General features: G+C 38.5%; 22 protein-coding genes, 2 long non-coding RNA genes, 2 other non-coding genes and 2 pseudogenes across 34 annotated transcripts in view; 14 read left to right on the top strand and 14 right to left on the bottom strand.

The window, feature by feature from the left end:
• The window catches only part of LOC116303671 (G protein-coupled receptor GRL101), a 7,885-nt gene extending 4,334 nt beyond the window's left edge, over positions 1–3,551 (bottom strand). Inside the window, exons 1-6 of the mRNA XM_031713252.2 lie at positions 3,416–3,551; positions 2,594–2,665; positions 1,725–1,796; positions 1,183–1,254; positions 952–1,023; positions 57–134 (exon numbers count right to left, since the gene is read on the bottom strand). Of these exons, the coding sequence (XP_031569112.2) occupies positions 57–134; positions 952–1,023; positions 1,183–1,254; positions 1,725–1,796; positions 2,594–2,665; positions 3,416–3,522 (473 nt within the window). The 5' untranslated portion in view covers positions 3,523–3,551. The remainder of the gene's footprint in view (positions 1–56; positions 135–951; positions 1,024–1,182; positions 1,255–1,724; positions 1,797–2,593; positions 2,666–3,415) is intronic.
• Positions 3,552–3,794: 243 nt separating this feature from the next.
• On the bottom strand, positions 3,795–18,912 carry LOC116303676 (uncharacterized). Its single transcript, XM_031713257.2, has 22 exons — positions 18,885–18,912; positions 18,599–18,829; positions 17,938–18,024; positions 17,213–17,296; positions 16,642–16,779; positions 15,324–15,565; positions 14,984–15,083; positions 14,503–14,574; positions 13,571–13,839; positions 12,197–12,287; positions 10,877–11,254; positions 10,432–10,554; positions 9,678–9,879; positions 9,037–9,179; positions 7,908–8,147; positions 7,221–7,492; positions 6,755–6,860; positions 5,284–5,619; positions 5,022–5,048; positions 4,602–4,707; positions 4,446–4,517; positions 3,795–3,873 (listed from the first exon to the last, which is right to left on the bottom strand). Exons 1-22 carry the CDS (start codon positions 18,910–18,912, stop codon positions 3,795–3,797), a joined length of 3,426 nt encoding a protein of 1,141 aa, XP_031569117.2.
• A 1,375-nt stretch (positions 18,913–20,287) lies between these two features.
• On the bottom strand, positions 20,288–27,936 carry LOC116303677 (soluble scavenger receptor cysteine-rich domain-containing protein SSC5D-like). The gene is made up of 12 exons (XM_031713258.2): positions 27,780–27,936; positions 26,410–26,727; positions 25,582–25,905; positions 25,198–25,512; positions 24,880–24,980; positions 23,899–24,175; positions 23,367–23,560; positions 22,927–23,090; positions 22,310–22,482; positions 21,777–21,860; positions 20,965–21,143; positions 20,288–20,410 (listed from the first exon to the last, which is right to left on the bottom strand). The coding sequence occupies exons 1-12, from the start codon at positions 27,934–27,936 to the stop codon at positions 20,288–20,290; spliced, it is 2,409 nt and encodes an 802-aa protein (XP_031569118.2).
• Positions 27,937–30,307: 2,371 nt separating this feature from the next.
• Positions 30,308–31,161, bottom strand: LOC148912692 (galectin-3-binding protein-like). Its single transcript, XM_089026813.1, has 2 exons — positions 31,098–31,161; positions 30,308–30,648 (listed from the first exon to the last, which is right to left on the bottom strand). Exons 1-2 carry the CDS (start codon positions 31,159–31,161, stop codon positions 30,308–30,310), a joined length of 405 nt encoding a protein of 134 aa, XP_088882939.1.
• A 4,988-nt stretch (positions 31,162–36,149) lies between these two features.
• LOC116303679 (uncharacterized) lies at positions 36,150–45,076 on the top strand. Its single transcript, XM_031713260.2, has 9 exons — positions 36,150–36,299; positions 38,647–38,862; positions 39,310–39,456; positions 39,853–40,086; positions 40,517–40,663; positions 41,232–41,462; positions 41,955–42,101; positions 44,078–44,302; positions 44,528–45,076. The coding sequence occupies exons 1-9, from the start codon at positions 36,251–36,253 to the stop codon at positions 44,680–44,682; spliced, it is 1,551 nt and encodes a 516-aa protein (XP_031569120.1). The 5' UTR covers positions 36,150–36,250; the 3' UTR covers positions 44,683–45,076.
• Positions 45,077–47,648: 2,572 nt separating this feature from the next.
• On the bottom strand, positions 47,649–49,352 carry LOC116303672 (uncharacterized). Its single transcript, XM_031713254.2, has one exon. It carries the CDS (start codon positions 48,848–48,850, stop codon positions 48,410–48,412), a length of 441 nt encoding a protein of 146 aa, XP_031569114.1. The 5' UTR covers positions 48,851–49,352; the 3' UTR covers positions 47,649–48,409.
• Positions 49,353–56,635: 7,283 nt separating this feature from the next.
• LOC148912691 (uncharacterized) lies at positions 56,636–62,300 on the top strand. Of its 2 annotated transcripts, none has more exons than XM_089027086.1 (2): positions 56,636–56,811; positions 61,647–62,300. In XM_089027086.1, exon 2 carries the CDS (start codon positions 61,654–61,656, stop codon positions 62,119–62,121), a length of 468 nt encoding a protein of 155 aa, XP_088883212.1. In that variant the 5' UTR covers positions 56,636–56,811; positions 61,647–61,653; the 3' UTR covers positions 62,122–62,300. The 2 variants fall into 2 exon arrangements, with proteins under 2 accessions (XP_088883212.1, XP_088883211.1); XM_089027085.1 differs by lacking the exon at positions 56,636–56,811 and adding an exon at positions 58,776–58,957.
• Positions 62,301–92,067: 29,767 nt separating this feature from the next.
• LOC116287132 (uncharacterized) lies at positions 92,068–93,566 on the top strand. The gene has a single exon (XM_031693771.2). It carries the CDS (start codon positions 92,227–92,229, stop codon positions 92,953–92,955), a length of 729 nt encoding a protein of 242 aa, XP_031549631.1. The 5' UTR covers positions 92,068–92,226; the 3' UTR covers positions 92,956–93,566.
• Positions 93,567–96,591: 3,025 nt separating this feature from the next.
• LOC116287130 (uncharacterized) lies at positions 96,592–116,916 on the bottom strand. 5 transcript variants are annotated; one of them, XM_031693767.2, is made up of 10 exons: positions 116,742–116,916; positions 107,038–107,269; positions 106,242–106,412; positions 105,442–105,694; positions 103,892–104,053; positions 101,370–101,772; positions 101,105–101,181; positions 99,644–100,460; positions 98,961–99,305; positions 96,592–97,561 (listed from the first exon to the last, which is right to left on the bottom strand). In XM_031693767.2, the coding sequence occupies exons 2-10, from the start codon at positions 107,176–107,178 to the stop codon at positions 97,465–97,467; spliced, it is 2,466 nt and encodes an 821-aa protein (XP_031549627.1). In that variant the 5' UTR covers positions 107,179–107,269; positions 116,742–116,916; the 3' UTR covers positions 96,592–97,464. The 5 variants fall into 5 exon arrangements, with proteins under 5 accessions (XP_031549627.1, XP_031549625.1, XP_031549628.1 ...); XM_031693765.2 differs by lacking the exon at positions 116,742–116,916 and adding an exon at positions 112,458–112,671; XM_031693768.2 differs by lacking the exon at positions 116,742–116,916 and adding an exon at positions 108,695–108,813.
• Positions 116,917–118,315: 1,399 nt separating this feature from the next.
• On the bottom strand, positions 118,316–127,454 carry LOC116287131 (protein ILRUN). Its single transcript, XM_031693770.2, has 6 exons — positions 127,180–127,454; positions 127,026–127,035; positions 123,956–124,100; positions 123,120–123,317; positions 122,012–122,259; positions 118,316–120,446 (listed from the first exon to the last, which is right to left on the bottom strand). Exons 1-6 carry the CDS (start codon positions 127,332–127,334, stop codon positions 120,324–120,326), a joined length of 879 nt encoding a protein of 292 aa, XP_031549630.1. The 5' UTR covers positions 127,335–127,454; the 3' UTR covers positions 118,316–120,323.
• Positions 127,455–127,942: 488 nt separating this feature from the next.
• On the top strand, positions 127,943–173,605 carry LOC116287129 (harmonin). Of its 3 annotated transcripts, none has more exons than XM_089026439.1 (21): positions 127,943–128,079; positions 128,248–128,315; positions 129,022–129,105; positions 129,302–129,361; positions 129,872–129,939; positions 130,347–130,420; positions 137,488–137,596; positions 138,564–138,588; positions 139,175–139,241; positions 139,954–140,060; positions 141,297–141,381; positions 141,790–141,849; positions 142,193–142,249; positions 142,610–142,817; positions 143,488–143,551; positions 143,740–143,833; positions 144,734–144,787; positions 145,389–145,476; positions 145,554–145,663; positions 146,218–146,276; positions 172,517–173,605. In XM_089026439.1, the coding sequence occupies exons 1-21, from the start codon at positions 128,011–128,013 to the stop codon at positions 172,530–172,532; spliced, it is 1,626 nt and encodes a 541-aa protein (XP_088882565.1). In that variant the 5' UTR covers positions 127,943–128,010; the 3' UTR covers positions 172,533–173,605. The 3 variants fall into 3 exon arrangements, with proteins under 3 accessions (XP_088882565.1, XP_088882564.1, XP_088882566.1); XM_089026438.1 differs by lacking the exon at positions 172,517–173,605 and adding an exon at positions 147,987–149,147; XM_089026440.1 differs by lacking the exons at positions 127,943–128,079; positions 128,248–128,315; positions 129,022–129,105; positions 172,517–173,605 and adding an exon at positions 147,987–149,147 and having other exon boundaries at positions 129,296–129,398.
• Positions 149,273–155,018, bottom strand: LOC116299782 (acetylcholine receptor subunit alpha-1-B-like). Its single transcript, XM_031708497.2, has 9 exons — positions 154,926–155,018; positions 153,950–154,095; positions 153,657–153,701; positions 153,375–153,484; positions 152,867–152,999; positions 151,691–151,979; positions 151,311–151,528; positions 149,960–150,104; positions 149,273–149,622 (listed from the first exon to the last, which is right to left on the bottom strand). The coding sequence occupies exons 1-9, from the start codon at positions 154,972–154,974 to the stop codon at positions 149,414–149,416; spliced, it is 1,344 nt and encodes a 447-aa protein (XP_031564357.1). The 5' UTR covers positions 154,975–155,018; the 3' UTR covers positions 149,273–149,413.
• Positions 149,841–149,912, bottom strand: Trnap-agg (transfer RNA proline (anticodon AGG)). The gene has a single exon. It is a non-coding gene; the product is annotated as a tRNA-Pro (tRNA).
• On the bottom strand, positions 156,200–163,748 carry LOC116299781 (neuronal acetylcholine receptor subunit alpha-7). The gene is made up of 9 exons (XM_031708495.2): positions 163,668–163,748; positions 162,240–162,370; positions 161,594–161,638; positions 160,959–161,068; positions 160,414–160,615; positions 159,789–160,038; positions 159,013–159,215; positions 158,293–158,428; positions 156,200–157,581 (listed from the first exon to the last, which is right to left on the bottom strand). The coding sequence occupies exons 1-9, from the start codon at positions 163,720–163,722 to the stop codon at positions 157,322–157,324; spliced, it is 1,392 nt and encodes a 463-aa protein (XP_031564355.1). The 5' UTR covers positions 163,723–163,748; the 3' UTR covers positions 156,200–157,321.
• LOC116299780 (E3 ubiquitin-protein ligase TRIM45) lies at positions 165,231–170,251 on the top strand. Its single transcript, XM_031708494.2, has 4 exons — positions 165,231–166,495; positions 167,675–168,317; positions 168,568–169,323; positions 169,486–170,251. Exons 1-4 carry the CDS (start codon positions 165,869–165,871, stop codon positions 169,728–169,730), a joined length of 2,271 nt encoding a protein of 756 aa, XP_031564354.1. The 5' UTR covers positions 165,231–165,868; the 3' UTR covers positions 169,731–170,251.
• Positions 170,808–179,137, bottom strand: LOC116299783 (stabilizer of axonemal microtubules 3). Its single transcript, XM_031708498.2, has 7 exons — positions 178,834–179,137; positions 178,227–178,418; positions 174,967–175,128; positions 174,390–174,520; positions 172,840–173,049; positions 172,526–172,632; positions 170,808–171,291 (listed from the first exon to the last, which is right to left on the bottom strand). Exons 1-7 carry the CDS (start codon positions 178,927–178,929, stop codon positions 171,203–171,205), a joined length of 987 nt encoding a protein of 328 aa, XP_031564358.1. The 5' UTR covers positions 178,930–179,137; the 3' UTR covers positions 170,808–171,202.
• LOC116299784 (uncharacterized) lies at positions 178,367–184,766 on the top strand. Of its 2 annotated transcripts, none has more exons than XR_004197514.2 (3): positions 178,367–178,430; positions 182,784–183,368; positions 184,294–184,766. It is a non-coding gene; the product is annotated as an uncharacterized LOC116299784 (long non-coding RNA). The 2 variants fall into 2 exon arrangements; XR_016119121.1 differs by lacking the exon at positions 178,367–178,430 and adding an exon at positions 180,796–181,943.
• LOC116299791 (U6 spliceosomal RNA) lies at positions 179,828–179,934 on the top strand. The gene has a single exon (XR_004197518.1). It is a non-coding gene; the product is annotated as a U6 spliceosomal RNA (small nuclear RNA).
• Positions 184,767–186,137: 1,371 nt separating the features above from the next.
• On the top strand, positions 186,138–195,679 carry LOC116299788 (uncharacterized). Its single transcript, XM_031708500.2, has 5 exons — positions 186,138–186,522; positions 188,225–188,315; positions 188,886–189,069; positions 190,986–191,210; positions 194,601–195,679. The coding sequence occupies exons 1-5, from the start codon at positions 186,391–186,393 to the stop codon at positions 195,262–195,264; spliced, it is 1,296 nt and encodes a 431-aa protein (XP_031564360.2). The 5' UTR covers positions 186,138–186,390; the 3' UTR covers positions 195,265–195,679.
• Positions 192,902–193,614, top strand: LOC116299789 (uncharacterized). The gene is made up of 2 exons (XR_004197516.2): positions 192,902–193,309; positions 193,496–193,614. It is a non-coding gene; the product is annotated as an uncharacterized LOC116299789 (long non-coding RNA).
• A 12,228-nt stretch (positions 195,680–207,907) lies between the features above and the next one.
• LOC148912690 (uncharacterized) lies at positions 207,908–210,643 on the bottom strand. Its single transcript, XM_089026810.1, has 4 exons — positions 209,960–210,643; positions 209,095–209,584; positions 208,727–208,995; positions 207,908–208,090 (listed from the first exon to the last, which is right to left on the bottom strand). The coding sequence occupies exons 2-4, from the start codon at positions 209,487–209,489 to the stop codon at positions 207,933–207,935; spliced, it is 822 nt and encodes a 273-aa protein (XP_088882936.1). The 5' UTR covers positions 209,490–209,584; positions 209,960–210,643; the 3' UTR covers positions 207,908–207,932.
• Positions 210,644–227,397: 16,754 nt separating this feature from the next.
• On the top strand, positions 227,398–229,851 carry LOC148912689 (uncharacterized; annotated as a pseudogene).
• Positions 229,852–236,931: 7,080 nt separating this feature from the next.
• LOC116299787 (uncharacterized) lies at positions 236,932–237,894 on the top strand. Its single transcript, XM_031708499.2, has one exon. It carries the CDS (start codon positions 236,932–236,934, stop codon positions 237,892–237,894), a length of 963 nt encoding a protein of 320 aa, XP_031564359.2.
• Positions 237,895–270,431: 32,537 nt separating this feature from the next.
• Positions 270,432–271,160, bottom strand: LOC148912688 (uncharacterized). The gene has a single exon (XM_089026809.1). It carries the CDS (start codon positions 271,158–271,160, stop codon positions 270,432–270,434), a length of 729 nt encoding a protein of 242 aa, XP_088882935.1.
• A 3,059-nt stretch (positions 271,161–274,219) lies between these two features.
• On the top strand, positions 274,220–275,402 carry LOC148912687 (uncharacterized). Its single transcript, XM_089026808.1, has 4 exons — positions 274,220–274,591; positions 274,703–274,849; positions 274,933–275,077; positions 275,158–275,402. The coding sequence occupies exons 1-4, from the start codon at positions 274,223–274,225 to the stop codon at positions 275,400–275,402; spliced, it is 906 nt and encodes a 301-aa protein (XP_088882934.1). The 5' UTR covers positions 274,220–274,222.
• A 662-nt stretch (positions 275,403–276,064) lies between these two features.
• On the top strand, positions 276,065–277,718 carry LOC148912686 (uncharacterized). The gene is made up of 5 exons (XM_089026806.1): positions 276,065–276,071; positions 276,457–276,708; positions 276,779–276,950; positions 277,092–277,240; positions 277,494–277,718. Exons 1-5 carry the CDS (start codon positions 276,065–276,067, stop codon positions 277,565–277,567), a joined length of 654 nt encoding a protein of 217 aa, XP_088882932.1. The 3' UTR covers positions 277,568–277,718.
• A 75-nt stretch (positions 277,719–277,793) lies between these two features.
• LOC148912685 (uncharacterized) lies at positions 277,794–279,599 on the bottom strand. The gene is made up of 2 exons (XM_089026446.1): positions 279,092–279,599; positions 277,794–278,973 (listed from the first exon to the last, which is right to left on the bottom strand). Exons 1-2 carry the CDS (start codon positions 279,355–279,357, stop codon positions 278,913–278,915), a joined length of 327 nt encoding a protein of 108 aa, XP_088882572.1. The 5' UTR covers positions 279,358–279,599; the 3' UTR covers positions 277,794–278,912.
• Positions 279,600–284,582: 4,983 nt separating this feature from the next.
• Positions 284,583–287,428, top strand: LOC148912684 (uncharacterized; annotated as a pseudogene).
• Positions 287,429–288,358: the final 930 nt, after the last annotated feature.

Genomic DNA, 288,358 nt, shown 5'->3' with positions numbered 1-288,358 from the left:
AACTACTGTTTTTGTTGAAATAAATGATATGACAAATGGCATTGTCTTACACTTACAGTTGACGCAGTTTCGGAAGATGTGCAAATGTTTCATGATTGATTTGGTCTTCGTGTATGTCGTTGTGATCCAGATATCTGAAACAAGTAAAATAATACTTTGAATGAGGTTTTCGAATGTTGAACTAAATACCTATAAAAGATTTAAGACATTTTAATTCAATTAGTATTTAAATGCAGATAGTATTTGAAGCTCATACATGAATATCCAGTGACTAAAAGCATGGTGCATTACTACAATTTCAGTGCTTCTCCATGCTCGGAATCGTCGTTGCGATGAAGTAAGTTCCAGTAATCGTCACAGATTCAAGGCTTTGTTAATACATTCAATGTCATACAAACATCTTAATTGACGTCAACTAAAATCCTATTTTCTCGCGAGCTAAATTGTACGATTCAATGCGATTGAAGAATAGTAATGTGGCTGTGACTGAGTGTGGGACAGGGCAGTGCATATCATGAGATAAGAAAAACTGAATCCCAGTGAGCAGACTAGAGCATGTTCCCATGCTTGGATGCGCATGCGCAGAAACTTCCATCCATAATAGAGGAAAATTTGAAGCACGTGTGGTTATCATTCCCCACCCCAGCCTACCAGACATGCGTGCAAATGAAAATCCAAGATCAACGCTGCGCAAGAATACTGCGGCACTTGCCTTCCTATGATGTAATGCAGAATATTATTCGAAATTTGAAGTTAATAGACCCTTTAAGCTTGGTCGTAATGTTTTCCCAATTTAGATCACATGTTATTCGAGAATATCATGTCTTTGTCTAATGGTTAACACTGAGAAGACACAAGGAGAATCTTATACTCAAGAGATTGACACGTGGTCTGAATTGCAAAAAGATTGCGACGAAGCTAAATTGATTTATTGAAGTCCTTTTTCATTACAATTCTTCCAGCGAAGATAAGCCAATGAACGATTCTTTAGTTATTTTAGTTAATATGTTGTTACTGAGGTATCTAAAAAAGAATAAGAGAAAAAAAATATAAATGAGCATTTACGGTAGTGGTAGTGGTGGTGGTAGTGGTAGTGGTGGTGGTGGTGGTGGTGGTGGTGGTGGTGGTGGTAGTGGTGGTAGTGGTAGTGGTAGTGGTAGTGGTAGTGGTAGTGGTACTTACAGTACTCGAAGTTTGGATTGGTTTCTGAAAAATCCATTCGGTATCATTTCCACGTTGTTGTGTTGCAAGTACCTAGATAAGATGTAAACAGCAATAAGTAGTACTCAACACTTGTGTCGCTTGCAAAGTCTAGGTGTTAGCAACAACAACTATAGCGACGAAGCTGACACAATGGACTACTTCTACGATGGCGGCGACCATCTTGGATCGAAATGAATTATGGGGCGTCCAGATGGCAAATAAAGCTAGTAATGACGTCGATTGATATTTCAGGTCATCACAAGAGAATACAACAAAAGATGAATTGAAGACGGCACATCGTTCACCTTTGCCCGTAAAAGAAAGACAAACACACGAAACTATATATTTTTTCCGTCATCTTTGTTTTGTTTTTCCCCCTGACAAGATGGTCGCCTTATCATCGAAGTAGTCTTTTTTTTATTATTATTCAGAGTATTCGGAACTGAATATTCAAAACGAACTATAGTCTCCCCTTAATTGATCCTGGAAGAGGTCACACGATGAATGATTCTCATACTCACAGGTATATGAGGTTGCTGTTTTCAACCAGGAGATCTGGATCCAATCGATTGAAAATATTGTGCTGTAGATTACTATGAGGGGGAAAAAACTTCAAATTAATGATACAAAAAAAACATATGAAATCATGGGGATTCATGGGAATGCGGGGGATTTTTTTGCGTCTTTTAAAAACTAAAAACTGCAATAAAAGCTATCGTTATCTCAACTGCTGGTTTGTTTTTTCCAAAACGCACCCCCTTCTCTGAAACCAGTTTAGTACATATGTTTCGCTCTCATACGAAAACTATTCTTATGGTTTCAGCGTACGGCATATGATACCGTGTTCTTGCTGTAAGTCGTTACCGTACGTTTCTCACTCATATGAAAGCTATTCTTATGGGAGGCCGTTACAGTGTTATGGCATACAATACCGTGTGAGTGCTGTAAGTCAGCCATGAAAATAAAAACGATCAAAAACTATAAATATCCATAATTTATATTTTCGAAATTAAAAAAATCAATTGTACCTAAAGACAGTGTATGTCATAGCTTTTGGCGCTTTTATTTCTTCAAGAGGTTTAAAGATACTCGCCAAATACTGGATTACGTTTGGAGTACTTTCAGGTTCAGTACAGATCCTACAACTGTCTACTTGTATTTGCAAAATTAGGCGAACATGTGTTCCTCAAACGCCAATGCAACATCTTAGTATTGATCAGTATTAGAGATGAAGCATCCGATTACAAAAAGATTCACATAAACCGGTTAGAGCCAAAGAAAACAATAATATGCGTGCACTTGGGATACTAGTAACTCCTCTGCCTTTTATCATAACTCATAGATAAATAAATGGATAAACAGACGGATGGCTGAAGGTTCGTTAACTTACAGAATTTCGAGGTTATGAAGATCACGCAAGGCTTTTGGATGAATATAGTACAGACGGTTCCATCCAAGGTCTCTGAAACACAAAATACAAATCAATAAATGATTATACACTGAATTCACACAGGCATCCCAAATGGCAATAGTTTTTTTTTTTTTTTACATTCGATGCATACCACTGTCTTTGAAGGCCACAGAATTTCAAAACATTGGTATTATTTAACAAGCGCATTCTTTACATTCATGGTTGACTTTTGCAAATGATTTGTTTTTGAACAAGACTAAACCTGTTTGGTATAAACCTACTGATGGTACTGAGGTATATCATAAATGCTATGCCCTGATTGGCTGAGCTGCTAGTGACGAAAAGTGTGTATTTTGAAAACCAAAACAACGCGAAAAATAAATTATGACAACCTTAAAATTGCTTGTAACCATTTATTTGATCGATTAAACTAAAACAATTAGACCTCTCCAAGTCAAGAAGGGCTATTGACTTTTAGGGGAGAGGTCGAATTGTTAAACAGAAGTATGAGCATGTATTCAAAGAGCAACCGAATGAGCGAAAGGTTCTTTACATAAACCTGATATGGACCTCTCTAGCTTAGACTCATTCTAGACAACATTGGAAATGGAAAACCATCACGTGACGCCCAAGGTTTAAATGCCGATATTTTGATTTCAAGTTGTTCGCTGTCAAACGTATCGCGGGCGGGTATGGGAGTGAGGCAATTTCGGGGAAAAAACACTTTTTTGTTCCCCTTTTTTTTCATTTATGGAATCAAACTATTAAAAAGATAATTATTCGTTTAAAAATCATACTCACAGTAATTTTAGTTCGTTCAATCCCTCCGATGCATTTGAAGGGATTTCTTCCAAAAAGTTGTGTGACAGTTTACTGTAACAGAACAAAATTACGATGGAAGGGGACATCTTTATTGAGGAGGAACAACGTCACTGAAAGTGATTTACAGGAGGGTCCATCCCACAATCCCACCAGCCCCAACAGCCAAGCAACCCATAAACCCACAAACCAACCAGCCAACCAACAAACCAAACAACCAAAACAACAAATCAAAAACAACCAAATACCAGATTTATTACGTCTTTTAGCACGCTCTAAAGACGGAGATATACATGTAAGTGGGCATGAGAATCAGATAAAATATGGGTTTAGTTGTAGTGACTAGCTGCAATAATTATACTTACAGTGAATGAAGACCTTTATTTTCAAAGTTAAACGTCTCGTTGTCCATTTTTATTAATTTATTTCTTTTTACATTTCTGCAGAAAATGAGTGCATCTGTTTATTGTTCTTCATAAAAACGAAGACACAGAGCATCCTACAAGATAAATGCTCCTAGTGATGGGCTCCTGATCTGGGAATATGTTGGCTATGAGACCCAGTACGGGAGATGGATGCTCTCAGTAATGGGCTCCTGGTCTGGGAATATGCAGGCTCACAGACCCAGTATGGGAGATGGATGCTCCTAGTATGGCTCCTGATCTGGGAACATGCTGGCTACCCAGTATGGGAGATGGATGCTCCTAGTAATGGGCTCCTGATCTGGGAACATGCTGGCTCACAGGCCCAGTATGGGAGATGGATGCTCCTAGTAATGGGCTCCTGATCTGGGAACATGCTGGCTCACAGACCCAGTATGGGAGATGGATGCTCCTAGTAATGGGCTCCTGATCTGGGTATATGCTGGCTCACAGACCCAGTATGGGAGATGGATGCACCTAGTAATGGGCTTCTGGTCTGGGAATATGCTGGCTCACAGACCCAGTATGGTGGAGGAGTAACATTCGTTAGTTTTGATCGTCCTTGGGTAGAATTTACTCAGGATACTTACTCATAATTTAGTAATGGTAGATTTACAAAATCCGACGGTTTCAGTTGAAATATTTTGTTTCCTGGAAAAAAACTAGAGAAAGGTAGAAAAAAGCTTATGTAAGACTTAGTTTGAAAATAGATTATAAGTAGAAAATAGTGGTATTGGTGTACTTACATGGCAGTGGTTTCCCATGGTAACGGACTGGGTATTGCGAACAGATCAGTCCCTTTAACCACCAAAGAATCCTTCTGTTTTATACAAGTGCACTCTGAAGGACAGTCTGTGGGTTTAAACATGGTGAGTACAAATATTACGATCTCGGAAATTTTTCTCCCAGGTTACTTCTAGAAGTGGCAAATCCAAGGGTCCACGAGGAAAAACTGCCGCGATCGGATTTACAAAGGGGGATTCCATGGAACCATCTCTGGATCATCCACCAATGTCTAAGGAGTGTCTTTAACGCGTACGGCTTTTTTTACATTTATATTTTGGCCATTGAAGTTTTCAATAACATATAGAAATACAAAATCCTTGTATTTTACAGTCGTGATATGTTATCCCCAATCAAATATTTTCTATATCAATGTAACTCACCTTGGATGCACTCATCGCTTCTACTTTCTGAAATAAATAGATTGTTAAAAAATTATTGGATTAATCTAACTCTAGGAAATGACACGTGTATTTTATTGGGAAAACATTGAAACAAATCGAAATAGTTATTCATCCGATTTAAAATTTTATGCTTTTGTAGAAAGGACTTTATCCAATTACAAGACGTAGCTGTTCATGGAGTATCATATTCCTTGTCTATTTATTGATCAACTTCACTATCAAATAGATATAATTATCCTACCTCTAACGGAGTAGTAATAAATCTTGAAGCCATTGTGGTAAACATTTCTCTTACTAGCATTGAATGACAGCATCAAGGTATTAGTTGAAGACTCCAAGATCTCCGGGTATATCGAGCCACAGTACCTCCCGGTCAAAGATCCGCCATCGTAAACAGACAGAAAAGTGTCTTCACACCCTTCTGAGTCCTCTAAGTCAAAGGCTTTGAACTCCAGCCGTATTACTTGGTCTTGTTGGACATTTATGTTCCACGTGCACGTAATGGCTGGTGGGTAGGATGCAGGATAGTTTGGTGTAGTGATGAGTCCTTTTGAAGAGTAGAGATTTTCGTTGCAGACTGCAGATCAAATATAAATGAGATTTTTTTCTTTTTCACCTTATCTTTTTTTCTACCTCAATACGCCAGTTTCGCATTCGATGCATACCACTCTAGCTCTATTCCTTCAAAAGCAACGAACCAATCAGCGCGAAGTGAACATGCATAACTGTGGGGGGACAAATTAGCGCCTCACTGTTGGCCTGAGCGAGGTAGGATACTGTCTATGTTTTTCTATCCAAAGAAACTCAAATAATATGTGCCCGTGGAACAAGTCTTCAATAATTTGACATTGAATATGAGATAAAACGGAATTAAAAGATTTGATGGCCAAAACATTTTTTTTTTCTTTAAACTATAAGGCTTAAAAACAAGTCAAATCCGAAACCACTTCCCTGGATTTGATTTGGTTTTGGTTAAAAGACGTGATTGGTTTTAGTTAGCGCTTGCAGGACCGACGGACTGTAAATTATGGTTTAGTTATAAAGAGACTGGAATGATTTAGGACTCCAAATTCAAGCTCGTCGTTTGATTAGCGTTTAACGTTATATGAAGATGATATGCAAAACTGTTTTTCCCGTGAATATTATAAGGTCTACAAGCTTGTTAATCTGGTCCGTGGATATACCATCACATTTAGTACATCCACATGTGAAGTTTTCACCTTTTATTTTTCGCTCGTGAATTCTATAGTTTGATTACTAAACATTTACATACTAAACATTTACATACTAAACATTTACATACTAAACATTTACATACAAGAAAAAAAACTGGAACGAGTTGGTATTGCAATACTTTGTTGGGCGATTTCAAGAGACAAATTTCCAAGGTGGCGTCTATTTCGTCCCATAAAACAGACCCACAAAGCACATGCCAACCTTTAGTGCCCGCGGATATTTTCCAATTTCAAAATGCATGTCATTTCCTAGTGAATCATTTCGTAGTTTGACGGTTACGAATGCGAGGATATTGAAATGGGAACGAATGATCTTATTTTCAAGAGAATGACACGTGGACTAAAGGGGAATCCATTACGCCCAAATGTAAAGAGGAGAACGTTTTCAGATGGCCATGGGGGCAGGCACCGTAACTTTTACTGATCCGGCCTTCGCCTCTGCTCATGATCCCAACTCGATATATGAGCATAACATACCGTATTTTGCTTTCTCGGGTGAAGTTAAGCATTCCTTGTCTGACGCCACACGTAGTCCTCCGATGGCTATGTAACCATTACTATCAAGCTGTCCCTTAAATGTTATCTAATTCAGGAAAGACAGAAACAACCAATATATAAAGACTCGTTTATAATTACAATGAATGTACATAATTATTAATGTGATTATAATATCATTACAGCGGTTTTCGATATTCTGCGAACTCAAACATTCCAACGACTTGGTGTGAAATTGGTTGTTCACTGCCACCACCAGTCAAGAACATAAAAGGTACCGACTGATTATTTTTGATTGACGGTAGCGAAAAACCAAATTTTAGCGTGAAGCTTGCATGAGTTGCGTGAGTTCGCAGAATATGGGAAACCGCAGTATGTAATAACAAAGATGGTTATAAAAGGCGGCGATATTCAAAGACGTGTACTCATTTATTTCCCATTAACTCACTCTGTAAGGCAACATGGTGGTTATCAAGACTCTACCAAGCCGCCAAGCATCACCTGTTTCTTGATTACTTATCCATACTCTTCTGTCTGTAATGTTTGGGCATTTGAGTGTCTGTACAACGGACAGAGAAATCGGTTCCTTTCCTTTGATTTTGTATTTAAACATAAAGCACTCTTTGTTGGAATCATATGATTGGTTGAACCAGGGACTCTGGAATTTCCCAACCGAACGAGATCCAGTGTTATCTTTAACTCTTAAAATGAGAGATGAACCTGTGAGAAATCAAAGAAACGCGCAACCGATCACAACCATTAACGAATACCTTACTAGTTTACTTATCTTAATGCTTTTTGGCTGATCAAAGTTAGGGCACAGCTAACTCACAGATAGAACCCTGAAACAACTTCTGGACTGATCTAAGTCAGGGCACAGCTAACTCACAGATTGAAATAGGGCAATTTAGGTCAATCGATTGAATTGTAACTACTCCTCTGATTGACGTCAATGTATTGTCCGATTTTCCGCGACTGTTGTCTCGATAAGCACTTTGCCATAAAAACAGTGGTAATTAGAACGAATCAGAAACCTAAAAGTCCTACTTGACAGGATATCCCGCTAGGATTGCTAGAGGCGAGTGTGACACTGATCCGAGTGCCCTACGCCTTCCAAAAATCAAACCCTACTTACTGCTTATTCCAAGACACGTTGATGGATGAATCAAATGAGTGAAATTCCTTCCTGTAAAATAAACCACTTGATTCCATGATAATAACGTGTCCCATCTGTACAGGTTGCACCCGTATGACATGTGGACGATTTCGTCTCCGGACAACACCTTACTCCACATGCTCAAGCTAGAGATTCTTGCGATTAATAGGTTTTTGTCCAAGCCTTTAGTACCACTACTGGCAAGCATTATGGTATTACCTGTTACAAAGAGATTCATATAAATGCAAAACTTCAAATGAATGTTTTACCTCTGTTAAGGGGACACTGTCAGGAACTTGTCTGGTGTCCACTGAATAGAGGTTAGCTTTACAGTAAATACAGACCTGTATTAAGTAGACACTTTCAGTACCTTGCCTGGTGTCCACTAAATAGAGGTTGTTTTACAGTAAATACAGACCTGTATTAAGTGGACACTTTCAGGACCTTGCCTGGTGTACACTAAATAGAGGTTGTTTTACAGTAAATACAGTGGTACCAGTATTAAGTGGACACTTTCAGGACCTTGCCTGATGTCCACTGAATAGAGGTTGTTTTACAGTAAATACAGTGGTACCAGTATTAAGTGGACACTTTCAGGACCTTGCCTGGTGTCCGCTGAATAGAGATTTGTTTGACAGTAAATACAGTGGTACCTGTATTAAGTGGACACCTTGGGACCTTGCCTGGTGTCCACTGAATAGAGGTTTGTTTTACAGTAAATACAGTGGTAAATGTATTAAGGGAACACTTTCAGGACTTTGCCTGGTGTCCACTGAATAAATAGGTTTGTTTTACAGTGCATACAGTGGTACCTGTATTAAGGGGACACCTTGGGAACTTGTCTAGTGTTCACTGAATAGAAGTTTGTTTTACAGTAAATACAGGGGTAGCTTTACTGTAAAAGGGTACAGTGGAGAAATATTATAGATGAATGAATGGAGAGATGGATGGATGGATGGATAAATAAAGGGATGGATGGATGGATAGCAGGAACGAAAGGATGGATAAAGGGCTAGATGAATAAATGGATAGAGGGACGGAGGCCGGGAGGGAAGGTGGATTTACGGGAAACGGTTCTACTCAACCAAGATCTACATTTCTAAAATACCTTGAATATAGATAGTATCACCAAGATACATTCCTTTGCCAAGCAGGTAGCCATCTTGAAAGACATACCACAATCCCCAGTTTGATTCCCACGTTACGCAAACATGATGCCACATCCCGTTAAACACCTGTGCGTCAACAGATCTAGGAGGAAAATGTGTGCCTTAAGCTATCCCTAGATAATACTGCATTATCTAGCATGACAATGTAGTGCCTAACAATTAAACCTGAGTCTTACTGACCCTTAAGTCGAAATATGAAGTAGGCTATTGAAGCCATCATATGGGCGAGAAGTCTTATTGTCATATATTTTTTAAAAAACTGACCAACAATCACAGCCATTTTCGTAAAGATATTATGCTAAATCCTGGGACAACTTTGATAATGATCAGGAGAGGACGCGGCTGAGACAAAGCTTTTTGTTATTGTATTTAAAGGTATTTGTATTCGCCGAATGAAATCCGAAATTTTAGGGACATGAATCCGAACCTTTTCCGAAAACTGCGGATCAGTGGACCATGCTTCGTTTCTTTTGTTTTCCCTGATGCAACCGTATAACAGACATATCACTAATACTTTTAAAAAAAGTATCTCATTTCCGCTAAAGATCCTGTTTAATACATTTGATTTTTATTTACTCACCTGGTTTCGTTTCCTATCTTAATAACAACGTTATTGTTTGACAGCGACAGAACAAATGTGGTAAGCGAGGTGTAGAGGAGAGAGAGAGAAAACGTTCCGTTGGAAGCAGAGATGTAAAAGCAAATGGATAGCACATTGCGTCGATCGTTGATAAACGGAATATCAATGTTCGTGTCATGCACCATGTGTATCTCTTGCATATCTGTGAATATATGAACAACATGGATCAATTTAAGCTTATTCTTTGATTTCGATATAATCAGGATGCAATGTGGTCCAGCTTGCATGGGTACAAATAAAACAATAAAAGACATAGCGAACAAGATATGCTGTTACACTAGAAGGCAAGACCACGTCCTAAGATCCCAAACCTTGTATTTAACACCTTATTTTCAGCACCAAAAAGGCGAATCCCGCTTCCATTTTACATCTTCAGGACCCTCTTAGTTATTCGGAGTAATTGCCATACCTTTACATTATATCGTTATTTATATATCGTAATAATCCCCTTCACAGTTCCATGCGCCATCTTGAAAGGTAGCCGTGCCTTTGAATCGAAGCGAGACGAACGGTGAGCTTGCAATAATAGAGACCTTTTTTTAACACCTTAACATCATTGCAAGCTCACCGTTCGTCTCGCTTCGATGCAAAGGCACTGTTGAGTTATTGTCAAAATTATTGGTAATAAATTAAGATTATTCATCCATACATACATATATCTTATATGCTATTTTCTTATAGTAGATTGAAATACCTGGTGATGTTTGGATAGAATCATATACGAAAGAGTCGTTGTAGTAGACAGTCTCCCATTGCCTGTTATCTCCTGTGTTTGTCCAGGAATCCCATTCTTGCGATTTGTCGTAAACAGGAACAACTTGTTTGAAAAAGAAAACAAACAGGTAAATTTAAGATAAATACCCTCCTTCCCATCCCCAGTTGCTGGTGTCTCTATTGTAGTACCATATCTTACCTCATTTCATCGCTACCCTGAAAAAACCTCTGGGCTGATCTACGTCAGGGCATTACAAGTTCATAGATCGAAATAAAATTTAGCTTGTAAGGTTTTGCTGAGAGAGGAAACCGGAAAACTCGAAAAAAAGTCGAAACACAGGACAGACCGAACCCGATACACCAGAGGTGAAAGGCAAACTCGTACACTACCGTTTTAATCCCTTTCAAATAAGGTAATTCCATACCTTCTTTATACGTGGAACAGACTTGAGACCATTCATCATAAGTATCTACGGATAATTGCTGGTAAACATAGAAATTCCCACAGTGACGTACAATCAATAAACCTGTCGTCTGACAACATTGCCAATCCGTTTTGCAATAAAATAAATTCTCAATCTGATACTTGTGGGTTGGATTAGACGATTTGGCGTGTATAGGCGTTCTACTTCCACAGTGGTTTTCGTGGATGCAGGATGTAGGTATCTGGTTACCAGCCGCACCACTGATCCTATACCAAGTGTACCAGTGTAAGCTTTTGTCGCTACTTGTCTTGATAATGGTGTTACTGACACGTCGTTCGATAGAGTCCAGAACCTGGTAGCTATGGCATTCCGCGATGGCTACAAAAACGATTAATTGTCAAGGTAAGAAACTAGGTAGCCTGCGAAGCGGCCCTCCGATATGCGGGGATTGGAGAGAGGAGGGTAGCCGGGGGATGCAGGAGAGCCACTTTACACACCCACAATTAAGTGTTTTATAGAGCAGTTTTCCTATGACTGCGAAAAGCTCACGACAAAAAAACCGTCGTGACATGTCAAGGCATACGCAAGGCCAATCACATTGCGAGAATTTACTCTATCCAATCAAATACCCGGAACACGGCATAAACACAGCGCGGATACATTGACGCCGGGGTCGCGGCACTGCCCACAATCACATTGCGCGGGGGGGAGGGGAGGGGGGAAATCAGCCCATTAAAAATTATAGAAGTAGTCATCACGACATCAAGGTCACTGGCACGGCACGCTTACGGCGCTGAGCTTATCACAGATATTGAAAATTGCTTCATGGTTGCACATGACTTAAGGTACGGCGGCCCCATTCTGTGCCATGATGTGCACATTGATTGATAACATTATCCAATAGGCCTTTAAGTGCATAAAATATCGTGTTCTGTTATTATCACCTTATTAACTCAGGGTAAAAAAAATGCACACTTTAACTGAATACAAAACACTTTGAAATTACTCGGACCTTAACTGGAACACTTGATTTTTCTACACAAAATGGGGACTAACCAGAGCAATAGAGAGTCGAAATTGGTCAATAGAGAGTTGAAGTATTAAGGGAGAGAGGTTTGATTGTTTTAGTATAAATCTAGAAATTGGTCCACAAATGGATTTGGAATTAATTAGAAATAGTATAGTCTCCGGTTCCTCTTTTCCTGCTAGTGGTCTATCACTAAGAGACCACTAGTAGCACAGCCAATCGGAGCGTAGGATTCGTGATATACCATTAGTAGGTTTATACTAATATGTCTTATAGGTTCAATGAGCACGTACGTTTGATTTCTTGACATTCTTCCTTCAGAAAAAGCACTTTTGATATTGCGATAACAGGCTGGCTTTGCATCTTTTTCCCTCTGAAGACAACCTTCGTAAAAAGCAATATTTAAAAATTTGTCGCGAAGGCGAAGTGAATATCGGGAAATATTTACTGAGACGCGCGAGTCTTCGAGCGGCAAGGTAATTATTCCCCCATATTCACTGAGACTGAAGCACCATCACGTGATGGCAGCCACGACAGGAGTCGCAATAATAATTACAATAATTTTTTTTCCTCACTTGGGAAACTAAATTATTTCTCATGCAAATCAGATTCGATCAAATTCAGTTGTTCCTGCCACCTGTCATGGCTGCCATCACGTGATTGCAAAGCCACTCATCAACATCGCACTTCCTCGGAATTACTTTTTCAAGGTTTTCGAAACCCAAACATGTGGATGACTAGTACACTGGATTGTAAGTAATTGAGAGAACGACGGGCCACTTACTCAAGGCGCTGTTACACAATGAAACAAATTTTTTGAGTGGTTTTACATGACGCAGTTCCTTAAAAAGAATTGATTGTCCAGCGCCAAACGTTTCAGCCGCGCGGTAGAAACGTTGTTTTACTTTTTTCCTGTATCCTGCAGTGTCATCAAGAATGTCTCACAGACTAATATGATAAATGTGGTTAATGAAATTTAGGCAAAGTTAGACTCGATCTGAGTAGCAGCAAGTAGTCTACGATAGCTGCTGTTTCCATTTGTTGTCTGCCCGCTGGCCACCTATATACGTTAATCACAATCGCACACTATTCTGGTGATCACGCAGGTCATCAGCAGTGCTAAGCTTTTTGATCGGTAATTACCGAGATATCGATCAACGCTATTTATTGCTAATGGTCATCAGTAGATTTGCTTCTTTCTGAACTTTACTACAAAAAAAAACCCGGTAAAATATGAAACCTTTGTGCATCCTGTGTCCAAGACAAGACTTGGGTAATCGTTTCTCCGTGTAACAGCGCCTTTGTCAGACTAGACAATTTTATATTCCATAGAACGTTTTACTGTTTACGTTGGCCATCTGGAATTATGGGATGTCAAGGAGAAAACATAGAAAATTCATTTAGCTTAGAGTGGCGGGCTACGTTTTCAAATAATTTGGAGTCTTGGTGTTTCGGCCAACTACAGTACTAGTAGATTCAATTTCTTTTTAGATGTGCTTCTCACTGAAGTTCATTGAAAATCGTCAAGTTATGTTTAAAACGGCACCCTGGCAGCTCTACAGAGCATACATTTTCCAATAGCTGGCACCTCGGCATCCCATAATGTCTTAATTAAAACACTAAAATTCAAGATGGCCGCCGTATCGGTGAACAGGTCTGTTCTTTACCCTAACATTTGAATCCATGTCAGGGAGAGGTACTTGTACGTAAGTAATGCTTTGTACGGACGCATTGTAACTCCATAAGATAAACAGCTCGTATCCGTCTTCCTTAACAACTGCCAATTTGAATGAGCGTTGAAATAACTGTAAGGTACTAGTAAACCAAAAGGTGACACATTTCCAGCCGTCTTGTCGAGGATTGAATAAAGGACTGGTAACATTTTTCTCTAATTGGCTTCCAACAACGAGATGAAGAAGAGAGCCCAGAGAGGAATCTGAGTAAGGAAATACACTATTTTAGACACTTTTAGAGAGATTTTGTGTGACCTTCTGTAGTAACAGTAGAAGTATTCAGTATCACTTGCAGAATAATTCGTGAATGTCAGGAAAAGCTTCTCAGTTGTGCCCTTTGTTCTCGCAACCTACAGCCCTGTTTACATGGGAGGAGGATGATCCTACAGATAGGATCTTCCTTGCAGGCGAATCAACCATGCGTTCAGTTTACATGAGAAAAACACTTGCGCTACTGATTGCGTTTACCCAGAGTCGCATGAAGTGAGTGGTTACAAAGCTTTTCTTATCTCTAGTAGGCGAGTTGTGTCTACTTTTTAGGTTTACATGGGAAAAGAGGTGTGAGCTTTATCCCTGGTGCTAGGATCTTCCTATCTGCGAGACAGGAAGATTCTACTGCTAGGAAGATCCCAATACCCGAAAGAACCCTGCGAGTGTGCATGTAAGCAAAAAGCAATGAATATATAGCCGGTAGGTTGATTCGCCTGCAAGGAAGATCCTACCTGTAGGATCATTCTCCTCCCATGTAAACAGGGCCTACATTGACATCGAACCTAGATTGAATTTAACCTATATTGACTTTCCAACCAGGATTGACAACCAGCTGGCAAGCAAGAAAAAGGAAAAAGCTCTAAGTAGTTACCCACCGTTCTTTATTTTCCAGCCTTGGTCTTCTTTCCAACCACACATATCAACATCAAAGGCACAGTTAAGGTTTTCTAATGGAAAAAGAAATTCAATGAACCCTTTTCAAAAGTATCGTGCATGCGAGTCTAACATGGAAATACAAAAGAAATAACAATGAAATATATTTCTCAATGGAAATGATTTTTGGCATTTTATTCGTATTATCATGTTAGCCTCGCATTCTAGCCTCGAGGACTGTTGCGTGCACACAGAAAAACTACTCTGAATCTAGGAGGCAAAACAAACGTCTTTATTAGACAACCGCCACTACGAGCACATGTCTGCTTCAAGTCGCCAGGGAGTTGGGGGTAGGGCAACACACAGACAATCCACATATATACAACAGAGACAATTTAACCATACAGTTAACTTTTCCCCCTCTTGAAACATTTTTTTTCTTCTGGTCACATGATTAATTAGCCAATTCGTTATATGTTTTACCTTTGTCGGGTGTTATAGACTTGCATTCCACCTCCAAGAAACTCAAATCATCAATAGCAATGAAGTCATTCTTGTGTTGATTTCCTCCTTCCAACACAATCTAAAAACAGAATCTATATCTATCAACATCTGTCGTTGCTATACCTCCCCCTCCCTCTTAATTTTCCGTTGAATGAGACCTAGTCAAAAAAGGCCATGCTCTGACAAATTTGGGAGTCTAGAGGCTGTTTCAGGAGAATCGCTAAAACTGATTTTTGGGGACTGATTTACCTGTTAACCACTGAGATTAAGGGTTCCAAACCATCAGGGTGTGAATAAGTTATGCATTTCGTGTCCTTACCATGTATTCCGTGTTGTGCTTGACAGAAGTCTGTCCAAACAACCACTTGCCTCTGGTGCTGCCTTTGTAATTCCAAGAATTTATTATAGACAAAGTTTTAGAGGTGTAAACTTTCAAGGCTGAAGAACCATGGATAAAATACCAGAACTGAATGCAAAGAACACGGCCAGCTGGGATCGATTTGCTGACCAGGTGTTTGGGGCTTGAGGAAGATGTTGGTTGCAGGAGGTACACATAGGCGCCTAAGAAACACGTAAATGTCTAGGTGAAATGATGACATTCAAAAAGTGTTAATCTTCATGGCATTACAGGTTTAAAATATGGAAATCATTGGTTAAACTCCTCTCCTACTTATTTTCTTTTCACTCCCTATTCTACTCGCTTTCTACTCTCCGTGTGCCTACTTTCTTGTTATCTATACCCTTCCAAGACCTCAGTCGAATCCTAGCCCATTTCTACCTTCTATCTTGCCCCACCCCCTCTCCGTGCTCCTTCTTCCTCTATTTTCTCGGTTTTGTTCTTTCATGTTGTTTTTTCTTCCCATCTTGCTTTCTTCTTCTTCTCTATTACCCTTGCTACAGCATGAAAAGACGGTGGAACCGGGGCTTAACCCTAGCAACTTCGCATTTTAAATTGATTTAATTATATAGACATACAGTACATGTTCAGAGGAAAAACATGGGAAAAATTAATTAAAGTCAATGAGTTATGAAGGGTCTTTTTTCGACCGAAAGTGTCAGTGCACTATTACATGAAAACTATAGGGGGAGAGAGTTCAAGTGGAACAGAGAATATCTTCAGTGATAAGCCACCCGGTCATACTTTGCAAAACATGCAATTTGCCGTTGTCATGAATGATTTCTACGCATTTTAAGTTGTATAATAGAGTGCATACCGTATATCCGCGAAAAGATTTGTAAGAAATTACACAAAATTACCCATTTCGAGTTTGCCTTTGCTCAGTCTTAGCCTCGATTGAGTACAATTGTCTTCTTTTCTTTCATTAAGATCCATTGTATCGTAAGGAATGTACGCACTACAATATGAGTTGATTAAAATGCCACGGGTTTTGGTTGAATAGCTGAATATTATAACGCACAACCAAGACTCAGGCTGAGCAAAGAGAACTCGAAACTGGAGCATTAGTAAGTTCAGTAGACCTCATAGATATAAAAAACTTTGCACTTAGTTAACTTTTTCATGAATATATGGTATGCACTGTACCTTAGAAAGGCAATTGTAAACGAGACTAGGACATTCCCTTTTGGAGTTATTTCATAGACCCAATCCACCTAAGAAAGTATTATTACAAATTTACCATTTGAGGTAAGAGTTGAGTGATCTTTAGGGAGAATTGATTTGATTGGAGAATCCTTAGCACGTGTCCAGATCCATGAATGGCTTGAATTGTCTGCATTATGGAATTTGCACATGCCATTCTCAAATGCACAGAGACCTGGTGAGACAAAGCAAGCGAAGAGAAATCATTATTGAAATCTAAATCACAAAGAATAATCGAGTATTGACGACTCTTAAAACTCCAGTGTATACGGGTCCAGCCTCGAATCCAGGAGTTGCTTGTTTTGTTATTCTAATTTCTACTTTTGTTTACCGCGCTCAGAAGTGAAGCTAAGCCTGCATACACTGTAGTTTTATGAGTCGTCAATGATAGGGTAGATAATTAAGTAACTGCAATATCATAAGAGAGGTTTCATTTTCGTCCCACTTTCTCGGTCATGAATCCAAAATTATATCCCTAAGCCACAGTTTTTTGGTTGACTTTCAATTGCTGGCTTTCACTTCACTTTTTTTCATGCCTCTCTGCATCATCTTGCTGCGTTAGTGTATACCAGACCTAATAAGTGTTACTGATAGGCCAATTACAATACCTTTAAGACTGGAACATTCCCCATTAGATCTTGATGAGTTAAGCTTATTCATTTCACATTCAATAGGAGAAACATGACACTTTCCTTTGAAAAAAAAAAACAAACGAATAATGGCATACCGTTCAAACTCAAAAATTCTTCTTAGAGGAAAACAGTCGAAGCTCGCACATTAAAGAGGCACTAGCGTAGTAATGACACCCCGCTAAAGATGGACACCCTGTTAGGGGTTAGGTCAAACAATGATCCAAAACGGGGACCACATTCTATGAACTGCTTTGGTGATACGACCTTTACCCATGAAAGAAAGACAAACACACAAAACTCTATATATTTTCCGTCATCTTTGTTTTGTTTTGCCCCATGGCAAGATAGCCGCCGTATCGATGAAGTAGTCAATTGGTTTAGGTGGTTTGACACCAGTAAATCCCCCGACCCCACCCCTTCTATTTATCTTTATCTCCCTAGCCCCATCCCCCCATTTTTCTTTCTCCCCCTCCCCTTGCTCTTTCTCTCTCATGAGAGGCCCGTCGAGATGTTTTATACTAAATATAATTTTTATACGCGAATACGTGCGTTGTTTAGCGTACATGCAAGTAAATAGCACTTAATTTGACTAATGAACTTGTATGACGATTCCCTAAAAGATGGGGCCCATAAGGTGGAATACGCAAATAACGCTATCATTATCTTCTCATTGTAAACATGGTATTGAATCTCTAGTTTACCTGAGTTCTTGCATCCCAAGCATTGACATGCCCCTGACCATGTATTGCAGCTTCCATCAAAGCACGTTACTTCTTTGCATACTTTATCTGTCGGAGGTGTTATGTAATACTGAGTTAGTTAGCAGGATGATTGGCGAGTGAAAAAGATTAAGCTGCTCCTAGACCGAAACAAACTCAGACTAAAAAGATGACGCGACTACATTATTAAAATGGCCTAATTTCGCGCTCGATGTCATTCATGAATAGAATGACAATGATAAAAAAGATACTTTATGAAGCGTCTGTCTAGATCTGCTGTAGGCGCTTCAAAAGTCGAATATAACGACAAGAAATATAAAAAATAAATTACATAAGTTACATAAAGTAGTAATGATGGATGGATTTATTAACGCGGGAAGACTTGTGTAATTGTCATTTGGTAATACCGCTGTGTTTCATAACTGAAGACTCATCTGCACGGGCTTAGCCTCGTTTAAGAGCAAATCATTCGCAAAAGTCAACTGTACTGTAACGAATGTGCAGTTTGAACAATACCAATGTCTTGAAATCCCACGGACTTTAATGGTATCTGTAAATAACTGACACAACGAGACTAAGCCTGTGCATATGAGCCTGTGGTCTTCAAAAACAGAGGTATGCATGTATCCATGCACTTACGTACCTCTGTTATGGCAGTATTTTTCATCTGCACCATCCCAGCAATCCTGTCGGCCATCACAAACCTTGTCTACCGTGACACATTCATCAGTACACCGAAACTGATTGGACAAACAATTACAGTCTACTTCGTCAGATCCGTCACGACATCCATCATAAACGCCGTTACAGCGTGACGCTTGCGAAACACATTCACCATTTGAACATTTGAATTGTGCTTTACTGCATTTGAAATCTGAAAAAAAAATTAAAAACTATTTGTGAAAAGGAAGAACTTTATAGTGTTTAACCTGATCTATCCTCGAGCATGCGCAGCATATATATGTCTCATTAGCTGTACAACCAATATACTCACCACGACTAGCGTAATGAGGTGTTAGATCACAAATCTGTGTCGAGATTTGAACATTACGAATTGCAATGAACGAGCTGTTGTTAGACTTGAAACCAGTGAAAATAACCTGTAAATAGACCGTTCATTAAAAATACTAAGTGCTACTGATAAATCTTATATGTATTTTCTTATCAAAAAGTAAGATAACACAGAATCACCATTTCTTTTCAATTTTGTTTGGAGGGAATAAAACTTTAATGACATATGCTGTTGGCCGTGTACCCTGAGTCTGATCAGCCCGGAGGTAATTGTTTCACAGTAAATTTAAAATCTGAAAAAGCAATTTGTTGAACCTGACCCTCAAAAATTATCCGCTGCAGACTAGAATGTATACGTGATTCAATTATTGGATCGTTTTACGAAAGCGCACAAGAACTCTACTAACCTTGCTATTGTTTAGTTCGACCAATGGCACTTCGGCTTGATTCCAGTTGTTTCCATGGAAACCGTTGAGGTACCAAATTGCTGTAGAAGTCCTCTCATTTGGATTAGTGATTTTGATAAAGCTGGTGTCATTTGTAGGTAATTTATAAGCAAACTTTAAGCAGAACTTGATAGAAGTATAATTGTGTTGCAATAACGGCGATTGTAGTATGGAAGTCCCTGGTGATTTCATTTGAATTCCAAAATCTACAAAAATGATGCCAAAGCTTTTAAACCAGATTTTTTTTCAACCATCCGTCCGTTTATACCACACCATCCACCATCACCATCCACCACCATCCCATCCCCACCCACCACCATCCACCCAACCATCCACCCACCACCAACCATCCACCACCACCACCCACCCATCCACCCATCCACACCCAATCCACCACACCCCACCAACCCATCCACCCCACCATCATCACATCCACCACCACCCATCCACCATCCACCCATCCACCCATCCACCAATTAATAATAAATACCTTTTTGAGGTGTCCATAAGCCCATTGATTGATTACCATCCACTTTCCACCCGGGACACAGGCCATTCAAAAAGCTACAGTTTGCAAGAATATTCTCTAAAGAAGACATGATGTACAAATACTTCAAAACCGGTTGGTGAAGGTTCATTGCATGTTGCATTCCTCTTTCCAGACACAAGAATCACACAGTACTTATTTAAAGAGAACACTTTCTAAAATTAACTCATTGTTCACTCAAGTGTCCCCTACACTTTCCCTGCGCCATCTTGAAAGGTAACCGTGCCTGCGCATCACAGGGACAACGGTTGTAACCTTGAAATGATAGATACCTTTTATAGCACCTTAAACAATTATTCACAAGTCTATATCATTGTAAGTGCACCGTTCAAGATGGCTTAGGGAACTGTGAAGTGTTGATTATATTTTTCACCACACCTGTCACTACTAAAGTTCCCACTTTTCGTCGATGACTCCACTTGGTTGTATCTCCCACAAAAGAGTACTCGATCTGTTGGCAAATGTGAAATTACTCAAGATAATAATCGTACACTTTGCAGACCCGGCTAGGGCTTTCACCGGGGTAAGCCGGTAGCAAGGCATCCACAACCCCAGTATTCGATATCTCTTTAGTCAACCCATTTTCACTTAAGGACGATTTTGAATCCGATTTCTTCTCCTGAGTGATTGATTCGTATTGCGTTTTTTTTTTTTTTTTTTTTTTTTTTTTTTTTTTTTTTTTTCCCGTCGATTATTAATAATTCGTTAATATTGATTAAAAGATGATAATATTGATATTAACAAAAATGCAAGTTTTGTTTTAGGTTGTTGGGAATTTAAAAGTGTGGAAAATCAGAGAAGCCTGAAAAAACCCTTGACTCAAGAGTGAAACCAGACGTTCATAACGAGAAACCTAACATACTCTACTCGCATGTGATGCCAAGTCAGGAATCGAATCCGAGACCCCAGAGGTGGGAGACGAGTGGACTAACACTACCTCACCCTTGATCCGCCCATAAGAAGTTATTAGTAGCGATATTTAGCTTGCTCCTGGTCATTGCTTACCGCTAATTCGTAGCTGTCTGGTTGGATATCAAAGTAAAGATCTCCAGAAAATCGATGTGTTAAACAGTCCATGGGAAGTGACTGTACAAGTTCTGTACCTTGTGATAACCCAACCCTGATAATGAGCTTCATGGGACAGGTAGGACAAAACAGACCTTGACAGCAGAAACTGTAGCTAGCTGAAAGAAGAAAAAAAAGAATTCTGCCGCTATATTCTTAGTTCACGCAAATACGCCTTTCTCAAGATACAGTTAAATGCCCATGTTCTATCCCATACCTCGGTTTGAATACATAGTATCTTATACTGTGTATGGTAGATATCTTACACTTACCATGACGTTTATTCTATTGGACGATTTGACAATTAAACAAGGTAGAATTGCTAACGATACAATATATTTTACGTCGGATTTAATAGTCCAATAAGGATAAAAACTACTGTTAAGTTAATTTGAGTTCCTTGAGAATCCAACTGTATCAAGGGAAAGGTCTCTTCTCTCACATTATTTATCCTCTCATGAATGTTCATGGGATGGATCCTCAGTAGATATCAGGAAAAAACCCGGACGACAAAAACAGCATATAATAATATAATGATAGTCATAGAGCAAGAACATACCTAGCTCTTCTCACTGGCTAACTGGCTAACTCCAACAAGCTCCTTCCTCCCCACAAAAGAAATAAACTGTGTTGAGGGGGGGGGGGGGGGGGGGGGTAGGGGTTCACAGGCACCAAACCTACGACCAGCTTGTGATACCCTTGATTTAGCCCTATGTACTGCAGTATGAAAGAAAAACAATTCATGTCCATACCTTGGAGAGTAAAAGACGACCTAAAACGAGCATATATAATTCCATTTATTGTGCTGGATAGCTTGAAATGGAGACTCCGCTTTCCTGAAGGAGATATTATGTGAAAGTATAGTATGACTGAACAAATAGGGCGCCCTCATTCCAGGCTCTTTTGTAGCTTGTCTCTAAAGTTTAATTCCTTGAAGCGAGGATGAGCTAGCCAGACCCTCCAATCAAGCCAATCAAATCGTAAAATAAAAACAATACGACATTCCAACTTTGAGTAGTGGAGGCATTCAGTGCTAGAAAGGCATAAAACAATAGCCTTTCAACATATCTTATTATTACCACGAGAAAATGTCGATGGCTATCTAGTTGTTTACACGTAACATTAGGATCAACCCAAAGTTGACATGCATTGTTTTCATTCTACAGTTTAATTGGATCTCTTGTCTAACTGTACTAAACGGCCCCAGTAGTTGTACATTAGTACAGTTTCGAGTTTCTCACACACTCCCCTCCCACTCTCTTATTCAATAATCGTTTTGTATTACCTGGCAAGGTCCAAAATAGCAAGTGTTTCGGAAGGTTTTCATGCACGTTGCTTCCTTCTGGTTGCAATTTCACATTCATATGCTGGTATTCTCTGTTTGCCTCGAGGTAGCCTTCCAAGTAGTACATATGACAGTGGCTCAGGGAAAGTGTTTTAGACCTCTGGTTATCATGTCTGGAAACAGAAATATAAGCGTGACATTCAAGACAAACCTCTCATAAGTTTATGATTATATTCTCCAGACTTTAGTGCTCAGTTACTCAGGTTTCGTGGTTCAATTTTTATAGGTAAGAATATTCATGTGTTCCAGTACAGGTTGGTGGAGTTTAAAAGTGTTTGGTATTGTTGAAGTGGTGCATTCACTAAAGTGAGGGTACAATGAGTCAGGATTTTAGGAGTAAATCGAAAAAGGTCTAGTTTTCTTTGGCGATTGCTGCTCCTCTGTCTTTTCTTCTCGTATTTTGTTTGTTTCCCTGTAAACCTTATACGATGGTTTTAAACAATTCAATGTCATAGTTTCATGTTGCTTTGGACCGAAAATCATTGTGCCAAAGGAAAAGTGATCTGTTGGCACTGGGTCGTCTGGGTCGCAGAAATACGAAAAGCGCAAAGACATACTTGTTATACACGTTTGGATTGGTTTTAAACCACGTCTTAATGACGTAATCCAATGACGTAGCTTCCTTGTCCAGCCCTTCCTCGGCCTCTTGTCTAAGCCATAACTCACACTTATCATCACAACTGACCAGAATGTTAAACTTTTGACTTCCTGACGAAGGTATCTATTGAAAGAATAAATACAAAGAATTCAGTGCTTTTAGTTCAGGAAGACACAGCCCTATTTAATATTCCAAATTAAAAACTACTCTGCTCCTAAGAATTGTTTAATAGTCAAATTAGTCAGTCAGTCAGTCAGTCAGTCAGTCTAACAATCTGCCTGCCTGCCTGCCTGCCTGCCTGCCTGCCTGCCTGCCTGCCTGCCTGCCTGCCTGCCTGCCTGCCTGCCTGCCTGCCTGCTTGCATGCTAGTAGGTTATACTATCCTGCTCCCAAACTTACCGTGAAGAAGGCAGATACTCGTCTTCCTTGCTCAATTCCATTACTGATTTGTTTCATTTCAAAGTCCTTTGTTGTGTAAACAGCATAGGCCTCGTCAGCAAAACGTGAATTGTACTTCATGAGGTAACCCTGTCTTATATCGACATAGTTACGCCAGCTTTCATGCAAGCTACCTTGGGATTGTGTAGTATTTTCTAAAAAATAGAAAAATAATGTAGAACGTACAGATGATTTTGATTAATAGGATAAAGATTGTAATTGATAGTATTCGTTTAGACTTGGAAGCAGCCAGACGAGCAGGCAAACGGAGGCAAGCAAACAAGAAAATAATATGCAAGTAAACCAGCATGCAAGCTTCGACCAGTCAGCCAGCAAATAAATAAGCAACTGAACTGGAAGATAGAACTAACCAAACGCAAGCTACTTAACAACGAGGACAACTTTTAAGTATTGATTTTTTATTTCACATAAAAAACCAAAGAATCCATCTAACAAGAAAAGAACTTCACTTTTTTTTAAATGCATAACTTACCAAAAACAAAGACATCAACATTGCAAAGTCCAAACGTTGCATTCGTTGAGATTACTTTAATTCTCACTTCAATTGCAAGTGTTGGAGGACTGCATTTGAAGATTTGGCCTTGTTTGGTCTTAAACTTACTGGCACTTGTACATGAAATGCTTTTGTCTATTATTCGTATTGGTTGGACGATGACTTCGAACACAGACTTTTGATTGTGCACGATAACAAACACACTGTGGATATATACATCTTTGTCTAGCGTAACTGTGAGAAATGTTTCCTGCTTCTGAAGAAAAAGATAAAGGTTGAGGTCAATTTACTTGATTATTTCTAAACATCTGGACATGAGGAAAAACATGGACGACAAGACGACAAGACGACAAGACGACAAGACGACAAGACGACAAGACGACAACACGACAACACGACAACACGACAACACGACAAGACGACAACACGACAACACGACAACACGACAACACGACAACACGACAACACGACAACACGACAACACGACAAGACGACAACACGACAACACGACAACACGACAACACGACAACACGACAACACGACAACACGACAACACGACAACACGACAACACGACAACACGACAACACGACAACACGACAACACGACAACACGACAACACGACAACACGACAACACGACAACACGACAACACGACAACACGACAACACGACAACACGACAACACGACAACACGACAACACGACAACACGACAACACGACAACACGACAACACGACAACACGACAACACGACAACACGACAACACGACAACACGACAACACGACAACACGACAACACGACAACACGACAACACGACAACACGACAACACGACAACACGACAACACGACAACACGACAACACGACAACACGACAACACGACAACACGACAACACGACAACACGACAACACGACAACACGACAACACGACAAGTTATGTACTGCTAGCTACTTTTCCTCCTACCGTATTTACAAAGGAACATGTGTCTGGGTCATCATCCAGTGCATTTTCTGGCTGAGATATGTAACTTGTATTGGAGGTAACGTTGAGAATCGAAGCATTGCCTAATATGCAATAAAACCGCTGTAAGTAACATGGCTGACCTTAATCTCGCAAAGTACAGCTTTGATGAAGTAGATCAGTTTTATGAAGCCAAAATCAATCATAACAGTTGGATCTTAGAATGATCTCCTATTCAGTGCCTATCAATTATTTGACCTAACGCCGTTTTCCCATTGAACTTTTTTCTAAAATAGCTCATATAATATAATAAGCGCTTACCTGTTGGAGGTCCACAGGTCACTTGATAGTCTTTGGGGGAAGCGATCCTTTTTCTGTACTTAAAGGGACACTCCAAGATTGACTTTGCCTTAGTCTTATAGCACTTTATATCAGAAACAAAACTTGAATCAGTACTATTTGTGCTATACAATGCAATTGATACTGAATACCCCGTAACTGGCAGACCAATCATTTTGCAGATAACCTCTGGTACAGTCCCGTCATGCATTTCGCCCCAAACAGCTCGGTTCCAGACTCCTTCAATATTTATTTCGACACGCCCGTGATTCCAAGTCGGTCCACCAACAAGACGTGCTAAAAGAAGACAACATGATTAAATTATCTATATAAGGAAGTTTTTTATAATTTAACTAAATCTTATACCTTTTGTTGGCCCACAAATAACCCCAGCATCGTTGCCATGGGAACAGCCCAGTTTGGTTCCTATGTCGGTACGATCACATAACATAATATCTGTCTCGTTGCCATGACAGAAGACGTTCCTCAAAAGAGTAACGCCATTGGCTGGTCCAAATGCTTGATTGTTAACGGGATACCCCACATCACTGATACCGAGCGTCCTGCACAGTACAGTAGCATCATTAGTGTCCCATCCTTCGTTACATATTGATCCATCGAGTCCATTTAGACTAACCCTCACCACACCCTGGTTCCTCGTTGATCCATTACCAGTCAACTGAAAACGGACTTCAAAAAAAATTGACTTTAGGATGATGTGTTTTAATAAGGGCTAAATTTCCTGGCTATAGTAAGGACTAATACAGTACATAGGTGAGCTGTAAAAAGTAATTATAGTATGCACTTTGATTTCATCTTACTCCTCATTGAATACGGTTACCTTCACTTTTTATTTGCTCATCGAACTTCGATTCTTTTATAATCTAATTTTACCATGCGAAAGGGAAAAAGCATAGGAAACGCATTTGCTCGCGAACATAATTAAACAAATCTGCCCGCCCCCTCCCACTACGTACGTTTTTTCAAAGGAAAAATTAAGGAAAGAGGAAATGCGGCAAAGAACATTTTTTGCCAATTCGGTGGCAGCTATTTCCATCCCTTCTCCCTGTGATAATTACTAAATCTGTTAAACCAATCACAGTGTCCGAGATTACTGCTCAGTGTTTGTATATGGTATTCCAATTCCAATTACGTTTGTATTATACAGTTAATGTGGGGTAATACTTCACCCACCATCTGGTTTTCCACAAAGAACCCCAGCTTCCTCCTCAGAACTACAAGATTTGAAGCCAAGTTTGTCATGGCGACATTCAAGCAACGAGCTTTCATTCCCCGTACATTCTACATGGTCCAGGACTATCCTTCCATTCCCTGGACCAAAAACTGAACCAACAGTAGCTATGGTTGCTTCTTGAAGACCAAGAGAGCGACAGACAACACGAGCGTTGTTTAGTGACCATTTGTTGTGACAGACTGTGCCCCAGTGGCCATTTAGGTTTAATTCTACTCTACCCAGATTGGATGAGGGACCCCCAGCAAGACGAAGTGGAACTGAAAAGAAATGATAATGGATAACGGAATTAGTTTCATCCTTCACACGACCCAGATATACATCAAGGTATAACTCAAGATCTAATGCATTTAAAACTCCTGGGTGCACGGCGTAAAATGCCTGACTGGTTTTGCAACCGAACTGATGAGGCAGCCGATAAATCGAATTAGAATTTAGAAGTTGATTTTTTATGAGGGAGGAAAAACCCTCGAAGCACAGGAAAGAATCAACAAACAACTTTACTCACATGCACATACGACGCCGGAAAAAATATCTGGATTTTGGGCTTCCCTCAATAACATTTACACTAGTGAAAAATCCAGACATCTTAAACTGTGTTTGGTCAAGAGGAGTACAATTAAATCCCAAATTGTACTCTGTAGAGTACCAATTAAGTTGTTCAAATTTTTTGAGTGTATTATAACCGAAAAATCGCACAATCTTCTCGTACAATTCTGAATTTATAGATACTCGTGATGTTTTGAAACTTCTCAAATTGAACTCGACTAAAGGCTCGTCCAATTTTGAAAATGTTCAAAACATCACTCGGCCGATCGTACCTATAAATTTCGAATTGTACTCGAGATTGTGCGATTTCCTATAATAATTAAAAATCTCCCCAACTAGAAGTCAAATTTCAGTTTAAATTAGGATCGTTCCATTTCTTGTTTGCGTATGTGATACACCATATTTATTGTATAGATAGTAAGAGTTACTTTCTGGTACCCGTGCCCTTCCCAAAACTATATCAAAGTCAGGTCCCCACTCTGGTCCATTGAAAGATTTCTAGAATACTTTTGGTGTAAAGTTTTCCCGTACATTCTACATGGACGAGGACTATCCTTCCATACCATTTCAGACCACGTGTTATTCCTTTGAGAATAAGATTCTTTGTTTGAATTGTATCCACAATCAGGTATCCTCTCATGCGCAAACGTTAAACAAAGAAATGGTACTCTGGGGAATGACACGTGGTCTTCATGAAATGAAAATACAATACGCTCAAGGTAAAGAGGTCTATTGTACTATTAAGAATATTATAAAACCGTACTGGAGGTATCGTTGCGTTTTCCACAAATGACGCCGACCTCCGAACTCAGGGAGTGTTCTCTTAAACCACTGTAATTACAATCTGCCAACGAGGACTCATTTCCATGGCAATTAAGATCTTGCAACAAGAAGAACATTCCATCGCCTTCAGCAAACATATCGGCACCCACACTAAACATGGCGTCCTGATATCCCAACATGCGGCAAATCACGGCCGCGTCTTCAATTGTCCAGTTTGAATCAGAAAACAATGTCCAAGGCTTGCGCATTCCCATGTGCTTTTGCCCGAATGCTAATTCGATTCTACCTTCGTTAGGGGAACGTCCACCGACAAGTTGAGCCTTGACTGTATAACAGAAACAATCGTTAGGGGAATCAGTGGATTATATCTTGTATTTTTATTATTACTCATTGAAGATATAAATAAAACTAACTAACCAAAGGCGAAAAAGCAACTATAGCTTACATAAGAAATCATGGTTAGCATATATAGTGGTAATGTACTCGCCTCTCACTTCTGGGTCTTAGGTTCAATTGGTGTATCACATGAGAGTAGAGTTTACATGTTAGATCTCTATCTTGATTCGAGGGTTTTTCTCCGGATTCTCCGGTTTTCCTCCCTCTCCAAAACACACTGATTTCCAAATTGATATGAGAACTAGCTGTGCCCTGTACGTTATAAACTTTGATTATCCCAGAGGTTGTTTGTGGGTTAGATCTAAGAGTTAATCGTATCCTGAATTTGAACAGCCCAAAAGTTGTTTCAAGGTTTGATCTGTGAGCTACCCCAGAGATTGTCTCAGGGTATTAATGAAATTTGAAGACAAAATGGAGAAATCCTGAAATACACAGTAAAATAGATAAACACGAAAGGAATATACAAATAACCAGTTCTGTGATCTCTAACCTGATAGCCGACCACAAACAAGTCCAACAGAGGCGGTTTCGCAAGAATCACTTTCTTCAACGAAGGAACATTCAAACAGCGAGGACTCATTACCGCGACATTTCACTTTACCCATAACTATCGATAAGGTCCAATAGAAGCCAAAAAAGTGGTTCTTCACCACATGAGTTGTCTTCGAATAACCAAGCATTCCACAGACTACTTGCCCCTCTTTCATGGTCCAAGTATCATCACAGACTGAACCGTACCTCCCATTTAAGAAGACATCCAGGCGTCCTTGGTTTGGAGATAATCCTCCGACTAGAAATGCTTCATCTGATGGGGGAGAGGGAAACAATATCAAAATCATTTAAAATAATTCATTAGCTCAAAAACAAATAGGAACTTGTTGTATCTGGTCTGGTGGATGAGTCTTGATTCTGGACCACAAACATTGATCACGACACTGATCAAGACACTGATCAAGACGCTGATCAAGACACTGATCAAGACACTGATCAAGACACTGATCAAGACACTGATCAAGACACTGATCAAGACACTGATCAAGACACTGATCAAGACACTGATCAAGACACTGATCAAGACACTGATCACGACACTGATCAAGACACTGATCAAGACACTGATCAAGACACTGATCAAGACACTGAAAAAGACACTGATCACGACACTGAAAAAGACACTGATCAAGACGCTGATCAAGACGCTGATCACGACACTGAAAAAAGACACTGATCAAGACACTGATCAAGACACTGATCAAGACACTGATCAAGACACTGATCAAGACACTGAAAAAGACACTGATCAAGACACCACTGAAAAAGACACTGATCAAGACACTGATCAAGACACTGATCACGACACTGATCAAGACACTGATCAACACACTGATCAAGACACTGATCACGACACTGAAAAAGACACTGATCAAGACACTGATCAAGACACTGATCAAGACACTGATCAAGACACTGATCAAGACACTGATCAAGACACTGATCAAGACTCTGATCAAGACACTGATCAAGACACTGATCAAGACACTGATCAAGACACTGAAAAAGACACTGATCAAGACACTGAAAAAGACACTGATCAAGACACTGATCAAGACACTGATCAAGACACTGATCAAGACACTGATCAAGACACTGATCAAGACACTGATCAAGACACTGATCAAGACACTGATCAAGACACTGATCAAGACACGGAAGATAGCCAATCAGAGTCCATAGGAAGATCTTCATTTGCATTTCTTAACTCATACCTTAAAATAAGAGAATTTTTTAGACTCACAAATAGAGTGAAAGTTTAAAGAAATGTTCACATACGGTTTCGCTTTAGTAGGAGACGCTCACCATTTCCGTAGCTGCAAAAAACCTTACGCATTAACAGGCCAACAATCCACAAAACCAAAATTTTCTTAAACGAATGAAACATTTCTGTCAAAATAAACCCCTAGTAAATTAGATGATACTTTGATATTACTAATAAGGCGAGGCTTGAGCTTGTAATATGCGTGTGACACACACAAGAAATGAATGGAGTTAAATATGTAATCGAATATTTGAATATTTCAACGGGATGGCAATTTTGGCATCCTTCGAATTTTGTCAGGATCTCTTACCTCTGGCTTTTCCACACACCACGCCTACTTCTTTATACCTTTCACTACAAAAGCTGGGGTTGATTGCAATAGTGTGGCTACAATTAACAAGAGAGGGCTCGGTACCAACACAATAATCTAAGATCATCGAAATGAAAGCATTGCCTGTAGGGAAAAAAACAGCTTCATGCAGGACAACCGTCGCTTCCGGTAGGCCTAGCTCTCGGCAAACAACTTTAGCTTCGGTTATTGTCCAGTAGGAACTACATACTGTTCCCCAACGACCATTCAAGTTAACTACAACACGACCCTGATTAGAATGTCGGCTACCAGCCAGGCGAACGTTACCTGAAAATCATTAAAATATAGAGATCATGATCGATCAAATTCAATGTCCACTCTTCAGCAGACCTCTTTCAGTACCTTGGTGTAGTGTTTTCCCAATTTCAGACCATGTGTTAGTTTTAATCAGAAATTTTGGTATTTCTTTCCATACTGGTGTTCGTGTGGGTCCTCGCGCGCAACCGTTAAATGGATGGTTTAATGGGTGGGTGAATGGGTGTTTGAGTGGGTGAAGGAGTAATTAAGTGAGGGGATGGGTGGGTGGGTGAATGGATGGATGGATGGATGGATGGATGATGGATGGATGGATGGATGGATGGATGGATGGATGGGTGGGTGGGTGGGTGGATGGATGGATGGATGGATGGATAGATGGGTGGGTGGGTGGGTGGGTGGATGGATGGATGGATGGATGGATGGATGGATGGATGGATGGATGACATGCACCAACATACCTGCAACTACAGCATTGGTACTCATAGCCAGGCAAAGGATACTCAAAGCTAACCTGCCGAGCATCACTACTCTTTCAGGTATGGTGTCCTAGAAACCAATGTACTAGAAAGCTAAAAGTAGAAGGAAAATAATGATCAATTATCAAATTCGGTTTTCGCTTGATATAATAATAAATTATCAAGACCAAGGTTGTCTTTTTCTAGTGATCACAACAACCAACGGTAAGAGCGATCACTCGTTGACGTCAGCTTATTTGTCTGTCATTTTATTTGATCATAAAAATAGCCAATCAGTGCGCGTAAATTTTATAATTTGTATATGAAATCATATGGTTTTGAGTTGTTCAGAGTGTAATTTGGAATAAATTTGGGCAAGTGGATTTTCAAAGAGTTCAAAATTGCACGAGAGCAATGTGAGGTCTTTGTAAACTTACGAATTCAAATTTATTCTAATTTGCACGAGAAAACCATATGATTTCCTTTTAATAAGATAAATGAAAAATTGAAAAGGAAAATAAAGTATTTTGCCGAAGAAAGAACAAAACTCTCAAGAAGTTTTTTCATTAACATTATTAGTAATAAAAAAATTGTAAAAAGATCGGAAGAAAAGTCAAGGAAAGAAAGATCTGTAGAATTATTAATAGTGAAAAAAAAAAAAGAGGAACAAAAAAATATATACAAAGAATATACTCAGTACGGTTAAAATTACAACATATATGTTACTAAACTTTCAAAGAAAATTGATTGTGTTACATGTCGATTAATATTCATTAAGATTACAGCTTATACATTTATTCATGGCTTAACTCAACACTCTAAATAGACCATGAATATAAAATAAACTAACTATGCTTTGAAAACATAACTCGTCTCGTTTTTTGTAAGCTGATAAGGCTTATTATTTCTTGGGGGAAACGATCATTAGTTGTTTTATACGGCGGACATCTTGAATTATGACATAATATATCCGGGATGTGGAGAATTAAGGCAAAGGTAGAACATTGATAATGTTATAAAGCATAGAGTTTCGGGGTTACGTTTTCAAATTGATGTCTTGGCGTTTTGCACATTGTTCCAACTATCACAAATTTCAATTTCTTTTTAGATGTGGTTCTCATTGAAAAGCGTTAAATTATTTAAAACGACACACTGACAGCTGTACAGTCTATATATTTTCCAATAGTTTCCCCCTCAGCATCCATAATGTCTTAATTTAAAAAAATAGAGTTGAAGATGGCTGCCGTGTGGACGAGCTTTGTCGGTGTATAAAGCATAAAATTATGAGAATGATTTAAGTAAAGTTGAAATCCATGTAGTGTAATGGTATCTTTCAATTCTAATAAAATTCGTACGCTAGTCCTTCGTCAGAGTAAAATGTATAAAACTTACACCTGTATGTATGATGTAATGAAAATGAAAGTCAAGATTAAAAAGCATGGTCATAGCTTGGTAAGGTTGGAGGTGTATGTATGATTACTAGTTGTTGCTGTTTTTTGTTTTTGTTTTTTGTTTTTTGTTTTTGTTTTTGTTGTTTTTTCTTTTTTTTTTTTTTTTCTTTTCTTTTCTTTTCTTTTCTTTTCTTTTCTTTTCTTTTTCTTTTTCTTTTTCTTTTTCTTTTTCTTTTTCTTTTTCTTTTTCTTTTTCTTTTTCTTTTTCTTTTTCTTTTTCTTTTTCTTTTTCTTTTTCTCTATCTTTTTCCTTTTCCTTTTCTTTTTCTTTGTCATTACCATGTATTCACCCCACTGATCAACCCCCACTTCATTACTGATTAATTCTATTCATTCATAACCGCGTCTAAATTAAAGAACTCGCTCGTCCCGTAAAGAAGCTTCCCTAACATGGCACATCTCAGCCTTAATAAATTCCAAGCTTTTGTTGTGTTTCCTGTGTAATTCGACATATCAACGCTGAATAATTTCTTACGCAGATCAATCGACAATTTTAGGCAGTCAAATGAATTCAGCTATCAAAACAGTAGTATATATTGACATAAGTGATTGATAAGTGAACGAAGCCTTATGTTAATAATATTTTATCATCGAAGTTATGAGTTTACGAGCTAATTACTTTTTTTATATAAGTAATTATATTCATAACCTAAATGATGGTCGATGCGGTCAGGAAAAATAATAGTATGATAAAAATTTCAAGATTTTTTCTCTATTTCTTTTAGAATCTTTTTATTTTTTTATTTTTTCTTTTTTCTTTATTAAAAATAATGAAAATATATTTATTTATTTGCCGTTTTACTGTGAAATTGATAAAAGCCAGTTGATTCTGTTAGGTTGGGTGCACAATGTATGTTTACAAATAACTCTTAAAAAAATCTAACGAGTCTGTGAGGACGAGAGATTAAAATAGAAATGACAATAAATACCTCAAACTAAGTGTACCTAGTTTGCTAAAAACCTAGTTTTCTTCACAAATTCCGCGTTTAAGTGTAAGAAAGAAATCTGAACACTCAAACCTTTACCGAATTATCAGTATTATTAGTAATTTTGAACAAGGGAACAACTTAGTGAGCCAAATTGGAAACCAGCTTTATTTATTTCTATATGCTGTATTTGTTTTTACCCACTTATATTATTTTATTTTATTTCAATATTATTATTAACTTGGGGCTGAGCTGAGAAAAAAATATTCGGTAAAATTTCGATTGATTATAATTACTTTAATTGTTTCGAAGTGGGCATTAAATTGGTATCGTTCAAAATGCTTTAAAAATAGGAGTTTTCGGGTTAAAAAGACTTTTATACTTTCAATTTGAATTTGGAAAAGAAATCAACTGACCTATTTCTGAATAGACGTAGCAGATAGTGCAATTGAGGCCTTTCGAGCAAAGCAACGTCCTAAAATAAATTATTTCGGGTTCAATGATTTTATCACCAAGAGAAATCATGGTCTTTACTGAGAGAATAAGCGGTCATCAAACATGACAAAAACTAGACTAAAAGTCGTGAAGTAAATCCTACTGATGCTACAAGATAGTTGAACAAACATATCAACCTTTTTGAGTCACTCTTAAGGTACAAGGAGAACGGTAATCAATAAAACAGCAATTACAGTACAGTAATTTTGTTTTTTAAACAAACACATGAACAGAAATTCCAAACAAATTATTCACCTACCTTACAATCTTTTCTCGATGTTCACTTTCTTCAAAAAAAAGACGATAAGATTACCGGATGGAGTTGTTTACAACTCTTTTTATGCCAAATCATCAATACTCGCACCTGTTAGGACAACTAGTTTTAGTGCTAAGCACGGTTAGGCTGCAGTGTGAAACTCATTAATATATTCAATGTATTGTAATGATTACAAAGATCTACAATTCAAAGTGCTTTTTATCCAAAGAACGATCTATTAATGCCCGTCCTTTTGTTAATGTGAATATGAGTCGGCCACTGAATTTTAATGCAGCTTCGATCAAACTCACCTTGACATTGCTAGTCAATTCTGTTGAGACAAGGTTTATTTAAAAGTTTAGATAATCTGTAATAACAAAGTTCAGACTTATACGTGCGTTTAATTATGCTATCAATACAGAATCTGGAAGTCCTGCCGTTTACGTGGAGGAAAAGCTTTCGTCTGAACGTGAAGTCGCTGGGTTTTCCTCGCTCCCTGCTGCCGCAATCATCTCTGTGATGACTTACTTATCAGTCAAAAAGTAGCGTTGCTACTGAAATTTGCATAGATGGATGATTAGCTATAGGTGTATCCTCTTTTGTAGACATTATTCGCGTCGGTGTCTTAACGTCTTCGAAAGAGGCTACTATATGCAAGATATTAGGCAGATTAAGATTCCCGTTTTTCCTTCCCGCAAACGGCAAACGTGACCACGTTTTCATCGTTTCCCTAAATTTCACTTTACCTTTTGCAAACCTTCTCCCTAAAGACGACCACATTTTGTTTATCTCTTCTACTTGGAGATTTTTGCCATTCTTTTAAACTAATTTTAATGAATTTTTTAATGGTCAACAGACGTTTCACGAGAGACAGAAAACATACATAAACTTTATCAAATCCTGGAACAATCTTCTTAATGCTAACTGGTAGATTGAATTGGCATTTAGCTTGTTGGGATTCGCGGATGGAGAAATTTAACCATATAACCTTAAGAAACGGCTTTCAATAAACGGGGCTTGTGGTGGCCAAAAATCTCCGGGACCCGACCTTAGAGGTACATGAGAAGCTCGGTCGATAATTTGTGCAGTTTCAATTAATGACCGAAGAACCAATCAGAAAAATGCATTATTATTATTTTATTTTATTTTATTTTATTTTATTTTATTTTATTTTATTTTATTTTATTTTATTTTATTTTATTTTATTTTATTTTATTTTATTTTATTTTATTTTATTTATTTTATTTTATTTTGTTTTGTTTTGTTTTGTTTTGGCATAATATTGTAATGGCATCGATTATTATCGATTATTAACAGGACCTCGCGTTCATGGCATGACGCAACTTAGGAACATATATTGATATAGTTCTTTCGCTCAGTTGACGTTTAACATACTTGACATTTGAGTAAGCACCGAGTTTTCGACAACCAAAACTTTGATGACAAGGAGCAAGCATCAAACAATCATTAAAATCGCGTTATCTGGCAAAATTTGAGCCCGCAAACATGCGTGCGCATAAGTTAAAAAAATTGCATGTTACTATGTGTCGAGCCTAGTGATGACACCCGGCCAATGCTAAAAAAAAAACCTGCCGAATTCGGGCAGGGAATTCTTTTGTAACGATCGGAAACAGCCACGAACTGTAACAAAACCCATTTACCTACGTACAACGACATATTTAATTTAAAACAATAACCTTTCCCACACAACATTCACGCAAATTTGTACGTTATTTAGACCGACTGACTGACAAAGAGCACTATAGAAGCAGAAAGACGTAAAAGACTCATTGAAAGAAGGAGGGAAGAGGCGGCAACAACTGAACTTTAGACGCGGTTTTAGATCTATTACATCAATTTTGAAGTCAATGCCGAACATCGTCAAATTGTTTACTCTGCTGCCTACAAGTCGTTGACGTTCTCAATGACGTCACTAAAAGTTTCTAAAGTTTTTACCAGACGAGGCATTTCAGTTGCAAAACTTTTGACGTATCTTGAACAGGGAAAACGACAAAATCCTTTCTTACTATGATTAGACTTCTGTTCGTCTTTCTTATAGCGCTGTGTAATATTAAAGGTAAGTCGATATTCAGAATGACTTGATGGTGAACAAACTGTCTAAATCTATAGTTTTGTGTATTTGGTTGGTTCGCATGGGTCACGTCGGGCGGCCGATATGAAATACAATCGATCAGTTATGGGACGCCATAAACGGCTAAAAATCCTGTGACTATGGGGCAATAACCGAAGTAGAGTATCATTAAGAGACTTGTTAATATCCAGGAGAATGGATTTCAACATTTTCATAGATTCTTAGGTTTTTTCCTTATGACAAAAACTTCGCAAAAGAATGTTTGATATTGAAACTCCATCGATAGTAATACTAAAAGAAAATATTCGCTACAGGTGGGCAATGCTAGAGGAATGCCAAAAGCAGGAAAACAGTCCGACTAAGTCCTGAGCTTTATAACAAATTAATTGTAAGGGTTTAATTGTGATTAAAAAACTTCCTCTTTTAGAAAGTGTTCCGACCTCTCGTGAGACTAAAAGTCTTCGTCGTCAAGTTAAACTAATTCGAGTTTATTATCCGTGAAAGACAAACACTTTGACAATCTCATTAAATGACAGCCTACTTTTGAGGGGATATTATGCCTCCACTTTACCTTATTCCCTTTTCTATGATAACCAATTATATACAAATACACTTTGGATTTCTTTTTGAGATTTTCTGACTTAGACTTTGGATTATTGGATAGTATTATAGATAGTTAGGGACAGATTTGTTGTGTCAATAATGTGATGTTTTTCGCCATATTAGATTTGACAATCAGACAGCTCGAACCTTACTGAGGAAATTGATACATGGTTTAAGATGAACTATAGTCGACTTAGCCTTGGCTTTTAATTAGTTAACTTAGGCTTAACTTTAGTTTTAAAACATATAAAGAACGTATCTTACATTTTTTTTAGAACGAAAGCTAGAATGACTTAATTTTTCCATATTAAAATGAGGACACTTCAGTCGTATTACTGAGCACTCAATGGAGATCAAGGAATGTTAAAAACCTTTTAGAAAGCTTTAGCGTTTATTGTCTTTAAGAACTTGCATTGCGGCGAAAAAAAGCAATAAACATCTTTTAGGGTTGGAAAATATTATTTCTTACAGAAACGTTTTGTAAAAGTTAGGCGCCAACGAACAAAAACCCTTAACGTCACTTGAAAATTTTATGAACGTTTGGTACAATTTTTCTCTGCTTGTAAATACCTTCGCCACTCCTTAAGGAACGTTCATTGTCCTTCTTAAGGAGGCTGGAAAGTGTTGCATGATAAGGCCTGGGTTATGAACAATTTCTCTATCAAACCATTAAAAAATCATTTCTTTGGTGCTTCTGCTTAAAGTATAACCAGCATTCTCAAGCTTTCTTAGATCTTGGTTCTGTAAAAAAGGGGATTCCAAAAAAAGGGAAAAATTTAGGTCACGTGATCACGACATTTACATAAATTTACATAAAAATTCATTTTAATTGTAGGTGCTCATTTTAAGTCTTTGCTGAACATTTTCAACCTTAATGTATTTCCTTTTCTAAAGTCGTTCAATTGACGTTGAGAATAGTTGGCTAAAGTTTTGTGTTAAGGAGATATTTTATAAAACAGGTCACGTGACCTGTCAATATATCCTTTATGCCCATTTTTCTCCTTTCGTAAACATTTTGGTCGACCATTCCAAACGTGAATATCTGTATCTTTGTCGCTACTTTCAAACAAGCTAAAGAAATCTCACAAATAATCTAAAACCATCAACCTAGTTTTTAATTTAGCATTTTCCCTTTTTTAAGGTCACGTGACCACCTTTTATGCAAATTTATCCATCCAAAAAGTTAAGCACCCGAAATAAGGATAACTGCAATCGCATTCAATTACGTCTAAAAATGAGGAATCTACGGTGAAAAGTAGTTTTTGCCCTTTTGAACAAAATCCCAGGCCTTCATAACTCAAGAACCAAATGGTGAATCTTTTTAAAAACCGGGATATTTAAACTTTGAATCGTAATCTTCTTTTTGACGAAAAAAGAAAAAAATTCTGTAAAAGGGAATTCGCAAAAATTAATAAAATTTGTTTGGAATCGGTTTCCTCTTACAGAATTTTTAAAATTTCTAAGATTCTATTAAAGCGAATTTATTTGTGTAGCTTTGTTCCAACATACTATGGATGTTGTTGAGAATGTCGAAACTTCCAATACTTTTGTCTTTATTTTTTCTTTTAAAATGTACAAATATGCTGAAAATAAAAGGTTTAGTATTTCACAAGATTTTTAGAAGATTTGTAATCCGTGAATTGCCTTTCCAGTCGTCACATGACGCTTTATTAAAATGACGTCATACACACGTTACTCATCAAGGTTGATCATGCTCTCTCTTTTCCAGCTTCCATTACGAGTTCATCTTGTAGGGTTGCTTTCGAACCTGTTGGATGTTTCCGGGATGACGGGCGAAAACCAAAGCCACTTCCCGAGCAGTTATTGAATGACCGAGAGAAAATCGATTGGAATAATTGGGACTCGTTTATGGAAGATTTGGTTTGTCGGTGCGCAAAGAAAACCTTGGATGAAGGGTACGACACGTTTGGGATCCAGTATTATGGTAATTATACGTTCAAAGGATAAGAAAAACAGAAATCAGAAGAATAATGCCCGTATTGTTTCAGTGGATCATTCCAATGACTTAGACCTTTCTTAAGGGTGCACATTGTGGTCTAGCTTGCGTTAAACCATCTTTTGTTTATCATACCTTATATGGTGATGTTTGTACCGAAGCTAGACCACAATGCATTCTGTTTATGGAACTCGGTCACTTCTGTTTTCTGAATTCCCATGACTTTAAAATGTCTGAGGCACGTGAAAGAAACACTCAGGGATTTATGCCAAATATTTCCTATTTCTGATACTTCATACATTCAAAAAAAAAAAAAAAAAATCCCTTCACCAAAAAAGCTTGATATGAGAAAGCATAGACTCCAAAGTAGAAGGAAAGGATCACCTTCAAACTAATTGAACGTCCGTCCTTAACTGTGTCTTGTCATCTCAACAGGGGAATGCTGGAGTGGACCTGAGAACCTTATCGATATTGATCGCGACGGATCTTCAAATGAGTGCATCAGTCATGGCTACCAGAGTTGTAAGGCCCAGAACACCACTTGTGTTGGTAAAAATGGAGCTAACTTTGTCTACAAGCTAGGTAAGGAGAAAACGAAGTTTATCAGTTGACATCTTTAGAGACGCATCTTTTTCCACGACGATTGCACAATGATATCATTTTACCACTAATACCTGAATGGTTTCCAATTTTACCTTATGTAAGTTTTTGCCCCTTCGTAAGAGCAGTAGACAAATACTGGGTTTCAATCAGCTGATAAAAGTCTATAAATCTCATTACCAGATTCACATGGTTGTTAAACACTGACCACCATGTGCTGTCAGCCAGAAAGAATTCCATTGAAAACTTGCAATTCAGGTGATGATTATTCCACACGAGACTGGAAATGGCCTCAAATGAAGCCCAGCAATTGAAATGAAACTATAGATCAGAACTGAGTCGAACCCGGCTAATGCGTAATAAATGTATCCATTTCAGTTCAGCCAAGCTGTTCAATCCAGATCGAACGTGTTGGTTGCTTTAAAGACGACATGATACCCCCACGACCATTGCCCGAGTACATCCTGAGCGAGCGTGACCCGACTGCTCCCTCGTATAATGGTACAGATATCGATTGGATTAACTGGAATTCCTACATGCCGGGATTTATCTGCCGATGTGCCATGCTGGCCAGAAAATATGGATACACTGTGTTCAGTATACAGTTCTTTGGTAGGTTCTAGTGTGATGGCTGTATATTTTATAAGCGCGAAACCGAGGTTAAGGCTGAGCAAAAGAGAAACTCGTAAACAGAATATTGCACAACGAAATGTATTGAAGAAATAGAAAACGCGCGTGCGTGCTGTGTGCAGTTATAAAGCACGTGGGGGTTGGCAGAACACGAGAGAAGTGTTAGGAGAAGCACAACGCGTAGCGGATCCCCATGTGCTTTATAAAATAAAAATCACAATAACCATTATTTTGGATAATAAATGACACAACTAATGATACATGCGTATTATATTTATTCTCATAAAGCACGCTCTCCCTACCAAACAGAACGAGAGATTTAATTAACAGTTATTTTATGAGAGTGACTATCTGTACGAGGTTATGTTATGAATGAAAATGTTTATGGCTAATGACTGACTATTCTTTTCAGCGGAATGTTGGAGCGGACCGGCAGCTATCAGAACATACGATCGAAATGGCGAGTCTTCTCGCTGCATCAGTAAGAATCTAAGGCCCTGTAAACCAGACGACAGATACTGCGTTGGCAAGCAATTCACCAACTTTGTCTACAGGATTGGTAAGTAATCACTACGCCCTTAAATCTGGTACTTACTTGCGACGCAAGCAGACGCACCGAAAAGAAGCAACGCAAGCACAATCGCAAGTGTACCGTAGCGATAAAACGTTGGCCTGAAATTCCTACGGGTCGAGTCGCTGGTTCTAGTCTTTCTGAAGCCACATGTGTATAGAGTTTGTTTCATATGTTATTTTCTCCCTTGCAACGAAGGTTTTCAACGGGTTCTCCTGTTCCTGTTTTCCTCCCTCCTCAAAAATAAAGCATAAGCATCGACGACAAAACACACGACGACAAAGGAATAATGACGTCACAGTTTGAAAATCCTGGGGCAAAATCCATTCCATATAACATATATTTTTGGAATTATGATAAGAAGTTTTAAAAAGAATAGATTTCATAGACATAAAAAAAGAAAATAACGCGTTTTCGTGTAAACAGCATACAGCTTAAAATTCCGTCGTCGACGATGGCAGGATAACTGGTGCACATGTACAGACATGCGCAGTTATTGAGATATATACTACTGTGTATAAACAAAGCTTATTGTTTATCTGCATCCAATTCACAGTTGAGCCTTGTGACATCACCTATACACAGCTTGGTTGCTACAGAGACAAACTCGATACACCACGGCCTATCCCTATTCTCATGTCAACTGAGCAAGATCGTACAAGCAAGCAATTTAATGGTCACGTGGTTGACTATCGCAGATGGGATGAACACATGGAGGGAATGATATGCCGTTGTGCAAAAAGATCGTTTGGCAGCAAGTTTAAGATATTTGGCATGCAGTCTTACGGTAAGCAAGTTTTTTATAACATTCTTTATAATTTGAAAGATCAGACTGGATATAAAATATTAAAAAACATTCAAAGAATATTTATTTTGTTGTGACTTGTGAAAAAAAATCCAGAATTTCGAGGACAAAAAAAAAAGACAAAGAAAGGAAAGTAGAAGAAGAAAGGAATAAAGAAGGAAAAAGAAAAGAAAGAAAAAGAAATAATAAGTTATAATTTAAAAAAAAAAAAGAGTCAGTGAGGAAAGAAAAGGAGGAAGGAAGCAGGAGAAGAGATGAGGAAAAGGAGGGAATGGATGAAGGAATGGATGAAGGAATGATGTGCAAAATAAAAAAGATGAAGAAGAAAAGACGGCCAAGGAAGAAAATTACAAAACACAAAGCAGCAAGAATAACAAAACAACAATGACATGTTGCCTTTGCTGGATACAATTTTTTTTTAAATTAATCAATTCGTGGTGCTTTTGTGGTGATATATTGTATTTTCTATTCTAGGAGAGTGTTGGAGTGGTGAAGGAGAGAGGACCTATCGTAAAGATGGCGGATCTAACAGATGTGTAGCCAAACGATTCTCCACTTGTCCCCCCAAGAGTTTGCACTGTGTTGGAGAAGTAGCAGCCAATTATGTGTACTACGTAACATGTGAGTAGCATTTGAAACCGTCCTTGTTTACGAGGGTAACACTTAATAACACTTAGCCTGCTCGACCTGCCCTCGGTACATACTCGGACACACTTCGAGCTGCACTCGGTACATAGTTGGGCACACTTCGACCTGCCCTCGGTACATACTCGGACATACTTTGCTAACTGTGGCGTGCAACGTCGCTGGTCTAGCGATACTCCCATAAGTCCCATTTCATTGGCTAAAACAATAACGCAATATGTAACCAATGACGTTACGGGTTCTGTTTAAGAGACAAATCGTGTTCTACTGAAGAAATAGAAAACGCGCGCGCGTGCTGTGTGCTGTTATAAAGCACGCGGGGATAGTTAGAACATGAAAGAAGCGTTTGGAGAAGCACGACGCGTAGCGGATATATAACTCCACAGCACAGTGAGCAAGTTTTCTTTCATTTCTTTCATAAAATACGCGCGTGAGTGCTGTGTGCTCTCATAAAGCACGCGCTCCCAACCAATAAGAATGCGAGATTTACAACAGCTATTTTATAATTTTCTGTATCCGTTCTGTTCTGTTATGTGTTCCGAACTAGATCCGCTGAAGAGTTGGACCACGTTGCAATTCCATGATTGCCTGGAACATTGCGCCGTGTGTCTGCATGTACCGAGTGAATATATTTTGTGACGGCACTATATTTCAAATGCCGCGACAGCGCGAGTTCGTTGAGTTAACGCAAAGGAATGAGAACGGAGAGTAACTTTACAAAACAATTTATTGAATCGCACGACTGAATAATTTTAACTAATACAACTTGAAATCGTAAATATCACACGCTAGGAAAATAAATATCACTAAGTAACCAATACCAATCACACATACTAAGCGATTAAATATAGGATATCACACTTCTAAATTAACTCACTACTTTGGTTACACTCTACATTCGGTAACAAGAGAAGAGGTGCACTCATACCTTATAAAGTTGTTGGAAGCGTACCCAGTTGTTGTAGCATTCGGGTTCCCGACTAACACACCAAACTAGCGTGGTAACTCTCCTTTTATAGTCCAAGGATCTTGAAGGACAGCTGCCAGTCTAGCTCAGTTTTGTCTTAACAACCAGTATGTCGTGCACCCCCCTTACTTAGCCTAGTTGGTAACTAAGCAGTGAGAAATCTTAGTTTTCTTACCACTTCGTAATGAAGTACATAAAAACGTACATACTCCTAAAAAGACTAACTCTTTGTTTACCATCTTATGAAAAGAAATCAAACTTTAACTCAATTTGGTACGGGAATAACTTAGTTAGAATTTCCGAAATGGTAAACAGAAAATATCGTAAACAAGTCATAAACTAAGCTAAAATATTAAAATGATATTTAAGGACAACCCAGATTTAAGCGTCTGTGGCAACCGCGTATCCAACAAAACTAAACTAATTTCTAAAGAGATCGTAGGTTAATGAAGATTTAGCGCTAATGAGCACATGGCTAAACAATACGCGAACTAACCCGAATATTCCCGTGAGATCGTTACAATCGGAACCGATTTGTTAGCGCATTGTTTCAGCCATGCACAATCTATTGCTGCGGATTAACTCATTATTCTTTGTAGTAAGAAAAGACTTCCTAAAGTTACTATAACTTTTATTCTGCTATTATGACCAACTGGGCTTGAATTTGACTTATTGACTAAATTGAATTAAATATTGAACGGTTGAGCTAATCATTAACTCGGCTAAAATTCTCTGTCGTCACAATTTCCTTTGCCCGGTTGCACGAAGAATGGATATCATTAGCAGAAGGATAAATCTTATCCAGTGAATAAATTTATTGGATATCAGCATCGACTTATCAACTGGATAAGGATTTGTCAATCGGATAGCCTATCCAGGCTTCGTACAACTGGGCCCTGTCGTCCAGCATGTTTGCGTCGCACCGTCTATGAGTGTAAAAGCCTTTTGAACCAGACTTTCTTTACTTTTTCACTCAATATTCCAGCATGCGATGTAAAGTTTGAAGCCGTGGGATGTTTCCATGACGACCTCATTCTACCAAGGCCCCTACCTGACCTGATCCTCAGTGAAAGAGACTCAACCAGCCCTGTATTTAACGGCCGTCGCATTGATTGGTTAAATTGGGACACGTATGTTCCAGAGTTCATCTGCAGATGTGCAAAACAGGCCAAGGAGTTTCAACGGGAAGTATTTGGCTTACAGTTTTACGGTTAGTTTTAGACCCGGTTTTAAATACAACCATGCTTCCTTGTTCCACAGCGTCAAAAGAAAAAAAATAGAAAAAGCGCGTACGTGCTATATGTTCAGTTATAAAGCACGCGGGGATTGGCAAGACACTCGAGAAGTGTCGAGAAGCACGTCTCGTTGAGGAGTCTCAGCCGCACCTCTTTTAAAAGCGAATAATTCTTTAACGAATTCTGCATTTCTTGTTTAGGTGAATGTTGGTCAGGAGTTAACGGAAACAACACCTTCAACAGAAATGGACCATCTACAAAATGCATAGGGCCTGGGTACCAGCCGTGTACGCCTGGGTCCAAGACATGTATTGGGATGACTAGTACTAACTATGTATATAGAATAGTACCATAGTGCTTTAGATTCGCGTATAACGTTGTTGAGATGAACTGACTGGCGGCTAGCATCATTTCTATCAAAATATTCTAATCATTGCCGAAAGGTAGGAACTTCGTATATGGTACATTGTCTTATTTGTACCAATAAATGTATGTGGTGATCAACGTGTTTGTACCATGCATGAAGTACCATACAAATTAAGCCTCGTAATCAAATCTGAATTTTAAGATATCCAACGTACAATAAGAACATTTTCAACACTTGATCAGAAAAAAATATTCCCTTTAGTGTTTTGACTCCAACGAGTCAGGGAATCAGGTGAAGACCCCTTTAAAATTCTTGTAAAAACAATGTTTAGTTATTTTCTTAATCGGACTTTTTGTTGTGATGGATAAAATTTATATATTGAGTCCTGCTTCAACCACTTTCCTTTTTCTTGGCTCTTTCTTGCTTTCTTGCAAATCTTGCATACTATTAGTTTAAGTGATTATTATTTTAGCAGATACTATTCACAACTGAAAACACAAAGCATGATGGTATAGTTCTGGTTCGGCATCAGCTCTGGTAGGTGGTTTGTGGATTAAGTCCTAGGGCAGGCTATTATTTGTCGCCTAAGAGGGGAGATGAGGTAGAGTTGGATGATTTTTGTTGCGACATCACACTAGGTACTATTCGTTTATGATCCCCTCAATAGTGATACGCATGCATGCCTCCTTCCCCCCCCCCCCCCCCCCCCCCCCCCCCCGCCTTCATCAGTTATCTAAACATGTGACCCCCTTTAATCTCCCACCCCCCCCCCCCCCCCCCGGCAATAAATGATTACCAGTCGCTTTGGCAACTTCTCGCATGATTGGCAGTCCAATCCTTGGTTCAAGGTTCAGTGGTAACAGAATGTGTTTCGTGCATGTACAAAGCTACTAAAGCCTTCAGGGGAAACGTCTTCAATTAACTACAGGTGCAAGTACATTGAAGATTGATCGATTGTGATTACCTGATGACAGTCAATTGCATCGATTAATCAGAAATAAATTCTTAGCCAACAAGTTGTTAGGATTTTTGAAAAGAATGAGCAGTAGACGGCCGGAAAGTTCCTCGCTTCTCGCTCGTCTTGTTTACTGTCTTTTAATTCAAAAGCTTTTAAAACTACTTTAACCACCACTGCACACTTAATTATTTATTATTTGTATTCTCTATATTGTTTATTTTTCTTTTCTCCTTCGATTTCAAGAGTGATTTTTGTAATTTATAATGTAAACTTTTAAATACATTTTATTGTAAACATATTTTGAAGAACGACGTTTTGGTGTCTTCGTGACACTATTCGGTTCAAAGTAATGACAAAGATACTTTTAAATATATGTACAAAATAAACTAAAGTCTCGCAGTACAAGACGAAGGCAGCTTGAAACAAGTGGGAAAACAAACATTCATATGAATATTGGAAAGAAAAGCTTCATGATATTGCACACTTCTATTATATACACATTACGTAATAATTGGGTGCGCAGAAATATAAATTTCATCTTTGGACGAGTCTCGACATCGGCATAAATGCAAAAGTTTGCTAACATGGGTCCTGATAAATTGTCATGTTCAAGTCGGTGAAGATATATAGAGGACATTACATGGGCGCGCGGAGATTTTCAACACGAGAAGATAAAATTCCTATCTCCAAGCGGCCATGTAATATTCTGTTTATTATATAATTATCAATGAAGTATGTTTTGGCTTTTTCAGGCAATTCTTTCCGTGTATTTTTGAATAGCCATCGCAAAGGTGTCATTTTCACACGTGAAAATAACATGTTATTTTCGCGTATGAAGATATCAATTTTTCGAAATAGAGAAAAATAGATATTTCATTGCTAATTATGTAATAAAACTTCTTAGAAAAGAGAGAGGGGGTATATATACATATATATATATATATACATACATATACACTTGATTGCAGAAAGGTTGTAGTATACATTTATACAAATACCTAATTTATTCAGTATATTTAATGATATGCAAAACCGAAAACTCGCTTTATTTATTATTTGTTTCATTCAATGACTGTCAAAATATTTTATTCTTGTGTTTCACATCCTACAGATTATAAATCAATTGGTTTTGAGGGTTAAAAAAGTAAAATTGCAATATGCATCTCATTAGGTATTTGTATAAATGTATAAATGTATACTACAACGTTTCTGCAATCGAGTGTATATATATACACACATACTTTTTCAATGGTTATAAATTAGTTTTATTTTAGATATATATCTATAAAATAACCAAGATATAACGAACTCTGATTGGTCGAAATGCCATTTTAGATCAGAGGGAGTACTTAAAATACAAACGTCATTTATTTTTTCGTGCGCGCTCTGAATTTGCGCTTTCATACGAAAAATAAAACAGCAATTTTCTTTAATTTGTCCGCTACGCCTCGTGGTTTTCCGGCTACGCATCTATTGTTTTCTTAGAGTCCTGTGAATTTAGATCAGAGTATCTATAACTATAAACCTTTTATATATTTTTTTGCTATATATACATTTTCATGCTGAAGTGTTTATATATTTCGAAGATGTTTTCATTGGAAACCACGGCTGTTGTCATTCAATCTATTCATGCTTTGTAGGTGGAGTTCCTTAATGTTATCCCAAATGCCTCCCTTTGAAAAACCATACAATAGATGGCTTAACTCTTGGCCGTGTTTTTGTACAACTAGAGTGACTGAAAACCCGCCAAAGACTCATCAAGGGGTTTGTTTTAAAAACTGTAGGTTTACTGACAGGAAGAGAGGACAATGGGCGCCTGTATGCTCGGTATGTGAGATGCGAATTCATATACAGTTAAAGCAATCCTACTTGTCGCGCCTTTGCCGTACTCAGCATATGTTCTCTTCATTCAATACTTATTGTTCTGAAAATACTAGTGGTATTAGATGCACAATATAAGGCAGAAACATGTTCAAAACCAACATTTTTCGAGCAATTACCAGTGAAGCTTTTTTTAATGATTTTGAGAACTTTCTGTGTTGCTACAGCTTTGTCTCACTTTAAATTACCAGAGGTAAAGTGCACGTGAAAGATGTGTGTGTTTTGGCAGGGATTGCTTGTGTGCCTATATAATCATCTGACCAAATTAATGCTTAGGAAAGAATACTTAAATCCCAGAGCGGCTAACCTAAATAGCCAGTAAAATCGATAACTATTCCGGCCCATATGAGTATATTTGCTAAGCATTTTAATGACAATTGATAAGTTAAATTATAAAAACTAGATTTGATTTTATGCTAGCGGAATATCGAAAAACAGTATTATAGGGTTTCAAGTTTATTGGCAACAAACACAAGGTCATAATTGCCAGACCTATTTGTACGTATGCCATAAACACGTGTCCCATATTTGTACAATCTCATTCTGTCATCACAAACTCTTGGGTGGTAATGGGGCAATGGCTAAACATTAACTTACGATAACTAATATCAAAGAGTGTAAATATTTTTGAGCCTAGTGTTGCTTGAAATCTAATTTGTTTTTAATCTCTGGATGTACTATGTTGTCTTTGATGACTGGTGCTTCCTGAAGAACCTTCAAGTTAGCATTCCAAGAGTATGAAACAGTCGACCGGAAACAATAAATAACTCCGCTATGTTTTGATTGATAAGTTTAGAAGCAATCTGGTTGATAACATCTTAATTTTTCAGGCAAAAATCCCGTATATTTAGGTGATGAAATATAGAATAATTCAAATCACATCCAGTGAGATCTTCTTCGTGTACGCTTCGAAGTTTGTAATCTCTGAACATATTGCTCCTTCTGTCTTTGAAAGAAGAAATCTCCAGCCCCGTGTTTTAAAAGAAGTGCAGCGCATTCAGTCTTTCCTTGTCTTATCGCCGTGTTTAAAGGCGGCCAACCATCACTATCACAAACATTAATATCTGCCCCACTTTCGATCATTTTAGATAAGACTTGAATGTCTCCTTCAGCGACTACTTTGTGTAGGAAAGGCATGTCTTGATCCTTGTTGCTCTCATCGCCAGAGTTCGCTTTTCTTTCTGTCTCTTCTTCGCCGTCTTCTTCTTTTATTGTGCCAATGGCTCCATGTAAGTCTTCACATTCACTGATATCATCCAAAGATTTATCTTTGGCGAAAAAGTGCTCTTGCAAGCTAATCTTTCTTCTTCGCTGCATGGTCAGACCGATTCCTGGTATTGTTGATAACTCTGGTACGCGCTCAGTAGTTAGTGATGGATTGTCAAAAGGTCTTAGCCAACAGAACCAAAACAAAAACACAGCCTGTGGCTTAAAAACCCTTTTTGAACCTTAATCCTTGTCAACAGGTTGACTTATAAAGCCCAAACAAGGTTGAACAGACCACAGCAGTACAGAGTCTACGGTAGTCGTAACCGCTCAGCTCGAAGGACCGGTAGTTAATTGTGGTGCTTACGTATCAGGGACGGCTTTGATGTATTGGTGTTAAATATTAATGATGCATGAAGTCCTAACCCACGAAACGTTCTAAACAGATTTCTTCGAGTCTCATACAAAACATATGACACAAATAATCTTTAAAGTGTGATCTTAGAGATAAAAAGATATCGTGGGATCGAAACTGCTATACCTTAAGACAGTTTTTTGGATGTTTCTAGTCGATCATGTGCTAAAATACTGTAATTTCCCTTGATGGATGTTGTAATTATTTCTTATTGTCCTCTTTTAAGGCCCACCAATAGCCTTCAAAACCTTGCCCGCCTACTTTCGTATCTGATCTTGCTTTTTGTTTATTTATGTTGCTATGGGAACAACGTCTGGCACAAAAAAAAAAAAAAGAAAAGAAAATGGGTACAATATCAGGCATACACACGTGTGGAAACTCTTTCACGACTAGCACGAGACGGAATCGTAATTAGGCTTATTTTAAGAACTAGGATTACCGATTGTTGTTTTTGAGATTAGCAAGAACTATTTCTATGGAGTAATTTCATTAAGCAATGATTTTAGGATCACAAACTTGAATGAACGTCTAACCTCATTCAAATGGAGTTATATTTTCAAACAAAACAAAGTATCTCATAAGAAAAACATCTTCCACAAGGCAGCACTTGGCCTAAAGCTCTAAAAAAAACATTTGAGTTGAATTATGTAAACTAATATGTTGGGGTAATTGTTGGAAATAAATTGGAAGTCGGATTCCAAGCCTTGTGTATTTAGTTACATGGTAAGCCGGAACTATGCTGTAAAGTTGTACGATTTTTCAGTCGTTTTAATTACAAGGTGGGTTTGATATGTTTTCATACACTCATTTATAACATACGGACTAATCTAGATTCCTATCAGATTCAGATACTTTCCAATAATTATATGTTTATTTTTGAGACTACAGACTTTCAATTCTTTGCACACAACGGATATTACAACATATAGCAATAAAAAAGTGAAATAAATATTTATAACGTTAAAGAAAGCTAGAATTAATAAAGAAAAAAGAAAGAAAGAGCATATGGATGTAACTGTTCTGGCCAAAAAAAGTGTAGACTTTTAATGGTATAGCTATAGTATGGCTAATGAGATAAATGTATGTTAATTAATACAAACATAAAGAGAAAGTAAATGAAAAGTAGACTAGATGAAGATACCCCCATTCCACCAACCCCACTGAAGCACAGTAACCGTATACGACTGGGCCATGCTAAGTACATGTGCAGTGGCGGATCCAGGGGGGTTGGAAGGGTTCCACGGAACCCCCCTTGAAGGTTTGATCTCTTAGGTAATAGAAATATGTCTTATATGAATTTTGCTTAAAAGTATCCACAAGGATAATGTTGAACACGAAATGATAAATATTTGCTGTTATAAAGTTTAATTTACCTTTAAGTACCGTTACTAGATAGTAAATTAGGTGATTAGAGCCAATTTTTTTGTCAGACATCGACTAGACAAAAGAGAATTATACACAGTTTAAGAAACGGAACCCCATTTTGAAAAATCCTGAATCCGCCACTGATGTACGTGTATTAACTATGACATCCACTGTGCCATACCCCCGAGACATCCGCAGAGTTGAGGCGGCGTATGGACCTGAAGGCAATTAAATTCAGTTCGAATTCTGCCCTTGGGTGTACGAATTATGCGAGAAAACGTTCTGGCCACCAGACCATCTACAGCTATTTAATCAATTTGATGTTAAAAGATCTAGTCTATCTGACACATTCTTTTCACGGCTATCATGATGATTTACCTGGAACCGTGGCCCAGTGGGGGAAAACGTTGGCTTCAATAACACCGAGTCAAGATTGGTTGAGCGAAGTTAGCCCTGAATGGGTGACCTGAAACTTATTCATCCCCTTATTAAAAAAAAAACTTTGCAGGGTTGTTTTTCTTTCCCGTAACTTTCAACCGTTTTAGTTTAGGTCGAGAAATACGTCGAAAATTAAAAACTGCCGAGCATTTGATTCCGTCAAAGGAAGTCGTTTGTTATTCGTAGTAACTCTTCTAATTAACTTGTAGTAACCAGGAGTATCCCTTTAATATTTGAACTCAGAATATAAAGCGAAGGCATTTAACCAGTGAAATAAAAAATACTAGTGAACGTGTAATAGTGTAATTTTTTTTAATTTTTTTATTATTTAATAGTCAAATAGACACAAAAGAAAACAATGTAATTAAGGTCTACTAAAGTGTATTAGTCTAACATCTATTTGGGGTTTAATTGTCTTCTACCACACCGGAACCGAGGAGTGTATCACACCTTATTTGTATTATTAGAGTGGTTTTCAAAAACCCGTGAAATACACTTTAGCGTATTACACTTTAATACACTTTACTGTCCGCATTTTCTTTTGATTTTCTTTTGTGTTTTTGGTGTATTACAATTTATTACACCTTAGTTATTACACTTTGTTTCACGGGTTTTGAAAACCACTCTATTATGTTCATGTTCAATACCTTGAATACTTTCTCATAACTTTGCCTTGGTGCATAGCCTTATCACACATATAGTCATTTATCTGCAGCTTATCGAAATCAAGAGATATTTTACAAAAACGGATTTCAACGATGTTCGTTTGTCGTTGCCAAGTCAACATACGCCGATCTAGCTGAAATTGACATTAATCGACATTTTCATCTAAGCCCGATAACTGGTGCAAAAGTGGTTTCCTTCAGCCTAGGGTAAATTTATCAATTCGCAAACTGAATAAAAAGTGGAAGCATGGTCACTCAATAACTACCTCGAGACACCTTAAATGGGATTTAGTCGAAGAACCACTAACTAAGTAAAGAAACCCTGAGAGTGACCCCGCACATTCAGTGCCTACACTTCGTACTAACCAGCTCTCAAGATTGTAAACTACATAAAAACCAATAAGAAATTCACAAATTAATGTAAAGCGCCCATTTGATTATATCAATATATAAAGAGCGCTATATAAATCATAAATCATCATCGTGATCATGATCATGACCTGAATTACCATGTACGAACTCAAGGTCCGGCAAAATCGTTCTACGTGATGCCGCGCAATATTGGGTTTCAAAAACGTGTGACAATAGGCTTAAAACGTTTACACCCTAGTAATATGTAAACAAAACCTTAACAATTTAATTAGAATCAAAATGTCATTGACTGGATGGATCAACATAGGATCAAGATTTAATTGATCCTATTTTTGCTACTCCTCAGAAACTTAGTTGTCTCTCGAATTCAAAGCACGAAAGCTTTTGACGTGTCGCTTTAGTTTTCTAATAGCATATAGTTTTTTTCAAAAAAAGTTGTCAGTTGTCGCATGTTACATACCTCGCCCGAAATGATTATGCAACCAACGAAAAGTCACAAAGTCAACAATATGAAAAATTCCCAAACTTTGCCTGCACGTTTTTCCGGTATATTTTCTGTTGTGCTAGCATTGATTCAAATATATGGTAAACAACATGCAAAAATAACCTCCCTCAACCTTTTTTGAAATAGCTGTATGCGGCGTGCGTGCACACACATGTGCACTTTAAGTGTGTCGACGGGCTACCTGTGGTAAATGGAAGGAGAGAGTGTATTAAGGAAAGAGTCATTTTTATAGTTTATTTTTACCACAGGAACTTCATTAGATGAGAAAAACTTCTATTTCATATTGTATAAGAATGATTTGTGCTGATGAAGATATGTCAAGGGGCTGCTGTGGTTATTGCCTCAAAATAGCGACGACTTGCAATATAATAAATAGTCATCAATAAACAACCAGGAAACGAAAACAAAAATTAAGAAAGAAAAAAAGACGCATTGGTTGTGGGGATGACTGGGGCTTTTAATGAATATATACATTTATAAAATAAATTAAATAGTACGCACGCTGTGATTGGTTGATAGCCATGTTTGCATGAGGGTATGTAAACACAGTTGTGACGTCACAACTTTCGTGTTTTCGCGGTACAAGTTCAAAAATTAAAAATTTACAGTTTCTTTCGAGGAAAAAAACGCCCCCAAAAATGTATTTTGAAGACGAAGTTCCAAATTTTGACTTGTGTCAGGGCCACAGGCATAACCCTATGGTCTCATGCAGGTCTTTCTGATCGTAATATCATGACAATCTCTCGTTGGTCACCGCAAAGAGAATTCCCTCAGGAGCTACAACACACGTCCTCCGTCAGGACAGCTGCGGTTGTTCAGCGACGTGCTTTCTCATGATTTAAATGCACCGCCCGATAAAGAATACAAGTATTTCAAGGAAACAGTCAGCAGCTTCAAACTTTTTTCAGCGATAGCTCTTCAGCTCCACAAAATATCTTCTCGAGGCAAGACGAAACAATCAACTTCGCTGCCATGTTTTCTCGCTGTCAAATTGAGCAAAACCACGTTTCTTTCAACCGAGAATTCTATTCACAGTGACACTCAGTTATCCACTTTTGATCACTTTCGTAAAGATAATCAATTCTGAAATCTTTTATTAAGATTTCTATTCAATCTTTGGACATTTCTTTGTATTTGTTTTAAAGTTTTAGAATGATAAATGTTTAAAATAGCTAGCGATTTTTTCTCGCTTCACATTTGCCTCCTTGGCGTTTATTACACAAAATTTGATTGGCTAACGATCGAAGTTCGTGATGTATGGAGAATTTGTATTTTGATATGAGAATCAAATTCAAATAAAGATTTATTTTCTTGCAAGTGGTAATGTTTTCCCTTAGTATTTATTTTATAAAAGCAATAGAAAACTTTTTTTCTCTGTGTTTACATAGCCTGATAGCAACACTCGGGGGGTTGGGAGAATTCTCGACAGTTATGCAAACCCTCGACTACGTCTCCGGTTTGTATAACTGTCTCGAATTCTCCCAACCTCCCCTCGTGTTGCTATCAGGCTATGTAAACACGGAAAAAGTTTTCTATTGCTTAAATACCGCCTTTTTTATAGTCCCATAAAGCTTCGCTTTGGGGGGAAGGGGAGGGAGAGGGTGGTAACCCGACTGTGTAAGAAAAAGTTTAAACGTCTTTGAATCATGTAGTCTTCCCTATTATTGCTTCTATCAGAAAAATACTGATTATCAGTTCAATCTGAGTTCATCTCTCACGTTCAGAATATCAAGTGGTTCAGTGTTACAGAAAATGTATTGACTTAAAAATAGTTTTAGTAATAATTCATTCTATCCAGTGGTAAAAGGGGTGACTAGTCAACCCCCCCCCCCCCCCCTCCCCAACACCCCTTTGCTCAAATGTCTCAGTATATCGTTAGTAACAGTCACCCTTTTCCTCAAATTCCTGGTAAAACTTTTGTAATGGTCACCCCTTTGAAAATTCCTGTATCCGCCACTGATTGGATATATATTTACTGTAGTGTATTGACACAGGATAGAAGTAGATTTAAACTCGTTCATTCTATAAACTCTGTAAAATTACACACCATGTTGGTAACTCGCTTGGTAACTTCCCGTTATGCATATTAATATACTACAGACTAATGACATCACATCCCTCCATAACCTAACAAAAAAAAACCGCAATGTCTAACTACTATGTAATGTTACTCTTCTTTTTATGTTTGTAGCTCTCAAGCTGTGTTTCATGCAGGTATCTTTTTGGATCTTTCCACTTGCCCATTTACTTGTGGATAGCATGGGGATGCACGATAATGCTTGATACTATTGGTCTTCAGAAACAGCAAAGCTATCTGTAAGACATTTGATAGTGTCCTTGTGTTTGTTAGGATGATTGCTTCTGGCCATTTGCTCCTATAGTCAACCATAGTCAAAATGTAGCGCTGGTCTGGAAATGGTCCAACTAGATCAACACCACATTTGTCCCAGCACTGCTCTGGAAGGGGTGTTGACCATAACGGGGTGCCTCTCTTTAACGCTTGCAGACAAACGCATGTTTCACACTAATTGTGGCAGAATTCTTCGGCATCCGCATCCATCCCTAGCCAGAATAGTATTGCTCGCAGCCTCTATTTGCTTCTGACAATTCCTTGGTTGGCCTAATGTGCAAACCAAGCCACAATATTGCGTGGGCATATGACAATTCTGACTTAATGTGTAGCAGCCTTGTCAGGTCTCTACTTTCACCATCGTTCAATCCATTTTCAATTGCTGACGCAGCCATCATAAGTTCTTCATCCTACTTGCCTTCTTTGCAAATTTCTTTAAGCGTAACTCAATCTCGTTTGCAACAAACTGACATGATCTTCTATAAACTTTGCCATCTCATCAATTGGTTCTGCTGGCCGCAGTGACCATCCACGCATCAGCAATGTTATTTGCTCCAGACTCATAAACCAATGTGAAGTCAATATCTTGGGCTCGCAATGCAATTCTTTTTAATCGTATCGATTTTGATGGCTTGTGGTCTATTGCAACTGTGGCGATCGTATACATTTTTTGCATCCACAGAGGACAGCAAGAGCCTCGCGCTCAATCTGGGCATACCTCTTTTCCACTTTTGTTAATCCACGGGATACATACCGAGAAACGATCGAAGTTGCGCCGCAATTTCTGGCATTGGGGCATCAGAGTAGTATTTATTTTTCCCGGATCTGGTCTGGTCCCATCAATTGAGATGATATGACGTAGAAATTTCAGGTCTGACGCAATTTGCTTTATTCAATTAGATGCCTGCTTCCTTCAATGCCTGTAACGATTGTCTCGGGATCTGCCAGTGTTCTTCTAGAGTTCTCCATCTTATATAACCACAGGAACTCCATAAGTAAGACGACTTCTTAATGAATAACGAACGATTTTCTGGAAATTTTGTTTACTGAACTGAAAAACAAGATGACATCCTTAGCAGAGGCAAGAGCGTATAGGCAAAGTACAGAGGTACCCGCAACGGTATATCATTAGAAACTAGAGTGAAACTGCAACTTTAATTCAGTCACTGAAAAAGCAACTTAACAACGTTACCCTAAAATATTCGGTAATCGTAACACCTTGCGAAGTGTTGTCATAGAAACAAATAAACACCTGAAATACAAAAGAACATGAAAAATTAAATCATGAAAGTGGATAGTAATTGAGCTATTCAGTTTGATGTGTTGTCTTGGTGATGATGAGTAAACAGGGTTTTACACAGCAGACAATTAAATATTGATATAATATTCAGGGTGAAAAAAAAAATTATTTATAGAGTTGCGAAAAGGACAAAAACATTATTCGTAACTCGATATACAAGAAATTAACAAGAGGCATTAATTATTTTAACAGACATTTTAATAACGTTAGAAATGATTGGTTTTGCCGAACTTCTTTCGAGTTATAATTTTTTTATTTTCTTTTTCTTTTTTTCTTTTTTTCACCGAGGGATAAAAATTGTGGGATAATTTCTAAATCTCTAATCACGAATATTATTTGTTTGAAATTACATGTAAGATTCATTTTTGTGCCATTTACAGCAGAAATGATTCACGTGCATATTATCACTTTTGTGTTCGACAGAATGCAAACAGAATCGATAGAATCTGCATAATTTATCTCAGGTTATAATTATATTCAGTTCAACTTCAAAAAAGGAGGAACAAGAGATGACTTCGAAAGCTGTTTCAAATTTTTCCTTCCAAATGGATTGAAAACACCTTGAATTTACTTCTTAGATTGGTATTCAAACTAGTGTTGGCCTGCTAATCCTAAAGCCTGTTAAATTTCGGGAAAATATCCCTATTTGGCCGTTGCTAAAGGTACGGAAATTCATTATTTGTATTTTCGTTAGTACGTATTTTTGATATGTAGGATATATTGTATAGTTTACTCAGCTCTCTCTACTCAACTCAGATAACATGGAGCTTCATCTATCAGCAACAAGATTAATACATACCCGAGCAAGAAGGAAAACAATCAGTTTGAAAAGCGAGAGATCTTAGTACCTTAATTTCGATTGCAAAATGAAAACTTGATTAGTATACTAATGATTCAAACGTACTTTTACATCCTGCGATTATTTTTGAATTCTTCAAAACATTTTCACTTAGTTTTTCTATTGGATTGAGTTCGGTGTTTTTATATTTTTTTCTGGGAATATATTTTATTTGCATTCAAAAAGCTTACAATTGTTTTGAACACATTAGTCTCAAAATCAATATCAACTCTGTTGTCAAGGCAATGTAACGCTCAATTCATATATTGTCTTTCTGCTAGATGTAATGTCTGAGGCGACTGGCGTTTGAATTATGCTTTCAATTAAGTTTTTTTTTTTTTTTAATTTTTTTTTTTAATTCTCGCTGTCAGAATCGTACTGCATTGTCGAAGACAACAATAGTGGAAAGCTATTTTACGTCTATAGATATAAAACGAGTCAAACTGATATAATATTGAACAGGTTGAAACAATTGAGATGTTGGCGGACGTTCTGGTCTTCAATTTTTGTTCAAACTGGCTTTACGAAAAGCGGCATAATTGTATTGACGAAGTTGAAAAGCTATTGAGCACTGCAGCATCGTTGTAGGAAATCACTTGAGCTGTGTTATGATGAACTATCTGTCAAAAAACTCAAAATCCTTTTGTATTGATGAATCGACCAAGCTAGAGCTAGCAACAAATTGATAAAATATTGTTGTCAAGAATGATACGTTCTACTTTCAAGGAAACCTCAGAATTTACAGTGGAGGGCCGATGAGAGGGGCTTAATGTTTTCCCAATCCATACCCGTGTCATTCTATTGAGAATAAGATTCTTTGTTTGAGTTGTATCTATGTCCATGTGTCTTCTCATCTGCAACCTTTAAACGAAGAAATGATACTCTAGGGAATGAGACGTGACCTGAAATGGGAAAACATTACCCCAAACTAAAGAGGTCTATTTCTGGAAGGCTTGCAGCAACACTAGCCGATCTGGAGGATCGGGACGGCAGAGCGCATCGGCACTTTATTTTTAAAAAGGGGAGGGGAGGGTTGACACCATAATTATGTAAACTATTTTATGCATCGAAAAAAGGATTCGTAACTTAAAGCACACTATTTAACTAACTACTTTGTCTTTAAAGCCGGGCTGTATGACGACATTCATGAGAAAGAAAAGTTGCTGCGAATAACAATCTGCAAAAAAAATAATCACTCAATAAAATACATTTCCCTTTATGGATATACTTTGTAATTATTCTGGCATAAATACTAATTCAGGCGACGAAAAACAGCTTAGTTTGTAACTTCCTTAAAACATCATTTAGAAAATGCTTTTTCCGTTGTTTACTCGTGGAAAATAAAGTTCCTGTTACGAAGAGCCCTTTTTTAATGTTCGCCGATAACAAAGGGCCGCATTATACATAACAAAAACGTCTTTCTTTCTTTTTTATAATTTGAATTGAAGAAGCCGAACAGATATCTTTTAAAAGATTCATATAATCTTTTTCTGTCAATCATAAGAATCATTTATGAATTCATAAAGAGGCAAAGTGTAATGGAGTTCTATTTCAAACTTTTCACTTCATTTCACTCAACAGCAACTGCCTTCGATTCAAACTTATTTTGGTTCTCACTGAATAAAGTAGTATCTGCCACACAAAAAGATTGATAATTGATTTTTACTTATTCAAAGGCGCTAATTGTCATTCCTTTTTTAGACAAGAGAGCTTTTGTTTTTGGGGATTCGTAAGGATTTTTATAAGTGGCATTAGTTGCACGTACTTCAAAAAGGCTTGGAAGTCGTAAAGGATTTACGAGCATGAATTTGCTTTACTGGGTGTTGGACTGAACTCAGTTAACGAGCGACTTGATCAGTTTTCAGCAAACTGACTAATGTATGGTGAAAGAAAAAAAGTCTGAAGGCAAATTGAAGACTAAATACTGACTATACAAATAGACCCAAACGTCGAAAGCAACCTTCAAACTGGTTCGTAAACAAATTAATTTTTCCTTTGAAACGAGTTTTGCTTTACCAGCTTTGCTTTTTGAACAGTTCATATTAGATGTGCCTTAAAAACTTTTCAGTCTCTCTTATCTTAAAGCAGTTTATAACAGAGCAGAGATAACAGCCTCTGGAAAAAAAAAAAGCGAAATGATAAAAAATAATAGCAACTTGCGAAACCACTTATGATCAATATTAGTTAGCAAGTTTTCTTTGATTATCTAGTTCCGAAACTTTTACTTTACTTTTTAAGTTTTAAGATGTATCCGTTCGACCACTAGAATTGGTTCATAGCTTTCTCAATATTAGTTAAAGTAGAGTATATGGCAATTACATGTAATTCTCAGTTAATATGAGACAAACCCACAATCATCATCCTTCATATTTGAGTGTCTTTTTTATGATCCGACTGGAACTACCAAATGTAAGGCAGAATTTGTCTTTATCTTTATTGCTTTAAATTTTGATATTCCAAGTTCTCTCATCCTAAGATACTAGTCCAGTTACGGTCCCCTTCTGTTGGCTTGTCGGAGCCGCGAACTAGTACTATAAGAAAGCTTGTTCCCGCTTATATCTATCCTTTATTTGGTCCAGTGTTTTGTGGTGGCTCTCGAGTTTACCTTTTGGTTAAAATTTACTGTTTTTTTGTCGCTGCCACCAATTAGAAACTGCGTATAGGAGCTTCATGATCATATGTTAACACCCTGAATCAATGTTGGAACCTAACTTTTCAAATTTGCTGCCTTGAAAAAATAATCTATATAAAGCTGCAACAGCATTTAGCATGAAATAAAATATTTTCTGCTTGAGAAGATAAAAATAGCGTTGCCCATCAAAACGTACTTAGTATATTTTTGATAAAAACGTAGGTGTTCGATCCAGAGCACTTCAAGCGGGGATTACATCCATTTATCTTAATCCTATATAATATTTTGATTATATTTCTGTGTCTACGAGATGAGTTATAGTGACCATATTTGGAAATACTATTAAAATGGAAGCTAATGATTACCGCTCCGTAAATAGCGGCATTAACATGAAGGGACGAAGTGAAAACACTGTCAACTGACTTGGTGTGGTTTAGGGTGAAGGGTGGTGCTAACTGGTTTACCCACTACCTCTGAGAGTGTGATATGGATCTTGCACACCAAAACTAATAGCCATATTGCATAAATTGATTTTTTTTAGATTATGTTATACAAATGGATTTCGGTGTCAAAAGACACTACAGACACCCAGTATCGTGGCTCTCGAGTTTACCTTTGGTTAAAATTACTGTTTTTTTGTCGCTACCACCAGTCAGAAACTGCGTATAGGAGCTTCATGATCATATGGTAACACCCTGAATCAATGTTGGAACCTAACTTTTCAAATTTGCTGCCTTGAAAACAAAAATTTATATATAGCTGCAACAATATTTAGCATGAAATAACATATTTTCTGCTTGAGAAGATAAAAATAGCGTTGTCCATCGAAACGCACTTAGCATATACTTTAGATAAAAACGTAGGTGTTCGATCCAGAGCACTTCAAATGGGGATTACTTCCATTTATCTTAATCCTATATAATATTTTGATTATATTTCTGTGTCTACAAGATAAATTATAGTGACCATATTTGGAAATACTGTTGAAATGGAAGCTAATGATTACGGTTCCATAAATAGCGGCATTAACATGAAGGGACGAAGTGAAAACACTGTCAACTGTTGCTCATGGTGGTGCATATTTTTCAATATCTTGTTTTGGGAAAATTCGGTTGACTGGCGCGAGTCGTGCTGTGAAGTGACGTAATGCTTTCGCCTCCCACGTGATTCTGTATCCGGGACATTTAATGTCGTCGCTTCGCGATGTAGCCGAGCACCTCTGCGACGTATCTATAATAAAAAAGTTGCTTTTTAAATAGGAGATTCAAACACTAATGTGCTAGACACGTGACGGTTTACCCACCACCTCTGAGAGTGTGATATGGATTTTGCACACCAAAACTAATAGCCATATTGCATGAATTGTTTTTTTTTTGTTTTTTTTTTTTCGAATTATGTTATATAAATAGATTTCGGTGTCAAAAGACACTACAGACACCCAGCATCGAGCATTTGAAGTAGTCCAAGTATGGTCAAAGATAGCCCCCTCCCCCTAAGCGCCGCTACGCATGCTAGGTCAAGCTCAACCGGGGGCGTAGCGGGAACCAAGGATTTGGAGGAGGGAGGAGGCACCCAGGAAAAAGAAAGAAAAAAATACATCTGTTTTCGTTCAATGAATTGCCAAACATTTAGGGGGGAAACGTGCCCCACCCTCCCTATGTTAGTGAGGACAACTAAATATCGCTCTATCTATAGTTCTATTTCGCTTATAAATCGTTTAGTATATAGCACTAGGAAGAATGATTGGTGACTACATAAAGTGTAACGATATCAGACGCAACTGGGAGATTGTACAAGTAATTTATTTATTTATTGGCTTTGGGGAGATAAAATGCTCCTAGTAATGGGCTCCTAGTCTGGGAATATGCTGGTTCACAGACCCAGTATGGGAGATGGATGCTCCTAGTAATGGGCTCCTGGTCTGGGAATATCCTGGCTCACATCCTCAATGCTTCTAGTGTATCCTGAGAATATACTGGCTCAAATACCTGACTTATATTTTTTTGATCGCCTTCTTCTTGTTTCAGAATTCATATGGAGCTCAAGGAATCTCAGCCTGGGCACCACTCACGATCAAAGTCACAGGCAAATGCGCTGTCAAAACAAATATGCAGTCCACTGGTCAGCAGTGATACCACCACGTCGACACGCGCATCGGTGCAGATAACTACCAAAGAGCAGACCACTCCTCCCCTCCCTGCTATCCTACTTGAAGGCGAAGTCATGGATATCGACCAAGATGTTCCCGAGATTCACCGTGCGGTCTCTAAGGGTAACTTGGAAAGACTTAAAGAGCTGATAGAGTCTGGGGAGAGTGTAAATACCCCTGATGTGGACGGCTGGCCGCCCCTACATACAGCAATCAAGACCAAAAACTACGACTGTGCTCAGTATCTGATTAAACACGGGGCAAATGATTTTTTTGAACGGCAGAAAGAAGAATACTTCACAAGGTTAAAGGTTTCTAGTAGAAAGACGAAAGGAAGGCTACTATCTTTTTAGACATCGACACTTTTTGAGCCTGAACTGATTTTGCATGACAGTGAAACGACTAGTCTCACGCTATTGTATCGATGAATATGTATTCATATGACTGTGAAAAGCTCAGTGCTGTAAGCATGCCTTGCCGTGACTGTGATATTTTCTTAAAATTTTAATAAGCCTGAAGCGTGATGACGTTCCCCCCCCCCCCCCCCCCCCCCGACTCTATACCATAATAGTTTTTAAAAATTTTTCATATTAAAATTTTTGATTCCTTAGAGAATGCAGGAACAATGGTCATAATTAAAGAACAAAAGCAATGTGTAAAGGATTATGGTCTAGAGATGGGGGTAAAATATCATCTCGCATCAGGCTTATTGGCTGATTGTTTTCTCGCGCAATGTGATTGGTCTGGCAGTGCCGTGACCTTGTCGTGACCGTGTTCTCGCCATAGTGCAGTTTTCGTATGACTGTGAAAAGCTCAGTGCCGTAAGCGTGACGTGCCGTGATACTTTCTAGAATTTTAATAGGCTGATTTTTTTCACGCGCAATATGATTGGTCTAAAAGTGCCGTGATCTTGGCGTGACCGTGTCCACGCCGTGTTTATGCCGTGTTCCGGGTATTTGATTGGATGGAGAGTAAATTCTCGTGCAATGTGATTTGTCTGGCGTATCCCTTGCCGTGTCACGACCGTGTTCGTGCCGTGAACTTTTCACAGTCATACGAAAACTGCACTATTCATGCCGTGTTCCGGGCATTTGATTGGAGAGAGAGTAAATCTAGCGCAATGAGGATTGGTTTGGCGTCACGACCGTACTGAGTTTGCACAATCATACGAAATTTGTTTCGAATACATTAAGATATTTAAAATTGTTTAAAAGTGAGATATCAGCTGGTATCTGTAAGAAATATGTACTAGGATACATGGAAAATTGTACAAGCACTCAAATGATAGAAATAGTTAATCCAAAATGATCACTAGAAATCGAAATATTTTTTACAGCTTTTCCAAAAATGGTCGTTAAAAGCTTTGTTGTATGTTGCATACCAAGCCTTAAAAGCACTATGGGTAATCTGAATGCAATCAGCCAAAGGTCACAAGGTTATTCCAAACTTTGTCTGCACGTTTTTCTGGTATATTTTCTTCTGGACTGCACTACAGTATTTATATAAACAGCATGCAGCATTCAAGAAGACCTTCAGTAATCTTGGTTAAAATAGCTGCATTTCTTTTCATTTCTTTTTTTGGTTCGTATAACAAACGATCAATTTCAAAGGAATTTGTGAATAGTTAAAGGAAAAGGAGCGGTCCAAATGGCAGTCTTTCTGGAATACCATTAGCCATTCCGAGGTTGAGGAGAAACTGGGTCGAGTTGGCATCGCAGTGCATTCTGGGACTGTTTTTTGGGGGAAAATATTCGCAATCTTGGAAAACATTCCTTTAAAACAATTCCATAATTAAACGCCAACTCGTCCCAGTTGTTTTTCAATATAGAACCATGTTTACTTAAATATTTGATATAACCATAAGCTAGTGGTCCGAAGAGCAAACCTGAGGAACACCTAACTAAACGATCAATTCCTACTGAATCTGTGATATTAGTATATAATATATATACCTATAATAAATTTGAAAAAACAGAAATCAATATCCTGTATTGCGCCGCACCTCGATTGCTGGCAGTGTTTTTTGCCGGATAGTTTTACAAAGACCTCACGCTCCTTGAGCACTGAATCGAGAGGTAACGCGGGCTCCAAGAGTACGCGAAGACACTTGTTATTAGTGGTGTAGTGTATGATAATGATATAAGTTTACCATCATAAAAACATCACGCATAACCCATGGTACGTGAATACACTTGTTATTAGTGGTGCATTAATTGTATGTCTTTTGTAATTATAACAGGGTTTATCAGTTTATTATTATCATCATGCATAATAAAACCACGCATAAACCAGGGTACGTGAAGACACTTATTGTTAGTGGTGTAGTGTATGTCTTTTTTAGTAATAATGGAGATTTCAGTTTACCATCATAATAAAACCATGCATACCTTCATCTCAGCAGTGGAGGATCCAGGATAGAATGGAGATTCCAGAAACGCCATTTTAAGGGCAAATAATAATAATAATAATAATAATAATAATAATAAGGAGAGGACACTGTAAGAGAGGAAGAACTTTCCCTGAAAGAATATGTCAGCAAACATGAAATTCTATGGAACATTGTAAAGGATACCATGAAAGAATCAGAAGAGACCAAGAAAGAATACCAACAGCGCAGGCAGAACGAAAGACTTGAGAGATACACAGGCAAGCCTTTACACGGAAACTACATCAAGACGTGCAAGGACAAGATGGATAAGGAGAGCACTTGGCTTCGGCTAAAGAAAGGAGACATTAAAATGGAGACGGAAGGACTACTCTCTGCTGCACAGGACCAAGCACTACCTACCAACTACTTGAGAAGCAAGTACATTAGTAGTGATTCATCGTTGTGCCGGTTATGTAATGAAAAGACGGAAACTGTGGACCACCTTGTAGCTGGATGCAAAGTACTGGCAGGGAGAGAGTATAAAGACAGACATGACAAAGTGGCAAGAACAATACATTGGCACCTATGTAGGAAACACCAAATACAGTGCACTGCAGATAATTGGTGGGATCACGAACCAGAGAAAGTAGCGAAAAACGAAAAGGTCAAGATCCTATGGGATTTTAATGTTTACACAGATAAGAAGATTGAAGCAAGAAGACCGGACATCATAGTAGATAAGAGCAAGAAGAAGGCGAAAATGATTGACATCTCAGTGCCTATGGACCATAGAATTGATAAAAAGGAAATGGAAAAGATTGACAAGTACAGTACCAAGACCTAAGAATAGAAATAGAAAGATTGTGGAGGATGAAGACCATGGTAGTTTCGATAGTCATTGGATCGCTCGGAACAATATCAAAACAATTTAAGGATCATGTTCAGAGACTAGAACTTGATAGTATAAGGTTGCTAGACCTACAGAAAGCTGTACTTTTAGGCACAGCACACATCTTAAGAAGAGTACTTCAGCTCTCAGGAGCCGTGTAGAATCTCGAGCTGAAGGTTAATGTATACCAGCAAAAGTGTTGTAATATTCTTATTTTGCTGTGAAATAAAGGATATAATGATAATAATAATAATAATAATAATAATAATAATAATAATAATAATAATGGGGTATTTTTATAGTGAATTTCAAATATCTCAATGCGCTTTACATTTATAACCAGTGGAGGACTTTACGGGCTGCGTATTAACGAAAGCGCCATGGCAGCCGTGCAGTTTACAATTATGAGTTTGAATTGTTAGTAGATTAGTATTATGCCTCCAAATTGGGATAGGCTGTTGAACCGGGAGACAATCCCCTACTCCCACAATTATGATAAATTTTATTTTACTGAGGCAACGAACATGAACGCCTTTAAAAAGAGCGGCTCCTTTGAATCCATGGAATCACCCCTGGATCTTTTACTGCTTAAAATTCACTGAAAAAGTGGTGACGTCCAACGTATTTCCATATGTGGAAGTTGAAAAAACCATGGAAATATGATGGAAGCGTCATTTTTCGCGCGTGATTCCTATGGTATGGAAATATGATGGGCATGAAGTCACCACTTCTAACATATTTCCATACGATGGAAGTCGAAAGATGATGGAAATATCATGGATGGAAATACTTTGTAGTCACGACTTCCATTACATTTCCATACCTTGGAAATATGATGGGAGTTGACATTGGGATTGGGATTGGCAGTTTTAATCTTATGAAATTAATCAAAAACAACTGAAAATCGACTGAAAAAAATAGCGTTTACTAATTATTCACTGCTTTTAGGTACGAAAAATTACAGGGGAAAATACTTATCGATATTGTAAACGGAGTTTTAGAAAGGGTACGGAAAAAGAAAGAATTGTTCGTAATCACTCTGATGGGATCCCTGTCTCTTGTATGCAAATTAGTAACAAAAAGTTACAAAAAATAAAAGTACAAAAAATTAGGCTTTCTTTCTAAAGAAAAAAAAAAAAAAGAATCATCATTTTCTTGGAAATGTCGTTCAAAGAAATAGTAAATGAATAAATATAAAAAAAGATCTAAGGCTGAAGAAAAACGAAGAAGAAAAAAGTACTCTTAATACGGTGGGAATCGAACCCGCGTCTATGAAATTTAATTAGATAATTAATTCCAAAATACGGAAGAAAAAGGCAGTGCCTTCATGCCATACCCCAAGCATCCGCTGGGTCATCGTATGGACTTCGGACATGACGGCGATTAAGTCCCTCTGCCCTTGGGTGTACGGATTACGCAGGATAGTGTTCTAGCCGAAGCATCAGGGGAGAGACTAGCCGGCCCCCAGACCATATCTACAGCTAATCCCTTGCACTCTGCCACGCACTGGCACGTTGATTTGAAGTGGAAAATATTCTAGTCTATCTGGTTCTTTGTTGTCATGGCTATTGTTGTGCTAATTTCCAAAAATCGTGGTCCAGTGGAAAAAACTTGGGCTTCCAAGACACTGAGTCAAGCACGTTTGAGGTAGATTAGTACCTGGATGGGTGACCTTTTTTTTTTTTTTTCTTCTTTTTTTTTTTTTTTTTTGTCCTCTCATTTAAGATTATTTGATCTCTTAAGTTCTATATTTGAAAATGTTTTCCTCCTTATAAACCCTTATAGTGAAACCGTTTTCCTTCCTAAATGCTTGGTAAAGTCTCTTTGCAAACGATTAGCACCCATATTCACAAATTGCATGTTTTGTCCTAAATGGTGATAAATATTCATTATCATCATTGTAAAACATCCTTTCCCTGTCGATGAGACCAAAAAGCTTGTGTCGACGAAAAATGTATAAAACACATATATTTATAAAATATATATTTTTAAACATATTCATAAATATTTGTAGATACGTTGGTACTATTTTTACATAATTTATACATTTATTTCTTTATTAATTAATAAAGAAATTCGACAAAGATCTAATCAGTGTGACTGAAGACGTTTGCACGCGCGAGTCATAGAGCTAGCTATGCGTTTAGACCGACACGAATGTTTAAAAAAAGTCAGAGACCTTTTTAAACAGATCACAATAAAAGAAGGTGAAAGGATGGATGTGTTGTTTTGTCAGCAGTATTATCAGGGCACGTTTATTATGAATAAGATTCCAATCAATGTTCTAAGTTCAGTATTCAACCTCTATTTTAATAGCTATATACTTTAGGGCAAAATCCAGGATTTCACTTCTAGCCGGATGAGAGGTACTGGTTATCCCCACCCCACCCCTCTAAGTCAGGTCCAAAATTATATAATGGTTATATAATGGTAATATCGTGGCCTCTTCACAATTCATTCGCATCCAGATAGCCCATTTAAGGCTAATAAAGCGCAAATGATTTGTCAATGATTCACAGGTATCCCAAAATCAAATTAAAGTCGACACAGGTAACCCATCGATTTCTAATCGCCAAGTTAACTTCAAAGATCCACAGCGTTCCCGTGTGGTTGCTCAAGCCTAAGTTTAATTCACCACAGGAGGCCCACATTTTAAACATTCAATGGTTATTCACTACTTAATAATCAAATTGAAAAACGGTTGCTTTGACCACACCACAGCGTTTTATTTACAAGCATTGTATTGACGGCTTGTTCTAGAACCCCTGCAGTTATAAGCCCTGTTTAAACATCGCAGTCACGTTAGTTTGCTTTGAGCTTGCGTCCAACGAAGTACGAGGTCAAGTGATTCATCAAATATGGACCCACGTATTACGTAAACCTAAGTCTACAAAATGCCTGTGAACACTTGCTATTCCATAAGCTTACCGAATAAAATATGCTGGATATCTGGGACGACATTCAATTCAAAGTGACTCCATAAATAGCAGTATATATAATTTTTCATTATTTTTTAACAACGCTTAAGAACTCGATTTTTTAAAAGAATTTTGAAACTCATAAATAAATTTGATATAATGACTCTTTGGCCGTGAGACAAACAAATTAATGGCGGACGAAAATAAATCGTAAAATTTTGGCCCTTTCCTTTCGAATATCAGGAAGATATTTCAGTGAGTGGTTCTTAATGTATTCAAGATTATTTCAGCAAAGTTCCAGCTCGAATGAAAGAGTTTTAATTTTGGAGCGATTTTCGTCCAAGTAGCACTTTAAATTAAGAGTTTCAATACTTGTACAAATGTGTACTTTAGTATTTGAAGCATAACTAACATATCTGAGATATTATCATGCGTGTCAAAGTCATTTTATGGATGAATCAGTCAATTTCAAAGTGTGCTCATAACAACTGGTCTGAGATTTGCTGTCAAGATTTCCAAGATTTGGTCAGCGGTATTTTGCTCAAGCATTTTGCCATATTGCTGAAAATCATTAAGTCGAATTCTCCTAAATTTTTACTTTGATGAATATATTCCTCCTAATAAAAATATCTGGGGTTGCGAAATATTGGACGCCAAAATGAGCTTGACATGCCTGGAGAGACACACCTTGATCGAAACAAAAGATTTAATCGTCTGTTTACTTGACCAATATCCCGTGTGACGTCATGGTTCTTCGGTTACATCACGTAGTTGATCATCAGTGACGGTCATGTAAGTAAATAGCAAGACGGTCCAGATAACATGGCACTGTACAACGCTTAGGAAATCAGATTGGTGGAAGGTAAACGGTTAACCATGAATGTAGTTTTAAAAAAGTGGTAAAGCATCCTCGCATCAGCAAACTAAGAAACGTTCAAAAATAATTGCTAGGAAAGGGAAAAAAAACAACAAAAACGCAGCAATATCAATCGTTATTTTGAAAATAAAAACAAACAGGACAATTAACATTAGAGAGGGAAAAGAGAAGAGAAGAGAAGAGAAGAGAAGAGAAGAGAAGAAGAATGCATAAAACTTGCGAGTGCGTGTGTCTTTAAAAACCCACTAAACAAGTCGGCTAATCATAACTTTGATGAACAATGAATGTCTTTCATTTAAAGCGTCCGCTACTTAAACAATTACACTGTGGCCACATTTAGTGAAGAGGTGTTTTTCGATAAACGAAAATGAATGAAAACCGCATGTCGTTAAATTGCTGGTAATCAAGGTTGAACGAAAAGGCCAGACGTCTGCTGATTGCCGCCAGAAAAATGTTAATGAATTCTTCGTTTGCAACCACGTGTATTTTGCTGGTGCTAAAGTATTTTTTGGTTCCAATCAAAAAACAATCCTTATGACCATGTAGAGCTACTTATAATACAACGCTGAGCAAAAAATTGGAGCATTAGAGAATTTGTAAAACGAGCTATGAGCGAACGGAGTTACCGATATTTTAGTGTAAATGTATGGCGAAAACTCGCTGGATGATATCTAGCCATCATCCAACATGGCGGCCAAAATTTCAAAAAAAAAAATTAATGACAAACATCCATCAAATTCACTTCAAACATGTACCAAATCTAATTTATAAACTTGTACAACACTAAAAGATTTTAATTTGGCAAAAATATATGTATTTCTTTGACTTTTCAGACACGTATTGAGCGTAAGGTGAGCCGTTACCGATTAGAAAATTAGATTTGCACAACTCGGAAACAAAACAATGAAACGATTTGAAATTTTCTACACTTAGTGACATCATAGTTCTCTAAAACATATCAAAGAACCGACTTTCTAGCATTCATAATCAATTTGATGTTGTTATTTTCTTGGCCTATGACGTCACGTGCAAACGATCTATAATTAGTCATTTCTATCCCAACTTTATGTTCAGTACTACGCTGCATCTGCATGTAGCTTCACATGCCCAGTCTCTCCGTATGACATTAGTACACGTTCACTCAATTGTAAGATCGCTGTCGGGCTTACAACATAGAACATAGAGATCGAAATGCATGTTGGGAAATGACATAAGTATCCTCTGATATTTGAGATACACAGTGTATGTGTTAAAAGACCCCCTGCTTTTTGTCAGGATAACAATTCCTGAGCATTCCATGATTCATATCACTAGATACATCTCATTAACGTACTTCCCATGTACCATTTCGGTCTCAGCGCCTTTTTTTAAACACAACAATGATTTTGCAATAGAGTGTAGAATTTTATAAGCTTTTTTTGTACTTCTCGTTCAATTATCTCTTATTTATCTTTAATCCCGGGCTACCAGGGAGTTCTAGTCATAGTTCATTTGTTGGTCTACCTATAGTATGATTATCTTGCAGCTCCTTAAGGAATTAAAACGATCGTATAAGAAACTGGAATCTGAATCTAAGAATCTGGTGATAGCAGTATCAAAATAATCATAAAACAGGAGAATGGACCTTGTCGCGTTGCCATGTTTTCCCTTTTCAGTCCATGTATCTTCTCATGCGCAACCGTTAAACAAAGAAATGATACTCTAGGGAATGACACGTGGCATGAAATGGGAATTCCAAAAATGATTGCGTCCATCAGCGCTGAAAGGGTCTATTTTCTTGAAGCAGTTACGACCTTTGTTATACTTTGAATTTTTCCATTTCAGACCACATGTCATTCCCAAAAGTATCATTTCTTTATTTAACGGTTGTGCATGAAAAGACACATGAATATAGATACAACTAAAACAAAGAATCTTATTCTCAAGAGAATGACAAGTGGTCTCTAAATGATGGGAAAACATTGGACCACAACCAATTAGGTCTATTAGAAATGCATCAACTGATAAAAGTGACTGAGCTCTCTGAAGATAGCTTAAGCTTGCGTTGAACAAAGTACTTCTATAATCTTTCCGTTTCGGTTTTATGGTTTTGTTAAGAGATTTCACGTGCCTTACCTTATAGCCTGTTTATGTGCATGACCATGTAACGTACTGCAGTATATTTCGTTGTATTTCATTGGGTTTGGTATAATCTAGTCTATACGATTATGACTGATTTTTTAATTTATGATATGATAATCACCTCCATTTTATTCAATGTCACTGTACAAGTAAAAAAATTCTGACAAGCACTGAAAGGGTGGAAAAGGGGAAAATATAACTAATGGGATGAAAAAAAGAATTCAAAAAGTGAAAGAATGAGAAAAAGAATGAAAGAAAGTGAGGTCGAAGCAAATAAAAAGACAAATAAGAAAAGAGAAAGGAAGGAAGGAAGTTATCACAAATGGAAGCGGAATGATGACAGAATCGGGAAGGAAAAAATGGTAAAAAAAAAAGAAACCTTTCACTCACTATTTTTCATTCCTAAAATCAGATCAGCAAAACATTCTATTCCCTTATGGAAAATCTTTCTCAATTCAAGAAAAACACGAAACTATAGAATATTCCCAACAAGGAAATAATATTCTCTTTGATATTACACGGGGGTTTTTTTTGGTTTTTGTTTTTTTTGGTTTTTTTTCCAGACTGGTTTTAACAGTCGTCTGACGATTTCCATATTCATTTCTCTTTCTGGATCATTATCCGACTAGACAAGACTCATAGAACCCTTTTTTGATTCTATTCTCCTTTACATGATTTAAATATTTAATGCATGAAATTCGCCCTCAAAAAATTATGCCATCATAATCAGGTGAAAATTTTGACCTTTGGCCACATTTTGATGTTGTTGTCCTCTTTTCTTCACAATTACTAGAAAATTTTGCTTAAAGAAATTTATTTTATTGACTAATTTACCAACGCTAAGGACAAGATTTTTAATCTAAAATAAATATCAGCTTTATGATTCGTTGTTTACTTACGCAATACCGGACCTGGTGATATCCACGTACTGGTATCCGTTACAGTTAATGATAGATATTGTTATTCTTTTATTGCTTATCTTAAAAAAGCCTTTTCCGTAATTTGCTTTCTCTTAATTCACATAATATAGGTCTTCTTTCCTCGTTCTTTATTATATTTCTCCTTATTGAATACGTTGAGTTCAGTTTAATTGATTAATTAAGGTTTGGCTAGAAGCGTGCGCTGCGTGAAATAAATCATTCATTTATGGCGGGAAAAACTTGCACGACCGTACGCTAATTCTGACAAGGCCATAAATAGAGCTGACTCGCATCGATCAGGGTTGCTGTATGAAATTGTCTCTGGTATCATTAATATCCCTATGGTTTTGATTGAGTAAATATAGCCCACTACATGGTCAAAATTAACTTCGCATAGGTATGTTTATGCGGGGGATTTCAAATGTATTTCAATAATATTTTGGTTATAATTCGATAAAGCTCACACATGATAGTGATCAATGGAAATGCGAAATACAACGCAACCGACTCTACCTTGGTGTCAGCGTAGATAAGTCAGTTTTTCCAGGTGCTTCAATCTTACAATATGTTGCCCGCTTTGAAACCACTTAATTGGTCTATAATTGAATAATGATGCTTTGATTCAGCCAATCAAAACACGTCCGTTAAAGTATGTATAATAATAATACCTATATATCGTTCACTAATATGGTCCGCATATATGTCTTTGATATAGGCTTTATCGATACTTTTACTCGATACTTTTGATACTCAAAAGACGAAATATCACACAGAATAATATTATTTGAATAATATGCAAGGGCGGATCCAGGGTTTTTTGAAGGGGGGTCTCATGGGTAAATTTTGTGGGCAAAGAAATCTCAGTCGCATTTTTACCACAGGAAGCCCATTAGTAGTATAGGGAATGGGGGTTCCAGCGCAATCTCAACACGGGCAAGATCCGTATCAAAAATCCACCTACGGACGACCCCCACTCCAAGTGTGGTTGAGGGCAACAGCGCACTTAAATATGTTAGTCTATATATGGAGTGCGAAGATTGTAAAGAGTTTGCTTATGATTTCTGTGTAAAGTGCTTGAAACCCAAGTTTGTACCTACTAAGCCAAATAAGTATATTTGTTGTGGTAAAAAGATGCAAATAGAAGACGACACGTCAGCACAGTGTTACGAGTGTGGTAAGAATATTCGTAATGCCGTACCAAATGCTACCAGAGAGCAGTATTACGCCAATGGAGGTCGTACGAAGACCCCATACAAAAGAATAAAATACTTCCGAGACTGGATGAGTCATATCCAAGGTTATCGGCCGGTATATTTAGACGATGAAGTAAGGCAGAAAATCATAGACCACTTAGAAGAGCCAACCCCGCAAAGTCTACGGAAAACGCTGAAAAAATTAAAGCTAGGGAAATATTACAAAGCTATTCCCTATCTTTTGTCTGAAATTACCGGTAGGCGTATTCCTCATGTCCCAGATATGCAAAGGGCCGAGTGGTTATTCTGTCGGCTGGATAAGGATATTCCTTATTACCCCGACGAAATTTACGAAATATTTTACAAAATAGACCCCAACCACCCCCTATTAGAATGGATTCCGAGAAGATGAAATGTGCAGTCGAAATCCCCCTACGTTCTTTTCAAAGCAGATGTCTACTGAGCGAGTTTTCTTTGGAGCTCCTCTTTTGCCTCCTGGTAGATCTTTTTGCGAGATTCCTCGGAAAGATCTTTCACGATGGTTTTTTTATTACCCGACTTTAGCTCCCCGTATTTCTTTTCCTCCGCGAGGATCAAAGAGAACTCCGTGTCGTCTATGCGGCGGTCCCGCAGAGCTTGGGAGACTAAGTCGGCGATGGTGTTAGCCTTTGCTCTTGCTAGGGCTATGTGTGTGTCGTGCTTGGATATCTTACCGGACAATTGCTTCATAATGCCTGTCGTAACAGCGGAAACAATGCCGCAGACGGCTCCAACGCTGGCCAAAGGAACGCCAACGACTATTCCAGGTCCCGTTAAAGAAGTAGCAACGCCAGTGCCTGTTAACGCCACGGACATGGAGCCGGAAGTTATCGCGATTTTATGCAAGATGCTTCGGGCTCTAGCGTACTTTTTTCTAACCTCTTCATAGTGTTTCGCTTGCCCTTCCAAGTAAGCCAGTATTAAGTTCGCTTTATTCAGACGAAAGTTCTCGGCGTTTAATTCTGTAGGGGTGGGAACATCTGGGTACAGCTGAGGTGCTGAAGGTATAACGTCCATTATATACTAATGTACGACGCTTTTGGGAATGATATTGAGGAGCAGCCACATCACGACAACAGGGATTATGCCAACTGGAGAGCATTTAGGAAGATGTTTCCGCATGCAGACCCTAGTAAGTTTGAAAGAAGACCCGATGGGATTTACTATGAAGGCTCCAGAATGTACAGCAATGCGGACTTGGAGCCAAAGAACCCAAAACCCGAGCATAAAGAAAGGCAGCCTAATTTTCCAGAGAATTTATTACCGGCAACGGAGGATTACCCATTTTACGATAACAAAGGTGGCGCAAATGACTTTGCTAAGATGGTTACCTCCTTAGAAATCCCCGTGGGCCCTACGACTTTCAAAATAAAAGTCAGAGACATCTTTAGAGAAACTGCCATGAAACATACCTCAGGGAAAGAATCCAGAGAATGGTTATCAGGTCCCAACATGCGGTACTGGCCGCAGCAGTTAAACTTTGCTGTCTGGGCTGCTACTAAAGGATGCGGTATAGCCGCGGACATGTTCCATATTCCTTTCCTGCGATTTCATGTTGCTTTTACTATTCGTAGGATATTGTTTGAGTTAGGAGCACCGCTTCCTAGTGACACTATCTTTAAGCCGAAGGATAACAAATATGACAAAGTCGCATGGGAGCGATTAAGGAATGAGTTTAAGCTTACCAACCCTGATTTTCGCAACAAAGAGGGTGCCGCCCATGGTTTAGGAGAGACTTACACCTATGCTTCGTATGTTGGCGCCAGCATAGAAACTCCGGGTATGGGGTATCCTAGCAGATGGGAATTCTCCGACTTAGGGGGTAAAGCGTCAAAAGGTGACTTGATTTACTTCATAGAAAGCAAAGAGAAATATCCTTGGGCGCCTTTCTTTGCCGCAAAGGGCATTGGTCTAAAGAATCTCGCAAGGATTAATCGAAGCATCGAAGCCTTTGTTTACTGCATTCTAGGGGCTCAGGTTAGCACTCGCAGCCCCATCGTAGATGCCTCCGGTGCGTCGCAGGAAACGCAACAAGTATTCCTTGTCCTCTTCGAAAGCGCTGTTATCGAGAATGAGATCTCTAAGTCGGTGCAGAGATATCAACTTGCAGTGCAGCAGTCTAAAGTGCGACTGGATTACGCTTTGTCGCCTGGTTGTTGGCTAATGCCAAGTAATTTGGTCATCAACGCCGATTCCGTCGTGGGTTACAACAACAAACTTCAACGAGCTACTAAGGATATGAAGTTTGGGGTGAATGACGTGAACTCTGACACTCTTAGGAACATTCCCCATTTCGTGGAGAAGCCAAAGAAGGAGCACGTAGAAAAACCATCAAAGAAGGCGCATGTAGAAAAGCAACCAAAGAAACCAGTAAAGAAGGTTACCGAGGAATATGACCATAACCTGCTAAAGGCCGGCCTAGCAGCTGCAAGCATTGGTCTGAGCTATTATATATGGCGATGAACAACCCCTACGTAGCTGGAGTAGATTGTGTCTATACGACTTACACAGGCGAGAAAAAATACACCCAGGCATCTTGGGTTGATGTCACGGGTATGTCCGTGGATTTGAACTACTCAGGAAAGAAATTGATCCTTTGTAGTATTTGCATTGGCGCGAGCAGCCATGCCAACGTGGGCTTCAGGTTTCTAGATGACAATGGCATACTGCAGCCTATGCGCGTAAAAGATAATAACAGGGAACCTGTACATTTCTCCGTAGAGCCGCCAATGAATAGCGCCGAGAATTTATCGGTTTGGACTTTCCACATGGTTGCTGATTGCCATGGGAAGGTAAAGCTACAGATAAGAGTAGACGATACGGGAAAGGTCACGGTAAATAGCATAGAGGATCAAAGAGATACAGCTTATAACCATATGACCATTAGCACTCTTACGGTGTTAAGCCTTTAGATATATGAACAACCCACATCAGAAGGAAACTCATTACGTTTACTATTTAGAGGAAAAGAACCATGATGAATCTGCTGATTGGAAAAACGCCGGCATGTGGGTTGAAGTTGGAGGCACTGCATTGATCATTTGCACCCTTAGCGTTAATACGGGTAATGGTGCGAATGCAGGGTTTAGACTCATTGATGAGAACGACGAGCCCTTGCTTCCTTATCGAACTTCAACAAACGCTAGGAAAGTTACCCATTTTTCAATGGAGCCCTGCACGGCATCAGGCGAAGACTTAACGCCAATTACTTTTCATATGTTAGTCAATTGTAAGTATGCTCGGCTGCAACTCCTTCCTGCTGATGGTAACGTTCGAATAAATGCTGTGGGCACTCCTGCTATAGATTCGACCTGGAACCATAAGCCTATTAGCACTATGAGTGTGCTGCCCCTGGTGCCGTATTATCAGGGCGGCGCGAATACTATCTTTACTTATCCCCAGTCGAGGATGCCTCGGGCGCCCGACGACGATAAGCCACCAGTAACATACAAGGATAAGATTAACCCTTCATCTTCTTCAGGAGTACCACTCCAATAGCGACGACCAAGATCCAAATGTTATTCCCCACGAACTTCAACAGTTCGCCGCCGGCCCTAAGTGCCAAGGAAACAACCGAACCCAGCAGCCCAGGCAAGCCGGCTGCCATCTTTTTTCCCAAGTCCGTTAGTCCACTGCCTAATTTCTTTACGCCCGCGCCTGTAGCCTTAAGCGTGGATAGGATAACTCCTACTACGGTGCTAATAGCAACCGCAAATGCGAGGGGAATACCATACTTCACCAGAGTCCTTTTTATCTTTTCCTTGGTGGTAAGCCCCAACTCCGTTTCCAAACCATCCCTTTGCGCTCGCAGTTCCGTTAAGCGTTCCTGAAGGGCTTCTGCTTCCGCTTGGGCAGCTTCCCTTTCCCCTTCAGTGCGCCCTTGGTCCGCGGCTGCTTCCTGCTGTCTTTCCAGCTGCGCCTCCATATCTTCGTAAGCCTGCGTTACCTGCCTAAGTTGCTCCTCCTTTACGATGATTTGCGCGTTTAACTCCCGTTCTTTCATCACTGAAGCTTCCAGCTGTGCGCCCACGCGTCTGAGTTCGGCGTCTCTGTCCCCAACGTCTGCAACTGCATGGTCGAAGTTCCTTCTAGCCTTATCCCTTTCATGTAGCAACGTGCTGATGCGCTGCTTATTGTCCTCACTTTCCCGTTCGTGAGAATCCGACATCATTCGCACCTGCTTCATGTATTCCTCATCTCTTTCGTCCATTGTCTGTTTTAAGTATTCGATGTGCTCGGCCGCTGCTTCTAGTTCGGTGGTTTTTTCATCTAATTGCTCCGTAAGTTCGTCAAGCTGTTCCCTATGTTTGTTTATGATTTCTTGCTGTGCATTTTCTTCCATGTTGAGTGATTCTAAAGACTGCTGCAGCTGCAAGGTAGCACTGCTGCCCGACGGCGTACTCGTTAGCTTTTCCTCTACGTCTTCCTTGGTAGCTTGTATTTTTACGAGCTTTCCTTGATCCTTATCCAGAATTCCAGCGATGGCATGCATTTGACTGGTAGCCCTGGGGGTCTTAATGCCTTTAAGGAATTCCTCCTGTAGCCTCATAGTTTCCTTACTAGTTAAGCTGGACAGCACGGATAAGTCAGGTCTGCCTAGCGCCGTTGTTATTTCCTTCGGTAAGGCATTGTTAAGTGCGTTAGACTTTTTGCTTTGATAAAAGTCATACCACCTTTCCCTGCCTACGTAACGAATTTGGATTTGACCCTTATCACCGCGTTGGAATTCTAAAAGAGTCGAACTGGCTTTAGGATATCTCTTACGCACGTCGGTAAGTAGCTTTTCGGGTGCCGTTTCGCCGATAGCTGCCAATAAAGTTGGAGGAATTCGGGGGTCGGCAAAGAACCTTCCTTTTCCATCGCGGATGACGTAAACCTTAGCACCGCTTCTAGCAAGTCTACCCATAATTAGTTCCCTGCCGTATTCGTCTTCTTCGAACATTAGCTGCGCTTTTTCAGGTATCCACTCAGGTAGTAGCTCCTGAAGCCTTTCAAAGTCATCCGGGGGGTCTTCCATGGATTCATCCATTTCTCGTTGGACTCTTTGCAACCATGCGTCACTGGGGGCTTCAGGAACTAATCCTAAGTCGCCCATTTGCATGTAAGATGGAAGAGATTTACCGGGGTTCTTTCCTTTAAACCTATTTATGAGGCTACGTAAGGCATCAGGGGCATTTAGGCCGTACTTGCGACGTAGCTTTTCATAAAAGTCCGGCTTATCCGCTTCCGACAGCAGGGTTTCATATTCTTCATCGTTAATGTCGACTTGACCTTCTTCGGTAAGGGGGTCAAAATCCGTTCCTTCAACTTCCATTATATATGATAAGCTCAAAGTTAAATCCCAACGTATTACCTAAGCAGGTTGGCGGGCTGAAAGCGGAACGCACCTTTCACCGGGTCACCTTTACCCCCAGTAGCGCAAAGCCGGGGGAGACGCTGTACGTAGGCGTGCCCCGCCTAACGGATAACCTAGTCTTAGTTCCTGGCACCTTGGCTTTAAGGTTTGACCTAGCGGTACAGTCAAGCCCCACAGATGAAAGGATTATCGTTAACAACGTGGGTCGCAACATTGTTTCTAAGATGCGCGTAAAGTTCGCCGGGGAATCCTTGCTGGACTTAAATAGGTACGATCTGTATACCACGTACAAAGACTTATGGTTGACAGCCTTTGACCGCGCGCAAAGGATAGAACAAGGAATTGGTAGTGTCATTCTACGTAAGGTTCGCACACCTACGAAAACGCAACCTACTGACGGCAGCGGAGAAACCGCAGTGGCAGACGCAAAGCGAATAAAGACCGCCTATGGTAGCAAGTATGTCATACCATTAGACTTTGAAGTGATTACGAATCACGGTGTCTATTACCCAAGACAGTTATCCGAACTGCAGTTTGAAGTAACTTTAGCAGATGCTAATAACATCATTGGTGGGCTAAGCAGTGCACTTACCACGACAACCCCATACTCTATCACTAATCTAGAATTACAGTACGAAACGGTGTACAGCGAAGAGCTGGCCCGTAGCGCTGGCATGGAATACAGCTCCGGCAAGGCATTCCTTTACGACCACGTAGTGATGTATAAGACGTTCAGCTTCTTGGATAAGACGGATGAGGTTATCAACCAAAGCATTAACCTCCCCCGAAGAAGTCTCACGGGGTTGATGCTGGTGTTTGCCAAACCCTACGAAGCCGGTAAGCGCGACTCCGAGGCCTTTCACAACCCCAACATTACTAACGTGGGGGTCAACATAAACGGCGTTCCAGACAAGGTCTACTCCCAGGGGATAAAGCCCGCAGACGTGTACAGAGAGGCCATGCGCAAGTTTGGCGACCAAATTAGCCCCGAGGAATTCTTTAATGATAAGTATGCGCTGTGGATTGACATGCGCACCATTAACGACGAAGACCTACATGGTCAAGGTTTACGTCTAGTAAATACGCAGGACGGCATAACATTGGAGATCAAACGCACCAAGAATGCCTCCGCGGGCGACGGTGATAAAATAAACTGCTACGTCTTCGTCGTGTCTGACGCGCAACTGAGCGTAGAAATGAACCAATTGAAAAGCGTTGCCTACTAGGACGGCTGAGGAATGAAGTCGTCAATGTTAAAATATTTCTTGGATATACAATGCTTCGCGTATTTCAAAGCAACGAAACCAAACTGCAATGCATAGTGCAAGGCGATAAATTATACTTCAGGGGAAAGGAGGTGGCGGCTGCGTTGGGATATTCTAATGCTAGAGATGCTTTAATTACTCACGTTTCAGATAAGTACAAGGAAAGGCTGTCTGTGTTGAAAGGGGTCGTGAATCACGACACTTATACTATCCACCCACATTCCGTGTTTATTTCCGAGCCTGGCTTGTATCAGTTGATATTCAGCTCCAAACTACCCAAAGCTGTGGAGTTTCAGGATTGGGTTTTCGAGGAAGTCCTACCCGCGTTGAGAAAGACGGGTAAATATGCGATGGACAAACGGTTCGACGGCCCAAACAAGTTAGTTTTTAAGATAGAAAATGAAGCTGAGCTGCATGCAAAGGTAGTCGATTACATGCGTAGGTTTTACCCTGAATTCATCATAGCACCAGGCCTTGGCGAGCTGCAGGATTCTGACAGCAAGCGCATAACATGCTGGCGAAAAGGCTACCAAGCCGGCCAGCCAGACCTTTTAATCCTTAACGCCCACAAGAAATACCGCGGGTTGTGTATTGAGTTGAAAACCCCAAAAGGAAACGGCGTCTTATCCGCGAAGCAATCTAAGAAAATCTCACAGCTTGACGTAAATGGTTACCTAACGATGGTTAGCAACGATTACGACGTCATCTGTCGTGCCCTCATGGATTATGCGGACGGCATTCGTATTCCCTGTAAGGGCTGTGTAAAGCGGTTCAAATCCTACGACACTTTGAAAACGCACCTAAAGATATTCCATAGGTATAATGAAGCTCAGCTTGACTCACTGGCGTGATCTTGTCCACGGTAAAGCATACGAAATAAAAAATTACGTCGTCTTCGAAGACATCGACCGTTTACGGTTAGTCCTCAAAGACTTAGAAGGCAAGGAATATTCCCTTTGGGCGCCGGATTGCGTGCGGTACGTAATTCAGGGCGAGGAATTCACCCACTTACGCAGCTATGGTAAGGTAAATGGCCGATGGAAGTTTGACATTGAAAGAACAGTCACTCCATCTCCTCTTTGTAGTTAAGCGCGTCTGCTAAAGTCCGCTGCGCTCTAGGATCCGCGGAGCACCAATGCCCCACAAAGGATCCTTCGGAGAATACCCTGTCACAATGAAGGCAGGTGTATTTTTTACGCGGCGGCTTACAAGGGGTAATGCAGTCGGCAGGTAGTTCGCAAGTAATACAGTCCATATATTGAAAGGGCGATTAGGAATCCTCCTAAGAAGGCAGCTGCGCTAGCATATACCTTTAAAAGGGGTCCTTATTTTTATTTATTATTATTATTATTATTAGATTATGCAAGCGCCCTTAAAAGGGGTCTTTATTTTTATTTATTATTATTCGTTATCCTTAATAATAATAAATAAAAATAAGAATGGGATTTGAGGCTCTTTGCGCAAACCCTACTTTACTATCTTAAGCCGCCTACTAATCATTGCGGGCTTTCCTTGCCGCCTCATTGCCGGCATGCCAAGCTTCGAAGCGATCTAAGTACTCCTTGAAACCGCCTTGGCCGTCATAGAGACACTGCCAAACATGTTGGTCACTTCTTTGACAGCCGCAGCGCTCACAAGTTGCCTCCCAATATTCTCTATCCTCCCACCTTACGCCTTCGACGCAGTCAAACTCCGCAAAGCGCTGGTCAATTTCCTTCTTCCGGCGCGTTAACTTCCTTTGGGTTTCCTTTGGGCAACATCGTGCAGCAACGTCGCCGTGTTCCTCACAGGCTACGCTCAGCAGGTCGTAATTGCCGCGGCACCGATGTTGATGCCATTCGTCGTTCTTGTCCTCCTCGCAGCGCTCACATACGTTCTTTAGGCAAACGCGGTTATCAACGTGGTAATCCAACATCTGCGCGCTGCTAAAGAGGCGATTACACTCCTTACAACGCCTTTCGCGTGCCTTCTTAGCGCATACCTTCTTTTCCAGGTGGTATTTTAACATTTGCTTGCTGCTGAACTCCTTGTTACACCGCTCACACTCCATATATAATAAGGATTTAATAACCCTTATATGGGATACCGCATAAAGTCCTTAATGGACTCTTTTGCCCCGGATACTATTTCAAAGAGTGTCTCAGAATGTTGACGTTTAGGTTAAATCTTTGTTAAGGATGCCTGGAAACTATTTCAAAGAGTGTCTCAGAATGTTAACAATAAGGTTAAATCTTTGTTAAGTATATGTGGAAAGCCCGTAAGGATTAGTAGGCGGCTTAAAATAGTAAAGTTGGGTTTGTGCAAAGAGTCTCAAATCCCATTCTTATTTTTATTTATTATTATTAAGAATAATTAGGGATATTTAATAATAATAAATAAAAATAACAACCCCTTTGAAGGGCACGTCTTAACAAAGATTTAACCTAAACGTCAACATTCTGAGGCATTTTTTGGAATAGTTTCCACATATACTTAACAAAGATTTAACCTTATTGTTAACATTCTACAGGGGATATCGCATGAAGTCCTTAACGGACTCCTTAGCCCACGTTGCCATCGTTATCAGCGCGCCAAACCGTTCTGCACGCTTCAGACCGCACATTTCATCGTACAACTCCTGCACGCGCTCTTTCAGCCGATCGATCTCCTCCCTTTGCATTTCTATGGTGTCTCTTTTATCTTTTGCGTCGGTGGCAATCCTTCTTACTGCGTCCACTGGGTCCATCGTATATATAATGGATCCGAACCATATTCCCTGCAATGCTCTGATAGTAGGACCCACCGGCTGCGGAAAGACCCAGTTCGTCGTGGAGCAGCTATTAGGACCCTTTAGATACCGCTTCGACTACATCGTGCTATTATGCCCCACCTACGTGAATAACCGCACCTGGACGGGCATAGGAGTGAAAGATGACGACTTCTTTGTAGATATCTTAGACCCTAACGAGTTATCCAGCCATTTGAAGTTCTGGCATAAGCAATTTCCTAAAGATACGCAGACGCTCCTCATATTGGATGACATTGCCTGCGGGGACGACGTAAAAAAGCGCACCTCCGAGCTCGTTAAGCTCGCCTTCAGCGGTAGACACGACAATATCAGCGTTTGGTTGCTTTCCCAGCAGCTTACCAGTGTCTCTAAGCCCTTCAGGGAAAACATAGGTTCACTTGTCGTATTTTATACTCCGAGCCGGAGTGACCTGGAAACCATCTTAAGCGACTACGGCGGTGAGATATCCAAGGAACAGTTACACGAATACATGCGGCACCTAAAAACGCACCAACATTCCAAGATGATCTTCTCTTTGAGGTTTCCGTATTCCATTAACATATATGGACATTGAGCAGCTCTTAGATGAAGTCCCCACACAGTTAGACGAAAGTAACCTCAAGGAACAACTTAACATCCTCGTGTCTTCTGGGAAGTGTAAAGAAATGATAGGCAAGGAACTTACCCATGAACAGGTTAATAAGTTGTCGGAAGAGGAGGTTAAGAAGTTCCATAAGAGGTACGAGGCTGCCCTTGCAAGTAAGACCACGGACGCCGTAGCAGACTCAGCCATTAAGCTGGCCACCAAGCTTCTCGGACTTGCGCTGCCCATAGACGACGTGGAGCAACTGCGGAAGGACATAAGCGAGGACTATGTCATCGCCCAAGAACTTAAGATAACCTGCGGGTGGTTGTCTTTGAAGTGCGGTAAGTTAATGGCAGTCGCCTCTGCGGCACTTCACGTAGCTCAGCACGTTGACTTGAAGGAGGTACTGGTGTCTTGGAAGGACTTCAAGAAGGACAGAGAAGTCGAAAAGGTCTTCCAGGCGGCACTTGCTGAGGTACCTGATCACTTAGTCAAGTCGTCCTCAGGAATTACCCAGGTCGCCTCAAGTACTTAGTCATGTCGTCCTTAAGTACTTACTTAAGTCATTCTCAAGTACTTATCAAGTCCTTCTCAAGTACTTCTCAAGTACTTGCTCGGGTTACCTTAAGTTACTTATCAAGTCCTTCAAGTCCTTAGATATAAATGGAACCAGAGTCGAAGGTAGAGCAGCCCCAAGAGGAGCAGAAGATTACCAAGGCTAAATCTCCAGGCAGAGTCGCTGCCGGAAAGAAGCTCGCGGAGATGAATAAAAAGAACAAAGCCAAAAAAGAAGAAAAGGTGGAGGAAAAAGAAGAGGAATCCTTTATTAATCCGGGATACGTCATTGGCGCGTTAGGAGTTGCCATAGCAGCAGGCAGCCTCTACTTACAATGGTGGGCTACGAAGCCAAAAGTAGAACCCCCAACATATCACACACCCGTGCACACACCTGTGGAACCGCCTGTTAGAAAAAGTAAGATCCCTGAAATGGAGTAATAACCTTCTCGCTCTGTAATATAATGTCGACCGCGTTGTTGAAAACTGTTGAAGAAGCAGCTATTATTACTTCCATCGTTGCGGGTATTGGTTGGGTAGGTAAGAAAGTGCTCAAAGAAGACTTTACTGAAGACCCAAGCAAGAGCTTCGCTAATTTTGCTAAGATGACCGCTGCCGTAGGCGGGGCTATCATGGCAAAGAATTACCTACAGAAGGAAAAGTACCTACCTAACATATAAATGGCTAGCTTAGTTGCAGGCGGAGTTATTGCAGCTTTAGCATTTACAGGGGCTAATTATGGTGGTAGATATCTGGATAGATTAGTTAGCGGTGATAAAAACGCAGAATCTAACGCCGAAAGGAAGAGACACGACTTAGCGCTGGAGAAATATCAGCGAGACGTGGCGGCTTGGAATGAAAAAAGACAAGCTTACAGGGATTGGTTGGACAAGAACTACCAAGACAAGATGCAGGCGGATAAGAACTTTGAAAACACAGACTACGCCTTTAAGCTCTATGCGCAGGCGCATCCCGACTTTAGAATGAAAAAGCCTCAGTTCAAGAATTACTACCAGCCTTCTAAGAAACAAAAAGACAATGAGTTGGTCTTCGTAGGAGTCGCAGGGCTGGCGGGAGGCGTAGCTTTGGCGTATCTAATATAATGATCGTCTTTTTGGAAAGCGATAAAAATAACTTTACCACTTATTTAAATCCCCCCATTAAAGCCTATAAGGTTCGGCTCATAAGTTGCTCTTTGTACAATTCTTGGTATAACCTGATTAGGGGCATAGTCACTGAGCATACAGGAGGATCTAACTATCAAGCCGTATTGCTGCCCGATGGACATTATACGCCAATCACACTGGCCAAGGAATTAGCAAAACACGGTTATACTCTCACCACAGGATTGCCGCACGAAATGACCCTCAAACATAATATGTCAAATTATTCAATGACTTTTGGAAAGTCTGACCCATTGGGATCTTTATTATGTGCCTCGGGCAAGACAATTACCAACACAGCCATACCTGTGAAATGGAAAGTCGCATCCTCTTACGAAGTCTATTGCGATTTAGCCCATAGTTACAACAATGGAGAAAAGTCTTCTCTTATGTCCAAGTTTCTACCCAAAGGTAATCCATTTGACCTGGTAGAATACACTCCCATTTCTTTGAGCTATGACTTGTCTAATTTGGTAGAAAGCATAAACATCACCATTAAGGTGGACGGAAAGACGGTGGATTTTAACGGACGCAAGATCAATCTTGTCCTGGAATTCATATAATGGGCCGCGTAGAGGATAAACTCAAGAGGATTTACTATGGGCCTGAAGGCTATTGGAAAGGAGCGTCGGCCATCAAGAAACTCGCGACCGCGGCCAGGGTATCAGAAGAAACGGCTAAGAACTGGCTAAGAAAACAAACCCTCTGGCAGGTTTATCTTCCCGTGCCCAAGTACATTCCCAGGCCCAGCTTCACCGTAAATGCCCCCAATGAAGTTCATCAGGCGGATTTGCTTTTCTTGCCGCACGATAAGGTAAGAAGGAAGACCTATAGATACGCTTTGACCGTAGTCGATATCGCAAGCAGATACAAGGACGCCGAACCCATAACCAGCAAGGATTCTGGGGAAGTCGCAGAAGCCCTAGGTAGGATTTATAAGCGCGTCTTGAAATGGCCTAAGCTGCTGCAGGTGGATGCGGGGACAGAGTTTATGGGCGTGGTTACCAAAACCCTGAAAGACCACGACACCAAGATTAGGAGAGCCGAAGCTGAGTACCACAGGGGTCAGAGCATTGTCGAAAGATTCAATAAGACCTTGGCCGAGCGTCTCTTTGGGTACCAGTATTGGAAAGAGCTGGAAGATCCCTCCAAACGCAACAGGGAATGGACTCAGAGGCTCCCCCAGGTCGTCGCGGCTTTGAACAACGAGGCGGCCAGGGCTACGGGAATGAAACCCAGGGACGCCATAAAAAAGAAACACGTGGAGCACAAGTCCTACGTCAGAAGTTCGAGGGCGGTCTTCCCCCATGAAAAAAAATTAGGTAATGTCACAGTCCGATATCTCTACGGACCGGGTGAATTAGAAGGAGGATCCAAAAGAGCTACGGATCCTAATTGGTCTTTGGAAACTTACCAGATCCGAAGCGTAATAGCTAAGAAGGGTCAGCCCATCTTGTATTATCTTCACGACGGCCCCACACGTGGGTTCGTCATGGAAGAACTGCTTATCGTGTGATGTCCGAATGCTATCGTATGCACTCCGTCATCACACATCCATCGCTTACCGTCAAATGCAGACAGCGACACCTTCTCCTGCGTGACGTTATGTATCTGATGACCATAGCTGCGCAGGCTGTTCATCTTATGCCGCTGTTCCTTGCGTGTTCGTAATACGTTGAGGTAGGACTCGTGCGTAATGTCCTTCTTAACCACGTACTTTTTTACGCCTTTAGCTTTCTTTTCTACGCCGTCTAACTTTAGCACGCTGTACATCTTTGGTTTCAGACCCACGTACTCTACTATGGGTTTTCCTAACATTTCGTCTTTCATCTTCCCAATTACCTTCTTATTCTTCGCAGAGTAAAGGAAGTGCTCCTTCGGGTAACCGCTGGTGTCGTACTCGTCTATGTCGGGGAGGCAGTCTTTGTAAACGTCTTCCATTTGCACTTCTAGAATTAGGGAGTCGGTGTCTGTGTACAGGAGGCGACAGCGGTCTCCGTACTTTGGCTTAAGCTTATCGTAGTAGAACTCATACATAAGCAGCTTCGATAGATCCAGCACCGTAAAGCCTGTGTAAACGGGCTTGTTTAGTAAGAGGTTTGCCCTTTTCATGTGAATCACGTAGAAGTTCAGCATTTCTACGTATCTAACGAAGCCTGGCTGTGACACGTATGCTTCTGCTTCCTCTTTGGTGCTGACTATTTTTACGCTTACGCGCTTGCGGATGTTCTCCATTGTCTTTCCGAACACGCTGTTGTTCATCAGTTTGAAGAGGTTTTTCTCGAAGTCATTTTTCGCTGCGGTACGCTTTTGCGTGTTAAAGTCAATGTAGGGGCGCATCCAGGGTTCCTGCGTGAATTTTAGGACTCTGTGGATCTTCTCTACGCGCATTCCGTGTCGCACGTAGAACTGCAGGTTGCGGTAATGTACCACATACTTCTTCTTATCCATCAGGTTCATAGTTAGTTTCCTGTACGGTTTGTAACCAGGGCACATTTGCTTTTGCAGCGGACTTAGCTGCTTAAATGGTATCTCTATCGCTTCTGGTGCTAAGGGGAACTCATTGTGTTCGTCGTGCAGGCGCTCTGGGTACTCCAGATCCACTTCTAAAACGTAACCCTTGTCTTCCTCCTTTCCTACCTGCATGTAGAAGTCTATCGGCTTCACTGGATCCCATTCGAAGTCTCTCACAGGTAGGTACTGTGACATTGCCCAACCATAAAGGTTATTCGCATCCAGGTAGTAAATGTATGTGGTTGGTTTCTCTGGGTCGTGCTCTACTAAGGGGTTGTTTGCGCGGGCGTAACGTCGGCTGGGCCCGCATACGCCGCCACGAATACCGTCTTCCATAAACCGATGCATGTCGTATTCCGTTAGGAGATCCAACTGCGCATTTGTTTTCTTTAACAAAGCACTCCAGCTGAGCCCAGGAGCCGTGTAGAAATTAGCGGGATCCAATCCGTAATATTCCATAGCCATCTTTCTGAAGCTTTGGAAAACATCTGCAAGCAGCACTACGTCAGACCTTAGGTAGATGTCGTGGTAGTCCCCCATGTTCTCACAGGAGTACTTTTCCCACACGTCTAACGCATGCTGGTACTCCTCGTCCTTTATACCGGACTCGTTTAGGGTGCTGTAGAAGCGATCTTTGGGTGGTAGGGACTCTTTGAATCGATCCCAGGAATCCATGTATTCATATGGGTAGACTCCTTTCCTTTCCGCGCCATATTGACTGGAAATGGGAAAGTTGGTGTTATACTTTACGAGGTTTGCTAAGGAGTCCGCCATAAACTGCTGCGAATCTAAGAACTTTAGCTTACCCACAGTTACGGACATGTAGCGCTCTTTGTTGTTGGGTATGCATTTGACGTCGGAGCCGTCTGTTCCTTGTAGTAGCAAATGGGAGTCATAACCGCGGAGGTTGTGAAAGAACACCGGAATCTCCATGTCTGGATTTACTTTGAAGTTTATATTGCATTTCCAATGAGCCGCTCCTCTGTATTTACCCGTGATGTGGCAGTGATCCCTAACCTTATCCACATAGAAATCCTCAACAAATGCTTTGTGGCAGTGAATGCAGTGCGTGGAGGGCTTTCCCGGCTTCTCACCTTTCTTAGCATACTTCCCGCATTTAAAATGAGCTTCTCCTAGATACTTTCCATCTTCATCCCACGCTTTCTTGGCTCGTCTTCCAAACTGAAGAAGCGTATGTTGGCAAATGTGGCATTTTTTTGCCTTGTTAAAAGCCTCCTGGTTCTCTTTGGTAAATTCCATCTTCTTTGGACGTCTTAATTGTTCTCTAATCTCCCCCTCCTCTTCTCGCAATGCTTCTAGAAACTCATTAGCTGCGTTCTTACCTCGGTAAATCACAGGAGGGTCGGCCTTACCGTCTGATCTGACTACTATGTAACCAAAGGAGCAGATCTCGTGTAATCCTACCTTATTCGTGGCGCCACGTTTCTGCTCTTCCTTAGTTATCAACGCTTCGAAGTCTGCATATATCACGTAAGGCACTTGCATCTGCTTTTGATGGTCTGCGTATGAAAGCTCTTTGTTGGTGGGCATCTGGATCCGTTGCGCCACTTCTTCGACTCCGCGGCAGATCTCATCGTGTTTCTTTAGGGTATTTAAGGATGTAAATGACAGCAAGCAGCAGTCGCAGAAGTACTTTTTGCCTTTGTGCTTAGTATGTCTGTAGAATAGTCTGCTAATGTGTTTAACCCATGAGTAGTGTCCGCCGTGGTAGAATAAATGTACGCGCTCTCCTTTACTTTTTGACAGAACTAACGGTACTATCGTCTGCTCTCTGACTCCGTAAACGTTAATTGCTAGATCGTTTATTTCCTCAAATATGGGGATGTCTATCAACTGCATGGGAAATTCCACACCATCCCACTCTAAATCATCTGTGGGATACTTACTTGTCCTACAGGGATCCTTCTCTGCTGGATACAGTGCAGACCTGATTGCCCACATAAAGCATCGATTGTCTTCATTCTTCACGTTTACAATAGCCTTCTTCCTTTCTACCCACGTTGGTAGCGGTACGTAACTCCCCCCTCGTATGGGTACGTACCTGGCTATACTTATCTCTATTCCTTCAACCTCCTCTACTGTCCAACCCGATCCTTCTTTCGTGTAGTTAGACAGCGACTCCATTATTGCTTCTAAGGCTTCACTGAGTGACCTATCCAGATTCGTGGATTCTAATATCACTAACGACTTTGATCGCAACATTGCTGTCGTCATTACCTCGTCTTTTGACAAACTTACTTCTACCATTATGCTCGCTTTCAGGGCTCCTAATTCTTCTATACCTTTTCGGAGAGTCCTTTTAACCTTCCTTTCTGACTGACGCCAAAACTGTCTAACGTCAATCTCACCGTTACCGGGTATTGACACCGTGCTGAAGTTGCTTTGGGATTCCATCTATATAATAGGAAATATTTTATACCTAATACCAAGCACTTTTTAGGTCGTCGTAGTCGTACTCACAGTCCTGACAATGCCAAAACAATTTAACCTTAGTCTCAAACTTCTTACCACATCCACAATCATAACTGCTCATACACTTCGTCTTCATTTTCAAATGCTTTTTCAAATCCGCTTCTTTCTTAAAAGTCCTCTTACATTCTTCGCACTCCATATATAGACTAATATATTTAAGTGCGCTGTTGCCCTCAACCACACTTGGAGTGGGGGTCGTCCGTAGGTGGATTTTTGATACGGATCTTGCCCGTGTTGAGATTGCGCTGGAACCCCCATTCCCTATACTACTCCATTTGACCTCAGGAATGACAGGGGGGTCGCGACCCCCCCCCCCCCCCCCCGACCCTCCTTCTGGATCCGCCCTTGATATGAATGGATGGACGGACGGACGGACGGACGGACGGACGGACGGACGGACGGACGGATGGATGGATGGATGGATGGATGGATGGATGGATGGATGGATGGATGGATGGATGGATGGATGGATGGATGGATGGATGGATGGAATGATCATAGGCTGAATCGTGCAACGGTTTCGTGCATGAGGAAGGGGAGAGGATAATCATGGAAAAAATGAAAAGAAAACTTCAGGAGCTGGAGTAGTAAAAGCAAATTAACCGTAACTTTTTTTAATGCTTGCAGCCCTCCTCCTTTCACTCAGTAAGAAATTCATGACACTCGTATTTAAGTCAACTCTCCCCTAGCTTTCGTCAAAATAAAAAGGTTTGATCCTTCCCAAAAGCAATATTTTGACTGAAGACCCTCCTTTCTGAAGCCCCGGGCCTAGCTCCTCCTCCCTTAATACAAAACATACCTTCACTAATGAACACTGACTCGAATGCGGATCCACAGAACCACAACATCCTTTCGAACTTCGACAATAAATTAATCGAAGGAAGAGGAAGAAAATGCCAGTTAAGTTACTAAATTCATATCTAATGATTGATGGAAGTACAATATCACATCAGATCTGTTTTAACTTTTTAACCAAGTCACAGCCACCTCCACAGGGGGGATCAGAGCGGCTTCAATTTGCGCGCGGTTTTACGGGGGCTTACGACAAATGCACTTTACTTAATAAACCTTATCTTAATAGGCTGTCAGTTACGCCTACTGGAATATTGTTTTATAGCGATAGAGACATTTGGTTGAGGGAAAAACATGTAGGCGGAAACTAAAATGTGATCAAAGGAAGACAAACAGACAAACGATGACAATTACTATATTAGATTATGACAAGCCGGGAGGGATGTAGTTGGAAGGAAAAAGAGAGACTTGTTTATGTGGTATACGATATGGGGATTCTCCTTTACTACATTTAGAGGAAGGGATAACTTGTTGTTATCTTTATCTAAATGGGATTCGATATGTGATCTCGATAGAGAAGTGGGAAGGAAAGAAAAACATGTCAAGAGACGTGCGCGAGGCAGTAAATATATCAATTCTGTTGGCAAATTTAGCCAACGCAACGGGATCTGGTTGCGCTAAAAGACTTCCGGTTTTGCAGCTGAATATCCCACCATTCTGTTCAAAGTCTATGACGAGAGAAAGAAAGAAAGAAAGAAAGAAAGAAAGAAAGAAAGAAAGAAAGAAAGAAAGAAAGAAAGAAAGAAGGCGTAAGAACTAATAAAAAAATTGCTTGAGAAAGAATAATAAAGTAAAAAGTCAATGAATAAATGGAAAACATATTTTTAAAATCACAGTACCATAATAAAAGTCACATTATTGATATCTGAACACCACAAGACATGTCTATGTATAGTATTAGCAACTGAACCATCTAAAATAATGATGTTTATCGACAGTATAACTCAGTTACGTACCTAAAGCTGTATGTGCTGTTCAGAACGTCTTGGCATTATTTCATCCAAATATGGGAATGCCCGCGGGTGAGCTGAGTTTAACTCCTTCGCACTCGAATAATTACTTCCGGAAGGCCATTTGAAATTTAAATAAGCTATCGTGAAATCCTCAAAGTTTCTTAGTGTTCTACCACGGAACTAATGAAGCTTTAAGGACATGCTACGACGCGTCAAAACTTTGAACAATAGTTTCTCAAACTTAGTCTAGTATGTTGGAAAAATATTAGTAATTTAAAAAGAACTCTCTTCTTTCATTTGACAGACCATTTTTATCATATTTCTTGGCTTGGAAGCTAAAGGTTTTGAAGTAGTGTGGCGACATTGTTCTCAACATGTGGGCAGAGTTAATTATGCAAACTTTTTGAAACTCTTTTGCATAAGTCATATCATAAATATTTTAACATGTCAATAATCAGTAGAAACTTCTCATATCCAGTGACTACGCTCAGTGAACCCTAAACTCCCAAACACACCGCGAAGCACGGAACTCCAAGCGCCCACCAACATAAAAACCGGCTTACGCAAGAAAATTTCGTAAACGACTTTAAGGAAACTATAAATCTAGAGATTACATAACAGTTTGAAAAATGCTTGAAGAAAGTTGGAAAGAACGTAGAACTACGATAAGCAAGATAAAGGAGCATGTTCTCACTCTTCTCCTTCGAAAGGACCCACTGAAGATCATGAACAGCGAAAGCCTGAGAAAAGCGTCTTCAGAATTGAATCTCAACTCGAGTTATTCCTTTTCTAATGACTCTATTACGTCTTCGACTATCGAACACAAAGACGTTCGCTTGACTCCGACAGGAAGCCCAATGAGTGGAAGTTTATTCAGGCGGCGGTTAAGCTCTCCAAGTCACATTAAAGTTCAGCGAATTCGAAACATTCAACGAAGTCAGAGTTTTCAACTGAAACCGGCTTTACGAAGAGACAGTTCGCTGGCATCATCAGATTCTGGCGATTCGGCAGCCTCGTCACCAGTTGCTGGAAGGCACGTCACGTTTTCGAAGTATGCTCTTCTACTTGCTGCTGCTTCGGATAACTCTGTCACCGAGTTACAAACACTTTTGGACAAAGATCCGTCGTATATAAACAAGCCAAGTTCATCTGGGCAAACCCCGCTACATAAAGCAGCTTCAAATGGACATAAAGAAAGCATAGAGTTGCTAATAGAACGAGGAGCAGATGTAAACTTTGCAGACAAGCAAGCAAAAACACCCATGTTTTTAGCCTGGGAAAAAGGACACCAAGAGTGCTTCAAGTTGATGCTTGAGGCATCGAGAAGAAGAAAGGATTCCAAAAATGGGTTTTTATAAGTTTCTGAATCTTCTCCTCCAAAACCAGCATACTACATGGACTTTTCAGTGAAGATTTGGCAGAATATAATCATCCACAATATTCATACACTAAGGCTTTTCTACTGACTTTAATTGTTAATATTCTCAACCAATTTTTCTTTTATCTCGGCATGAACCTCGAAAAATAATAAATTATACATATTTTACCTTGGAAATATTTGAAAATCTAATAAGAATTTTTCAGTATTTGAGATTTTGGTTTTCCGTGACGCTCTGCTTCTGTGGTTAAGAGAATTTCACTTTTAATTTTAACCAGTCATTTAAAATGCTTAGCACTGACTACAAAGCTTTCAAATAACCCCAAAAACCAGAAGAATTTAGATTTTAAGTAAATTTGAAGCAAGTATATTGATCGCCAAAGACCATTTTAATTAGATTTGTATTTGAAATTTATACATACGACTTCGAAACAATTCTTATTAAATTCTTATATAAGGTGCTAAATGTTTTCGCAAATATTTAAATTACTGTTAAAGCAAACTGCATTTTAAATGTACGAGAGTCCAAAATAAATATTGCTAAATTGTAGTAATGATAATAGAAAATAAATAAGTGTACAGTTTATCATATACTTATGGTTGTATTTTAGTTTTTTTCGGGTTTTCCTGATTTAACGATGGCGTTTTATCAGTTATTGTAAGAAAAGGATATGTTTTTGCAAATGTACTCTAGGGGAATCCTAGGCCAAATTCTGCAAACCTTGCAGGCGATAAGAATGCGAAGTCATCAGTTCGCAGATGGTTTGTTCAGTTATAAATATAAAACAATGGAATCTCACACCATGGAATTTAACTAACCTTGAAATATCGTAAAATATCCTAAAATTTAAGGAAATAAACTTCTTCGAAACCAAAGAATCGATCTTTTCATTTGCGATATTTATTCGTAATAATTGTCGAGTGCAATGTAGAAAACTTTGGCGATTTTATTTTGATTTTTATTGTTAACGTTGCATAAACACGAGCCTAAACTTGTTTTGCATGCTGGGGGGCGAATTGAATATCGGCCTAATGATGCTCCCATGAAATGAGATATAATATAACTTATTCGTAAAAAAAAAAAAAAAAAAACATGAGAAAAGTTACAGAAGTTACAGTCAGATGTTAATTTGCAGTGCCATCACTTGGAAACATCTTCACTAAAAGATGCCAATGCAAGGTATAGGCTATCTAACTGAACCAGAAAGATCTGATCTCAAAAATGTTTTGTATATACATAACTTTTGCACGACTGAGAGCTTATCTTATTAGCAAAGCAAAAATCAAGTTTGATAATAGTCAAGATAAATTACTGGTTTACGACAGAATTATGTGCTCCACTTATGGTAATTTGTTGACATTGATGGAATAAACAAAGCCGGGTCGCCAAAATGAGTTTACGAGTTTATGAGTTTTTTAAACTAGTGATTTCACTCCAGGTCACTCCAGATAAGAAAAAAGTGCATATTCATTAATTTTCTAGACTCCTGGATGTGGATACGATAGAATGATACAATTCTGAATTCACAGCTTGGCTTCACCATGATAGTGGATGGGCTAACAGTAAGATAAAACGACCCACCATTTGTGGCTCACGTATGAACCTGAACGTGATTGAACTTGAAAAATAAAAGACAAGAAATCTTAATATCAATAAGCTTTCTCTCTCTATTTTATCTTTCATTTCAAAAACCTTTAAAAAAACTTCAAAATAATAGATATCCTGAAAGATCTTCTGGGCTAATCTATTTCCAGGCAGGAATAGTATATCATTTTCACCGTTAATATAGCCTATCATCGCCCCTGCCTGTCTAATTTATGGGAAAAGAAATTTTACCGAGACGATAAAGGAGCAGAGTGAGAGGAGCATGCGAAAAAACGTCGCCGAAGGGGTGGTGGGTGGGTCAAGATTTGTCTCGTACACCGCACTGTAGTGACCACAGTTAATCCGTGAAACACTAATTACTAAATAGAAAACAATGGAATTTGCATGAAATTGTGCTATTTTATTTGTGATATTTTACGGATATATATTGTTTGCACTCTAGAACGTCGTAAGTTGTCAATGAGCCGAAATGTAATATTCTTGCTTAAATACGAAACCATAAGCCCGTGGTGATGTGGGGTGTCTCGCGCCTTCGTTTCGCACAGTTAAAGATCGAGCTCTCAAACCGTTTGAGAGTTCGATTCAAGTAGGCCACTAGATACATCTAATTAACGTACTTTCCATATACCATTTCGGTATCAGCTTCTCTATCCTAAAGTGTTTTTTTTTTTTGCTATTTTGTATTTCTTTTTTCTCTAATCTCTAAATCTTCGCATTTTTAGCTATCAAATTGATATTGATTAGGTACCTATTAGAGGTAATGCATTATTTCAGGGATTGTGACACATGATTAATCTTCACACAGTTGATTAGGCTTAGCTAGCTAAGACCAACTCTGCAAGAATTGAATAGCTTGGGGTTATTGATCCGGTACCCCTGCATGCATGATAACACACTGGAGAAAAGAAAAATCATTACGAAACATTTTAAGTGTCACGTACGCTCTGGGAGAAACGGAAAACGTGCCATTGCAGCTTTAGGCTCGGTCGAACATTAAAGATTTTCATTTCCCTTAAATGTTAGTCTAGGGAAAATCAACGAACACATGCAAATACCGTTAAATTCCGAAAACACGACACTGGGTTTATTTGCTCAAAATTCCTAAAGTTTATGTTCGGAGGGCGGGGTGTTACATGTTGAAGCCCTTGCCTGGATGCAATATGCGACTCATCAATGACTGTTATTGTCATTTGCACAGGCCTCCTGAACTGGACTCACTGAAGAGATCGCAAATAAATAAATTTATAAAAGTTTTTATTACGTTTTCGAAAAAAATACTCATCCACACGTAGCGTTTTTGAATTGTTTTCGCGCGCCCAAACGTGTCCCTTTTCGAATAGTTGCGGTTTCAAGTGGCGTATTCAACAGCCGGATACGTGTGAGGTTGGAAGGCCAATCCGCAACTTTAGGGGGGGAAAATACGCTTTCGATAAGTACGTGATACATGCCTCAGAGTCTTAAAATATCTGAGTAGAAGGTGCTGCCTTTGCTCTAAAAATATACTGTATAATTGGGAATTGTTAGCCCTTACACGTGAGCGCTTGGATTAACTGGAATATACTTTTTCGAAGTCGTAAAATTGAAATACCTTTGCACATTGTCTTTGATTACAGATTCGTTCACTCAAGGGTAGTATCATTTAACTTCAGTGACACAAATATTCACAAATTTACGATTGAGTAAAAGAACCTTAACAAACTCTACTTTCAAAACATTCCCATATACTCTTTGTCTAGTTTCGCGTCTTTGAGGTGGAGATGAGAAAACATTGATTCAAAAAGACAAAGTACATCCCAACACATAAGCCTAGATAACCTCATTGCTGACACAAGAAGGCCAATGGTATATTTTTGATATTTGTTCCCGAAACCGCGAATCCTAGTCACTTTTTAAATTTTCTATTTAAAGTCGGCTTCATCGATGTCAGCTTTCTTAAATTTCTTTATAAGCTTTAAGTTTGGTTGTCATTTTTCTGACAAGGATAAGTACAACAAGAACGACAACAGTTCGTGTGTTTTTAGTTATTTTTATATGATTTCCATTGCTCAGTGATACATTGTGTTTGACACTTCTGATTCTCTATTTTCTTATTGAAAAATAATATAATTAATTTTGTTTTATTCTACTAGGTACTGGATTAAAGCAAACAGCAACCTCATGTTATCATTGCTACAAGATCAAGGAATAAAGGGATTGACTTGATATTTCGTTAGATCCAAAGCCATGAACATAAACAAACATGGTGCGGAACATGTCTTTTGAATTTCATGGAAAGGGATGCACAAAGGGATGCCCACAGCCTGTCAACACAAAGAATCCTGCTGCTATGACAAAATTAAGCTTAGTGTGCGTGCTTCCAATTGCTATTATTCATGCAGGTATCTGACTAGTATCAGAAGGTACTGATTTGACATGAAGTGTCCTGGTTGCTAAAAATAGAAGTCTTGCAAGCTAGAAATGAATAATTGGCTAATTTTTTTCGTGCTAACATGCGTGCGTGCACATCAACAATTTATCAATATCTTCAAAATACAATAAAATTCTTATTACAAAATATAAACTTTTACTTTAAGACTGAATTATTCGTAAACAAAAAAATTACACCCAATAGAATGGAACGATATCAGGAATGGGAAAACATGGCATCCAAAGTAAGAGGTCCTATTGATTTTAGAAACGAAACTTAAACGAAATCAGACGTGAAAGACTTTGGTAAGGTAGGATCTTTCTCTGAAACATGCTGAAACATGCTTTAAAAACCGTCTAAAAATAGCAACTTTGAATAAAAGATGCACCTTTTGCATAATAATTTGTTTTAAAGATCTAGTGCAGATAGAGACAGAGTCTAGCATGCCTAGAAATGCTATAAGAGATTATTTTGTGTTATTCATTATCTGCAGTGATTTGTGTACTTGTGACTGAGATGGACACGGAACCATCTTGATCATGCGTTTCCTCTGTGCCATTCACGGAAGTGAATCTGAAATAGAAGATGGTGAGATGACCCTATAAATCTATAGTGAGGTGAAGACAATTTGTGCAATACTCCAGTTTCGAGCTCTCTTTGCTCAGCCTCGGTTAATCCAAAACCCGTGGCATTTTAATCAACTCGTATTGTTCCGTATTTCGTACATTCCTTACTATACAATGGACCTTAATGAAAGAAAAGAACACATTTGTACACAATCGAGGCTAAGACTGAGCAAAGGCGAACTCGAAATGGGAGTATTATATTAGTTCTTTTGCCATCCAGCAGCAGAGCCTCCTCCAAGGGACCTTTAGTGCAATTTATTCGTTTTGAAAGTGATATAACAGCACGTGACTGTTTGTTGCAAACGGCCTATTTGTACGGTTGCGTCGTGTGGTAAAACGACGCAAAATACTTCATTCATTTTCTTTCGTGTTGAAATTTATGGTGGTACCTGGATTCGTCTAGTAGACCTTGTCTAGTGTTCCCTAATAAATGGTGTCCGCTGAATAGAGTTTTCATAGCAAATATGGAAAGAAACTTTCGCGGGAACCGGGCAACTAGCTGTCCGTTTATGAAATGCCATCCAGCTTATTAGTAAGGGGTATAAGGAGTATTAATAGAGGTATCAATTGCAATGGATAACTACATAATGAGCAACTGGTGCTAATCAATTTGCAAAAAAAGATTGCTTAAGGTGCAAGATCATGCAAACATGCTAACATGCTACCAGCCAATCGCTTCAGATTTTGTTTTTCGTCTTGGTTAAATCTAACAAAGTTCTTATTAGGCTCTCTAACAGACCCAATTCGTTGTATTGCAATGTTTTACCATTACGGACCACGTGTCATTCTCTCGAGAATAAGAATATTTGATTGAGTTTGCATCCATATTCATGTGTCTTCTCATGCGCAACCGTTAAACAAAGAAATGATATTCTAGGGAATGACACGTGGTCTGACCGTAATAGGAAACCATTGCCTCATCAGGTCTATTATACCATCCAACATGAAAGACATGTCTTTTACCACTCGCTTGAAAATGACTGCAAACTACCCATTTGTAAAGAATGTCGCAGTGTGACTAATCTTTGAATTCCAAAGCCAAAAGACTCGATAGAAAATAAAGAAAAACATATCCAAGCCCACACTGATCTACACAAATTAAAAAAACAATGCGCTGAAAAAGAAAAAGACTATTCTATTCTTGGGGTGCATGTTATGTCATAGCCGCCATGTTGGTTGACAATAACAAAACATTTTTCATTAGCTTGTTTTAACTTGTTAGATCAACCAACATGGCGGCTGTTTCATTGCTATTTATATCTCAAGGGATTTTGAGTCACGTGGTTGCACCCCAATAATCCTAAAGAAAATAAACATGTTATTTCATTTTTCTATGATGCACATACTTGGATGGTATTTCACCAGGCTTTGCATCGGATGACACGTATCTAGCGGGTTCCTCGTCTTGTTCAACTTCGACCGTTCGACCAGTCATGCTAACAGGGAACTCTTCCTCGTCCAAATACTTCTTGACCTTACTCTCGTGATGACCTTGTTCGAACAGTCTCTTTTGCTCGAGTGCCGCGTTGCTACTAGCGAAGGACATGTCTTCATCATCGATGGTTTTCTTCGTTGTACCTTTTTGAAAATTTCCTTGTTCAAATAGTCTTCGCTGCTCGCTTGTTGCTCCTCGGATTTGGGAAAGTTCTTCTTCCACTGATTTTTTCGCGGTTGATTCCTCGGGTTCATTTCTGAAAAATGCAACAATTGGTATAGGAAATCGCACGATCTCGAGTACAATTCGGAATTTATAGGTACGAGTGGTGTTTGAAAGTTTTCAAAATTGGACGAGCCTTGAGGCAAAACATCACGAGTATCTATAAGTTCAGAATTGCACGAGAAGATTGTGCGATTTTTTGTTTATAATACACTCAAAAAAATTGAGCAAAATAATTAGGACTCTACAGAATACATTTTGGGATTCAATTGTACAACTCTTGTCCAATCAGAATCAGAATAATTTTGTTGAGTGTATTATTAGTGACTATATTTCACACCCTCAGGCAATACAAGAACGTGGAATCCCTACCCAAATTCTTCGCCATTCTTCTCGGCAGCCGATCGCTGAGCTGTCATTGATCCGGGAAATTCCTCTTCCTCGATGTACTTTTTTGGCTTACTCACAAGATGACCCTCCTCGAAGATTCTCCTTTGTTCCTGGGCGGCTCCTCGAGCAGCAGCTAGTTCCTCATCGTCATCCATGGTCTTCTTGGGTGATCGTTCAAATGCACCCCCTTCTTCAAATAGTCGACGCTGTTCACTCGCGTTCCCACTAGCATATGCAAGTTCTTCTTCATTGAGTGTCTTTTTCGTTTTGTGTTCGGGGACTCCTTGCTCAAACAACTTTCTTTGTTCACTTGCAGCTCCTCGGGAGTATTGCAGCTCTTCTTCGTCTATAGTTCTCCTCGTAGAGTGTTCCTGAACTCCTTTCTCAAACAACATCCTCTGTTCTCTAGCAGACCCATGTGCAACCGCTAATTCCTCTTCGTCAACGGTCCTTTTTGGCGCATGCTCATAGACCCCCTTTTCAAAAAGAGTCTTCTGGTGCTGCGCTGCACCAGTGGCTTGGGGAAGGTCCTCATCTTCAATGGTTTTGTGACCAGCTTGGATATAATGGCCGCTGTCAATCAATCTTTTCTGTTCCATCGCAATCCCCTTGGACGATGGTAGTTCTTCTTCTTCAATCATTTTCTTTGGCTTTCGAACCAAGCTACCTTGCTCGATTTGACTTTTTGTGTTCATAGCGATTCCTCTTGACACTGGCAAATCTTCCTCATCGATTGTCTTTTTTGCTTGTTTGTTTAGCTGTCCGCTTTCAAAAAGTGATTTCTTATCTTGCGCCAATCCTGGATTAGAGAACACAAATTATAGACAATAATTAACATGAACACCTTAAAGAAAATACCCGTAAGTCATTAAAAGGGCAAGACAGATACAGATCTATATCCCTAAAGCTACGGACAAACGGTGCAACTTTGAGCGCAATGTTGCATGCAATTGATGTTGCGAGCCATGACACACGACGCAATTTGTTCCACGCAACGTTGCTGAAGTAGAAAACTTCAATGAACCGCAGCCTGCAATGCTGCGCGCAATGTTGCACCGTGTGTCCGTGCCTTGATAGACCTCTTTAGCTTGGGCGTAAAGTTTTCCCATTTCAGGCCACGTGTCGTTCCCTTGAGAATAACAATCTTTGTTTGAGCTGTATCCATATTCATGTGTCTTCTTATACGCATTAAACAATAACGCATAGTGGAAAATATTACACCCAGACAAATAAGGTCCTTTTTCTTGTTAATCCGTCTTCCGGAATTCAACCCCACAATTCTACGAGATAATTCCAAAATTTAATCTTAAAAATAGCTGAAATGACGACAGCTCAAATCCACTGCGCATGCGTCAAGCCATCTGTTTGCATACTAGGAGAGGGAATTACAATTATCGATGTATGTGGTTCTAATTAACATTATTCTTCAGCCATAAATCTTACCATGTGCGGCTTGTAGTTCTTCTTCATCTATTGTTCTGTGTTGATGTGTCTCGAATTCTCCTTTTTCGATTCGTTTTCTGATACATATAAAATCAATTTATCAGCGATATCTCCGGTTCTCGATTTTCTCCGTAAAAGTCAACATGTGAGTTGAGAGTTGTATAACTTATTGAAAGCAGTGGCAGTGTGTGTTGGAGTAAGAATGAGTCAAATGCGAAACTTCAAATGCTGGGTTAGTTCAGAAAAAAAAAAACAATTTTCTTACCTGGCTTCAGCTGCTTTCCCAGCTGTAGCTTTCAACTCATCATCAACAAGTTTCCTATCAACTTTAGCGTCTTCTTCATCGTCGTAATCAAAGCGATTAGGATTCTGGAGTGCCTGAGAAATCATCTCCATTTCTTTCTCGATGTCAGTTGTTTTCTTGTAGGTCCTTTCAGCTGATGCTGCCTCGAACGCTGCCTTGGCTCCACTTGCGCTGCCTTGAGTTGGCAAGTCATCCTTCTGTGTCCTCGGACTACCTTCGGCGCCAATTACCTCACCCTTCTCGAAGCGCGCGCGTGTGTTACGCGCGAGTCCAGAATCAGATAGAATTTCTTCTGTTTCCTTTTGCTTTGTGAATGTCGTTTTGGGTCCGCTTTCGAAAAACGACCTCGCTGCTGACGATGATCCTGTTATGTTACCATGGAAACAAATAAAAAAAATTAAATCATTGGAGTCATGTTTACAGTAGTATAAGATTGACAGTACGAATGGCGAAATGTTTGGGCTACCTGTGGTGCATCAGGGCTTAAACTCTAGCTAGTTCTGTTTCATTGCTTATAAGAACATGCAGACCATGCATTACAGTTAAAGAACGTAGAGTAACGTCAACCGCTGATTTGATGAGAGAACCTGATTAACACTCATGCTTTCTTTTAAACTTTGTTATTCTAGTGTTGCAAATCAGCTTGGGCGTAAAGTTTTCCCATTTCTGACGTGTCATTCTCTAGAGAATCAAATTCTTTGTTTGAGTTGTATTTATGTGTCTGCGCAATCGTTAGTAAGCATAGAAAATCGAGTGACCTCGAATGCAATTCGTAATAGCTGTTATTACAGTTGTCTATTGTTGTCTCTTTTGCATCTCATTTGCATGAATCCATAATAACTGCTATTAATAGGTACGAGTGATGTTTTAAAACTTCTGATAATTACACGAGGCCTTCATTTAGAAGAGTGCAATTTAAGAACTTTAAAAACATTACGAGTAACTATTAATTAAGAATTGTACGAGAAGTTCTTGCGATTTTTTATTTATATAGTACACTGTACAATTGTTAAAGTGCTACTCAGACGAAAATCGCTCAAACTTGGATTCAGCTGAAACTTCCTAAGAATACTCTTTAAAGGTCCAATAATCACTGTATGAAGTGTTTTCTCGATATTCAGGACGAAAGTATGATATTTTTACGATTATTTTTTGGAGTCTGTGACGTCATACACTCAACATCAAACATTGCTACATATATTTCTTTGTATATAAATCCTTCATTTATTTTATTCCTATGAAGCCCAAAGGGTGGCTAATGTGCTAATTTCACATTACTTGTGACTATAATTTATATTTTGGGGTGTTTGGGTATTTCTTGCTCCCTTTACTACTGATATTTTGATCATAAACTACAAAGAAATGTATGGAGCGATGTTCGATGTTGAGTGTACGACGTCACAGACTCCAAAAAATAATCGTAAAAATATCATACTTTCGTTCTGAATATCGAGAAAACACTTCATACAGTGATTATTGGACCTTTAAAGAGTATTCTTAGGAAGTTTCAGCTGAATCCAAGTTTGAGCGATTTTCGTCGTAGTAGCACTTTAAAGTGAAGCCACTTATCTGTCTGTTTGACAAATTTTCTTCAACAAGTTCACCGCTATATCACCGCTATATTTTGAGCATGACATAAGCATGAGTGCTATATAGGCGGGATCTCCTCTCTGACTCTTACATCAAAACTATACCACAGGTATTCCAACTCAAATTTATTTAAATTTCCAAAACTATGACTGGAAAATCTAAGTACGCAAGATTGGATCAAAGTATGGTTTAGAACGAAGAATGGTATAACTGACTACCACGTATATGAAGTCAATAGATAGGTAGGACTATAATTAAAGTATGCATAAAATAAAGTCATCTGAGAAGCGAATATCTGGAAACGACGACGAATGATGAGATTGCATATGTAAAACTGTCTTCAAGATAACATTATAAGATTAGTATACATATGAATGACGTCATCACGAATGGAGAATTAAAATCCGTTATATCATATTCGAATTTATCAAAAGAGGTGTAGGACCTTAGTAGGGAAACTATTAGTAGTTTCTAGTTTCACTCGAGGATATATTAGGGTTAGTAATTGCATGTGATACGATCATTCATGCGTTACCGTTATCGACTGGTCAGTGGTGTGATCCATCGAGGTTTTGTCACGGCCATCTTGAATAAAACTACAATAGCTTCGTAGCAAAAACTGATGAAAAACTTTCAACCATTTAACGAATTTAGTCATTTCTTTTAGGCTTGTCTAGACTTTAGCTTTAAGAATCGATTCCCGACCTAAAATTTATCTTCGTTTCCTAGAGATTTGTTGTCTGGAAAGGCTGTATTAGTTCCGAACTTATACGAACAATCCACGAGCTCGGATTTTTCTAATAATACTTATCAAAGAGAAACAAACCTTGCCACCCTACCCCTACTGAGTATAAAAAGAGCCCGTTCCCCATCCCGGGAGGGCAGGAACCAACCTGCTGCTGGATTGAAGCTGAGACGTTTTTCTTTCTTCTCTTCTCTGGTATATTCACCCGATTCGAACCTACTGCGCACGGTTGTGGCAGCACCTGAACTGGCTATATCGTGCAGATCATCCAATTCACCAACAGTTTTCTGCTCACTTCGAAAGGCTTCTCCTGTAATGATCTTGATGTGAGTATTGGCCATAAAAATGGTTACCATAGAAACTGAACCTAAGCTAAAGTTAACATACACCTTAAACCAAAGCAACTGCGACATTTACGAATAATCAATGCAAAACCTTTCCTCTTTGATGGTCTTCATGGGATTACAGGTTGGTTACCATAGTAACCAAACTACCGTTAACTTTGACCTTATACAGGCTGGTTACTATAGTAACCGATATACACCTACAAATGCTCGAAAAATCCCTTCTCTCGTAATGGTCATGAAATAACTGAATCTAAATGTCAAACAAAATCAAAAACATTTTATGAAAAACGTTTCGGAACAAAAAATTGATCATAAATTGGTTACCAAAATCAAAAATCAAAAATATTCGTTCGAGAAAAACATTATACTTATCAACATAAGAGAATAGTGTTGTACCATAGTTGCTAGCATTGTCAGGTGAAGCGGGTTTTCTAAGTAAGTATAGAGTGCAGTGTTCATGTGCTGATGTTCATGCAAGGCCAATCATATTCCAAAGTGGGTGCTTGTTTTTCTAGTTTCTAGCAAATTTTACTATATATCAAACGCTAAAAAAACATAGGGGTAATATAATGAAAATTAGCTTTCTTTAAGTGGCTTAAGCGTGGAATTTTTATGCTTAAGTTTAGCATAGTTATAATCTACAGTTATTGGCTTAATTGAACTGACTGCGCATGCGTACTATATGTGCAATACGTCACATACTAGATATTTGTTAACTCCATTGTCGAGTACTATGTAGTAAGCAATTAGATTTTGATTTAACAAAACAGAATTAAAAGTTGTTGTAGAAAAGAAAAACGAATGTATGTCGATATAAGGACGGATGCATTGACATGCGCAATGCGCAGACACTCCTCCTCTCCCGGCCCAATCCCCCTCTGCGGCACTACGCATGTTCAGAATAAATGCATTGAGAAAAGCGTATGCTTGAAGATAGCTAAGCAAAGCAAAACATATAAAACAGAATGCATGTTATCTATAAATATTATAAATAAAAAGTACATCGACCATTACCCAATGCAACCTTCACTCTCCGTACCGCTTTAATTGTCTAGCTAGCTTCTGTCGCACTAGAATCTCCAAACATTTCCTTTCGAATTCCTTTCTTTCGTTTCATTTTTCCTTTGTTTTCTTCTTTTGATTTTTTTTTGTCATGTGTGTGTGTTTTGTATTGTTTTTCTTTTTTTTTCTTCTATTATTTCCTTTCCTTTTCCTCTCCATTTCCTTTCTTTTCATTCCCATCTTCTCCCTCTCTTCTTTTTTTGATGACAAAGAAGAAGGAAAACTGTAACCACAAAAGTAAATTCCTTCACCATACATGATACTCCCCAGGTATTCGCGCCTCACCTACCTTGCTCAAAGAGAGCCTTATTCTTGGACGCTGTGCCACTCTCTGGCTTGTTGTCAATGCCATTCTCATTAGACGAGCTTACATTACTGACTATTCCCTTCTCAAATTGTTCTCGTGTCTTGGAAGCCACTCCCCTCGATGGTAAGGCGCCTTCTTCATCTCTTTCTTTGCTGGATGACACGTTACTCACGTTTCCTTGCTCAAACATGGTTTTGGTGTTGAGAGCCAGTCCCGAAGCTGGTTTGATATCATCCTGAATGAAAAATTCACGCATCCATGAATTTAACTTAGTGCGGTTATCGATATTCTGCGAACTCAGCATCTCAACACTTTTTGTGAAATTGGTCTTTCGCTGCCGCCAGCCAAGAACATAAAAGGTACCGACTGATTATTTTTGATTGACGGCCGCGAAAAAAACAAATTTGAGGGCGCAGATTATAACTACCAAGTTCGCAGAATAGACCCCTTGCATGTGACGTCAAAGTAGTTTAATTTGAAGGACTAAACAAAAGAATTCCCATCTCCTGAGAATTGGAAAACTATTGTTTTGCCCTCCAAATTGAGCTGCATTCCGACGTACTGAAACTGGGTCTATATCGAAAACAACTATTAAATATGACAGATATCTCTTTATGAAACCCCGCGACGTGTGCATACGTTGTGAATGTAAAATATCATGGCATGGACATGGCACTTGACAACGTCCAGTGAGCCAATCGAAGCGCGGGAAGGCAAAGTCAGTAGGACAGTTCTTTTTAAATTTCCCTTTTTCCCTGTTCTTTGTCACAAAATCAACCGACCTTCAAATCTTTCTTAGTTTCAGCATTTTGTACTTGGCCAGTTTCAAAAGCTTCCCTAGCGGAGGAAGCCAGTCCTCCGTGAATCTCGTTTAAGCCTTCGTCAACGTAGCGAGTGTACGATCCCTGGTGACGGTTTTCGAACACTGATTTAGCTTGTGAAGCTATCCCTGCCTATAAACGAACGGTGATGTCATATATGTCAGACGTTTGAATTCGAATATGAGCAAATGGGATAAAGTGAAATGAAATATATGAATGTCATATTCATGAGTAAACGAACGTTGACAAAATAATGACGTACGTACGAATGGATAGATGTGTGAGCTGTTCAAAATTCCACTCAAAATCGAAAATGGTTACATTGGATAGTAAACTTTTTTTTTTATTATTTATTTATTTATTTTTATTTATGAGCTTTTAGAAACCGAAAAATACAATCCCAAGGAGATATATCAATGGGACACGTAGTCCTTTACAAAGGTCAATCTCCAACAGACCGCAGAGCAGCACATGATGTACCTAGATGCTTCCGTAAGAGTTAGCATCAGTTACACAAAGGATCGATTTCCAAACGTGTTGTTTCGTTCCCTGTACGTTGACAGTTTTTTTCTCCAGTTCTCGAATTATTCTCTTTTCGAGCGCAAGTTCCAAGTTTCTTGATTTATGTTCTGGTTCAAGTGCGCTGGAGAATGCCATGCATTTATTTTAGCTGTGGATGAAACTACTGAATCATTTGATTCTTTTAACTATTTATTTATTTATTATTCTTTATTAGTAATGAGTACAGTATCCTTACCTCGGGTAGATCATCGATCTGTCGGCTTTCAGCGCTCGTCGTATTCGAAACCATTCCGCTTTCGAACTTCTTTCGGCTGGCCGTCGCTACTCCTTCGGAAACGACTGTGACGTCATGACTGCTTCTTTCTGAGTCCGCCATTGGTTGATTCTCAAATAGATCCCTTGCTCGTCTGGTACTGCCTTTACGAGGAAGCTCGTTTTCTGCGATCTTACCTTGTTCTTGAAAGTCACTACAAGATAGAAGTACAAGGTTTACCTTACGTCGAAAAATTCGTTTAGTGGTCAATATCTATCCGTCCGTCCGTCTGTCCGCCCGTCCGTCTTACCGCCAGTCCGTCTGACCGCCCGTCCATCCGTCCGTCCGTTTGTTCGTCCGTCCCTCCATCCAACCATCCATCCCTCTATCCATCCATTCATCCATCATTTCATTAATTCAATCCTTCCTTGTCCATCTGCCAAAATTCTCAAAAAATAAACACTACTTAGTGATGATTCCAAAAACAATTTACTCTTAATTCTTCCACTAGCTAGCAAATGATTCATAGGCTAGCCATTCTTTCATCTAATGACACATGCTGCTTGTCTTTCACAAAATACTCTTGTAATCTTACTTATAATCTTAAAATTCAAGTTCCCGAGGAGCAAATTTTTTAAGTACTAAAATACCTAAAGATAAATCATCTTTCGTCTGAATAGTTTTGTCCCATAAATTAATTTGCCACCTATCAACAGTATTTAGTATGTTTTAGTATTTTTCTTTTTCACTATTTTGTTTACTTGAAATATTGATCATTTTGAATCCTTGAGCTTAAAAACACAAAATTTCATCTCACTTAAGATAAAAGCTCCGGCCAAACTTAATCCAAAATCAAAATATCATTTCCAAAATATCCTGCATTCATTCAGATGTCAAAGCTTGCTAATGTCAAAGCCGCATGCATGCTGCTACGATTACCATTGAAAACCAAAACACAATTCATATTCTATTTTTTATGAATTCAATATCCTAGTATCCAGTCGTATTCTTATATTATCGCCTTCTATAAGTTGTCACTTTTAGGATATTTATTGCAAACTCTAATTCAACATTTTCAATATTTTTATAATGATTTTTGGCTTTACATTTGTGTTTCACTTTCAATATTATTCAATTCAAGATATCCATAGTTAAGATCTTTCCGTTCTTGTGCTAACATAATAGTAATATTAAAAAAACTCTTAAAAATGACTTTATTACGCTTTTGTCTTCCTCTTCTGATAATTCATTTAAATAATTTTTATCACATGACAAGTGTTGCCATAAAACCGCCATTATTTTTCAAAGTTATGTTAAAATCACTATTTAGCTATTTTTATACAACGAAAAGAAACCTTGCTCAGCTTAGATATACGAATTACACAAGTGACAGGTTTTATGGTAGACAGAAATCTTCCGACATTTCTTCAAGAACTGATCTTATTTCTTCTCTTTACTCAGAGTGAAACATTCTTTTACTATTAAAGACCTCTTGGTTCTGCCAGTCTTATTTACGAATTATGAGGTTTCGAAGTAAGAGACTTTTTCCTACGGCAATGTCTGAAAATACAAAATACAACCGTTTCGAAGCTTTCCCTTTTGCTTACCTGTGTTTGAGCACCGCTTATACAAAACATACCTTATATCAGCGAGAAAAGGTTGTCTTTGGATTAATTTTCATGAAGTTAGGAGGAATATTAGCAGAAAAACAAACCTCTCTATAACAACTCCCTAAAACGACTGAAGCGGAGCCTGCGCTGACCAACACTACACATGCGTGAGTAAAAAGAGAGTGATTAACATTTTTACGATCTCGATCTGCCACAATCGTCTGAAGACTGTGGTATTTCCACGGGCAATTACTTAATGAATAAATTGAATGAAGGGTTATACCGAGCCAATGGGAGGAAGCTCTTTAATGGTTTTCATTCAAAATACTAGCAAAAGCTAAGTAGTAAGGGAACGATTTGGAATTGGTTGGAAAAAATACTGAAAGAAGGAATCTTTTTATTTCCTTATATTTTACTTTATTTCCTTTTTACTCGTTCATTCGTTCATTCTGTCATTCTTTCATTCGTTCATTCGTTTATTCGTTCATTCGTTCATTCGTTCATTCGTTCATTCGTTCATTCGTTCATTCGTTCATTCGTTCATTCGTTCATTTATTCGTTCATTCAGTCAGTTAGTCTGACAATAGCTTTTATTATAAATAAATTATTTTAGTTTTGGAATTAATAAATTGGCGTGCTTTTGGTTATATGTACTTAGCGAGCGAGCGCGTCACATGATCGCGTGACCTAGTAATCGTCTTTTTTAAACCTCTTTAGGTACACTTTAATGTCTTGATTTTTTCCTTTCCCCAAAATAGCACAAATAGTGCAGCTATCTCTTTCGTGTTAACACTATATTGATATTTGTTTTCAGTATTGTTTTTATAAAATAGTATGTTTTTTTTCTCTTAACCTAATAATCCCTTTCACAGTTCCCTGCGCCATCTTGAAAGGTAGTTGTGTAATTGCTTGCAAAAGCTTGCAAAGATAGAGACATGTGAATGATTGTTCAAGGTGTTAAAAAAAGTCTTTATCATTGCAAGCTCACCGTTCGTCTTGCTTCAATGCAAAGTCACAGCTACCTTTCAAGATGGCGCAGGAAACTGCGAAGGGGATTATTCTAGTAGGTATAAGGGTACAAAATACAAATGTTGTCGTTTCTTATGTCTATATACTAACAATATATTAGATGGGGTTTTTTTCCTTGTCGCTACCAGTAGTAATGTAGGCGTAATGTTTTCAGATTTTGATCTAGTCTAGAAACCACTTCCGATCCTTGATAACTATCTAATTATTTATCATATAAGAACATGCGTAATAGGTAAATTATGAGCCTTGTTTGAAACGACCTAAGAAGAGGGCCAATGGGCCTTTCACAACTTCAAGTCGCGTAAAAAATGAGCCAGCTCAACTAGAAAGCGTGGACGTCCTACACATCAATAAAGACCAATTTAAAACAAAAACAAAAACGAAAATTTTGCTTTCCGGAACAGACGCGTGCCCGTTAACTGCAAAGGGCCTATTCAACGTATACGTTAAAGAAGTCTAATGTAAATCCATCCAGACCGAACCGATTGTAACGTATGTCCTGGAGTGTTACTAGAAAAGCAATTTCAATAATACTCAAGGGAATGATGACACGTGATTTGATATCTATTTTAAGAATCATTTCATTTCTTTCATACTTTAGATACTGTACACTACACTAAGCATGAAGATTCCGAAATCTATATTCAATGTATCCTCCATATGTATATGTTGCTAACATCAAATACGATTATAAGAAATATGATAATAAAGCTGTATCCATTTTTAGAAGTCGCCGATTGTCCAACTTTTACATGAAGGTAGGGTGGCCCTAGTGCTATTAAAAAAAAACGAGTCTTTTTTGATCTTCAGGGGAATGAGCCCTAGCAGGAGGGTCTTTTACCCTAACTTACGCAACGAGGTCCAAGCACTGTTAACTTACAATACATTCCAAAAAAGGAGAAGGCATCTAGCAGAATATGCTCAACTAACAAAAGCACAGTTTGAAGTCGGATGGGCATTTAAAGTAAGCCGAATCAAAACCTCGTAATAGTTTCACTATGCAAGGCTATAAAAATACATTGAATACTTCAAATAACTTGACAAATAAGTATTCGAAACCAGCCAATTGAAGATATACAAAACAATTTTTTTCTAGGGGGAGGGAGCGCATCATCCGGATTTTCGTTGTAGGATGGGGTGCACCCTTTGCTTACAAACTCAAACACCAATTATGAAGTAGTAGATATCAGCTCATCTGGGAGAGGTGGGGTACCTGTGGTACCCGCACACCTCCCCTAGATCCGCCCCTTCATAGGTACAATTTTGTTTTTTGATTTACGTGCTATTATTTTGAGTATTATTTCTTTCTCTATTACTAGTAGTGTTTGAATAAGGAAAATACTGCACAAGAAGAACAAGGGACATCGTCAACTCCTAAGATATTTGAGAAAAGGAAAAATTCTACGTCCAAATGTTTCGATCTTATCTTAGTAGTTTTAATACTTCAAACCTTTCGCTACCAAGCAGGGTAGGGTGGGGTGAATGATTCAAACAGATCACCCCCTCCTCGCCAAATATATTCAATTCTTGATATGCAAACATAGAAATATCTTCACAAAAGTCTCGACAAAAAGTCTATGATTTATGTGAATATTTTCATTGACCTACACCTCTTATTGTTGTGTACATATTTTCTCAAGGCAACACTTTTTTGAATAAACCAAGACTAGAATGAAAACAGGCGAGTTTTGATTGATTTGAAGTGGCGTGTGGATATTTTTCAACCAATCACTCTTGGGCTCGGTGATCCGAACACAAGAAGGTCAAACCTTAAATGCCTCAAAATTTTAGTCAAACAAGCTAGATAATTACTTCTTTCACAAAAAAAAAGTCGAAAATGGTTACCAGTTCGTTGTACTTTCATGTCCCGGCTTTGTAGCTATCAATCGACTTTGCGTTTTTTCTTACTAGATATCTTTTACTCTTCACTGATTATGTCCTTAATTAACAACAAGCTAACTTAAACAAAAGGCTTATGACTTAGACTTCTGATTATTTAAACATAAACAAAAAGTCCAAAAAGTCCTCATATTTTGTCCAAAAATAGCTGGGAAGAAACCGTGGGTTGACTCTCTGTTGTCAAGCAAAAGTCTCAGTGAAAAATGTGTTGTGACACGTTTGCATGAAGTACCTAAATGATTCGTTAGTCTTAGTATGATTCTCAAGTGTGTCCTTGAGCTACGTCATTCAAAAAGTGATAAATTGAATTTATAATGATCGATATTCGAGTTTTAAAAGATCATTTTGTCTTTTAAGAAGCTTTTTTCGAGTGAAACATGATACCCAAATCCACCTCTAGCCTGGTACGGATTCCCTACTGAAAATTCACCTGTTGCGTGAGCGCTCGTTAATTCATGTTCATTCCACCAAAAAATAAAAATAATATTGAATCAACAATAGTAAAATAGTAGTCACGAAGCTTAAACTAGCTAAGAGAATTGCGAAAAAATTACTTACGGCTTTAGCCACTGAAAATCAGAATAACGTAGGAAAATTACTGACTAGACAAAAGACCATTTTTACTCTTATTCAAAAGTCAATTATTTGTTTTTTAGATCAAGAATTAAACAAAAATATTCGATAATGATTATAAAGTAAAACAATTATCTAATAATTAACTTCTAAATTAAGGCAGAATTCTTAACGATAAATAGAACTCGCCCATATTTTCTCATTTCAAGAAGGCTATAGAATACTTAAAAACCTCAATAAGCGGTTTTAATTTAGTATGTTCACACATGAGCTTAAGGGTTGATATTGTACCTTGAATCATTGTCGACTATATCTGCAAGGGTAGCACTGCTAATAGACTGAACTTCCATCATTGGTTTAGAGACATTTTCTTCTGTGACCGAAACCTGCTGATGATTGCTTTCAAAATCCATGTTTTATGTCGAAACTTGTTCCACTTACGACAACAGAAATACAGTGGATAAGATCTGTCGCCAGGGTTTTTTTACAGACCGATGGTATAATGAGTATGCAGCAACAGAGAGTAAATTAGAGACAATGTTTATCTATTTACATATTTCCCCCCTCCCACTTTAGGTTTGGATTAAAACGGACCTGGGGATATTTTATAACTTTAGTAGCGGTGTCGGGAAATAGTCGAAAGTTGTGATTTAAATTCAGAATTACTTTTAGAGCGCTTAACTAATATTTTTTTCCTATGAGTAGAGCTACGCAAAAAAGTTCAAAATATATCAGATAGATAAGAAAAATTATAAAGTGAAATTGATGTAAAGAAATGAAAAGAAAATGAAAGATGAAAAATGAAAAATGAATTAAAAAGAAAATAAAAGAAAGAAAGGAAAAAACAATGAAACAATGAAAACAAAATGAAAGACAGAAATGCAAACTAAGCATGAGAGCTCGAATGAATTACGATCTTTATTGATTATGACTGGCACGAGTCAGTATATATATAAAGGCCAGTTTAGTACGACTTTCGCCTCCAACTACTAGTATCGTATACAACACGCTCGCGCCATACTACAACTCAAGTCGTAGCAAGTAAATCAAGCCTACAACTCGCCTACGACAGACGCGTGCAACACAAAAAAAGTTGTAGGATTTAAAACATGTTTTAAAAAGCTACGACAATCGTAGGTGTCATGACGCGAGCGTGTTGTATACGATAGTTGTAGGCGAAAATCGTACCGTCTAAACTTGACTATACTATAAAACGTCAAGAAACACACGGCTCTGTCACGACATTCGACTAGCCAATGTTGCGCACGAGGTTATGTCTCATCCATTTGGAATTTTAGGATACTACAGCGTTACAGTCACGTGTAATAATATATCATGTCACGCAACATTAGGTTCATTTATGTAAAGAATGTAATACGTTACCCTTTCTATGTCTATTGTATCAAGTCAAAAACCAGAACAAGAATACCGAGGTATTTTCGTCTTTAGAGCACATAATCAGAATCAAAGCTTCCTCCAAATATCATGACATCACGCACTTTCATTAAATTGTTCTCTCATTCCACTCCTGTTTTCTTACCACCCCCTCCCCCCCCCCCCCCCCCCCCCCCCCCCCCCCAGCAGCTAATAACTAAATTTCTTGTTGAATAAAAATGTGCGCACACTTATTGAGATAATTATTAAAACTGCAGTCGTAGAACAAGGCATCATTCTGCATGGGATCTCGTTCATTGTCAACCTCCTCTGTAGATCATATTGACATAAAACTGACTGATGATTTACACCTTGTTCTCATCTCTCATTGGTCAAGGTGTTAACAAAATTTTGTCCTAATTGGGACTGATGAATATTTAATTAGCTCAGCAGTTTATTATTGTCTCTGAATACTGGGCTACCTGTGGTGCGCGCTTGGTATCCATGACGTCACGTTCCAAAGTCCTTGGAAACATTTCACGAACCCTGATGTGAAATATTTGTAAAGGATTCGAGGAAAACATTGCAAAGATAATGGTTGTATTTTCACTGATGTTTAGAAGTTCCATAATTAAAACTTTAACGAGAAAAAATATATATATACCTGAAAAATGATACTCTGTTTGGTTTAAGTTTTCCTTGAAAAAAATAAAAACTAAAAAAAGAATGTGAAAAATGTCACAGGTCCGTATAGAAACGTCTTCTCAATATTGCACGTTACCGTTAAACAAACAAATAAGACCAACTAATACTAAAGGGAACGGAACATTTAGTTTCGAAATGGGAAAAATGATTTTATCTTATTTTATTTTTTATTTCTTAGATTTTTTATTTTATTTTATTTTATTTTATCTTTTCTCATTCGATCGAGTTATAATTGTTTTAAACCAAAGTCTCCCAAATTTATCGTTTCATGCAATGGTGCGTGCAAAAATTGCATGGAAAGTCACCTTGGCACTCGCTCATAAAAATAAGAAATAAAAACTATTCAAGACCACAAATTTGACATGGAAACCCTTTCTAGAATATTCTTTACTATTCATCATTTCTGGCAGAGATAAAGAATCCACTGTGATCTGTGTGATCCAACCAAAATACGCTCTATTGAGAGGAACTATCCTTGGCACTAACGGCAATTAAACATGCCACCTTGTTATGACCAAATATGGCCATCTCAAACACATCCTCTTGGTAACGAATTCTTGACAATTTTAAATAGTTAATCGACTTTATTGAACCCTTAGTTAGGAGTATCCTAAATATCCTATTTTTTCGCGAGAAAATATGAAAAATATGTACTACAAAGAAAAGAATAGCTGAACTGTTAAACCTATATTTTCTTAGACATGAGAGGAATTTTGACTGCAAAACCGTATACAATTTATTAAAATCGATGTTTGAAATCCTTAAATTTTAAAAAGATTGTTGTTATGCCTTTTTTCTTGATAAACTATAAACAATTAAATCCGTCTTTTTAGACTTATTACAACTATACTTCAAGTCATTTCCGAGAAAAAAAGAGGAAGCGGATGTGTGTTATCATGATAGACCACAAAAAACTTTCTAAAAAATATTGATAAAAAGAATAAAAAAGTGAATAACAATTTATCAGATTTTCGTTAGATTCATCCCATTCAAACAATATAATTTTCAATTAACATTATTTCAGGAACAATAAGGTAAAGCTGAACCATTACTATGAATGGTGTTTTAAGATTGTATTGTATATTGAGACAAGCCGTTCATTCAGACAAATATATCGTTACATGACAGTGTAGATTTCTCCGCGGTAAAGGTCACCTTTACCCATATTTAGTTTCAGAAATAGATATACACTTTTAAATTTAGAAATGTAGTCTAAATATGCTGAGGTCAACTGATATCCATTAAGAGCGAGGGAAAAAATACTAAAAATGGTAAGATTCAACTCCCTGCGACGTTTGAGACAATTTCCAATAATGCCTGAAAAATGTGTGTAATTTGAAGACCTGATTCACTTAGTCTTAATGTATTCCATTCCAGAAGAAGATCTTTAGATATGAATAAATACTATGTATAATTAATAGAAATTTATCAATTATGAAGTGAATTCAAGGAGGAGTGTTAGGGAAGAGGCGACTTTTGGGTCAACACGGAGCGAACATACAATACCGATGACCTCGCGAGCCACTCCTTGGTTTAGTCATAACTTTAAAGCTTTCTTTTGTTATTATAAACAATTATCTATGGTTGCCTTTATGAACGGGAAATGGTTTCATTTTGGGCGAATTAAACGATTGGATTGTTTAAATTTTTGCAGGCTGAGTTACAGATCCGCAAAGGTTTTCATTGATTCGTCCTTAAATAGGACATTATCAGAACAAATATCACATTAGATTAATCGTTTATGATTAAAATCATAAGAACAATTATACTGATAATTTGAAAATAATCTTACATTATCGTTTGCAAAAGAAAACGAAAATCATTGATTTACTTCGTCACGCTATCTCGCGTGACGAACAACAAACCGATCTATTACCACAAAAAAAAAAAAACATTTCTTCATATTTTTCACGGTACAAAAAAAATCAATGAAAACGTCTTGCTGGTCATCATCTTTCCTATAACTCGTCCATTTAATCGAAAGGAAGAAAGAAAAGAGAGATATACACTGAGAAGGGGGAAAAAAGCCGCCGAGAGTCTCGATTATAAATAAAAAAGAGAATTGAACGCTTTGAGCTATCGAGTTCTGCTTATATTTTTCATATATTTGAACTTATTTTTTATTTAAAAAAACTATAGAAGCTTTAGCTTTCAGTAAAAAATCTACGGAAACTCTGAGGTTCTATTCTGCCATATTATAATCACCAAATTAAAACATCAAACTTTATTAATAACATAGCTTGAGCGGAGGCTTGAAACGAAGCGCCAGCAATATTGAAACTGAAAAAAAGCAATCGGAGATCCCTTTTCCAACAAGAATCCTCTTTCCTTCGTATTGTAGTTTGTTGTCGAAGTATTTTACAGGAGGACTGGCATGTTTAATTGTTTAAGAAACGAGTAATAGAGTACAAGAAGGCAAGCCAAGCTGTCTGCCATATCTATACAGTGACAAACAAACCTCACCCAAAAATTTCGGCTTCAAAATGGGAAACTTACCAGAATGCCTACAAACGACAGCGAAGGGACGTCCAAGCTTTCTTGTGAGAAGCGTAGCGGAGTATCACTACTGTGGATTGAGAATGACCTTTAATAAATGAGCTCTGGAATTTCACTAGGTGTTTATCAGTTTGTCTTCAAGATCTAGACGACTTTAATGAGATCAGGTCAAGTCTATATGGCATAGTAAACATACAATGGACCACGTGGACAACTAACCTCATGTCAATTTTCTACCGTGGGGGGTAGGGGAAGGGCTAGACAGAGTTTTGGTAAGTTTATTTCTGTTTTCCTAATTAGCATCTAATTCTGATAAACTCAACTTCAAGTTGACTGAATGAACACATTAGAAAAAAAACGTTAATCAGATTGTTAACCCAATATTTATACATATAGTACAACGGTTGTTAAACCAAATCATTTTATAAATTTTTGATTTTTTTCATTCGGTTCTTCGTGAGTACGTATAGCTGAATAGCAAAATGTGTACAACGCATGACGTCAGTGACGTCACTAAGATCGGCCTATAAATAAGTGGTTATGTGGTCCAGCCGTCATCACGTTTAACTAGGCGTGGCCTGATAATTCCTGGACAATATTGGACCCTTTCCTACTTCTTTTGGCCATGGTCAGTGATTTTTGGGGCTATTATTAAACGCCGACAAATGAAATACAGCCAATCGCGGCCTGTGGGCGTACTAGAATGTTCGAGATGACGAGCCGAGCCGAAACGGAAACAGTATTGAGCGACGTGATGAACATTTTTACTCTTTATTCGGCTTATTAAAAGGACTCAGCAGGTCCTAATAAGGCTATATTGTTTTTATTCAAGCGACCTTTCTCAGTCAAACGTGAACGAGTTTTTTTATCGTGGGATGCCTGTGGCTTGAGACGAGAGAACGGTACTCCAGACTAGCTTTCAACAAAGATTGCATGGGGTACTATAAACTGCGACAAATTTAGCTCCAAGATTTATGCTATAAAAGAGAAAGAACCAAAGAAAGGGAAAGACACTGAAAAAGTAAAAAAAAAAAAAAAAAAAAAAAAAGAATCAAAACAAAAAGAGAAAGAGAAAAAGGCAAGACAAAAAAGTAATTAAAAAAAAGAATCAAAACAAAAAGAGAAAGAAAAGAAACGAACTGAAAGGGAGAAGAAATGAAAAGGAAATAAAATTAAAGTGAATAGAAAAGGAATGAAAATATAAAAAACGAATAGAAAAAGAAACAAAGAATAGTAGAGAAACAAAACAAAACGAAGAAAAACTAAAACAAAAGCAGAGAAAAGAAAAAAACCCAAAAGGATGGTAAAAGAGTAGCCTAACTAAAAGGTAATAAAAATAGAGGTTTTGCACCACCACGTGACGGCAGCCATGTTAGATGGCAGGAACAATCGTATTACATAAGAAAGAATTCAATTCACGAGAGGAAAGGGGTATTGTTGTGACATCTAACCACAGGCAGCCCAAGCTTTATTATGGGTGTGGACAAGTGATGTTGCAAAACCTCTATACAGGCTACTTTTATCCACCTCAAAGTCAAAAGCATTAACCACTAATAAAATACAAAACACCAACATTTGAATACCTTCTTTTATCTATATAATTCAATCACTTTTAGTTTCAAAACTATTCAGTTATACGTAAAGAAAGATTCTATCAAAGTATTAAATAAGATCTTTCAATAACAAGGAGTTCTTCATTCATTCAGATAATTTCTAACTAAGAATTTTTTTACTATTTTCTTTTTTATTAGCTATTGAGATGCAAGATATTTTCTAATCACCAGTGGACTTAGAAAAATTTCAGAAGAATTTTTAGGAATTTTTTCACCCCCACCCCCATAAATTTTAAGATCCAAAGAATAACCTCTCAATGCAAGGCAATATGGAGTAAACATTATTGCATTGGTGAAAAAAAATCACACAGTTATTTTCTTGCTGCAGTAAAATATCTTTCAGAAAAAAAATCACAAAATTCTCTAGTAACCAGTAGAGTGCAAACAATTAACCTGTGAAACACTAATTACTAAATAGTACAAAATAGTGCTAGTTAAACAATAGAAAATAATGGAATTTGCATGAAATTGTGCTGTTTAGTATTACTAAAGTTTCACAGTTGTACTGGTTTGCACTCTATCCATGTTTCTTCCTCTCAAATTTAATACACATAACTAACAATGATATCAGCAGAAATCTTTTCTCTGCATACTAAGAATCTATGTCGAAATGCACTGAAGCTTTAACCTTGTATTCTCACCTAGCCAAACAGAAATGAGCCAAACAGAAGTGAGCAAAAACTAAAGATTGTTAAGGACCTTTTCTCTATGGTGATTTGATTGATTTGATTTTTTTTGGACTTGACCCAGTTTTTTCCTTAACCTCAGTAAGGCTTGATCATTTTTAGATCCATCCATACCATGAGGTTATAATCTTTGAATACAGATTCATGGATACTGGTTTAGCTTGCTCATAAGAGCAACTTATTGGCAATTTAAAGACAGCTATATATGATGTAAACCAATATTAATATTAATGTAAAATGTGAAGACTACCAATATTTTGAAACCCCCCAGACATTTGATGGAATCTATGAGTAGTGACTAATAAACAAAGCTAGGCTAAACCTGTATAAACGAGTTAGTGATCATCAAAAATAACAGTATTCATTGAACAAAAAGAAGGATTACTGTGTATACTGTAGAATCTGGTTTTCCTTTCTGGTTGGTTTATAAACATTTACAATAAGCCAGTCCATAGTTTAAGAATTGTTTTCAGTGTGCATGCAATTTTATCCTGAGTTTTTCACTTCTTTTGTTTAAACTGTCTTTTGTTCTTCGTTGAACAAAAGAAAGTGAGAAATTCGAGATAAAATCGCATGCACACAAAAACGATTATCAAACTATGAACTGGTTTTTCATTTACCCTATGAAGGCTAATTCAAATCATAACAGTTACTGAAATGAATGGATAGCAGATGGTGAAGAGCTTATGGAAGCCAGGCATCTATCAATATTTTACTACATACAATCACCTATCAGCATGCTCCATATTGCGTTTAACTCACACAACTCCAGATGATGCAGGATTGTGTTTTTAATCTCGTTTCCCTCATCATAGATTTACAGCAGCAATACTTTGCAGTCTTCTTGACTGTCAGTTCCTTTTGTGGGCTACCTGTGAGGGGTTTATTTTTTACCACAGGACTCCCAAGCACAAAAGAAAGAAAACTGACACACACAATGTGCCTCTGCTTTGTGATGTTGTTGATTGTTACTTTGGTGCTCAACCTCGCTCCTTTATTTTTTAACACAGGGATCCCAAGTGCAAGACAAAGTAAAAAGACAGGAAAGCCCACAAAAAGGTTGTACCAATGTATTACAGTACAGTATACCCACTTTCGTTATCACATGACCGACACAGCTGCAGTGTGCCTGCAAGCATTGTTGGTCACAAAACACCACGACACCTGAAGTTGTCAGTCACAGAAACGCAGTGTGAAACCTGCTGCAATAATAATAAATACCTAAAGATATTATATATTTACTATTATGGTTATTAAGATTAATATTCCAACTTAAATTACTGTCATAATTGAGAGCAGTCCCATTGGTTGTGTGGTTGCCGTAATGAAGGTTGATCTAATTGTGTTGCTAAGATTTCCTCATCCTTACCACAAAATGGTGAACGTGTGCAGGGGTGGTCAACAACCTAGAAGAGAATGCAAAGCCAAAATTATACATCTAGATAATTTATTACAATTTGACTTTTTACCAAATTTTGATAGGAATCTACAAACCTGAAATAAACTCAATTGTGTAGTTGCAGAAATTATCCATACCACCCCCCTCACTGAGGAATTTGGAATTTCCAAGCAGTGGGGTCAGAGAAAGAACAAAATTACAGAGTTTGTATGGAAGAAATTTGGAATTTCAGAGGGGTAGGATCTTTAAAAAAAATTGTTGGGGGCCAGGTTAGGGTAATTTCTGAAACCACACATTACACAATCATTGCAGAGTTCAAAGCATATTGTACAACCAAAATGATACATTTGAAGTATGTTAATTTGATGTATCTAGTTATAAAACTCGTGGAATGTTCATAAATTGTTGCAGTGACAGAAAGCATGGAATAAGGCTTTTAATGCGTCATATTGACTGTATCTCAAACATATGCATTGGCCTCAACTTCTATGTTCACTTCAGTTTTGAACCGAACAAGAGTTTTGCACGTGAGTGCATGACTATTGGGAGTAAACAGTCATAAAGAGCATCAGTTCTCTTATAGTTCCTGCTTTCTTTAGTATGGGGCAATCAAAAAAGATTAACAAATAAAACAGCTTTTACCATGCTCTTTTATTATAGTTACTAATTTTATTCCTGTATTGAATTTATTTACGCAAAAAGAAAAAAGGTCACAGGATCTAGCAGAACTTTATGCGCAAGAATGGCGTCATTACTTTGCTCTGCTCACTAATAAAGCACAGTTTTCGGCCAATCAGCTTGCACATACTATCCTAACTACATAATAAAATGTAATATGTAACTAGTTACTATCCCCTTGATGAAAAGGTCATTCACGCCAGGTTATCTTAAGTCCCCCTCCTAGAATGTGTTGCGAAGTTTTCATTTCAATTTCTTACTAGAATCTTGGAATCAAGGCGACCCCCTTATTCACCTCTGTGAAGTCATATCAACAATTTTTGCATAGTTATGAACTCTGTATCTCTATTATAATAATAATAATAATTATTATTATTATCATCATCATCATCATCTTCATCTTCATCCTCATCAATCATCATCATTTTTATCATTAACATCATCATTATCATCATCATTATCATCATCATCACCATCAACATCGTTACCAAGCAGTATAACTTATCTATATTTCTATATCTTGTATTTCATAAGTGCTACGCGGTCCACATATTCTCATCTCTGCATCAACATTACGTACTGTTTAATAAACGAGCAGGAGTGTTTTATGGGGTATGAGAACACGAGGCATAGCCGAGTGGTTTTAGACCCGATAAAACACTCCTGCTCGTTTATTAAACGGCTTAAAAAACTCATGATGTATGTTCTCATACTATACTGAATTCTTTACGAAATGAACCAAGTTTGATAGAGAAAATCCAAGTTAAAGTTTATGCAAATGAAGACGAATCTATATCAGATATAAAACCTCCTTCATGGTCATGATTTCTATTGTGTTTCCTTCATGAATTATTAATGAGTTTTTTAATATTGGATTAATACACTAACACTCACCTCATTGCTATTATTAAAGAGAGATCTTCTGATAGGAGAGCCTAATAAACTAGATGGGCTATTATGTGGTACAGTGTAGGTGGGTTGGGGTGAGTTTCCATTGGGTGTTGTTGGCAGTAGTCCAAAAGGGTTGACAGGAGAACCTGAGGGAGGGTTGACAGGAGAGAATTCTTGTCCCAGGTGGGAGAGCTGCTGTGTTACTGCAAGAAGTCCTCCTTCATCCACACATATTATCACCCAAATAACATCTGGAAATACAAGAAAATACAAGAAAGTATGAGCAATAAATTGAGATAGAAACTGGCCTTGGTTTGTGTGGCAATTCATCTACAGCTGTAGTAAGTAACAATTAAAAAAAATCTTTATTCTTAAGTTTCTAATCGTTCTAGCACTTTTGCTTCTAATTGGGGACACTTTTCATTCACACACAATACCACTACATTCAATATTCTATGCACATGGCACTCAACTCAAATGTCGATACATGTTGATGAAAACAGAACCCAAAAACAAACAGTTGTAGAATATAGGAGAGAACAACACATCAAGCAAACTCAATTAACATATGGTGTCCACTGGGCTCAAACCAGTTACCCCTAAATGTGTCCTCTTGACTAGTCACATTGATTGGTCAATTTGACTGATCACATTGATTGGTCAATTTGACTGATCACATTGATTGGTCAATTTGACTGGTCACATTGATTGGTCAATTTGACTGGTCACATTGATTGGACAATTTGACTGGTCACATTGATTGGACAATTTGACTGGTCACATTATCTTATTGGTCAAATTGACAGGTCACATTGATTGGTCAATTTGACTGGTCACACTGATTGGTCAATTTGACTGGTCACATTGATTGGTCAATTTGACTGGTCACACTGATTGGTCAATTTGACTGGTCACACTGATTGGTCAATTTGACTGGTCACATTGATTGGTCAATTTGACTGGTCACATTGATAGGTCAAATTGACAGGTCACATGTTGATCATTCTGACATGTCCTGGCCGTCATGTCCAGCTACTGTATTGAGCAGCTGATATTTTCAGTCCTGAAAAGTCAGACAAATCTGTAATGAATAAGAGAAAAAAGATCATACCTCCAAAGTAACTGCCAGTTGGTGTACACATTCTCCATTGTCCCTGATACATCCCAGGTGTGTTTGGAGAGATCATATTCACACTCACATCTGCTGCTTCACCTGGTGCAAGGGACTGAACTTCTACTGATTTGATCGGACCAAGTTGGTCTCCACTTGTGAATTTCAGAAAGACACCAGACGGCCACCTTCCTGGTCCTTTAGAATGATACAGATACTGTATATTACTGCAGATTTTGATGTTCTGCGAACTCAGACATGTCAAAGGCTTGTTGTGAAATTTGTTTTTCACTATCGCCAGTCAAGAACACAAAAGGTACAGACTGATTATTTTTGATTGATGGCAGCAAAAAACTAAATTTCAGTGTGCAGCTTGTAACTACAGAGTTTGCAGAATATCGAAAACCTTAGTAAATTCATATTGTCACACTTACATGTTTTAGTACATGTTAAATGTTTCTTCCTGTTCCAAATATTGCATGATCGTACAGTACAGCTCACAGGAATGTTAACATGCTATCAAGCGATTTCCGCAGGCAGTCACCCCAGGGACTACACTCAAGTAAGTGTAGTTTGTAAAAAGTAGTATTTTGTACTTGCACTACAAATTTAGGAATGTACAACATTAAGTGTACTACATGCACTGAATGCATGCATGGAATGTTAACATTCTCATGAGCTGTACTGCTTGTACTTGGTATTTACTCCACACCATTGAAAATACATCCAATCAAAAATACAGGAAAGCCATAGTTGTATATTTGGTAGCATTTTACTGATTCAATAATATTGCCAGTTAGCTTGCAAGTTCCCATGTAATTCATAACTTCACTTACCACTGTTTTGTAGCCTCCATGTCTTTACAAATGTTGAGCAAGGAGGTACTGACTCTCCTTCACCAATAGTGACATCCTTGACAAACGACATGCTGGGTAACTTGTCATTGGGACTGTTGAAGTCATAGTATGCACAGACGGCAGCCTGTCAATCAAATGTTACCAGTTATATACCAACAAATAACAATAAGTCTGATAAATAGATGAATATTCTAAAATCAATACACAACCATCCAAACATAAATATCATTTATATGATATATTTATATATGTCATAGTTACTAATGAGTCAACTTACAAAAATTTTGTCTTATGTACAAATTTAAATGAAAAAGCCTACATTGCACAGTTTTGGGAACCTTTATGCCTTGGAGAGGCGCAAACCTTTTGCCAACCAAGCATATGATAGAGTGCAACGGTGCAATTCTGCACTATTGATCAAAAATCACACCGAATCACACTTTCTGTCATTTTTTGCATGATTTTGGGGGGAAATACCCAGAATAATTGTTAACAAATCTATGAAATATTTTTTATTGGTTTGATAAAATTGATTTATATTAATATAATTATTATATCTATACACTTGTTTATATTATTGCATAGACAGCTAGGTATACACGCGGTAATCATTATTGATCTTATTATACAAGATTGAACAAGATGTCTATTGACAGCAGGGTTATAATTTACGATTATGTTACAACCAAATGCTTTTATGTTGTTGTCTAAAGGTCCATTATTTGGATAAACCAGGGAGGTTTAACTTTTATAATGCAAATGCAAAATGCTTAGCAATTATCACTGGAAAAACTGCAGGTACTTTGTACCCAGTTGTCATAGTACCAGGAATTATTAAACAAGCTGCATACAAGTATATGTACATTCTACTTATACTTGTACATTCTACTTATAAACAAAATATTTATTCTTTAATTCTACTTATTGGATTACCCAGTACATAACATTAATATAATAGTTCAGATATTTTCCATTATAATTCAAATTTTTGTTTAATAATTATCACTGAAAAACCGCAGGTACTTTGTACCGAGTTGTCATAATACGTACCAGGCATTTTATTGAACAAGCTGTGTACAATTGTAAGTACATTAACTTATACTTGTACATTAAAAAATATTTTATTTTTTTAATTCTACTTATTGAGAATTATCCAGTACATAACATATATTCTTCCCTTGCTAATAACTAATGAAAATGTAAATATAATTCTCAAATTTTTGTTGAGACACAAAATTAATTCACTGTGAAATATTTAAATAATTAATGCCTGTTGTTGAGTGCTATTACAATTCTTAAAACACAATTAAAAAACCTTTTTTCTTCTTTATGCATTGGTTAAGAAACAAAAATAAATATTACAAGAAAAATGATGCTATGGTTAACCACTATCTTGACACCAACCACATCACATTCTGTACTGTAGTTGAATTATTCAAACACAATAATGTAACACTATAAAAACCTGTTAGGAACATTTATATAGACAGAAAAAACCCCTTTCGTATATCCATACCTAGGCTGAGATGATGATGGCAATGATGATGATGGTCATGAAGATAATGATGATGATGATGATAGTGATTCAACATTATCCTCTATGCCTATGTGGCAGTTATGGCCAACTTCATCATGATTATTATTATTATTATTATTTCATTATCATGCATAAACCTATTTCTATGCCAGTATGATCCCTCAACTCACATACTATCATTTATTATGAACCAAATTGAATGCCAGTTTAAGTAGTACATGTAGAAACATGATGTATAGAAGATATATCATTATCATCATATCATCATCATCATCATTATCATTATTAGCCAAATGATAAGAAGTGTCTTAAGGCTGGTTTAGACGGTGCGATTTTTGCCTACAATTATCGTATACAGCACGCTTGCGTCTGTCATAGGCGAGTTGTAGGCTTGATTTACACGCTACGACTCTAGTTTTAGTAAATAAAACATAAAACAAAAAAAGAAATACTCTATGCAGTGTGTGAATATCATAAATTATATACGAAACAAAACAACAGTAAATCTTTTTACTATATAGCAGTTGTTTTACAAACTACATACTGCAAGTAAATTTCTAGTCTTAGACCTAAACTAAATAATGAAGTCAGATAAGTTTAAAATATCTTAATATTTCAAATTCTTATAATAGCAGCCATTTTATATGTTATTCATAATAATAACATAAACTTCTTAACAAACGCATCATTCTTCGTTTGCAATAGACGTCATAGCCACCATGTTGGAAGAATTTGACAAAAGATTTTTCAATGAATTCTTTTGTTATATCTTCCAACATGGCAGACATCCCTTTTGTTATTGTGCTCTCTTGTAATTGATTGCAAACGCATCATATAACGTCTTGATGCTTTTTACAAAAGGACCAGACGGATATCAAGTTTGTGGAAAAAATTGCAAAAAAAGGCAGTTACTCCTGGTGAACAGGTAGCGTTTTAGTGCAGATTTAAACTTGTTAGCTTGGTTTAAAACGGTAGAAATAAAATATTTTTTTTTTTTGCATAATTTTCTGGTCTAGCACTTTTAATCTTGAATCCTTAATCCTTAATTATTGATAATAAAAACTAAAGTATATATTATTTTTTATGGTCAAAACGTACCGGTATAGTCTTACAAGGATCAATATCACAAGTTACATAACAAAATATTACAATTGGTCCAAGTGTACTTGTGTCATTATAGATAAAGTTTAAAAGCAAACATATATTGTAGTTAGATATAGAAAGCATTCATGGTTAGTTTAAGTTGTTTTATACCTGTTGACCCAAACACAAAACACCAGTCGTGGTTGGTACAAGGAATGACCGCTAACTAGATCTAGAGGAATAATACGCTTAATACACAGAAAGCAGATCTAACCCAAGTCTGATTAATAAAAAATGCGGTAATTTAAATCCTAAGTTTGCTGACAGCACTAGCAAGACTCTTAAATACATCAACAAATTAATGAGATGATTTGATAGTATTAGTCTGGCAGTCCGAACATATTTGTAAGGTGAACAGCTCAAACTCACCTGAAGATTCCTGGAAGTAGTCGTATCCAATCATTGATATGAGAATTAAAGATAGAGATAAATACAGTTAAAATAGATTATATCAATGAAAAATGGGTATGTTGCTAATAAATAAGTGTGTATATTATATCTAGAAGTGGTTAGAAAGTGTTACCAGTTGGACATATCGAGGAAGAACGCACATCCAGCTTGATTTAACTGAAAGTCCAGTAGCCTTTGGAGCTCATTTATCAACACTTCACGGTCCGTCGTTCCCAGATTACTGAACTTCATCATGAGATCTTGGTCCACATCACAGTCTACATCCATGGCTATGTTTCAGGGGGAATCGAAGGCTAAATTAATGGTTCAAGTGGAAGTTTAGAAGCAATTTTTTCAGTCGTTTCGAACATTCGATCGAATCAAATTTGTTTTGGCCCAGCGTTTCAACGAAACTCATGACGTCATTATACAAATAGTTCAAACCGATGGCTCGAAACACCGCAGGCTCAACTAAACATTATTTAACAAAATAGCCTCAAAAATTACTTTTTTAACATTTTCAAAGGATAAGACCTGGATAAATATACTTAAAACTATAAAATTTGGAGTATTTTTTATTATAGATTGAGTTTCGTAAAATTTGGTACCCAGAGCCCACGTTCCTCTCGGTGCGGTACGAGATTTGATGACTCAACTGGAGGGGAGGGGAGGGGGGAGGGGAAGGTACAGTTGAATGACTTAAAGAAAATATCCACTTGAAAAGCTTACTAAACAGCGTGGAAATTTGCGCTAACAAAATTGCCATGCCTCATAAAGCGAGATTTTTTCTCTATAAAATCTCATTTACGAGTATATAATATTTTTGAGGTACTCGATCCAGTTCACCTCAAGGCGTGTTTTTTTCACAGGTGTTTTCATTCTTGGATCAAGGAACGCCTATGGTTTTTCACGCTTCGCTGAGAAATTCTTGACTTTTCTTAAAGTTGTTTTGAGTTTCTTTAAAATGGAGAGAGGTTTTGAGCAGGAAAACCTCTTTACGATCAATAAACATGCGGAGGAATTCAAAAAGAAGGTAAATAAGTTGAAAATTTTGATTTTGGGGATATATTTTATTGTAAACATTTCACATTCATTGTAAACAAAATGGCAGACATTTACAAATCAAACACATCATAGTGACATAAGAAATTATTAAGCTTATTTTACACCCAGTTCTTTTATTCATTCTCATTTGTCGTAGGTTAAAGTTCTCATCGACAACAAAGAAGAGAAAATGGCCTTATTTAACGCCTTAAAGGAATATCATGAGTGAGAAGAAATGTCTTAAAAATCAATTAAGATTTGTAACTAACTTAACAAGTCATCGATTAGACGCGAGCTGATCTAGCAAGATCTAGATGTTACACTATAAATATTTATTCATTTTTATTTTGTGATATCAAATTTCAGTATTGTCAGCTCTTAATTTGTGGTAATTTAAACCACATTTTTAGTATGATTAATTAAAAGTTAAAAATATAGGTCTAGTTGCTGACTTGGATTACACTAAACACTTGAACCTCTTGGTCATTATGTTCGAAATACATATTTATGAGTAATTGTAGTATTAGCTCTCTGGTAATAGAACTTAATAAACAAATGTTTGTACAGATAAATTATTATAAGTCAATAATGATTGACAATTGATGGTATAATATACCCTTTTAGACCACATCTGATCTTTTTTCTAATATTAGATATTTAAATTAGCTGCAAGGTTATAAGATACCTTGTTTTGTTTGCCTTTTAGCTCAGAAAGCTTTATTTAACTGAGAGGAGAGACAGCAAAAAATGGGAAAATGAAAGTGCCTCACCTCGCACCCCACCCCATCCCACCCCCACCCCTGCTGGTATGGCAAATGTGTCTTAATGTATTTTGCATCGTAGTTTAAGGTCAAAAACTTTTGTTCCAGTTGACAAGTTCTGTAATCTAACTTGTCAGTCTGTTTACATTTTTTAAATTTTTTTCTTTTAGGAATGGCAACCTTTCCAAACTTGTTTTTGAAATCAGATCTATTATCAACACTCCTAAAAGATACCCTCTCTATAAAGATGTGAGGTAATATAGAGCTAAATATTCTGATAGTGATATCTTGAATCTGTGTTGCTATGGGATTCTAAGGATTAGTATACGACAGGACTTTGTTAAATATTAGCTTGCTTTGTTTACACTTCCTTAAACCTTTGTCTGCTGTTATATTCATACTCATATATTTATATATGAGTCACACATTTACATATTTTGGTCTCTCTAGATATATCATAAAGCCTGAAGACGTTATGTCGTTTCTCACAATGATTCCAAATTCTCCAAGGTACTGTCACTGAACAATATACTTCTATAAATATGAGGTCTGTAAGTAAGAAAACTGTTAATGGTTATAATAATTTATTGCATATTTTCCTCACATAATAAAGTTATTGAATCGTATTAAATGACACCACTATAGATATATTTTTGAATAGATTTAAGATTTCACCTTTTTTTCAAATTGCACAGCATTGATGTTATTAATTGTTCATCTAGTTATTTCATTTTCACTACCGTACTGGCAGGCTGTTTTTTTGCTATAATAGTTACTCAATTCATCATTTTAATGTTAAAACTGAAAAGCCGTCCTTAAAATTGTATACATGACATGTCGATGGTAATTGTATCTGCATCCGATGTCTACTGTTTTAGGGAACAGCTGTATATACATATAATTGTTTATTATTATAAGTGATCTGAATGTTATTGAGAATGTTGTATATAACATGATGGCCTCTGTATATACCTCATTGTGTATAGAAACTGATGATATTTTTGTATAATTTAATTCTAGTGATGGGATACACATGATTAAAATACCACATTCAGGAAGGGATACTTTAGGATTCAGCATTAGAGGAGGTGTGTATCTTTTACTTTAACAGCATGTATCATTTATATACAGTATGTCCAGAGGTTGTTTCAGTGTTTCAGGGTTCAGTCTGTGAGCTAGCTCTGCCCTGACTTAGATCAGCCCAGAGGTTATTTCAGGGTTCAATCTGTGAGTTAGCTGTGCCCTGACTTAGAACAGCACAGAGGTTGTTTCAGGGTTCAGTCTGCGAGCTAGCTCAGTGCCCTGACTTAGATCAGCCCAGAAGTTAACGTTGTTTCAGGGCATTGATTAAATTTGAATCTTTAAAATTTAGTCATTGAAATTTAAAGGTGTTTTCTGTGTGTGCGTATGTGATGCACGACCCCATAAGAGTATGCTTAATTACTCAACATGTGGAAATAAAGTTTATGTGTATTTTGTGTGTGTGTGTTTCCAGGTAAGGAACATGGTCTTGGGGTCTTTGTGTCGCTTGTCCAGAGAGGGTCACCTGCAGATATTGTTGGGCTGAAGGTAATAATTTCCAGACTAAATGTATTATATTATTTTTACAGAGCCAGTTGCATTTTAAAGGCTGGATAAATTATTCTCTGGTAAAGATCGAGTTATCCAGAGTGTATATATTTTATTTAGCATAAAATACCAACTTGCGTACTTGCTAATGTGACAGAGTCAAAAGACACTATTTTGGACAGTAATTATTTAGTCATAAATCTATATTTTTAATTAGGAATGCCTCGTGTACACATAGGAATGTAATTCTTTAGTTAACTGTTTGCGTGGAAAATGCGTAAGCAAGAAATAATTTCCGTACGTAATTACATTACAGTGAGTCATGCCTAGGTTTGGCGCTTGTTTACGTAAGTTCGTGTTTGGGACATCCTGTTTGCGCCTAGGGCGTGCAACATTGCATAGGATGTGTAAGGTCTTAAGAATGCAGGTTTTTCCATAAAAATAGGCCCAAACTAAGCTTAAATCAGTGTAGTAAAAGTTCTTGAAGACGTTGCACATATCAAGACAAGGAATTCTCTACGATGTAAAGAGATATCCTGTAATCTCGTTCCCGTTTTTTTTTCATGTATTGTAAAGTTGTGTGAATTTTTCAATAAATTCTTTTGTCAAAACCACTTGCAATCTGATTCATAGCTGAGCGCCTTGCCGCCGGTTACATTTTTGGTGTCAGAAGTGGGATTGCAAGAAAGTTGACATTAGTAGTTACTGATTATTTACCAACGGGAACGAGACTGAAATCATGGCAGAAGAAGCTGTGGCTGCACTCACAGAGCAATTGGCTGCACTCAAGGCACAGCTGGATGGCATGCAGGCTGAAGGAGGACCCCCTGCCCAACCTGTTCCTGCACCAGTGGTACAAGTGACAGTGCCAAGGGAGAGGAAGCTGAGAAAGTATGCTGGTGGCAGAGACGACAAAGTGCTTGAAGACTGGATAGCGGATGCACAGAGGTCTGTGGCTGCCCAGAAGTTAACTGGTCAAGAGGCGGTGGATTTCCTGTACCATAGCTTAGAAGGTGCGGCTCGAGATGAAGTTCGACTAAGGCCTGTGGATGACTGTACTGACCCGGATGGCTTCTTCAGGATTCTAAGAGACGTCTTCGGGGAGAAGCTCACCAAGACCCAGCTTCTCCAGAGGTTTTTCGCCAGAAAACAAGGTGACAGAGAGCCCATCCAGGACTTTGCCCATGCCCTGATGTCAATGGCGGAGCACATAACCAGAGTACACATAGGAGCCCTGGAAAACAAGGACCAGAACCTCAGAGACACATTCGTTGAGAACTTGCGTGACAACCTGTTGCGCAGGGATCTCAAGCGCTATATCAGAGAACATCCCGAGAAGACCTTCAACGAGGTGAGGCAAGAGGCCTATCGTAGCTCGGAAGACACAGATAGAGGAGCACATCGCCATGCAGCGGCCAAGGAGGTGTTGGTGGAGAGCAACCAAGTAAATGCCATCCAAGAGCTTGCAGCAGGACAGAAGGCCCTGGTGGAGAGGCTCATGCAGCAACAAAAATTGCTGGATGAGCAGCAGAAGCTGCTAACCCAACTTACCATGAAGTTAGCAAGCCCATCACCACCACGAAGTCCCCCACGTGGTCCGAGGAGATGTTACAACTGCCACGAGCTTGGACATCTTCGGCCGAACTGCCCAAAGCCCCTGAAAGACAAGGCACCAGCAGCACCACAGAAGGAGTCAAACTCCAGCTCTCCACGGCAGTGAGCCACGCCGTGGAGAGGAACTGTAGTGGCTCTAACTCTCTTTTTCAGAACGAAAAGTTTGTCGGGACAAGTCCCACAGTGGTGGCGAGGATTGGCGGAGTACCTGTGAAAAGCTTAGTGGATACGGGCTCCATGGTTACCCTCATCACCGAGTCGTTCTACAGGGAAAAGCTACAGCCAACCCTTGGAGACCTACACCCTGAAACAAGATTACTGCAGCTGCGAGGAGCTAACGGTTTGGACATCCCTTACATTGGATATATCGTCGCTACAGTAGAGATCGGAGGAGTGGTGGTCCCTGGGTGCGGCATCTTCATCACGAAGGACACAGCAGCCACTACAGTAATGCAGAGGAGGGTACCTGGCCTACTGGGAACCAACGTTCTTGGGCAGGTGCCCCAATACCAACAGATCCTGCAAGATGAAGAGAAGAAGAGTAAACGTAAAACTGGGTTCGTGAAAGTAGCCGGCTCAGACAAAGTCTGGGTCCCTGCTTTCACAGAATCTGATATCTTGGTCACAGGCCCATCATGGGGCACTGATGCTGTGATCGAACCCCTTGGTGTACCAGTAGAAGGAAACCTCACCGTGGCCAGTACTCTCGTGGATACTACCAAGACGTGTTACTATGTCAGAGTTGCCAACCAGACGGCAAAGGACATATGGCTAAAGCCGAGGACGCGGATTGGAATTGTGCGAGAGGGAGAGATGGTCAAGAGAGGAGAGCAGTTGGAGTTCCTACACGAGAATAACATGGTGACAGTGTGCTGTAACCTTAGTACTGACCCTCAGATGCCACCCCAACGGGAAGCTGTGGGCAAAGTACGTTGGCAAAGGATACAGACACCCCCTCACGGGATTACCCTGGAACATTTCCCCGGAACGGAACTTCAGAGGGAGAAAGCTCTCCAGATGTTCGAAAGAAATGAAGAGGTGTTTGCTTCATGTAAGGAGGACCTTGGCTGTACAAAGACAACATATCATCGCATCTGCACAGACGATGATGTGCCTGTCACAGAGCGTTACAGAAGGATTCCTCCAAACCAATACCAGGAGGTGCAACAGCATCTACAAGACTTGCTAGAAAAAGGAGTGATATGTCCAAGTGAGAGTAACTATGCCTCCCCAATAGTGCTTGTACGAAAGAAGTCTGGAGCCTTGAGGATGTGCGTCGACTACCGGAAGCTGAACCAGAAAACCAAGCGTGATCAGTACCCCCTACCAAGGATAGAGGAATCACTGGAGGCACTGCGTGGCGCAAAGTACTTTTCCACCATAGATCTGGCATCAGCCTACAATCAAGTTGAAGTCCATCCTGATGATCAGCACAAGACTGCGTTCACAACGCCCATGGGTTTGTTTCAGTACACTCGGATGCCGTTTGGACTACAGAATGCCCCAGCGACCTTCCAAAGGTTGATGCAAGGAGTCTTCCGAGAGGACATACTTCGCACCCTGATGGTCTATCTGGACGACATCATAGTCTTCTCATCCACCATTGAAGAACATCTTGAGCGGTTGGAAACGGTATTCAGTAAGCTGAAGCATCATGGATTAAAGGTTGAACCAGCCAAGTGTCAACTCTTCAGAGATCGGGTGTCCTACCTGGGGCACGTGGTCTCTGCTGACGGTGTCGAGACAGACCCTGAAAAGACAAAGACAGTTAACGAGTGGCCAGTCCCCCAGACAGTGCGCGATCTGCGATCATTCCTTGGTTTCGCGTCATACTACAGAAGATTTGTCCCCAAGTTTGCTCAAATGGCAGGCCCGCTGCACAAGTTAGTTGCTGAGCTCGGGAGCGGAGGAAGTAACAAGACCACCCGGAAGCAGATTGGCGTACTGTGGACAGAAGAGTGCCAAAAGAGCTTCAACAAGTTAAAGAATCTACTAACCTCAGCACCAGTGCTGGCCTACCCGGACTACACCAAGCCCTTCATCCTAGAGACGGATGCGTCCAACGAAGGATTGGGAGCCGTGCTGTCCCAAGAACAGGACGGAAGAGTCAAAGTGATCGCTTATGCCAGCCGAGGCCTGAGAGGTGGAGAGCGAAACATGGAGAACTACTCATCGAGGAAGCTGGAACTACTAGCCTTGAAGTGGGCTGTATGTGAGAAGTTCAGGGAGTACCTGCTGGGATCGAAGTTTGTCGTCTACACAGACAACAACCCGCTGACATACCTACAGTCAAAGAGTAAGCTGAAAGCTGTGGAGCAGAGGTGGGCTGCAGAGTTAGCAAACTTCAACTTCACCATCAAGTATCGCCCTGGACGTCACAACCAGAATGCAGATGCTCTAAGTCGCATCAACCGAGATGAAGAACCAACCACAGTTGAAGTAAGAAGTACCCTAGCCTACTCTACCAATACTACAGACCTACCAGAAGAGGTACGTCAACATTTGATGGTATCAGCAGCGTTCATAAGCAACACAGAGACAAGTGCGCTGGAGGAGCAAGCAACCTCATTCCCAACCACACCTCTCACAGAGATCCAACGACTACAGCAGGAGGACCCATGTATCAGTCGTCTCCTCCACTACCGAAACCTTGGACGTCGGCCAAGTAACAGGCAAAGCCAACAAGAGACAAGGGATACAAGGAAGTTGCTTAGTTACTGGAACAGGATTGAGGAAAGCCATGGAGTTCTCTACCGCCGTACAGGAGTCGGACAGGGAAGTGAGCTTCGGTTACTGCTACTCCCCACATCAATGAAATCACAAGTACTGAAGGGTACGCACGATCAATGTGGACATCAAGGACAAGACAGGACAGAACAGCTCTTGAGGAAAAGATGTTGGTGGCCCGGTATGCAAGGAGATGTGAAGCAATGGATCTCAAATTGTGAAAGATGTGTCATTGCCAAAGGATCCTACCTTCCAGTCAAGACGCCGATGGGCAGCCTACTAGCTACTAGGCCATTGGAAGTGCTAGCGATGGATTTTACCTTGCTTGAGCCTGCAACAGATGGAAGAGAAAATGTCCTCGTGTTAACAGATGTGTTCACAAAGTTTACAATTGCTGTACCTACCCGTGATCAGAAAGCTACAACCGTAGTCAAGACCCTGATTAAAGAATGGTTCCTTGTGTATGGAATCCCCCAAAGAATACACTCTGACCAAGGCAAGTCATTTGAGGCAGAACTAGTCAAGGAGTTGTGTGCAGTGTATGGAATTAAGAAGTCAAGGACAACCCCCTATCATCCTCAAGGAAATGGGCAGTGCGAAAGATTCAACCGTACACTACATGAGCTTCTAAGAACTCTACCAGCAGAAAAGAAAAGAAGGTGGCCTGAACACCTGAAAGAGTCATGTTACGCCTATAATGCTACGCCACATGCAACGACTAGATACTCACCCTTCTACCTGATGTTTGGTAGAGATGCAAAGCTACCTCTGGACATTCTACTTCCTGATGATGACAGACAAGTGACAGTAGACAACCAGCAATGGATTACCAAGCACCAGACTCGTCTACGAGAAGCTTATACCACTGTGACACAAAACTTGAAGGAAGCTGCTACCGTCAGAAAGAAGATCCATGACCAGAAGGGCAGAGCACTGGCCGAACCACTACAAGTTGGAGAGCGAGTACTCCTTCGCAACCGTAAAGTCAGAGGAAGAAACAAGATTCAAGATAAATGGGACAACCAAGTGTACAAAATCGTTGAACGAAGAGACAACAATACATATGTCGTTGAAAGAGCTGATGGACATGGAGGAGATAAAGTTGTTAGTCAAGGAGAAATGCAAGTGTGTCCAAGACCAATGCTGGAGATACGAGGACGACACAAGCAAGCTGACAGGTCTAGACAAACATGTACTGCATCGCCAGAATCATCAGATGAAGAAGATGACATTGGAGGAATGACAATCGCCTTTCAACCAATGACAGAACCAGCTGAACCTGATGATGATGATGATAGTGATGATGCGTCTGAGGAAGAACTGGCTGCACCTGTACTCCAACGTTCCACAAGGACAACGGCAGGCCAACACAGCAACCTCTATAATCTTCCAAGATCCGCACTTCAGTACTGACGAGTCCACCTGCGTATCATTGTTCCTGAATTTGCTCGAGGACGAAGCAAACAAAAAGGAGGGGCAAGTGTGACAGAGTCAAAAGACACTATTTTGGACAGTAATTATTTAGTCATAAATCTATATTTTTAATTAGGAATGCCTCGTGTACACATAGGAATGTAATTCTTTAGTTAACTGTTTGCGTGGAAAATGCGTAAGCAAGAAATAATTTCCGTACGTAATTACATTACAGTGAGTCATGCCTAGGTTTGGCGCTTGTTTACGTAAGTTCGTGTTTGGGACATCCTGTTTGCGCCTAGGGCGTGCAACATTGCATAGGATGTGTAAGGTCTTAAGAATGCAGGTTTTTCCATAAAAATAGGCCCAAACTAAGCTTAAATCAGTGTAGTAAAAGTTCTTGAAGACGTTGCACATATCAAGACAAGGAATTCTCTACGATGTAAAGAGATATCCTGTAATCTCGTTCCCGTTTTTTTTTCATGTATTGTAAAGTTGTGTGAATTTTTCAATAAATTCTTTTGTCAAAACCACTTGCAATCTGATTCATAGCTGAGCGCCTTGCCGCCGGTTACACTAAGAACACGCAGGCTCATAATTGGTTATTTGGAGGTGAATATTTTACGATATTCACCTCTGAATCTCAAAACAAAATGGCATCTGCCGGCAATTGTTTAGCTACAATTTCCGATGAGGAAATTAAATAAATGAAAGTAAATGCCATTCTTATCAATACTAAAAAGGCAACGAAGTATGGCCTAAAAGTTTTGCTAAAAGTTTTGCGTGAATTTGTCACGCAAACTAGAAGTTTCTGTTTGTTTGTTTTTATTGAATTATTGGATATAAAAATAAGTTACTTTGTACACAAGTTGGTATATGCTAAAACAATTATTCGCCTTGGGCTCAGTGAATATGGAGAATATTTACCTCGCTGCTCGAAGACTCGTGTCTCGGGAAATATATCCCCGATATTCACTTTGCCTTAGGCAAATAATTGCTAAATATTTATCTGCTGGATAATTAAGGATTTATCCAGTGGACAGCATAATTATTCAGCCTTCATGCAACCTGCCTCAGATGATTTTCTGGAAGAAATTCAGTCACATGAATTAAATAACTTACAGAAAATATGTTCTTTAAATTCAAGAGTACCTAACTTTTTTTTTATCTGCTTTGCTATTCATCTCGTAAGAACATATTTGCATGTCATTATTTTTTAAACCAGTTTCGTTACATGAAAATCCTAACTTTGCGATTAATCCTGGCCACTAATTTGAACAAACTGAATTATTTCATTTATTTACTATTTACAGACAGGAGATGAGATTCTCAGTGTCAACAACATGATATTAACAGAGGCAACACATGAGGAAGTGGTGAACTTACTAAGATCAAGAAGAACACTTGCCTTGAAAGTCAGAAGTGAGCACTTTCTTTTTATCAAACATGCACTATTGTTCTTAGTTTTAAATTTATTGGTTGTATCATTTTCTCTAATTTTTTTAAACCGTTACCCTTTTTCCTTCCTCACTCAGTGGAGTCGTGTTTTTCCCTATACTAAAACTTGGTTGTGTGTGTGGAGTGGGATTGAGTGAAGTAACATGACGGTAGAGGAAATTACTACTTAGGGAAGCACAGGTGGCATATCTGCTGCTAATATGCACTGCCTCTTACCAATGTGACCAAGGTACGAGCCCTGGCAGGCTTGGTGTCATATGTTAGTTGATTTGTTTGTTGGTTCTCTCCTGTGAGCTGCAAGGGTTTTTTCTCCAGGTTCTCCAGTTTTTCCTCCCTCCATAAAATTAAATATCTAAATTCTAATTTGATATATCAGATGCCTTACCAATTGGGTTGCAAAACCTGTAAGGCATTAAGCTGTCCATCATCCAGGTCTGGTAAATGCAATAGATTTTTTAATACTCTCCCCCAGACTCTGTGTGACCAAAACAGTGGGGGGGGGGGGGGGGGGGGGAACTTTACTGAGTTAGGAGGAAAAAGAGGGACTGTTAACAGTCTATAATTTTTTCCCATTTCAAACGTTTTTGGAATATTACATCCTTTATTTGTCTTGAAAGTCAATATGCACTTTATTTCCTCAAAAACACACAATTCTTATTTGAACTGTTGCCCATCATTTAATGGACATGTTTGGGGTTCGAAATAATGTTTTTCCATACAGTATTTTAATTTTTTAAGATGCATAACTTGCATTAAATCTTGTGATCAATCTTAAAAGGGCTGAAAAACTATCAGCAGTTATGGGTTAAATCTCAGGCTCATTCACCTGCTTCCTTTATGAAATGCCCATTGGTTTCCTAAAATCAGCTACTAAAGGGCAAAAGTTTAGCTCATTTCTCGAAAGTTAACAGAAATTTATGTTTTATTTCAGGCACGGGCAAAGTTCCTTGTAAAATGTAAGGGTTCCATGTAAACTAAACAGCTTAATGTCATACTGTAGTCAGTGTTGTTTACATGTGACTGTACTATACAGGTGTTGTATATATAATAATGTTGGACATGCCTTGGCTGACATTTGAGCAACAGTCGACCAACACTTATTGGTAGATTATAAAGGTCTTTCCTTCCTTCCTTCCTTCCTTCCTTCCTCCCTCCCTCCCTCCTTTCTTTCTTTCTTCCTTCCTTCCTCCCTCCCTCCCTCCCTCCCTCCCTCCTTTCTTTCTTTCTTCCTTCCTTCCTTCCTTCCTTCCTTCCTTCCTTCCTCCCTCCCTCCCTCCCTCCTTTCTTTCTTCCTTCCTTCCTTCCTTCCTTCCTTCCTTCCTTCCTCCCTCACTCACTCCCTCCATCCTTTCTTTCTTCCTTCCTTCCTTCCTTCCTTCCTTCCCTTCTTTCTTTCTTTCTAACTGCCTGCCTCAATTTCTGCATCTGTGTGTATCTATCTTTCTTTACTGCTGACTGTATGTTTATATCTTAGGTGTAGTTGTCTACCTGTCAACATTTTGTTTGCCTTTTGCCTTAAAACCAAAGCTTTCGTTGTTTCAGACATGATCTTGTTAGATGGGAAGAGGTAGAAGACAAGGAGAATGTGTATTATCATCCTGATCTATTGGTAATCAGTGATATTTGTTAATTATTACAAATGATCAATATGCAGCAGCTGCATGGCATCACCTATCTTGCCTTACCTCAGAGGGACTGACAACAATCCTCTATAATATGTGAACTTCATGAACTGATAAAAATGTTATCTGATTAAAAAAACTTGCAGATAATACACAAGGGCGGATCCAGGGGGGGCAAAGAGGGGCTGAAGGCCCCCTTTCAGCAGAAAAAAACGATGCTTTTTTATATTGTTTTCCGTTGTGCATGTTGATGGATGAAACTCAATTAGCCCCCCCTAAACTCAATTAGCGCCCTCTAAACTCAATTAGCCCCCCCAAACTCAATTAGCCCCCCCCCCTAAACTCAATTAGCCCCCCCCCCTAAAATTTTGGCTGGATCCGCCCTTGATACATACAACTTTTAAGTCAAGTTCACCCTCTGGCCTGATCTAAGTTAGGGCATAACTAAGTCAAGTTCACTTAATTTATTCAGAATAAAATTTTCACTTTCCATTGCTGAATTTCAATCATCTGAAAAAATCTTTAAATCTCATTATCTTCTTAAAATGGTGGTTGTAAACACTGACCACCATGTGCTGTCAACCAGAATGAATGCTGCTGAAAATTCAATTAGTGATTAATGAATATTCTGCATGAGATGACAAGAAATGTCATTCAATTATTGTTTTTTTGTTGAATTTTTGTCAATCTGTTTGGTAGGAACATCTTGTCCAAGAAGGCACCCTGTCTGATGATAAACCATTCCAAATGGCTCCTGGTGACAAGCAAGCCTTTCTTTCTGTCGGCAAAAGAGGAATTGGTTGCAGGTTAGTGTTCATTTGTTTGACTTCTCAGTCAAGGTTTTGCTGCTTTTTGCCAAGAAGATGCTGTTTTAAAATATCAAAATATTCCATGCAGACAGATCCGGGGATTGCGATAGGAGTTTTGAATCTGAGTCCTAGAAACCACGGAACTGCTCTGAATTTGTGTCAGTCAATATTTAGGAAGCTCTAGTTAACACAAGTTAAAAGGCGTCCTGCCAAACGCATCAAAATCGTGAAACTTAATTTTTAGATTCTTTATTTTAGCTAAAAAAGCACGATTTTTACGTTAACATGATGCCTTGTCAGCTGACGTTTTGGTAAAATCTACGACGGCAACGTCAACCGGAAGCGTAAATTTAGGGATTCGCTCCCTCAACGTCTGTCTTTCCTGTGGATGAAGTGACTCTACTAACAATGTTTCGAATGAATTCTCCAATGAAAAGAGCCCCAAATAAAAAATTATTTACACTTCCTTTTGACGTCGTCGTTTAAGATTTTACTAATAAATGCGTTTCAAAATTACCTTGGATGCTATGTTAGCTTGAAGCTAAGGCTAACATGAAAATACGAAAAAAATAGACTTATCCCCAAAGAAATGTTTGGCACATCTTTTGTGAATCAATTGTAGGCTAGCTTAAAGCCCAGTTTGAATAAAATGGTAAAAGTTGAGAATCATATCGAGAAAAAGCGCCCTTACTTATTTTTTAGTGTTACTTTTTTTAATTGCATTTGAGGCCATGAAACAAGCGAATGAAAAATTCAAAATGCAGTACACCTTTCTTTTATGCGTCTTTGTCTTATAATTCTCCAATGACCCTCCGGTAAAAATACTGCTCGCTGTGGTTTGATTGACATTTACTGAGATATCTTTATTTTGACACTCTACACGTTTTCGGAAAGCTGCGCGGCATATTTTCAACTCTGACATCACCTGTCTTCCAAACGATCTTATATACATATAACGTAATACTCCAGGTTCGAGATCTCTGTTGCTCAGGGTCACCCTCGACTTTGTGCATAATATTGTATTTTAGTGCAGGTTCGTGGAATTTCAAAGTGTCTATATTGTTGAAGTCGTGCATTCTTTTACTTTACCGTTGGTATTTGTGAATATTTAGACACTGATTCGAGGCTAACCCTGTGCAAATGAGTCTGTGATCAAGGAACAAGCAGTAATTTGGAACTCGAAAAAGGTCGATTTAGTTTTATGGAGAAATGAAATCTACTTTATTTTTTTAGTGTTCGTAATGGGTTTCCAAACATCTCTGGTTTGTTCGTGATTGCTGTTACTCCAGGATCCATCTCAGACAAGGCGGGAATCAGGGTAAGAATATCCCTATGACAACTGGGGAGAAATGCTTTTAATGAGCTTGTAACAATGACGGTGCTTGATGTGGTGACGATGATGATGATGGTGATGTTGAGGATGATGCGGTGATGATGATGGTCATGGTGATGATGATGATGATGATGATAATGGTGATGACGATGATGCTGATGTTCATGATGATGCTGATGGTGATGGCGATGATGGTGATGATGAGGTAATATTGGTGATAACGATGGGGATGCTGATGTTGACGATAACGATGGTGATAGTTGATGATGATAACCACGGCTATGATGATGGTGATGATGATAATCATGATGGGGTTGTTGATGTTCATGTCAATCGCTCTTATCTTCATTTCCACCCTAATCAAATTAAACATGACTTACGTTTTACGTTCAGGTTGGTGATGAAATCGTATCTGTCAACGGGAAAGACATCACGAAGTGGAGCTACTCTGAGGTAAAAAGTGTTTAAATAACCTGATTTCAAATAATATCGGTACGACATGTGAGCGCGCTATTCCATATGAAACACTGCCTATATCCGCCGCCCGGTTTGCTCAATAGGTAAGAGCGTCGGTCTGCTGTGCGAGAGAGGTCGTTGTTCGAGTCCTGGCCGGACCAACACTCAGGGTCTTAGAGTGCCTCTCAAGTGTTAGACTTTCAAGTAGCTCGTACCGTGTGACCACGTTAATGGTGGTCCCGTCTCTAATCAACCAGAGAAGTTAAAAGAGGACTACGATGAAAATATCTTTCATTTTATCTTTTTCATTTTCTCATTGTTTTTCTCATCTTACCTTTAGGCGGTCTATTTGCTCAAGTCCTTTCAAGAGCTGCAGCTTATTCTGAGACATTCTAAGGTACTTGACAGCCGTAACGCATACTATGTAAAACCGCTGAAATGAGGTTACTGTTTGTTCACATCATCGTAAGCTAAAGAAAATTATTTTGCATACAAATAATCTCTACAGACACCACGTATCGAATTTGTCAAAATGTGTGTTGGGGGGGAAGGGGGGGAGGGGGGGTTACCAATACCCACCACGTAAATCAATGGTGCAATGAAAACAATGAAAGCATTGCACATTGCACCACGTGGAATAAGGTCTTGCACCACGACGAATAAGGTCTATAAAATCGTGACCCCATTTTGGATCGTTGTTCAATCTTGTGTTTTATTCGCCTAACTGATTTTTGACCGGTTTCTTCATGCATACTAGAGGGTTGAAAAACTCGTTCGAGATGAAGATTCCAAAAACGACGAAGAGAAAGTACCAGAATTCGCCATCCGAACGCAAATCCTGCTGAAGAAAGCCGAAGAAAAAGAGAAAGAAAAAGCAAAGGATAAAGAGAGAAAAGATAAAGTAAAGTCTGAAGTAGAAGAGGAAGAGGAAGGGGAAAAGGAGGAGGAGGACGTCGAACATCCAGGTATAAGAGCTGAAGCTTAAATCAGTTGAAAAAATCATCACTAGTACTATTTCCATTAACATTATAATTGTAATTGCCATTATTACTATTATTATATCATTGCTATAATAATCAGTTCTAAATATTTTTAATATAAATTCTTTAGAAATGAATTGAGAAACGCTCCAAAAACTTCGATCTCTCAGATCTCTGGATCTTATGCATTGGTTCCTCCTTTCGTTCATTCAATTTTTTGTTTTTTAACTCGTTTGTTTTTTCCTTTTCCTCCCTCCCTCCCTCCCCTCCTCCCTCCTTCCCTTCCTCCATCCATCCATCCATCCATCCCTCCGCCCATCCATCCCTCCACCCCTCCATCCCTCCATTCCTCCCTCTCTCCCTCCCTCCCTCCCTCCATCCATCCATCCATCCATCCATCCATCCATCCATTCGTTCGTTCGTCCGCCCATCCGTCCATCTTTCTCTGCCATTCGTTTTCTTCTTTTTTTCCTTTTTTTTTTTTTTAATTCAATCTAAATTTTGTAGTGTTTTCATGAAATGGTTTCTTCCCTAAATCCAATGAGAATTTATATTTTCTTCTGCTAAAAGAATAAAATGATATTAAACAAAAACTCCATATTACATTACTGACAATGAAACAGAATTCATAGTAACTGTGACATATCTTTTAAAGAAAGTCAACCAATGCTGTCCGAGATGACAACAGACACTAGGAAAAAGGCTCTTTTCAAGGAAGGGTAAGGAAAATTACTTTAAAAAACGTAAGTGCTTTAGGTTCAAATACCTTAACTTTCCATATTCAGGTAAAAAGTATCCCAACCCAGGCTCTAATTATTTCAACCCAATGTTATTGTTTAAAGGGAATGAAATTATGAAACTGCATCGGTTGCATTTTTGAATTTTCGTAACATTTTTTCCATATCAGTGTTCAGATCATCGGATCATCATCCATGACTTTACCGCGAGAGGAAGGCGCCATATTACCAAGCCCACAAAGTCTGAACCCTAGCAACTATGAGGTAAATTGAAAGCAGCTTTTTCTGTATCTTTTATCTGTGTTGCTTTTCAAGTTCGTGTTATTTAGTAGCACCGTGAGGAATTTACTGCTTGTTTGTTGTTGTTGTTGTGGCTTTGGTCGTTGTTGTTGCTGGTGTTGTTACTGTTGATATTGCTGCTGTTATTGCTACTAATGTTATTGTTGTTGCTGCTGTTGTTGCTGTTGCTGTTGCTGTTGTTATTGTTGTTGCTTTTATTGTTGTTCTTGCTGTTGTTGTTGCTGCCGTTGTTAGGGACTGTTCATTAATTATGCCTTGGGGGGGTTGGAGAAAAAAGTAGGGGGGCTTTGAAAAAAAATCACACAAAGAAGGGTGGGCTTTAATAGTATTTGCTGACATAAAGGGGGGGAGGGGGGTTGAAACAAATAATTAAGGAATGTCTAAAAGGTCACAAGGAAAGGTCCGGCAGAGCAGCAACAAGAGTATTCAGTTAAATAGTATGTAAAAAGTATTAAAGTACATTTTTATGGGGTGGGATGGGGGGGAGGGGGGGGGGGGGTATTTTACTAAAAGGTCACAAGAAGAGGATCAAAAAATTTTTTTTAGATAGAATTGGGGGGTTGTGAATTTTTCCAAGGTTTCTTTCGCTTTTCCCTCCAGCCCACCCTGAGGCATAATTTATGAACAGTCCCTTATTGTTGTTGCTGCTGTTGCTGCTTAATGAACTAATATTTTTTTAACGTTTTTGCTTACTTTTGCTTGCAGTTAAAAATATATATACTAGCAAACATATGCAAGTTAATGTTTCCCGGATATGACCTTTTTTTTTGTCATTAAGAAACAGAAATTCAGATGTTTGCTTGTGAACAAAAAATAGGTTAAGTTTGAACTGAACGCTGAGATAGTGCCTTGTTTCTTTTGTAGTTTGAATCTGACGTCCTTCAAGGAAGAGAAGCGAAATTTATTTCGATTGAAAAGGTACGAATCTACTCCCTTCTCCTCCTTTCATCTCAGTAGACAGGGCTGACAAATGTACGCGCATGCGCCAAATTGTCCAAGAAAACAAACATGGCGGCTTGAAAACTTCGCAACTAACACAAAAATTGGTCAAGGTTTTTAGGGGGAAATATTTTACTACAAACATTAGAAAAGTTCTACATACAATACAAACAAACCTTAGGCATTGGTTAATAGGAAAAGATACACACTTCCCGTCTTAGATTTAAAGAAATAAGCTTAACTTCTGCACTTTAGTAGCTGATTTTGAGATTTTTTCGAAACTTTTTTAAAGTAGCAAGTGAGCCCGCGATTTTACCCACGACGGCTGATTCGTTTTTCAGCCATGATAGGGTAAGCCCTGTTAGGGTAATAGTAGTAAATCATGTCTAACAGAGTTATCATTGTAATTGCCTAAATTATAACTGTTGTGTGCTACCCTCATTAAAAAAAGTTCATTCATTCATAATTGATTGTAGTATGTCACGCTTTCTCAACCAAAACCTTCCCGGCCAGTTCGATACGCAGGCAACCCACTAGCCCCAAAACGCATGTACTTTACTTTCAAACAATTTTTTTAAAGGTTGCAGACCTTGGAATTGAAATCAAAGAAGAAAATGGCGGCATCTACGTTACAAGTATCAAAGAAGGAGGAGCTCTCTCAGAAAATGGTTTGTATTTGTTAAAAAATCGATTGGATTCCGCAATGATTTTTCCCAGGTTTTTGATGACACCATTTATTTCCCAGGTAACATTGAGGTAGGTGATCAGTTGCTTAATGTAGAAGGAACGAGTTTGATCGGCATCTCTCGAGAACAAGCCCAAGAAGAACTGCGAGAAGCTATGAACAGAAGAGCGGTAAGCAGTCAACACCTTTAAAACCGTTAAATTTTATCGAACCCTGAAACAATCTCTGGGCTCATCAAAGTCAGGGCATATCTAAATCACAGATTGAACCCTGAAACAACCTCTGGGCTGATCTAAGTCAGGGCATGGCTAACTCACAGATAGAACCCTGAAACAACCTCTGGGCTGATCTAAGTCAGGGCTTGGCTAGCTCACAGATTGAACCCTGAAACAACCTCTGGGCTGATCTAAGTCAGGGCATGGCTAACTCACAGATAGAACCCTGAAACAACCTCATAAACCTGATAACCCGCAGAAAGCGTACCCTCCGAATCAACAAACTCTACTCACACGTGATGCCAAGTCAAGTAATCAAATGCGAGACCCCAGAGATTAGACGGACATTACGTAACAACGCACGCCACCCGTGCTTCCCATATAGATGCGCTTTTGCATCTATCTGCACTATGATTGGTTAATTTTTGAAGTCATCAAACCGGCCCTCCCTATTTTCCTCTGACGCAAATACTTTTAAAGATTTTCCAAATAGTTTTCTTTGCATTTAGAGTGTCTTGGATCTCGTCGTAGCCAAGGGATCATCAGATGACTTGGACGACAACGAGGTGTAAGTACCTGATGTCATTGACTTATGTAATGTACAATATAATAAATGCTGCATCAAGATGTCAATATGCTCTAAATGTGGAGCAGATATCAAGGAATCAAGGTATTTTCATTGAAAATTAGCACTCAAATTTGGAAATCACCGAAGACTGTTACTTGGCTTTGAAGTGTTCTAAATGTGGGAGCAAATAGCATCAAAGGGTAGAGTGCATACAATTATATGTTTGAAAAAGTTAACAAACAAAATTTTACAAATCAGTGTAGAGTTTGTAGATCTACGGTCTACTGAGGTCTACTGAGGTCTACTGAACTTAATAATTTGTGCAAATTTGTGCAACTTCTTACAAAGTTTTTCACGGATATATGGTCTGCACTCTATTGTGAATGTTTTTCTATTTTCACTGGGACTCAAGTCAATTTGATTGAAAATTTTGAAAAAAAACGTTGCATTGCCATAAAAGAGGCTTGTTCATAAACGTATACTATGGAATGCTAATATGGCAACCAAAAGGCAGCATAGTTGCCTTAATTTCCCTCCACGAACAAAAGGAATAGAATAGAATCGTTTATTTCAACGCGAGCAAAAGCTCGTTCACAATACGAACGTGTGAAAGCCGATAAAATCCAACAAATCGATCCTTGATCTGCATGACAGGGTTCCCACTGACCTTAAGTCACTGAAATCCCAAAATCTTCAAGGTCAGGGAATTCTTCGTTTTCGAATGACATCATAGCCGCCATCTTGGTTGAATATAGAATTGTCAATGAATTCTTTCGTTATACCAACCAACATGTACGCCATGCCTTTTGTTTTTTTCACTCCCCTGGGAATGATTAAAAAGGCAGCCGCTCAGGGAATTTTACATCTAGTCAGGGAAATTTATCAAAAGTCATTGAAAACTGACAACCTTTTAAGCATTTTGTGGAAGTTCAGAAGAGAGTAACCTTCTTACGTTTGAGTAGAAATGGTTCTAAACTTGTGTTCGTTAAAGACAGTGAAAAGTGGGATTTGGTCAGCAAAAATTCAGGGGAAATCAGGGAATTTTGTTTTACCAAGTGAGTGGGAACGAATACGTGAAATAATGCAATAATCTAACCAAATGACTCTTGCGACCTGCCGCATGACTGAGCACAGGATACGGTGAGATTTAAACTCTTTAAAGCAGACCTTTCAGGAATGTTACCTTTTCATTGCAATCTGACTTTTACAGTCTATTATTTGTGTTGGGGAAGGGTAGGGTATGATAATACAAAACTTACGTAAGAGTTTTTGTTGTTTGTTTTCGTTCTTTATTTATTAGTATATTATGATATCATTAATGAAAAAGTTATGTGGTGCTTAATGAAATTAAATGAAAAACTACTTGCATGAGTTATATGTTATGCTAATATTAATATTGAAACTCTTAATCAAAAGTGAAAATTTAACAATTTATATCAATATTAAAAATAATTGCTAATAAATATTAATTGCTATTAATAATAACAGTTGTATATACAGTCTTTTAATTGCCAAAAATAATAGCTGTTAAGGATAATTGTCGCGACAATTATTAATGTAATATTCATATATTAATGATAATTTATAATCGATAAACTGTTAAAACAAATAATTGTGTGTCTGCCAATAATGGTTAATAATGATTGATAATAACAATTGTGATAATGCCTCGTCAGACCTTGATCTCATATTCTTAAATTTCTTCTTCAGTTTCAACACTTGGCTATGAACATTCAACTAACAATATTCTCGACCAATGAGCATCATATAACCATCTTGGACCGGTCCATATATAAATTTAAGCACCTGTACATTTCATCATAGTTCGCCCGCGTGGTCCTTTACTCACTTAGACGAGCAAGATACCTTTCCATACACATAATCAAATTGGTTGTGACACGTTTGAAGAACTTCATATAGGACGTTTGCACGATGGCGTCATTTGACTCCTGCTACCAGAATCCCTTGCACATCGTCCTATTAAAATTAGCGAAGCATAAAGAAGTATAACCCTCCGCGCATGCGCTGACATTGTTGTCACGCAACGTAACGTGACGTCCTTAACATGTGCTAGCTCACTGACCTCTGGGGTTTCCTGGTTTTCTTTCACGGGCAGAAAGGAAATCCCGAATTTCGTACAGTAATAATCAAGGGTGACAGTGTTAGGGCGGTAGTATTAGCCTCGAGCATAACAAGACTATTAAAACCTGAGTGACAAAAGATTCTTAGGACGTGAACTAGACTAGAATGCATCTCGTTCGCAAACTTAAAGTTATCAATTATCCAACGTTAAACGCGTGAAAATGGTTATTCTCTCGATATAATTTGGTCATTAGGACTAAAACTGTTCGAATAAGCACTATAAATCTAAAACGATTAAAAATCGTCCTTGTCAAATAAACGTCGTTTTACTCCATTTTCGTTGTCACAAGCCACAAGCTAAACCTCAGTAGACTTAAGTAGGTTGGCTACATCCGTGACTTAGATCAGCTCAGAGGCTTCAGGACATGCAATAAGATTTGACGTTTGTTTGATGGAGGTCATAGCGGGTGCTTCATGACAGATATGCATTTTCTGTGGTTATAGCTTGTTGCTTGCAGGCCGAAGGGTGTGTGTTTTTAAAAAATCAGACATAGCATTGAAGTCTTTAAACTGACTTTAATGTACTTATCAACAGTTTTAATATAAATTATTATTAATAAATTAATATTTTACAAATAGTTATAGCATAAGTACCTATAAGGGTGTACAATGTCTAGAAAAAACGTCTACAAGTTGTCACACCTAAGTATGTCCAAACATGTATTATTTATTATTAATAATTACGCAGTTATGTCGTTAGAAAGATGAATAAACGTAAACCCGACTGTTTAGTGACTTATTTAAAAAACGCCGACCCTCGCCTCCTGTATGCAAGAAAAGTCACCTTTCTTGGGAAAGTATAAACTTATTAAATATTCTTTCTTTCTTTCTTTCTTTCTTTCTTTCTTTCTTTCTTTCTTTCGTGTTTCTTTCAATGTGTCATGTGTCATAATTTAAATTGTTTTAGTTTTCCTCTTTTCTCTTTGTTGAGAGGGACTGGTATATACATCATCGCATTCTTTAAACCATTCTATTGGTCAATTAATATGTGATAGTTAATGATTTGTGAAAACAGCCAATAGCGTTACAACAGCAGCAAGCAGGAACAAACAGGTAAAAAGCCTGTTCATGACGTTAGCCACCAGCTGCCATTGTTCTTTGATCCCTTCTGTCTTCTCTTCTTCCTTAATGTTTTGGGTCAGGATTTTTAGCGTTTTATTCTCTGCAGCAACTGGATCGGGCATTGTATTTTTGTTCTTGAGTTCTACACACACAAAAATATTTTTAATTTGTTATGAAATGTTAACACTTGAAATTTAACTTTAACATTGAAATTTAACTTTATATTTATTTAAAAGCTGTAAAAAAAATGAAATCCATAAAGGAGAACGACGTATTTATTAGCATATGTGATGATATAGAAGAGGAAAATGTTGGTTTTTCCTTGTTTTATTTCTTAATAAGAGGGAAAGAAAAATAAACGGGCCTGTCCGGGAATTGAACCCGGGACCTCTCGCACCCTAAGCGAGAATCATACCACTAGACCAACAGGCCTCTTCGTTGAGGAGTTATATCCAAATATCGGTGTCATTGCTACTTACTTCTTGTCCATTTGGTTGCATATTTTATTTCTAGTCTTCCATGATTGTCATCATTCGTTTTTTCCTGTACTTTGATTTTGTTTGGCTTTGCGAAATGTCCAGTGTCGTAAAGTAAAAACCGAGCAACATATCCAAGGACGACTCTCTAGAATACAACAAGAACCGTTCCTGTAAAACATGTTGTGGGATACCTGTTGCTCATAACCATCTACAATGACAGGCGAACACTGCCCGTCATCAATCTCGTACCCAGAGCCTGCGTTTCTTCTGGCCTGCGGCGAAAAACAAGGGCTCTGGCATAATCCATACTTTGGCGCATACGCAATTTTCGGAAAGTGAAATATAAACGATCAAAATAAGCAAAGTATCATTTGCTGCTGTTGTTCTTTGGAAAACACAGGCAATGCATATCAAAAACTCAAAAACATTCTCCTTTAAAAGAAAATTAAAAGATCACTATCTTTCAAATCAGAGATTATAAGTATTTCTAGCGTACTATATAAGTTTTATCTCAACTAGAGTTCTATTCTGCTTTTTCTTCATTTCTATGATATCAATATATATTTCAGTATCTCGTATATATGATAATAAATGAATCAAAAATCTCTCTATCCTTTACACATGTCACCAACATAAATATTTGTCATTTTTCTCTGCATATTTTTTTTCTAATATGATTTAACTTTGCATTGCTTCCTTAACTTTTATTTAAGTAAATATAAAGAGCCTGGGGGACAACTAGAAAACGTCACTGTTAATTTGTCCTCCAGGCTCAAATATCTCAACTAATCTCTATTCTCAGTCCGTGTATTGTCATATGCACAAATGATATGAATAGAAATTAGTGTAAATTTTCCTAGTTATCACTTTATTATAGATATTTATTATACATTCATATTGTATTTAAATTTCTCTATATTGTTACCAAATGTAATTAATATTTAAGAGCAATAAACTTCTGTTCTGTTCTGTTCAAAGTAAAAGTTAAATCAAAGCAAAAATCATAGTAAAAATCAAAAATCGGGAAACGAGATATTTTTGATTTTTGGCAAGTCTTTGAGCACGTGCGCTGTTATACCGGAAGTCCAAGAAATCCTGGTCTCAAAAAATGGATTATGCCAGAGCCCCCATTCTTCACCGCAGGCCAAAAGAAACGCAGGCTCTGGGTACGGGATTGGCCCGTCATGTGTTATCAACCAGCAGAGAGTATTCTATTGCTTGGTTCAATCAGCTGAATGAATCTCATTACCATGTACTAATTAAATCAGTTACTTGAATCTCATTATCATTATCATTAACCAGTATACAGTACAGATATCTCTCCCACTCCCCATCGATCTCATTAACATACCTTTATCCAATGATAGAGTGGCTCAGGGCTATGATGTACAAGTCTTAAGATCCAACTCATTGCCACAAGCCCACACACAATCTCAATAACGGTACAGCAGTAGTATTTAGCAAGCAAGGGTAGGTCGTTGGATTTGGGCATCGTAGCTTCGAGCATGAGGAAGAACACTGCTAGGGCAAGGAGAATAGTCACTCCTACCGCCATACGTTCGCCAGTTTCTGTTAATTATAAATAATAACATTATAAAAGATAAACTTGGTTAGAAAACAAGACTGTGTCTATACGGTACCTACTATTCTATACGACTATTTGGTTAGAAAACAAGACTGTGCCTATACGGTACTTACTATTATATACGACTATACGGTATATTGACTTACCCACAGGGGTTAGAAAGACCAGTAATGTTAGGAAAGCAATGATTGCACATGGAAGGATGAAGTTGGTCATGTAAAAAAGCGTTTTTCTCTTGATGCGAATAGTATACGTTATCCTGGCCACATCGTGCTTGCAGCAGATGTGGGATACCTGTGTCCTCTCTGCTCTTGTGCTCTTCAAAGTCCACTCGCCATTGGTCAAGTATCTTGATGTGCCTACTGTGCTTTGCAGTGATTGGATGTTCAGCTTTGTGACGTCATGGCTCCAGGAACCAAATGTTAACTTACAAAGCTGTAAGATAGGAAATAAGTCGTTCTGTGATTCAAGATGAAACATTGATGGCCACAGATGTTTTAAGGTGCTACTGGAGGCTAAATCGCGGTTCCATGTTACATCAATTTCAAAACACTAAAAAAGGCCTTAAACTGCATGATAACTATACAAACTTCTACTGTAACACATTTATTATATGGAGTTTCTGTGAAGAATTTTTCGAATTTCTGTAAGTGATTGGAAATCGCAAAAAGCCCGAATTCTTTCTTCTGATCGCCGAGTTTTAATCGATCATTCTAAAATTTTTATCAATTAATCTAATTTGGCAAGCAAAACTTTTTGTTTGGATATGTACATATATTTACTTTGTCATAACAGTAATTCACGCTTGCTCTGTCATTAAATGTTGTTGAAAATGTTGACAGGATGTCATTGAAACGTCCAGCAATGCTTGCGTTTATTTTCTTAATCAATTGGCAAATTATGTTCGTAATTATTACGAATTACTTTCCAAAGCAAGTTTTCTCTATCCCATTAAAGATGGGAACCAAGATTAAGGTCAATATGTGGTGTCTTAGGTTAGATTCCTGGGCTCGACATCACGGTACATGGAGTAGGGTTTGTTAATTCTCTCCCTTGATTCCACGGTTTTTCTCACGCTGCTCCAGTTTTCCTCCCTCCGCAAAACCTAACCAGCTAAATTCCAATTCTATATGCGAGCTAGCCGTGCCCTAACCTTAGCCGTTCCCAGCCAAAAGGTTGTTCGATACAATTTTAAAGGTTTTTTTTAGAAAGGTCAACGCCATGTTTTTTTAACGTCTTATTTTACATTAGTCGTTGATAAACAATTAAAATCTCAATCCAGCCCAGTTATTTTCTCTTCTTTGGGTATATCTTAACTTTACCTGCTCATCAAATGGAAAATGCTTGACATCGATATTACAGGAGCTCTTGATCATCGTGGCAACCAACCACGTGACATTCCCATCATGCTTTACGAGGGCACGTACCTTGGAGTATTCAAGAGGTCCATCAGCACTGCAAGTAAAAGCAAGAATAAGAATGGTTTGCATACTAATAGACTTTTGACTCAACTTCTACTGGCCTTCCACAGGCAACCCAGTAAAATGGTTTTCCACGCCATGAAAAGGATATATCTACTTTATTTCTCTTCAGCTCTCACGTATCAAGAAGAGTGCAATAAGAATATGTATAAATATAAGATAATAACTAAATAATCGCTGTGCAGAATAATAATAAAATACAAGGCTCGTAATTTACCTTTTACGCATGTTCTTAAATAATAAAATTGATCAGCCCAGCTAGTAGTCGTTTCAGAGTATTGATAATATTGAGAACATTTGAAGGTTTTTAAGATTTCTATGAATGTTGTAGAATATTGAAGAGACATACTTATTGTAGAGTATTAGTGGTGGTGTCCATATGTCGTTTGCATCCAGATGTACTTGTCTTAACCCTCCATAGGTCGCTGGGTCCCATGTTAAGTGCTTGTCTTGCCATCCCTATAGGTCAATAGTTAAATAAAGGGTATCATATCTTGTAGATAGAATATGAAAAACGATAAAACTTTATCACCGAAATTTACGACTGGGATAGACTGGTGCGAGAGAGCACTTGTAACCCGCCAGAGTAGTCAAATTGAGACGAAAGCATAAAAAATATCAGATATCTCACCATGTGCATTCTTACAATTGTTGACAAAACCATATTCTTCTCGTCCTATGGGAAAAAATACAATTAAATCAACCACTACATTTAAGTGTTTTTGCCGACGTCCGACGAAGGACTAGCGTCCCAAACGTCAGTAAGTTTTTTCATCTTTTCACGGTGTATAATTTACCTTTTTATCATTACTGTTTCATTAGAAACACCGACGCAGCTCACACTAGTTTTTATCTAATTATATCTTCTAAGTGTTTTTGATGTTAATTCAGACCAGCCCTGTTCACAGGGAAGATTTTACTCACCACATTAGCAATCATCCTGAGGATCAGACCATGTTGCACCATGACAGGCTCACTGGTGTTGAGTACAGGGCGATACTTAGGTGAATATCGCGTGATATTAACGAGTGACGTAATCAAACGGTCCTCATTAGTGACAGCCAGCAATTCTAAAAGCCAGACAAATTGAACGTTTATGGAAAAATTTAAAACGTCTTTCCTCAGTTTGTGAGCTTGTCATTTTATGCTAAAGATTCGCGCAGTGGTTTCCTTCGCTTCTCTCGTGTTCTCTTAGTAACCACTAGTGTATTAAATAGCGTTCATCTAAAAATATGTTACATCGTTTTTATATATTCAACGTGCAATTTGTCTGTGAGCTAAACATGTTTTACAATTGATGGGTTGCAAGCATTCCCAAGAGAGTCAAAAGATAAAGACATGGCGGCCATTGTGGTGCCGTTAACAATGGATGCTAAAGAGAAATCTTTTGTTAAATGGCACCAACATGGCCGCGATGACGTAACGTGCAATCGAAGAATTTAGGATACGAAAATGTTGTTTGATGTGGAGTCTCTCTCTCTCTCTCTCTCTCTCTCTCTCTCTCTCTCTCTCTCTCTCTCTGTCTGCCTACTTGTAGGTGCTAGTGGATCAATTGTCTTATAATTTAGGATACGAAAATGTTGTTTGACTGATGTGAAGCAGGTGGAGATCGATGGAGGTGCTCATTAATATCCGTGTTTTTATACACACTTTAAAATGAGCCGTTATCATGTAATCCTAAAACTTACAGGACAGAAGGATAATTACTATAGCTCGAAAGAGCATGTTAAAACAGAGATTAACAAAACTCACACTTTTCAAAAATCATGTGTTCGCTATTTTTGAACTTTCTTCCTTCAAACGCCACAGTTTTACTAACGCAAACCGTTTTTTCCGCGGCTATGCTAATTGTTTTTCTGTTTTGCTACTTTAAAAATACCTGATTAAAGCTCGTTCATACCTTGTGTTAATAGAAAACATATAACAATTTCCAGCAATGATACTGCCATTACAACATCGGCTTTTCCAGCTTCAAAGTATAGCCTTTCTTCAATTTTCACACAACCGTATGGAAGCAATTAAATATTAAAATTTACAATGTCATTTTATATTTGCATCTGTATCGTATGAGATACTTAAACGCTTTGCTTTGTTTAACTTGTTTTGTTTCTCTGGCAACACACGGGAGACTTGCCAAAGTCGGATTAAAGAAAGTACGGGAATTCTTTTCCATGATGGGATTATTCTAATATCACTAGAATGCCTTGCAAACTTTTTTACCTTTTTAGATTTTTTGCAACATTTCCAAAGGTCAAACATGCATCAAATACCCTGTTTTCCAATTCGTAAAACACCGCTGTGTTCCGTCACTACAGACTCAGATTTCAGTGTCTAAATATTCATAAATAGCAACGGTAAAGTAAAGAATGCACAACTTCAGCAATACAAACAATTTGAAATTCCACGGATCTTAACTGGTCAAAATCTCTTTGGTCTTGTTCGTGCGCTAAAACAAACGTCTTGTACATTGAAATTGTAAAGCGCTATTGGGCAATGCGTTTTTGTGAAAAAGGCTATAGAAGTAAATAGATATTCACAATTCCGACTCAGACAATAGCGAACCAATCACCATGCAGCAGTTTTCTTAGTGGAATTGCCCTATTTCACTATGACGTCACAGCTTGTTTATGTCGGGGATAGAATCGCCAAATCCAATAGAAAATTCAACAACATTTGCTCCTAGCCAAACAGTTTAATCTAAAATGGCCTGGTTTTCAGATGTAATATGCGTTAATATGTACTAAAAAATATTCTGAGCGTTCGCTGGCTATTCTACTTCTCTTCGTGGATTGATACGGGTTTTAGAACAATTTTCGGTGAATTTGCGTTGATTTGACCCCCTCCGACGACCATGATCCTTTGCGTGTAAACAATAGATTGATGTGACGTCATAGTGAAATAGGGAAATTAAGTTCTTGTCCCACAAACAACTACACAGTATTTGTTTTAAAGAGTACTACGAAGATTACGAAAATAATTTCTATTCTTTTCGAAGGACAGTCACTATTGAAACAATTTATAATCAATTTTATGCGATCAGAGTTTTAATTTCTGAGACATTCTAGATAATTCGTTAAGCTTGTGGGACATAGCAACGGTAACTAAGGGAAATTCAAACCATGAACAAACTCATAATAAACTAAAACACCTGTTTTCAAGGGGCGGGCACAATGGTTACAAGTATTTTTTATTGCTCGTATTCTCATTACTAAGTTTAAAGTCTCGATTTTTGATATGATGGTGGTGCAAATTCTCAGATTTATTCTCAGATGTATAACATGCAAACAGATGTATTTAGACCATTTTTAAAGTAAAAACTAAAGGATCAAATCTTTGACCTTCATTATTATTGGATATAAATGTGCTGAAGACTCATTTATTTCATTCAGAGATTAGTATTGATGGTTTTCACGGCGGCCATGTTGGAGGAACTTAACAAAATAATTGTCAATGAATTCTTTTGTTATATCCTCCAACATGGCCGCCGTGTCTTTTGTTATTTAATTTTCTTGTCTTTTGTTATTTAATTTTCTTGGGAATGTTTGAAAACCAGCAATAGTTAAGCAAAGCTACAACACACTAATTAGCATATTAACACACAACAATATTTATGATAATATTAAACATAATTTGGTACAAGCTAACTGAAATAACCATAAAGGCCTAAACGAGTCAGTAAGTTATCTATAATAAGCTACGTCATTAAGTCATTAGCAGTAGGTGAAGCAAAAAAGAAAAGTTATAATAAATATAGTTTTGATGATAGTTTAGTAAATGAATGATAATTTCGAATAAACTAATTTTGAAACTAATAACAAACATGTAGATTAACATTCATTACGACATACTAATATCTATTATCAATAATACGCAAATTAACATGTTGAATATATGTGCATAAAACAACTAAATTTAACCTAGTAGAGCTTTTTTTATAAACTTTCGTGCCTCATTAATTGATCTAATGTTTATGAGCAGGTAAAATCGTTTTGGAAGAATATGTCAGTTCTCTAGCTACGAATTACAGAACACAAACCTCACTGTAAGACTACGTCTTTACATTTAGCATAATCTCTTCCCATTTCCCAGCGCCATCTGGAAAGGTAATCGTGCCTGTGAATCGAAGCGAGGACGGCGTTGACCTTGCAATGATAGAGACATGTGAATAATTGTCCAAGGTGTTAAAAAGATCTCTATCAGTGAAAGGTCATTGCCGTTCTCGCTTGGATGCACAGGCTTTGCTACCTTTCAAGATGGCGCAGGGAACTGTGAAATGGACGTACTATTCAGTGTGTTCTACATGGAAACTATCAACTGTGGCAAAAGTAAAACTGCAAACGAAAAAACGATAGCGATGAAGTACGTCCACATGAAAAGACTGTTAAAAACAAGGGCAGCCCTTCGCCATTCCTCTTGTCTTTCTACCAGAATATCTTGTTTTCTGATGTTTTCTGAGATCATCTTTTCGGCTTCTCGACTCTCTTCTTCGGCTTTGTTTGTTGGAGGTTTCTTGTTCGATGAGTTACTTCGATGATTTAGGTGATGTTCGTTTTTCTCTTTAGAGAAAAAAGGCGAGACGATTTATTGGAAAAACTTTGTTTCCTCATTTTGGAAATGCAGAATGATAGAAAAGTATTACTTATTATAAAGAAGATATAACTAGCTAAAAAAAGTGTGAGCTGCGTCGGTGTTTCTAATGAAACAGTAATGATAATGATAAATTATACACCGTGAAAAGATGAAAAGACTTACTGACGTTTCGGACGCTAGTCCTTCGTCCTTTTAATCCGACGAAGGACTAGCGTCCGAAACGTCAGTAAGTCTTTTCATCTTTTCACGGTGTAAAATTTACCTTTTTATCCCTGACTTAGATCAGCCCAGAGGTTGTTCCAGGGTTTGATCTGTGAGTTAGCCATGCCCTGACTTAGATCAGCCCAGAGGTTATTTCAGGGTTTGATCTGTGAGTTAGCCGTGCCCTGACTTAGATCAGCCCAGAGCTTGAGGTTTAACGATCCATGAAACATTACGTATGCGTTACCCATGATAATGGCGATTAAATGATAATGATCGAAGGCTTGTCTCTAGAAGACATTTATTGCCACATTGATGCTACGCTATTTACGCTAGTTAATATTGCTAATAAATAATCACTAATAACTGCCCGTGTTAAAAACTCGTGAAATGGAAGTGTTGCGAAATAAATAAATAAATTTTCTTTGATACAAAAAGCAGATAGATCTCTTTCTTCGCCGTTTTATTTTTCTCACCTTCATGATCTCCAGTTGTCATGGACACTGCTTCGTTATTATTTCCATCCATCTGTGGTTGCATAGCTTGCTGGTTCTTTATCTTGTTGCAAAATTTGAACCCAAGAAAGCGAGCGGCTGTACCAATGACATAGACCTAAAGGAAAAAGAAAACACAGAAATGATCTTTAACAATTGCTTCAACAAAATGAAAAAGAGGTTTAATAAAGTGTGCTGGTTATGACATGACGTCATAGCGGCCACATTAGTCGTTGCGAGGTTGAGGGAAAACTGGGTCAAGTTGACGGGATTGCAGTGCATTTTGGGGCTACTTAAGGAGACATATTTTCAAGATGGCATCTATTTCGTTCATATTTAATCCAAATTTTGAGGGTGGTCAATAGTTACACTAATTTTTCAAAAATACACAATATCCCCTTCACAGTTCCCTGCGCAATCTTGAAAGGTAGCTGTGCCTTTGCATCGAAGCGAGACGAACGGTGAGCTTGCAATGATATAGACTTATTTGTGCATAATTGCGCAAGATGTTAAATAGAGGTGGGCTTGCAATGATAGAGACATGTGAATAATTGTCCAAGGTGTTAAAAAGAGGTCTCCATCATTGCAAGCTCACCGTATCGTCTCGCTTTGATGCGAAGGCATGGCTACCTTTCAAGATGGCGCAGGGAACTGTGAAGGGTACTATTGTACGCAAATTTCGCCTCGTCTACACTTATTCACCTTCATCCACTTAGGCACCTCTCCATGTACTGGGTTATAATGATGAAACCTCAGTACCACACAGGTCATAAAAAAGGCCACAGATATCTCTATAAGGGTCACTGTGTAGTAAATGCCTATCAGTGGAACACCTTCTGCTGTAGCTGGCATGTTCTCGGCCACTAGAAGGAAGAAGAAACTCAATCCAACGAGTATCGCCATTCCTTTAAAAGTAAAAATATGTATATTGTGTCACATTTTTGGGGTTTTGTATAGTTTTTCAGTGAGGATTTGTATAAGTAGAGCATGAAATTATTTATACTATGAGATTTTTTGTCTGCAGGCTTGCGCTGCATAATAGGACGCAGGGTCCCTTTCGAGGTACATTGCACCAATTTCCAACCCGGGTATATCCCCCACATACCCATACCCATAATCAACCCATTAAGATATCATTAGTAAAGGCCAGACACTGAGGGTAGTCACTGCCAGGGTCATTCCACGTCCACAGTGGTTCGTTTACATCCCTCTGATATTGGTTAGAATTGTGAAGTGTGAAGAGACGGAACCGCAATGTCACGCGGTCATCGGCGCCACTTGAGGATCTAGCCATTTGCAGATGTAATTACAAAGGCAGCAGTTTCTCCTCAGTTATTTTAAGACCCTGATAGTCTATACAACCGGGACTCAAGCTAGGACCTTCCGCACGAAATTTCAATGCTCAACCAGCTAAGCCAACAGTTGGCACTCATAAAACAAGGAGGATTTGGATTTCAAAGATTTAAAAAATGACTCACCGACGGTCATGCGTTCGTTGCATTCAGGTGGTAAGAGGAACATAAGAAGAGTAAGCATTGATATCATGGCACATGGAATAATAAGATATATGGCATAGAACAGTGAACGCCTTCTGATCTTCACCATGTATTCAATATCATGGTATGGGTTGGCACAGCACGCGTATACAACGGAATGGAATTCTCCAGGTATCTCGATGAGCTCCCATTCCGCACTTGGTAGATATGAACTCAAATCTGCAGTGGGACTCTACGAAAACAATAGTAAAATAATTATCCATCTTCGAATATCTTGTAAAGTTTTACGATAGAACAAAGAAATGCACATCTATACAACTGATTGGAATGATTAAAAATTGCACGGAGGGACTCGGCAAGAGTGTAAAATACGTATCCATCTTGAGTGTTTGAAGTACAACAAAAAAAATGAAATGAAATGATATTCTGGTCAGTAAAGAAAGCGTAAAATACTCACGCTAGCGCTGGCTTATTAGCCTTCTACAATCACTTTATTTCTGTTATCATCATCCACGAGTCAATATGTGTGCAATGGATTTTTCTTACATTTGAAATTTCTCTAGTCACTCAAAAACTCAAAATTCAGAAATTTCAAAATTCTCTTCACCTCCATTCGTAGAGCAAGCTGAGACCCATCAAAAGACCAAGAGCCAAACTTGATACTGCAGACCTGCACATCGAATGGATAACTTGCCAATTGGACTTTGCAGTTGCTTCGTAGAAGGAATGGGATACTAAGGCTTACATGTCCGTCATGTCGTATCACGGCATTGACACGGGTGTGTCCGTCTCCAAATCCTTCATCTGCACTGGAGAAATAAATAATTTTTTCCCCCATTTCAGACCCCGTGTCATTTTCTTGAAAACTAGGTTTTTTGTTTGAGTTGCATTAATATCCATGTGTCTCATCATGTGCAACCGTTAAACAAAGTAATGATACTCAGGGGAATGGTGTGTGAAGAATGAAGAAAATGAAGAGATCTATTGATCGTTAATCCTTGGCGAAAATTAAATGCGAGTCAATCGCTAGTCAGTGAAGAACAATAGATATTCAAATTTGTCGCCATATTTTGATTCGGTGTAAAATCAGGATAATACGAGAGCAGATACGTTCAAAGCTAGCTAATTAATTCAGTTCTGTTTCTGACTCACTTGTTGTATACTACAATGTCGGGAACCCATATATCACTGGTATGAAGAGAGATCTTCTTGATTCCGTTGAAGTCTGACGGTTGCCATGACAATGATGAGTCGAACCAGCTCTATATTGTAGATATAGATATATCATCATTATTATCATAAGTCATTATCGTCACTATCATCATAATCATAATATCAATAACCATAATCATCATTATCATTATCATTATCATAATTAATCATCATGCCAATTATCATCAGCATTATTATCATCATCATCATTTACCACCATCATTATCATCACTATCATCATAATCATCATGTCAATTACCATAATCATCATTATTATAAGCATCATCTTAATTAATCATCATATAAATTATCACCATCATCGTCAGTTTCCATCATCGACATCATCTTCTAATCAACTACTATCATCACTATGAATTACCATCATCATCATTCAACGAAACAACTCATATGTTTCAGTACAGGTAGCAACATTTCTGCGCATGTGTCAAAACAAAAAGACCAAATCTCCACTGAATACTTATTCTCTTTATTAGCGCTGTTTCACAGTTCGATAAAAATTTCGAGGACTAGAGAATGAATATTTATTTTATTCAACTCAGCACTGAACTACCTACCGTTCTTGTGGTAATTCGTAATGAAAGTAACTGCGTTTTGTCATTCTAAAAATTCAAATAATAACAATAATAATAATAATAATACGAGGATGAAGATGATGATGATGACGACGACGATAATGATGACGATGATGAAAATGATGATGCTGATGCTGATGATGATATAATAAAATAATAAAAACGGTGAAATGCTATTTTATATTCATGTATTCTATACTTAAAAACATTTATGCTCTTTATCAACTAAATTACTGCGGCCCTTTTCAGAAACTTTTGACGGAATCTCTATTTTCGACAATTGATCAACACAAGAGAGTTGGAGTCCCAAGTCAGTAGCGAATCCAAGGATTGTTCCATGAAACCCCTTTTTGTGAGATCTTGTGTAGCCGACCATGTTCCGGCTTTACGCTCAGTATAATGAAATAAGATGAACCCCTATCCCCTGGCGAAACCCATTGTAACGGCTTTTTCTGCGTGACGGCGATGCGCCAATGCTATCATTATACTGATGAGAGGATGATCTAGTATGGAGATGTTTCAAGGGAACCCTCCTTCACAAATTATTTTCATAGTTTTGAAACAAAACAGAGTTTATCGTGTCACGCGTTACGACGTTACCGATTCCGTTATGTTACTTTCAACTTACCAGATCAATTATTTCATGTAACGAAAGTCCAAGGGTGATGCTGATAGGGCTGGTTGCGCTGGTCGCTGGTCGGACGCGTTTGTTGTATCGAGTTGAGTTCATCAAATGATGGTGGAGATTGCCCGCTGTGACTATACATGTTGAAAATATGCTTTAATACTGAGAATATTATAGATGCAGTTATATTACTTGCGTAACCAGAGACCGCAATGGGAATGGGAATTCTTATAGCATATTTATTAGTAAGAGAACGTTAATGCAAACAAACGCCACACGAAATGCCAATCAAGGTTTTTAATTTGGGCGTAATATTTTCCTATTTCAGACCACAGGTCATTGTATCCATATTCGACTAGTGCCGGTCTTCTCATGCGCAACCATTTAACATATAAATGATACTCTAGGGAATTGTTATGAGGCGAGAGACGAGACGAGGCCGTGTGCTTAAGGAGGCTTCCTACAGTGACACTAATTCAAAACAGTGACGTCACTGTTTTGTTGCTATGGTAACTCCGATTCCAAAAAAAAAGTGAAACCATTACGCCAAAGGAAAAGAGGTCTATGCTTTTCATGTTCGGCCTCGTGGGAATGAGCATGTGACCTTACTTTCCAACCGAATCAATGTGCTCAGCGTGTGAGCTTTGGGGGCAAAAATCTTTAAAAACTTTTTACAGCTTTATTTGTAAGAGAAAGAAAATGCTTCTTAATAAGTGATGCGAAACAGAGTCGTCATATCTTCAGATTTTATTGATACTCTGAAACAACGTCTGGGCTGATCTAAGTCAGGGCTGGACTCACTCAAGATCGAATAATTGAAGTCTCGTGGAGGCACAAACCCCGTATCTGATGCTTGTAAAGTGCCGGGTTTTCATAAACGCATGAAACAAGTGTACTAATTAGAGCATAATAATAGGATAAGCACAATAGAAAACAAAAGAATTAGAGTGTAATAGTACTAAATAAGCAAAAGTGTATTTCACGGGTTTATAAAAAAAACACTCTATTATACAACAGCAAGCAAGTCTAAATAACCAAACTTAGCAAAAAGGCAGATGAACGAAAAGTTCCAAACTATCAGTCATCAGGAGTATACCTATTACCAGAAGTTCTACGTACTTCTTTTCAGAAAACAATTAATCATCTTTTTCTAACTTACATTTCTTGGTTTGACTTAATCTGATCTCATCATGTAAATATTGTATGTTGTATTGTTTTATTTTTTATTTTCTTAAAAAATCTACACTTTTAATATTATCATTATCATTATCATTATCATATTTCGGAACGTGGCAAATATAATGTCGTGTAATAAATTTCTTGTTTAAGTTTTTTCATGCAAATTAGATATGAGACATCTTCGTAGCCGGAATCCATGTACGTAATTGAGATGTGATTATTCTGCAAAGACGAATAAAGATATAGATTTACCTTGGTTTCCAGTGGCGAGAAGGCAAAACAGAAAAAACCATTGCAAAACCTTCATCTTTCTTGTGCGCTTTTGTTGTTAGTAACGAGAGGATATGAATATTGATGGCCTTGTCAGGATTCTTGCGAAGCCGCTATAAGATACGTTCAGTCGTATCGATTCATATGTTAATCCATTCACCGTTAGGCTGCGTTCATAATGTATGGCTGAGGGGGGCAGGTGAAAGTTTGAAATGTCCAGAATAATTCTTAACAAAAAAATACGATCCCCCTAAGCAAGGCTTGTAGCTTCTTCCAACAATTGTGCATCCCCCCATTTTTCTGATAAAAATTTGTCCATCCCCCCTCAATTTCACCTGCCCACCCCCCCCCCCCCCCCCCCGCCATACATTATGAACGCGGCCTTATTGGTAAATTGTTTTTTCATAGGATTGCTTATGACATTAGTTTTCAGCCTCTTGATGAAGGAGTTTTTATGAGTTTAGAAATTTATGTAATATTATTTTTGAGGAGTTTTCTCCCTTCCGTTCGACTGTCTGTCTGTCCATCCAGTATGTTGATGATGATCATTAGTGATGTTGATGATGATGATGATGATATTCATAATAATGATGGTATGGATGCAGATGATGAAAGTGGTGTTGATCAGATATGATGATGATGACTGCATGTAATAAGAGAATTAACAACTGCATACACATATATATATTACAAGAAAATGCATGTCAAAACGTACATGACATACAGTATCATATTCCAAACATACACGCAACACAAACCTTCTATTTATTTTTTTCCCTATTTACACATATGGACCGATACTGATAAATATCTAAATATCTAATAATAATAATCAGTTTTGAGAAACCATGCTACAGAATGAAAAACCTTTCTATAGATACCATGAACAGAAACTAGTTGAAATAAGGACATGATGATGTTTAGATTAAAACCTAATTTAAACATGAACCTTGACTACGATTTTAGAAATGTAATGACTTGCTTGTCCGATTATTTCCTCTTTTTGTTTGTTCGTTGTTCCTTCCTTCCTTCCTTTCTTTCTTCCTTTCTTTCTTTCTTTCTCCCTTTCTTTCTTTCTTTCTTTCTTCCTTTCTTCCTTCCTTCCTTCCTTCCTTCCTTTGTTTTATTTCTTTCCTTTCCTTTCATTTTCCTTTCTATTTCTTTCCTTTCTTTCTTTCTTTTCTTTTTTTCTTCTCTTCCAATTAGATAAGTTAAGTAGGCAACATTGTCGAATAGCATATATTACCAGTTCATCAGCTGGTATATTTCAAAACCAGCCATTCGAGGTTGCTGTTCCATACACCCTTGTGTTCATTTATTTTCATTCTAATATATATTTTGTTTATAAATACTTTCGAAGATAAATTACAATATAACAGGTTCTTATGGCTTCTGATGAGAAAAAAATAATTGCACTGCATAGAATAACAAATTGTAGAATGGAAGAATCGATTTGCATTCCTGTGAGAGGAATAAATGAGGGTGAAACAATAACAGGTGGTACGACGGGTGGCAAGATATGTAAAAGCTTTTGTGCGTTCACTGGTTTGTTGTTGTCTGTGGGAGATTTCTTACTCGTTAAACTTCATTAATTACATCGTAATTGGGCGTATCTTGCAAAAAAATCGCTACTACAAAGAACAATTCGACAGATCGCTTTGCTTTTTTCCAGATTGAATGCGCTGGATGATTGAAATCATCTTAAAAAACAAAAAAGCTGTTATACTCGTTATACTGACTTTCCAAGTAAGTGAGAAGACTCGAACGACATCTTCATGATGTAGACAGTGCTTGCAGCCAACCATAGCAAGAGTGTAATTTTGAGGCGACAGATCATTTTCCCTTGATTGACATACAACAGACAAGCAGAAACTAGTGCCAAATAGGTTTTTGGATAATATTGACAGTGGAGAGCAAACTTATTGAATTTGAATGCACAGCTTGGAACATCGTCAACATTGTTTTTAGTTGTTGAATACTACACATGATGAGTGTTAGTTGTTCCCCATGACATCTGGCAGAAAAGCTTTTGCTTTTTGCAGTTTACTCCGTGGAATGGTTAAGTGAGAATGTAAAATCTTCAGGAAGACCATAACTTCTTAGCAAGTTATAGTCATAATTACGTATCAAGGAGATTACCAGGTTTCATAGGCTACCAACAAGCGTGTGGCTTCTAAAAACAAATGCGCAAAGCTTATCAAGAAAAAATGGCTTCTGTTGAAGTAGATAAATTGTCGGAGCACCTTCTCAAGTGTCCCATCTGCCTAGAAACATACAGAACCCCAAAAGTATTGCCTTGTCTCCATACATTTTGTCTTCACTGCTTAAAGGAACTCTACAATCCCGAAGAAAGCGCAATAGTATGTCCAACATGTCGATGTGAAGTGTCAATCCCTAAGGAAGGTGTCACAGCCTTGTCTTCTAATTTCTTCATCAACAATATGTTGGATTTTCTCTACGTTGCTCAAAGCAGCTCCAAACCTGTTTTCTGCACAAATTGCGAGGACAGGAACGCGGCGACTTCTCGTTGCATCGAATGTATGGAGTTTCTTTGTCAGCAATGCGTAGCTGCTCATTATCGTACCAAGCTCACTAAAGACCATGAGGTTCTTGCACTGGAAGAACTACATGGACAAGAAGTCCATGAAAAGATGCATCGACCATTACTTTGCAGCTTTCATGATAAAGACGTGCTGAAATATTTCTGTGAGACGTGTGATGAGCCCGTTTGCAGGGAGTGTCTGATTATCGATCATAGAGAACATCGTTATGGCTACTTGAAGGACGTTGACAAGAAGCATCGCTCAGAGGTAATTTTCTCAAATTTTGTGCCATTTATTGGATTAACCACATCCTTTGCACTAGTTTCGCTACGTTTGACTTCCCATTTTCTAAGTTTTTTTCTAAAACGTTATTTTGTTGGTGTGTCTTGAGCATTTTCCGATTGTAAATTGAAAAATGTACCTATCTGCTCTGCCTAGTAAATTTGTTTACAACATAAAGTCGAGCTGGGTAGATTAGTGATGCAAGGACCGAAAGTTTGCACTACTGTTATCGTTGTCCGCAGCTATAAAAAAGAACATTGCAAACAAAAGACCAGTTCTTGAACAAGCTTTCGAAAAAATATTTATTTATTTTTAGTCAGTTTCTATTTTCAAACAACTGTCGTTTCGCTGCGGTTTTTTTTTTCTACAGTGGAACCTTTATAATACGGACACCAAAGAACCAGAAAAAAGCGTCCATAATGTAGAGGCGTCCTTTCTATAGAGGTTGGGTATATATGAAGCAAAGAATGTATGGCGATTTTGCCGGGACCGAGATAAATATCTGTCCGTAATATAGTGAGGTGTCCGTAAAGAGAGGTTCCCTATACTTTATTGGATGCGCTTCGAAAGAGACTTCCACTAGCTGTTCAAATCAGTGAACCGTTCGGGAAAGATGTACTGCAGTGATCCGTGAAACAAGGGTGAATTCGGATGAATTAATATTGTATTGCATGACATGTTCATAACCGCAGTACAAGCTGTAAAGATTGACCACCGGTAACATCTTTTCACTCTTACGGTGCTTACGATTCAAACGTATATTCAATGAAAATTATTTAAGATATTGGTTTGGGTTGGTTTTCGCTGGATTGCGGTTCAAGGATGTATCTTATTCCCGAAGGGGTGAGATCTTTTCCTTACTGTTCTGCAGGAAATCTTAGAAAATATTATTGGATTATTATATACGATTGAGCCACTTTTTGAGACAAGTTTGTGGCAAGTGTGTATATCTTTGGCACCAGGTTGAATGACCAAGCCATTTAAGAAACGTAGCATTGGTATTCAAGGAAAGTGAGACGAAAATGTTTTCATATATAAAAAGATTTTTAGAGCAATATAGAACCTTTTTTAAGGACGGCTTATTTTTTCCATTTCCCCTGGTTCCTCCCTCGTGATGTGCACATAAATACAGCCATATGTTTAAATATGTTTTGCTCTATTCAGGTTGGTGTTCTAGTAATGAATACCAAAAAGAAGTTGGGTCCACTAAAGGAAGCCATCGATTCAGTCAAAGACATGCGCAAGAGAGCAGACTGCAAAGCCGAGGAAATCCGACAAGAGATCATGCGAACAACTAAAAAATGCTTAGAAGTTGTCAAAGAACGTGAGGAAGAACTACTTACCCAGGTAAACAATGTACATAAAATGAAGGCCAAGACGCTTGATATCCAAGGCGAGGAACTTGAAATGATGCTTGGAAACTTGACCAGTGGTATAGACTTTACTGAGAACGCCCTAAAACACGGTAATGAAGCGGAGGTCATGTTAGTACGAAAGCAGATGACTTCAAGGCTGCAAGATTTAAACCAAGTGAAGCTAGAGTATGAACCTTTAGAAGATGAAATCATTGATTATTCTTTGAATCCCGATGAATTTCGAATTGCCATCGAGAAGATGGGTACTGTTAAGATGTACCATTCGTACCCAAGGTTCTGTTATGCTACAGGGGTTGGAGTTCAGCGAGCAAAGATAGGATTAGAAGCTGTGTTCATGGTAACAGCCAAGGACAGGATGAACGAGATATTCAGTGGTGGCGGTGAGCCTGTTAAGGTTGTCGTTAAGCCACCAGAAGGAACCCAGTATGAAGGTAAGTTGTGATCAAGGGTGGCGTTAGCGGTAGGGCACTTGCCTCGAGCTCCTACCTTTGGGGTTTTGATCGGGTTTTCATTCTAGACTGTGCCCCAAGGGTGCTCAAAGGTGGCGTTAGCAGTAGGGAACTCGCCTGAGGTTGGCCAAGGTTGGGGTTGGGTCACTTCTGTGCATGGTATTGTGCTAAAATTTAGTCTGGAAATGTTTTTGAGAAGCCTTCCTTTATGACCTTCTTCTTTTTATTGCAGGTAGCGTTATTGACAACCAAGACGGTACCTACACGGTATCCTACCAACCCAGTGAACGAGGAACTCACACTGTTTATGTAACGATCAGAAACAGAAACATAGGCGGTAGTCCGTTCTCCGTCAACGTCACCGGCAGAATGGACTACGGTAAACTAGGCAAGACGATGAGGACATTCGGCACTGAAGGCACTGGGGGTGGGGAATTCAATATGCCTTGGGCAATTGCCATTGATAACCACAACAGCTGTTTTATCATCACAGACTGTAATAACCATCGTGTTCAAGTCTTTGACTTTGAAGGGACCTTTATGTTTAAGTTTGGCACTGAAGGTTCTGACAGAGGCCAGTTTAAGAACCCAAAAGGAGTGGCAAGGTTTCCAAATGGACAAATAGTTGTCGCTGACTTCAATAATCACCGTGTTCAAGTTTTCAACGAAGATGGTCGATTCTTACGAAAATTTGGTTTCTATGGAGCTGAAGAACCAGGCTCTATGAATCATCCGTGCGGTGTTGCATGCACAACTGGGGGAATGATAATAGTTTCAGAACAGGACAATCACCGGGTTCAGATGTTTGACGCCAACGGTGAACTCGTTCGAAAATTCGGTTGTCAAGGGTTTAGTAAAGGGCAGTTCATCTACCCCCATCATGTGTGCGTTAACCAGCGTGGCAGGATCGCTGTGGCTGATTGTGTGAACGACAGAGTCCAGATATTTGATCTTGAAGGAGCTTACTCCTTTAGTTTTGGCAAAGAAGGTAAGTTGTTTCGTCACACGCTTTTCGCATAACTTTTTTTGTTTTATCAACCAATCACAAAAAGTTATTATTTGGATTTACCAAAACTCTTTTTTTCCACCCCAACAGCATCCTTAGATGAAAATGGTGTTTAATAGTCGTCTCTTTCTTTAATCCATGCAGGAACACAAAATGGTTTGTTTGATGGACCTGAAGGCGTGACGTTCGATGACGAAGACAATATTATTGTCTGTGATTATCACAACCATCGCGTTCAGATCTTCACCACTGATGGAGTGTTTGTGTCTTCATTTGGTCAATTCGGTGATGAAGAGGGCAACTTTAGGAACCCATGTGGGATCGCTGTGACGAATGATGGAAACGTCATAGTTGTAGACAGCGGAAATAACAGAGTACAGATCTTCTAAAATGGCTCAGTTTAACTGAAAATGCAATTAATATTCCAAGAAAGGATGACAAAAATAAAACTGACTTTTCTTTCTTTCGGGATATTTGCTCAATGCATATGGTGCTATAGCCCGAAAAAAACCCATAGCACAATTGCAAAATCATGCAGACAATCCAGTACGGAATCCAATGTAGATCATGTTTTATTCGATATTTATTTTGTTACCATATAGTTGGGCGATTAAGTTAGGTGATTACCAGACTGCATATTAGAATTGAAACTTCAATCAACCTTTTGTTGTTGGAAACTTTCGTCAACCGTTGTATCCCACCTCGTCCCCTAATACCATTTTTTACTATACATCCCTTTCTTGATATTTCTGGTAAATCTCTTTAACTTGTAACATCTTTTTTTAAACAAAATGCATTATAAAGCAAAAAGCCAGAGTCGTCGAGTATGATTGGAGTTTATTGGTGTTTTTATTGCCATCTCTTCATATTTCCTTTGATTAAAATAACGCATACAGAATTGTGCAATATACTTCTTTATAATTGTTGTGATGTAACGTCAGATTGAGAAATCTTGCTCTCTTTCCCCCAAAACACTGTTAAAGTCGATCCCAATTAGAAATTAAAGGTCGCGTGACCGTAGTACACTCATTTCTCACCTCTGGGGTCTCGGGTTCAATTCTTGACTTGGCATCACATACAGGTGGAGTTTGTTAGTTCTTTTCCTTTCATCCCACCGCAGCAACTATCCCCTGCTAGTAGAGTCTACTTTCCTTTGGTAGTGAGGGGGGGGGGGGGGGGAAGGAGAGAATCTGGTCGTAGGGAACAAAACCCGACAGGCTTAACTCCAAGTCAATCTGTAAGTTAGCCATGTACGGACTTTGACCAAAGGCAAAGTCCTGGCCACGCCCCTAAACCCATGCCAGATTTTGTTTCAGGGTTCGGTCTACGGGTTAGCCATGTCCTAACTTTGATCAGCCCAGAGGTTGTTTCAGGGTATCAATAAATTTGATGTTTCCCTGTTTAACATTTATCATTAGGACATTGCGAGAATACCATTAAGCCTTGCAACAAAAAATGTTCATCACTTTCGATAATGATGATACTTTATTCAAAAAACAATTACGGATGATTACATCAGTGAAGTAGAAAGATCAATTTCGAGTGAATAACGAAACTAAGTATATGTTTCTATCATGAAAAAATACTGTCATGCAAGTTTTGATTTCCAATAAAATGGGAATCTCTAATGAATTAATTTTTTAATTTTTTTTATTTATTTTGCTCATCTTTTTTATGTCAAGCTGTGGTATCTAGTATTTGATACCAATTGATTAATGCAAGACAAGCCGCAATTACTTTGCACCTAAATATAAAATATATTGCATACCATTATTTCATAAAAAGCGTGTTGTTAATTTAAATACGTTTCTGAGATTCCTGTGTTATGTTGAACAAATTTTTGACAACCAGAACCGGAAATCTAGACATTGACAGTCTCGCCACTTCCGTAATATTGGTATTCAGTTGAGTGGATCTTGGGAACCATGAACGTTAGATCCTGTGTTGGTGCTGTCAATCAATTAGTTGAATATATGAGTTAAATATCAATATTGGCATTAGCATCAACATTAAAGTCATAACCATCATCATCATTGACATTATCAGCATCATCACCAAAATCAACAACACCACCGTCATCACCACAACCACCATCATCACCATCATAACCATCATTATTGTCAGCAAGATCAAAATTACCATTATTATCAAGAACATCACAACAATCACACAATCATCATGATCATTATAATCAGCATCATCACCACCATCACCAACATGACATCACAACCTCCATCATTATCAACACTCATGTATAATTAGCATCATCACCACTATCATGATTTCACAACTACCATCATCATCAACACTATCATGTATTATCAGCATCATCACCACCATCATGACATCCCCACCACCATCATCATCAACATGCTATCAAGTATTATCAGCATCATCATTATGACATCACAACCACCATCATCATCAACACTCATGCATAATCAGCATCATCACCATCATCATATATGACTCAATCAAATAGACCTTACAGAATTTATAATACTCAAAGGAATGTCAGAAGCCCGGGGGGGGGGGGGGTACTCCCGTATATGGACTATACGGGGATAATCCGCTCATGAACAGGGTATGGTTTTTCGAGCTTATTGTCATAAACAGGGTATGCAATTTCACTCAAGTTCCAAGTTCTTCCTGAGTTTCCTGTCATATTCAGGGTTTCTACTTTTGTATTGACCGAAACTGGTTATTATGCATGGTCTTAAAAAAACGATACGCGAGATGACATGATAATTGAAACAGGAACTCAGTGCAATAAATTATATCTTTTGTCATAAACAGGGTCTACGAATTCGAATTTTTTTGTCATCAACAGGGTACCCCTTTCAGAATCTCAGCAGAACACCCCTACCCAAATTCTGGCGGAGCCAGAAAAAAATCTGTAGTAGCCAATTATTAGTTGTATACTGTATACATACTATACTTTTTACCTTCGGCAAAATGTTTTCTTTCTTTTTTTGAGTAGTATGAGAATACACATAAATTGAGTATTGTGTCTTCTCATGTACAACTTTTAAACAAAGAAAAAATACTCTAGGAATAAATGTGCTTTGGAATGGGCTAACTCTATGCCCAAGTAAAAGAGGTCTAGTGAATACCATTATTTATATTGGCATGGTTATTTCTAGAAAAACTGACAGCTTGTTGTATTTTTCCCCAGTGAGTATACCTTCTAATGGTGAATGCCAAGGCTTTGGAACATCACAAGTGAAGAGCTCCCATTGTTTGCGATCTGGAGGTTTTGTGTAGGATTCTTTCTGAAGTGGTATCATTCCCCTACAAGTGAAAAAGCAAATGAATTTAGCACGCTATGGTTCCTGTATCTACAGTATTTCAGCACAGCACTAAAGAATTCATATCAGGGGTGGATGCAGGATAAATATTTCAATTATAAACAATATTAAATTGAAATTTGAGCAAAAAAAATTACGTCCCAAACCCCCTCCCCACCCCTGCATCTGCCTCTGAGTTTATTTTACTTACTTGTGTTGCACAGGTAGCAATGATTTGGGTAGCCTTGGGATTGTCGTAGGCTCCCTAAAAATTAGTTCATCTCTCATGGGACCTTCTTGTCTGGGTACTGAGTTGGGCGGCAAAGGATTATGCTTGGATCCATGACCCCAAACTTTGGGGTACCCTTCACATTCCCAATAGGTAGCATACTCCTTCTTTGGGTATCTGCTTAGTTCATGTCTGCAATTCAAAGATATTTGAAATTAGAATCAAATAAAACTCCCACGACTATTAAATAATTTGATGTGAATGACTAAAAAGGGGATAGTATTGTATGAAGGGGGTGGGGGGAGCAGTACAATATTGTCAGAGAAACATGCACCAGGAGAAGATAATCATACAATTTGTCATTGTGAATAAATATGGTTTTTATAGTATAGTAGATGTCATTTTGTTTTCATGACATTTCAGAAAATATTGAAATTTTTCAAGGGCACATGCAAACCTATGGTGTATCATAGAAATGCCTTGATTGACGCCCACCAAAACCTTACTTAGCTAGTTTGTTGAGATGACAAATATTGTAAGATTTTGCATGTGTGATTGGGGAGCACTTGTAATAATAGGACAGCAGATTTCAGCAGATATTATCATAGTGAAAAATACTTGTGTAATCTACAGCTGTTAGTCTGTGTTTATGATGCCCTGTGGGCATGATTGTACAATTTTGACACAAGCAGTACACAGCCAGCTGCACATGCATTGAGCGGTTGCATAATTAAATGAATGCTATGTACTTATTGACTCAGTGGCTCGAAATGATGGCATACAGACCAAGCGCAGTGAGGTCTGTTCAAATGAATGAGAGCCAAATATTTTCCAGTATGGCCCGACCTAACTAAGTCAATAAGCATTTTATGATATGACCCTCACGGAAAAAAAAAAAATTAAAAGAAAGTGGCAGGTTTTGAGCAGGGCCGTACGGATTCGTACGGCCCTGCTCACACCATTTTCCTGAAGGTTTTTTTTTAAGAGCGCACGCACGGGCAAATACGGGTCATATGATAATAATGATTATTTACTGGTAATCGCGATCGTGACTTCTTATAGTTGTAGCCCCTATTTCATTTCATAGTAATATTAGAAAGAAAACTACTACTAAAAAACCCAGTCATTCCAGCTGTTAGGTATAGCCACTAATCATGCGAACACCTGGAACTGCCCAGCTATACATAATGCACATTATAAACTCTCCATTTTAATTTTTACAGTGCAACGTGCAAAAGTATTACCATATTATATTAAAGCATTTGCATACTTCTACACACAGGTATTCCTATACATGTTTTACCAAATGAGAAGTAAAACCTAGGCCTCATTTGGCAACAAAAAGCCAGTGCATTGAAGTATAACAATGCAAAAAAAAAAGTATGACAATGCATTACATGTCCCACTTTTTTGCATTGCACTATTAGTAGTACTATAAAACGCCTAATAATATTTTGGACTTCTGATAAATGTTAATGCTTACACCATGTGAACTGAAATAAATATTTATCAAAAATTGAGGTTCAACTTACTTTGTAAATGCTCTATGATCTTTCTGTGTAGTTGTAAGATATGGATCTGCATGATACGTTAGAATGCCTCTGTTTCTTGGGTAGAAATTCTGGCCAGCAATGCTCCTATTGATGGTTGATGGCACTAAACTCTATAAGAATTGATAAAAGTAGATTAATATAATAAAGGTTTATAAAACCTTCAATGATATGCTGTACAGTCATGTTTGTGCACAATAGAGGCTTTGCAGCATCACTTGTATTGCTGGTGCCTATAATCCAGCTTGGACTGCCTGTGGTTAGAAGCCATACCAATAAAATTTCTTTGCTCTTTGGAATTGAATTCTTTCTCATGTAAAACAATTGAATGTATTCTTCCTGCCATAACATGGCTGCCATCACATGATGGTCTAAAGCCTCTATGTTAGATTATCGTAAAAAAATGCAGGTAATAAGTTTACAGTAAATATACAAAGTGATCAAAATCAATCTTATTTCTATTCAACTGGGGTCAATGATATTAAGTTGTGATAATCTAGTACTCAATAAATTAACTGCCTGGCGAATATTAATTTTATTTAAAAAAATTCAATATTACCTTGCTGTTTCCTTCCCTATGATGATCTGACAGATTGAATGGCTGTATTCCAGCATTGAACTTGGTGTCCAGATTGACACCCGGTCTCCCTGTGTACTCCGCTTTCATCTCACTGCATTGAAAACCCATTGTTAAAGGCCGTCTCCATGGCTTTACCTTCAACTTAAATTATGAAAAAAACATTTATTACTGCTGTTTTTGATATTCTGCGAACTTCAATCATTTCACTGGCTTGTTGTTGTGAAATAGACCTATAGCTACCTTTGTATGTTAATTGCGCATTTCAAATCATGTGATGCTATTAACCTGATATCGATGTTATCTAGGGAAATGTATCTTTCAAATATTTCATATCCAAATGAATATGAATAAATAAATTTCTGGAAGATAAAGCAATAATTATCTAGAGAAAATCATGTAAACAATATCACATGATTTGAAACAGGCAATTTACATACAAAGGAAATTATATCTATAATTGGTTTTTCACTGCCGCCAGTTGAAAATATAAAAGGTACCGACTGATTATTTTTGATTGACAGTGTAGCAACAACAACAACAACAAAAAAACAGATTTCAGTGTGCAGCTTGAAACTACCAAGTTTGCAAAAAATTGAAAACCCTAGTAAGCTAAAAAATAGTATGACAGGGTAATATAACAGCTATCATAGTAGACTTACATGTAATACCTTCTTATTTATATGACGAGTCAGAAAAGTTATTCCAGCAATTTTCAGTGTTTTGTGATTAACTTAGTTTACAGTTCTGTATCTCAATAAGATGCTAAAGGAATTGTAGAATTTGCTGTTGCAACAAAATATGGTTTGAGTGAAGACCAACAAAGTGTTTCCATGAAGGACTCAGCCATATTAAAGTAAAATGGGATGGACTGGATTTGAAGGAGCTCTTTTTTAATGCTGGCCCAGGGTTGAAAAAATAAATATAAGCACTACCTCTTCCAAGTTTCCATTCAGGAAATGCAAATGAGGTGCAAATGTATGTTATATATACAGCCCATCTCTTTTTATATATTAAGAAGTTCAAAATTGTGTGACCCACTCCCTAATTTCATCCCCTTTCCAAAATATAATAATAATAATATAATATAATATGATCTATATAGCGCCTATACAAGTCGGCTCTAAGCGCTGTAAAATATATATAAATTATAATTCAAAAGCTAGTTTAAACAAATGAGTCTTAAGGTCTTTCTTAAAAGTTTTTAGACATGAAGTGTTTCTAAGAGGAGACGGTAGTGAATTCCATAGAACAGGAGCAGACACAGAAAAACAACGATAACCATAAGATTTAAGATTGTACGGACAAGTAACGAGAAGCAGTTCCTTGGATGAGCGGAGAGTTCTTTTAGGTTTATACACAGTTATGAGATCAGACAAGTAGACAGGAGCCAGACCATGAAGTGCTTTGAAAGTGAGGAGTAGAATCTTGAAATTGATGCGATGTTTCACAGGAAGCCAATGCAGAGAACAAAGGACAGGAGTGATGTGATTATACTTCTTGGAGAGAGTTACAAGACGAGCAGCAGAGTTCAAAACATATTGTAATTTATCAATTTGAGCATTAGGTAAACCATATAGAAGAGAATTACAATTATCAAGCCTGGATGTCACAAAAGCATGGACAAGTCTTTCAGTAGTATGGACGGAGATAAATTTACGAATACGAGCAATGTTACGCAAATGATAGAACGACGTCTTACAGATATTATTAACATGAGGAACCATTGACATCACAGAATCAAAGATTACGCCAATATTTCTTTCATTACAGGATGGTTTGATAACCTGATCGCCAAAGTGTAGAAGAGGAGTAGACAGATGAGGATTATACTTCGAGGACAAGATAAGGAGTTTAGTTTTTTCTTTGTTAAGTTTAAGTTTATTTTCAGTCATCCAGTCATTTATTTCACAGAGACAGGCTTCAATTCTTTTTATAGTTAAGTCAGTAGAAATATCATCATTGCAACTGAAAGGCATAAATAATTGGGTGTCATCAGCAAAGAAATGGAAGGACATTTTGTGACGACGGAGAATATCAGCTAGTGGTGACGTGTACAACAAGTAGAGAAGCGGACCAAGGACCGAACCTTGGGGTACACCACAATTTATATCAACAATTTTAGAGAACGAACCATGAACAGAAACATACTGCAAACGATTACAGAGATATGACTTAAACCATTTAAGAGCTGTTCCACAAATTCCAAACTTTGAATACATACGATCAAGAAGAATAGTGTGATCAACAGTGTCAAAAGCTGCAGATAGATCCAGAAGAACCATAGCAACACCAGAACGATTATCAATTTCTTTAAGGATGTCATTATGGACACGAGTCAGGGCAGTTTCACAGCTATGAAGTTGTTTATAAGCAGACTGAAGAGGTTCATGCATGTTGTTAGATGACAAATAAGCACAAAGTTGATCAGCAACAACTTTTCCAATAATTTTAGAGACAGTCTTAAGATTTGATACAGGACGGTAATTAACGAGTTTTTCATAATTTGTTTGAAATGCCTTGAATGACAGCCATCAATTGAAGAGGACTTTGTCCCTGATATCAATGATTCTTGCATCAGATAGTAGAGTAGCAAATATACTAATGATCGTAGAGAATACATCATATGTAAACTCGTGGTTTTACTATACATGTTTCAGCAATACAATTGCCATCTTCAGAAGTGCAATCAAGAAAAGAGAAAATCTGAGTCTATATATATATGTGCATATACCGTATTTATTCGTTTAGACGCCAACCCCGAATAGACACCCCCCTCAAATAAATGCCGCACCTGGGACTAAAAATATTAATAGTCGCCGCCCCTGAATAATTTATTAGAGGAAATAATAATTAATAATAAATGATAAAGGAAAAGTTAATGATATTTCAAGCTTAAACCAGCAAGGGAAATTTATTATAGTGACTGTACTATTTTGCTCTTGCGTTAAGTCTCATTTAATAAAGTGATTTTTGAATAAACGCTGCCCCCGAATAAAACGACACCCCTAAATAAATGCCGCAGCTGGACCCTGAGAAATTAAATAAACACTGCAGCGTCTAAATGAGTAAATACAGTATATAAAATATTGCATTATATGCATTAAAAATTATTACTATATAGGGACCTCAAAGTCCAACATGGTCATGAGGTCTAATTCTATAATTACTTTTTTATAGTATTTCAGTTGTCTTATAAAGTTGAAAATATTTACGGTAGAAAGCCATATGAAAATAGATACCTTTGCAATGTTGTCCTCAACATATTTAACATTCCAGGATCCAGGAGCCTTTTTGTACAGGGGCTTCTGGCTCAGTATCCCTCCTGGGGCCTTGTAGTCATGGGTTATTCCTGTGGTTGTCTTAAAGTACTCATCTTTTGGAACAAAGTCATCATTCATCAATGGAGGTGGGTAGACCTTACCAATAGTTCTCTGAAAACCAAGGTAAGAGAGATTATTGCGTGTTAATTAAGAGCTTGATATCATTTTTATTCACGAGTTTCCATGCGAGGCCATACAAGAACCATTGCCTGCCCTCTTGAAAGGTGAAAGTTCATTTAGATTTGATTATCAAGGATTTGAGTGTGTTCATGTGATTAAAAAACAGTCCTGAGGCAAAAATCTGTCATTTTTGGTGTTCTTATTTCGTTCAACATTTCGAAATATCCGAAGACAGATATTTAATAAGTTCAGGAATGCTAAGTAAATAAAGGAGTTAGAAACGAAATATCATAAATAATATCATTCTAATAGAAAGGAAAATTATCTAGATCCAGTAATTTATAAATAAAGGAGTCCAAGAAGTAAAAATAAGTAGTTAAATACGACAATTTTACGAGGAACTTACACTGAAGCCAGAAGGAGGAAAAGGATGTGTTGGTCGAACATGATGAGCAATTCCTGTCGACGTTAAGTGCAAATCATTCCTTGATTCTGTCGCCATCTCTTTGCTTGAGCTAGCAATCCTTCTCCGGAGTTTTCGGAGAGTTTGTGTGAGCTTATTTCCTGATTTTAAGATCAAGAATTCAGCTGATATTTTTCAATCAAGTCCACATGGAATTTCAACGCACTGTAAACAAACCACGCTGGCGGGAGAAACAATTGTTGCTATGACAGTCGAAAGGCTTTCTGCCTTCTGTTGCTACGGAAGCAAAAACCGCTTTCACCGCTGACCAACGGGAGAAAAAATGTTTCTAATGTTTTATTTTTGTTTCTTTTTTTGATATAAAAGTGGTTAATAAATAATAAAAAACATAGTTCGAATAGAATTCTGCTTTCGACTTTCTGCTTTCAACTTCGTAAAGACGAACAGAAATCGTGTGGAAAGATTTAGTACTTTTGTCACGCTTTTTATTTACCCTGGTCTAAAATAGCAAAAATAACCATTAAACTCGATTTTGACCAGTACCTCAATTTCTTTATCTGCTTCTTTCTCTTAAGCCAGAAAACTATGAATAATTGTTTCCTAATGTATGTTAAAAAATAGTTTCGTGACCACATGTGTTTCATATCATGCTCAGCTTCCCACACATCAGTTGAGAGGTTGAGAAGTTGACAGCTTCAAATAAATTTATTCCTTGAATACGTTATTTCGACGTTTTAACAAGAAAAAAAACCCTTTTGGGTCGTAATATAATCGTGGATGACGGAAGTTCACCACCACATGTCGGTCAAGAGCAAACTCATCAATCAATCATACACCGTCATCAACAACCTTCGCGTGACGTCATGCGTTCACTGAGCATGCGTAATGTTCCTATTGTTTAATTCTACTTGAATCCCACATGTATAAATGAGATTCTGTTTCCTCATACAAATACAGTGACAGATACATAGTAATTGTGCTTGCTCCGGCAGCACATATACTAAAATTGGAACGATACAGAGAAGATTAGCATGGCCCCTGCGCAAGGATGACACGCAAATTCGTGAAGCGTTCCAAATTTTTTCTCAAATTTTTATATCTAACGACTTTTTTCTCTTCTTTTTTGACTTAAAAACGGCATAAAATTGATTAAAAGTTTCCTCCTTAAAACTTTGTGGTAAGAAAATCATAATTGAAAGGTTATTTATGAGGATTTCATTATTTCGTTTTTAAATATTGTAAACTGAAAGTTTATGGAGAGAAAAATCAAAATTTAACTTTTCTGAGCCCGCGAAAAAGACCATTTAAGTGTCACGAAAGTGAAGTCTAGACTTGTCTTCGTTTACAAACTGCGTCTGCCCAACTCACTCACCCGACTATTCGGCTTCTAATGATTTGTAAAACTCCATATCTCCAAACAAAAAAGAAGGCAAAAATGGGTTGATAAAAATTTTAATAGTTAAGAGCGACTGTCTGTAAAAATCAAACATACGGCGGAAAGGCTCAAATTTTCGAATTCGCTCTACTTTTGGATTTTAGTAGTGCATGATGAAGGAAGAAACGCTGTGTGGTTAGTTTTGAAAAATACTTTTTTGTTTTCGAGAAATAGGGAAAAATCGGTTTGAGCTCCAGGGACGATTTTCGCTGCCAAAAGATGGCTGAAAATTGCTTACTTTCGCTTGGTCCGTGTATCAAAACTATTAATCCAAATAGCCTTCTAATACTTTCTGCCAAAAGTACAACTCTTATTTGCTCAATTAAGAGTAGTTTCATAAAAATCGAACAACTCAGAATTATTTTACACAATAAAAAGCAATGGGCACTGAGTTACAATGCTGGTCAGTGCATCTCGAAAACTGCGAGTTTCCCTATGTGCCATCCTTCCAAATCTTATGAAATTATAGTCAACAACTATTGGGAAACTACTCTTTTGAAAAATGTATTTTTTATTTTGGGGAAATAATTGTGCGCTTTTTGCGAGAGCTTTTATTTTGACTCATTAAATATGCAGAAATCATTGTTTGGCGATTGCGTGACTAAAGACTTCTCGAAATAAATTCCCTTGAAACATCATTGTTTTTCAAATCTAGTCTATACAAATAAAAGAAAACATTAACATACTAACCTTCAACACGAAAAGGTCTTTTCCGTTGCTCCATTCATCGGAGTTATCAAGAAATTAGAATTGGCAACCGTGGCGTTGGCTTGTTTTATGCAACCGATTTCCGAAAATACCATCTATCAGTAACTTGTCAGATTTCAATAAGAAATATACAGAACAGTATAAGGCCAGGGATCCACCTTTGGCTATTTCTTCCAAGAACTACTAGTCAGTAGCGCGTTGATAAATTGGTCTGTAATATTTAACAGATCGATCGGCAATTGTTTGCGAGTAACTGTCGTCATAAACTTATACCGAGACAGCATTCCAGCGTGCAGATCGTGTTGTGGGACCATAGTGCACCGACCACTGTTTTTTAACGAAGGAGAAAGAAAGAAAACAGGAATTTCTCTTGCAACAAGCTGGCTTCTTAAAGAGAAATCTAGTGCAGGAACTAATCACAGGAAACAAAATTATTTAATGAAATATATCAAAACGGAGCAGTATGGCATAGTAGTTCGCACAGGTGCCCCTAGCCGACTCCACCATAATCTATTGAGAGAACCACTTTTAAAATTGCTCACAAAGGGCTTTTAATGTTAAAATGGCATAATAATGCATATCTCGACTCTTTTTCTTGCCAAGGATAATACATAAAATTCCAAGACCACTAGGGTATGGACAGAACCGGAAGAAACTACGGTACGCTCTTTTCTCGCGCCAACTGTAACAACTAAACAACTTGCCAGTAAAGCTAGAATAACCTACTGGACTCTGTAGGAATCGAATTTAGTATACTATTCTGTATATTTCTTATTGAAATCTGACTAGTTGTTTGTAAAGAAACACGAACTGTGCATGTCGACTGGTACTGATAGATGGTATTTTCGGAAATCGGTTGCATAAAACAAGCCAACGCCACGGTTGCCAATTCTAATTTCTTGATAACTCCGATGAATGGAGCAACGGAAAAGACCTTTTCGTGTTGAAGGTTAGTATGTTAATGTTTTCTTTTATTTGTATAGACTAGATTTGAAAAACAATGATGTTTCAAGGGAATTTATTTCGAGAAGTCTTTAGTCACGCAATCGCCAAACAATGATTTCTGCATATTTAATGAGTCAAAATAAAAGCTCTCGCAAAAAGCGCACAATTATTTCCCCAAAATAAAAAATACATTTTTCAAAAGAGTAGTTTCCCAATAGTTGTTGACTATAATTTCATAAGATTTGGAAGGATGGCACATAGGGAAACTCGCAGTTTTCGAGATGCACTGACCAGCATTGTAACTCAGTGCCCATTGCTTTTTATTGTGTAAAATAATTCTGAGTTGTTCGATTTTTATGAAACTACTCTTAATTGAGCAAATAAGAGTTGTACTTTTGGCAGAAAGTATTAGAAGGCTATTTGGATTAATAGTTTTGATACACGGACCAAGCGAAAGTAAGCAATTTTCAGCCATCTTTTGGCAGCGAAAATCGTCCCTGGAGCTCAAACCGATTTTTCCCTATTTCTCGAAAACAAAAAAGTATTTTTCAAAACTAACCACACAGCGTTTCTTCCTTCATCATGCACTACTAAAATCCAAAAGTAGAGCGAATTCGAAAATTTGAGCCTTTCCACATATTTCTGATTTTGTTTGATTTTTACAGACAGTCGTATCCTGAATTAGTTCGAAATTCGATGAGCAACTAAAGCTAAAGCTAAACTAAAGCTATTTACGGTGATCGAGTTTGAGTTGAAGCTACGTAAAACTAAAAACGTTATAAGCTTTGCGAAAAAATTTTTTTAAGATCTATCGATCTATATTGTCTTTTTGTTCACGGGGCAGCTTGTGACGCAAGTCGATTCAGTGGAATTCAATTTTGGAACTCAACAGAGAAGATTGCGCCCCTTCGAAGGGTGAGCTTCGAGGTAGCAGGAGCCAATCACAACCGGTAAATTCCACCAATCAGCACCGGTAAAATACAATGCTCTCAACGGGCCAATCACCACCGGTAAGATCAAAAGGTCCGACCAATCAGCACCGGTAAAATAACAATAAAGCGTTGTCACGGAATCCAAGCAACTCTTGTCCTTGAGTGATACTGTATTTATTTCAAAGTTTTCGGCTTGATCGAAGAAAAACTAAACTTGTTTGCTCTTAAAAAAGCGTAAATTGAGTGATATCGTCTCAGCTTTTATCATTTTAGAGTAGACCAATCAACCAAAACGACATCTGGAGCTACTATGGAGAATTTTTATGTCGAAGGAACGGTATTCGAAGGTTCGACTTCATTCTTTATGAGTTTTATATTTCTTGCTTGCTGTATTGTGCTTTTTTCTCTTTGTTTGTGATCTTTCAGGTAAAATGGCCCGAATGCCAAAGATTTCAACGATTCTTAGACGGGACTTTGATACAGAAAAGGCTCGAGAGGTGAGTACCAAGAGCAAGAAAGTCAAGAAACCAACAGATAAATGGGATAAATGTCAGCCTCCATTTGTCAGCCTTTCTTCGTTACTTCGTTAGAAAAAAATTCTATCCGTATTAGCGTTCAAATACAAAGCCATTAAGCAGTATTAAAAGCGTATAGTTCATTATTCTGCATGAAGAGAATAGTTCAGTGGTAAAATATTTTCATATGATTTGATTGATGCATGTTATTGTAGATTTCAAGGTTTATAGAATATTGTCTTAATCAAGGGTTTTAAAGTTATTGCAAATTTGTTTTCTCATATTAATCAGTCCTTAAATTTACAAATGATGACAAATATTAAAACTCAAATGTCTCCTATGAGATCACATCATTTACATATTATTGAAAGAATAAACCATGATATCTACAAGATGCTTCACTCAAATCCTCACTATGATTTCTGTTTCTCAAATTTTTAGTCTGACTCAAGATTAAGTTATATAAGATTAATTCTCAAAAAAATTAATCTACAAATTGAATAAGTCAGATCAGGATTATTGATGACGTTACTATATCTTCAATTTTTTTTAATCAGCGACACCCCCCTTGCCAATTACTGGATCCATCCACCCCTGATACATGCAAATAGAATGTTTCACTATTGTTCCCCAAGTTTGACTTGTACCAGGAAGCCTATTGTCCCTATGCAAAAATCATTTGTATAATTTTCATAAATCAAATGAGGAATTATTTTGCTACCAACTGAAAAATCAGTAGTGAATAAGGTAAATGTGCAGTGTAGTTTTAAAGCCAGAAGGTAAATATCTGTAGTCTGAGTTATATAAGCAATTTAAATGTGCCAAAAACATGAAAGCAAGGCAACCAAGGGCTTAGTTTGCCTTCCCATACAAATCCTTCTAATTTTGAAATGATGTTATTTTTCAGGTATTTCTGCTAGAACACTGAAATTTTGCTCATCTACTAATGTGAGCTATGATGACTTCAGCACTGCAATAAAATTTCTATTAGAAATGTCTATGGCTTTTTGCATAGGGTCTAGTTATGCTGTTTTTCTACTTTAATTTTTGAATGTGAATTGAATTGAATTTATGTAAATCACAAACAGCCAAACTATATATCTATCAGTACAGAGTGTTTTCACTCACGTGAGAAGGCAGCCATGAACAATAGAAACTTTCTGCACAGTATTTGAATAAAAATAGAGTTCAATTCCCGGAGGATAGAAAATGTATGTGGACCCCACGTGAAAACGCTCTATACATGTACAGTGTGTCTTTATTTGGAGCCAATTCAACTTCTCTTTATTTCCTAGAATTATAGAATCAATAATATAACAATGAATTTTGATTGTAGCTGAGCAACACAATGAGGCTTTTTATTAAAAAAACCTAACCACTTCTCTGATAATGTATTTTTATATGCCTGCCGCCTGTCATCTAAAAATAAAAAAATACCTCATCCTTCAGTGATTTCTTCATTGATTTCTTTCCCACCCTGTTTCCTAGATAATGACCAGTTTCTAATAATCTTTCCATTTATGAGGGTCTGACAGCTGAGTTGACGGCCTTCCCCAAAAGGGATTATGGGTCAACTATTTTTGGTAGTACAGTGTAAATTTCTGAGTTTCAGAGTTTCACTTATAACATTTATGATAAAATAAAAGAATAAAAAAAATCATATTTCATGGATTCTTTTGGTAGAATCATTGGAAATGCTAATCAAAATATGATTGAAAACCCAGCTGGGAGGGGGAGGGGTAATGGATTTGCTGGCTAGCCCATACAAAAAATCTGACCCTCTATGTTGTTGCATAAAAATGTCATTCTCTTGTATTCCATTCTTTTTATTGTAAAAGTTCTATGCTACTTGGATATAATCTCCCCTCTCCAGCCTGAATTTTAATGACCTTGCCCCTTCAAATCACACGACCAGTCTTCTTACAGACAGGATGTGGACAGAGAAATTTATTAACAGTAACAATCCACAGGCAAAGTCAGGATCTGTCACCTGTCAAGAGGGGAACACTTCTTATAAGTTGTGGCTGAGGGCGATCACACCACAGTTTGTTGATCCTTGCAGCACAATAAAAAATACATGAAATGTAATTTTTTAAATCTGGATTAGCATTTATTACATTGACTCTGAGGTTAACATAAAAAAGAAATGGCCATCCACTTCGGATTCTTCGAAACTTGGGTAACACTGAGGGACTAAATCTCGCAAAAAGAAAAGATAAAAGACAAGCAATTACACGATATCCTGCTTCTTCCAACTGCTCTTCTACTGATTAACAAATTATAGATTCCAAGGGTTTCTATGATGATCTATGCAAGAAAGAGTTCATAAGGTTTTCAAAAATCGTGTGGTTTTTTAGAACTTTTTTATTCTAGAGCATTGTCAATTTTACCGGTTGTGATTGGTGGAATTTACTGGTTGTGATTGGTCGCTGCTACATCGAAGATTGCACCCCTTCGAAGGGTTGGGTCCAAGCGAATCTTCGAGGTAGCAGGAGCCAATCACAACCGGTAAATTTCACCAATCACCACCGGTAAAATGCAATGCCCTCAGCTCAACGGGCACCGGTAAAATCAAAAGGTCGGAACAATCAGCACCGGTAAATTCTAAAATCCCGACCAATCAGCACCGTTAAATTCTAAAATCCCGACCAATCAGCACCGGTAAAATCTAAAGGCCTGACCAATCAGCACCGGTAAAATAACAATAAACCGTTGCCACGGAATCCAAGCAACTCTTGTCCTTGAGTGATTCAAAAAATCAGGAAGGGATTCATAGAGATTTTGGCGAAAAAAGCTTAAAAAACACTCGAATTTTGAACACCGAATGAAATATTTCTTTCACATTTCATTCTAGAAACCTTTGGAATCTAGAATTCGAGAATCAGTACGAGAACAGTAGGAGGGAGCCAGAGATATCGAGCGATAAGTATCTTGCTTTTTTCTGTATTCTATAGCACGTGTTTTTGCTTGTCTTTGGTTTTTCTTTTTTTCTTTTTCCTAGATTATGGCCCAATTACCCAAGTTTCGAAGAACCCAGAGTGAAGAGCCATGGCTGAAGCCAACAACTGACAAGTGCCACGACGAACAGAAGAAGAGTAAGCAGTTCGAGAACTGCAAATGTAAACCTTTGGAAGTTGTGAGTCATACCGCACTTTTAAATTTCCTCGTTTGAAATGATAGATATATTTATTTCAAAGTTTTAAATGATCAATTTTAATTTAAATGATCAAGCAGTGCATGTTGAATTGAGCATTGTAATTTTAAGATTACTCGAGTGCTTCATGAATAGAGCTGTCTTGTTTTCTATTGTTTATCGTACTTACACGCTCACTGAAGCCTAAAATTATTCTCAGCAACAAAGAAAATTTATAGTTCAGCGACCTTTATTTTGTCAGGATAATAGCTTAATAGAGTGCAAATTATAGAGTACAAACGATTAATCCGTGAAACACTTATTACTAAATAGTACAAAATAAAGCTAAATTAAACAATAGAAAACAATGGAATTTGCATGAAATTGTGCTATTTAGTATTACTAAAGTTTCACGGTTATAGGCGAGCCGTGACGGCTAAACTAGAGTGCACGCACTAAAACCCGTGAAACAAATACTAACTTTTAGTACTAAATGGTGATAAATAAACAATAGAAAACAATGGATTCTGTATGAAATAGTACTAATTAGTACTAATCAATGTTCACGGATTTAGTGCGTGCACTCTAGTGCATGTGTGCTACTCAAGGGCGCAAATTTTTAAATATTTTTAAACACACTTACAAAAACTGAAACAATATTTTATTGTACATGCTTTTCCTTCATATAATTTCTCATGTTTGCATTTTCGTATCTATTCATTTGCGTATTGAGTTGTTACTCTAGTAAACGCCCGCGCGTGCCCTTGTCATGCATCACTGAATTCCTATGTTTTGTCTAATCAAGTGCTAACTATAATAATAATACAGGGTTCATGCTACTCCTTGAAACCCTTGAAAACTCCTTGAATTGAAAACATGTTTTTAAGGGCGCTTGAAAAGCCCTTGAAAATAGAGAAAACGCCAAAACTCTTGGGATACTCTTCAAATTTAATGCAAACTTAATGCTATTTCTAATTTTCCTTTTAAAATATATAACAATTGAAATTGATTGAAGAATTTGAGTATAGTTTGTAAATAGCCTAGCTGAATATCTTGGTACTCTCTGGTAAAAATGCATATATTTAAAAATCTATTTATCTCAGCGTAGTGGCCCCGGCTGAATTAGCTGCACTGTAACATTGAATCAATGTTTAAACCACGTTCTAATACAAAAAACTTTGTCCTTGAAAATCGAATTTTTGTGCTTGAAAAGTGCTCAAAAAGTCCTTAAATTTTGTAACGAAAATGTAGCACGAACCCTGATAATAATAATAATAATGATAATAATAATAATAATAATAGTAATAATAATATTTTACAACCACCACTCCCAATACGGGGCTCTTCCGTGAGGTTCCCTCCACATGCACTACCACTACGTTCTATATTTACAACATACAACACTCAACTCACATGTTGATTTTTACGGAGGGAGGAAACTTGAGAAAACCCTCGTAGCATAGGAGAGAACAACACATCAAACAAACTCAATAGTCCCCTTCACAGTTGAAAGGTAGTCGTGCCTTTGCATCAAAGCGAGACAAACAGCTTGTAATGATAGAGACCTCTTTTTAACACCTTGTACCATTATTCACATGTCTCTATCAGCTATCATCTCTATCATATATCTTGCTATATTAGAACTAAGGGAGGAAAGCAGTAAGATTTATGAGTTTTTCTTGTATTGTTCAAATTTCTTGTTCAGAGCGACAGTAGCAAAAGTATAATGGTGTCAAATGCATCGAGTTGCACACGGGATGTCGACGCTTCTGCTCATCTTGATCATGGTCAAGCAGGTAACTGATTGGTTGCAATATTTGTGTTCTATCTTTGGGTCTATCTCCAGATTGATATAATTTATACAGCACAGGTGACATCACAATACCAAAAAAAAAAAAACGATACCAGCTTTCCAATCTATAGAACAAGTCACAGTAGTCACGAGTAACAAGCATTTGACACACTGGAGATAACCTATTCTTTGTTTCTAAAAATACTTAAAATATCTAAGCTATTCTTTTATAGTTTATTTCAATTCATGTATACACCTACTTGCAAGAATGTCGTCATACGAAAATAGAACATTATTGATTTAGTGGGATAGGAATTTTATTAAAAAACAAAAGAAGATCACTGAAACTGAACTTTTTCTTTTGTCTTTTAATGTATTCCTTTCACACTAAATTACTAATGTTCTAATATCGTATGACAACTTTCTTGCATGTAGGTGTATATATCGTTCTGTTTATTGCTTTCAAATGAGGCTGTTGCTTTTTAAGCTTACAAACATTTTTTGAGGTTGCACGCTTTTAGTACTGTTTTGTACTCTAATTTGACTCCGATTTTTTTAAAATTCATTTATTTAGATTTTAACTCTACTGTATCTGATGGGCATGACAAAGAGGGCATTGACAAAGTAAGAGCACTTGCGTCTGTCTTGGTATTATTGAGGGATAAATATTATATTTCAAACTCCCAAGCACAAGAAATTATCAGGCTGTGGAACAACATGGAAGACCATGATAAGCAACGCACCAATTTTGTACGAAGGTAAGAGACCAGTCTTTTATGACCCCTTATGCACCAATCAGTGTGAGTCCTGTGGGGGGGGGGGGGGGGGGTGGGGGAGGAGGTGGTATTTGGGCCAGGGGTGGGGATTTAAGAGCAAATGTGCGCCTGGGTCAGGAATTTGATCACTTATAAAAGCTTAATCTGTTGTTTCTTATGTGTATATTGACCATTTATTTTATTATTTGTGGGGCAAGGTCATTAAAAAAATTCAGGCTCAAGAGGGGAGGCAGTCTCCCTCACATCCGATTTCAGTGTCAGTCGTCACACAATGCTCCCTAGCGTTACAATAAAAAGAATGGAAAACATGTCAAGGGAATGTCATTTTTTATGCAACAACAGAGAGGGAGAATTAGAAAATCCCTTTTAAACCCTGCCTTTATCATGAGGGATTAATATTCCTATGACTTGACAGCCTATTTCCCATGGGAAACTAGCTGTGGAGTCTTACACTGGAACATGTATCAACTGTCATCATAATAACTAGGATTGCACTTGGCTTGTTGTAAATTTGATTACAGTGCGACTACACCCACCAAGGTAACCCAGACAAATTTTCATACGAATTAGCCAATCAGGATTGAGAATTTAAACAATAGAAACTGTACAAAAATATATTACTTTATACAAGTGTTTGTATGATCAGAGTGAACAGCAACAACAAAAAAAAAAACAGTTTAAAATCCAGGTTTTATCAAATCATTTGTTATTCGGCGCCACAAATGTGATATGTAAATTTGATTTAATGTTGGGTGGCCTTGGTTGATGTAGTCTAATAGTATCCAAAGTGCCAGACATTGGAGACGGTTAGGTTGCAGAAACATTGGGAAAAATCATTAGAAAAAATATAAATGCCCTCGGGTGGGGAAGCAGATGCAGATCAATTTGCACTTCACAATCCCATTATAAATTTCATACATTTACTAGAAGTAAATGTAGGACAAAGCTAGGCAAGGGCATAGGAGTGATCCTGTAGTTCCTGCTCCAGGAATGTGGAAATAGGAAACATGCCTGTTCTGTGTGTACAGCTGAGTGCTGCTAGACACTTCTCAAGTGTTCTGCCAATCTCCAAGTGCTTTATAACTACACACAGCACAGCCAGCAACTTTTTTATTTCTTTTATAAATTTTTTATAAAAGGAAAAAAAAGCTGCTTGCTGTACAGTTATTGTAATTTGTATACAGTCAATTCAAAAAACGTTGTCGTCGACCAACTCAAGCCTACGCGACTGGACCGAAAGGAACTCTGGGTAGTAATCATTGAAGCTGAGTTGACTCCATAATCTTATCTGACTAGTTATACCTGGTTTACAGCACGAACCTTGGTTTACAGCACGAACCGTTTTTTTAATGCCTTGATATTTTCAGAATTGTGAACTGAATCATAACTACTTTATTTTTCTTTCCCTAAACCCAAAGACATGCATTTGATGGATTGAATTGTTTCTCGCCATTATTATCTTCACTACTAGCGGGAACAATTAATTCAGAACGAATATTAAACCGCTTCAGTGAATTTTACCCATATTTCTTTCGGTCCAGTCGCGTAGGCTTGAGCCGGTCGACGACAACATTTTTTGAATTGACTGTATACACATAGCACAGCAAACAGCTTTTTCATTTCTTTTATAATTTTTTTATAAAAGAAATAAAAAAGCTTTGCTGTGCTCATGACAGTGTGTATATACAAATTACAGTAACTGTTAATTTGGATACAAATGACAAAGTAGAAAATGTGCGTTGCATGCTGAGTGCTCCCATAATCCACTGGTTCCCAACCTATCATAACACAAGATTCATAACAAATATTTAATAAAACACTTTAATGGGGACAGAAAACCAGAGAATATTTTTAAGGTTTGAAAATAATAACAGTGTTAATGTTCATTCTTGTGGCAGACAGTACTCCCAATGGCCAGATTGCAATAGCTATGTTGAAGCTGTCATCAAAATGCTTTGTGAAATGTATCCTGGGCCAGTACTTTCAACGAGACGCAATAAACAATGGAATCTCATTTGCACAGCATACGAAAGAATAAGAGATGTTGTTATTGACAATCCCTTAGTTATGAGAGGGACTAGGATACAGATGGTGAAGATCCACCCCACAGCACTCTTTCAATGGTAAGCACAACATATGAAGAAAGTGTCTATGTAATTAAGGACCATGCAGAACCAGGCAGAGTGTGATAGACGTTCCCCCACTCTTGGCTCAAATTTGGTACACAGATAAGGGCTAGTGACTTAATTATTTGTGTGCAGTCTTTTCTTCAACAGAAGCTTAACGGTAGAGTTACCTCCCACTGATTTTAGCACCAATTTTACTAAAACAATGCACTCTCTAGAGCAAAATTTTGTTCAAATTTTCTACTGATATTATATTTTTAGTTGAATCAATCTCTTGGTTTTTAGCACCAATATTACTAAAACAGTGTACTCTCTAGAGCAAAATATTGACAAATTTTCTATCAATATTTTATTTTTTAGTTGGATCATTTTCTTGGTTTTTAGCACCAATTTTACTAGAGCAGATGCAATTAAACTATGAAATAAAATCAAACTAAATACTAACTAATAGTATCTATTTAGTGACTAATAGTCACTATTACTCAACCAGAACATCTATTAAACAAAAGACGCAAATGGTCTCTTGTGTATTTGTCTTTGTATGATGAATGTTCTGGTTGAGTGATGACTAAGCAATTAGTAGTAACTAAATAGATACTATTAGTTAGTATTTAGTTTGATTTTATTCGCGGTTTAATTGCATCCACTCTAAACCAATGTACTCTCTAGAGCAAAATTTAGTTCAAATTTTCTACCAATATTTTATTTTTAGTTGAACCGATTGGTGGCTACATTAATTGACATCCAGCTTTTATATTTTTGACTTTGTTTTGTCATGCAACATTTATCAGCCTCTGTCTGGTTCTTATATGGGCACTTTCTGAAAATATTATTCTATTTGCAGACCTTAAAATGCTTATAAGCCTTTACACAATATTTTCAGAATTGATTCTTTAAATAGTGAATAGTTGATTGTAAAAATAATTTGTCATTTGAATGTCGGGTCTTTGAGATATGAAGGTTTATATTTCCAATAATATGACTATGACGTAACATAAGGGATTTTAGTTATTTTGTGGCAACTTTTAATATTGAACGCTGGACATTTTTTGAAAACATAGTCATTAATATATTGGGAATATAAACCATCGTATCTCAAAGACCTGACATTCAAATGACAAAATATTTCCACAATCAACTATCCACTATCTAAAGAATCAATTCTGAAAATATTGTGCAAAGGCTTATAAGCACTTTAAGATAATGGCCAGTCAGCTGTCAGTCATGATAATTGGCAAAGGTGGTCTTAGCTCAGCCATACTGGTCAATATGGCCTAACCCCTGCGAAATGAATTCCCAACTTTCTGGGAATTCCTAGGAATTCTTAAGAATTCTTAGGAATTCCCAACAATTCTCAAATATGCAAATTAAATTTTAACACTTTAGATCTTTGATGTTAGAATTCCTGAGAATTCCTAGGAATCACACCTTCAATCACTGAGAAAAGCTTGGAATTTTTGAGAATCTTATCATTCTACCAAAGTCATCTGAGAAGTCTTGAGAATTTTTAGGAATCAAAATGTTAGTTTGGCAATCAGAGTTTACAGTAAATATTGTATGAAATATCTAGTTAACTACCATATTCTTAAAACAAATGCATAATTTATCTAACCTTGAGAAATTCATCGATTCCTCAAGGTTAGATAATACTACACTTCTAACCTTGAGGAATCGATGAATACGTTTATACTACATCTCCAACATGTTTTTAATACTTCTTTAAACATCCTAAATTATACCTTTCAATAAATCATATCGATGAAAGTAACGAGATTTACGTTGATAGACGCCATGTTGGCATGACTAACCGAGCCGGACTGGTGTAGAGTTTTGACCATATTTGGATACGGTTTGCCATATTTGGATATCCTTGCTTGCTCCGATTGGCTGATTCAACAGTTCGAATTTAGGCGGACTCTTCATTCAGTTATTGTAATCGTTCTTTGTGTTAAGCATGGATGGTTCATGGGGAATTGTGCTTCTAAATAGCCTGAAATCCCCTGAGAAAAACGGAGAACAACGAACTAATATGTGATACTTCATAACCTGAGGGTAATCTGGTATAGATCAACGAATTTCCAAGAGATTTCGCTGAGGTAAGCGATCAAAATGTCCTCTGTTACAAACCGATTTTTACAACATTGAAGTGTGACAATCTAGGAGGCTATATTTAGGTCAAAATCATAGCATTTTCTTAAATCTACTATTCATGGAAGGTTGTATTGAGATATGGAACCTGTTTCTTTTATATAATGTAACTAATTTACCCTTCGAATTTGTAGGTCTAACCTCCTGAAAACCTAACCTAACTGATGATGAAGTGCTGTACTTATAAATTATTAGCACGAGATGTCAATATTGCCTTGTAAATTTGGTGTAATTAAAGCTTATTTATAAATTTCTTATAGTTAAAAACTACCTGTATTAGATCAACTAATTCAGATATCTAAATTAAGTAGTTTACATCACATGCACAGTATTTTCAGATCTAAAATTAATATATTTTCACATTCTTTTGCATGTGAAATAAATTTGTATTAAAACATGTAAATTTGTATTTCACATGTTTTACTATGTCTAATATATAGAGATTATCACATGTTAAGAACTTGATATCGTTTTTATTCACGAGTTTTTCCAAGCGAGTGAGCGATATGATACGGAAAAACGAGTGAATAAGAACGATATCAAGTTCTTAACATGTAATAATTTGTTTATTACACATTTAAGGTCGATAAAATGAAAAACATTCCAGTTCCCAGTTTACTGTGAAGTGATATCGTATCACTTCACTGATATGGTTTTTATTCATGGCTTTATTACACGGATATTGACCCTAAATGTGTAATAAAAACTTGCATTCTTATTTTTATCCTCGAAATATATTTTTCATATGAATTTTCTGGTTCCTTGTTCTTCTCTTTTAATCAATATTCACAACAACACCCAGCTAGCCCTAAATATTCCTAGAAATTCTCACGAATTCTCAAATATACCTACCAATTCCTAAGAAATCCAAGCTAAGAACCATGAACTACATTGTTTCTAAAAATTCCTAGGAATTCCTGAGAATTCCTAGGAATTGTCTGGTCTATTTTCCTTTTGAATTTTAATTAAGAATTTCTAGGAATTCCTAGGAATTCTTGTTCGAATTACCGTGAAAATTTACACCTTAATTCCTAGGAATTCTTAGGAATTCCTAAGAATTCTTAGGCCATTATTCCTAGGAATTCCTAGGAAATTCCTAGGAATTCCTAAGAATTTCCAGCTTCATTTCACAGGGCTGAGTAATGCAAAGATTTGAGTGAACAAATTCCAATTCTGGCCAAATATTGTCTGATTACTGCTCTTATTTTCTGTATTTTAAGTAGTACAATTTCATTTCAGGTACACAAGCCAGGAGATTGAGAAGAAGAAAGATCTGGGTGTTGTTAAACAAGGATCAATGCCACTTCCTATAACCATACCATCATCAGAGGTTCCGCCACCATCAGGTGTTCCATTGCCATCAGGTGTTCCATTGTCATCCGCTGTTCCATTGCCATCACCTGTTCCGTTGCCATCAGCTGTTCCATTGCCATCAGCTGTTCCTCAATTATATCTTTTAGTTCCTATTCCATCTCAATTAATTCCTGAAAACACCTCAGGAATGGGAAATTTCACTCAACCTTCTTATAGTCCACCACCTCTTTCAATTGCAACTAAACATGAAATTCCAATCCTGCCGAAGCCCATGTCAATTCAGGTCACAGCCACCACAACAGTGCAAGTGGGTGTGTCAGGCTTATCTGAAAAAACAGCAATTAGAGATAAAAGATATTACTACCAAAAACAAAAAAGGAAAAAAGAAGCATCCAGTGTTACATTTAGAAAATATGTGCGCACTGATAAACCAATTGTCTGTGGTCAATGTAAACAGCCAAGAGACCCTGCATCACACAGGCAGTACTTTGGGAACTGGCATTGTGCAGCGTCTCAAACGAAAAGTTATGAACAGTGGAGGGATGAACTCAAAAAAACAAAAAAATACTGTAAGAAAAAGAAAGATTAAAAAAATGAAAAGAAGAAAAACAAGGGAGAAAAACAGCAACAACCATAAAACCTGCTTGTTGTGAGTGCTGGCCACCTTAACATTTGGAGGACCCCTTGGTCGAGGAAATGTCTGCTGGTCTTGCATACAACTCTTCTTGAACATGTCTTTTATCCAGGAGACCAGTCAATACTGCCTCTTATGGTAAAAAAAGTGGAAATTCCCACTGTTATACTGTTTTATATTAACTTAGGGAACATGAACTTATTATAAAAAGTATGATGTAATGTCCTGCTCACCAACAACTTGTTTCCATCCAACGCCGAGTGCTGGGCGGCGGTTAATTAGCCTGGCCACCTTAGCTTGACAGGCTGAGGAGGGTTGTGGACCCCTTGATGGAGGAAATGCCATCACAAAGCTGTTTTCTTTCAGCATCCACTTCTTTTTGTTAACAAACTTTTAATGCTGCCTAGCATGCTTGCTAGAAGGTCCCAAGCCCTTGAAAATGCAGAGGGAAAGTTTGCATTTTTTATTCTTCTTGTAATATAACCTTTAACGAAGTTTATAATTGGCCACTTTAGAAACGAGCAAGAGACTGGGTAGTGTTTTGAATTTCACTGGGGTTTTCGATACTCTTGAAAAATAATCAGTCTGTACCGTTATGCTCTTAACTGGTAGCAGTGAAAAACCAATTTCACAACTAGCCATTGGAATGGACTTTGCAGAATATGGAAAACCACAGTCATCTTATAGGGGGAAGGTCTAGGGGGAACAAATTTTGTGATTAAAGAAATCATCCTAAGATTAATAAGTCTGGCAAGTTTGAACATAATTAAAAAAACCCAGAATTATTGGCTGTCAAAAGTTTGAAAATTTACAAAGAATGTATGGTTACGGAGGGCAGGCGCTATTGGCCCCCCGCTTTTTTTTATTTTCCCATAGTAATCTCCCTTATATTGTCCAATCTTAGAACCCCCACTTTTTAGATTGTTCAGCAGCCCCTGTGTTACCATACATTCTTTGTAAACTTTTCACACTTTTGAAGGCTTGCAACTGTGGTTCTTTTTAATGAAAGGCATTCAAATTTCACAGATTTACTTATATTGAGATGCGTTAGAGCGGATGCAATTAAACCGTGAAATAAAATCAAACTGAATGCTAACTAATAGTATACAATTTAGTGCCTAATAGTTGCTATCACTCAGCCAGAACATTCATCATACAAAGACAAATACACAAGAGACCATTTGTGTCATTCGTTTAATAAATGTTCTGGTTGAGTGATAGCAATTATTAGTCGCTAAACAGATACTATTAGTTAGCATTAATGATTTTATTTCACGGTTTAATTGCATCCGCTTTATCAGATGGCAAAACTCTTTTGCTAATTAGATTAAAATTCAAAACTAGAACCTGAATATATTGCAGTTTTTCTGTTGACATAATTTAATTTTCGGTGGTTGGGCTACCTGTGGTGCGCAAAGCGTTCCTCAGTTCCTTTTTTATGTACTGTGCGATTAGCTGTTCCGAAGTTGAAGATAAAAAAAAAAGTCCCAGTCCATGTCGTGCCCAGTATTCTTGTGATGTTCAGCCACAGGCAACCCAAGCTCGCTGCATTTATAAGAGAATGTATGGGGATTTAGAATATGCCGTATTTTATTTGGAAAAACGTGAATAAAAGTGTGTCAACTTACCTGTTGTGTCAATTTGTTTATTTTGAACTCCTGCATGCAGTTTCAGCTAGTTTTGAAGGGTATTTAAAGAAACAAATTCCAACACATAAATAATGACACATATCAAACAATTGTTGTCATTCGCGGGCTTCCTGTGGTGACAAACCACGCTCCCCTCCCCTACACAATTTCCAGTCTTTTTTCGGCCAAAACCAAGATGCTTGACTAGTTAGTGATGATTTCACTCGATTTACTGTAAATTTGAGCAGTTTTGAGCAAGAAATTCGCCTATTTAGTGAAGAAAATTATATTCCAATTTCCTAATATGGTAAGTACATTCCATATATGGTAAAAGAAACAGCTCGAGCGGAACGACAACTTTTCTATGTGGAAAGTTTGATATGATTATTTTTAATTATTTCTGCTTTGCTTGTTGAGGTGATTATGAAAAGCGTCAATGTCGAACTGAACCAGAGGTATAAATACCATTTGACTGTCTCTCGTTTTCTCCCTGGACTCTGAAGATAACTTCCGCTCAGGTGTCGAAACTTCAATAACCCCCAACAACAGTCTTTCTCAAGACTAAACACACTCGGATGATCACATTTCTTAACAAACTTAAACACCTGGGTTCAAACCACTTACTCTTAATAGATTCCATGTTGGAAATATATCCCCTAAAACAGTCCCACAATGCACTGTAATGCCAACTAGACCCAGGTTTTTCCTCCACCTTGGAATGGTTAATAGAAAAGATAGCGCTAGTTCGTTTGAGTCATTCAGTTATTTCTAACGAGAAATGTCATTTGACATCATTACTACCTCTAGCTAAGCATGCAATTATTGGATGACTGAGCAAAATATTGTGATTTTTTAGTGGTGAGTGCGCAATCATTTGTCCCTGCTGAATGCAATAATTTCAAATTAACGAGACCCACAGTGCACTTAGGTCTTGGAATGCACTATTCGGTATGCAGTATTCAACCTTTTTTGAAATAGCTGCTATACAACACAATTATTGTAGTTCTACTCAAACCGTGAAACTCGAGTTTGTCAACCAATGAGATTGCGAATCAAAAGCAATAGAATTCCAGTTCCATGTTTTTAAAGTGTAAAAAAGCTATTCAAGGAGATGAAAAAGAAAGAAAAAGATAAGTATATTTACACAAATAGAGTGCACGCACTAGAGTGATTTTCATATGATCGTGAAAGAATAGGCAAACTAATAGTTAGTAGTAGACTCTAAACCAATGATTTTCTTTTGTTCTTTATCAACTATTACAAACTAAATGGTCTATTTTCTTTCACGGTCATATGAAAATCACTCTAAACCCGTGAAACATATTTAGTACTAATTAGTAGTAATTCATACAGAATCCTTTGTTTTCTATTGTTTGATTATCACTATTTAGTACTAAAAATTAGTATTTGTTTCACGGGTTTAGTGCCAGCACTCTAATGGATAAAATAAAATAAACTCGAGTGTTCACAGTTAGAGTAGAACGACAGTAACAGTGATGTGTAAGGATCGACTTTCATTCAACCTTATTGAATGCTTTTACTTCTTTTCTATTTATGTTATTATTAGTATCCTACCTTGTCTAGAATATAGTAGTGGTTTTCCTCAGACTGTGAAATAATAATTAGTAGACTTAGTCTGATAGAGTACAAACACTATAAGATTGTAGCATAAATACCACTAAATTATGCTAAATCTATTGTTTTCCATTGTTTAATTAGCACTATTTACTACTAAATAGTGTAAACTGTTGCACACTTTTAGTGTTTGTACTCTATAGTTAGTAGATAGGTAGATTGGTTTTATGCCCCGTCCACACGTATCCGGAAATTTTTGTATCCGCATACGAAAATGTTCGCGTCCACACGCAGTGTATTCTAATCGTTTTCGAATCGTTTTCAGTGTCCACGTATCCGGAAATTTCATGATCCGCCCTATTGCACGCTAGTGCCTAGTCCCTTTGAGGGATAGTTTTTTTTATTGAGCATGCGCAAAATCGTGTTACATCATCGTATTCGAAAATTTGCGGATACGACCGTCCACCCGTATCCGTATTCGGAGCGTATTCGAAAATTTCCACTCTGGAGACCGTTTTCGAAAATTTCCGGATACGAATACAAAAATTTCCGGACACGTGTGAACGCAACCCGTATCCGGAAAAAAAATTTCCGGATACGTGTGGACGGGGCATTAATAAACCGGTGAAATACACTTTATCATAATAAGCACTACTTTCATTACACAAACACAAATACACAAGAGACCATTTGTGTCTTTTGTGTAATGATTAGCAACTATTAGTCACTAAATAGTAATATTTCTCACTTTGTTTTTATTTCATGGTTCTACTCCATGTACTCTATTTCCATTGTTTTCTTTTGTGTCTATTTGACTATTATACTCAGAAACTCTTTCACTGTCTGAGAGAAATCACTCTAAACATCAAGGTAAAAAGCCATGCCAATAATTATTTGGTCTTCACCCTAGATCTTTGGAGCATACATTTATTTTTGTTACGCCTGCGTTTTCAGTCAAATTACCGGTCCCGCGCCATAACCAAATGCCAACCACTACATGTATGCTACCATCTCAAATGAAGGGAGGGTGTCAGAATCTTGAGATGGTACAACGCTTCGGGAAAGTACGTTTTTATTGGGAGGGTGGGGGCAGGGGTTTCACTCCCCCTAAGATGGGAGTGTTATTACTAAAAATTTGAATGAACTACATGGAGGCCACTATTTCAAAGGATTCGGACTTTTGTTTTAAAACTTTTTTATTTTGACGAAAGCCAGTTCCTTATTGACTTAATATAGGAGGGCCATGAGTGAAAGGCAAAGGGCTACAAACATTTAAAAAAATTAACAGAATCCCCCAGCCTCCCTCCCCCAATACATTCCCTTGGCAGTATATTAAAGGCCTAGTCGTACAGTGCAACAAGGTAATGAGGGACACCGACCTGTTGACACTTTCATAATGGTAAGTAATATACATAAAAGAAATAGGCCATTTCAAGGATCCGTAATTATTCTTTAGAATTTGACTACAGTCCGCAGTAATGAAAGGAATTTACACATCAACGAACAATTGAAACATGCTTAAAAATTTCACAGGTTGTAGGCAATTTCTAAAGAATATATTACAAGCTGACGAGGCTGAGGTTGAGTAACGGGATCCGTGAAATGGCCTATTGTCATATATAGTGAAAATTAATTTTTATGGTGCTTTTTTTTTCTCGATTAAGTTTCTGAAACACTTTAAACTGACTGAAAGAACGGGGAATCTTATTAGATATCCCCCTATGGCTTTGCAAAACATTAGGAGACCACCCTCTTTTCCCGCTACTACGCTATTCCGACAGTCGTTCCCTCTTCCATGCTTTAACGCAGACTCCACCTGAACAACCTTAGCCACCTAACACTCCAGCTTCCACCATGTGTTACAGGCAAAGCGTGCCCGACTGGGGTGCTGAGGAAAGGAAAAACAGTACACGGTCGTTTTTAATGCAAGAGGACATCATTTACGAGGCCTGGGGCCACGCAGAAAGCTAACCAGGCATCTCCAGCACTATGGCCAAAGGTGGTGCCAGAAAAAGGTCGAATTTCATAAGAGGAATTGGTTGCAGAACTGAGTGCTAAGGGTAAGGTAGTGTTAGTGTTAGGTCGCTTAACGCAAATAGGGCACCTTTTGCAAGGCCGCAGTGTGGATGACGCAGGGAGCTCACCATGCATTGCCACTTTGGCCACTGGTGGTGGCAGGCAATAGGTTGGAACTGCATGCGACAGGGGGGTTAGGGGTAGAGAAGCTAAAACAAAAAACACACAACAAAAAAAACAGGAATAGGCTTCAAGCAATTTATAGTATCATGAACTATGAATGCGATAGTCTAGGTATGTAGGTATGAAACGTCATTGAGATTCTGGTCTATACGTGTACGTTGAACGAATAAGAATCAGGCGCTCAGGAGACTGATTTTACTTGGAAGACTCCAGATTAGGTCAAATGATTTATTTACCTAAGGTTCTAACCTTGTGTATCCTTTAATCGCCTAATAAAGTCTATGTCATAAGCAAGAGAAAATTTTACCTTCTAGTATTTGATCAATAATTATAAGAATCAAACTTTCCCTCTGCTTTATCAAGGGCTTGGGACCTTCTAGCGGGATGGCTAGGCAGCATTAAAAGTTTGTCAAGAATCAAGAAAGCATAACATGATGTAAAATGCCAATGCGTTTGGCTTTTCCATAACTGCAACTGAAGTTTATTTATTTATTGTTTATCCTTTTATGTGTGTATTGTGTAGCTTTGGGTTGCACAGTCGTGGTTAATCTGGTTGCTGTGAATGTTGATCTGTGGAAGATTAAGATGTGGGTGGTTTTGGCAAAATAAGTGGACCTTTAGCCTTGCCAGCTGTATTCGCAGATAAAACTTAAACATGTAGAGGGTTTTGAGGAGCTGAGGGTCAGACCTGTTTGGGTGGCGGCAATGGCTGGGAAGTGTTTGATAGTAGAGGAAGGAGGACGTACGAGGAGCCTACTTAGCAAGCAGTTGGTGTAATGTATTCATAAAAATACAATGAATTACATCTAATACAATGGGTAGAATGACAATTGAATACAATAGATTTTCTGAACACATTATATCAACTAAGTGCTTGGTAGGTCCTCCCAAGGAGGCTTATGTACATGCCCTGGAGGAGAACGTCTTTGTCTCGATTTTTGGAGCATTGGTTTAATACAGCTAAAATAGACAAGAGCGTTGAGCTGTTTGGGTGGCGGCAATGTCTGGGAAGTGCTTGATGATGAAGGAAGCGGGGAGTCCCATGCCTAGAGAAAAACGTCTTTGTCTCGATTTTTAGAGTGGTTGGTATAGAAAGCAAAACAAAGTTCAAGAACTTACCATTGTGACAATGAAGCATTGCTTATCTCCACAAGTTGAATCAGTGTTGCGCATCACAGGAGCATTGCCAATAACCGCATCACTAATTTTCTTGTATTTACGCAATATCATATTCCATCTTCAGGTTGAAAGGCCTTCTTTGTGACTTCGGTCGGATACAGGTCAACAACTTGATTATCAATGCTTCTCTGTACTGATAAATGTGTGGACAATTCGTTTGCCTTCCCTCCAATGTTCTTCCCATTCAGACATCAAAATTGAGACATACACTTTGTTACTGGGGTGCTGCTTCAAGGTGTTTATCCCATACGAAATTGAGACATGTTTAAACATGTATTAACGTATTTTTGACATGTTTTATTGAGTGCAACAAAATGACATGTTTTTCATGTGTTTATTAAACATGTTTAAATCATGTTGGTCTATTGCATAATTGTAATATCGCATGTCAACACATTTTTTAGTATTTCATTTTTATAAGCTGGAATCTGAAATCAAAAAATAATTTTGTTATAAAAGATAGGCTCTGTCATTAAATATGTCAACAAATATGTAAATTGATCATTATTATACATCTTAGAGGTGGCATCTCCTGAAACATTAAAAAATATTGCGCATTGTAAAAGCATGGGATATTAAAATAATTTAAACTTAGTTTCAGTCCTTTCCTATTCTGTTTGGCGAGTGGCAAGCATAAGCATTATGATCGAAATTAATATACATCAGTACATCCAATATCTGAGATATAAGGACAACCTCAACGGCTTCTGAGCAAGGTTTAACCAGACAAATTTCTGGATGGTATACTCTAACAGGAAGATCTGATTCCTCTTGGTTAAAATTCATTACTGAATGGGTTTCATCTAGCCTTTGCAGCTTCAAAACAACAGCCCAATGAAATGGCTTGTGAAAATTGCAGTTGCTTATGCATGAACTATCACAAATTGGAACATTCTGTAAATAAAACAAGCCTATATCGCTTCGAAAGCGATGATGTTTCGGCCCGTTATCTATTTATTGTGTGGCATTGCTGAATAAAGAATTTTGGTCTTGTTGTGGTAATGATTGGGTCTCCTGTATTTTGAATGGCAGACAAGAGCGATTTCGCGGTACGCTTTGCAGTCTTACGCAAATTTCGATGGAAACATTTGTTATAAAATTCTCTTGGACGAAACACATCGTAATTAAGTTTTTTGAAGATTTTAGTGGTTGTTGTTTTGAAACGTCGTAGTGTTTTGGGGAAATCAGGGAACGTACATACACATAACGTCTCGCCGAACAAATGAGAGATCCGATAATAGATATAAACAATGATCGAGTATCGCAGAGAGCAGAGTACAAAGTGCAAAATATTTTGGCACACGAGCATTACTGTACGCACTATGTTGAATGTAGGATACTTTTTAAACCTTTATTCTGCTCTTTGAAATTTATGGTAAATGTATTTAGCTCTTATATCGTAGCTTGAAGAAAATGCGAAAGTCTCAAATCGAACCAAAAGATACAAGACTTGTCTTTGACCAGTGCGCCGTCACTTTTCAATAACTTACCTACTTGGCGACTTGGACCTAGATACTGACTTAGGAATAAAATACGCATTGTCGTAGGGCAAGAGAATATGAAGTAAGAGAACATATCCCTGTGACCCATGAAAGTTTCTTGAAAATCTATTTTTAGCTCCGCGCGCTAGTCTGAGCTATTTTAGCATGCGAATCTTGATTGGTCAGAGTCGAAGTGGTGTCATGGGTACACAAGAGAACTTTATTCAATTTGACGAGAAAATGTGTTTAGAGGAATTCCTTGAGAACTTCTGAAAGGTATTTGAAGGAACCATTATAACAGCATATGTAAAAAATACTCAGCTGAGACATCATTCAAGCTTGTTTTTAAATCAAAACAATGGTCGCTCAATTGAGACTCGATCATTTTGGAGTTGATTGCAGTTATAGATGAGACTTTCCACAATTTTCCACCTTAACTGAAATAGAGTTAATATTGCTGCATCCAAAGAACACGTACTTCTGACCTGAACTTCAGTGTTTTCAAAATGGACAAGTTATCTAATGGACATCTAAAATGAAGGTAGATTGGACTAGTTTACGAAAGAGCCGGATTTTCGATGAACAAACTTGTTGAATTCACTGAGTCAAGAGTTTAAAAAACTTTAAACTTGAGAGAAAATTTAGCATTTACTGTTGGAATCAGTTGTTTACCAGTAAAAAGAAGAGGTTTTAAGATAGCTGAAAACATTCAAGCTGCTCGGAATAGAAGAATTAAACATAAAGGCACAAATACGCCGAACTGAGAGCATCTGGCAGAAAAAATCGCAAGTAAAATGTCCCTCAATCAGATAAAAATAATCTCTTTTTTATTAGTTTGAATCCTCAAATACTAAGTTTGATTCACTTTTTGTACTTCGGCGATATTGTGATTGTATTTCTATTGTCTGTTTGGGACTTTAGAAGTTGAAAAGTTATGAAAAACAATCATTGAGGCGGAGCGAAAATTCATGGTGCAAAATTTGAAAGAAAGTTCTAGTTTTATAATAGTCAAACTTTTTCATTAATTCGCCTTTTCTCAATGGGCAATGTCTTTTGCATAAACTGACACACCGTATTTTGGCAAGCTAAACATATTTAACGATTGTGAAAAATCACTTCAGTGCCTCTTGTAGTTTTTTCCTCTGTGAAAACAGAAAATTTTCTTCGGCACATTTCGGTGCAAATAGTTTTTCTGATTCGTGTGTGAAACAAAATACTGGTCTTGTTCATCGTCTTCTTAATTACTTTAACTTAAACTTTATTTACTATAGAAAACACTACGGTAAATGCTTTTTTGGCTGTATGCACTGTAGGTTTTTCGCTATTTTCATCGTATTTTTTATTGCGGTTTCCTTCCCCATGGCGTCTTCGCTGTTTTTAGCGCTTGTTCGTATGTGACTGAAAACCATCCTGATTTGATCTTTTTCGATGCTCTTTTACATCACTTGTTAAGTTAATGTTTAATTCGTCCATGAAGAACACATGATACTTTAATCATTTCAACTTTTTACTAATTTTGAAGGCATTCTTCTCGTCGGGAACTAAACATTTTTCGCTCGCATGGAAGTCACTACAACTCTGAGCAGCAATAATAAGGGATCGCATGTTAAAAATAGCTCAGGCTTGCGCGCGCAGCTAAAAATAGATTTTCAAGAAACTTTCATGGTTACAGACCTATGTATGGGAGATGTGCTCTCTTACTTAATATTCTCTTGCGTAGGGTTAATCAATAATATATTTTTTTCCAAAAAATGGCGTCATGCGAAAGGGCATAATATAGTCTACACAACTACCTCAGAGAAGATTCACCGCAACTCTCCGAAATACTCTCCGCATGGTGAAATATTTTACATTTTCCCATTGCTTATGATGGAAACGGCATATGATTGGATTAGGTCCAAACCTCTGACAGCTAAATGACACGCACGGAGACTATTATGGGCCGGCAAACCGAATGTAGTGACTGTTTCGGCCTGAGGGCCGAAACAAAAATGCAACTTGGCCATAGCTATTGTGGCCATGGATGTTATTGTAGCACACTGTATAGATATTACGTTTAAGAATACGCTTATAACTTATGCTGTGGAAAGCTTTTCCATTTACTTCACAGCGAGAAAATGTCTTGCATTTCCCTAAATTTCCTTGAAGAGCAACCAAGATTGCATTGTCTTCAAATGGATTTTGCCCAAGTTCATGTAGTATTTAAAAAGCGAACAGCAGTGTTTTATCAAGTTCAAATGGCTTAAGAAACTCATCAATTTTCAATGACCATTTTGTCCAATATCGATGAAACTATGAAACCGAAAAATGTAATTAGTTAATTGATAAAAAACAATAGAAAAGTTTTAGATTGTTTCCATTTGGGAATATTGTATAACAGTAGATAAAGAAAATTAGAAATTCAAATGTATAGAACTTGCTTCAGTTACTTTATTCGCATGTAGCGCCGTACGGGTGAAGTGTTGTGTCGCTTTTCATAGTCTTTGGTATTTAAAAAAATGGCAGCGAATCGGAGTTTTAGAGTGCCGATAACAGAAGAAGAAGAAAAGAAAGCACTAGATAATTCGACTCCAAAGTCAACTCGCTATGCCACAAAATGGGTTTTCAAGAAATTTTCTGAATGGCAAACTCAAAGAAGTAACAAGGACCCAGCCAACGAGAGGTGCTCTTTCACGTTTGATTTGGAGAAAGTTCAGTCCTTGGATACTAACATTTGCAATATGAGTCCAGAGTCAGTTGTGGTTGGCGAAATTTGTACAAGAATTGAACAAGGCCAATGGCCAACGATACCCACCTAGGAACTTGTACTTGATTGTAACTGGCCTTCAACGGCATTTAAAGGAAAGTGGCAACCCTGTTTCGTTACTTGGACAAAACGAAGGAAGGTTGGTAATACGATATATTGTATAAAACCACTGTTTTACTGTATTAAGTGTGTTTTTGTTCTTTGTTCTTTTCTTTGCAAATAAAAGCAAAAAGGAAGAGAGAAACGATATTTCAGGAGAAGAATAGCTGCATTTGTGGAATAAAGGCCTCTTGGGTTGCCATACAGCTAAGTCTTTGTTTCGAACAATTTATTTCTATAATGGCAAACTGTTCGGCCTAAGGGCAAAAGAGCATAGATCACTTAGATATTCAAATTTTCGAGTAGAACACAATTGTCTAATGTGTGATGAAAGTGTTTCGAAGACGTACCATGGAGGGTTAAAAGATTTAAAATATATGCCTGGGGTAGTGAAACATGTTTGCTGTGAAGGGAAAGAAGTAAACCATTTTCCTTGTCTTGTAAATTGCTATGCTAAGTACTTAGAAAACATCAAACACCTAAGTGATGAAATAGAGGCATTTTATTTTAAGCCCAATCCAAATTTAGAAGAATTTAGCTTTTGCCGAGCGCCTGTCGGAGTTAATACCCTGAACAAAGTCTTGCCAGAATTATGTGCAGAAGCTGGTTTAAGTCGCAAAACATCGCACTGTCTTAGGATAACATGCGCAACTAGATTGTTCCAGAGTCATACGGAGAAGTTAATCCGTGAGCGAACTGGTCATCACTCAAATGCGTTACTAGGCTACGAAAAAGCAAACAAAGAGCAGGAATTAAAAGCAAGCGCAGGAGTAGGACCACCTAACTTAAGTACAACTGATAACGAGTGTTCAAATAATGATGATATGTTACAGGATCTTTTTGACCTTGACTTGGTAGATTTTGACATACCAGATGATATTCTGATGAATGTGCCAGAAACTAGCTCTGATACTTCGGCTTTGTGCACGTGTGCAACAGGTTCAGTGTTTAATAACTGCACATTCAACTTTGGAAAGTAGTTAAGGAATTTAGTACAAATTCTTACGATGTGATAACGGAGTTAATTAGACCTTTTATGTATAAGACATTTGTCTCATGTCTGGTTTTGACCCACTTAAGTCATCTATTGTTATGCATACACGCGCCGCAGTAGAACGATTTTACTGAATCCCCTGAACATTCATGCACAGAAAGTGAAAAGACAAACAAGCACGAAAGAAAACTATGGAATTAGTGTCTTCTGAAGGTTTATTTTCCCAAGCGACGAAAAATACCAGTAATAAAAAATATCATGGTTTTCTTGTGCACTTTCACGATTTTGTTGTTTAGCTGTTCGTAGTTATTGCATTCTAATACATGTCATGATCAATTGCATTATGCTAAAGTTTCTCAGTTTAAAGTTCCAAGGGATCAAGGCAGCTCCCGTTGGCGGATAAACGCTCCAGTTAGCAAATTATATCATGGATAATAAAATTATCATCGATGATAGTGTGCACGCACTAAACCCGTGAACAATAAATAGTGCTAATTAGTACTAATTCATACCGAATATTTTGTTTTCTTTTGTTTAATCATAGTTTTATATTGTTTAAAGTTAGTATTTGTTTCACGGGTTTAGTGCGTGAACTCTAATGTTAGAAATAAATAGTGAGGAAAATATGAACCCTTAAAATGACATTACGCCAGGCAAACAAAGAGAACAGAAAAACTTTATTGTGAACAATAACACGTCAATATATAGTATCATCCAACTCGCTAATCAGAGTCAGAGATCGACAACCCTTGCCACTTTGAAACGGCTTTTTCATGTGCCTTGGTTACAGCCTCCGTCATTGTAGGCATCATTGCCATAAGCTCATCTAGTTGATCTTTCTTCTTTTTCTTCTTTTCCTTCTTCTCTGTTCCCTTTCCAGCTGTAAGAATAGGGACAAGAATACACCACATTTAAATGAATAACACCGCGTGCGATGAATGCGGGTTGAGTCGTTGTATTGGGGCTACAAATTAAATATTGGATATGCTCGTAAAAAGCTTCAAAACTCTACTCAGGAAATCTACTCAGCATATAGAAAATGACTTCGGGAGAATGTTAACCCATAGGAAATACCATCATACAAATTACAAAATGGCTGTTAAATTGTGCGTTTGATGATGAGTCAGTTATAGCGCCTTAACTAATTTTAAAGTGCAAAAAAGGGATATCGATAGGAGTCTTACTTCGATACCCTAAAAGATACCAGGAAACGCCGAAAAACTCCAGTTTGTACACCCGAAAAGATACCCGACGAGTGTTACGTGCCAACTAGCCAACTAACCCCGAAGTTTCAACTTGTCAACTATGGTATGGATCCAAAATTTATAATTCAGCCTTAAATCCTTTCACTCAGCCTTAGATGGTATAGGCAAGAATATATGAAAAATAACTTTAGGTCTGACCCACAACCCCAACCCGAAAATTACTCAAAAGAGCCGTACTCGTGCTTATTCTGAAGCCTTACGTAAGAACATAATATCGATGACGGCAATGAAACTGATGGATAGCATCTCACCTTTTTCCTCCTCTGCAATCAATTCATCCTCTTCAAATTCACTAAGAAATCTTGAACGTTCCGTTTTGTTTGTGGTCTCCGTGTACTTTCTGGCATCAGAGGCTTTACTTTTTTCATCTTCCCCAACAAGATAAAGGCCGTCCCTTCCATAGTCTGCTTTTCTTTTCGAGGTACACTTTGCATCGTTTTTGATGTCCATCGGCGAAGATTCTTCACTACAACTACTCTCGTATACATCCTCCGGGTCTTTTACTGATGGTTTGTCGTTGCTAAAAAATTAAGGAAAAACCAAGTTCATTAGCTACATTAATACTAAAAGTAATAAGGATTTATAGTCAGAATGATCAATTGGTATATCAAGAAATTACCCCGAGACTTGCCATTCTTTTATTTTTCTTCCTATTCGCCTAAGTGCCGTCTGTTTAGTTGGCCCTGTTCCCTTGCCAATGGATGTATAGTAGGCCTTTTCGACAGGACCGAGCTGGTCGGCCATAAGCTCAACGTAACTAAGTACTCGTTTGGGAAGACATCCAACTTTGCTCACTGCTTCCCTTACCAGCTGTAGCTCGAGGTTTCTGTTTTTGGATTTTATTTCAGATTTGCTAGACTTGCCTTTATCGCGGTCTGCTTTTCGCTTTTGCCTGGTCTTTGGCGTAAGGAAAATCCTTTCCAGCCTTTCCAACTCTTTGTCTCCTTGGTCTTCTGGATTCACTACAGGCTCTCCCGCAAAAGCAGCTTCGAGAAATATGTTTCTTCCCTCCATGGAGCCAAGAAACTTCAACCACACACATGCAGAACTCCAGGCGGTATTTATACAGAATTAAGTGTGAACATACCTTTGAGCCTCTCAGACTTACACTTGAAAAAAAATGTGTAGTTTCTTTCATATATTGCACAAAACAGAGAAATGCAAAGACAAATCTGCTCAATTATATCCTAAAAGCTGTGTAAACAATTACACCCCCTATTATGGTGTCATTACAAAATATGAACCTCCTTTGACAAAGTCTTACCTGCGTCAGCATCAGATCTTTTTCGCACTATTTCGTCCCTTTTTGTGTCATGCATTAAAGCGAGCTTCATGCACGAGGTGACAACTTGTTCAAAAACTACATTATAACCTTTGAACAATATGTGCTAATTATTTTTTGCCAAGGTTGGATATCCGAAGCCGAGAAATTACTCGATTGTAGATTCACGCTATTGTCATCAAGCACGATACAATGCTCTTACCTATGCATTTTTGGCACACACGATAGCAGAATTGCATATAATCTCGTGAATACTACGCTGTATCTTCTGAAAAGCTAATTCTCAACAACCGCTCTAAACAAGATGCCGCCTCCGGTTTTGCCAACGTTCTTCATTCTGGCTTACTTTGTTCTCCTCCAATTTTTGAAGCTTCGAGATGCCGGGAATGACTTCCCAGCTTTCCCGTTTCATCTTTTCAGTCAAATCTTCTTCGTCTTGATATGTATTATTCGCGTTTTGGACATGTGTAAAACAAATGATGTCATTGATCGACTTGGCCTTACAGGAATCGCAGAACCTAATGGAGGCTGTGACTATTACCATTACATTGCTAGCTTTCCCATTAAATTCTGGTATCTAACTGGCGAGACACTTCAGACATTTGGTGAGGTCGTTGTGGACATGCGAATGTCAATAATATTGCACGACAGGACATACCGTCGCAACAGAGTCCGTCGCAGGATACGAGTTCAAAGATTGAATATTACAAACAGACTCCTCCTAGTGTTTATTTGGCTGAGAAGATATCTTAGAATGCAAACCCTGGCCATGATGTTTAAAGTGGACATTACATATGTAAGCAAAACAATACAAGAAATAGTTTCTCTTCTACTTGAGAAATATTCGCGACAAGTCGTTTGGTCAACTTTAGCAGAGTGGAGAGGTTGGCTGGGGCACTGGAAAAAATTTCCGTCCTGTGTTGGGATAATTGATGCAACGACTCATCCAATATGGCGACCATCTCAACGACAGGCAATGTTTCAACCTCGTCCCCAGGGCCCTCTCGGCCGACTCCAAAACAAAATGGCGGTCGTCGGGGAGAAGACCCTGGTGTTGGCTGGTATATCACGCGTTTTGATTGGCTCCTTACAAAAATTCTTACAAGCCCTCTGATTGGTTGAAATTTTATATTACAAGATGGCGGAAAACTTATCTATCTATAGTTTTGTTCCTGAATCATTCAAAAAAGTCGCGTTGATTATTATTTAAAAAGAAAGAGAACTGACCTAACAGCTTCTAATGACAACCTAAATCCATACAAGGTTAGAATAATTGGTAGGACTTAGTTCGATGTTAAAAACCGCCATGAAACAAAGGAGGTTCGAAAGCTGGAAGTATAAAAATTTTATATCATTATGATTAAGCTTACAGTAGAGGGTGCAAAAATGAAACCAAAAACGGTCATAACAAACTTAATTGCGCCAGATTGGTCTGCAAACGGAATAAAAGGAAGATAGATTTGATCATGATTAAGCATGTTTTCAAAAACTTCAATAAAAGCACTTATAATAACTATTGTTTCAGTTGTTTGCTGTCTTTATTCTACAAATATGAGGGGAAGGAGGAATATAATGTAAACTGGCACTACTGACAGAAGTAAAAACCATTAACTTCAATATATTTTGAAAAAAAAGCATATAACATAATTGTGACTTAAAATTCCTTAATCTAAACTTATTCCCATTTGGTGTAAATTCAAAAGACAAACAAAAGACATCATGCTATTCCAAAAGATGAAATTCCATGTCCTTAAAGTCATTTTGGTATTCAAGGCTAATTTAATAGATCTTCAAATGACATAGATATCAAAATCAAATTAATAGTCACAGAGTTGAAATAGTCACCATCAGTGACATTCTAGTCATTATCACCACAGAACTGTCCACACACTTGAGATATAACTTCCACGACTACTTGTGCAGGCAAAAACTGTACAAAACATTCAATCAGAACATGACTATGCATCAGTTCCAGTTGAAGTGCTTGAAGATCTAGAAGATTCTATAAACAGTGAAGAAAAAGATCAATTACGGCTGTGGACAGAGTCAGGTAGCTAATTATGTCATAATACACAGTTTCCCTTTTGTTTCCTAATTCGAAAATATAATAAAAATCAGATTATACAGTAACTAACACTTTAGGTAATCCTCATCATACAGATATTATGGATTGAACTTGTTGGAGTTGGCCGTTTTCTTGATGCAGCTAGTGGACACATGTGCAGAGGGAGATGGGGACAGAAACAACATCAACAAGAAAAGACTTCTCCTGTATTTCAAACGCTTTAATTCATTTTCTAAATATGCTTTAGAAATGTTTGTGAGCATTGCACAGGTGAAAGCAATAGAGTCGTTTTCATATGACCGTGCATAGGAAATAGACCATTTAGTGCGTAGCAGTGTGTAATAGTTGGTAATAGACACAAGGAGACTAGAGTAGTCTAATTTTATTCTCAACCACCTTATTGTCAACAGTTTCTTTTGTGTTTTAATTTCGTTAAATTACACTTTATTACACGTTATTTCAACGAATTTACAAGGGAGAATTTTATATTAATCATGTAGCTATAATAAGTAAAATGAACGACAAAGACAAGAAATCATGTAGCTCCCATTGATTACATTTGTTAATTTACATCTTGTTTATAATCAGCTATTTTCTGACTGTTATGTCATAATGCGCCATGATTTTCGATAATAACGTCGTACATTAGCTGTGCGTACTTGTTGAAATGCAGTTATGATTGCTAGCATAGCATTCTCTCTCAAAAAGCCAGGATTATAACGAGCGATGGCCTTGCCCTGTGCAAAGATCATTTCCATTGGATTTAGATCATAAGCATACGCAGGAAGCTTCACCAATGTAATGTTTTTCCTTGCTAGAATACGACATAAAGCAGCTTCATTGTGTATACTTGCATTATCTGCGACTAAATAGGTATTTCGTGGCAAAAGTGGCAAAATTTGCTTCTCAATTACCTCGTTTAGTAGCAAAGTATTAAAGGCTCCCACAACTGGGACGGCTAGAATGACTCCCTCATTAAATCCACAAGTTCCTAACGTAGATAACTTGACGTGGGTTCCTCCTTTCAGTCTAAACGATGGACATGCCAATCCAGAGTCAGTTCGTCCAAATTCTCGCTCGTCAGTTTCCATATCGAAATGGGTTTCATCGAAAAAGTATACACGGCTGGGATCAACGGCTCTTCTCCACTGGATGAATAACTGGCGACAGCGCTGATTGTGTGGTGACATTCGTTCTCTAGCCACATAAACACATTTTTTACGAGTTATTCGTAGCTCTCTAAAAAGCCTGACAATAGAAGACAAGGACGGGACTTCGTGGTGTTGAAGCTGAAATTCTTTTGCGAGTAGTTCTCTCACTTCACGTAGGTACGCAGTAGGATAGATTCTAATCACTGCTTCCATATACGCTCTCATCCACCACGTAATTTTTTGAGGAGGCCTACCTTTTGCAAGAGGTGTCATTGAAGCTTTTTGTCTGAAAATCTCAACGTATTTATTAACACAGTTATAGGACACTCGGCAGATTTCGGCGGTCGTTGCTTTGGACTGTGTGGCGAGATACGTAGAAATGACTTGAACTCTCTTTTGCCTTGGGTAAGATTTACCATTACGATAACAACCACCACTTTGGTTCAAAAACCAAGACATTCTATAGCAACTAGAAATTAGCGAAGTAAACAGTATACAAGACCAACAGCGGCTGTTCGACTGGGGAGAGCTTACAAGATAATTTATCTATATCGACACTTCATTTGCAAGCCTTTGTCATTCACAGGATCACAGCGATTGGCCGTTATTTGATTTCAATAAAACTTTGTAACCAGATTTCTATGGTGTGAAGATTAACACATCGACGATTATCATACTCGAATCAACCAACCGGTTTGAGAACGAGTGAGCACGCGACCTTTATTTTTGTTTGGTTCAAAATATTTTCATGCATGCATACACAATACACACAATTTAATTGGAGAGAATATAAGCTTCACCGCTTGTTGTAGCACTGATAACAGTCGTGTCAGTCGGCTGAGAGAAACATGTTGAGCAGGGGAAGAACTTGCCGAAAATGCAGACTCCATGGAGAGGTAGTGCCTTTGAAAGGACATGCAAGAGTTTGTCCATATGGAAGATGTTTTTGTGCACGCCGTAGCACACACGAGGAATTGTTAGCCTTGAGGTCAAAACAGAGAGAAGCGAGGGAGGACAAAGGTCGAATATGGAGAGCAAACCTGGCTTCAACTACACAGAGCTCGATAGGAACGACTTCCACGTGTACGAGCACAAGCTCGACCACAACCACGTCTTCCTTTCCTGATAACACTAATTTCGCTGAAAATTCTATGTTAGCCCTCCAAATGGCCAACTATGAAACCCAAGCAAAAAGGGTAAAGAAAACCATGTCGAAGGCGGAGCAAAGAAAAGGTATTACTGAACGGTTTTTACTGATATTAATATTTTCTATACCATACTATTAAAATTATCAATGTTACCCTAAACGAAAAAAAATGTCTTGACCTTGAACGCATTTTAGCAGTTTAGTTTGTAGAAGTCTGTGCATGTTTGAATGTGAAAGCTTTACATGTGTTAGTATTACTTATTAATCCCGAGGTTTGTCGAAAAACACTTTTACCAGGAATATATGTTGTATATGTCTAAAATGTTCAAGCGAAAAACTGCGGAAATGATTTACACGACTCGCACTCGGTAAAACATCGAGTTCATATGAAATGACGATATTTCTCAAAATATCTCGCAAACCAGTACGGACACCTAATGTAGAATGGTAAAAGTCCTTACATTTTGTTGGTTGTTGATTCATTTTATTTCGTCACTAAGTTTTCATGTTTTGATGTATATCGGTATTAATGTATAACGAGTTACGTAAAGCAAATTTAAAACGCGAAATCCAAGGTGAAAATCCAGAAAAAAGGTATTTCATATAGTTTTAACAAACCCTTATGACTGGTTTTATTTTTCATCATAACGTTAGAACATTTTTAATGTATCGGAGCAAAATCCACAAAAGTGATTATTTATTTTTATCACCATCATCATGATCCTGAGCATCAACAGTAGTCACTGAGCAATATACTGAATAAATGTTAGCTATTAAATTTTTTAACGTCTTGTTTTGTACGTTTCTTATTGAATCGACAGCTGCACAAGAAAAGAAGCTGGAGGAACATAAGTCTATGTACCACAGTATAAACGCCTACTCGAAGGAGATTACAGAAGCAACAAAAGATCTTAACCCCTTGACAGTCTTCAAGACTGCGCTCATGCTACACCAAAGGCAACCCCGGGAAGTGGCTGATGTTTCTGGTAGGAAAGGAAGTTGTTATGTAGTGCCAACAATACAGCCTCGACTTGAGACAGGGTCCTCCTTTCAGCTTAAGTTTGATGAGCAAATAGCTACCATTAAAAACGTTCTACCATCCGTATCTGAGGCCAAGATAGCTGCGCTTCTTGCTCGAGAAAATGGTGACATGGATCAAGTTGTCCAGTGTCTGATGAATTCTGACCCCGATGATGACGAACACTATCAAGATACCAAGGTAATCGACTTGACTGATAGCGAAACACCAAGCTACTCCACAGAGATGAAGAACCTGGCTCAGTTAAATGTGGAAACAAACACCCTAAAGACCATTCTGGCTACAGTCGAAGCAAAAGAGGCAAACCCAGAAACTACTGTCTTTCTATAAGCCAGGGGAGGACATCAGCAAGAAACTCGGTTAGGTGACTGAAAGTTCGCATTCCAAAGAGCTTTCTAACGATCCAGCTAGTTTATGTCCATATTGTCAGGAAGATATTAATGATCAGGGGGATTTTTGTATGTACTGTGGAGGTGTATTCCCCCCAAAAAAGAGATGGTGATAAAATAGATATTAATTCATTGTGAGCCGGACGAACCACGTTGAGGGGGTGGTAAATTCATACATTTGTCTTAAAGTTTCGCGCGTTTGCCTTTCGCATATTTTTTTATATCACCCCCTCCCCCCCCCAAATCTAATGGTCGCTCCCTGTGCTTGAGCATCATGTGTTTTGTAAAATCTTGTTTCAGTTCTTATGGTGTGAAATATACACACATTATCACAAATATTACATGACAACTGAGATATAAATAAAAACAAATTTCTTGGCTTATTACATTCTTGTCTTGTCATTCTTGTCATATACCTAGTGTATAGTTAAGTCTAATGGGTTTATTACCACCAATTACCAACAAGTACTGACTATTAGTTTGCCTATTCTTTCACGGTCATATGAAAACGACTCTACTGTCTGAAGAAATGGCCCATAGACTGACATGGGGAAGGTTTGTCAGCTGTCTCTTATACCTTCTTTTATATAATCGTATATTTTCTCCAAGTTATTTCAATAAACATTGTTATTATCATTATCATAAGGTTTGTCAACTGGAACGGTGGGCAAGGAAAAAATATAGAGTGTGACTGTGCACAAGAAATTTGCAATCGAACGTGCAAGAGTGTTGTCAAAGGAATGGGAGCCAACAAAACTAAAAAGGCAATGTTACGAGCATCCAAAGCAGCAGCTGGTATTCAGCAAATTGTTTCTTTGTTCGACAAGAACACAAGTCTTCACAAAGTTTCACAGTCTCATTCCACCAGAAGTTCAAAGGGCGATGAAGATGTGATGTTTCAAGACTTGAGAAACTCCGTCCTTTCCAAATCAAGCCAAAACAGGAGCCATCGCAGTTTCAGTCATATTGAAATGTCGCCATTAACAAGTCTTGATATGGGTAAACTTTGTACGTGGTTGAAGAAACACAAGGAACAAATCGCAATGGGAGTATAAACTATTAAAGGTTGCAGCATCAACATTTTCACATCGATATCACATATTTTCCCATCACTGCAAAAGTATTTTGTAGCCGCAAGCATTAGCTTTTTTCCTCTTCAAAACTCCGAATAGGTTAAATGCATGCATAACTCCAGTTTACATCTTACTTTTGCTCCAACCATCGTTTAAAATCGGCACTTCTGTTATCACTGGGCCGCCATTTTGAAACGAAAACCACGTGATCAAAATCTCCAGAAATCTTGGAGATTTTGATCACGTGATACCAGCCAACACCAGGGTCTTCTCCCCGACGACCGCCATTTTGTTTTGGAGTCGGCCGAGAGGGCCCTGGAGACGAGGTTGGCAATGTTTTATAGAGGCGACAAAAAGAAACACTTCATGTCAAGCCACATCATCGTTACTCCAGATGGGATGATAGTTCATTGTTCGGCTGCGTAAGTACTTACTACTGTTTTATTTTCGTAAACTTGGAAATGATATTTATTGCTGAAATATCATAAAAGTGAACGATTAAAAATTCGTCCGGTGGGTGTGAAGCCAGCCTATGCGTCCAGGTTTTGCTTTAGAGTTATTACTGAGTTTTATATTCCCTACATTTTTAGATTCCCCGGACATCTCAACGACACTAATGGATTTAACATGATGCCAAGGATTGGTCCGCAGTGTGCTCTAGATCTACCTGCTGGCTGCCATATTATTTCTGACAACGGTTATCCTCCCCATCCTGCTCTGATTAAACCTAAAAGAAGAGCCCAAGTCAATGGGAGCCCAAGTCAATAGGAGCCCAAGTCAATGGAAACCCAATACTACAGGAGATAAACAGGGAGCTCACTAGCTGTCGGATTAAAGTGGAACACGCCATAGGATTCTTTAAAACGTATCGCTGCATTTCTGAACGTTGGAGGCACCCTCGTGCTTTTCTCCCTATCGTTATACATTGCTGCGCTTCTTTGAGTAATCGGAGATTGCGTTTCTTACAAAATACGTATTAAACAACAGCTTCAATATATTGAAATACCGGTTTCAGTCATAAGTTGTAGTGGGTGAATTTTTGGTTTTGTTTCTCTGATTCTCTCACACTGAAACCCTCATTCACAAAGGGAACAATGTTTTTGAGTCTGCCACGATAAAAAAGTCAGTTCTGTTTTGCAAATGACCTTCATCATTAATACGCACTAAATATTTTGTAGTTTACGCTGTCTTGTTCTTGAAGTAAAGGTTAAAAAATCCATTAGTCGTCTCCTTTATTTGACATAGAGGATATTACATGGGCGCGCGGAGATACGAATTTTATCTTCGAGTGTTGATGGTATCTCTCACGAGTGAGCGCAGCGAACGACTGAGAGATATCCAACACGAGAAGATAAAATTTGTATCTCCAAGTGGTCATGTAATATTCTGTTTATTATATAGATATCGATGAGCGAAATACGAGGACTTATCCGGTGTCCTAAACTTTCGTACATTCTACACAGTGAAGGTATCATATCCGTCACATGTGAAGATATCACTGTTGTCATGACTACCTTCATATTTCATCGATATCTACATAATATATCCTTTGTCTCACTCGGGTAGGCGATAAGAGATAAAGACGTTGATTTATTTAATTTACTCGCCAAACAATGGCTTTTGTTTCCTGAGCTCATTAAATTCTATCACGAACTTCACAAAGTGGGTCAAAACCAGACATGAGACATATGTCTTATACATAAAAGGTCTATTTAGTCCTAACTTTAAAAATTAATTTGATAATTTAGTACGACATACGTTGTAATTGATACTAATGTTTTGTTGCAAATGAAAAATGTTTAAAAGCACTATTAGCAAAATTTAAGAAATTTTGAATGTGAAGATCCCGATAAACTTTTATATATAGACACCTGTGACTTTATCATAAAGACACACGTACCTTTATATAAAGGTTTAGAGTAATCAGAGATTCATTGTTAACGTATTGTATACCCCATTATTCCCCTGGGCCGCATTCAAATCCCTCCCCGGGCTTTAAGTTTCAAATGTAGTTTATGTGGTATAAAATGCTGTCCTCGTGAGCAGAGAAGAGCATCGGATTGGACAAAATGGTCATGAATTATTAATGAGTTTTTTTAAAAATCGCTTTCAAATACATTTAACATTGTTGGTAGTTCAGATTGCGAATGAAATGCTTGTCTGCGTGATAGAGACAATCTTGTATGCAACTGATTTCGAGAATTCAAATTTGGGAATTTCTGCACATATGATTAAGGATCAAGTGGTCAAAAGGGTAACTTTTTCTAAACACTTTAGTGTGTATTTAGATCAAAATCTAAATTGGGATGTACATATTGAAAAATTACGTAAGAAAGTTGGCTCTGCAATTATTGGTTTAAACTAAGCCAGAAACTCTGTACCTCTTGATACGTTAATACTTATGTATAAGGCGCTTATTCGACCGTTATTTGATTACTGTGATAAAAAGTTGCAGAATAGGGCAGCCAGGATCATAATCTTCCAGGGTTATCATGTAAGGTCAGCAGACAATCCTGCAACAGTTGAATTGGGACTGTTTGGCTACAAGACGTGAAAAACGCTTATCTCTCATGATGTCCGATGTTTTAGATGCAAATACTCCTTCTTACTTGCATGACCTCTTTACCAAAAGTAAGCATGTTAAATGATTATAAATCAAAACTGAGAGCTAATAAAGATACTGTAGAACTTCAACCCATTCCGAGAACAAAATTCCTTAAAAAAAGTTTATCTCATAGAGAAACTAAATTATGAAATTCTATTCCGTGTCAGTCACAAATTCGAACATCTTCTTCAAGGATTATTGTGTCTAACTGGCAAGCGGATAGTATTAAGTGAGTTTATGCTTAACTTAAAGCTGGTTGAGTCGACAATTTATGTGTTACATATAACTAGTTACATATAGCTATCTTTTTAATTCTATCATACATTGTTTGTAAATAGGATTCTTATCTAAAGCTTATCTGGTATCTGGAATTTTAGGAACAACGGGGGATTTCATGTTCTTAAGTCTGATACAGTGACGCTTTGCTTCTACCCGAACACCAAAACCTTGAATATTCAAGGTGCAAGGAAGCGAGGAAGGCTCAATAAATAAAAAGTTCTATTTTATTCCTGTAGATACTAAGGAGGGCGACAAGGATTCAGATTTGGACACAACCGTAGAAATAGATTCGTATTCGAGTTGAGAATGAGAGCAGGAAGAAGAGAAAGAAAACACCAATCCTACAAAAGGACATTCTTCCAATCCCACACGGGATAATCACTGTTCCTTGTTGTAAAACGAATGCATCATTATTACATAAACTTAAGCGAAGATTGGAAACTTTAAAAGACAAATCTAGCTCGATACCTTTCCTCCGTATGACATTCTCAAAGTACAGTTTCAGATGATGCAAGCTAAATGAGTATGGTTATAACACAAGAAAACCGTATACGTGTGGTAGCGAGGAGCAGTATCATCATGAGGAAAAGTTAGCTGGTCAAATTGATGGAGCCTTGGAAGCTCTTCAGGCGAGAAAGCTTGTACAAACCCACGAAGTTCTCGAACAAGGTAAGACACTCATATCAAACAGAATGAAACATACTATTTTGGCCGATTTACACAGCTGGGATTTTGTTAATGAGTACAAACAAATCCCCATCGCTGAAGATGAGTCGGATGGCGGAGTCGCTGCCTGGTGGACAGCGTTAGACCAGCATTTTATTTATAATCATGTGCAATTTATCATTAATGTAAATACATAATTATTATTATTACAAGTGCTTAGAAAACGAACTTATATATTATTACATTTCAATAATACGCTGCTCGCTACAAAAAAACCAGTAGGATAAAACCTCTTGGGAAAAAAGCCCACTGGAAAATGTAGTCCTCGACCGATGCAACGTATTTACGCTCCGAGGGCTAGAGCTATATTTCTAAAGTAGTAACGTAAATATGGATAAGTTTGGATAAAAAGGTTGGCTGTCCAGCAAGCGAGAGAAATACATTTAGTATCACACTAACTTATATACTCAGCGTACATGCGCATAATTAAATGTCATACGACTAAAATATTCACAAGGGAATATACAAGATAAACATATTCACTTAACGTGATCAATGTGCTACGAACCGTAATGAACAGCACGTTGTTACGTTTGAAAGCTGTTATTCATTCCCACCCTTTGCACCAAACACTAATCGGTAGTATGTACGACACTACAACATAATGGAGTGTGACTGTGCTGGGTGCCTGGTGGACAGCGTCAGACCAGCACGAGATAAAAAATGACGACGAATGCGCGTGATCTGGACCTACTGAAAGAAAGTCAAATTAAAATGTATAGAGTTGTAGAAATTAGGATTAGATTACGAATTTATAGCGCGAGAAACTTTCAACTTTTCATCGATACTTGAACTTATATAACTGTCTTTGGATTTGGAGGAAAACAAAAGAATAATTATGATTACTTTTCTGCCCCTGGAGGCTTAACATGGATCAATATTATCTGAACCTCATTGGATAGTTCCTTGTGCAATTGCTCAATCAAAATATCAAAATAGTGCTTTGAGTTATTCTAAATAATTATTATAATTGTTATAATTTCAGTTAACAAATCTTGCAAGTTAGAGCATAATGACTTCAGATTTTGCATACTATAAACATCTTTTGTTCCAATCTGTGACATTCCTGTTAGATCTGAGCATGCTCAGTTCATTCTCTCTTGACAAACTTACAGTAAATATAGTCATGTCTTCAAGAGAAAGAGTTAAAAAGTACAGAGAAAGGTTAACATGATCAGGCGGTGGAAAACGTACAAGGAAAAGGATAGAGAAAGGAAGAAAAAGTAATGCCAACAGAAAAAGTGTCCATTCCAGTTGAAGAACTAAGGAGAATAGAAAGGAGAAAAAAGGAGACAGGCAGAAAAGAAGGATAATTAAGTTATCAAGATAAGTCCTTCCATATTTGAAACTCCCCAGTCTTTAGGTTAAGCAGTCAAAAGGATCATCAAATCACACTTCCTAGGTTTTGTTCCAAAAAAGAAGAAAGTAGTATCTGAGATAGTGAGGTCCTCTTCTAAAAAAGGAAGATGTTATTTGTTGAGTGTGTGTGAAAAAGAAATGTCACCAAAACATAATCTGAGAGAAAAAAGAGATGCGATGCTTTAAGCCCAGATGTTGTACGAAAAGTGGAGGAGTTCTATCAGCAAGATGGTATTAGATGGATATCTCCAGGAAAGAAGGACTGTATTTCAGTCAAGACATCAAATGGAAGAGAACACAAATAGAAGAGATTGTTACTTATGAATATCAAAGAAGCACATAGACTTTTTTAAGAGCTTCGACCTCCTCAGGTACAGCCAATGACAGCCCGTGATCAGCAAGGTTGTGTATGTAAGTACCATGACCCATATCATTATATTCCCAGTAGTTATATATTACAGAGCTGAGGTTGGAGCTGATCTAAAGCATAGATGATATGCTTTTGTCTCCAATGATCACACACGTACCAAACCAAGTGTGTATATACTTTTAACAAGCTGTTGCTAGAAGATACGAGACATACAGTACCAATCAAAGAAGCCAATATCTGCGCCTCATTTTCACCACGGTTTCCTGTAGGTTCCCTTTGCACGCCGCACAAAGTGTGTGTATATACGTTTAACAAGCTGTTGCTAGAAGATACGAGACATACGTTTCGTTTACAGGCAGAACCGTTGACCTGGCGCCACGTGTAGGGTAAAGCTCTTGGGCCTTAGTCTTGAACAAGTCGATTTTCTTCGCTATCTTGCATCTTCACCCCTGAAGAAGTATTTTCATTATGCCATCAGAGCAGAGCTTTTAATCTTATGGTTTGTTAAGGGGGGTCTTATTTATTTACCAGCCACCGGTCTATAAATAGGGAGAGCCTTCATAGCAAGCAGTTAATGTAAAATCTTTAGCCCTGTATTCATAAAAATTCAATGAATCTCAATAGTTTAGATAGAACAATAGAATACAATAAAACATGTATGGTTTAATTTTTTAAGTAATTTTCAAAATTTAAGCATAGAGAAAATGCCATCATTTTTAGGGGTTTAAATCAAAGGTCTGGGTTTCTTTTAGAAGTCCAAAAAATCAGAGGAAATTCACAGAAATTTTTGAAAAATGGTATTTAAGGGGTATTCTTTTTTAAACGTAGGCTTTTCGGTCAATTTCTTTCTAATTTTTGGTTTTGAGATAATTTTCAGGGTAAAAAAATTTCAGTCCAGGGCATTTTTTCAGATTTTTCGACAATATCATCCCTAACCTTTTTGTTCACAAAGAAATCCTCCAGGATGCCTATATTTCATCCTTCTATTCATTCAATAATCGTTTATCTCATATTTCATAAAAACACAATGTTAAGAGTAGATGTCAGCAAAAATCAAACAAAATCGAAATTTGCTGGCAACAGTCAAAAAATCGATTTCGCTTATGTTCAAGCATAAGGTAGACATATAGCCAAAACAAATCGTGGTATACTTCGTTTTTTGAAAGATTTAAAATTGGAGAATTTTCGAAGAAAAAGCGGCCGTTCGGTATGATCAAATGAATTTAAAATATTTCCTTAAAGAGCAAAATATTTAAAAAAAAGCGAACTACATAGTTTGAAAAGATGGATTAATAAAATTAAAATTATCCACAATAAAGGATAATTTTTCCAGAGTCAAGTGCTTTTACTAACAACAGCGTTGCGTTACCAAAAGTTCGTGACCGCGCGGTATTCTAAAAGAAGTGGGTGTGGCCTTTGATACTACCGCGTCACACCTTCACATGTCACGTTCGTATTTACAAACACGAATTCTACTGAAAATATCCTTATACGTTCTAGTTTCTTTAGAAGTTAGGCTTTATTGGACCATAAAGGATATTTATATACAGTCATTATCAATCATTACGCTTTAAAAAAAGATAACATGAAAGTAAAATCCGTATATCGCTGGCTGATAAACGATTTTTAGAACAGTCACCATTGAAAGTATTCAGAAGATAATATAGGTAAGTTGTAGTGCTTGGGAACGAGGTTATTCCGGGCGAAAGCCCTTGGAATTAAATTCGGAAAAATTAATATACCCTCCTCATTGAAAGTATTCGTAAAGTATAGCACTTTTCTCCAACTTTAAACCCTTATTACTCGTCGCAGATCAAAATACCCAAAACAATTACTTTACTCACGATTAGAACATTGTTTTAACTTCTCAATTTCTAAATATCGACGTATTATTTTATATAGCACATGGTTTAAATATTTTTTGAAAGTTCTTTATATTTGATGACGTGCCAAAGTAACTTGGTAATAAAAAAATTTTCGCCAACATAAATGTATTGGAAAATAATAAAATTTTCACAGATTTAAAGCCAAGACAATGTTAAAAAAAGTTTTTCAACAATCAAGTCCATACACATTTTTGCAAAGGCACGCGAGGCACTCGAAGTTGGATGATATTTTGGCTCTCTCAGAGGGTAAATTATGCACAAATTGGTTTTCCTCGTTTTTCTCGGAAATAAAGCCATATTTTGGCAAATGAAGTATACCACGGTTTATATCGCATCAAGGTCTTCCTAATACTAAAATATGAGCAAATTCGATTTTTCTACTGTTGCCGGCGTATGTTCGATTTTTGCTGACATTCTCTCTTAATGAACATTTTGACCTATCCACTAGGGTTTTCCGATTTAGCGGAATTTTCACCCAAAATTCCGAATTTTGATAGATAAGAATTGATTATCATTTTATGTAAGTTTAATATGAGATAATATCGATTAAAGTAGTATTAGAATAAAAAAAGACCACACAAGAATACATTACATGGCTTGACCAGGATTTGAACCACGCACATGGAGGTCAAGTCAGCGGAAGTTGAACAACTAAACTAAGGCGAAGCGTTACAACGAAAGCTTCGTTATTTCAAGTTTATATACCCTTTTTGCGCAACGCGAAGTCTTTCAATATATTCATTCAATATGGCTTAATCTTTATTCGATCAATTTTTCTGAAAAGTTTCAAAATCCGTCGTTCAATATACATTATAATTGCTGAACGAATTTCAATTTCTAGTGGTCGAAAAAAAAGGCACAGGTATCGTCTCAAAAAACTCATTAACAAGGTGGAATTCGAACAACATTATTTCTGACTGACAATCATAAAGATATACAACATTTCTTAATTGCTGATTTATTTATTTATTGTTTTCCAACTTATGGCACAACGTTTCGGATAACCAGCTTTCTACGGTTTGGTAGAAATCCACATGTAGCCATGACAAACGGAAGAACTGGCCTTTTGTGTCGAAATGTTGTAGATGTGCTTCGATAGATTTTTAAAAACCCAATTGCATGTTCAATCTTTACTCTAATAGACCGTAAAATCCTATTAGCGTTTCGTTGCCGTTGGTTTCGCACAACCGTCCTGCGCAGGCGCTTTACCAACGGTACAGTAGTGGGATATCCTCCATCAGCAGCAAATCTCGCTCCTCTGGCAATGCAAATTGTCCTATGCCCAACTGTGGAATCATCCCATAGGTCTGCGAGTCACTCAGATGACCTGGAAATCTTAAAATATAAAATAGTTCGTTTAACTTTTAGGATTTTTTAATGCAAGGAAATGAAATGTGCGATAAGCCTACCCTGTTACAAGAAGTACAATGAGCCCATCGTCATCAATGATTATCCTCGATAAAACTGGGCTTGCAAAACGCCCGATGAACGCCTAATGGGGTGTACTGTTGCGTCGATCATTCCAACGACATTTTGAAAACTAGGGAATGTACCCGGAAATGTCTGCCATTTTCTTAAGCTGTGCCATGAAATATAATGCTGGTAGTTTACAAATAAAATCGGGACAATATGATAAATGTCCTCAGCAACAGTACTTTTACTAATACTGAAGAGGAGGGCAAGGACATGCAGTATAGGGTATTGTCTTAGCCAAAACAACGCAAGTAGAACACGATTCCTGACATCTAACAAGCATCGACGTCTTCTGCCACTTGAAAGAGGACGGGGAAGCTGCCTTGGCGCTGATACTTGTAATCGTATTCTGTCAACCATTACCGAGAGCGTTTGTGGTGTTTCTCCAGTACAGTACCAAAATATGTGTTGGTTACGCTTAAGCATAGACCACATGTCACATCCGTGATTTTTAAACCCTCGGAATGCTGGAAATAGCCTTCTTATCAATCATCTCTGTGGCTGATTTCCTAATGCTGAGTACACTGCCAAGAACGTTATGGTAAGGATATAAACTGGAATTAGAAACTGTGGTGGCGGAATCATTTCTTCGTGGTTTGTGTTTCTGGTGTCTAATAATTGCAAAAGGAGTAAAAGATAGGAACTTGAGATTGTAAGGAATGTTGGTGGTGGAGGTGGAAAATCATCCATATTGCAGGGCCTTACTCCAGTGTGAACGCTTATCGAGTTAAGGTTGTGAAAGAATAGCAAACAAATCAGCTTTTATAATGTGGAAATACCATGGTGACATACGAATCGTCGTTGTCAAAATAAAAGTGTAAAGCGGGAGCATGAATGCCAATTAAATACTTTTGTTAGTGGGTAATTATGAATGTCAAAACAAACGTTCCGAACATTTCATTGGTCGTAAGTTGATAACTAATGATACCTTCACCTACTAGCTATAGGTAGTGAAAAGTCCACACATTCGGATTCACACTTTTCGAGTGTGAGCGAACGTCACCAATTAAGCAATAAAAGGCATGGTGTATCTGGATTGAAATGCTCAGTCTAGTTTTCAGACAGTTCAAACCAGAACTTAGGAATGAATTTTGAAGACAACATTTTTCTCAAGGCTGCTTTTAGTGGTAGTATTTCTACACCATCTCCACACCGTTCGAATTCTTCGAATTGGTCTTTGGCCCAAACTCTAACTTCAAGTACCTCGAAAACTGCAGTACACAAGTACACAGTATTAGAAGACCTAATGATACTTCAAGCAATAGAACAGAGAGGGAGAAATTGGAAAAGCCTCCTGAAATTTTTGTGCGAGCATGTAGACTTTCTGGGAAAGACAGGAGAATTTTATAAGAACGTGGATGTCAATGATAAACGAATGCAAGAACGTATTCGCAAAAGGGCGGCGAAACTCTTGGACGGTGAAAAAAGGTATTACATCGTTCATGTCTGCATGAAGCTATTACATATATACGAAGTGATATTGTTTTTTGACAACCATAGTAGCCAGTTTTGGTCAATACGAAAATAGAAATCCTGTACATGTATGTTTGTGGTATGACGTAGGTATGCATGTGGTATATCACAGTTTGTAATTAGGCACCAACTTTGGTACTTAACAGATACCTTTTACATACCGCTTTTTGATATGTAACGGGTATGTATATGGTATGTATACGGTTTGCTCTTTGGTATGTATTAGATATGTTTGAGGATGTCGAATGTCGTGGATGATTGCCAACAGTATTTCACCAACTCAGTATGTCGGTTTGTTCATCTTCTTGCTATCCTTAGTTTTGAAATTTATCTTACTCATCTTACTCGGACTCATGTCGACGAAAATGTTTAACATTTACAGGTTTTATCGCTTACAGCGAGATTATGAAAACTACGGGCGAACATCTCCTATTGGACTTAGGAAAGGAAGAAAAATTGCCAAAAGAAGCGCCCTTAAAGTTATGCATCCCACCATGTATGACCAAGCAAAAAATATGATACATATGTTGAGGAGTTAACAGACGCTGGATTAAATCCCGTGTCAACATCAACATTTTTGAAATTATGGAATACGAAGTACCCTAATGTTGTCATTGCAAAGGTAAATTATACTAAAGAAGCAGGCAGCACCAAGGTAGTTCGTAAATTTATCACGGAATTCACTTATTGCCGCAGGATAATAAATTTACCAAGGGTGGAGTTTGTGTTGCTCTAAAGCTATGTCTACGTGGCACTAACGACGAAACGAAAAAAATGGACCTTTCCTATAAAAAAAGGAAGCACAATAAGCAGCAATGTGAGTGTAATGTAATTTGCACTTATATATATATTGCTATGCACGCCTGCAATCAAAGAGATTTTTATAATTTTATGCAAAAGCACTCTATGCGTACCAAATTTCCGGCTCGTATTTAATTAACAATCCTTATGAACGCCACACCGATTCTAATGACAATGTTGCAGTCCAAATTCTAACATATAGAAATTTACATTTCACATTATTAGGGGAGAAATTAGGCAAGCCTATTACTCGAATTGCCTCAAAGCGGAATTAAATCCTGAGAGATAATTTTCTTTGATTATCGATGGCATGGATCAGTCCAAAACAAATTTGCCTCATGCGAATTGCCTTTCCAAAGTAAGTCACTAAAGGAAGGAAGTAGTAGTAGTGTAGTGGTAGACAGGGCAGGAAAACCGTTTTTGGCCTGTCGTCATAAGGACGGCTGTACATCGTTTTTAAGCTCAATTTGTAACCACGCTCTTTTGGGGCCAAAAAACCAAATATCAAATGCGACCAAAATTTAGTGCAAGTTCCGTGAATATCTCCATATGGCTTTACTTTAGTTCGATAGGATTTTGTCTAGATTGAAAGAAGTTTGGAGCAACAATGACGCAAATGAAATGATTAAAATTTTGGGGTATTACTGCCAGTTAAATTAAAAAATTGTGGAAGTAGCAGCCTTTTCGTTTTCCTGCCCTGCCGTAGTGGTACAAGAACAGCATATTAGTATAGTCATGTGACGAGTTTGCTTAGTTTATTACTAAAATGCCTTATTATTTTACTTCCAAGGATGAAAGCTACTACTTCCTAAAGACCCATATAACTGGCGCTATTTCACATGGACATGACCAAGTTTTTGCTTTTGTTGGCCTCATGAGATGGGCACATGACACGAACATAACCTTAACCGTTTTGCTGAAAATTTTCAATCTTCTTGCAGAGGTAGGATTTTTTTTTTTGATTTTGAAAATATTCCTTTTCTTCCGTTGTTTCTTGAAAATCAATCTCTGCTTTACTTGCTATTGACACTTAGCTTTTCATTGTTTTAAAGGAGGGCAGGTTGCCCCCTTATCTCTTTTTGCAAATGGATAACTGCTATAGAGAATGTAAAAACAGATTTATCTTGGGATTCTGCGAGCTACTGGTCAGGAATGGAATCTTTAAAGAGGTCTGTTTCATATTACTCCATTTTTCGTCCATCTTAAGGTAGTACCGGATCTTCAAAATTCTTCTATGAATGTTTTTAAAAATTCTGTTATTTGAAGTTCATTGTTAGGGTATTCAAATAATGAAAAAAGAGAAGGGGGTCCCCGTATTGGTTATCGAGATATAAGGCTTCAAAAAGGAGGGATTTTTCAGTTTTCCGCGCGTTGTTACCGAAAATCTGCCTCCTTTAATAAATTCGAATTACTCGAATCGATATAACAAAGAAAAACTGAAAACTGTTTTAAACTATAGGTGTCGAGTCTAGAAAACATCTAAATAAAAAATCCATCCAACCTTTTGCAAGTAGTGTGAAAAGTTAATTCTAGAAGCGAAATTGCTTGTAATTCGGCGCAGTTATATGCGTGTGTAGTTGTAAAAATGTTGAAAATTCATGACAATTTCAACTATGATTTTTTTTCTTTCCACACTAAATCCAAAGAATATGATATCTAGCTCCGAATGAAAAGAAATAAAATGGGGGTCACCGTACTAATAGACGAGCTATGAGCGACTAAATCCAAGTTCTTGGTCAAAAAACACAAATCCTGTCCGCGCGGGACTGGGTTCTAGTACATTAGCCTCCGTCTGAAACATGCCAAGTCGTCTTTGTAATCTCCAGAGAATCTAGGACGTATTTCGAATTGATTTTGAGAATAACATGTCAAATTCATTTTTTGTTACTTCATTTTTATAAAGTTATGAATTTGTTGTATTGAATCAAAAGAGTGATCAAGTCAGGCAATGATAATCTAAGCATGTTTTGAAGACATTTCATTTTTTCCTCAAAAGGTCCATGAATTAGCGAAATACTTTGTTAAGTTATAGAAAAAGATTCAACTTCTGACATTATTTAAATCAATTTTCAAAACAGCGCAAATTAAGGGTAAAAAACGAGATGCGCGAAATGGATGCGCAGTAGCAAGGGTCCGGAACTACATTAATTTGTGCTTAGTTTGTGTCTACGTGTACCCATTTTCATATATCTGCACATTTTTTACTGGTTCAACTATCCTATCTGATGGTAGGTCACACTCATGAAGACATTGACTAGGTAAATATGAGGTGAACACTTTTGTGCTGATAACAAACTTAATGAAGAGATAGCCAGAACGTTATTCACGATTCCTCGATTCGCTCTTTAGTTTTTTAGTCGTATAGCACACAGGCTAAGAAGGAAGGACACCATGACTTTGCCAGCCCTAATAAGATATATACTACGACATGCAAAAGTTCCAGCAGCGGAGACACACTTGGTATGACATGTATATGATATAAAAAGGTGGATAGCTCCCTGCCTTAATAAAATTTCAAAGCATGTTTATCCTCATACTTATAAATTCGTTAAAAAGAGTGGAAAGGTAGAAATGATGTATAAAGCCTGGGCCAGAGATGAAAAATGGCTGCAGCCAAAAAACTGTAAAAATATCCTAGCTCAACTTCCCAGTGGAACGCCGCCGTTACTACGACCCAAGCAGCAGGTAGGGGGACTCGCGAAATCCGAGTTACTAAACATTGAATTTCACGGGTATTACCTGCGTCTCAGGCCCCTCTAAATGTGTGCGTCCGCATCGGAAATAACCCACGTTGCGCGATAATTTCCTACCTGCTGCTGTGTTAAGGGTCGCAAACGAGGGTTAAAATATTTCTTAGATATAGATGGACGCTATCAGGAGCATTAGGAACAAAACTGTGCGCAAGCTGAGGACTCAGGTGTTGGATCGTTTGGATGCTGACTTCGCCTTCACGACTTTTATGGAGGGAGATACGGACGAGACCATGGATGAAGGAAGGGCTGAAAAAATAATTGACTTAATTCCTGAAGGCGATTACCGTTTAGAATTGACGTTCATAAAGTATTTAGATGGCGATTGGGTAATAGAAAGGGGTCGTAATCCTATCCGGGCGTCAGGTAAGCAAAACCTGTTTGTATTAAACAAGGATATGAGACCTGGTGCGATGGTGGGTATAGACGCGTTATTCTACGAAGTTGCTTATCCTGTTACTGTAGTTATCTACGGCGCGTATGAGATTGAAGAGCCAGACGTTAGGAAACTCAGGCCGATGAGACATCCCGGCAACTGCGTGGGTAAGTTGGCGAGGGAGTTCTTTGAGGATTCCTCTCGTGGTGGTAAGTTAACTCTGAAAAGAAGAGAAGCCATTAGGAAATGGGAAGATGTCACCCGCAGGGCAGGAGCCACGATAAACAACCTTAAGAAATTAGAAACTGCCCTAGAAAGACGAATAAACGTGAAAGACATAACAGACGGGTACATTTACCCAGGAACTCACAAATATGGAGGCAGAGGCGCTCCTATTATTATCTACCAACACAACGGACACGCTTGGAGAGAACTTCGGTTCCCCAAGAAGAAGGAGACAAAGGTCTACAAGGCCTCGCCATTGGCAGAGTTAATACATGAAAATTCCATTTGGCTGATCGATCCCGAAGGAAGCCAGTTTATGACGCAAGATGGTACTCTTTACCGCCCCGAAATCGAACATCTGCGCATCCAGAGCGCCTGCGAAACCCTTGGGGAAGACTTCTCAGACGAGGTCCTTAGCTCCCGCAGCTTAGACTTCTTAGCTGCCAAGAAGAGAAACGGCTGGAAACCTACCCCAAAAGAGTTCAAAGATATCTCCAAAGCGTGCGTAGAACACGGTCATGGAGGTCTTTGGAATATGGAGTACGACGAAGACGAATACGTCTCCTTAGACATGAAGCATTGCTATCCTGCGTCATTTAAAGGCCTTGGCGATTGTAAGGAATATTACGACCGCTACGGACACCTAGACTCGCAGTTCTTTCGCGTGTCTTTAGATGGTAGCTACGACGCGCCAGCAACAGGGTTCGTCAGATTAACGTCTTGGAAGTTGGCTAAAGACTTACATCCCATAATTTACGCTTGGTATGGCAAGCATTTACAGGAGAAAGAATGGATACCCATACCGCTGCTAAAATTCCTTGAAGAGCGCCAACTTCTCACGTACGCTGCGCATGAAGCCATACTATGTCATTCCTCCTTTACAAAATGGTTACCAGAGCACAACCCCACGGCCCGAATTGTCATAGAAAAGTTTACCCAGGGCGCCAAAGAAGGCGAGAAACACATGCAAAGGCGCCTAATAACAGACGAAGGTGAGTTAAGTTTCCTCATCAAGCGTGCCCATGACCAAGGAACCATGGTTTCCGTGGAGAAGTGGGACTATTTCATAGAAGCCGAGCAAAAAGAACGCAAATGGAATGCTTTATGCTACTACCAAGATCATCGACCGCAATATTACCACCTCCGCGCCAGCATGCTTGCAGACGCGCATATCAACCTTCTCGCAATGCTCCTGTGGTTTGACAAAGAAGATATCCCCCGCGTAGCCACGGATTCCTTATACGTAAAGCCTAGCGTGTTGGAAAAGATGAAGGAATTCTACTCTGCCGATGAACTCGCAGAAAGTGGCCAATGGCGCGTCAAAGATGAGGAGATAAGGTCTTGGAGGGCACGTGTAGAATATCACGGCGAGCACACCCGTGGTTCCGTAACGCCTACCAAAGAGCCTCTACCATCAGTTGCCGACCCCATTTCCTACCAACGCTTCTCTTACCTCTACGGTACGGGAGGCAGCGGTAAGACGACGCGTGTGTTAGAACTCTTTCCTAAGATAAAGGTGCTAACGCCAACGCATCGTTTGGAAAGAGAACTCTGCGAAATGGGCCACGACGCACAGACTTACCACAGTTTCTTTTGTTGGAATGGCCAAAAGTCGGTACCGGAAGCTATTCACGACATACCACCAATAATACTTTGGGACGAAATCTGTACCGTTCCTTTAGAAATCCTTCAAGAATTCGTAGACTTCCTCCGCGGGAAATGTCAAGTAATATTCGCCGGAGATCCATGCCAGCCTCCTCCAATAGCCGGAGAGATGCCCCACGAATGGTTAAAGGGGATGGTAGACCACTCCGAAGAAATTAACACCGACTACCGCAGCAAGGATCAAGTAAGAAACCTGAAAGCGGAATTAAGGGGTCTGAGTGACGCCGATCAATGCAAGACACTACGCAAACGCGTATGAGCAAAGAAATACGAGGACTTTCTATACGCCTGGCATCCTAAAGATCTGGTGCTAAGTAGTAAGCGCGCAGCACAGTCTCGCATACAGAAAGACCTCTTCAAAATACACCAAGAGCGCTTCCCTATACATCCCGTGCCCGTTTGTTATAAACCCCACGACACCCGCATGCAGCGCCGCGACGTCTGCGTACCCGGTACCGACATCCAACTGCAAAATGCGGTAACGCATGATAAAGCCTGGGTGCCCATACAAAAGGTTGAAAAAATAACCTCCCATCCAGACTGGCGCTTGGGCTATTGCATGACAGTCCACAGCGCGCAAGGGCTTACCATAAAAGAAACCTTATGGATCATAGACCAGCGGCTGTGTTGGAGCAACCTTATCTACACCGCCGTAAGCCGCGTAGAATATGCCAAACAGTTAAAAAGAGCCTGGGGGCCGCAACTGCGTTACGACCGCACCCCAGAAGACATAGCAAAGGAGAACATTGCCAAGAAACTCCTTCGCTACAAAAGACACGACGAAGAGAAGGGTCATGTCTTTGACTTATGCGTGGACGACGTCTATAAGAAAGGTGCAAGGTGTGCCAAATGTAACATACCGCTACTATGGAGGTTTGACCCAAATGACGATCAGCAGTTCTCCGTGGATCGTATCAACAACAAGCGCGGGCATTGCAGAGGTAACGTAAGACTGACATGCCTAGAGTGTAATCGGACGCGTGGAGCAGCACTACTCTGAGTCTTTGGGGACTATGAGCAGCTCTTCCTTGACGAATCCACGACTTGGCCCATCTAGGTAATACAACACGGGTTGCCCTTCCTTGGTGACGGACTTCGAAATCTCATACGTTTCCAGAGACCAGTTAGGATCCGTGGCTCTCTTACTGCCACCTTCGAGTTCCCCCGGCTGATAGAGGTATCTGACCACTATGTCGCGAGGGAGCTTTTTTTCCTTCAGTCCGACCGCCCTTGAACTTCTGACATAGGACTTGTGTTCCACGTGTTTCTTTTTTATGGCATCCTTGGGTTTTATTCCCGTAGCCCTGTCCTCCTCGTTGTTCAAAGCCGCGACGACCTGGGGGAGCCTCTGAGTCCATTCCCTGTTGCGTTTGGAGGGATCTTCCAGCTCTTTCCAATACTGGTATCCAAAGAGGCGCTCGGCCAGGGTTTCATTGAACCTTTCGACGATGCTCTGACCCCTGTGGTACTCAGCTTCGGCTCTCCTAATTTTAGTGTCGTGGTCTTTCAGGGTCTTGGTAACCACGCCCATGAACTCTGTCCCGGCATCCACTTGCAGCAGCTTGGGCCATTTCAAAACGCGCTTATAAATCCTACCTAGGGCTTCTGCGACTTCCCCAGAATCCTTGCTGGTTATGGGTTCGGCGTCCTTGTATCTGCTTGCGATATCGACTACGGTCAAGGCGTATCTATAGGTCTTTCTTCTCACCTTGTCGTGCGGTAAGAAAAGTAAGTCCGCTTGATGAACTTCATTGGGGGCATTTACGGTGAAGCTGGGCCTGGGAATGTACTTGGGCACGGGAAGATAAACCTGCCAGAGGGTTTGTTTTCTTAGCCAGTTCTTAGCCGTTTCTTCTGATACCCTGGCCGCGGTCGCGAGTTTCTTGATAGCCGACGCTCCTCTCCAATAGCCTTCAGGCCCATAGTAAATCCTTTTGAGTTTGTCCTCAGTTCGACCCATTATATGAATTCCAAAACAAGATTGATCTTACGTCCGTTGAAATCCGCCGTCTCTCCGTCCACTTTAATGGTGATGTTTATGCTTTCTACCAATTCGCAAGGCAAGTCATAGCTCAAAGAAATGGGAGTGTATTCTACTGGGTCAAATGGATTACCTTTGGGCAGAAACTTGGACATAAGAGAAGACTTTTTTCCATTGCTGTAACTATGGACCAAATCGCAATAGACTTCGTAAGAGGATGCGACTTTCCATTTCACAGGTATGGCTGTGTCGGTAATTGTCTTGCCCGAGGCACATGATAAAGATCCCAGTGGGTCAAACTTTCCAAAAGTTACTGAATAGTTTGGCATATTATGCTTGAGGGTCATTTCGTGCGGCAATCCCGTGGTGAGAGTATAACCGCGCTTTGCTAATTCCTTGGCCAGTGTGATTGGCGTGTAATGTCCATCGGGCAGCATTTCGCGAAGTACGGTGACCATGCCATTGACTAAATTGTACCAAGAATTGGACAAAGAGCAACTTATGAGCCGAACCTTATAGGCTTTAATGGGGGGATTCAAGTAAGTGGTAAAGTTATTCTTGTCGCTTTCCAAAAAGACGATCATATATCCCAGGCAACAAAGTTACCTTAGCTTAGACTAAATACGCCAAAGCTACGCCTCCGGCCAGCCCTGCAACTCCTACAAATACCAACTCATTGTCTTTTTGTTTCTTAGAAGGCTGGTAGTAATTCTTGAACTGAGGCTTTCTTAATTTGATGTAGCACAACCGGCTAACTATAAATGCAAGGCAAGCACACTATAATATACATGACTTTCATAACTGGTTGCTCCAGTGATAAATACCTTCAAAACTCTCTATTTTCGATTTCTCATAACTTCTTTGATATTCAGTCAAATTCTACAAACTTTTCTGGAAATAGTTTCATGAAGTTTTTTTCTCAAATAGCATTGATAGTTTCTCGGTAAAAAGGCTTTATTTTCCCTGTCTGAAAAAAAACTGAGTTATGAAAGTCGTCTATAGTTTACCGCATTAAATGTACTCACTGTCTGCAGAGTGACGCGCAGTATATTAAATTAAAAGCGATATATGTTATTGAAAATCTATTAAATGATACTATTTCTTGCATTATACAGGCAAAGCTAAAAGACCACAGCTTAAGAAATATTGATGTATCATCCTTCACTTGCGAATCTTGTGAGGAGGTTGAATCCAATGCTTTTTGTGATATCTGTAGCATGAGTAAGTTTAATATTTGATACTGTACTGCAAGCAGGGTTATTTACGTTCCAGTCCCCAACAACTTCTACTGTCGACTGTTGAAAATAATTGAACTTTGCGACAATTCATCTTTTAATTTGTTTAAACTTCTAAATCAAAAAGAAAACAATTTGCCAGCATTTGTAACGTCAAATATGTGGGAAAAGTTGAAAAATAAATTATCAAGTTTATGGTACAAATAAATAGACTTTCAGATATCATTGTATTTACACATTTTCTTATTGTTATCTATCAATCAGAATTTTGTGAACCCTGTTGGTGCACCTGGCACGCCAAAGGAACTCTAAAAACACACACACAAAAATTGTTGCATGTCAATGAGGAAAAAGAGGTGGAAAAAGTCAATTACACGGAGTGCAACGAAACTGAGGTTAGAAGACCATTAGTATTTTTAACAATACATGAATTCACGTTGTAAATATGTGCATTTGATAAAGACGTTTTAAACGAAAAATACTATAATTAGATACAAGCGCACTTCTGTGTTTTTTAATTTTAAAATGATTGAATACATGTTGCGCATGCGCACAGGCTATACGTAAGCTATTCAAATACCAATCTCGTTCCCAGACCCTGCGTTTCTTCTGGCCTGCGGCGAAGAACGAGGGCTCTGGCATAATCCATATTTTGAGACCAGGATTTCTTGGACTTCCGGCATAACAGCGCACGCGTTCAAAGACTTGCCAAAAATCAAAAATATTTTCCCCCCGATCTTTTATACTAGGATTTTTACTTTGATTTTTTAAAAAAAATTTAATATTTACTTTGATTTTTTTGAATGGTTATATATAACTTTTCGAAAATTGCGCATGCTCCAAAATATGGATTATGCCAGAGCCCTTGTTCTTCGCTGCAGGCTAGAAGAAACGCAGGCTTCGGGTATGAGATCATTCAAATACACATTTTTCTAAAATCGGCGATCTGATAAGTGTATAGAAGTTATTCTATAAAATTCACTATGAATATTTGTTATTTTTACCATTTTCAGAATCCTTCAAGAATCTCCAGTTTTCCAAACAATCTTTAAAAAACCAGCTTGGGATACATAGTGAATCCTCAGGGAAAAAGAGCACAATACTACATGCAGATAATGCCAGAGGCACATGAAAAAATGAAAAAGAAAGTAGAGAGTGACCAGGAATTTAGGAAGAGATTCACATCAGAACGTTCGCGACAGTTTGACCTTCTGAAAAAGGAAGAGAAACTTTTCCAGAAGGTTGACAGCTGCTCAAACAGGTACAGCAAGATTTTGCAACCGAATTACACTGTGAAACCAGGTGACGGAAGACAAATAAACCACGCCATTGATGAACATTCTATCATTATAAACAAGCTCAATGACACACTCGACGAAATTAAAAAACATGACAACACATTGTTCAGCACAAATGGGAGAAACCTAAAGGAAGGGAGCACATTCCAACATGAATTTAATGCAAAACGAAAAGCGGGCATTGAAAACGTAATTGCTAATGTGACTGAACACAAAGAAGCATTACAGCGGCTGCTGGACGACTGCAAACGGATTTTTAAAGGCTCTGCACAGAAGTTTACCTCAGAGAAGAGAAAGAAGAAAGAAAATAAGAGGAAAACAAAAAAGAGAAGACAGCAGCGATATGATGCCAATATTAAGCGAGTATACAGTATTTGTATATCAAATCCAATAGATTCTGAACTCCCCAACTTCTTTTCTTACCCTCCATCCATCAAGGTCCCCGAACTATTCATTGCTGTCGAAAACATTGCTTCGGTGAAAGGCGGCATAGAAGAAAAGTGTGTCGCTCAAATAGTTGCAAATCACCTCACAAATGCAGCTGCTAGTAGACTGCTCACAAATTTACGAACAAAGATAGCGGATGAAGTCTTCTCTCACCTTTATCTTGAAGAGCAGGACACCAATTCAAATACTGATGCCCATATTGAAGTTGGTTTACATGACAGTGAGGACAATGTCAATGATGATACTGATGAAAATGAATACAGCGATGGTGACGTTGGTGCTGGCACTGATGAAGATGGCGAGAGTGAGGAGGAAGACTTTTAATGGACTGCTGATATAGCTTTATCACTTTCGTTATTAATATATATTATAGATATTTATTTTTACACATTTATAGCACATTGTTCCTGTTTTAATTTCTATATCGACTGTAATAAAGATTTATTAAGGAAAAGTGTGTTTATAAAAAGCGTAGCCCCCCCTCTCAATGCCTCATGTTGTGCCTGGCCCCCCTTTTTTGGCAATTTTCCTCGGGTGGCCCCCCCTCAAAACCACCAGCCCCCCCTCCCGATAAAAAATGAACGGTCCCTAAGGCATTAAGGGGGCATTAATCACATATACGGTCAGAGCATGTCGCATGGTATATGTAAGGCATTAATCACATATACGGCCTGGAAAAATACAGGGTATATGTAAGGCATTAATCATATATACGACCTGGGCAAAGACAGGGTATACGTAAGGCATTAATCACATATACGGCCTGGGCAAACACAGGTTATATGTAAGGCATAAATCACATATACGACCTTGGAAAATACAGGGTATATGTAAGGCATTAATCATATTACGACCTGGGCAAAGACAGGGTATACGTAAGGCATTAATCACATATACGGCCTGGGCAAACACAGGTTATATGTAAGGCATAAATCACATATACGACCTTGGAAAATACAGGGTATATGTAAGGCATTAATCATATTACGACCTGGGCAAAGACAGGGTATACGTAAGGCATTAATCACATATACGGCCTGGGCAAACACAGGCTATATGTAAGGCATAAATCACATATACGACCTTGGAAAATACAGGGCATATGTAAGGCATTAATCACATATACGGCCTGGGCAAAGACAGGGTATATGTAAGGCATTAATCACATATACGGCCTGGGAAAATACAGGGTATATGTAAGGCATGAATCACATATACGGCCTGGGCAAACACAGGCTATATGTAAGGCATTAATCACATATACGACCTTGGAAAATACAGGGCATATGTAAGGCATTAATCACATATACGGCCTGGGCAAAGACAGGGTATATGTAAGGCATTAATCACATATACGGCCTGGGAAAATACAGGGTATATGTAAGGCATGAATCACATATACGGCCTGGGGAAACACAGGGTATACGTAAGGCATAAAACACATATACGGGCTGGGCAAATACGTGCACATATCAAATGAGCATTCACATTTACTACCGGGTAAATGTATGGATGATATGATATCTGCTATATATTTGCCGTTTGGGATTTTACTGGGCCATACGGACTTTGCCATCTGTGCCCATGGGATAAATGTGTAGGTACATATCATATACAGTCATTGGGACAAATATTGTCTACTATTAGTCAAATATGATATTTGCCCATATATTTGTCTATATGTTTGCCTACATGACAAATCCATTTTTTCGTCGAGTGTTTAGCGATAATGTTATCGATGTTAGAAACCGTTAGACGGTTGGGCGCTAACAGCGATCTGATTGGTTCTAACATCCCTGTTAGGACTAACGTTAGTCATCCTTCTCAGGTCAAAGTGAGGTCGCTTCTGATTGGTTCTAACGGTAAATGACAGATGATAACGACTAACACGAAATAGTGCCAACTAAAATGAACTACTAATTAAGTTGAGCGAGTGTTAGATATTAATCTTTTTGGTCCAAGCTGTAGTTTTGGTGATTCTGTTTAAACCGTGCTATTTCTCTTTATTTTCTTGTTTCAGGGAAAGAATCAAGAACGCCCTATGGTTTGCTGAATCTTTTGGTTTAGTATCAACCAGTGTCCAGTTAAAAGATGCATCATTGCACACCAGCATAGAAGTTTCTCTTCATTGATCATTCAAGTAGGAAGTCTTTGAAAACCACAAACGAAATAGATCTTTTATTATGTCCTGATGGTTAAGTTTTAATGAAAACTATGGCTTTTTTATCTCTTAACTTGAAATGTTCGTTTAAATACAATATGTTTATTGATTCTGCAACTTTGTATTCACAAGGTTTGGATATCTTTTTTTCAGTAACGTGTAATCATTAAGAAACAGAACATTCTGCCTCAGCTTCACACTCAGAAGAAAACAATCAAAGTGAGTTATGTATTAATTATTTTGTGTCATCTAAATTTATTCTAAAATGAATAATGAACTATAGTGAATAGTGAAGTATAATACCATCATTATCTATTATTGTATTTTACATGTGTATGTATGTGTCACTCGCAGGGTATAGACTTATATTTTAGATTTTTGCATTATATTATGTGTATTTATTTATCTTATTTTATCCACGACCCTTCCAGCTTTTAGTTTCAAATGTTATCGTGTCTAAATTAAAGTATTCTTTTTTAAAAAAAGTTGTGAAATTTCAATATATACATTTTTTCGTACTAGGTTCTAAAGAAAGTTCATACAAAGCTTTTTCTGACAAGGAAAAATACAAATTGAAAACTCTTCTGTATATCTTAGACGATTTCTCCATTTCATTCGAAGGTCATCATCAACTTTCGCAGGTTAGAATCCATGTAATTAGAAACATGTAAGCACACAGCATTTAATACATATTTTACTCACTAACTCGCTCCTCATCTGCCCCCATCTTCCCTATAATTTGGAACATGCGCATGCGTAAAATGATCTCCCGTGTTCCAATAATTGAAACATTTGGAACTAACAATATGGCGGACGTCTTTGGCTCGAGAGTGGATCACAAATCGGCCTAATGCATATTCTAAGTGAACTTTTCTTTACATATTACTACGCCTTCGAAGTGTACGAGTTAGAAGGTATCAGTGAGTCTATTCAGACGTTTATATAAAACATTTTTGAGCTCAAAATCAATAGAAATACGAAGATAAGTATCCATCAAGTAAATACATTGTCTTATGCCGGGTTTTGCATGACGATACACAGCTTGTCATACAATCAATCGGACTTAAAAGTCCTTGTTTTTAGTTTTCCTATGCCAATAAACCAATACTACACCATTGATATTTTTGCCACTTGTGTTTTCTAATAAAAGAATTAATTTCAGGGTTCGTGAAAGAATTCCATGAAAAAATTCAAAGAGTTTTCAAGGAGTTTTTAAGGACCAAAATGACATTTTTCAAGGAGTTAAGTATTGATGAATCTTTGTATCATTTCTTTTTTTCGGTTATCGGTACGTTTTAGTATATTAACCTCAATTTTCTTGGAGTAGATAAATGTACCCTAAGAAAATGTTACACTGTAACTGCTGTTAAATTGGTTTCTTCTTTAGTAAATACGGTAATTTTAGATTTATCAATATGACTCAGTATAAGTTGTTCTTAAAAACCAGTCTTTGTGAATTATTTCCATGCATTTTTTTTGTTGATAGATTTAGCTCGGCCTCTGAATAGGTGATGAATATTTTGGTTGAGTGATTATGCATAAAGCTATTCAAAACAATGTTCCTGGGAAACGTATTTCCCCGAAGCCTCGTTTTTAATTGCTTAGTGAATGATCGCTCCACCAAAATATCGAAAGTCGGCTATTGAGGAGGCCTCAATGGCCAGCTTATCGAGACATCTACTAACAAAACGTTATGAAAAACTTGATACATGTAACAAAGTCAAAATATTACGCTTTTAAGGAAACCGTCTCGAGCTCCGCGTCACAGAGAAATTCTTTTCTGGTCCGAGGGACGTAGCAATAAATTAATCTCTACAAATAACTAAAGATGGCAGTTTACATATCTTAAACATCTTATTGAGGTTTTTTCATCTATACTTTTTCAAGGATGTTTCAAGGACTTTTCTACGTTTTCCCATTTTTCAAGGAGTTTCAAGTGCCCTTGAAAATGCATTTTAAATTCAAGCACTTTCGAACCCTGTAATTTGCATATCATTGCTGTGCTTCTTCTCATTGTTTGTTTTAAATTTATTTTGTTTCCTCCTATTTATCCCTTCAAGATCACCTAAAGGCAGCAATATACTATATTTTAACTGAATTCAAGCCAATAAATATGTTTGGGCAAAACCTTTAGAGTATTACTAGAATTATTTAACATAACTTGCTCCAATTCCTTATTTGGTCTTTCTTTCAACAGGCTTTTCCATGGAATTTTATCAGTCTTTTACCTTATACGTATATAGATAAAACTTCCCTTTGAAAAGCCTTTTTTTTGGCCAAGATAATATCAAATAAACACATCATTTAGTCCGTATTTCATAATGTTTTCATGAATTGAATTTCCCCACCCCTATAAAAGAGAGCACAAAAGCCATTATCTTTAGTTGCAACCAAGATTTGATGGGACCTTTAGTCTGGAAGAACAGCAATTTGCACTCTTTCTACTATGTATGTAGGTATCTCAATCAACTTTCTAGTTCATAAGTGTGTATATAGTTTTGTATGTCAAAGGGGCTATTTGTTGTACATGCAATGCTAATCTGTTTGACTGTGGTTGATGTTGAAAAAACACTGCTTTTGGTATGCTAAATGTAACATAGTTTTGGGATGAAGCAGCCATATATTATAACAATAACTGTATACCTGTATACACTAGTAGTTGCGGTAGGGATGGAGCGAAATCGCTAAACCTGTATTATTGATATTAAACTAATACACTTTAGTATAGACTATACCCTGATTCCAATATATTTTTTTGTCAATAAGTATTTGACTATTACACTCCAAAAAACAATTTCTATTTCATGAGTTTAGTGATTTCCCTCTACTACATGTATGACAGAGTGATTTTACTTAGTAGTAGACACTAATTCCATTGTTTTTTGTTGTACTTTGATATTGTTCGCTAATCATACAACTCTGTTTTGTGGGTTAAAAAAATCACTTTAGGTGTGATGTTACTGTATATATAATCATGATAACTGTGGTAGGGAGCAGCAGGTAGGGGGACTCACGAAGGGGGTACCGGGAGCACCGGGTATTGCCCGGGCCAAGTACTATCCGTCCCCCGCGGGAATGACACGTGTTCCGTTACATGTTACGCGGTGATTTCCTTACTGCTGCTGTGTTAACATATTTGTTTTATATACGATGCATGAATGTAAAGAATTTTGCCTTAATTTATGTGTGGGGCCGCAAACGTAGTCTAAAATATTTCTTAGATATAGATGGCCGCAATTAGGAGCATTAGGAATAAAACTGTGCGCAAGCTGCGAACTCAGGTGTTGGATCGTTTGGATGCTGACTTCGCCTTCACGACATTTATGGAGGGAGATACAGATGAAACTATGGATGAAGAAAGAGCTGAGCGAATAATTAACTTAATGCCTGAAGGTGACTACCGTTTGGAGTTGACGTTCATAAAGTATTTGGATGGTGAATGGATAATAGAGAAGGGAAGGAATCCTATCCGTGCGTCTGGTAAGCAGAATCTGTTCGTTTTAAACGAGCAAACGCGCCCAGGAGCCCTGGTAGGCATCGACATGCTGTTCTACGAGGTCGCTTACCCGGTTACGGTCGTTATTTACGGTGCGTATGAGATTAAGAGACCAGACGTCAGGAACTTAAAGCCAATGCGACATCCCGGCAACTGCGTTGAGAAGTTGGTAAGAGAATTCTTTGAGGATTCCTCTAGAGGTGGCAAGCTTACCATAAAGAGAAGAGAAGCTATCAGGAAATGGGAGTTTGCTACTAAGAGGGCTGGAGCTACGATAGATAACATCAAGAAACTAGAAGTATTGTTAGAAAGGCGCATACATGTAAAGGACATCACAGATGGATTTATTTATCCGGGGACGCATAAATACGGTGGTCGGGGGGCCCCTATCGTTATCTACCAGCATAACGAACATGCTTGGAGAGAACTAAGATTCCCTAAGAAGAAGGAGACAAAAATCTACGAAACCACGCCACTTGCTGAATTAGTCCACGAGAATTCCATTTGGTTAATGGATTCGGAAGGGAGTCAATTTATGACCCAAGATGGTACTTTATACCGCCCTCAAGTAGAACACCGGCGCATCCAAAGCGCCTGCGAAACCCTTGGGGAAGACTTCTCAGACGAGGCCCTCAGCTCTCGCAGTTTGGACTTCTTAGCCGCAAAAAAGAGAAACGGCTGGAAACCCACCCCTAAAGAGTTCAAAGACATAGCCAAGGCCTGCGTAGAGCACGGCCACGGCGGTCTTTGGAATATGGAGTACGACGAAGAAGAATACGTCTCCTTGGACATGAAGCACTGCTATCCTGCGTCATTTAAAGGTCTCGATGACTGTAAGGAATATTACGACCGCTACGGACATCCGGACTCGCAGTTCTTCCGCGTGTCTTTAGACGGCCACTACGACGCGCCAGCTACAGGATTCGTCAAGGTTAACCTCTTGGAAGTTAGCAAAGGGCTTACACCCCATAATTTACGCGTGGTATGGTAAGCATCTGCAGGAAAAAGAATGGATACCCATACCCTTGCTAAAGTTCCTCGAAGAACGTAAGCTACTCACCTACACCGCGCATGAAGCCATCCTCTGTCACTCCTCCTTTACCAAATGGTTGCCAGAACACAACCCCACTGCCCGCATAGTCATAGGAAAGTTCACGCAGGGCGCCAAAGAGGGCGAAAAACATATGCAGCGACGTTTGATAACGGACGAAGGCGAACTAAGCTTCCTTATCAAGCGCGCCCATGAACAAGGGACAATGGTGTCTGTGGAGAAATGGGATTATTTCGTAGAAGCCGAGCAAAAAGAACGTAAGTGGAATGCTTTATGCTACTACCAAGACCATCGACCGCAGTATTACCATCTGCATGCCAGCATGCTTGCATATGCGCACATTAACCTATTAGCGATGCTCCTGCGGTTTGACAAAGAAGACATCCCGCGAGTAGCAACGGATTCCTTGTACGTGAAAACCGCACGTCTTAGAAAAGATGAAAAAATATTACACCGAAGATGAACTCGCGGAAAGTGGTCCATGGCGCGTCAAAGATGAAGAAATCAAAGCTTGGAGAGAACGCGTGGAATATCACGGAGAACACCTGCAGGGTTCCGTAGATCCCACTGCGGATCCCCTACCTTCAGTTGCCGACCCCATTTCCTACCAACGCTTCTCTTACCTTTACGGTACGGGAGGCAGCGGTAAGACGACGCGTATGTTAGAACTCTTTCCTAAGATAAAGGTGCTAACGCCAACGCACCGTTTGGAAAGAGAACTCTGCGAAATGGGCCACGACGCACAAACCTACCACAGCTTCTTCCGTCGGAATGGTCAAAAGTCGGTACCGGAAGCTATCCACGACGTACCACCAGTAATACTTTGGGATGAGATTTGCACCGTTCCTTTAGAAATCCTGCAGGAGTTCGTAGACTTTCTCCGCGGGAAATGTCAAGTAATATTCGCCGGAGATCCATGCCAGCCTCCTCCAATAGCCGGAGAGATGCCCCACGAATGGTTAAAGGAACTAACCACCGAAGGTGAATACTGTGAAGAAATTAACACCGACTACCGCAGCAAGGATCAAATACGTAAGCTAAAAGCAGAACTTCGGGGGCTTAGTGATGCCGACCAATGCAAAACGCTGCGCAAACGCGTACGAGCGAAGTCCTACGAGGATTTCCTATACGCTTGGCATCCAAAAGATTTGGTGTTGAGCAGCAAACGCGCAGCACAGTCTCGCACACAAAAAGACCTCTTCAAAATACACCAAGAGCGCTTCCCTACGCATTTGGTGCCCGTTTCTTACAAACCCCACGACACCCGCATGCAAAGGAAAGACGTTTGCGTACCCGGTACCAACATCCAATTGCAGAACGCAGTAACGCACGATAAAGCCTGGGTACCCATAGAAAAGGTGGAAAAAATAACCTCCCACCCAGACTGGCGCTTGGGTTATTGCATGACAGTCCACAGCGCGCAAGGGCTTACCATAAAGGAAACCTTATGGATCATAGACCAGCGGCTGTGTTGGAGTAATCTAATTTATACGGCCGTTAGCCGCGTGGAGTACGCTAAGCAGTTGAAAAGAGCTTGGGGTCCACAACTGCGTTACGATCTTACCCCCGAAGACGTAGCCAAAGAGAACATTGCTAAGAAACTCCTTCGCTACAAGCGGCACGACGAAGAAAAAAATATGACGTTCCACCTATGTGTGGACGACGTCTATGAGAAAGGTGCACGCTGCGCTAAGTGTAACATACCGCTACTATGGAGGTTTGACCCAAATGACGATCAGCAGTTCTCCGTGGATCGCATAAATAATAAACGCGGGCATTGTAGAGGCAATGTAAGACTGACATGCCTAGAGTGTAATCGTGCGCGTGGAGCAGCACTACTCTGAGTCTTTGGGGACTATAAGCAGCTCTTCCTTGACGAATCCACGACTTGGCCCATCTAGGTAATACAACACGGGTTGCCCTTCCTTGGTGACGGACTTCGAAATCTCATACGTTTCCAGAGACCAGTTAGGATCCGTGGCTCTCTTACTGCCACCTTCGAGTTCCCCCGGCTGATAGAGGTATCTGACCACTATGTCGCGAGGGAGCTTTTTTTCCTTCAGTCCGACCGCCCTTGAACTTCTGACATAGGACTTGTGTTCCACGTGTTTCTTTTTTATGGCATCCTTGGGTTTTATTCCCGTAGCCCTGTCCTCCTCGTTGTTCAAAGCCGCGACGACCTGGGGGGGCCTCTGAGTCCATTCCCTGTTGCGTTTGGAGGGATCTTCCAGCTCTTTCCAATACTGGTATCCAAAGAGGCGCTCGGCCAGGGTTTCATTGAACCTTTCGACGATGCTCTGACCCCTGTGGTACTCAGCTTCGGCTCTCCTAATCTTAGTGTCGTGGTCTTTCAGGGTCTTGGTAACCACGCCCATGAACTCTGTCCCGGCATCCACTTGCAGCAGCTTGGGCCATTTCAAAACGCGCTTATAAATCCTACCTAGGGCTTCTGCGACTTCCCCAGAATCCTTGCTGGTTATGGGTTCGGCGTCCTTGTATCTGCTTGCGATATCAACTACGGTCAAAGCGTATCTATAGGTCTTTCTTTTCACCTTGTCGTGCGGTAAGAAAAGCAAATCTGCCTGATGAACTTCATTGGGGGCATTTACGGTGAAGCTGGGCCTGGGAATGTACTTGGGCACTGGAAGATAGACCTGCCAGAGGGTTTGCTTTTTTAACCAGTTCTTAGCCGTTTCTTCTGATACCCTGGCCGCGGCTGCAAGTTTCGTGATAGCCGACGCTCCTCTCCAATAGCCTTCAGGTCCGTAGTAAATCCTTTTGAGTTTGTCCTCAGTTCGACCCATTATATGAATTCCAAAACAAGATTGATCTTGCGTCCCTTGAAATCCACCGTCTTTCCGTCCACTTTGATGGTGATGTTTATGCTTTCTACCAAATGAGACAAGTCATAGGTCAAAGAAATGGGAGTGTATTCTACTGGGTCAAATGGATTACCTCTGGGCAGAAACTTGGACATGAGAGAAGACTTTTTTCCATTGTCGTAACTATGGACCAAATCACAATAGACTTCATAAGAGGATACGACTTTCCATTTCACGGGTATGGCCGTGTTGGTAATTGCCTTGCCTGAGACACCTAGTAAAGATCCCAATGCGTCGTATTTTCCTAGGGTTACCGAGAAATTGTTAGGAAGATTATGTTTGAAGGTCATTTCGTGCGGCAATCCTGTGGTGAGCGTATAACCGCGCTTGGCGAGGGTGGGTGGCGTGTAATGTCCATCGGGTAGCATTACGCCTTGATAATTGTTAGACCCCTTATTCACGGTGACCATACCATTGACTAGATTATACCAAGAATTGTACAAAGAGCAACTTATGAGTCGAACCTTACAGGCTTTGATGGGGGGATTCAAATAAGTGGTAAAGTTATTCTTGTCGCTTTTCAAAAAGACGATTATTATATTAGATACGCCAAAGCCACGCCTCCCGCCAGCCCTGCGACTCCTACGAATACCAAGCTCATTGTCTTTTTGTTTCTTAGAAGGCTGGTAGTAATTCTTGAACTGAGGCTTTCTCATTCTAAGGGGCACCGACGGGGTCGATGCCGCGGGGTGCGCCTGCGCATAAAGCTTAAAGGCGTAGTCTGTGTTTTCGAAGTTCTTATCCGCCTGCATTTTGTCTTGGTAATTCTTATCCAACCAATCCCTGTAAGCTTGTCTTTTTACATTCCAAGCCGCCACGTCTCACTGATATTTCTCCAGCGCTAAGTCGTGTCTTTTTCTTTCGGCGGCGCCGCTTTTGTCGCCTCTGACTAATCTATCCAAATATTGACCACCATAATTAGCTCCAGTGAATGCTAAAGCTGCAATGACTCCACCTGCGATCAAACTAGCCATTTATACATTAGGGATGTACTTTTCCTTCCGCAGGTAATCCTTTACCATGATAGCCCCGCCAACGGCAGCGGTCATCTTAGCAAAGTTAGCGAAGCTCTTGCTTGGGTCTTCAGTAAAGTCTTCTTTGAGCACTTTCTTACCTACCCAACCAATACCCGCAACGATGGAAGTGATAATGGCTGCCTCTCCAACAGTTTTCAATAACGCGGTTGACATTATATTACAGAGCGAGAAGGTTATTCCGCTATTCCATTACGGGTATTTTGCTTCTAGGCTCCTGCGTCACATGCACGGGTTCTACTTTTGGCTTTGCTGCCCGCCATTGTAAGTAGAGGCTGCCTGCTGCTATAGCAACTCCCAACGCGCCGATGACGTAGCCCGGATTAATGAAGGATTCGCCTTCGTCCTCCACCTTTTCTTCTTTTTTGGCTTTGTTCTTCCTGTTCATCTCTGCGAGCTTCTTTCCGGCAGCGACTCTGCCTGGAGATTTAGCCTTGGTAATCTTCTGCTCTGGGGCTTCCTCCGCCTTTGATTCAGCTTCACTCATTTATACTAAGGACTTGAAGGACTTGGCAAGTACTTGGGAATGACTTAAGGACGACTTGGAAATACCCTGGGAGCGATCTGACCAACTTGACTAGGTACTTATGGTGACCTGAGTAACTCCCGTGGATGACTTAACTAGGTACTTGATTAGGTTCCTCGGCAAGTGCCGCCTCCAATACCCTTTCGACTTCTCTGTCCTTCTTGAAGTCCTTCCAAGTCGTCGTAAGTTCCTTCAAGTCGACGTGCTGAGCTACGTGAAGTGCCGCAGAGGCGACCGCCATTAACTTACCGCACTTCAAAGACAACCACCCGCAGGTTATCTTAAGTTCTTGAGCGATGACATAGTCATCTCTCATGTCCTTCCGCAGTTGCTCCACGTCGTCTATGGGCAGTGCAAGTCCAAGCAATTTAGTCGCGAACTTAATGGCGGAGTCTGCTACGGCGTCCGTGGTCTTACTTCCAAGGGCGGCCTCGTACCTTTTATGGAACTTCTTAACTTCCTCTTCCGACAACTTATTAACTTGCTCATGGGTAAGTTCCTTGCCTATCATTTCTTTGCACTTCCCAGAAGACACGAGGATGTTAAGTTGTTCCTTAAGGTTACTTTCATCTATCAACTGCTCAATCTCCATATATGTTAACGTCATACGGAAACCTTAAAGAGATCATTTTGGAATGTTGGTGCGTCTTCAAGTGGCGCATGTATTCATGCAACTGTTCCTTGGATATTTCACCGCCGTAGTCGCTTAAGATGGTTTCCAGGTCAGACTTGCTCGGAGTATAAAATACGACAAGGGAGCTTATGTTTTCACTGAAGGGCTTAGAGACGCTGGTAAGCTGCTGCGAGAGCAACCAAACGCTAATATTGTCGTGTCTGCCGCTAAAGGCGAGTTTAACGAGCTCCGACGTGCGTCTCTTTACGTCGTCCCCGCAGGCAATGTCATCCAGTATGAGGAGTGTCTGAGTATCCTTAGGGAATTGTTTGTGCCAGAACTTCAAATGCCCCGATAACTCGTTAGGGTCTAAGATATCTACAAAGAAGTCGTCATCTTTTACGCCCACGCCCGTCCAGGTGCGGTTATTCACGTAGGTGGGACAAAGCAGCACGATATAGTCGAAACGGTATCTAAAGGGTCCTAATAGCTGCTCTACCACGAACTGGGTCTTTCCGCAGCCGGTGGGTCCTACTATCAGAGTGTTACAAGGCATGTGATCTGGGTTCATTTATATCCCTTCTCTCGAAGGGAACTTGTTCCCTGATATATATGGAGGGTGCCTACACACCAGTGGAAGCAGTCAAAGCAATGGTTAACGTCGTCAAAGAAAAGTCAGACCTAGAGAGGACGGTAGAGATGCAAAGGGAGGAAATAGACCGGTTGAATGGACGCGTAAAGGAGTTATGAGGAAATGTGCGGTCTGAAGCGTGCAGAACGGTTTGGCGCGCTGATAACGATGGCAACGTGGGCTAAGGAGTCCGTCGTGGACTTTATGAGATATCCCCTATGAGGTTTATTAAATATTTATTATATATGGAGTGCGCATATTGCGACAAGGAGTTCAGCACCAAACAAATGCTTAAATACCACTTGGAAAGGAAGGTCTGTAGGAAGTCAAAAGAAATGCGCTGTAGTCGCCTGTTCAGTAGCAAGCAGATGTTAAAATATCACTTGGATAAGGAGGTATGCCTGAAGAACGTCTGCAAGCGTTGTGAGGAGGATAAAGATGAGAGTTGGCATCGCTTACGTTGTTCAACGCGTTATGAATTAGATGGGGTAGCGTGTGAGCGTCACGGCGATATCGCGGCGCGTTGTTGCCCTGAGAAAACCAAGATGCGGTTGATACGTCGTAAGAAGAAGATCGACATGCGCTTTGCAATGTTTGACCGCGTGGAAGGTGTGCCTTGGGAAGATAGAGAATATTGGGAGGCAGATTGTGAACGATGTGGTTGTAAAAGGGATGAACAACATTTATGGCAGTGTTTGTACGCGCAGGCGGAACCAATTACGTTCAAAGAGCACATGGATCGCGTTAAGGAATGGCATGATGAGGCCATGGAAACCCTCGAAGAAGAGGAGCAATGATTATTAAATGGTCGGAAACCCTTCAAGGAGGGGATCAATAATTATTAAATTCTTATTAAATCCCCCGAAACCCTCTTAGGGAGGGGCCTATTTTTATTAAATTCTTATTAAATGCCCCAAAACCCTCAAAGAAGAGGACCAATTATTATTAAATTATTATTATTTATTAATATCTCATTAACAGTATTAAGAGTGACTGTCTGTAACGATCAAGCAAAATTCAAAATCCGTGGCAAACTTCGAAAAATCGATTTCGCTCATACTTTCAAGTTAGTTAGGGTAATGTATCCTAAGAATCGCTGTATAGTTGGTTTGATCAAATAACGCTTGATTATGGAGAAAAATGGAATTTTTCAAACACTCCCGAAAACGCCGTTCGCGACAGTAAATTTTGACTCAACTTTCGCGGCTGCTGGACACAAAATAAGCAACACTGGGAATTAAAACAACCCATATTCTTGAAGAACAATCTATTGAGTACGATATGCGTGACTTTGGGATCAATTGTACAATTTTAAGATAACAAAATAATTTTATTCGCTAGACGTGTGTTTAGAGTATCAAAAAGTAGGTCTTACAAAAATATTCATTCTGAATGTGCTTAACCTCTCAGTCGCGTGAAACGTCGCTGGTTGATTATTCAGATGTTGGTCTTTCTAGTGATGTAAAGAAATCTTTGGGCAAAGGATTGTGTGTCACGCAGTATGTCTTCAATATTTGGTCAAATTACTCATTTCTGACCTCTGGCCGCTTTCTATAACAGACAAGATACTAGTGTTTATAAGTAAAATATAAACTCAAAAACAAGCCTAAAACACTTTTATAGCCTTAAATGATGTAGCTGTTTAAGAATTCTTACCTGGCAAACTCTGAAACCTGGATTTTTATGAATGTTTTTAGACACAACATCGATCTGGTTTCTTTCATTACCGACTCGAACTTGTCAACGGCCGAGTGCCACAGGGAGCCCAACCTTTCTTGTTGTGGTGCAAAACACAGGAAACCCAGATTGATTAAAAAATCGTTTTAATTTGTTTTAATGATGATGCAAACACACACAATAAAAATTTTCACAACTATTCCAGTAACACTTACTGAATTACATGATAATCTATAATATGAATGACTAATAAAGAGGGGGAAAACCTGCAGTAGAACCTTACTAATGGTAACAGTTCTAAATTGATTTTAAAGAAGTTGAACCGTATACACTACATGCAATTTTTCTGCTCGGCATGTCATCATAAATGATCACCGGCCTCTAAGGTTCATAATTAGTACCGAACAAATGTATGTGACAGAGGCACCCACGATTCTATTGGAGTAGATGCAGAACATGAAAATCTTTGGAAAGTTTTTACGCATCCTTCTTCGGAACAGGTGAACAGCGTGTCATCATCGGTATCGCTGTTTTCCTTGCGGGAATCTGTAGTGGTCTTTGGTTTGTATTTCCTACTTTGTCTAGGTATGACAACGCAGAAATCTGGAACCTGGTCATCAGAATACTCCATCTTCCTAAGGGTGGGTAAGGCTAGAGCTGACGATTTCTTCGTTGTTTCAAAATTTTTGCTTTGGATGCAAATTATATTCATCTTGAGTCCTACATATTTTCAAGTACTTTCACCAAAACTAATTAAACCAATCCCCAATACTCCTCTTTATAGTTCCATTCAGTGATCACGAATAATAGTTCCTAGCCGAGGCTGGAGTTACCGCGCATGATAAACTATAGTTTTGCTATGCGCGGAAACTGCAGCCTCGGCTAGGGACTATTATTCGTGGTCACTGAATGGAACTGTAAAATGGAGTATTAAAGAGTGACTGTCTGTAACCATCGAGCAAGGCGTAAGCCTTGACAATGATGTTATCTTCAAAAAGCGTAACATTGTGGTTTGGAGAGCATACGGCGTTGGAAAAGGAAAAAAGATACCCAACACGAAATTTGAAACAACGAAGAAATCGTCAGCTCTAGCCTTACCCACCCTTAGGAAGATGGAGTATTCTGATGACCAGGTTCCAGATTTCTGCGTTGTCATACCTAGACAAAGTAGGAAATACAAACCAAAGACCACTACAGATTCCCGCAAGGAAAACAGCGATACCGATGATGACACGCTGTTCACCTGTTCCGAAGAAGGATGCGTAAAAACTTTCCAAAGATTTTCATGTTCTGCATCTACTCCAATAGAATCGTGGGTGCCTCTGTCACATACATTTGTTCGGTACTAATTATGAACCTTAGAGGCCGGTGATCATTTATGATGACATGCCGAGCAGAAAAATTGCATGTAGTGTATACGGTTCAACTTCTTTAAAATCAATTTAGAACTGTTACCATTAGTAAGGTTCTACTGCAGGTTTTCCCCCTCTTTATTAGTCATTCATATTATAGATTATCATGTAATTCAGTAAGTGTTACTGGAATAGTTGTGAAAATTTTTATTGTGTGTGTTTGCATCATCATTAAAACAAATTAAAACGATTTTTTAATCAATCTGGGTTTCCTGTGTTTTGCACCACAACAAGAAAGGTTGGGCTCCCTGTGGCACTCGGCCGTTGACAAGTTCGAGTCGGTAATGAAAGAAACCAGATCGATGTTGTGTCTAAAAACATTCATAAAAATCCAGGTTTCAGAGTTTGCCAGGTAAGAATTCTTAAACAGCTACATTATTTAAGGCTATAAAAGTGTTTTAGGCTTGTTTTTGAGTTTATATTTTACTTATAAACACTAGTATCTTGTCTGTTATAGAAAGCGGCCAGAGGTCAGAAATGAGTAATTTGACCAAATATTGAAGACATACTGCGTGACACACAATCCTTTGCCCAAAGATTTCTTTACATCACTAGAAAGACCAACATCTGAATAATCAACCAGCGACGTTTCACGCGACTGAGAGGTTAAGCACATTCAGAATGAATATTTTTGTAAGACCTACTTTTTGATACTCTAAACACACGTCTAGCGAATAAAATTATTTTGTTATCTTAAAATTGTACAATTGATCCCAAAGTCACGCATATCGTACTCAATAGATTGTTCTTCAAGAATATGGGTGGTTTTAATTCCCAGTGTTGCTTATTTTGTGTCCAGCAGCCGCGAAAGTTGAGTCAAAATTTACTGTCGCGAACGGCGTTTTCGGGAGTGTTCGAAAAATTCCATTTTTCTCCATAATCAAGCGTTATTTGATCAAACCAACTATACAGCGATTCTTAGGATACATTACCCTAACTAACTTGAAAGTATGAGCGAAATCGATTTTTCGAAGTTTGCCACGTTTTGCTCGATGGTTACAGACAGTCACTCTTAATGGGTACGCGGGGATTATTATTTTATTAATAAGGATTGAATAAGATAATAAGAATTTAATAATAATAAGGGTTCCTCTTTGAGGGTTTCCGACCATTTAATAAGAAATAAATAATAATAAGGGTTCCTCTTTGAGGGTTTCCGACCATTTAATAAGAATTTAATAATAATAAGGGATCATCTTTGAGGGTTTCCGACCATTTAATAAGAATTTAATAATAATAAGGGTTCCTCTTTGAGGGTTTCCGACCATTTAATAAGAATTTAATAATAATAAGGGTTCCTCTTTGAGGGTTTCCGACCATTTAATAAGAATTTAATAATAATAAGGGTTCCTCTTTGAGGGTTTCCGACCATTTAATAAGAATTTAATAATAATAAGGGATCCTCTTTGAGGGTTTCCGACCATTTAATAAGAATTTAATAATTATTGATCCCCTCCTTGAAGGGTTTCGGGGGATTTAATAAGAATTTAATAATTATTGATCCCCTCCTTGAAGGGTTTCGGGGGATTTAATAATCATTGCTCCTCTTTGAGGGTTTCAATATATGGACTGCATTACCTGCGAGATATCAGAAGATTGCATTGTTTACGACGATCTTACCCCCGAGGTTACGAAAGTAATAGAGGAGGTCATTAAAGAACGCGCAGACCAGCCAAAGAAGATCAAAAAAAAGTTACCCTCCTCCTTGAAGAAAGGTACGACTGTCTCTACTGCCGCCGCACCTACTTAGGCGACGTATTTACGGACCATTGGTGCCGCGCCGATCCGAAAGCGCGAAGGACCGTAGCGGACGCACTTTACGAAACTAAAGGAGACTGAGCGACCCTCCTTTCGACGTCAAACACCCAACGCCCTTGTTGTTTCCCATGAGAACGCAGATGGGTAAATTCTTCGCCCTGCACTACGTAACGTACGCGATCAGGCGCCCATAAGGAATATTCCTTGCCCTCGTTGTCTTTTAATACCAACCGCATGCGGCTAATATCCTCAAAGACGACGTAATTTTTTATCTCATATGCTTTGCCTTCCGTAAGATCCCTCCAATGCGTTTGTACGATCATATATCCTATGGAATTTTGTTAAATGGTTATCAAAAGTCTCATCGTTTACGAACCCCCTGCGACACAGATCACAAAGCAGGCGCAATCCACGCGCGTAATCCGCAATTGCGCGGAAGATAACGTCGTAGTCGTTGCTGATTAACACCTTGAACCCATTCTTTTTGTATCGCTGCAACAATTCGTATTGATCCGCGGACAACACCCCGTTGCCCTTTGGAGTCTTTAACTCTATGCAGAACTCTTCATACCGCTTGTGTGAATTTGATATTAGCAAGTCGGGTTGGCCGCGTTGATATCCTTTCTGCCAGCACTTTATGCGCTTGCCGTTGCTATCCTGCAGTTCACCTAGGCCAGGGCTCACGAGCATTTGGGGATAAAACCTATGTATGTAATTAACGACTTTCTTATGTAGATCGAATTCGTCCTCTATCTTAAAGACTAACTTATTTGCGCTGTTAAAGCGACGGTCTAATTCATATTTACCGGTCTTACGTAACGTAGGGAGAACTTCTTCGAGAACCCAATCTTGAAATGCCTCCGCAGATGGCATCTTAGAACTGAATATCAGCTGATACAAGCCAGATTCGTTGACATACAGGGAATGCGCCTGTGAATGAAGGGGGAGGCGATTCGCCTCTACTCTAAGTTCGCTGAGCTTTACCTTGTACTTATCGCGAACGTGCGCTTTGATAGCATCCTTTGGACGTTCGTAACCTAACGCAGCTGCTACTTCCTTCGCTTTGAAGTATAGTTTTTCGCCTTGCGTTATGCATTGCAGTTTGGTATTGTCACGTTCGAATACGCGTAACATCGTATATCATGCAAATATTTTAATTTTTCGTTCGCTGCGCTCAAGAAACTAGTAGGCGACGCTTTTTAGCTGATTCATTTCTACGCTCAGTTGCGCGTCAGACACGACAAAGACGTAGCAGTTTATCTTATCGCCGTCGCCCGCGGAGGCATTCTTCATACGCTTGATCTCCAAAGTAATACCGTCCTGGGTGTTTACCAGCCGCAGACCCTGCATAGATTCATCGTTGATGGTGCGCATGTCGATCCACAGAGCGTACTTATCATTAAAGAATTCCTCAGGGCTAATTTGGTCGCCAAACTTACGCATCGCCTCCCTGTAGATATCCGCAGGCTTTATTCCCTGGGAGTAGACCTTGTTAGGTACTCCGTTTATGTTTACCCCCACGTTAGTAATGTTGGGGTTGTGAAAGGCTTCGGAGTTGCGCTTGCCGGCCTCGTAGGGTTTGGCAAACACCAGCATTAGCCCCGTGAGACTTCTTCGGGGGAGGTTGATGCTTTGGTTGATAACCTCGTCCGTCTTATCCAGGAAGCTAAATGTCTTGTACATTACGGAGTAGACCGTCTCATACTGCAGCTCTAAGTTGGTAACGGAGTAGGGATGAATACTTCCATTAAGTGCCGCCTGTGATGCGTCCATCTGTAGGATGTTTGTGGTATCTGCTAGGGTCACTTCAAACTGTAACTCAGATAGCTGCCTTGGGTAGTATGCACCGTGATTCGTAATCACTTCGAAGTCTAGTGGTATGACATACTTAATACCATAGGCGGTCTTTACCCTTGTCGCGTCTGCTACTGCGGTTGCTCCGCTGGAGTCGGTAGGCTGCGTCTTAGTATCACTGCGGACCTTACGAAGGATAACGCTTCCAATTCCCTGCTCTACTTTTTGTGCGCGGTCAAAGACCGTTAGCCATAAGTCCTTATACGTGGTGTACAAATCGTATCTATTCAAATCCAAAAGGGACTCCCCGGCGAACTTAATTCTCATCTTAGAGACTAAGTTACGACCTGCATTGTTTACGGTGTAAGTTTCTAATTTTGTACTTGGCTGTATTGCTAGGTCAAACCTTAACGCCAAGGTACCAGGAACCAATACTAGGTTATCCGTTAGACGGGGCACGCCTACGTACAAGGTTTCTCCTGGCTTTGCGCTAGAAGGCGTGAATGTGACCCGGTGAAAGGTTCGTTCTGCCTTTAGTCCGCCAACCTGCTTAGGTAATACGTTGGGGTTTAACTTTGAGCTTATCATATATAATGGAAGTAGAAGGAACGGATTTCGACCCCACCACCAAAGAAGGCCAAGTAGACATTAACGACGAAGAATACGAGTCTTTGCTTCCTGATGACAACGTAGACAAACAAGGTCTCTTTAGTAGATTACTTAACAAGTATGGCAGCAGATTCCGCGATGCTATGCATTCCTTAAGAGAAAAGTATAAGTCCAAGAATCCATATAAGCCTATTCCGGAATATCTACAAATGGAAGATTTAGTTCCTGAAGCTCCAGATGCCCAATGGCTTAGTAAAATCCAGGAACAAATGGATGAATCCATGGGAAAAGAGCAGCCGGACGACTTTGATAGGCTGGTGGAACTATTACCCGATTGGGATCCTAAGAAAGCAATAATGTTATTCGATGAAGACAATGAATGGGGTAAAGAAATAATCTTGGGCAGACTTCCAAGGAGTGGCTCTAAAGTCTACGTAATAAAAGATGAGAGAGGAAGGTTCTTTGCCGACCCTAAGATTCCCAAGACTTTAAGGCAGGCTATTGGGAAACCTAATTTAGCAATACAGGAGAAAATGTCCGAGGAGCAAATAAACGTCGGTAGGCAAAGATTCTTCGCCACCTTTGCGCGATTGCCGCCCGAAGCAGGTGGAATGACAGAAGACCAAAAAATCATAGATCTTCGGGAGGCAAGAAAAGAAGTCGAAGACCTATCTGCGCTAATAGGAAGGCAAAACGAGGAAATTTCTGACCTGGAACAGGAAAAGATCGCAGGCATAGCCTCCGTTCAAAGGGAAAAAGACGCGGAAATAGAAAGGCTCCTAGGTAGGATCAAGGACATGACGTATGACCGCGGGGGAGAAATGCAAAAACTAACCAACCAACTACAAACTGCGAAGAAGGAAAAGGACGTAATAAATGAAAGATATGAGGCAGTCAAAAAAGAGCTTAACGACGTCAAAGCGGAGCAGGCCGAAACAATGCAGACCCTTAAGGATGCTGCGGAACTCGCAACGGGGTTGGATGAAAGACTTACGAATTCCGTCAATGCCTTAGTGGAAGCCGAACAGGAAGGCATACAACTGCGAAATCAAATTGCCCTCAAAGACGAGCAAATTCGGCAATTAAGTGGTGCCGTCGAAGACCTAGAACATCATGTCAATGTGCAGCAGGAAATAACAGCCGACCAAACACGCCCCGAAGAAGAGAGGGTGGCTGCGGAAAGGGAATTAGAAGCCACCCTGGAAAAACTTGAAGAGACAAAGACGAAACTTGCCACCGCGGAGAGGGAACGGGGACTTACCACTAAGGAAAAGATAAAAAAGGCCCTTTTGAAGTATGGCGTTCCGCTGGCATTCGCAGTTGCTATTTCAAGCGTAGTAGGAGTAATCTTGTCCGCGCTTAAGGCTACAGGCGCGGGCGTAAAGGGGTTAGGTAAAGGACTAACGGACTTGGGAAAAAAGATGGCAGCCGGTCTTCCTGGGGTGCTTGGTAGTGTTCTTGGCCTGGCGCTTTGGGCCGGCGGTGAACTATTAAAGTTCGTGGGGAATAACATTTGGATATTAGTTATCGCTATCGGGATGGTCCTCCTGAAGAAGATGAAGGGCTAGCCTTATCCTTGTGTATTACTGGTGGCTTATCGTCGTCAAGCATCCGAGGCGTCCTGCTTTGAGGATAATGAAAGACAGTATTAGCGCCGCCCTGGTAATTTGGAACCAACGGCAACACACTCATGGTAGAAATGGGCTTATGACTCCAGGCTGCATTAGCAGGCCTGCGACCTATGCGATTTATCCTAAACTTACCGTCATCAGAAGTGACTTGCAACTTAGCATATTTACAATTGGCTAGCATATGAAAAGTCACTGGCGTTAGGTCTTCAGTGGACCTAGTGTAGGGCTCCATCGAAAAATGGGTAACTTTCCTGGTGTTCGTTGAAGTTCGATAAGGAAGCAGGGGCTTACCATTCTCATCAATGAGTCTAAACCCCACATTCGCATGCGTGTTTACATTAATGCTAATAGTGCAAATGACCAATGCAGTTCCCCCAACCTCAACCCACATTCCAACGTCATGCCAAGCGCCGTTGTCATATCCTTCATCTAAGCGATGGGTATAGCGCGTTTCCCTTACGTATGGATTCATATATTACAGGGAACATAGTTTGCTTCTAGATACTCATTACCGTCAAAGTGCTGATGGTCATGTGGTTATAGACAGTATTCCTTTGATTTTCTATGCTATGTATGCAAACGCTCCCTGAGTCATCTACGCGCATTTGTAGCTTCACTTTCCCATGGCAGTCGGCAACTAGGTGAAAAGTCCAAACGGAAAGATTCTCGGCGCTATTCGTTGGCGGCTCTACTGAGAAATGCGTGGGCTCTCTGTTGTTCGTCTTCGCGCGCATGGGCTGTAATACTCCATTGTCGTCGCAGAAACGAAATCCTACGTTCGCATTACTAACGGCTCCCAAAGAAATACTGCATAAAATTAACTTCTTCCCTGAGTAGTTCAGATCTACGGACATCCCCGTGACATCAACCCAAGCCGCCTGGTTGTATTTTTTCTCGCCTGTGTAAGTCGTATAGAGTCAATCTACTCCAGCTACGTAGGGGTTGTTCATCGCCATATATAATAGCTCAGACCAATGCTTGCGGTAGCCAAGCCAGCCTTTAGTAAGTTATGGTCATATTCCTCAGGTATCGTAGGCAGGACCTTTTTTGGTGTCACGTATTCCTTTTTTGATGGCACGTGTTCCTTTTTTGGCTTCTCTACGAAGTGAGGAATACCCTTGGTCATGTCAGAGTTCACGTCATTCGCTCCAAACTTCATGTCTTTGGTTGCTCGCTGCAGCTCGTTGTTGTAACCCACAACGGAATTGGTGTTGATAACCAAATTACTTGGCATTAACCAACAACCAGGACTCAAGGCGTAATCTAACTGCACTTTAGATTGCTGCACCGCTAATTGATATCTCTGCACCGATTTGGATATGTCATTTTCTATTATTGCGGACTCAAATAATGTTAGGAATTCTTGTTGCGTTTCCCGCGAAGCACCTTGGGATCCAACGATGGGGCTGCGGGTATTTACCTGCGCCCCCAGGGTGCAGTAGACGAATGCTTCAATGCTGCGGTTAATTCGAGCTAGGTTTCTTAGGCCTTTTCCTTTTAATAATACGAATGGATCCCAAGGACTGGGGCAAATTGTCTTAATCCTATCGATCAGCGTAACGTCATTCTTGCGACCACCCAAGTCGTAAAACTTTAGGACCCCGGGGTATTTTTGATGATGCATGTCTGCCGGACGCACGCCGTCAACATGCCAAGCATCGATAATGCCCAAGCCATGCGTGGCGCCCTCCCGATAACGAACGTATCTCTGCTGCGGCTTAAACTCATTTATTAGTCTTTCTAGCGCAGCGGAATCGTAGTGGTTATTCATTCTATTGAATGGCTTTCCCCCCGGTAATGGTACGCTAAGCTCCTTCAATATGCGCCGCATAGTAAAGGCAACGTGGAACCTTAGAAAGGCAATGTCAAACATATCCGCGGCAACCCCGCAGCCCTTCGTAGCCGCCCAGACGGCAAAGTTTAACTGCTGCGGCCAGTACTTAAAGTTAGGCCCCTTTAACAATTCGTGGGCTTCTTTTCCTGAAGTGTGCGTAAGGTTAAAATCCTTGAAGATATCCCTTATTACTACGTCAAAGGTTTGCCTACCCACTGGAATCTTTAAATGCGTTACTATCTTATCAAAGTTGTTTACGCCACCTTCAGCATCGTAAAATGGGTAATCCTGGTTGGTTATTAATAGATTCTTTGGAAAATTAGGTAGCCTTTCTTTATGCTCGGGTTTTGGTTGTAAAATCTTAGGATGCTTGGCGGCCGCCTTTGGCTCCAAGTCCGCATTACTGTACATCCTGGAGCCGTTAAAGTAAATCCCATCTGGCCTTCTTTCGAACTTACTAGGGTCTGCATGTGGAAACATCTTTCTAAATGCTCTCCAATTATCATGATGTGGCTGCTCCTCAATATTATTCCCAAAAGCGTCGTACATTAGTATATATAATGGATGTTATACCATCAGCACCTCAGTTGTACCCAGATGTTCCTAACGAACTAAACGCGGACAATTTCAGGCTTAATAAAGCAAACTTAATACTGGCTTACTTGGAGGGGCAGACAAAACACTACGAAAAAGTTAGGAAGAAATACGTTAGAGCCCGGAGTACGCTACATAAGATTGCGATAACTTCAGGATCCATATCCGTAGTGTTAACGGGCTCCGGTGTTGCTACTTCGCTTACTGGACCCGGAGTAATCGTTGGAGTTCCTTTGGCCGGCGTTGGGGCAGCCTGTGGTATTATTTCTGCTGTTGCTACGGGCATTATGAAAAAGCTATCCACGAAAATATCCAAGCATGACACGACAATAGCTCTGTCTAGGGCTAAAGTAAATACAATTACCGATCTTGTCTCAAAGGCTTTGCGTGACAGAAAGATAGACGACGTAGAATTCTCGCTTATCTTAGCCGAAGAAGACAAATACGAGAAATTAAAGACGGACATAAGGAATAAAAAAACATTCGTAAAAGATCTTTCCGAGGAATCTCGCAAAAAGATCTACCAGGAGGCAAAAGAAGAGCTTCAAAGAAAACTCGCTCAGTAAATATTTGCTTTGAAAAAAGCTAGACAGGATTTCATTTGCATATTGAACGCCGGCTGTCTGGTTCATATGCAAATTAGTTTCACAAAATATTACACAGCCTGTGGCGCTTTCACAAAATATTACACAGCCTATGGCGCTTTCACAAAATTTTACACAGCCTGCATCGTTTTCACAAAATATTACACAGATGTAAAATCATCGCCTGGGAATCCATTCTAACAGGGGGTGGTTGGGGTCTATCTTGTAAAATATTTCGTAAATTACGTCAGGGTAATAAGGAATATCCTTATCCAACCGACAAAACATCCACTCGGCTCTTGTCATATCAGAAACCTCAGGAATAGACTTACCGGTAATTTCAGACAAAAGATAGGGAATACCCTTGTAATATTTCCCTAGCTTTAATTTTTTCAATGTCTTCCGTAGACTTTGTGGGGTTGGCTCTTCTAAATGGTCTATGATTTTCTTCTTTACTTTGTTATCTAAATATACCGGCCGAAGACCTTGGATATGATTCATCCAGTCCCTAAAGTATTTTATTCTTTTGTATGGGGTCTTCTTACGACCTCCATTGGCGTAATATTGTTCCCTGGTAGCATTTGGTACGGCATTGCGAATGTTCTTACCACACTCGTAACACTGTGCTGACGTGTCATCTTCTATTTGCATTTTCTTACCACAACAAATATACTTATTTGGTTTAGTAGGTACAAACTTGGGTTTCAAGCACTTTATACAGAAGTCATAAACAAACTCTTTACATTCGTGCATCGTATATAGAACAAATATATTAACACAGCAGCAGTAAGGAAATCGCCGCGTAACACGTAATGGGACACGGGTCATTCCCGCGGGGGACGGATAGTACTTGGCCCGGGCAATACCCGGTGCTCCCGGTACCCCCTCCGCGAGTCCCCCTACCTGCTGCTTAGGGTACGACATGTTTAATATGTAACAGGATAGGCATGGTAGGGTACTACATGTTTAATACGAAAGAGTGATTTTACTCGCCCAGTAAAACAAAGTTGTATAGTTAGTGACTAACAGTCAAAGTAAAACAAAAGAAAACAATGGAAATTTTGTCTGCTACTGTATATTTTGTTTACTATTTTTTCACAGGCCAATTAAAATTTTTGACATGCATAAAACTTTGGTAATTAGCGTTACATATATTTGTGATCAGTATAGTAGGGTACTGTAATAGGTGTGGTAGGGTATGTTTTATAGTGGTGGTAGGGCACTAGATTTGGGCGTATAAGTAGGTGTGGTGGGGTACTAAACATGATATGTGTTGTATGACCCTAATATAGATTTGGTAGGCAATTGGTGGTGTGTAAGGTATTATGGTGGTGTTTGGGGTGGTATATATATAGGTACAGTAGGGTACCACAATAGGGATGTGGTAGGGTATCATAGTTTTAGTGGTATGCTAAAGTGCTATAATTGTGGTGTGATAGGGTACTGTAATAAAGGTGTGATACTAGGGCACTATACGTGTAGGTTTGATACTGGGATACTATACATGTAGGTGTGGTAGAGTGCTATACATGAGGGTGTGGTAGGGTGCTATACATGTAGGTGTGGTAGGGTGCTATACATGTAGGTGTGGTAGGGTGTTATACATGTAGGTGTGGTAGGGTGGCATACCTGTAGACATAGTATTACATAGAGGTGTAGTAGGGTGTTTTCATAAATAGAGCTGAGGTAGAATGGTCCATCAGTGCACCTGTGAAGGGGAGCCATATAATTTTTTTCTTACATCTTATTTTTCTTATATTATATTATATTTGTTTCTTATTTTCATATCTCAGTTATGCTCCACAATGCCTAAACTTGGTCTCTCGAATAAGGAGGGGTATGAACGCCTACGTTCCTATGCCAAGGGAAACTTTGTCTTTGGAAGAGGTCAGAGACCTTCTAAAATTTCTAAATGGACAAAGCAAATAGAAAAGATAGAGAAACGCCCAAAAATGACAGCAAAGGCCGATCGTGACCCTTTGGGTCGAAAGCTGAACTGTTCTTGTGGTTACCATAAAGAGCCAACAAAGGTAACTTATAAAAATAAACTATTTTTGATTAGTAGTTTTGTTTATTGTACTAATGTTTCTGTATTTATGTCCACAGCGTACCTCTGACCAGCGTACTTCACCCAGCGTGACACCAACAACAAGTAAAACTTCTACTTTAACAAAAGACGTAAGTATTACAATGGTATTTTTTGCAGTGATGGCTATTATACATTGATAATATATCTAATTCTAATTAAAACTTATGTGATTTCCAGAATGCTTCTACTGTGACTAGTACCCCGGCCAGTAACGTGAGTAGTGCCACGCCCAGTGACGTACCTAGTACAAGTAATGATTCATTTCTTGACATCCCACCAGGACCTCCTGACGATGTAAGTTTGACATTATTTTATATTTGGTTTTTGAAACTACAATTTAGTTAACCTTTTCTTTCCTTTTTTAGTTAGGTAATCAACCAGCTGAGAAGAGTAATACACTATCGTTCATCAAAAGCGCCACTGACTTCAGTCTGCGCCTCCCCATCGGGTGGAAGGAGAACATGGCTCCAGGTTACCAAGCTTGGGTTAGTAATGATGAAAAGGTAAATTATACACCGTGAAAAAATGAAAAAACTTACTGACGTTTCGGACGCTAGTCCTTCGTCGGAGTAAAAGAGAAAGAAGTGGTAGAAAGGAGTGTATATATGATAGAATAAGACAAAAGAAACCAATGAGAGCAAGGTAGGCAAGGAAACAAAAACAAACAATCAAAAGACAAAAGAAAAGGTTAGGCGAGCATTATTCATCGCTAAACACAAGCTCCAGACAACTCTTCTCAATTGTTGGTATCCACCACAAGTCAAGCATGAAACAAAGGTAGCATCTTCGAATCAGTACTTCCTGCGCCGCCTGTTTCTGTGGATGCCACGAAAGATGTGGGGTGTCGATTTTATTTGCCCGAGCTGCAAGGAAAAGCGTTCATTGAGGTCCAAAGGCCTTTACAATCGTGTGCGACTGGTACTTGACACACAAGAGTACTACTACCTTGCTACGGAGTACATGGATTGCAATGCATGTAAAGGTATACATCTTCTTTTTCCTGACATTTATCCATTATCCCAAAATGGGTACATGTAGTGTGATTAACTTCAAGTTTTGTTTTTATTTTGAAGGCACCTTCATTTCATGGCACAGCAGAATGTTAAACAAACTATCAGATGGCGTTCGTGCCCGTTTCCCAGTGATTCTGACAAGAAAATACGCGCGTGACAAAAGTATCGTGACACTCCTCCGAGCACGTACGTTTGGGAACAGCCCCTCTGCTCTACAAACTAACATCCAAAAACTTCATAGCCAGCAGTGGCTCCAGAAGACCCTGAGCTACCTTACTGACTGCCATAGACAGCGAAAAACCTTAACTGCTCTGGGCCCAACCCAAGTGACCTTCGACGCTATTCCATCCATGCACACGTTCCCAACCGCGAAGTGGTTCCTGGCAGCGTATGTCCGTGATGTGTACTCGCGACTCTCCGAGTTGTTGGCCGAGGCAACGTCTGTCTGTGGAAATATTTTGAAAATCGATTCAACGAAGAAAATTTGTAAAAAGCTACAAGGTAAGTTTATTTTCGTGTATCTGGAAAGCCACACGACAAAACCTTTATAACAATAAAGTAAGATGTTTTCTAAAAGGTTTTTGCTATTGCATTTTGGGTCAATCCGCGGGTTCTGCAAGCTGGGTGACCAACGTTGGCAATGAAAAAGGCCATATCGTCCAGTCCATTCTCACAGCATCGGAAGGTACTCCCACATTGAAGAAACTTGCAGATGGGCTAATGCAACGTTATGACATGGCACAGTATGCACCACCGCTCTTACTATACACCGATCGCGACTGCTGCAACTCCAATGGTACGTCCAAATACAACCATCTCATTCATAAATGGGCTGACATGGTAGTGCGTTTGGACATCTTCCACTTCATGCGTCGATTAGCATCAGGTGTAACATCAGAGTCACATCCACTTTATGGTTCGTTCATGTATCGCCTATCTGGCGCAATCTTCCAGTGGGATAGTGAGGATTATCAACAACTGTGTGAAGCAAAGAATGGACAGCTCATCCAAGCTGCTGTACCACGCCCTACGGACAGTGCTGTTACGTAAGCATGACATTAAATAGTCTAGAATTTAATGGACGAAAATCTAATTTTTTGTTTCTTTTTTTTTGTATAGAAAAAGCCATCAGTAAAGAGGAATTGCAAAAACACTGCAAAAGAACCACAAGACGAACGAAAGAGACGAGACAGAAAGAAGCATTGAGGGGCTAATCCTTACGCTTTCCACAGCAACGGACACCCTGGGAGTGCCACTGTTCAAAGATGAAATCCAAAAATTCTGGACCGAGCAGAGGAAACACGTGGCGTGCATTCAAGACCCTGACGGCATACCAATGTACACCGAAACTGGACACCTTTTCAAAGGTGAAGTACGATTACCAGTTTACCGCTGTGCATGTGGTTCTGCGTCATAAGAGAGCTTTCACTTACACTTGGCGAGGTTCATATCAGGTACATCAGCCAATGAACAGTGAACTTCCAAGCCTTTCTGCTGGATGGAATAACACGATGGAACACGGCACATTCCGCTGAAGCTATTGAAAGTTGCAGCCATTCCTATCAGATTGTTCAAGACCAGACTACAGGTAAAGATCAACAGCCTTGCAGAAGGAGTCTATGGTGAGCCCCTCTTTCCAAACTGTCGCCCGCCAACGAAGTATACTGGAGAGCTAAGTGGCGTAGAGTATCTCTATCACCAAACTGGAGAATCTTTCAACTACGAATACGAAACCCTTGAAAAAGAGATTGAAGGACAATGAAAATGAAAAGGAAAATGGCAGCAAATTGGATGGTTCTTTTGGAAAAGACAAAAAAAAAAAAAAAAAAAAAAAAATTGGCATCCCTGGAACTATAATAATAGGTCGAAATTGGTGAAAGAAGTAGAAGTAGAAGTAGAAGAGAAAAATGCATCCAAAGAGAAAATTTCTTAGTCCACAAAGAGATCCAGAGTAACAACATCCATTGCTAAACATAAAGGCAGACAAAAATTTGTAAGAGCTCTTGGTCAATTGACAGGATTCATGTTGAACCCCTCCATCTAAAGAATAACTTGTGTGCACTTCTACATCAACATCTCCTAGATGTAATATTAAACCTTTTTAATGTTAGTGCCTCTTCATCATTTTCACAGATTCCATCTGTCTCTTTTACCGCAGTACATCCAAGCCATGCGTGTCAACTGTAACTTGTTAGTCTAGCGAAACTCATAATTTAATGGTTTAATGACACCAAAACTCTTGCGACAAAAATTGATTGACTTCACAGGTAAAGATTCGCGAATGTTTTTACATAATTTTATGCTCTTAATTGCCGTGATAGATCAGACAGCTGGAAGAGACACTGAAAGGGATTTCATTGCAAGAAGTCATCTTCATGCTATAGTTTTTTTGTCTACTCTTACTTGACAGTGTTTCACTGTTCAAGTAAGCTTAGCCAGTTATGTACATCATTTTTTAGAATTCACCTGCTTGTTTTTGTCATCCCTCAGTATGGACCCTGGGTTTTGTTGTTCCTGCCCACACAAAGGACATGGTGGACAAATATGGGAAGGGGTTAAACTCACTGGAGGGGAAGGAGGCAAAGCACATTTCCATTTCAAGGTATGGTGGAAATACCAACTTTAACTCCAGATGGGAACAGATATTCATGCATGAATACATTTCCCTTTTGTGGTCGCGGCAACGTGGCCACAACAAATGCCCGCCCCAAAATGAAGTCATCTGCCAATACATATGTTCCAAAGCGATCATTACAGACCAACGTCTGTTACTGCGGTTATAACAAAAAGCCTGAAGAAAACCAGTGCAAATACTGCAGTCATCCAATTCGTGCTTTACTAATTGAAAGTGACAAGAAACGTAAATTACTTAAATCATAAGCAACGACTGGTCATGTGAAAAATACAGTCATTCTCGAAAGCCTTGTATTTTTCTTACAATGGTTTAACTTTAGCTGCTGTAAAACTGCAAATACACAGTACACAACATTAAATATGCAGTATGCACTATAATTGTATTCTGAATTGAAATTGTCAGAAAAAAAACCTACTTGCAATAACGTTGACATACGAAAATAGAACATTAGTGATTTAGTGGGATAGGAATTATATTAAAAAACAAAAGATCACTGAAGCTGAACTTTTCTTTTGTCTTTTAATGTATTGTGATAGGTGTATACAAAGTAATGACTTTTTGAGAATCCAGTATACATCTCCCATTTTCCTGTGTCTCATTTAACTCCCTTGATCCTTAAAAGTTATATGCATATATCCAATTAATATCAACTTGTATGCTAACAATATTTCTTTCACTTCCAGAGTTTTTATTTCTTTCGTTTTAATAAAACTTTGAAATGCACAACCATCATTCAAATTTTTATTGATCAAAATTACATTTTGCAGCGTATTTAAAACTACCAGAGCTGAAAATGAGATCTGTCACAAATACTTGAGGATTATTTCTGATAAGGGAATATTTTATTAACCATCATTTGGAAAATAGCAAACCTCCAACTGCACCAAACAAGGTACAGAATTATTAAAGCGATATTATTATTATTAAAGCAATATTTGTTGGTGGGTAAAATTTTAACGATAGATATTGTGCTTTTTTTCCTTGCGAATGTCGCAACATCTGGTCATACTTTGTTCATACTTTGCACACTCCACTATAGCTACAAAAAAATGTGGAACATATTTCCAAAGCTTGATTAGCTCTTTGTCGATAAAGCATTTATTTATGACTTGTTTGATAGATTTTGAGCTTAAGTACCTGTATGCCCACCTCCCTGGGAATTTAGCATGGGGGAATCAATCCCTATTTTCATTGCTGCACACTAATCGAGACAGCTGTGGCGAAATCGGACAGAACAGGTAAAAAGCTATCGAACCATGCGTTTGAGGGATGCATGCCTCGACCAGGGCATAGCAAAGAAAGTAGGGGTTATATATAGGGGTTATTGGCAGTAAATGCAAATGTAGTTCATATACAGTAATGCTTTTTTGTTCCAGTTTAGGCTGTTATATTGAACATTGTAGTTAAAAATGTGTTTTCAGCTGTTTTTCTGACACCTCGGTTAATAGGGACACCCCGTTAATAAGGACAGTATTGTCCGTCCCAACGCTGTCCTTATTAACAGGGTTCCACTGTATACAAAAAGTACAGCTGTGCTTCAAAATCCAAGGAATGGAAGAAGTATACTAATAGTATATATATTCTTGTCATTGTAGTATACTTTTTGTATACTTCACTTGATGTACAAAAAGCATACACGAAAGGACGAAATTCATAATACTAACAGTATAGTTTTACTATACTTTTAGTATACTGTAATAGTATACAAAAAGTATACTGCATGCAGTATACTTTTTGTACTAATGAAGTATATTATTAGTATATAACTTTTTGGTCAGGGCTTACCACGATTAATTTTTACTTCCTACGTTGTTTTAACATTTCATATTCAATACTTTTTCAAATAAATCTTTTCTTAAAAGTTTAACTTACTTTTCTATATTGGCTCAATTTAAAAAAATTACATTTAGTCGGGCCACTGAGTCTTCAAATAGTATCCGGTCATTTAGACCCGTTTCACTTTCGACCCGGTTTTTTCAATCCGCTCCATATATAAGTAAATCCAAGAATGTTAAAACCAATTGTTTCTTTTGGTGTTTAAAAAACCCTGCCTACTTACTACAGTTTTGCATACTTTTTAACCTTTAGCTCTTTTTCTTTATTTTTCTAGTTTCTCAAAGAACTCACTAACCAAGCCTGTGACAAGACAATAAAACAACCGAGGCCCGGCAGCGTGACCGTCTCACAAGAGCAATTTCAATGTGCGATGTCAAAAGCCATAAGCCATGACATCACTGATGCCATGAGACAACGCCTCAGAGAGTGGAACTTTTTCGTAAAGTCAATTTTTTTATCCTAACTGCTAATCTCACGCCAAACATCATGTTACGTCTTTATGGGCAATTACAGAACACTATAGTTTAGTTTAGTTTATTCGTCACTATTTACAACCTGAGGTACAATATGTGATCTAATAAATTAAGTGAGCTAAATGTAGTTATATAGAGATGAAAAGGAAAAAATAGTGAAAAAGGTTATTATGATAAAACGTGACAGGAGGAGGATACAGGACTTGCGTCCCAATTGACAACCTTCCCCTATTGTAGTAAAACTGAAAAAATACCAGAAAGTACTTCTTAGAACAATTTTGCATAATGAAAAAAATAGTATGAAATAGCAAGAGTGAAGAGGTCTAAAAGTTATGACCTAAAATATTTTATCAAAGAATACTGGACTAATTCATTATATAGTGAGAAAATAAGCTTTTTGAATTTCTCCAAGGACATTGAACTTCTTAGAACTCTTTTGCATTATAAAAAAAAATCAGAAATAGCAAGGGAGGAATGGTCTAAAAGTTATAACATTACATATTTTATCAAAAATACTAGACTAATTGATTATATAATGAGTAACTGAGGTGGCTGATAGGATGATAATTTCTGGTCATAGTGTTCAGAAATTAACTTTTTAAATTTCGTCAAGTACGTTGGCGTGGTTTTCAGCTCAGTTGGTAGGCTGTTCCATAGTTCTACAGTTCTTGGGTCGATAAGAGGACCTATAGTAGGTCTGCTTGTAGCGTGCTGTAAGTTGGACGAGGTTGTTCTTGTCAAAGCTACGCGTCTTGTAGGTTGATGTAACTGGAAGCAGATGCTGTTAAGTTGGGTTTCTGTAGACCCATTCCTTATCTTGTACAGCATAACAAGGTCAGTCATCTCTCTTCTGTGTTCCAGTGGCTGCAGTTCAAGGTAGCTGAGCCTCTCAGTGTATGTCTTGTCCTCAGGATAGTTCAAAATGAACTTGGTAGCTCTACGTTGTACATTCTCTATCAGCCCGCAATGTTTTGCAGTGTATGGCGACCAAACACTAGAGGCGTACTCTAGCTTGGGCCTCACCAACGAGCAAAATAGAAGTTTTCTTGTTCTTACATCAGTGATGTCTCTTCCGCAGATTCTTTTTAGGAGGCCGAGTGTCTTATTGGCCTTGCCACACATATCTTCGACGTGTTTGCCCCACGTCATGTCACTTGTGACAGTGACTCCAAGGTCTTTGATGTGGCTAGCTTGCTGGAGGTCCTGGTTACCAAGGTGGTACTGGTTGGTGTCGACTTCAGATCTTTTCTTTGACATGTGCAGGACTTTACATTTACAAACATTGAGTGTCGTATCTCCCTGTGTCGCTCTTTAAGAAAAAGGACTATGGAAGAGCTTAGTAGCCAGGTGAAGGGTTTTCTTTTCAACAAAGATGGCGGATCAGTTTTTAAACATTGGTTTGTATACTAAAAACAGAACAAATCGTACATTTACATATAAAACAGAACTATTTTCTGCTTACCTTCATGAGAACTGACAAGAACTGACATTCCACAGGGGTAGAGTTGGGAGTGGAAGATGGAGCGAACAACAGTTTTTAGATTTGAGATTTTTATTTCGTATTACAGATAGGAAGGGTTCTAGGCCAAATTTACATTAAAATCTAGATTCCCCCTAGGTTTGCTATGATGAACTTCCAGTGTCAATATCTGATAATAAGCTGAGGTGTTTGCTCGACCATTCCGAGGCCCGATAAGTTAGTCTAGTAGCGAGTCAAATAGAAGGTAAGTAATTTTTGTGAACCAAGGCAAGGGATGTGAACTCATGCTAAATATAGTTGATTCATTCATTGTATACATTCCAGGAAAAAACTAATCTACTTATATTTATAATGCTAGCCAACAGCAATAGGCTAAAAAGGATTTTGATCGTGGCTGTGGATCACGAAATTCAATTACCAGCTGGGCTGTTAACCTTCTTGGAACGGTCTCTGGTGGGTCAAAATATCAATGCCTTTCATGGGATGGATTCTGCAGTGCAAGAATTTTTCTCAACCTCTCGAAAGGGGTCATATGAACTTCAGTTCTGTGTGAGAAGTCAAAGTGCGAAAGGTAAGGTTGTCGGGGATATGGTTTTAACGTGTGGACTACAGGCACTCATTCTTTTGGTTCACGAAAGACAAGTCACTAAAGTGGTGGTGTTGTTAGTGGTGGGTTCTTTCAAGAACCTTGCCGCTTTGAGGTTGTATTCAGATTATAGGTTTGAAGTCATTGAACATTACAAAGGCACATGTATGATGGCATTGTTCAACTTAGACCAGAAAGCTAGACTATGGCAAGACCGTCTGCAGAGAAACGATTTTCTTGCTACCCAAACTACCCAACGTCATTCACAGGCTTACATTGAAATGGAAGTCTCTTTAAACGAATGTTTTTTTATTCAAATTAGATTTTTTCTCGCTTTCTTATTTTACTGTAGATAAACATAGCACAGCCCTGTACAGCTGAAACATGTTATGATATACATTAAAGTTTGATTTTAAATCATTGTTAGGCTCTATTACATTAATATCAAAGGTCTTTTTGCATTTCATTTAATCAACCTTGAGAATAAAAGAAAATATATGAAGTAGTAATAAAAAAAGCCGATTATTTTATCAGTAATTAATACCGCAAAACTCTTTTTTCATGATATGCCTTAAAAAAGGCACAAAAAACGACCAACATCAAACCCCCAAACTCAATTTTATGTAAAAACAAAATAGTTGTTTTAATTTTGACGTTACTATTTTAGTGTTAGAAGGAACATTTCCCGATTTCTGTATTCATTTTGCAATAAATTGGTGAGGTTACATAATTGGCTGTAACTTCCAAAAAACTCAACATGTGCCCGGCAAACTTCGGGATAAAACACTCAAATACCATAGCTTTCGCATGGATAACATCAGAAAACTGTACAATAAACTTTTTTTTCGTCAAAGAAAACCCCCTAATAGTCCTACTTAAGTGAGAATGGGTGTATTACTGATTAGTTTGCCAATATATTTTATCAAAAATTATAAGGTTGGGTACTGGGGGGTGGGGGGGAGGTCGGAAGTTTTGCAGCATTTTCTGCATTGTTGCTATGGAGTGGAAGCGAAAATCCCGTGATCAACTTTCATGTTCTCGATTATATTCTTCAGAAACCCTTTTTTTAACACGAAAAAGTTTATTCTTTATTCTTTGCTTTGCGTTATAGTCATTTTATGAATCGTCCTATAATGTTGATCGATTCCATCACGAGAATATGTAACAACACTATCTCTACAACTTTCATGAGGGCAAGGAAGATTTTTGCCAAAAATGCACTGTCAAAAGCCTTTCTTCTCGTAAACAAGTTTTCACGCTAAAACACTCCATCTTGAATTTGTTATCTGCCAGTCGTCACTTTTTCTCTGTCCTTCCAAAAAGCCACTGCACGCAAAAAAAAAGCGTGAAACAAATGACGACTGGGTATACAAGTCTGGACTTGACTATCATGTTGTCATGAACATGGTTAAGCCAATTCTCAACCGGCGTCACCACATATATTTTGATAACTTCTTCTCCAGCTTCTCTAGACTTTTGGAACATTTAGAAGTCCAACAAAATAAATAATGTGCAAGGTTTGGACCTTGATGGTCACTATAATTTTGCCTCTGAGTACCGGGAATGTAGAATTTGTAAGAGAAAAGTCATCAGTTGGAGTACAGGCACCGTAAAAAAGCTTGATCATAGACATCAGCTTCAGTTTCAAGTACTGTTAACATACCACTATATTTGTGACGTTAGAGTAATAAGACCATTTAGACAGAGAGGCTTTGCAACAGCTCTATTCTGCTGCTTAACCAACTGAACGAAGTGAGAAGTGTCTACAGAGAACCTCCCAGTACTTGACTGTGTGCAATACTTTGCTGATGCATCAAAGCAAGGACTTCTTACACCACCAGTATTAGAAGAACCACCAAAGTTTATACCTGTACCAAAATATCAATGGCTGCTTACAGTGTATGCATAAGATGTCAACACACCAATAACATTTAAAGTCCCTATGACGCTTATTTTTTGTCAATTTTTTAACAGTTGTATTAAAAGTAGAAGGTCTTGGGAGACTATTCGTTTATAAAATTCTCGAGTATGAATTGTAAAAGTATCTTCTTAAGAGCTTTAAAAGTGGCAAAAAATTAAATTTTGGGCTTCCTGTGTTAAATTGACCGAGCAAAAGGAAGCCTATGGGAGCCTGTGCTGTGACGTCACCGGAGTAAGACACAATATGAATCCAGTAAAGTTGCCATAAAATTACATACCGTGTATAATTAATTGCTCGTAGTTGGTGAGTTCTGTTTTATTCTCGTTATAAATATGCCGTATCGGTGTGTAGTGGGAGGATGTTCGAACACTCCTGATCCAGAGAGGCAGATTTCACTGTATAAAATCCCCTTCGAGGACAATGAAGCTCCTGAAGCAAGGAAAAGACGGCGACAGTGGCTTCGGTTTGTCAGGACCAAACGTGCGAAGTGGAGTCCGACCACGAATTCTCGTGTATGTTCCGAGCATTTTCGTCCAGAAGACTTTGTCAGGAGACCACTGGATATACCTTCTACTATTTCGTTTGTTCCAAGGCTAATTTCAGACGAAGTAGGGGTAGTTCCAGTGCCATCAATTCATCAGCCGGCAAAAGATTCTTCAAGCGCGTCACGGCCGTCTTCAGATCTACGTGAAACACGCAAGGTATGTAACAATCATATTATTTTAGGTATGGTTCAACTTATTCGCGCTACCTTCTGGTAATTGATATTTTGTTGTCTCCAATAATGCTTCTTCTTTTTCCTACATCTTTAGATTGTTAGAGAAGTTATGAAAACTGCAAGCGAACCAAGTTGTTCATCGACCGGCGACGGTGACGACTCGATTTGCGGTAGTACGATTCCGGTTCAGGATGCTGAGAATGTGGTGCCTGATGAATCATTAGAACAAATCTGTGTTCAGGTAATTTATCCAAAATAATTACTGCATTTTAAAAGTTATGTGGAAATATTCCCTTACAAAATGTTTTGTCCTTTACCATCTAGGTTCGTCATGTGTCCACACAAACTCCAGACTCGTGCCTTGAATGTAAAAGACTTGCAAACGAGAACCGGAAATTAAGAAACAAGATTGTTGACCTGAAGACAAAGCAAGAAAGATATTTATCTTTGATTCGGAAAATGGAAGAGGGTAAGATAATTATTTTTGGCGTTACGATATAACACAACTTGCGGGAAAGTAAAAAACATTGCTTCCGTCGTTCTTTCTAGACATGGAGAGTATTTCCACAAAATTGAAAGAACATGAAAATTTCCAGAGCGAAGAGTTAGTACATGTACAGAGGAGTGATGATCAAGAGGAGATGTATATAGAAGATGAGGAACCAGAAGAACCAGATTTCGGAAGTGGCGACGACTCTTCAGCAACAGAATATGAACCTGAAACTGGAACGGACGAGACCGACTCAGAGGAAGAGGACAACTTCGAAGACGTGGACAAGAGGTATTCCATCTAAAATAATCTCTTTGATCAACCTTCTATGTTTCTGTTAGATCAATGAAGAGATGTCTTTCATTTTTTTGTAGAACTTGGTCGGATAATCTGAGAGAACAACCTAAATACATTGTGTTTCTTTCCAAGCTCCTGCTTTTGTTCAATATCTGCCATGTCTGCAAAACGGACCACCCTGTTGTGTCGACCCGAAAAACGGGAACGATGGTCGAAGTTCAAACCATTTGCAAAAACAAGGCATGTCCTAAACCAGTACAGATTTGGTCAAGTCAGCCTCAGATGCCAGGGACAAGAATGGCTGCAGGAAACTTTTTACTATGTTTTGGGATTTTGCTGTCAGGAAGTGCAGCTTCCAAGGTTATGCAGATGTTCAAACATATGGGGTTATCCTGCCTTTCACTGAGAACATACGTCAGACATCAAAGGGTAGGTATTACCTACCCTGTTGTATGTATTTTTGTTTGCCCCTCTCTCCCTTTTATTTTCTTTCTGTTCTTTGTAATTATTATTACTCACCTCTCCTGTCTGTGTTATGTATTTAAGACATTATTGTTTTTATTTCATAGAGTAAATTGTTTCCAGCCGTGTACCTGTTCTAGAAAAAGCATCAAGAAAGAATGTTCCAGAAATTGAAAGAAACAGGAGAAAATATCATTATTGCAGGAGATGGCAGGCATGATAGCATGGGACACAGTGCAAAATACTGTGCCTACTCTATTTTTGCCTGCACAATTTCCTCAATTATAACATTTTCTTTAATTCAAGTAAGCTTCCAATTACAACCTAATGAAATAATATGAATATGTCTTGTGGATCTTTTGTGGTACTGCTTAAGAGAAAGGAGAAATTGCCACAATTTAAATTCCACTTCATTTACCAATGAATTTGTTAAAACTTTGCCTTTTTATTTTTTTACAGAGAAATGTGGCAGGAAGCAGTCCAGCAATGGAATACCTTGGCTTTCAAGAGTGCATGAATTACCTCTTAGGCTGTGGACTAGCAATTGCCAAACATATGAGGGAGCGTTAAGCAAATATAATGTATTCATTTTATTTTAGGAATTCGCAAAGTTCTCACAAAGATATCAAAGATCAGTGGTTGCTCTGCAATATTGGATTGGATCAAGCCCTGCGAGAACCATTTATTTTGGAGCGCCACAACAACCTTGACAGGAAATGGTGAAGTAATATGGGCAAAGTTTAAGTCATTTCTCTACCATGTAACTAACAGACACAAAGATTTACCTATCCCATTATTCAACAAGTGTGCTCATGATGACAACATTCAAGATAGAAAATGGCTTGAAGAAGGTTTGTTAACATTATCCAGAAAATCAAAACAAAATATCATACACTAAAAATTTACCACCATTTTTCATAGATACTGTGGCGTTCGAAAAACTAAAAGCAGGGCTAACAAAGAAATCTCTTGTAAATGGCATCAAGAAGATATCACCTTTAGAACAAACTAGTTCCTTGGAAGGTTTTCATTCTGTGCTCAACCACTACGCTCCCAAAATGATTGCCTACTCTTATTCAGGAATGTTTTGTAGGTAAGGTATTGGCCTCTTTAGTCTTTTTTTATTTACTTACTATTGGAGATGGTACATGTCCCCAATAAAAAATAATTTTTTCTTTGAAATAATATTTTATACAGAAATTCACATTTTGCATTTGTATCTTTACCCTTCAAGACATATTATAGCTACCACACACTTCAACTACGATCTTCACCGAGAAACATTAAAAAGAGAAGATGGCACCGACCAGGTCAAGATAGTCTATCCAAAATTTAAGAATGGTGAGGCAACTGTCCAAAATGTTAGAGTCCAGCCAAACTATGGTATGTGCGTGAATGTTTTTGTTGTTGTTGTTTTTTTTTGAAGGTCAAAGAATAATTAATCATAACAAATCACCAAAACCAAACAAATAAATTTAAAATCAAAATTTTGAAATTGATATTGTTTCTTTTTCCAATCAAAGTCATGAAAGTCATGAATTAAGTATATTGTATACCTTTATTGCCAAAACTTGAAATTATTATGGATATTTGTTAATCTGATAATTTTTGATTAATCTATTCATTAAAAAAAAAGATTATGTTGAAGAGATCTACAACACATTTCTTGTGGAACAACAAAACAGAACACTGGCATTGGCAGTTGAATAATTGGTGACCATGGCACCACAACCAATGAATACGATGCTGGAGAAACAGCCAAAAAATGAAGCCATAATGAAGAGAATTCAAAGAAAGTCTATGGTTGCCCAGGATGTTCCCCCAACAGCTGCAGGTATTTTATTTTTTATCAAAAAAATGTAAAAAAAAGAAAAACTTATATGTATTTATGTATTTATGTGTATTTATATGATTTTATTTTCTCATAGTACCTCAAGTTGCTGCAGCTGCACAACAAAGAACAGAACGGCAACAACCACACTGCCGGCTTTGCAACAAGCCAATGAAAGGACATAAAAATGTTGTAGAGTGTCCAAAAAATCAGAAGTGAAAAAAATGATGTTATTATTATTTACTGTTGTGTATTGCCATTTCTGGTTGATTTCAATAATGAAATATTTCTTGTACTATTTTTGAGGTATATCTTGGCACCACAAGATATCCTTACATGTTTCAAATTGACAGATAGAGTGGTTTTTTCCCCCTACCCAAATCCAGGCAGAGTATCCCCCCTGGGGGGGGATTAGGGCCTACTAATTAAATATGTATGACGTTAGTAACTGTTTCATGGGTGTATGAAAACCATTCTCTATAATTTATTCATTATCATCTTCTTGGAATCCTATAAAGTCATCTTCACTTTTGAAGGTACTTCTGATTCTGTGGTAAGCACATGCAGGTAATGGCAACCTAGTTTTGCCAATTCGCCCATGGACAAGAAAGATATATTCCCTGTAGGCCACGCTCCTTAAGAAGCTATAAAGAAAATCAGGAATTTTAAAAGTACAAATTAGAAAGAATTAAATATTGGACAGATGCATCATATTTCGACTCAGGCTATTAATAGTGTTAGCTGTATAAAGGAGAAAATGTAAATTTTGGCTGGCTGAACATGGGGAGGGTCATATATAGACAACATAGTGTTTTTTTTGTGCTGAAGGCAGGATGGGGGAGGATTTATTGTTGTTGTTTATGAGACTGGGAAGGTCTATTTTTTATAGAGTGTTAAGCAGTTGGTAAGTTCTGAATACAGCATATCAGCTGCATGCTGCCACCATGTGATAGGACCAAGTTAGCGAATTAGGCGGTATAAATATTTGCCAAACTCATTTAGAATTTCGTAACTTGAAACGCTCACTTACGAATTCTCCGATCCCGTTTGCTTATATGTCTTCTTATCAATGGTCCGATATTTTGCGGCAGCCATTCTCAATGACCATTTGTCTAGGCACACGGTTGTGAAACCTGGATGTAGAGTGATACATGGCGGCGGCTCTCGAACTTCATTCAGAACCCACAACGAGCTAAGAGCTTCGCTAGTCTTGTCCAAATCCATTCAGCAATAACATTCGTTTGGATTTTGTGAAAGGTCAGTGCAGCAATGACCACAAGAACACCTATGAAGACATGAAAGCTTATATTAGGAGTAAAACTCACGTGGATCGTGGATAAAATACGACACATTACGGACATAACCAAAGTACTGTGCGACCAGTTATAACTTTGTTAACCTACCAGTTAGCTTCAACTCCTGAAAACCGTCTTTCTAGGGATTTTAGCCTTTCTTCTTTTTCTTTTTGGCGCTTATTGTATTCAAGAAGCCAGTCTTGTTCTGCTAGAGGCTCGTCTGCATATGGGCCACTAAATTCTTCTTCATCAAAGCAAATGTCCGCAGCCGCCATCTGATTTTCCGATTCTATGTTATAAACTCCTGGGATATAATTCCACTCCGAGTCGTCTGAATATTCGCTTGAGTCTGAAGAGTGGCTTTCGGAGGACATTTTACAGAAAACAAGGCAAAACTTTCACTTATTAACCTGGAACACGCTTCAGGATACTGTAGTTATGGTGAAAAGACGCAAACAACTTACTCCTGTGACGTCACTAGGTACCAGGTCCCCAATAGCTCGTCCAAACTTTTATGGAGTCAAAATAAAAGCGCTCAAAATCAAAAAATTATATCGTTGAGAGTAAAAAAATTAAACGAATAGTCTCCCAAGACCTTCTACTTTTAATACAACTGTTAAAAAAATGACAAAAAATAAGCGTCATAGGGACTTTAATCAGAACATTATATCACTAACAATATAATCATTTATCTTAGGAATGTCGAAATAGAGTCAAAAGTCAATTACTTGCGGCTTGTTCCATTTTAGCTTTTCCTGCGTATTACTATAGGTAAGGAATTCTAGTGTGTCAGTTAGGTGCCAATATCTTGTAGTACGTTCAATCAATCCTAGCAGTACAACCTTAGTAGTCAATCGCAGTAGAGCTAGACTGCAACGGGGCGGAGAAAACTTTCAATTAGGCGTGCAAGTACTAGTTTCTCAAACCCCTAGAAACAAGATTAGACGTAAGTGTAACCATTTGTATCACTTAAACATGGCTTTAACATCATTATTTGCTCTTTAGTTTTTATGGCAAGCGAGTCATGACGTGTCATTTAGACGGTTAGTTAACTCTCAATAAAGAAAACTACCAACTTATTGTACATCGCTGAGCAGTTAACCTGGCGGGCTCCGGTGCCCAACACCATGTGTCTGCGACATTGATAACGTGACACAAGATATCATGGGCAGAATGAACCACATCCAGGCCTCCTTAACGTTAACATTTGTTAGCATGAAGATGGATTCAATGAAACAAGTCGTAAAGAGGCTGGCTGGCAAAAGTAAAATTACTACATACTTATTTACTTGGTTTCATCGGGAAACGGTTAAAATTTGTAACAACTTAGGAATAGAACATTTGAAAGATACTATTGTGAACACTTTGTTAGGAACTCTGGACTAAGATCTTTGAATGGGATTAATTTTTGTTTTTGAATGTAATATTATAACAATCGTTTTTCAATAAACAGTTTAAATCGAATTCGCACTTTGAAACCTCCCATGCTAAAGGTGAGCAGGATGCAGCTGGATCAAATGTAAAGCAGCTAACGATGAATAGCAAGATACAAAAAATATCACATTTTGGAAGTGAAGTTTTACTTGGCATTCCGAATGACAACGTACTCAAAGAACTTAGTCATTTGCAATGCGAAGTGAAGAAATTCACTTGTGAAGTTGACGTGTTGAAGAAGGAGTAAGAAATGTTGAGTGGAAATGTTGAGTGGAAGACTCATCTCAGGTATGTAGTGAAAGAGACTTGTCTGAGCAAAGTCAAAACTTTAATTCCCATACTAGTTTTGTTTCAGAAACATCCCTCGCTGAGCAGACCTGTGCCACAAAGAGATGACGTATCTGAAAATGCGCAAACAGAAGTAGACGCAGATGTGTTGGAAGAACTCCAAAATTTGAAATTTATAAAAATTTCTGGTCAACTGAAACAGTCGACAGGTATCATTTTAAGTGTGAAATATGCGTCTGATCGTTAAAGGGTCGAAGGAGAATGAGAAGTGAAGCGAGAAGAGAATAAGAATGTAGAACTTGCTAAACAGATCAAAGAATATGGACATGTCATTGAAAAGAATAGTCATGATGTTTGGCATGGCACGGCACTTTTTAAGTGTAGACGTCGCGTACCCAACGTATAGTAGTTACGCAAATGACGATCTCAGTATGCTGAGTCTTTTGAAGAAAGAGAGGAAAGCAGCCAAAAACACCAGCACCAGCACCACTGTTGACACCAGCAAGGGAGTAAGTGACAAAGCAGTCAAGCCAACATTTTCCTCCTCAGCAGCCAGTCTCATGTCAGGGCACATGACCAAGGAGAAATTCAATGCCAGCATCACAAAGCCTTGTATGAGGTTCAAGCCAAACATCCCACCTAGACAGCCAAGGCCAGCCAAGCACATAGTAACAGCTACATGTACCCGGAGTAAGCCAGTTAAGAGCGGCTGTCCGTAAAAACCAGAGCAATTCGAAATTTTGTGGCAACAGTCAAAAAATCGATTTTGTTTATACTTTGAAGTTAGATACCCTATCATATAACATTAACCCCTGTGCACTTAGTTTTGAAAAATTCTTTTTTGTTCCGGAGAAATTAGAATTTTTATGCAGATAGGCAAATATGCTAATTTGACGACTCTGAAATTGAGATAAATCACCGATCTCGTGTACGAAATACAATCAATACTTGACCTTTCTAACCTAACAAACTTCAAATATGGTATCTCTATATGCCTCACAATGATTTTCAGACATGTAGCTGTAACGAAGAATTTCTGGAAGAATTATTTGCAAGATACAGTTTTCTTGAGCTTAAAAGTACCCTCAAAACAAGTGAGAATTTTACCATGGCCGATACAACGGAAAAGCGAGATTTTCACTGTATGTGATGTCACGATGATATTGTTCAAGACTGTGAAAAAAAATTCTTAGGTAAATGTGTTTTTAAGTTTCTACGATCGATCAAATATGCCTAAATACGTTGTTTCAGAAAGGATCGTTTTTGCATAAATTAGCAAGTAAATGACTGCCAAAATTAAAAGAATATTTTTCAAATCCTTTATAAGCCGTTTGAGACATCAATACTTAGCAAATTTGAGGGATTTTTCTGAAGAAAAGGCAACATTTACTGCCTACCGCTTCACAAATCATGAATTCTAGGTATAGTGATGGTCATCTACACAAAACCGCGAAAGCGTTGCGTGACCACCGGCGGCGGGATAATAAATACTGTGTGTGCATGTGAGTTTTTTTTTTTTAATGTATCCAAATAAATACCGAAAATACTACTTTTATTTCCCGTTATTAACTACATTTGTGCGTCTTCCTCCTTATGTTTTAGTATCTAAAAGTATAACGTTCGTGTTAGCGGCAGCTCCTGGCCGTTCAAACCTATGCAAGGCTCTGATGACGTATTCCAGAGTTAGTAGAGGGGACTCCCCTCTATTAACTCTGCGTATTCCTATGAAAAATGGAGGGTCCTGAAGGGGGTTCCTAATCCCATTTACAAGCCCAACATTTACTCAAATCCCAGTTCAAATCCCTTTATTCTTAGCCCGAGCCCATTTTTGATGTTTTTTGTTTATGAATCCCAGTGCATGATATCCTATTTTCCCAGCACCAAAGAAGGATAATACCAGCACTCATTTTACCCCTTCAGGACCCTCTAAGTACTAGCTTGGTTCGATCACAAAATGGGTTGGGGAATGAAATCAAACGAAGGTCGAAAGCGTCTTAAAGAAATGCAGAAAGACTATCTAATGGCCCAGTTTAACATTGGTGAGCAGACCGGGCATAAAGTTGATCCTGCAACGACATCGAAAAAAAAAAAAAAAAAAAAAAAAAACTGTCATCGCTTATCACCACCGCAAGTACAGGAGTGGCGCAGCTCAACGGGGTCGAACTGAAAGCATTTTTGGCCTTCCTCAAAGTCCTTGAGGAAGGCCAAGAATTCTGATGGTGTCCGTTTTTTTCAGTTCTGATGGGTTCCTCACGTCTAAACAAGTGGTTTTTTTCACGATTGCCAAAGAAAAATGTCGTCCCCGCCGAAATAGATGCACAAGTAGACGACAAGCTTCCAGGAAAGGCTCTGGACAAAATGAACAAGGAAGTACAGAATGCCATATTAATACAGCACCCCATATCCTTGGATGTTTATAAACTGTGTGAGCTTGCTGTGCAGAACACGATGAAAGCAACACGTGGACACCAGCAAAAAGGATAAGAAAAGAAAGGAATCCTACGTTGACGCCACTCGTCCGTACACATCTTTTCACAAGAAAAACAACCATTTCAACTAAAGCCGTTTTATAAGAAAAAAAATTTATACCGACATTACTAGTTTTTGTTTCCTAAATTAATACAATATATATGACGCGAGTATATATTGAGCGGGATTCATGTGATAACTTACCGATACCGAAATCACTCGCGTAACTCAAGGGCGGATTCAACGGAGGGGTCCAGGGCTGCGGACCCCCATTTACAACTCGTTATTTCCCCTTTTTTAACATACCATATATTGCAGATAATTTTCTATTGAAAGTCATAACTCTTATGTACGTTTATAAATTGAAAGCCAAATCAAGTTGTTATGTTTGCGTTTTGAAAGGTTACAACGTACAAATATAGCGGTATGTATGACCTCAAAAATAACGTCACTGATTGAATGTACTTTTTGGAGCCCCTTCAAAAATATCCTGGATCTGCCTCTGAAACTAGACAAATGTTACCTCAAGGGTCACACACAATACGAGGGCGTATAACATGAGCCGATCTATTATTTTTGATGCGTTCGTGAGAAGAGTAAAGTTTACATTCCTATATTACATAAATTTGTTATGCATACAAGAGGGGGATATTGTTTTAAAAGAAAGCATAGTTTAAGGGGCTTCGATATTTAAGTTTTAGTCCTCAAGTGGCTGGGCCGGCAAAAAAATAAGGTTTTTGAGGAGAACTCTTTATCCCCAATGGTCATGGCCGCCAGTGGTCACGCAACGCTTTCGCGGTTTTGTGTAGATGACCGTCACTATACCTAGAATTCATGATTTGTGAAGCGGTAGGGAGTAAATGCTGCTCTTTCTTCAGAAAAATCCCTCAAATTTGCTAAGTATTGATGTCTCAAGACGCCGGGTCATCTGGCTCGGATTTCCGGACATATACTTGAAGCAAAATATGATATCTTGACCGGGATAATTTTTCTAGAGACTGGGTACTACTTATTTTGATATAAAAACGGGTCGCTGAGCTTCTTGGGATAGCTTTGACAAAGCAAAGAGCGGGAAATTTACAAAGAACGCGAACTAAGCTTCATTTTGATACCAAACTTGAGCTGTAAAACTTAAGAATCGACGAATTGCAGATGGCAGACTTCGAGTCAAAATGGCTTCTTAAAGACAAGTTGTGAAATTGGCAGACTTCTCTTCCAAAAAACTTTTTTGCTTCCAATCCAAAAATCTTACAGAGGTAAATAATGGATTCCATGTTTATCAGGTAAGAATCGTATGTTTTTTATTTTTCATACAAACCTAATCAGAACGAGAAATAATTATATATCTGGACCACCTTTATAGCATAGTCACAACAGTTTGTACTCTTTCACAGCTGACTGTGGCACAATGCCTTATAAGAGAAATAATCGCTTCGATGTGGGCAGCTTTGTAAGGAGAAAGCGCGAAGTTCTTAAGGAATTGACGGAAGAAAAAATTAATTCCTTGTCTTCTATTAAAACCTTACAGCAGCAGGTCAGGAGATTGAAAAATAAGGTAAGGTTTTTAAACATTTTTGAATTTAAGTTAAGCTTAAATCTGAATTGAAAGTTAAGAACAGCAGTGTCGGACTTGAAAAACATTAACTTAATAAATGTAAGAAATTAAACTCATAAGCTTATTGGCCGATAAGTTTCTGAATTATTAAGAAAGGCTAGGAACAAGACTATCTTGAATAAAATGCTATAAGGAATAGAAAAAATATATTACACGAGTTGTGATCTACATTCAAATTCTCCTTACCTTTTTGATATAATTACTGTTAAAAGTTAATAGGAATTTGTCTTTTGATAAACTATCGAATTTCTGTCTTATTTATATTTTACTTTGCAGTTTTTATTAATCTTATTTTGTTTTGTTTTTTTTAAATTTTTCTTACTCATTAAAATTTTACATTTTCTTCATCTTGCAAATGCAGGAAAACCAACTAAGAGAATCAACTAAGAAAGCATCTGCATGTACAACACCACCTCCTCTTAAGGTATTTTTTATTCAGATAATTTGATTTGGTGCATTCTACCTTTATTTAATGAAAATATATATAATACATAGTTTCTGATATTTTAGGTTCCAAAAAGAGTCAGGTCTCCTACATTGCTAAACAGTCCTGCTTGTAACCAGAAAACTCTCCAAAGAAGAAATGAAGAAACATTCCACTTGGCCCAAAAAATATACGGAGCTACAAACAGCAACAAAAGGCCAGCACTAGATGGACTCTTTGACACCTTGCAAAAGAAGTGTAAGATTAATGAGCTAGGGGATTATGTATTGACTAACCAGAAAGTCACAGAATATGTAATAAACAAAGTCCAAAAAAAGGAAATAGATAATTTTACTAAATCACTCCAAAATGTATTGAGAAGTATAGCAGCATACTATTCTGCTGGTGTCATGGGTAAGAGAAAGTACCAGGCAGTGCGTCTTGCTACCTCTATGACATCCAGTAAACGCAAAAGGGGTGGTCGAACTGGTCTGAAATTTTTGGGGAATTGTACAATTCCTAAATTACTTACTTATAATCAGTTGATAAAGGAAATCAATGCTATAGATATTGGCAATGTATTTCCAGTTGAAGAGCTGTTATCAGGTGATGATGAAATTAGCATAAATGGTAGTTTTCGTGACCTGAGAGAATTTCTCCCAAGACTTGCTAACTTCTATTTAAGCAACTCAAAGAAAGATAGTCTTAGATGGTTTGGTGAAACTGAAGGTAACTTCAAGGTTGCTTTTGGGGGGGATGGTTGGCTTTTTGGAAAGCATGAAACAGCTTGCTCATTTCTAATTAGTTTCCTCAATACAGGAAAAAAGGTTGCATCTAGTAATGATAATTTTTTAGTCTGGTGCAAACTGTGAGGAAACCTCTTTGACAGTTACAAAATATGTTCAAGCTGTTTACAAACCGATTGTGGATATAGAAAGCAAAGTTTTTCAAGTACAGGGTTTACATGTGACATTCAAATTTTCTGAGCTCCCCAATGACATGAAAATGCTAGCCATGCTTTGAGGAGAATTGTCCAATTCTGCTAGATTTTTTTCTTCATTTGGAAATGTTACTTTTTCAGATAGTGGTGACCTACATGGGACTTTTGGCCAGGGTCAAAATCACATGTGGAAGCCATGGAGTTATAAACACAGGGTTGAAGTAGTCAAGCTTGTGGAAAATTTCAAGAAAAAGTTAGAAACTAAACAGGTTACAAAGCAAACTAAAAGAACTAGTATCACAGAATTTATTGCTAACCAGAAGAGCCGCCAGGAACTTCTTCCTCTTATAGGGAGACTAATTGATAGAGCTCATGTTGAACCATTGCATCTGAAAAACAATGCATGGCAGTATTTTTTAGAGCTTTATTTAAGGAAGCATTAGGAAAGTCCAAGCTCAAACCTTCACACAAACTTTTTCTGATATCCCTCAAGACATCTGTGTTGCTAGAGTTGTAACTGCTTTGCAGTTTGAAGTGAAGGCAACCCGACTGGCAAAGAAAGTTAGGATGTGGTATAATGAAACACAAGGGAAAAAGGGGGACATGCAATACAGGTTTACTGGGAAGGAGTCAAGGATGTTTTGCCATAATTTCATGAGACTTATAAGGCACCTGAGTCATGAGGATGATAGTAAGAAGCAAAGGCAAACAGTCCTGGCTTTAGTTTATATAGGCATCAGGTTGAGAGACTGCTGCTCAATCTTCAACAGATTTGAAGTCAAAGATGCTGATTTATGTAATCTTGAAACTAAAGCCAGAGAGTACTGTCATGCCAACAAGCTGTTTCTTCCTTACCCCATCAATCCAACCATCTGGACTATTGGCCATGTTTTACCTGTGCATGCAAAGCATGTGTATGATATCTACAAACAAGGGCTCCTTACAGTCACAATGGAGGGTAGAGAAGCTAAACATGTTGCTTTGCACAGGCTGAGCCAAAATTCCACATATCAGACAAGATGGAAAGACATATTTAGACATGAGTTTATCATGGCAATATGGTTGCCCGAGCACAACCATGTACCATGCCTATACTCACAAAGCAAAGAAGTTTACATACCTTCGAGAGTTTTTGAATATGATAGTTTCTGCTATTGTGGCCTAGAAAAGGCAGATCCTAGAGATAAAGAATGTTCTTTCTGTGGTGACAAGCTCATGGCTTTTATACATGACAGTGTCAAGGCCAAAAGCTATAAACCTGGCCTGGCCCTTTGAGTTGTTTAACCATGTGCATTCCTGAGATTGCTAGATTTGCATACAATGTTATGAAAAATGTGTTTCTTATCTAGTTTATTATTATTAACATTTCATTGGTATGAGATTATAATATATATCTTAGATTGATAGATTTTTATATATAATATTATAAAAATGTGTTTTATTATCTAAGGTTTTGATATCAAAATATTCATATATAGAGGATATAATACATAGAGGATATAATGGACAATTACTAGATGCTACTAAATGGCTAGAGAACTGATTTAACAAAGCAAAAATTGGTATTAATTAGTATTATTTGATTACAATTATTGCTCATGGTTTAGTGCAAGCACTCTAGTGTTTACACATGATCATATACTTACATAGATTGTACTTGGCTGGTCTAAGAAAATCAAATAAACTGATGACAATAATAATGTAATCTATGTTGCATAATGAAGTATTTTGAAGAAAAAAATAATAATAATAACAAATAAAATAAAATGTCTTATTATAAGTCTGGTGAATTAATCGTGAAAACCATATCCAAGTTCATTCCAGTATCCATAATGGCAATTGATAACTATTTTCGAGTTTCTTTCATCGTAAGTTAAAATGAAAGGCTTCTCACTGTTCACCAAAAGTTCTGCTTTGCATCCCTCTCGCCTGCCTTTGAATGTCTTTTGCAGCATATCTTTAACTTCAGTAGCGCTGATCCCAGATAACTTCGAAAAATCACGAATTAAGCGCTTCTTCTGATTGAATTTCAGTACAGAAGACTCTACTGTTATACCAAAATTCGTAGAAGATTTTGAGCAAGCCTCGATGATGATTGTAAATATTTGTTTTGGCAACCCACGTCTTAGTTCAATTGACCAGGAGTTTTTGGCTTTCGGTGATCCTGTCATTCGTCTCTTGATGGACTTAAGCCACAAACTGATC

Source organism: Actinia tenebrosa, unplaced genomic scaffold (genome assembly GCF_029948245.1).
Source record: "Actinia tenebrosa isolate PJP-AT-01 unplaced genomic scaffold, QUT_ActTen_1.0 PGA_scaffold10__47_contigs__length_13832649, whole genome shotgun sequence".
Lineage (NCBI taxonomy): Eukaryota > Metazoa > Cnidaria > Anthozoa > Actiniaria > Actiniidae > Actinia > Actinia tenebrosa.
The sequence above is the reverse complement of the archived record's forward strand: the minus strand, read 5'-3'. Positions and strand labels throughout refer to the sequence as shown.

Coding starts and splice junctions, on each gene's coding strand:
- LOC116303676 (XM_031713257.2), bottom strand. CDS start 18,912: ATGCTGCGCATGCTCGAGGATAGATCAG. Junction 18,830..18,884: donor CATGCTCGAGGATAGATCAG/GTTAAACACTAT, acceptor TTTTTTTTTCAG/ATTTCAAATGCAGTAAAGCA. Junction 13,840..14,502: donor AGGCTGGAAAATAAAGAACG/GTGGGTAACTAC, acceptor TTCCTTACTCAG/ATTCCTCTCTGGGCTCTCTT.
- LOC116303677 (XM_031713258.2), bottom strand. CDS start 27,936: ATGTTTGCTGAAGGCGATGGAATGTTCTTCTTGTTGCAAGATCTTAAT. Junction 25,513..25,581: donor TATTTGTGGGCCAACAAAAG/GTATAAGATTTA, acceptor GTCTTCTTTTAG/CACGTCTTGTTGGTGGACCG. Junction 21,144..21,776: donor GTCGTCTTTTACTCTCCAAG/GTATGGACATGA, acceptor TTCTTCTTTCAG/CTAGCTACAGTTTCTGCTGT.
- LOC148912692 (XM_089026813.1), bottom strand. CDS start 31,161: ATGCTCGGCAGGTTAGCTTTGAGTATCCTTTGCCTGGCTATGAGTACC. Junction 30,649..31,097: donor TACCAATGCTGTAGTTGCAG/GTATGTTGGTGC, acceptor AATGATTTTCAG/GTAACGTTCGCCTGGCTGGT.
- LOC116303679 (XM_031713260.2), top strand. CDS start 36,251: ATGATTAGACTTCTGTTCGTCTTTCTTATAGCGCTGTGTAATATTAAA. Junction 36,300..38,646: donor AGCGCTGTGTAATATTAAAG/GTAAGTCGATAT, acceptor TCTCTTTTCCAG/CTTCCATTACGAGTTCATCT. Junction 39,457..39,852: donor TAACTTTGTCTACAAGCTAG/GTAAGGAGAAAA, acceptor TATCCATTTCAG/TTCAGCCAAGCTGTTCAATC.
- LOC116303672 (XM_031713254.2), bottom strand. CDS start 48,850: ATGCAGCGAAGAAGAAAGATTAGCTTGCAAGAGCACTTTTTCGCCAAA.
- LOC148912691 (XM_089027086.1), top strand. CDS start 61,654: ATGGAGCTCAAGGAATCTCAGCCTGGGCACCACTCACGATCAAAGTCA.
- LOC116287132 (XM_031693771.2), top strand. CDS start 92,227: ATGCTTGAAGAAAGTTGGAAAGAACGTAGAACTACGATAAGCAAGATA.
- LOC116287130 (XM_031693765.2), bottom strand. CDS start 112,579: ATGGATTTTGAAAGCAATCATCAGCAGGTTTCGGTCACAGAAGAAAAT. Junction 100,461..101,104: donor AGAACTACAAGCCGCACATG/GTAAGATTTATG, acceptor TCTCTAATCCAG/GATTGGCGCAAGATAAGAAA. Junction 99,306..99,643: donor AAGAATGGCGAAGAATTTGG/GTAGGGATTCCA, acceptor TGCATTTTTCAG/AAATGAACCCGAGGAATCAA.
- LOC116287131 (XM_031693770.2), bottom strand. CDS start 127,334: ATGGATGTAGACTGTGATGTGGACCAAGATCTCATGATGAAGTTCAGT. Junction 123,318..123,955: donor ATGGAGGCTACAAAACAGTG/GTAAGTGAAGTT, acceptor ATCATTCTAAAG/GACCAGGAAGGTGGCCGTCT. Junction 120,447..122,011: donor TCTTTAATAATAGCAATGAG/GTGAGTGTTAGT, acceptor ATTCTCTTCTAG/GTTGTTGACCACCCCTGCAC.
- LOC116287129 (XM_089026438.1), top strand. CDS start 128,011: ATGGAGAGAGGTTTTGAGCAGGAAAACCTCTTTACGATCAATAAACAT. Junction 141,850..142,192: donor CGAAGTGGAGCTACTCTGAG/GTAAAAAGTGTT, acceptor TCTTACCTTTAG/GCGGTCTATTTGCTCAAGTC. Junction 142,818..143,487: donor GGAGGACGTCGAACATCCAG/GTATAAGAGCTG, acceptor TATCTTTTAAAG/AAAGTCAACCAATGCTGTCC.
- LOC116299782 (XM_031708497.2), bottom strand. CDS start 154,974: ATGGCAGTATCATTGCTGGAAATTGTTATATGTTTTCTATTAACACAA. Junction 154,096..154,925: donor ATGTTTTCTATTAACACAAG/GTATGAACGAGC, acceptor TCTGGCTTTTAG/AATTGCTGGCTGTCACTAAT. Junction 153,485..153,656: donor CAATTGTAAGAATGCACATG/GTGAGATATCTG, acceptor ATTGACCTATAG/GGATGGCAAGACAAGCACTT.
- LOC116299781 (XM_031708495.2), bottom strand. CDS start 163,722: ATGAAGGTTTTGCAATGGTTTTTTCTGTTTTGCCTTCTCGCCACTGGA. Junction 161,639..162,239: donor TACATGAAATAATTGATCTG/GTAAGTTGAAAG, acceptor TTGAATTTTTAG/AATGACAAAACGCAGTTACT. Junction 160,616..160,958: donor GACATTGTAGTATACAACAA/GTGAGTCAGAAA, acceptor TTATTTCTCCAG/TGCAGATGAAGGATTTGGAG.
- LOC116299780 (XM_031708494.2), top strand. CDS start 165,869: ATGCGCAAAGCTTATCAAGAAAAAATGGCTTCTGTTGAAGTAGATAAA. Junction 166,496..167,674: donor ACAAGAAGCATCGCTCAGAG/GTAATTTTCTCA, acceptor TGCTCTATTCAG/GTTGGTGTTCTAGTAATGAA. Junction 168,318..168,567: donor AGAAGGAACCCAGTATGAAG/GTAAGTTGTGAT, acceptor TTTTTATTGCAG/GTAGCGTTATTGACAACCAA.
- LOC116299783 (XM_031708498.2), bottom strand. CDS start 178,929: ATGGCGACAGAATCAAGGAATGATTTGCACTTAACGTCGACAGGAATT. Junction 172,633..172,839: donor TTGCTACCTGTGCAACACAA/GTAAGTAAAATA, acceptor TTTCACTTGTAG/GGGAATGATACCACTTCAGA. Junction 171,292..172,525: donor TTGGCATTCACCATTAGAAG/GTATACTCACTG, acceptor ATTGATTGACAG/CACCAACACAGGATCTAACG.
- LOC116299788 (XM_031708500.2), top strand. CDS start 186,391: ATGGCCCAATTACCCAAGTTTCGAAGAACCCAGAGTGAAGAGCCATGG. Junction 186,523..188,224: donor AATGTAAACCTTTGGAAGTT/GTGAGTCATACC, acceptor TTTCTTGTTCAG/AGCGACAGTAGCAAAAGTAT. Junction 189,070..190,985: donor CGCACCAATTTTGTACGAAG/GTAAGAGACCAG, acceptor TTCTTGTGGCAG/ACAGTACTCCCAATGGCCAG.
- LOC148912690 (XM_089026810.1), bottom strand. CDS start 209,489: ATGGAGGGAAGAAACATATTTCTCGAAGCTGCTTTTGCGGGAGAGCCT. Junction 208,996..209,094: donor AAAGAATGGCAAGTCTCGGG/GTAATTTCTTGA, acceptor TTAATTTTTTAG/CAACGACAAACCATCAGTAA. Junction 208,091..208,726: donor GATTGCAGAGGAGGAAAAAG/GTGAGATGCTAT, acceptor CTATTCTTACAG/CTGGAAAGGGAACAGAGAAG.
- LOC116299787 (XM_031708499.2), top strand. CDS start 236,932: ATGCAGATAATGCCAGAGGCACATGAAAAAATGAAAAAGAAAGTAGAG.
- LOC148912688 (XM_089026809.1), bottom strand. CDS start 271,160: ATGTCAAAGAAAAGATCTGAAGTCGACACCAACCAGTACCACCTTGGT.
- LOC148912687 (XM_089026808.1), top strand. CDS start 274,223: ATGCCGTATCGGTGTGTAGTGGGAGGATGTTCGAACACTCCTGATCCA. Junction 274,592..274,702: donor ATCTACGTGAAACACGCAAG/GTATGTAACAAT, acceptor CTACATCTTTAG/ATTGTTAGAGAAGTTATGAA. Junction 275,078..275,157: donor GATTCGGAAAATGGAAGAGG/GTAAGATAATTA, acceptor CGTTCTTTCTAG/ACATGGAGAGTATTTCCACA.
- LOC148912686 (XM_089026806.1), top strand. Junction 276,709..276,778: donor TAGAAAATGGCTTGAAGAAG/GTTTGTTAACAT, acceptor CATTTTTCATAG/ATACTGTGGCGTTCGAAAAA. Junction 276,951..277,091: donor TATTCAGGAATGTTTTGTAG/GTAAGGTATTGG, acceptor TTACCCTTCAAG/ACATATTATAGCTACCACAC.
- LOC148912685 (XM_089026446.1), bottom strand. CDS start 279,357: ATGTCCTCCGAAAGCCACTCTTCAGACTCAAGCGAATATTCAGACGAC. Junction 278,974..279,091: donor TCAGGAGTTGAAGCTAACTG/GTAGGTTAACAA, acceptor ATGTCTTCATAG/GTGTTCTTGTGGTCATTGCT.